General features: G+C 38.7%; 10 protein-coding genes and 1 pseudogene across 27 annotated transcripts in view; 2 read left to right on the forward strand and 9 right to left on the reverse strand.

The window, feature by feature from the left end:
* The window catches only part of lnx2b (ligand of numb-protein X 2b), a 29321-nt gene extending 18656 nt beyond the window's left edge, over window positions 1-10665 (reverse strand). The window contains exons 1-2 of one of the 3 annotated variants that reach the window (XM_059346572.1): window positions 10340-10665; window positions 1592-2172 (exon numbers count right to left, since the gene is read on the reverse strand). In XM_059346572.1, the coding sequence (XP_059202555.1) occupies window positions 1592-1998 (407 nt within the window). In that variant the 5' untranslated portion in view covers window positions 1999-2172; window positions 10340-10665. Of the gene's footprint in view, window positions 1-1591; window positions 2173-3010; window positions 3140-10339 lie in introns of those variants that run through there. The other 2 variants (XM_059346574.1, XM_059346573.1) reach the window with 2 other exon arrangements.
* A 7206-nt stretch (window positions 10666-17871) lies between these two features.
* chic1 (cysteine-rich hydrophobic domain 1) lies at window positions 17872-24534 on the reverse strand. Its single transcript, XM_059346922.1, has 6 exons — window positions 24374-24534; window positions 22173-22227; window positions 21017-21172; window positions 20564-20620; window positions 20041-20100; window positions 17872-19322 (listed from the first exon to the last, which is right to left on the reverse strand). The coding sequence occupies exons 1-6, from the start codon at window positions 24517-24519 to the stop codon at window positions 19272-19274; spliced, it is 525 nt and encodes a 174-aa protein (XP_059202905.1). The 5' UTR covers window positions 24520-24534; the 3' UTR covers window positions 17872-19271.
* Window positions 24535-25601: 1067 nt separating this feature from the next.
* Window positions 25602-29355, reverse strand: cdx4 (caudal type homeobox 4). Its single transcript, XM_059346571.1, has 3 exons — window positions 28628-29355; window positions 27160-27305; window positions 25602-26311 (listed from the first exon to the last, which is right to left on the reverse strand). Exons 1-3 carry the CDS (start codon window positions 29061-29063, stop codon window positions 26078-26080), a joined length of 816 nt encoding a protein of 271 aa, XP_059202554.1. The 5' UTR covers window positions 29064-29355; the 3' UTR covers window positions 25602-26077.
* Window positions 29356-47729: 18374 nt separating this feature from the next.
* Window positions 47730-102425, reverse strand: kdrl (kinase insert domain receptor like). The gene is made up of 30 exons (XM_059346089.1): window positions 101882-102425; window positions 94485-94575; window positions 91614-91831; window positions 89251-89378; window positions 87499-87658; window positions 87271-87407; window positions 87015-87186; window positions 86687-86813; window positions 86346-86515; window positions 84928-85084; window positions 82849-82963; window positions 79237-79345; window positions 77740-78024; window positions 76629-76775; window positions 75740-75868; window positions 74547-74653; window positions 73967-74096; window positions 73356-73460; window positions 71884-71997; window positions 71135-71223; window positions 70861-71014; window positions 70036-70133; window positions 68633-68755; window positions 68182-68293; window positions 64374-64473; window positions 61774-61879; window positions 59149-59273; window positions 57424-57502; window positions 56740-56843; window positions 47730-51637 (listed from the first exon to the last, which is right to left on the reverse strand). Exons 1-30 carry the CDS (start codon window positions 101943-101945, stop codon window positions 51454-51456), a joined length of 3939 nt encoding a protein of 1312 aa, XP_059202072.1. The 5' UTR covers window positions 101946-102425; the 3' UTR covers window positions 47730-51453.
* A 3588-nt stretch (window positions 102426-106013) lies between these two features.
* Window positions 106014-119731, forward strand: tex11 (testis expressed 11). 4 transcript variants are annotated; one of them, XM_059346751.1, is made up of 29 exons: window positions 106014-106148; window positions 108138-108250; window positions 108529-108613; window positions 108783-108862; window positions 108946-109026; window positions 109119-109238; window positions 109465-109545; window positions 109665-109750; window positions 109837-109894; window positions 109980-110075; window positions 110174-110255; window positions 110495-110573; window positions 110747-110898; window positions 111766-111851; window positions 112100-112237; window positions 112352-112454; window positions 112592-112716; window positions 113759-113844; window positions 114356-114409; window positions 114504-114544; window positions 114650-114727; window positions 114862-114932; window positions 115446-115559; window positions 115784-115856; window positions 116653-116802; window positions 116912-117020; window positions 117137-117257; window positions 117886-118053; window positions 119131-119731. In XM_059346751.1, the coding sequence occupies exons 1-29, from the start codon at window positions 106121-106123 to the stop codon at window positions 119200-119202; spliced, it is 2730 nt and encodes a 909-aa protein (XP_059202734.1). In that variant the 5' UTR covers window positions 106014-106120; the 3' UTR covers window positions 119203-119731. The 4 variants fall into 4 exon arrangements, 3 of the variants coding, with proteins under 3 accessions (XP_059202734.1, XP_059202735.1, XP_059202736.1); XM_059346752.1 differs by having other exon boundaries at window positions 117140-117257; XR_009395363.1 differs by lacking the exon at window positions 119131-119731 and having other exon boundaries at window positions 116912-116950; window positions 117886-118023.
* A 1432-nt stretch (window positions 119732-121163) lies between these two features.
* Window positions 121164-227090, reverse strand: dlg3 (discs, large homolog 3 (Drosophila)). 7 transcript variants are annotated; one of them, XM_059346754.1, is made up of 24 exons: window positions 227051-227090; window positions 223460-223591; window positions 215849-215934; window positions 205929-206063; window positions 160811-160864; window positions 159320-159370; window positions 157928-158052; window positions 157336-157505; window positions 155584-155720; window positions 153845-153989; window positions 150907-151051; window positions 142401-142557; window positions 141331-141433; window positions 132182-132296; window positions 128911-129087; window positions 128740-128815; window positions 128047-128146; window positions 126510-126551; window positions 126285-126335; window positions 126073-126174; window positions 125805-125977; window positions 124325-124434; window positions 124134-124225; window positions 121164-122788 (listed from the first exon to the last, which is right to left on the reverse strand). In XM_059346754.1, the coding sequence occupies exons 1-24, from the start codon at window positions 227073-227075 to the stop codon at window positions 122682-122684; spliced, it is 2610 nt and encodes an 869-aa protein (XP_059202737.1). In that variant the 5' UTR covers window positions 227076-227090; the 3' UTR covers window positions 121164-122681. The 7 variants fall into 7 exon arrangements, with proteins under 7 accessions (XP_059202737.1, XP_059202738.1, XP_059202740.1 ...); XM_059346755.1 differs by lacking the exon at window positions 227051-227090 and adding an exon at window positions 225549-225819; XM_059346757.1 differs by lacking the exons at window positions 128047-128146; window positions 205929-206063; window positions 215849-215934; window positions 223460-223591; window positions 227051-227090 and adding exons at window positions 127356-127401; window positions 196593-197425.
* A 1229-nt stretch (window positions 227091-228319) lies between these two features.
* gdpd2 (glycerophosphodiester phosphodiesterase domain containing 2) lies at window positions 228320-240617 on the reverse strand. 2 transcript variants are annotated; one of them, XM_059346232.1, is made up of 15 exons: window positions 240411-240617; window positions 239561-239664; window positions 239325-239418; window positions 237863-237922; window positions 237168-237266; window positions 236952-237045; window positions 236005-236150; window positions 235095-235177; window positions 233539-233701; window positions 233223-233429; window positions 232985-233133; window positions 230663-230810; window positions 230434-230516; window positions 230312-230340; window positions 228320-228957 (listed from the first exon to the last, which is right to left on the reverse strand). In XM_059346232.1, exons 1-15 carry the CDS (start codon window positions 240495-240497, stop codon window positions 228884-228886), a joined length of 1620 nt encoding a protein of 539 aa, XP_059202215.1. In that variant the 5' UTR covers window positions 240498-240617; the 3' UTR covers window positions 228320-228883. The 2 variants fall into 2 exon arrangements, with proteins under 2 accessions (XP_059202215.1, XP_059202216.1); XM_059346233.1 differs by lacking the exon at window positions 230312-230340 and having other exon boundaries at window positions 240411-240615.
* A 4866-nt stretch (window positions 240618-245483) lies between these two features.
* On the reverse strand, window positions 245484-249280 carry LOC131982270 (tubulin alpha chain-like; annotated as a pseudogene).
* A 1425-nt stretch (window positions 249281-250705) lies between these two features.
* Window positions 250706-255379, forward strand: pdzd11 (PDZ domain containing 11). Of its 3 annotated transcripts, none has more exons than XM_059346476.1 (7): window positions 250706-250842; window positions 252473-252580; window positions 252985-253125; window positions 253254-253352; window positions 253980-254040; window positions 255038-255060; window positions 255127-255379. In XM_059346476.1, the coding sequence occupies exons 2-7, from the start codon at window positions 252488-252490 to the stop codon at window positions 255172-255174; spliced, it is 465 nt and encodes a 154-aa protein (XP_059202459.1). In that variant the 5' UTR covers window positions 250706-250842; window positions 252473-252487; the 3' UTR covers window positions 255175-255379. The 3 variants fall into 3 exon arrangements, with proteins under 3 accessions (XP_059202459.1, XP_059202458.1, XP_059202461.1); XM_059346475.1 differs by having other exon boundaries at window positions 255135-255379; XM_059346478.1 differs by having other exon boundaries at window positions 255038-255379.
* Window positions 255380-257335: 1956 nt separating this feature from the next.
* On the reverse strand, window positions 257336-262492 carry stard14 (START domain containing 14). The gene is made up of 6 exons (XM_059346474.1): window positions 262096-262492; window positions 261848-261995; window positions 260541-260644; window positions 260285-260402; window positions 260137-260189; window positions 257336-258579 (listed from the first exon to the last, which is right to left on the reverse strand). The coding sequence occupies exons 1-6, from the start codon at window positions 262267-262269 to the stop codon at window positions 258373-258375; spliced, it is 804 nt and encodes a 267-aa protein (XP_059202457.1). The 5' UTR covers window positions 262270-262492; the 3' UTR covers window positions 257336-258372.
* Window positions 262493-263726: 1234 nt separating this feature from the next.
* On the reverse strand, window positions 263727-272833 carry rab41 (RAB41, member RAS oncogene family). Of its 4 annotated transcripts, none has more exons than XM_059345452.1 (8): window positions 272674-272833; window positions 270836-270894; window positions 270309-270362; window positions 269914-270019; window positions 268869-268980; window positions 267352-267445; window positions 266283-266349; window positions 263727-265754 (listed from the first exon to the last, which is right to left on the reverse strand). In XM_059345452.1, exons 1-8 carry the CDS (start codon window positions 272750-272752, stop codon window positions 265690-265692), a joined length of 636 nt encoding a protein of 211 aa, XP_059201435.1. In that variant the 5' UTR covers window positions 272753-272833; the 3' UTR covers window positions 263727-265689. The 4 variants fall into 4 exon arrangements, with proteins under 4 accessions (XP_059201435.1, XP_059201434.1, XP_059201432.1 ...); XM_059345451.1 differs by lacking the exon at window positions 267352-267445 and adding an exon at window positions 267850-267943; XM_059345449.1 differs by lacking the exon at window positions 269914-270019 and adding an exon at window positions 269310-269415 and having other exon boundaries at window positions 272674-272832.
* Window positions 272834-273673: the final 840 nt, after the last annotated feature.

Here is a 273673-nt window from a genome sequence, read left to right on the forward strand (position 1 = left end):
TTCTAGTGGTGGCTGTGAAAGATTATTCCCGACTGACTTGGATAGCGAAAGGATAGCTTCAATCCATATTTGTTGGCTTTTAGTCTTTCAAGAACAAGATTTTCACTGCAGCCAAACACAAAACTTCTTGCTTTCCCACATAGTGCCCACAACAGTCAGCACATACCTGTATTAACAAGTGGTCTAAAGTCAGTTAAATGAAACTGATGGGTAAAACAAAATTGATTTAATAAACAAAAAGACTAACTCATTCAATCCAATGAATGCCTTTATTTAAATTTTTAATTTATTTTTTTTAAATACAAATTTTTCATAAAATAAGTGACATTCAGAGCTTTATTTAAAATCTGAATAGAACCTTTGTCAGTGCAGCCTGAGAATATTGATACCACTTTAATATCTGTAAAAAAATATTCATAATTTTTACAATTTTATACAGCTAATAGAGTGAACTTTAGAGGTACAGGTGAGCCCAACAAAGGTAGACGTTACCCCATGCTCTTAGTCTCTATGCTAAGCTAAGCTAACTGGCTGTAGCTTCATATGGACCTGACAGACAGTGAATCCTTTTCCATCTATCTCTTGAAAAAGAAAGTGAATTACCAAAAATGTCAAGCTATTCCCTTAATGAGCAGGTGAGCGGTCAGTGGGGTTTATTTTCAGTAAACACGTGAAGTAAAGTAAAGACGTGTCAGTTCAACACCTTAGAGACGATGTAAATCAACTCTGGAGTCAATGTCACTGTCATGTCAGCGTTATCTTGAATTATTGCCCTGTACTCTTTGATTACTTGCCCACCAGCTTGTACTATAAAATACTATTGACTGTAAATTATAACTCCTGTGATGTAACACTGGTTCTCCCTGATATGTCTTGGCCTTCACTTGAACCCGTGCCACAAATCCCTTAAATCAGCTGAAAACCTCCCAGTTCCTCTGGACAAATTGATGAAATCCAGAAGTCCAAATATACTGGTGTATCATCCATGCATTAAATTTATATTCTGTAGGAAGACAGCTTGTTGTTGGTGAAAACTTCTGCATCATCTGTTTGACTTTCTTTAGCTGTAGCATAACAATCACGACTCTGACTGCAGCTGTGCCACAAAGTTCAAAAAGTACCATTGTACAGGATTACATAACATAATAGAGCTGCTCATGGTATTGTAAACACCCCATTGTTTGGATAAAGACAGGCAATATATTTTTTCATATATATATTATATTTATATATATTATTTCATATATTTTTTACTTTTTTCATTTCTGTCTAAAATAACCCACACTGTGATCATTTTAGCCAGGAAAATGTTCAACCACATCCACAAAAACTGCTGCTATGACCTGTCAGCGTCATATTCACAGTCTTACTGTGAAACTCCTGGAGACCTTCAGCTCTTCAGAGAGCATCATCTTTCCTAGCACCACATGATAACTCTACTCCTACTCCTCAAAGAATTGTCACTAGCACTTATTGATGCACTAATAGCTTTTATTGCACTATACCTTCATTGTTTGTTTTTATTCTTCCTGTAAGTCGCTTTGGATAAATGTGTCTGCTAAATGGCTAAATGTAAATGTAAATGTCTTACCTGTTGTGCAGGTGAGGCTGCAGTTCACAGCGCTGCATCTGCTGCTGGCACTCTGTGGAGTGGGGACACATCACCGTCAGCTTGTCCAGCAGGTTCCTGACCAGCAGACTGGAGGGACGGCACTGATGGAGCTGCAGCCGCTGGCGGTCCACGGGGCAGAAGTCCTGCTCTTTTAAAAAGCTGCTCAGACAGTGAAAGCAGTATGTGTGGCCACAAGGGGTGTCCATAGGTCTGAGCAGGGGCTGCAGGCAGATGTGGCAGACCAGTTCATCATCCACCTCATCCTGGTACTCATACAGGTGGCTGTCCACGCCATCATGCTGCTGGCCACACTCCTTACACACCCGCGCCCACGACAGACCCGTGGCGCTGCTGTTGCCGGGAACTTTGGTCTCTGTTGTCGCCATTGGCTGAAGAAGATCAGTCCAAACGTCTCTGGAAATGCTCAGCGTCCTCTTATCTCTTTTAAAACTGTCCGGTCACAAGTCTACGTCTGCATGTCTGCAGTTAAAATCCATTCAAAGTGTGAAAACGATGACCCATAGTCGACAGTGTTATCTCCATGTCTTCATTTTGATTTTCTGTTGAAAAAGACACACACACACACAATAAGGTACACAGCAGTTGGAAGTTGGACTATTTCTACTCATACCGGCCAGCTCCACAGGAAATGACAAATCTACAGAGCAGCAGCAATATGGCAGCAAGCTGCAGCTGCTTCCTCTCAGCTAGTTTCCTGAGGGACAAAAGGAATTCTCATCTCAGCTAAAAGTCACCATGCTCCACTCTGAAAGGGCTAAACTCTGTGAAATGAGGCAAGAGAAAACATACTAGAGTCAAACCCCGGATAATGGGAGGGAACAAAGGCATGGCACGACACGAGAGTAAGAATTTTGAATGAACTGGGCAGAAATGCAACCCCCATCACTAATGACCTCTTGCACCCAATCGGCAGTGGTCTCCATCCCTTTGTACGGCTCCTAATCTCCTTTAATTCTCTCATAAGGAGGGCTGATTAGGATCGCATTCTTTAGAGAAACTTTTGGCCACTTCATCCATGTATGAACAAATGTATCAAGTAAACTGACATATCATAAATTACACCATTGGGTCTAGACTGTAAGAGAAACTCCATCCATTAAAACAGCAAGGAGCAAAAAGCAAAAAGCACTATCACGCACCAGTATTTATTAACTTAATGTCTTTTAACCATAATAAATAAGGAGTTTTGTGCTGAATACTTTCACAAGCATAATTTCAGAAGACTTCATGCTGTCTAAGAGCCTAAACTGGTACACAAATGAAAAAGACACCACCAAATACCTTCTTGAGATGCGTGACTTTGTCCTAAGACCACAAAGAGTAAAGAAATTCTTGTGCATTACCACATATCAAAAAAAGAAAAAATTAAGCCACTACCTTCAGTTTTCTTTCTCTCTGTGACCTCAGTCCAAGATTTCAGGCACAAAAAGGCTGCTTTATCTTCACTGTTATTGCCTCGGAGCGACTTCACCGGAGCGGATATCTTTGTTGTCAAGCGCCCAGTAGCCACCGCACGCAAACAAGAGACTCTAACCTCACAGCTGCCTGAAGCCTGAATGAAACCAGAGCCCTGCCTCTCCAGCAGAGCAGCACACCGTCAGAATAATGCCTGTGTGTGTGTGTGTGTGTGTGTGTGTGTGTGTGGGGACGCATATTTGTGTGCATGAGTGTAGATGTGTATGAGCTCTGACTGCACCGGTGTGAGGAATGCAGTGGGGAGTTGGTGTAACTAGGCAGAATGAGAAGAAAACGTTACTTCTGCTTCTTGTGTGTGTGTGTGTGTGTGTGTGTGTGTGTGTGGCGGGTGGGAGTGCAGACTGCTGATGATGCACTACTCCAGGTAAAGTACTCTCAGCTGAATGACTGATTGCAAACACACAAGACCGACTACAAATATGTGTGCACACACTTTTCCACATACATGCACACTGGCTGAGGTCACACAGGCCTTATTTCTCTCTTTGTCGTCGCTTTGTGCAAGTGATACCTCGTCCTGTAACGGATACGGGTCATGGATCCTGTAGCACAGAGAGGGAGGCACAGTAGAAACCAGGCTGTGCTCCATTTAGTTGGAAATAACATGATGTGGTGTGAGAATGTGGAACAAAAGATAAAAAGCACATAAATACACTCCCCTGCAAAAGCTGGCACTCAGTCCCAGTTTCATATCACTGTATACCCAAAGGTGTATCATTTGCTTTGCGATAAGGAGACTAGCTGGGAGTCACAGCTGACCACAGAGAGCACCCAGCCAGTTTCACTGAGGACTGAGGAAGCATGTCTTCATTAGAGCAGAGGTCATCTCCCCAGGAAGACGTACAGCGACCCTGGAGATTACCGGGACCCTCCTGTTCATTGTGTCTGAAGGCGGCTGGCTCTGAAGCCATCTATCACTGTCCACTGTCACCACACTGACACAGCACTATATATATCCATGTTCCTCAAGGATACAGCGTGACATCAATAAAAAGGTGCTCCTCTCTCTTTGGAATCCTCCATGTGAAATGGAGACTATGTAGTTCGGAAAGGGTTGGTCAGTTAAGTGATTAATCAATGAGTCAATCAGTTGATTCACTATTAACAGCTTTAATATAAAGTGAATATTTTGGGGCTTTGGACTTATGGTCAAACACCTTAAACTCTGTATAAAATCTGTGTCACTATTTTCTCCACTTTATTTATGAATTACATTGGGAAATGTGGTTTTACATAAATTACGAATGAACGTTACAGTTAAAACAAAGTTTACCTAGTTTCAGCATCGTTATATTGCCGTAATTAATCTCACAAAGCCAACGGCTTGGACTAATATACTAGTTTCCTACGATATCAGTATCTTCATTGTGGAAATAAAATCCAGCCTGTCACAGCCTCAGAAAGATGGAAAGTCAACCGAGGATGCCGGCGCCCTCCAGTCTTTTTTTTTCGCTTCCAGAACAAATGCCTTCAGCCTCGGGTATCTTTAAGAAAGTTTGTATAAACATTTCAAGTACATGCATTAAATTTAATCCTATTCCAACACGAGAGCAATGAAATTATTTGATTTAAGACGACAGTTAATATCCACGTTTGTGACAGCTTTACAACAGACGGGTTGAAATATGTTTTTCCAGCTTCACATGCCAACAAATGCATATCTGCTCAACGGGACCAGCCTTAGTGAGGGAACGCCTTATCCAAATCAAATGCCTTGTAATCATGTGATGGTCTAAGCTTTCGCGGGAAACGTCTGTGTTCCTACAGTGTCCTCCAGTCTCCCAGAGGATTACCGGAGGTGGTGTTCCTTCAAAGCTGAGCCGAATCACTCGCTTTGATGGTCGCTGTGAGTGAGTCACATTTGCGGCCACACCCTCTGTGAACGCAGGTGAAGCCACGATAGACAAATAATTTCCACATGAGTCCATGAGACAGGAGGTGTGTCACGTCTACCACAGTGTTACGCTAATGTCTGGTACTACCAATATAAATAAATCCTGCACATGAAGTGGAAAATGAATGAAATTACCGCCAGAGGTGAATGACTTGTAACCAGTGTTTGAGTATGACATAATCAAGTGAAAAGATCTGACATGTCTCTAATTAAACGGTTATGGCTGCATACTTACCATCACAGTTACGTACATATGTTCTCTTACCAGTAAGAAATATGACATACCATCTTTTTCAATTCAAATCAATTCAAACAACTTTATTTATCCCAAATAGGGCAATTCAGTTTGCAGTCTCCAGTCAGACAGCGCACGAGACAAAGCAAAAACAAAACAAAACAACAAAACAAACAAACAAACAAAACAAAAGCAGGACAGCACATAAACCAACAATTCCCTCTGTCAGTGGCAACAAATCAGTGTGAGGGTAGTAGCAATATCCAGTCCCCAATGGACCACAGTGCAAACAATCTCAGGACAAAATGAGGGGAAGAGTAATAAATAAATAAACACATTTCCACCTTATGGCTGGAATAAATAAATAAATGACTAATTACTGCTATCGGTAGCATTTAGCAGCTATTTGTTCTCCTTGGAAATTCTAAATTAAAAAGACAGTTTGCAGGATCAAACCATTAAATTATAGCCATTTGGATTAAATGTTTAGGAATAATTGGTCAACACTGAGCAGTTTTTGCTCTCTCTCTATACAAAGTGGGGATTTTAGATAATTATCTATTATGAACGCTGTTTTAACATTATGTAACTGCTATAGCAACATGCAAAACCCCATGCTTTAAATGTAATAACCAATATTTGCATTGCATATCTGCAGGAAATAATGGAAAACAGAAGCCATCTGAGGGACAATAAAACCAAATGTTGTTCAAAGAGTTTTCCACTCCAACTTCTTCACCAATTTGATTCTCAGACTTGCTGCAGACTCACTCACAAGTGCCGTGGTTACCAGTCTCGCTGACAAGTCACACAGGAGGGTTAAGCTTATATTCACAAGGCAGCTGGGCCTCCCACTGTAGGGCAGCCTGCCTGCACATACCAAACAAACACCACCCATGGCATTAACTTATCATCGGCCAAGGATCTCGCCTTTGTTTTCAGCATGAAGGGCAGAAGGTAACAGTCACGAATGAAAACAGAAATGCATGTTATGACTCAACGGAAGATAGATTTTACTCAGATACGGCTTGATTTTTCAAACAAGACAAAACTTATTTAGTGACCTTCACATTTTATTCCTTTTGCCCCCACAACAAGTCAACTGTGTGATTGCTACAGCTACAGCAGACGTGGCACAACTACTAAAATACTTTGGTCACAGAAGTACAGTTACTTGGCTGAAATATTGGTGACGTCAGATTACGCTTGTTGAAAACTGCTAAAGTACAAAAGCATTCCTTGTAAATGACCGTCCTTGAAGTAACTGAATATCTGCCCATAATCACACTTAATAAAGCCAATTTGTATCTGTTTTTGCAACTGGACCAGAAACAAGTACTCAGATACCGAAGTAAAATAACTAGGTATGTAGAACAGCTCCTTTCAGAGTGTTATGTATTTACTTATTGTAATATTATTGATGAAACACTTATATGAAAGCAGTATAGTAACATTATAGCTTGCCAATAAGGAAAAAGGTCACTTGTACATATACTGTTGAGTAATGTTATATTTCACAATGGCTATTTCTAACTTGATGCAGAGCGGATGCTTACAGTATTAAAACACAAAGTAGTTTGTTCTTTGAGTTTATGACCAAGTACTTTTATACTTTAACCTGAGTAGGTTTCCCAAATGGTATTTTTTACTAAGATTTTCATTACTCTATGTCAGTGGTTTTCAAGCCCAAGGCACTCCAAAGTGCAAGCCAAAAATCTCAAGGCACACCATCAGGGCTTTCCACTCGGACAAGAAGTAGCCAGCCAGTGGTGAAAAGTAGCCAGCTAGGGAGGTCCGGGGGCATGCAGACCCTGGATTTCCACCCAGGAGAAAGGGGTTTGTGTTCCATGTAAAAATAAACGTAATGTGGTTTAAACATCACTGAACTTCCGTGCATCACAGTTTTACGCAACCATGTCACTTTTAGTAGTCACAACGTCCTCGTGACTACTTCACTTCCAGCATTTACATACATTTATTTACTGTTTCATATTTTGACCTAAACCTAGATCAGTGGTTTTGTAGCCTAAATTCTATGAAACTGCAACCTTTTTTTTTTCAAACACAAACTGTATGTGCACGTTTTAACCAAAGGCTCATATAGGTCATGATGGGTTGTTTCAGCAGGTGCAAGTGATGTACCGTTTACAAGACAGGTGCTTTAACCCAGCTATTCTCAACCTTGCGCTCCCGACCCCAATTGGGGTCGCGAGATGATTTCTGGGGGTCGTCAAATCATTTTGGAAGTCAGCTCTGTCTCCACTGTGTGAAAGTGTTCATGTGTTTTTGGTCATTTAATGTCTTTTTTGCCCATTTTGTGTTTGTTTTTTTTGTAATTTTGTGTCTTTTTTGGTCATTTTGTGTCTTTTCTGGTCATTTTGTTTCTTTTTTTGGTCATTTTGTGTCTTTTTTGGTCATTTTGTGTCTTTTTCTGGTCATTTTGTGGTCAATGTGTGTCTTTTTGGTTATTTTGTGTCTTTTTCTGGTCATTTTTGGTCATTTTGTGGTCAATTTGAGTCCTTTTTTGCTTAGTTTTATGTAATTTTTTGGTCAATTTGATTCTTTTTGGAGTAATTATGTGTCTTTTCTGACAAATCCCAAATTAGCAAGTTATTACTTTACAAGGAGTCTCTGGCTTGAAGCTGACTGTTACAAAAAATATATAAATGCACAGACAGAGAGATGTTTTAGTTGTTGTCTGCTTCATTCTTTGTCCAAAATTCATCGTATCAACTGAGTTTGTCTGTTTTGTCTCTTTTTGCGGCTAAAGCTAAACAAGCTGCGACTTTATTACATTTAGCTATGAGGACATGATGATATCCTGCTGCCAGTAGCAGGCACGTATTTTGGCAATACTGCTGTGAGTCAAACTGCATTAATGGTGTATATGGTTGTCACAAAATTCCACGGCACACCTGAGCTTGTCTCACGGCAAACCAGTTGGGAACCACTGTTCTATGTTATATTGCTGTACTATGCTATATTTTATGTTATACTATAAAACATATTACTACATTATATACTATTTTTATATTTCAGTGTTAATACAGACAAACATTTAGTATCATTACCTAACCATATTATATATTAATCTGGTGTACACTGTTTATATAATAGCACACTTGCTGACTTTTCTGCTATTAATAAAATCACACATCTCTGTCACTCCTGCTTTGTAATTCTGTCTTTAGATGATCTTGTGTAGTTTCTATTTATACTTCGGTTCTTATTTTAGTTTCATGTCCTTCTTACTATTTTTACTTTCTCTATTAATATCTGTCCTCGTGCTGCAGCAACAACCTAATTTTCTCTTTGGATTTCAAAAAAGGCTTTTCACATCACATCACTTCATCAAAACTGATCATGTGTTTTGTATGTAAAATCTTTATCAGTAACTGCAGTAATCAGAGTAAAAGTTAAGTTGAGTAAAAGGTAAAATAATGCAGCAGTGGTCATAGAAGTATTCATATACCTTATTTAAGTAAAAGTACTTATACCACACTGTGAAATTACTCCACTACAAGTAAAAGTCCTGCATTCAAAACGTATGTAAAAGTACAAAAGTATCAGCATCAAAGTGTACTCGTTATGCAGGATGGCCCCACTCAGATTGTTTTATATATTCTAAATATATGATTAGATTATAATTTTTGATGCATTTATGTAAGCAGCATTTTAGTGTTGTAAATCTTGACCTGAAAAGTAATTAGTAACTATATGTAGTGGAGTAAAAAGTACAATATTTGCCTCTAAATGTAGTGGAGTAGAAGTATAAAGTTACAAATGTGAAACTACTCCACTACAAGTAAAAGTCCTGCATTCAAATATTACTTTAGTAAAAGTACAAAAGTATCAGCATCAAAATGTTCTTAAAGTATCAAAGTAAAAGTACTCGTTATGCAGAGTAGACCCCCTAAGATTGCTTTATATATATTTATATATATTCTAAATACATTATTAGATTATTATTATTATTATTATTGATGCAGAAGCAGCATTTTGATTTTTATAAAGGTAGTTCTCATTTTAATGATGAGGTTTAATAAAAAAAGAAAAGTCTACTCACTTACATTTATCATTGTTTTCATGTTAAATAATAATAAAGTAATAATAAATAAAAGCATAAGGTTACATAAAATGGAAATACTCAAGTAAAGTACTTAATACTTGTTAATTTATTTATTTTTTACATAAAAAATATGATATGCTTGTATAATATGATGCAGCACTGGTAATACACCCAGTAAACAAAATATCTGAGATTGGCTCGTCATGACAATAATGGTTCCTAAATACAGAATAATATAACATTGTATAATAAAAAAGCACTTTAAAGGCATTGCTCTGCAAAATTAACACTTTTTGGGTACTTTCACTATAATAATACTACTAGTTTATTCTAAGTAATATCTTTAAAGCAGTAATTCAGGACCTTTACTTGTAATTAAATAGAGTAATAGAGTACAGCACTTAAGTAAATGTACTTCTGAGTACATTTCCTCAAGTCTAAGTTTCTTTGTTGTCATGTTTTTATGTTTTGTTGGGACCCCAGGGAGAGTAGCTGGTGTCCTGCACTACTGATGTTGACCTTTACTGTTTCAAAATGAAGATACAGATCTACAGAGAGCAGGTAGAGCAAAGAGTTCCCATTATATGCATGAAAAAGCTGCTCAGTAACAGTAAGGAGGACATCTGTGATCGGTGCCCTGCCTGGATGTGTGTTGTCACGGGGACCATAAATAACTCACTGCCCCCTCCTCTCCTCTCCTCTTGTCAGCCCACGAGTGCTGCTTTGGTCCTAATCACTACACCTCGACGTGACGGATCCAGATGACAGCAGAGGTAATAAAGTTATCCAGCCACATGGACACACTCACATCATGGCTTCACCTTCAGCTCCAACCTGCCGAGGCAGCGCTAACGGCTACACACCTTGAGCACAGAAACTCACTTTTCTGAGTGAAAATCTGCTCTAATACACCTATATTTACCAATCAAACACGAGCTTTAAACACATATAAAAGTAGGAAGCAGCTTTGCTTACTGTGGGGTTAATTAGGCGGATAAAATGAGCTCGAGCAGAGACCGAAACTCGCCTTACCTGTGTGAAGGTTGTTTTCCGGAAGCAGCTAACGTGTCGCTAGCTAAAACAAAGAGCCCACTGTTGACTCACTGAATTAAAAACAGACCCTAAAACAAAACCACCGGGCAGGTTTCACACCGCTGCAGGAGCTTCTCCTGACATTTTTCCTCTTCTTTTTTACCGCATTGCTGCCGCTGTTTTATCCCAGTCTGCTGTCCCAGGTGTAGTTCAGCCTACAGGCGAGGACTGGGCGACTTTCCCAGTTTCGAGCAAACACACTTGAAAGCCACAAACCAGCAGCAGCAGCAGCAGCACAGGAAGAGTCCATGCAGGTGAACACACCGTCACACTGCTGCACACAGCAGGTACTGATCTGAGACTGTGTGGAAATGCAGCAACAACCCAATTTTCTCTCTGGATTTAAAAAAAAAGGCTTTTCACATCACATCATCAACACTGATCATGTGTTTTGTATGTAAAATCTTTATCAGTAACTGCAGCAATCAGAGCAAAGGTTAAACCTCTAAAGTCCAGGAGATTTTGGTTTAAATTTGTCAACTTCCTATGCATCAATTTCTGTCTCTTTCTTGTCACCTTGTTTCCATGTAAATTAACTTGAAAAAGATTATGAAATGAACATGATTTTGCAGTTAATTAACTAAATAATAGTAAATAAATAATAGTAATAGTTTCCATTGTTGAAAGAAAATTCACATTTTAAAAACGGTCTAGAAGCATAAATGTCACACTGTGAAAGCTCCTATGATTTCACTTTCAACTGGCTTTCTCAGCTTGTCTACATATCATTTATAAATAAAGTTATTACTGTAAATAAAACGTGTATTTTCAATAAATAGATGAATAAATAGACTGCAGAGGGTTAAGTTGAGTAAAAGGTAAAATATTGCATGCTGTGGTGGAAAAAGTATTCAGATGCCTTATTTAAGTAAAAGTACTAATACCACACTGTGAAATAACTCCACTACAAGTAGCCTAAAAGTCCTGCATTCAAAACTTACTTCAGTAAAAGTACAAAAGTATCAGCATCAAAGTGTACTTGTTATGCAGGATGGCCCCACTCAGACTGTTTATATATTCTAAATATATTATTTGATTATTATTTTTGATGCATTTATGTAAGCAGCATTTTACTGTCGTAAATCTTGACCTGAAAAGTAATTAGTAACTATATGTAGTGGAGTAAAAAGCACAATATTTGCCTCTAAATGTAGTGGAGTAGAAGTATAAAGTTGCATATGTGAAATTACTTCACTACAATAAAAGTCCTGCATTCAAATCTTACTTAAGTAAAAGTAGAAAAGTATCAGCATCAAAATGTAGCCTACTTAAAGTGTCAAAAGTAAAAGTTTTCGTTATGCAGAATGGACCGACTCAGATTGTTTTATATATATTCTAAATATATTATTAGATTATTAGTATTGATGCAGAGGCAGCATTTTAATTTTAAAAAAGGTAGGGCTCATTTTAATGATGAAGTTTAATAAAAAAAAGACTCACTTTAAATTTATCATTGTTTTCATGTTAAATCTCGACCTGAAAAGTAACTTAAGCTGTCAGATGAATGTAGTGAAGTCTAATCACTGCTCACCGTGAACATCTTTCCTAAGTATTTATTCAGTCAAATCTTATTTTACTATATTAGGTATTTTGGCACATGGAGCTACTGTTTTTTTCTATATACTCTATTATATTTTAGGGGGGGGAAATAATTATCTTATGTGATAACAAAATGTCTGTTGTTTGAGTCATGTGCCGTTTTTCCACTAATGTTTTGTATATTTTATTACTTTTAATGGTTTTGAGTTTAAATATCCCATACAAATGTATAAAGTAAGAGAAAGTTTACATGAGAATAAGAACTTAAGACTTTGATTGGGACTTTTAGATACTGGCCCAAGTACGTACCTGATTCAAAGACTTTGGAACAAATCAGGATAAATATTGTAGCATTTTTCTTGACTGTTGCACCAAACATACTAAATACTCATACAGTAGTGTTCAAAATAATAGCAGTCCAATGTGACTAACCAGATTAATCCAGGTTTTTAGTATATTTTTTATTGCTACATGGCAAACAAGGTACCAGTAGGTGCAGTAGATTCTCAGAAAACCAACAAGACCCAGCATTGCTGATATGCAGCTCTTAAGGCTTTGCAATTGGGCAATTAGTTGAAAGGGGTGTGCTAAAAAAATAGCAGTGTGGCATTCAATTACTGAGGTCATCAATTTTGTGGAAAAAAACAGGTGTGAATCAGGTGGCCTCTATTTAAGGATGAAGCCAGCACTTGTTGAACATGCATTTCTCTTTGAAAGCCTGAGGAAAAATGGGTTGTTCAAGACATTGTTCAGAAGAATAGCGTACTTTGATTAAAAAGTTGATTTCTTATAAAGAGGTGCAAACAATTTTAGGCTGTTCAGCTAAAATGATCTCCAATGCTTTAAAATGGAGAGAAAACCAGAGACCCGTGGCAGAAAACGGAAGACAACCATCAAAATGGATGGAAGAATAAGCAGAATGGTAAAGGCTCAGCCAATGATCAGCTCCAGGATGATCACAGACAGTCTGGAGTTACCTGGAAGTGCTGTGACAGTTAGAAGACGTCTGTGTGAAGATAATCTATTTACAAGAATCCCCCGCACAGTCCCTCTGTTAAAAAAAAGGCATGTGCAGAAGAGGTTACAATCTGCCAAAGAACACATAAAGTGGCCTAAAGAGAAATGGAGGAACATTTTGTGGACTGATGAGAGTAAAATTGTTCTTTTTGGGTCCAAGGGCCGCAGACAGTTTGTGAGACGAGCCCCAAACTCCCACAGTACACAGTGAAGACAGTGAAGCATCATGATATGGGCATGTTTCTTCTTCTATGGTGTTGGGCCTATTTATCTCATACCAGGGATCATGGATCAGTTTGCATATGTCAAAAAAAACATGTCAAACAAAAAACAAACAAACAAACAAAAAAAATATGTCAAAAAACTTGAAGAGGTCATGTTGGCGTATGCTGAAGAGGACATGCCCTTGAAATGGGTGTTTCAACAAGACAATGACCCCAAACACACTAGTAAACCAGCAAAATCTTGGTTCCAAACCAACAACATTGATGTTATGGAGTGGACCTTAATCCAGTTAAGAACTTGTGGGGTGGTGTCAAAAATGCTGTTTCTGAAGCAAAACCAAGAAATGTAAATTAATTGATGAATGTTGTTAGAGAATCTTGGAGTGGAATAACAGCTGAAAGGAGCCACAAGTTGGTTGACTCCATCCACACATATGTGAAACAGTTATAAAAAAACTGTGGTCATACAACTAAATATTAGTTTAGTGATCACAGGATTGATAAATCCTTGAAACAAAAAAGGTTGTGCAAAGTAAAGTGTGTTTGTAAAGTCAACAGCAGACACTGCTATTTTTTTTAGCACACCCCTTTCAACTAATTGCCCAACTGCACAGCCTTAAGAGCTGCATATCATGAATGTTGGGTCTTGTTGGTTTTCTGAGAATCTACTGCACCTACTGGTACCTTGTTTGCCATGTAGCAATAAAAAATATGCTAAAAACCTGGATTAATCTGGTTAGTCACATTGGTCATGCTATTATTTTGAACACTACTGTACTTGATTTACTTGATTTCAATTTTTTGCCACTTTATACTTATCTACATTTTGGCAAATATTGTACTCCATTACATTTATTTGACAGCTTTACTTGCATTGTGGATTTAGATTATTAATAGACTAGTAAATTATGCCATATTGTTAAGATCCCCGGCAGTATATAAATTGATGAAATTAGCTCAAACTTTACCAGCTGCAGCATTAAAGTGATGTACACATTAATGCATCATGCATTGTATTCTAATATTCTAATATTTAGAAACAGACCATTCTGAATTATGACTACTTTTACTTTAATTTCATTGTGGGTTATTTTGCTTGAGGAACCTTTTGAATGGAGAACTCAGTGTATTTTTAGATTGTACGAGAAGCAAAAGATCCACATTTATTCACAATAAAACATTTATGGTGTCTTCGCTTCATACCCGCCTCCGTTCCAAACTTCCTGTTTCATCAGAACATCTGTGAGCGAACACCTGGACGAGGCTCAATGGAATAATACAAGGTATGGGACGGTGCCAGTTAAAAGGACAGTGACACATGAAGACACGGTGTAAAGCAGCATACCCCCCGCAGAATGGAAGGGAAGTCTCTGTGCCATAAAACTTCTCTGTGAAAGCCTGTTTCCCCCAGGATTTATAGCTGTGGTAGGAAACCTCAATACAAAGTGACATTTGCTGATACAAGCTCACAGAAAGAGACACTCCATTGTGGCAATACAGATGTCAAATGCTCTGTATTTCATAAGACGGTCAGGATTTGAGTTTTTTCCTAAGAGTATTAACTGAATTATAGAATCAATGGGAAGTGTAATCAATTATATTTAAAAAAAGAAAAAAAAGGTTTTCACTGAATTCACTGGCACGTACACCAAACAATTATCTAAAAAGGAACCAAAATGTATATAAACAACAGGGTACATATTAATGTTAGTGCCTGGAGAACAGTTAAGACACGTACAGTTTGGGATTTTATTAAAATAGCCTATAAAATGACCTCAGTGTTTTACAATATGTACAACATATGACACCTTAGGGAAACACTTCAACATAATGCAAGGTTCTGATTTTGCTCACCCAAATATTTTAAAGCAGGTCATATAAAAACATTTTTTTTTACTTTAATGGACATTCTTTCTGTACTGTGAACCGTTGCACATCCCCTGATTTACACACCCTTCACAAAACTGAACAACTTTCTCATTCTAAAACAGTTATATTGTATAAATTGTCATATTTTTACTCTCATTTTTCTGTTCTATATTTTGTTCTTGGCTGTTGCATCAAACACAGAGTCCTTGTAAATGAAAACTTACTCGTCAATAAATATGTTTCTGAATCTGATTATGGGAAAATCTGGACAAGTGTGACTTTTAAGTGCTCCGAATAAATCACATGAAGCGCTCATATACTTCATGGTGACACTTTTGCCTGTCAGAGTTAGACTTTGTATGCCGAAAGCATTGTTTACAACAACCTGACAGCACAATGGTACCTGATAAATGTGGACTGGGCTTAAACAGCTACAGCAGTAAAATGCAACATACGCAAAAATATAGCAGTTATATTAATTTAAAATCACCATATATAATAACAAAGCAGACTGGGAACATTTTACTGCACAATTAATGCTTTTACTGTCACACTTTATGGACATTTTGCTTGTAACAAACTAACTTTTACTTGCAGTGAAGTGTTTCAATTATTACTTTTACTTCAGAAAATGATCTGAGTACTTCTTTTACCACTGGATTGAGCTTTATCAAATACAATATTCCTTGCTAAAGCTTGTGAAATGCCATGAAAATGGTGTAGAACCACTGCAATTTACTTATCAATGTGGTTGTAAATGCCAAAGGAATTCACAAAGAATTGGTTCCAATCTTATATTGACAAGGGAGATTTTTTTGTTGTTGTTTTTTAAGGAACAACAGTATGACTGCAGATGATTGGAATCATTCACTCTGATCTGATCTGTCCAATAAACTGTACAGTCTATACATGGCTCAGTCTGACCCCTAGTGGACACAAGCTGTATAGAATACAGAAGTGGCCCAGTATCCTTTCACTCATTTTGGATGCTGAAAAACTCATGAAATGCTTTGCAATATGAAACTTAAGTCATCAGTCATGTGCACATGCAAAATTCAAGATGATCAAACTTGTGTTTTTAAAAAGTCTGCAAACTGTCTGGGTACAAAGAAACTGGAATACACAAGCTGTTGGTGGTTTGAAATGACTGATGTGAATACTGAGTTTACAGTTTAAGTTTGTGAATATCTACATGACAAATGCTAAAAAATGACACAAGAAGTCATAGTATAGTATGTCATCAAAAATGTAATTAAAAAAGTCACACCAAAAAGATGCAAGATAATAGTACATTGATAATGGTGATAGAATAGTATGTCCAAAAATATAATAAAAACACCATATTATAGTATGTCCCAAAATGTAAGAGAAAATAGCCATAATGTATTCTATATCGTCAAAAAAGTACAAAAAAGTCACAGTATAGTAAGTTGTTAAAAATGGCTCAAAAAAGTAATCAACAAAATCATGGTATGGTATGTTGTCTAAAAATGTCATTAAAAGACTCGTAGTTTTGTCAAATAATTGTCAAAAAAACTGTTAAAGTAAAGCTTGTCCAAAATGCCCCCCCCCCCACCCCCCCCCCCCACCCCAAAAAAAAAAAGGCCTTAGAAGAATATCTCATAATTTAATTTAAAAAGTTCTATAACAGTATGTTGTAAAAAATGTATTAAAATGTCATAGATGTCAAAAACTGCAAAAAGTCGTAGTATAATATAATAGTATATGTTTACATTTATAACCTCTCCTCACTCACTCACTCACACACACACACACACACACACACACACACACACACACACAGATGTTTGTCTGTGCATGCAAACACACGAGACAGTCAGACCAGTACAACCAGTACAAGTACATATGAAAGTCACAAGGACACTACACTTTGTGTCATACACAGCATGAACTGCCAGAGGTGGAAGAAGTACTCAGATCTTTTACCCTCAGCAAAAATAGCAACACCACAATGTGCAAATACTATGTTACAACTTCAGGCATTTAAAATGATACTTGAGGATTATCAAATGTACCTAAATTACTAAAAGTAAATTGCATCATTTTGCAGGACAACTCACATCTTCGTTGGTGATCCCACTTCCAATTGTGACTAAGGAGTAAAAACAACTTTTTTAAATACTTATTTGTATTATAATGTCTCTATGTTTCTATTGTGGAATCTAAGAAAATATACCTTAATCCAATGTTTCCTTAGATCATTAAGGTATTTCTGACTCTGATTTGTAGCATAGTAGAAGTAAAACTATAATTATGGCAAACATTTTTAGATGTATGGTGCTTTTTTTTTTTTTAGATCAAATCCTAAATTAAGATAATAAAAGATAATAAACTACTTGGCTGAATCTTGCGGCTAAAGCTTATTTTTAATTAAATCGAATACAAATTACCTAAAAACTAGTGGTGGCAGCTTTAAGCTATTGGAGCCCTGGTGCCATAAAAACTTCAGTCTAAACAGCAGACTGAAAACAAAAAAACAAAGGACCATAAAACCCACCAGACTGCAGTGAAGCCCAACTCTTGAGTGTTCGGGGGTTGTGGAGAGATAAAGTAAAGACGTGGTCCAGTATTCTTTGACCACTGATCCTTAAAGTTGGAAAGAAGCAGCAGGTTTTGGCCAAAGCGTTCCTGACTTTAACTAATGTGTCGACTAATTACAGTCTTGTTAAAGTTAACGATTCAACACCTTGTTAAACATGACAAATAGCTGCATTTCAGGCTTTGCTTGATAATTATCTGTTTTTACTAACGTGACACATCATTCATTGAGTGAGACAGTACAAAGGAAGCAAAGAAGAAAACTCAAAATCAACAATTTATTTTCTCTCTCCGTAGGGATTAGGTCACCATGATCAACATTTACAAGAATTGTAACAGGGACAATACTGGGAGGAGGATTTAAAATCTCCTTTGTACAAGAGAACAGATTTCAACCTGTACTTCTCTTCTTCTGTGGTTCACCAACTATTCCAGAGGCACTCTAATACAATGCAATGCAGCAAACTCTTGACTAAGATTCAGGAAAATAATACTAACACCGGACAAGATGACTGAAACAAAAGAACCGTCTGCTCGATACGCCATAGATGTGTTTCCTTACGCATCAGGAGGAGCAAAGACAGCACAGGGAGAAGTACAAAACTATAAAAAAGTAATGCAAAACTTGGTTGTTGTTTTTTTAAAAATAGATGATTGGAAGAGCAGAGTTTAAATCTTCCAACTGCACATCTCAGGTTTTAATGGATGAAGACTCATTAGATGTCGTCTTGATTGGCAAACCCTTCGTGGTAACATGCACTGCTGTGGATGAATCTTCAGGATGCATTATTATCGTCTGAGATCCTGACTTTCTACTGGGCTCAAGTGCAATAATCAGTCCTAACTCTGGCATCATGTACATTGTAACTATATGGCTTACAAGGTAAACAGGTCCATATAAACTAGAAAGGTACATAGACATCTCGCATTAATCAAAACTATGGTACAGCAATATATTGGCAAAAAAAACCTAAAGAGCTAAGTAACTTTATGTAAACAATGGTATACCACTGTACAGCTTATTCTAAAATGATATATACAGGTCAAGTTCTTCTACTAGCTAGTTCCCATGTACAGAGGGTCAAATGTAAAGAGATAACACAAGGTGGTGACGTACACTGTACGTTAGGCATTTCAACCATCCCATCTACTTGCAAAGAACCGGATTCAAAGAGAGGAAACCCAACAAACAGCATTTTAGATCTACAAACTTGTTGAATTACCCGGTGCCTTCCTCCTCCTCTCACATGTGGAGTTATTAAAAAAAAAATCATACATAAGGCAAGGATAGTTAAGGAAGGTGGAGGCATCACATTCTTTGCAAGGGATTACTGATATATTAGATGGGATACAAGTTGATGGTTCTTTGGGGTAAATGCACTTTTTTAGAGTTTCACTTGTTTGTCACATGTAACAAAAAAAAAAAAAAACACATCCGAGTGCAACAAAGGGGACATGTCTAGTTCTGTCGGGAAAAATGTGCAAAATCTGCTCTAAAGCAAAGTGACAGTGTTGCAAATTCTAATGTACAAGGTACTGGGAGATGTACAGGGTCGTCACGAGAGACAACAGTGCAGACCCTTATTTATTCCGACATACTGTATATACAAGGCACTAAGGATAAAAGATTCAAGGGCCACACGTCCAGTCTTTTAACAGCCTCCTCAGTCCGGTCGGAATATAGGATATTTGGGTAAGAATTCTATAAGAATCACCTGTGGAGAGAAAAATACAAAACAAAGCATTATTTAGGGTGACTGCAGCATGTTTTAACATCACAGCAATGGTCTATTTTGTGGGTCCGGTCATTTCTCAGGAAGATTCCTATGAAGAATCATAAAAATTGGTATTATTAAGTTCTGATAAAGCAACCCTGAATCTTAAAAGTATGTTTATATCCAATTAATTTGCAACAGCGACCATGTTTTGAAGGAAATGCAATGCAGATCATATTACTGGTGGTAATAGTTTGATGGCGTATTAGGGTGAATCTAGGTAAAAAAAAAAAAAAAAGGAATAATAATAACAATGATCATGGGTTTTTTTCTCTAAATGTACCACTTTAATCAAAGAGAACATCTGAGTTTTTTTCTTTTGAATTTAAGACTTCAATTTAGTACATTTTGATATTTTTCTCTGAATATTACCTCCTCCCCCAGCTCCACATTTTTTAAGTTTAACATACAGTACAACCGATTATGCCACACATGGTGCCTCTAGGCTTCTAAATATGACCATATATTTCTTTTCTTTGTAATATATGATAGTGAACAAATATATTTGTGTTTTGGATTGTTGGTCGAACAAAACAACACATTTAAGGACCCTGGGAAATTATAATGGGCATTTATTTTACTAGGATTTTATAACATGATTGTTCGAGCAGTCAATAAGGTAATCTGCCGATTCATCGAAATGTAAAAGTTTACTCACATATTCCATCATATTACTGCTTTCACATTTTCTTTTACTGAGTTTCCAGTGCAGCCCCAGCTGATGAGAGAAGAAAAGACACAGACACAATGAATGAATATCTCTCTCACTTTCAAACAGACACAAAGACACACACACACACACACACACACAAAGGAAAATCTGTCTGAAATCTCCCCTTCAGTGTCGAGGGAATTTGGTAGAAGGGCTGTCTGGTCTCGCTGGGGTCAAACTGTGGCCAGACACCCTGAAGAGCTTCCTTTATGCCTTTGCACAGCTACTAGCTGTAATTTGTTGCTGCGAGACAAAACAAAATTAACACGGCATTTTACTGCTGACCTCGCGGCCCTCTCAGACCGTGTGCACCAGATCTGACTCAGATCTGAGGGAGTTGTGTAGCAGGTTAGAGTTTGCAGAACAGATTAATGGTCATTACCCACCATGATGATACTCAACTTCCACTGCACACTAACACAGACAAACACTTTCACACAGGTACTAATGTGCAATTGGTTTCTCTTACCTTGTGGTATAATCGGTTATTTTCCCACTCTAACAACTTGTGAATGGAACGTCTCGTCTGCAGGAAAAAAAAAAAGAAATGTTTGTACATTAATGCAAGCAGCAAAATACTCATTACTCAATTCAGAAGTTTAACAGGTAACAGTTAACAGCTGCAGTGTTAAGATTTATGGACTGAACTTCCAATTTACCAGCTAGTAATTTTCACTTTGTTGCCATTAATTGTGAGTGGTAACACCACCTTTAAATGACACACCCTTGAGCAGGGCAGGAGAGGAGCGGTGCAGCGCAATGCGTAATTTCTTCACAGAGCCACTAATTGAACATGAGTTGTTATTACCCTCTACACTTAGGCCAATGCCGCTGAATTGCTATAACAGCCCCTGAGTAATCAGTGCTGATGTAAGGGAGAGTTAAACTGTCCGGCTCGTGTCACAGGAGGTCTGGGACTTACTCTCTTGTTGAGGCAGATAACGGGCCATAGACTGCAGCCTACTGTACAGCAACAACACAGGCAGCCGCAAAGAAGCCACTTCACATTCACAGGCAAGTTCTTCTTCAAGCAAGCGTTCACCCTGCTGATGCTGGTTTTGAATTCCTCTGGTGCTACCTAGAAAAAAGACAAAGGAGAAGGAAAATAAATATCTCCTAGAGGCTCTTTGCAGTGTGGGGAATTATCAGAGAATTGAAGCAATAACCAAACTACTAAGCACAACAGGGAGAGAGATAATTCAGGTGTTTGTAGGTGGTGCTGACATGAAAGATCCTAATTGCTCAAAAGAAAACCTGTGCACAAAGATCAAAGAGCTTTCGAAAAACCAACAGGTAGATATTTGGAGATGTTGTCCAGAGATGAGATCAGACCTCTAAATACTAGGCCTCTGACTTGCTAACCAAGCTCGAGACTGTTCAAGGCAAGGAGGGACTCAAAGGAGAGATAAGCTCAGTGCCTGTGGCAGCGCCGGCCAAACAACTTGAATGGATGCTCATTCCTCGCTGAGTCTGTACGCCATAAAACAGGGGTCGTAATCTTTTATGACAGGATGCAAAGGTCTCTTTGCAAACAGCCAAAGACCTCAGAATAAAGCCCAGCAGGGCCTGATCTGCACCCTTCAATCATCATAATTGTGACCTCATCCATCACATGTCACCCTGGGTCACAATACTGAAGGTACTTTTTATTGCCCCACACTTCCCTCGGCCTGCTCTTACCCCTGCAGCCTTTTTGTGTTTCTGCGTCCGACCCAGGAAGCTTTCCTTTCTTGTCTACGGCAGAGTCTTCATTTCATTATTTTATCACCGGGAGCTGGACCCTCAAAAACACTGGGGTCCCCGCCAACTGAGCCCCATACATGGCTTACTCATTTACAGAGCTGGACAGCAGCACATTCAGACTCTTTTCTATACACTGTGGTGTGTTACTTGAAATGCAGCTCCATCAGATCAAAACCACTCTGAGAGGTTTGAATGGGGCCGCTTGGGGAAGTCGGGGCTGTTAAAAGCCCAAAAGAACAATTGAATCACTGTGGCTTTTAATTGCTTAATTCTTCCCACTTGGAATTGAACAGAGAGCAAGACTGAAGTGCAAGAAAAGTTAAAAGCAACTGTACCTTTCCCGTGAGAACAGAGGGAAATTCTGTGTCAAATCTGTTGCTCAGTCCAAACCTGGAAAAAGAAAAAAAATATGTGAGCATAAAATTACTCTCAGCATGATGAAAATAAAAATAAACCAGAGCCAGAGGAATCTGTTGTTTGATTACATGGCGCGACAGAAAATGTTTATTCACAAAATTCACCTTTCTATAAGTTTAGTTTAGACTGGGGAGTTAAATCACACACAACTACTAAAAGATGGCACAATAAGTACTTATTTCTATTGTAGATCCTGATGTAAAGATAGTCAAGATGCAGGAGTCTAGGTGACTAAGGGAAGCCATTATACCAACAATAAAACATAAAAATAAACAACAATAAAGGTAAATTATAGGTTATAACTAGGATGATAAGCTTACACTTCAAACCCATAAGCAATTGATCCTTTATTTACTGCAGCGGCCAATTTTCACTGCATTAATAATAATATATATATTTTTTAAATTGGGTATATCATCCTTCATTTATATTAATTATTATTTAATTCACAGATGATGTGTGGTATACACACTCACTTGCCACTCAATTGGGTACACCTGTACAATGCAATGGAATTTCAACACCTCTACCATGAATTTGCACAGATTAAAAGTTTTTAATTTGTTGGTGACACTGTCACAATTCTACTTTATGTTTATGATTAAGATGGGTGGTGTTGTTCTACTGGCGTGCATTATATTGACATTTTCTAATATTCTTGCCATATTATATCTATTCAAGTGGGCTGGCCAAAATATTACAATCACTTCTAAAAGTTGCAGTCCAGAACAACATCACTGCAACTTCAATAATAGGCATGTAGTTAAATGCATACCTCTGAACAGTATTAGCTTTGATTTATGGCAGATTGGTTGAGCTGTATGATCACATTAGATCATAAGCATTACTACTAAAGTGGTTAGTAAGTCTGTGTCAGGTCTAGGCAAAATAATAATATGAAATGAGATTTGGGTACAAGAAAGCAGCATGCAGGAATATTTTAGTATTAATAGTTGGTCTACTGTTAGCTGTAAGTGGATATTGTTTTCTTAAATTTAGTTTTTCCTGGAAAAGCCCAACAGTAACAACACCCATGTGAATGATAAAGATAATACAAATTTTAAAATTTGGCATCCTCATTATTTTTTGTCTTACTAGAATCCAGATGCAAAGTTGACTACGTTCTCTGATGCGATATCGCATCAGTAATTTCCCAGTTTGGGATCAATAAAGTATACAGTCATGGAAAAAAATATTAGACCACCCCTTGTTTTCTTCACTTTATTGTTCATTTTAATGCCTGGTACAACTAAAGGTACATTTGTTTGGACAAATAAAATGATAACAAAAAAATATCTCATACGAGTTTAATTTAAGAGCTGATATCTTGCCATTTTCCATATTTTTTTAATAATGATTTTGGTAACTATCTATCTATCTATCTATCTATCTATCTATCCATCTATCTTTCTGTCTGTCATCCACCTTTCTCTCTCTCTCTCTCTCTCTGTCTGTCTCTCTGTCTGTCTGTCTGTCTGTCTGTCTGTCTGTCTGTCTGTCTGTCTATCTATCTGCCAGTCAGGTCAGTGTTATGGTAAAGGTAAGTGAGCTGCTCACATGATGATGACAGTGATAAAGCTTTTCAACTTCTGCTTCTTTTTTTCTGAATAAAGCTCACTGCGCTACTCAGTGACGTCATAACAAGAGGCTGACGTAAAGCTTTGAGTTTTCACCCTGAAAAACTGCAGCCTTCATCAAAATGTAGCGAAGGAACCGAGATCCCGGTGTAAACAATGATGGAACTTGTCATTAAAAACGCTTTAAACAAAGAATAACCGGTTGACATTGTGTTAACTTGGTAGATAACTTAATAATGTCTGTTCATGGTGTGTTAGTCTGCTCGGTAAAAACGTTATGTTAAACTGCCAACCAACGGATATCGGTTGCTAGGCTACCACATTCGTAGTTGGAAAGAGGACATGTAACTGTTATAGCGTTCATGTCGTAACAACGTTCCATGTTGTTCAGACCAACGGCTGTCTGGACCAAACATATGGCTAACTGTTAGTTGTTGTGTTTGGCGTTAGCTCGCAGGCTAGCATCAGCTAAACGGGCTAAAGGATGAAGACACCCAAACAACAAAGCGGCAGACAGCAGCGACAAACTCGGCTCAGCTTACACTGTGATGTGCCCGGCCCCTCGCATCACCACGGGCTCCGGACAGTATCTGGGCAGGTGTTCTTCGCTCACTACGTGCTCATCCTCTTCGTCTTCCAACTCATAAATGGTATCAAAGTCCGCCATGTTGGGTAGTAAGACGCTCATGACGTCTCTTACGGGGCTGCGCACTGACGCACGAGCGGGCGCGCGGAGCCAGAGTTTGTGAATAGCGATGATCGCCCCTCCGTGTTCAGAGGGACCACAGCTCAACATTACCACAGGACTAAAATTAGACATAATGGATAAACATAAGTTGCATCTATCAGGCCCATGGTATATTTACTTTTTGACATGTTAATAATGATTATTAATTTAATAATAATTAGTATGTGCAGTTTGCATCAGGGAATCCACTTTTTCAGCAGGACATGGGTCAAAGTCAGGAAAAGTCTCATGTTTAGCCACATGATAATTAACATGTCACTTCGACCAATTACGCATGAAGCCACACTTTGAACCCATAAAAGCCTGAAACTGCCTATCTAGCAACCCAAAACAGAATGTCTATCTATAGTGGTTATAATAGGCCTATTGGTTGCAAATTCCCTGACATTGCATGCAAAATTGAAATGCGCCTGCAGATGATATTGTGCCATATTTGACACAGGCCTTCAGTATGTTAAATGACTACAGTTGACACTTAAAGACACAGTTGATTTAAAGTCACTAGTAGTGAAACAAAGAGATAACTGACAGCAGACCAGACATGCTTGTAGGCTTGTCGATGTGTGATGTGATAATAAGTCTGATTATTTTTTACAGTCTGTTCAGACTTTGTAAATGACCCATGCATATTTTGTCACAACTAAAAGTAGATGCATTAAATTCAATTTTCTGTTGCACTGTTTATAAACTTTGGAAAGCAATATTGTTACAGGACCAAACCAACCACTGACACTGGAAAAAATATTTCAGGAGAATGGTTATGCATTTAAATAAGAAAAAGAATGCTACAAGTAAGCTTGTTTACAGTTTGAGAACTTAAGTAAGACTTTTCTGTACCTGATTTCATAACTTGTAACACTGGGTAAGTATCAATAGGAAAATATAGCTTGCATGCTACATAGGCCTACCTGTACTGGTATACGTGCATAAAGGCATTTCAAAAACAAAACTCGATACAATGGTTATTCAAGCTTTGCAAAATTCAGAAATGAGAAAAATCCCATATTTACTGCAAAAAACAACATTTTATTTACATTTTGCCATCAAACACCCGTATGATTAACAGCTGTCCCCTGCTTTACTAAAGCGGATAATATTAAGCTGAAAAAAGTGTTTAAATGATTTGTCAAGTCAAAGCAGTCTGTGTGGCACGAGCTACATACAATTCAGTTTGAAAACTTCACTGAAATGTCCCTGAATTCTCATTTTATTCACATACACTTCATCACATACAAAAAAAGATATTTATATCTTATTAACTCACAAACAATTTAAAGCTTTTAAGTTTGAAACACGTCGATTTTTTTCGTTTTTTAAAATCCCCACGTTATTAGAACTATTCTATAAAAAGCAATATTTGAAGAGCCTCCAGCATTTCGTTGCTATAAATGAAATCTGTATCCACAGCTTGGTGCTGCAGGACGTGAGTTCAGATCCTCTGGTCCTGTCAGCGGGTCGGAGTGCTCAGTTATGTTTGAGGGTCCGGAGGTGAACTCTTCTACTGATTCACAGTCACTTGCTGTATATTCCTGATAGATGGCAAGGTGTTCATTCCCGGAGGAGGGTACATAGAGTTGTGGATTTCTGAGGGACTGAGCGAGCCCGGCATCGGCAGAGGGCTCACTGAGCCCGGGTCACTGTGCACAGACCCGCCGCTGCCGTCAGACTGACCCAGCTTCTTCTTGATCATTTTCCTCTCTTTGGCTCTGCGGTTCTGGAACCAGATCTTCACCTGAAGACACACAGAGAAAAGGAAATTAAATTGACATATTTGGGTGTAGGTTACCTCTTTTTTTGTCTCCATGCAATTCCACAACCCCAAAATAAATAAATACAATTTCAAAATAGATTAAAAAAAATAAATAAAATAGGCCTAGAAATAATATGAAATGACAAAATAATTTCTAAGAAAAATTAACATTAGATACTTTTTTTTTTCTAAAATAAATGTAAAGTCTAAAATACCTTGTTTTAAATCCACAATAAGAAAATTAAATTAAAAGAAATAGGTTATAGGAAATAAAAATCATATATATCTACATGCCATTCTTTACTAAAACTAAATGAAATAAACTACATGTTAGATAGGACATTAAAATCGAATAAACAAAAATTCTAAATATAGATCTTGTACAGTGAATGCATTTCTATGATTTTCATTATTTTTTGCTTTCATTTAAAACTGAAATAAAATATAAGCACGTGTCATTTTAAATACCAGGAAATGTGTTGCTTTTTTAGGATTTGATTATCAAACATCAATCATTTCATTTATATAAAATAACTACAGAAAATATTCCAGGGTTTAAATTACATTTAAATGTATCCAAAGCAGATGTATTTCTGTCTTGGATTTAATTTTGCAGCCTGACTGAATATCTTGAAGATAATATTGACATATTTCCCTCGGCCTTATTTTGTAAGTTACACGTGTGAAAACAAGCCTTCATTATTGTGTGATGTCCATTAGCCTAATGCTCATGCATGTTGCTGTGTATGTCACATATTTAAATGATTTATTGCATGTTTGTGCCATGAGAATAAAGCGTACAGGAGTATTTCATTATGATAGAGACATACCTGTCTTTCCGACAGACCGAGGTTGACAGCCAGTTCAGATTTCCTCCTGATGGTGATGTATCTGTTGAAATGAAACTCCTTCTCCAGCTCCAGCCTCTGATGGTCTGTGTAAACTACCCTGTATTTCTCCTTCGTTCTCGTCTTACCTGCGACAAGAAACAAAAAAAAAACAGCATTGAGATTGTGCTTTTTTCTTCTTTTCTTCTTTAGCTTCCAGGTGGTTGAACTGGAAGGTTTCTGCATGCCAGGACCGGCCTATCTGCACATAGCATCTTTATTAGCTGCCTCTTAAATCCACATCACTTCGCTTTCTCCACAGATATGCAAATTGAGCTTTTTCATCTTGCTTTGATGACAACTGTTGAACAGTGAATTTCAAACAACCAGCAATCCGATCCTCTAACTGACAAGTTAAAACAAAACACGACACAAGAGATAAGAAAAACATCTGAGGCGACTGTAGAGTTAAAACACCTCAAAATACAAATTATTGTATCTGTCTCTCAGTTTTACAGGCCTGTTACAGGAGTGCTCCTTAACTTCTAATGCATGTTAGTCCGAAAACAAATGGCTAAAGATAAAAAATAATAATAAACAAATATCTAAATAAGTTTAATTAGTTGAATACAAGTTAGCAGATCTGTTTTATATGCCCTCATAATGAGACAATATTCGTTTTGAAACTGTATTTTTCGCCACTGTGAAGGCCTACAGTTTGTACTTCTCCACTTTTAAGACACTGGCTGTGAAAAGCGTCACTCTTTCCGGCAATATAACTCTCTGAGAGGAAGGGAGGTTGGTGCATATCAAAGTGAAGAGGTGTTGAAAGCAAAGGCCACCGCCTGGATATGACGGATAACACTCCAAACACCAAACAATGTGACAGGGAAGTCGAGCTCACATCTCCAGGAATAATGACATTAACATCACAACTGGGCCTGGCGCCGATTCCTCACACCTTTTTTATTTCCACCACAGGAGAGAATACAGTAGACTGAGTTTTCCCATCAAATTTATGAGATATGGAAATTAGTTATGGGCTGATTCTGTCTGGCGCGAGCCTGGTGCAACTTGTTATGATTATTCTTCGGATGCTTATTTAATTATAGACTCTAAATATTATCATTTTGTTAACATTTTTACACTGTTACTAGCCTAAATATCACCAAACCGCAAAAGGCAAGTGTCAAAAACAAAAAAGTGTTTCCGTCTGTTCGCTCGATTTCTGGTGAGTTTTTGCGCACATTCTAGCTTTGGCATTCTTTTAATGTTAAAATTTAGCTCAATTCTTTGCTTTCGATAGGAAGAATTATTTGGAATGACATTAAGCTGTCAGAGGGGAAATAAACAATTCAAATTAGTGCGTAATGGAACACAAACGCTTCAGCGCGTAAAAACATTAAGTTTTTGCTCGAAGACCAAGAAAATCGAGTGACATAAGTTGGCACAATATTTAAGATGGACTAACCTGTAGAAGATGATTGCGCAGTTTTGCTCATCCACTGGAATGAATTGCGCCTTTCTCTATCAGGAGAAAGTTGTGCAACATTAACGTTCTCCGGCGGCGCCTGTATCACCGCAGATCCTGGAGGATGCATATGACTGTACTCAGATGAGCAGTAAGGAACCTGTGCTGGAGAGGAGTTGTTCATGGGTGTAGGAATAGTATTAGGTGGTCCCAGACTATATGCACCCCAGTCTTCCCGTGGAGCGCCATAAGTGGGGCCCCAACTCCCCGCAGACTGTGCGTGCGTATCCATGCTTGGCACATGATGGTATCCAGTAAAGTCTGGGTACTGAGGTGTGGAAACAAAGTTCTGTGGAGGCAGATTGATGCTCGATCTTCTTACAGGCCCTTGGTGATACATGCCGGTTTCTTTATCCAGAAGGTATCCCACATACATGATTTGTACAAAAAATTAAATATAATAAAAACAGCAAAGGGGAATAATGCGGCCTATTTTAAGGCGACATTGCTGCGCTAAAACTGTTAAAAACAATCCTTCTGCTGTTTAGTCCAAATGGGTTCCCAGTGTGAAATGCGATATAGTTCCAGTCTGTCTCCAGTCTCACATGATGTGTTTCTGTTGACAAGATGGTTAAGGTATACTCAGGCCTCCCTGACGTCAGCCAGCTCCTCAACTCTTGGAGATTTGCATTGAAATGAGAGTGACCGGTGCTGCTGGCCCAGCTGTCCCCTTGCGCCTGTCCTGTAGCGCGTCATCAGCTGACAGTGGGCCTATCCTGAGCAGGAGCTCTCCCCTCCATGAATAAATTAACACCACGACCTATCAGCTGCATGGAAAAAAACTAAGGCAACACGTCCACAAATGCACCAGGCAAAAAAAGGCCTGTGCGTAATTACGCGCAGATATACTGTATTTTATTTAATTGGACTTTTTTTTAGAAACATTCGCTTTCTAGAAACAATTAATTGAGTTAAATACTATTTATCAGCTTGCACGTCAGTCCTGAAGTTTTATCTTTCCAACTTAAATCCAGAACACGTTTTCAACCCAAAAGGCTTTTAAACGTGTTCATATGGGAATTCAACAGTTTCCATCCACGCTTCACGCGTAAATGCCTTTTTATTTGTCAAGAGATTCACTTGCAAACGAGGTGCAAAGTATGAAGCAAGCCGGACCTTTCGTATTCCGTGTTCACACCTCAAGGTCGCACTTCACAGCTAATTCCGGTTACAAGGAAACTCCAACAACCCCCTCTGTGACAAACAGCGGCCCTCCACACATCAGTCACTGCTCTGTCCTGAAATACAGAGCAGTTATTTCTCTGTGATCGTGGTTCATACGTGTCACGGGTCTCAAGGAACGAAGTTATGTGCAAGATTTAAAAAAATAAAAAAAGGCTCTCAAAAACGCGTTTGGATTCAGTTTATGAGCGCCAAGTTTATTTATTTCCACTTGCTCGCTGCAAACATGCTCTGATATCTATATTTATTTAGAAAAAAAAGCATTCTTATTGAGCATAAATGTGAAAAAGCAAAGACATGTTTAGAAGTAATTACATGATGCATTTTCCAACCTGGAGCTCAGTTTTAGGCCCAAGTCTGAGCTGCACTCTTGTGTTTTTATAAATCATTATAGTTGGATAATACGCAGCTTCTTATTTCATATTTTACCTGACATTTCTGTATATGTTGCTGATTAATCTGGCAGGTGTCTGAGGGCCTATTTAGCAGAGCTAACTAATTGTCCTGTCTAAAAGTCATAAATGCTGATGGATGTCTCTGAAGCATCTGTTTATTGAACCTCAAAATATTTATGAGACAGTCTATTCGAGTTGTCCTCTGACAGTCCACGGTCTCTGGCTTGTACATCATTCAGCATCCTGGCTGCCTTGGTTGCTGTGTGATTAAATAAAAGATCAAGAATGACACGTTTTCTCTTGTTTTCTTGGCCTTTTGGAGGCTTCAGCAGATAATTTTACACAATGGTGCAGAGATAAATTGTCACAATTAGTAATAAAAATAAGTACAACAATGTGTCAGAAAGCAAACGTTATTAAAGGACCCTACAGGTATGACTTCCTACAGTTTCTACTCAGGTTGATGTTAGACTTCATGCACAAAGATCACAGTTATTCAGGCCTTTTTAGAAGAATTGACTGTTTTGCTTTATGACTTTCATTTTTATCTCCTGATTTTAAGACTTGATTCGATATTTGTCTTTCATACATTTCCCCAGTCAGTTGTCATCCGCTGCAGGTTACATCTCTACATTACTGTACATCTATCTTACATTACTGTACTGCTGCTGCTGGAGCTGCACGCAAGCTACTGTGTTTAGTCCAGTAGTTTCCACAGTGCAGAATATTTAGATCCATTGCTGCCCTCTTGTGGATTTCTGCAAAACTACAGCTGATTAAATTCAACTGGTGATTGTAAAAAATGTCTGATCCCCAGTGGTGGAAAGTAATTATTGTACATGTACTCAAGTGATGCACCCAAGTACAAATTTGAGATACTTATACTATTATTGAGTAATCCCATTTCTGCTATTTTATACGTCTAATATCACAACAATTTAGAGGCAAATACTGTATTTATTTTCACTTCCCTGAATTAAATTCATGACTTAAGTTTCAAGTTCCTTTTTTTTTTGCAGATCCAGATTAATTTTACAATATAATCAACAAATAAAAATATAATATAGTATAAAAAGGTCAAAATAAAATAGGCCAAGACAGTTTATAAATTAATCACTTTAATAGTATCTCCATTTTCCACCAGTTGCAACATTTAAGTGATTCATAACATAAATGCAAAAATAATTATAATCTGATAATATAAAATATATTATTTTGAAATGGGCCATTCTGCATTATGACTATTTTTTACTTTTGGTACTTTAAGCATATTTGTATGTTACTTTTTTTTACTTCAGTAACAACTGAATCTAGGCTTTTACTAGTAGGACAATATTTCTACACTCTAATGTTGCTACTTTATATCTAAATATCTGAGTACTTCTTCTAGCACTGCTCACTGTGACTGTTCACCTCAAGAGGGCAGCCTCCACCACCAAAAACAATTAAAGATGTACACTATAACATATGCCACTCAGTGTATAACACTATGCTTGATACAGACTCATTTATTCTGTAACAATAAACTATAAAATCTACTTTTACAACCGGATGTTGCTACTGATTTCAACTAACAAATTACAAACAAACTGTCCATTCTAAGATGATATTTTCTCTAAACGTTTTTGCCCTGTCTTTAGGAGGCATCTTTATATAAACTATGTTTATATAAAAATTATGTTGTTGTTTTTTAAATTTAATTTTAGGGGTGTCCATTAAAACAAATTTCCTTCTATGTTTTTTGTCTTATTTTTACTTCCTTTCGCCAGAAACAACAGTAAATATCTTTATGGCAGTCTGTCTACTTAAGGATCTTATTAATGTCCATATACAGTATAGTTCCATTGTCAAAAAAGTAAAAATGGGGGATAAATAGTGACTTAAAATGCAAATGTTTGCAGAAATGCAGAGATGACACAAGGCCAGTCACAGTACGTTTGCAAAAAGGCTGGGTAACGCTTTATAATAAGGTCCTTAATAACCATTAATTAACAAGTAATAAGGCATTGTTCTCACTTTAGATCCGGTAGTTGCAAAAAGCATAGTTAACTTATAATAGATGAGCAATAAAGTATATTTTAATATCAATAAGCAAACAAAATAAGATTAATAAAGGCATGGCAAAGACATAATGGATGGGTCATGGGTGTTTGTAATGCCATTATTAACACTTATGTAAGCTTATAAACACACAATAATGTTAATAAGCATCTTGTCAGGACTTACAAGGGCCTTATTACTTGTTAATTAATGGTTATTACAAGGACCTTAATATAAAGCGTTACCAAAGTCTGGTGTCCCACGTTTGGACTGATTTCATCAGAACTGAACAGACGTTTCGCAGAAAGGGATTAACACGAAAAGGAAAAAATATCCAAAACAACCCCACCATGTTCACATGAATTATGCCACTGTGAGCAACATTTTTTCAAATGTTTGCAGAAATGCAGAGATGACACAAGGCCAGTCACAGCACGTTTGCTGTGTCTGGTGTCTGGTGTCCCACGTCTGGACTCATTTCATCAGAACTGAACAGACTTTACAATAAACTATAAGATCTACTTTTACAACCGGATGTTGCTACTGATTTCAGCTAACAAATTACAAACAAACTGTCCATTGTAAGATGATATTTTCTGTCTTTAGGAGGCATCTTTATATAAACTGTGTTTTTCTCTCATGTGCTTTTGGAGGCACCTTTCATTGAACTTACTATGAATAAAAAGATTGTAAAGATGAAACAGGAACTGGCTGAGTTACCATCAGTCATGGGACGATCTTGATGACATTTGAAAATCATTATGAAAATACGTGCAGTAATTATGTTTCCGTCCACATCCTACTGAGTAACACCAGAAGAGGAAGTTTGATGAAATATTTTTTGCAGCTGTGACATTTCATCAGGTGACATTAACTGAGAGACTGACTCTTCTGTCATTCAGATTCATTACTTTAGTTAAACTTTTTTTATATATATTATTACTATTATTTTAACTGCATTTGAAGTTGGATTTTCCTTTTTTAATTTTACCTGAGAATTTTCTGTTAAAGCCTGATAGTGAGGCCATAGTGACTTTATCACATTTTATTTTGGATTCATTGTTTCAGGTTTCCAATGGTGGAATTTTACATTTACTCCTTTCTACTTCTACTCCACTAAAGTTCAGAGACAAATATTGGACTTTTTCATTCCATTCCATTCATCTGTACTTTTAATAATTTTACAGATTCAGATTGATATTTAAAAAAATCTAATCAACAAATGGATTATGACGTATTATTATGGATAAGGGTAGGAATTGAAAGAGCCCTTGGTGAAATTCACAACCTACCCAGCAGTTGATATGACAGAAATGATCCCCATCTTTAGCAGCTGCTACATTATAGTGATGAAAACATTAATACATAAACAATATAATAATATGATATATATTATTCTGAAATGGAGAATTCTTCATAATAATTTTCGGTAACGCTTTATAATAAGGTCCTTAATAACCATTAATCAACAAGTAATAAGGCATTGTTCTCGCTTTAGATCCGGTAGTTGCAAAAAGCATAGTTAACTTATAATAGATGAGCAATAAAGTATATTTTAATATCAATAAGCAAACTAAATAAGATTAATAAAGGCATGGCAAAGACATAATGGGTGGGTAATGGGTGTTTGTAATGCTATTATGAACAATTATAAGATACTTATGAGGCTTTTATTAATGTTCTTAAGCATTTGCAAACTGTTAACAAGTTTCTTATTAGTGCTTATAAATCTCTTATAGCCTGCTATTAGCTGTATTATAATGCCATTATTAACACTTATATAAGCTTATAAACACACAATAATGTTAATAAGCATCTTGTAAGGACTTACAAGGGCCTTATTACTTGCTAATTAATGGTTATTACAAGGACCTTAATATAAAGCGTTACCTAATTTTCTTTTCTTTTTAGCACTTTAAGTATATTTGGAGGATAATCCATTCATACTTTAACTTAAGTAAAGTTTTGAATGCAGGACTTTACATGTGACAGAGTATTTATTCACTGTGCTTATTACATTCCTTACTGCCCAAATAACTAGTTAATTATCTCGTGGAAGTATTCATTTACAAAATGTCAGTGAAGAGTTTGTTTTTAAAGACATTTAAAAAAAAAAATCTGGCCCAATTGTATGCACACAAGTGTACATACTTTATGTAGTAGGGGCAGCTGCAGTGCATAAGAAGGCATGCAGCATACTAAATATATGGTCACCGAAATCTACTGCACAAACTACATGTCAATTCACTAGATGGCGCAATTTAGTTAGTTATGAGCTGATGGATGGATGGATGAGAGAGAGAGACAGACAGAGGGAGGGAGAGAGTGATGGATGACAGACAGACAGACAGACAGACAGACAGACAGATAGACAGATAGACAGATAGACAGATAGACAGATAGATAGATAGATAGATAGATAGATAGATAGATAGATAGATAGATAGATAGTTTTTTTCATGCACTGGTGAGTTATGATATATATATATATTTAGAGATACTTTTGCTTCAATACCATGTCTTATTCCAGACCAGTGTAAAGAAAACAAAAACATCCAAAATACATATTTAGATATTATACATATTTGTTTTATTATTGTATTTACCATTATTATTTTTTAAACCCTGACTATACAAATGATAATTGTCTTAATATCTGTAGCCTTCCCATCTTAAGTTTATTGATAATACCTTTTTTTATTTATTTACTTACTTTCTTATTTACTTACTTACTTAGTACTTACTACTCAGATAGATGAATACGTGATTATATGTCTCAGTGCTGAAATATGTCTATGTCAGCTTATAGACTGCGCTGCACCGCCTGACAGGGTGACTGTGACAGTATCCAGGATGTTTGAAAGGGTCATGCTGGGTTTTCTGGTTCAAATCCAAACTGCACTGTAATGCCAATTTGACAGACATATAGTATAAGCCCTGAAAAAGCAGAATACAAGCAGTCGCTCTGGTCGGTGGAGCAGAGTTACGACTCACTGACAACTCAAGTGATTGGTGTTGTAGAATTTGGCCAGTTTCGGTCTTAAAAGTTGTGGTTGAAAATGAATTAATTCTCACCACAATGTCCATATTTGTGCATCAGAATAGGTTCTGTATATATAATACATTAGCTGATTATCAATATGATGTGCAAATTATCTGACCAAACAAACTATTATGCAAGTAATTCAACTTTTGGTGTTCTCTCACCTAGGTTATTGCTCAGCAGTTTGGTCTAACAGGCCGACTTTATTAAGACCAGATGGCCCGCTATCGCCCTCTTCTTGTGGGGAAGGGGGTGATTTTAGCGAGGGAAAAAACTGACATGGCCATTTTCAAAGGGGTCCCTTGACCTCTGACCTCAAGATATCTGAATGAATATGGGCTTTATGGGTACACAAGAGTTGCCCAATTAATGCTAATCCGAAGCAGTTTGGAGCAAAAACCATGCAGGTTTTTCACTTGTCTCATGTCTTACTTTCATCTATTGTATTTGAATATGTTTTGAATATATTGACAATAAAAAGGAGGTCCTCAGCAGTTTTCAGAAGAGAAGTGCACTGAAAAAATGCCATTCTTGCAGAAATCTTTAAAAATGTCAAGTGCTTTTAAAGAATAATCACAGCATTGAGTTTTCTCTAGTGTTCCTCAAGGTCTTGGTGTCTTAATGTGGTATTTTTGAGGGATCATCATTGAGCCTGGGAATGACCTTCATATACTCACCATAATGTTTTAAGCCCTTATACACTCATTTTAAGCCGTTATTATTATTTATTTTTTTTTACAGATTTATGACTAGAATAAGTTATGCTGCTGGAGGTTGTTTTACTTTACCAAAAATTCAAAACCATATGAGTTCAATGTTCACTAATATATATTACATATTACACTACAAACTAATATATATGGTTACACTTAACCCATAAGAACCCAGACCCAGTTATCCTTAAAGGATGTGTTCTATAAGAGGACCACATTGAACACATTTCTGATGTTTAAAAAAAAAAATACTACCCCTAAATGTCAAAGATCTGTGATGTGACATATACGTTACAATGGGCGTTTATGGTATTTATGTTTATGATATTTCTTATTTCAAAATAGAAAAAAACTAGACACATTTTCTACTTACAGAGACACAAATTTGCCTTTTTATTTTGCATCTCCATAACATTTATCAAAATTGTGACTTTAATTTGTTCAGGAAATATGGTCAGAACAAGTTAAATGCAACACAGGACACCCTATTAATGGATTACAATTGTTAAATGGGTTTAAACTTAGCCTCGTAACAAAAAATAAGCTTTTTAAAACTAGCTACTTTTACACATCTCTGTTTCCAGTCACACAGTATACGTCTCTTAGGGATTTAATGAGTTAATGTGAAGCATAAAGCTGAATATGGGAGATTATAGAAGATTTAAAGTGTTTGATACACAGGTGTCACCATGGGTTCTAATGGGTAAAAGAGCATTACTAAAGACAATATTTCAGCAATTAATCAGTATTCTTTAGTACGAGAGGGTTTCATTAGTATATGTTAAATGATGATATTTAATTAGTTAGATCATAGATTCATTCAGAGCTGATTTGAGTATTTCCTTTGTGTCTTGTGTCACTCTAATGTCTCATTATAATCTAAAGTACCAAACGTCCCTTTTTCTTTCCCTGAGCGCAGCAGAGGGTTCATGTAGTAGATCAGTGTCAGTCAGCCCAAGAATTCAGTTTGTTGCATAACTTTCTTGATGTTATTAAAGTGGCCACAGCGTTTCTCTGCAGGAAGGGAGGTAAAACAGGACCATCTGCTACTATTTTTAGAGAAACTGCCTGCATGGCTGACACTCAGGCACGATCCTCAGTTTGTCATCTGTAATGTAAAACACATGTAAAGCAGGATACAGAAAACACAAGTTCATGTTTGAGTGTTTTCATTGATTAATTCAGGATATGACAGAAATAGATGCTGGCAAGATTGTGAGAAATTCTTCTGTTTAGGAGCCGTTATTGTTTTGTTTTAAAGAGTGAGGGAACATTTTCTACATCCTGGGGGCCGCGTGATGAGGAACTGAACCTTTTTTTAAACTTTCACTTTGAAATTATTCTGAGAAAAATGAGAACATTTGATGCCCAGAAATAAGGACACACGAATAAGCATTTACACATAAACGTAACTTTTATTTCCAGCCACGAAAGCAGCTCTGTATTTAGACACAACTCTGCTTTGAGCTAAATGTTAAAATTATTATACAAACATGCTCAAAAAACAATTATAACATGCTGATTCAAAGCAGATGAAACATCAGGGGGTAACCAAAGTTATTAGAATTCATCCTGAGGGGAATATAAATGTGTGAACCAAATGTCATGGTAATCAATTAGTCTGTCCAATAGTTGAGTCATTCACAACAAGCCACAAATTTCTACCTCATGGGGGCGCTAGAGGGAGAGTTAGGGATCATCACAGTTATTATGATAAATCCTCTGTGAACCATGGAGATCTGGACCACATTTCACTAGCCACTTCACAGCAATCCATCCAAAAGATTTGGAGATATTTTTAGTCTGGGAAAAGTTTTGAACCACTGACAGAAATGTACAATTTTGCATCTTAAAAAGGACAAAAATCCATATTTCCCCCCAACCTGTAGTGCTATTTATCAATCTAGATTGTTATGGCGTGAGTTTCCAAACAGTCAATGTTTTTTTATTCTTCATAGTGTATTTGTTTTGCAGACTTTGTTGTGAGCAGTTTCATGTTGCAACTATACAAAGAAAATAGTTCTGTGCATTATGTTGAATAACTCGGTCATGATTTCTGGAAAGAGACACTGCTGTTGAGTTTTTCCAAATGTGGATTTCACCACAACCACAGTGCCCTCTAGTTCTATTATATTTGAGAGGAAGCAGACATCTCGACAGTAGATATCTTTAACGCTCAGCAACTCGCAACAAAACATCTAGACTGATAAATACCACTGCAGGTAAGAGGAAAAATTATGTTTGTTTTTTTTAATTTCATTTTAGGGGTGTCCATTAAAACAAATTTCCTTCTATGTTTTTTGTCTTTTTTTTTACTTCCTTTCGCCAGACACAACAGTAAATATCTTTATGGCAGTCTGTCTACTTTTTTTTAATACTTTATTGCAAGGCTTCTTACTTTCACAAACATAATCAGTCGTTTCGTTTTCTTTACAATATTGTACCTTGCATTTTTCCCCCTTTTTTTTCAAGGTATATATTCATAAAGTAAATAAAAAAACATAGGGTAAACAGACAAACATATATACAAGGCAAACTGGTATTCCCCAAATGAGGATCTCCAAGAAAAGGAATAAACAACAAACTAACAACACACAAAAAAAAAAAAAAAAATTAAAATTAAAATTAAAAAATACTAAGATATACTAAAATAGACTAATGAGAAAATAAGGGGTGGTGCATGTATGCGTGTTCATGAATCTGTGTGTGTGTGTGTGCATGTGAGTGTTAGTGTTGGGGAGGGGACCATTTAGTTCATCTCCATAATTTGATTAAATATTTCCACTGTTTTTACCAGCCTTTTACAGTATAACGTATTCCAAATATGTATTTGATCCCTATTTCTAAAAGTTAGTCTTTCCATCTCTAAACTTTGTTCTGCTGTTAATACCCATGCTCTTAATATTGGTGTATTTGATTGTTTCCATGCTTTAGTCACCTGCTTCAGGACGGTTACTCTCAGTAAATTAAAAAAAATAAATGTCCTTTGCTCTTATCTTTCCTTTTAAATAAATACCTAACCAATGTTATACCTGCAAAGGCTCTTTAAACTCAAAAATGTACTTTAGTATTTCCTTAACTCCTTCCCAGTATGTTGTTAATACTGGGCATATGAAAAGCATATGCATATAATTAGCCTCCTGTTCTCCGCATCTTCGCCAACATCCCTTGTCTAATCAGTCTGTCTACTTAAGGATCTTATTAATGTCCATATACAGTATAGTTCCATTGTCAAAAAAGAAAAAATGGGGGTAAATAGTGACTTAAAATGCAAATGTTTGCAGAAATGCAGAGATGACACAAGGCCAGTCACAGCATGTTTGTAAAAAGTCTGGGTAACGCTTTATAATAAGGTCCTTAATAACCATTAATTAACAAGTAATAAGGCATTGTTCTCGCTTTAGATCCGGTAGTTGCAAAAAGCATAGTTAACTTATAGTTAACTTATAATAGATGAGCAATAATGTGTATTTTAATATCAATAAGCAAACAAAATAAGATTAATAAAGGCATGGCAAAGACATAATGGGTGGGTCATGGGTGTTTGTAATGCCATTATTAACACTTATATAAGCTTATAAACACACAATAATGTTAATAAGCATCTTGAAAGGACTTACAAGGGTCTTATTACTTGTTAATAAAGGGTTATTACAAGGACCTTAATATAAAGCGTTACCAAAGTCTGGTGTCCCACGTTTGGACTAATTTCATCAGAACTGAACAGACGTTTCACAGAAAGGGATTACCACGAAAAGAAGGAAATATCCAAAACAACCCCACCATGTTCACATTAATTATGCCACTGTGAGCAACATTTTTCCCAGGCCCTCCCGGTGTATGAGCACTCTATCCACCCACCACCCCCTGCCAGAGAGGTAAACAATGAGGGCAAGTGGGTGAGCTGGTTTCACTACACTTTGAATGGGCATTAATGAATCCTGAGGCTGCATGGACATAGTTGTGGTGCATTTCTCTGGAAACTATTAAAATTCAGATATATAAGTTGGTTCTGTGAGGCTCATGTTATCGCTGAAGCAGGAGGTGATCAGAAGCGCTGCTCTTATCTGATCCAAGTCTCCTTTGTGTTTGTCAGCAGTAAACAAACAGAAAGACAGAAAGGGGAACATGTGCTATGAATAAAGTTCATTTCGTTGTGCAACTTTTTTTTCTTTTTTTGCCACTGGCATGCCAGCCAAATTTAAATTCAGACCGACAATATAATAAAAGCTTTCTGATGTTTTCCTAGAAAGGTTTTCCAAGAGAACCATTAAACGATGTGTTTGATGGTTCTCAGTAATTCACAGCACTTGAGTTATTCAATCAGATAGAAATGCCACTTTTTCCCATTTCCTGCGTTTTAGATGATTGAAATGTAGAAGTTACGCACTATGAATTATGGTTTAATCACATAATTGTGAGCTACGACCCATATTGATGTTTATTGTCTGGCAGAGACAGAGAGTGGCTGTAAGTATGACAGACTAATCCCTGCATTGTTTAAAAGAGCAAAGTCTTCATCCAAGCTGTGATTGATCATATTCAACGATCAGTGAACCTATAATTAAATTATGATGGATCAGTGGGTTAAGTAAAGGGCTCACAGTTTTTATTATTGTTAGTTCATTTCAGTTTAAATGACGATATAGGCTATAGCTGAATATGCCCATTGGCCATTGACTTTGCTGACGTACAGGTGGCGACACTGACGTTGGCACAACTTTGAATTTGGAACTATATTTGAACCCATAGATATCTATGTTTGAACCATTATAGTAAAGCATTTTTCAGATTCCAAGAGATCCTGAAAGACAGCAATAAAAAGATGATCTTACTACATAAAAACGAGCTGGAAACAAACAGGGAAATAACGAATGACGGGACCTCACAAGCAAGGCCGGATTAACCATATGGGCAAATGGGCAATTCCCCAGGGGCCCACCCCCTCTAAAGGGCCCAGGGCAGTGTGGGCACAAGCAAAATATCTGGTTATCTCTCGCTTATATGTTAAATTGTCCATCGGAGCCGCTGCTCAAAAATGAATTTTGAGGTGATTTCAGGGTGATTTCTGTTTAAAATGAGCTGAGGACCAAAATGCTACTTGATTCTAGATTCCTGATTTTTGTGTCTTGTCTTCCTCTGTGATGGCTCTATCAATTTAATACATTGGTGCTGCTAGGAATAGGTGTTGGTAAATAAATATTGGATGCTTTGAAAGTGGTTGCTTACTTATTTTTTGAATAATTGAGGACACTTCCGTCCCTATCTTTTTCTATCTTTTTGTACAGTGTCCCTGAGTGCCAAGAAAGGTGCCTTCCAAATAAAACGTATCATTAGGGCCACGGGGCAATCGCACCCAGCACTGGTCCCATACAGCAATAGCTGTAGGCTGCCCACGAGGCAAATAATGAATGAATGAATGAATGAACTTCATGCCAGGTACAGAGTACGACGCCTAACGACGTTAATATCTTTTATCTTATCCAGCCGAATGCATCTGTCGTACTTATGTAGCCATAGCCCCTTCTGTTTAGTTTTTCGAATTCAATGGCAACATTAATCTAAGGCAGGGGTGTCAAACTCAAATACACAATGGGCCAAAATTTAAAACTTGAATAAAATCGTGGGCCAACATTGAACAAATAAACCTTTTAATATATACCAAACATGTTTTGCTTTAACATTAAATATGGAACCAGCAACGCTTATAAACATACAATATATAACTAAATAGTGCAGACATGCAAAATCAAATTTCAAATAAAAAACACATCAATGTCATTAATTTATTAAATAAAAATTAAATAAAAATCGTATGCCTCTCTTCTATTTGCATCCTTCTGATTTAAACATCAAAATAAACTTTTTCAACAGGTTAATAAATTCTGCCTTTCTTTTCGCCATTTTTGGGAAGGGGTAGCTCAGAGACAGCTCTAGCTTGAGGTTGCTATGACGACTGTCACAGAGGAGCGTTTCTGGGTCCTGTCCTGATTGACGCTCCAAAACAACAGCAGGGCATTGTGGGATTTGTAGTATTAGCGGTAAATGTGCCGTATAATACCAGCGGGTCAGCTTTTATAGTACAATAATTATATAATAATTTGGTATTGCCTCGCGGGCCAAATAAAATTACACTGCGGGCCAAATTTGGCCCGCGGGCCAGAGTTGGACACCCCTGGGGGGTCTGATTGACTATGCATGTATCACGTAATGATCTATTCAGCCGTTTTAACCGTAAAATGTCAAACAACGTTTTCAACGGCTGTCAACGACTACGTCATCAACAGAAGGATTCGGCGGAAAGTCACCAGTTGACACGGTGACCAGTTCAACCGTAACACCACCATTCACGGCTTCAACCATGCTTCAACCTATGGCTTCAACTGAGTGTAATTTAATCACTGAAGACGATCCACCCGTAATCCAACTTTCATGGCACTCTTATGATAACTGCTCTTTATCATAAAGCTACAACCGAATTTCATTCAGAGACGAATAATGTCGACAACTGTGTAGAAGATATAGCCTAGCTAACGTTACATACAAGTTAGCACACCTTGACGTTACACAGCGTGTTGCTAATGCTAACGGCAACTGAAGCGACACTCACCCTTGTAGTGGGGAAAAGCAGTTTTCGCTGGTAGACTCCAAAGCTGAAATCCATATTTTGTCCATTTATACCCCTCCAGGCTTTTTTTTGTCGACTGTTTTCATGGACTCTCCAGAGTAGGACAATTGATCAGATGTCAATTCAGCTGAAATAAACCATGCTTGCATGCATATGGGTCAGTTATGTTTATTTCAATAAGTTTTACAAGATACCTTTTAATGTCCTTTGACTTATACTGCACAGTGAACTTTAATGGCTTGCAAATAACGCTAGTGCCATTCATTTTAATCACACTTTCCCTGCCAAAATTATGGCGTGAACTCAACTAGACTAGTCACGTGACATGGCAGATGATCTTCTTCTTCTTCTTCTTCTTCTTCTTCTTCTTCTTCTTCTTCTTCTTCTTCTTCTTCTCTGTTTAAAGGCAGGTGGAAACCAGCGTTTAGGTGCATTCCCATTCCTGCCCCCCACTATGTTGGAGTGTGGAACAGAATTAGCTACCCAATACAAACAAACAATAAAACATTACTTTCTTCTGATCAGTCCTTTTTATCTTAAATAATAAAGTAGTAACTGGATGTTAAATACATGCTTTAGACTTAATTCTTCCACTCCCAGCTTTCCGTTTTTCTCTTCCTCATTCTCGTGTGTACTTTTGGCAGTGAAGAAGTAACATGCCAAACATTCCCATACACATGCAAATATTTTAACCTGTTTCTGATGTTATGATTGTTTTTTCCCTTTCAGCCCTTTGAACCCTGGTGCTGCTGAAGCCCTTTATAGTCTTTATTTAGCTGAATGTGTTGTTGGCTTAGACTTTGCTTGTTAAAGGTGGACTGTACTTGGGTGTCTTAAAGGGGGAAGCATCCGGCTCATTGTTGTGCATTTAGGTGAGAGGTGCGGATGTGGCCGACCCACCATTCACCTTCTTGGGCAGGGGTCTGAGAATGGCATTGTGTGACAGGTTATATATGGAAGGAGGGGGACCTTTGTGCTGTTTTTTTCGATGGGCCCAAATCAGAGTCTGATAAGATTTCAAGCTGCACGGATTCATTTTTTTTAGTGTCGTTGCAGAGGTTCCTTGAATCTATTTACACCTCTTTTTTCAAAGATTAATGAAGTGTTTTGTAGATCTGTTTTCTTTTGGAAGAGGCTGTGGAAGTATTCAAGGAAGGGAGAGGTCTTTTTTATACGGGCAATTGTTAAAACAGAGAAACAAAAACAGAGTGTCGGTGCTTAATAGAAACAGAACAGAACTTTTATGATAATAATTAACATCTTTGCACCGTCTGACACTAAAAGTCCTCAGATCAGATCCTGAAGAGGGGATCCCTCCTTTGTTGCTCTTTCAGAGGTTTCTCTTTTCTTCCAGTTTATTTTTTCTTTTCCAAATTGATTGTCTGTCAGACTGGAAAGCCTATATGATCAAAAACTGACTTCACTTAAGGCTTAAAGGATTCTGGCTGGAGACAAAACACATTGACTCATATCCTACTCTGGTGACAGATTTATATTCCCACATGTTTTATTAGTAATACTTCTGATCACAGAACAATAACGAGGAGTTATCCAGGTCATGGCATTGTGATGTTGTTGTTCATTGGTGTGTATTTCCCACCTGGTGTGTTGGTTTTACACACACACAATAAGAGGATAGCTTCACATTTTTTAAATACAACGTAACCCTTTTGTCCTTATGTCCATATGGTTCACCAGTCTTTGTTCGACCAGTAAGGTGGAGATCTTAGTTTATCTTATATTACAGCTGCTAATACAACTTAAAATGGTAATCCTAATCATGTATTATATGGACCTCAGGACAGCAGCAGAGATTCATTCATTTTTATTTATTTATTTTTACATCTTTTTGCTGTTCTGTGTATATGATATTAGTATCAGTGGCGAACCGTGAGCACTACAGCTGGGCCTTCAGTAGTCCGACCGGCTCCTGTTTTTGCATTTTTCATGTTTTAAAACTAATAAGCACAAAGTCTTGCCATCCACACTTGTTGCAACTTTAGAAAATATAATCATGTGGGGAAAAACATGGACCAAAACGGCTCCATAATACGCACAAAATTACGAAAAAAAAAAAAAAAAATTAACTAAACAGCATGAAGTGTTCATAATTGCTGTTTTACGCATGCCTCATGCCTCATGTGCCAGACGCACTATCTATTTATCTAAAACACACACCATGCTTGCGAACTGAACCACTGTAGGGGGGTCTGGGGGCACACTTATTATTATTATTATTATTATTATTATTATTATTATTATTATCATTATCATTATTGTTGCTGTACGGAGTCATATCTCATAAGTTGTTGCTGCATTTCTTGGATTGATAGAATTTATTACACAGACTTGATGTTTTTTATTTTTTATTTTATTTTTTATTTTTTTTATTGTTGTTTGCATTTAAAAAAAAACATGCAATCGTTAGGAAATAACAGTACAAGAAACAGTAAAAGAAAATGCAGGAAAGATCAAAAAGCCCAAAGGGCTTATACGCGACCCTCCCTCTTAAACCTATAAGTAACTATACTTTACTTAAATTACATAGCTAGATGAAAATAAAAAAATACAAACAAAATTTAAACAAAACAAATACAAAGGTGTAGAACATCAGGATTTTTTGAGCTTGGTCTTAAAAGTATTTAAAGAGGAACATGATTCTGTTAGATGTTTTATGTCATTCCACAGCACTGCACCTTGATAAACAAATGAGAATTTGGCAACAGAGGTCCTCCAGAAAGGAATATGTAAATCATTATTTCTTCTTGTAAGATGTGCATGATAATGAGAATTAAACTCAAAGTAACTATGAAAAAAGTTAGGAAAAGATGCAGGAAGATTTCAAAAAACGGTCCCACTACAATGTAATGCTAATATACTGACTGTAACAAAGTTGTGCAGGTCCAGCAGCAGGCCCTCTCATCCACCCTTTTTTAAAATGTATTTATTTATTTTTAGAATTTTTAGCTGTTTGGCATACCCAAACAGAAAAGCTTAATCCAAATAACCATAAGGCCAAAATGCATGTATGATATAATTCCAAACTCATTTAAACCTTTGATTTGAATGAATAAATAGTATAATAAACAGTTTTGACGCAGCAGTGCTCCCCAGTGCAGGGGCCCCTCAGCGCTCAGACCTCTGCCTGTATGGAAAAATACTGTGTAGGTGCCAACTCACAAACCTGACAGTCAAGAACCTCCACCTACGACATCCTTCCCCTGTTTGTTTGTTTCAGATATTCTGGAAATAGTCAGAGTCTGTTGATGTGCGTTTGGGTGTAATGTTGAGCGCTCACCTTCCAGTAAACATAGTAAATCCTGTCAGGACAAGCGGAGACAGTCAAGGGCCCAACCTGTCCTGTGGCGTGTGGTACCCTCAGACACACCCAGTGCCGGTAACCAGCCGGGGACACTGCGCTCCCATAGGAAGCCCCGTGTGTGGCGTCCTCCGGTCGTGACCAGGATGATTAAGAGTTCCTTCCTTTCCTGTTCGGGGGGCATTGTCCCGGTGAGCAGACAGGCTGCCGACACCTCGTCCTGGAGGAGGAAGTGAGTCTCTTACAGTCCAAGGAGCAGCAGAGGAGCTGATGCTACGGTCCAATCATAACAGAGCTTTTCATTACATTACATTACATTACATGTCATTTAGCTGACGCTTTTCTCCAAAGCGACTTACAATAAGTGCTTTCAACCTGATTTTTAGATTAGATTAGATTAGATTCAACTTTATTGTCATTGAACAGAGTACAAGTACGAGGACAACGAAATGTAGTTTAGCATCTAACCAGAAGTGCAGAGTAGTAAAGTGCAGGGTATTTACATATGAACACAGAATATAAATATAGTGCAGGTATGAATTGAATATGCTATAGGATATATACAGTTATAGAAATATATACAGTAGAGAATGTACAGTAAAGCAGCAGTGCAGGTAGATGAATGGATGGTAATAAATAGTCATAAATAGTCAAAAACAGTCATTAATGGTACTAGACATAGACCACAGGAATCAAGTAAGTACATAGCTTTAAGAGCTAACTGTCATTGCTACAGGAGTGCTATATGTTAAAGAAGAAAAGAAGAAGAGAAAAAAGAAGCGCATTTTTTTTTTTTCATTTAGGTTTGAGAATCCAAATGGGAATAATAAAGGAGGATTTTGATTCTGTGAATCAACTCTGTTGGAGTTAAGAATAGTCTGAAGCCTCCGGTCATACTTGTTTGTGCCAGGGATTTTCAGCATAGGGTCTGCGAGCCTCTAAGGCTCTCAATATTTTTTTACACCCCTAATGTATGTCCTTTGAAATAAATTGATGTAGCCTATTTTTTTTTTTTACACTTCACCTTCTTCTGAATGTCAAATTTGTTTATTTCTTGCAGTTGTTTTTGAATTTGCATTATCTGTACCCACCCCTTTTTGATGAGTTTGTTTAGCTATAGTAACCGTAGTAACCGTTTACTTGTAAAGCTGGCAGTGAGTGGAAAAAAACTGTATGCTGCCTCAGACACAAAAGAGTTGAATATTGAATCATCGCCGGTTGTGATTTTTTTCCTGGGAATTCTGCCACTTACACTGAAAAGTGGTTTCATCCGTCAATCCAATCCATAGGCTCTATCCCATTGTGTTACATCATGCGGCGATAGTGACTTAACAGACATTTATTTTATATATATATATTTATAAATGAAAATCTTTAGATTTATTATGACTTTGAGCAAAATGGCTACAATGTGGTCTTATCGTAGCAAAACTAAGGAAGTACAGCCATGCCAGCAGCATGTTAACACAGATAAAGCAAAGTCTGTGTAATTTTAATTTTCACCTGGCGCTAAATGGAAAGTCAGTGAACAAAATTCACAAAGATCATTATTGTCTGCACCCGATTGCGAGGTAAACTATTGACCGAACAGTTATCAGAATCATTTTCTGTAAACCTCATGGTGGAGGAAAAGTAGTCAGGGGATCATCAAAGTCAGCAGGGTTCATCCTCTGGAAGTCATGAATGAAAGTATTTCAAGCAAATATGAGTCGAGACTGCACATAATGTATAAATATATAGATCTTTATTCATTTATTTACTTCATATGCTCAGTTAACAGTGTTGGGTAACATTAAAACTAACTCGCTACACTACAAGAACAAAAAAGAAGCTAGGAGGTGTTATTATTCATGGTTATGTATTAAGAAATGCATTAAAATCCACTGAATGTTATTGGGACGGCTGTAACTAAAATATAACCAAGCTTTAAATTTAAGACAGAATTACATCACATGAACATAATATAACAAATACTGCAAATGTTAATTTCCTACTATGTTCTACAGGTAAGAGTTAAATAAAATAAATCAGAAATATTTGTAACATTTGACCCTCAACACTGTTTCATAATAATATACCTTTAGAATACAAAAATTATACTTGATATAAAGTATCAGTGCATAATAACTTCCTCTCAACATAAACACAACAAACTGGTCACAAACAAAACATAATTTGGAAATAAAGGGGTTCAAAATCTCCACTTTATCCACCGGCAAATGTTGTTTTCTTTAGTGGTCAACGAGCACAAGCTAGCCACACTTCTACAGGGTGTGTGTAAGTTCGGTCCACAATACATCCGGTATTACAAACAAAATGCTTGATTCTACATGATAAAATAATACAACAGTGAACCAGAGCAGACTGGAACTCACTAAACACACATGTAGAGTTTTTGTAGCCTGTCCTGCAAGCTTTACCAACATGTAGCACAAGACAAAGGACGGTCACAATCAGACATGTTTCCCTCTTTACTGGTGAATACAGCAGCACAAACAGCATATACATCTGGCAACCCTGTCTGCTAAAAGTTACGTTTCCATACAACTAAACTAAATTATCAATTTAGTTTTTACATAGTTTTCCCTCGGATTACAGTTTCAGTTTTAAACATGTGGTTGACATTATGAGTTGTAATAAAACTATTTGGTTAGGTTCAGAAAAAGATCCTGGTTTGAGTTGAAATAAGTACACTGTAAAAAATGTTTGTAATAAAAAACTGTCAAATTACATCAGAAATAGGGCGTAAAATTAAAAATTGTATATCACCGTAGTAGACACTTTTAATTACCGTAAATCAAAGAATAGCACGAAACTTTAACTTTAACTGTCATAAACTGTAGGAAACACACAGTTCTGCTGTAAAAATATAAAACTTTCATGTAAAGTTAATGGAGAAATGCCATGATGTCACAATGACACAATTACCCTAAAAATAACGGGAATATTCAGTCTAAATGACAGTTTTTGCTGATATTTACATTTACATTTACAATAGAAAACCCATTAACTGTATTTTTTACGGTGAACTTCTGGCAACCAAAGCTGCCAGTATTTTACCGTAAATTAAACAGATTATTTTTTACAGTGTATGTTTGTTACGTAAACTACATTAGCAAAATAAGTCAACTAAAATCCTATGCTGACTGGCTGGATTAGATACATATTTTTTATTTTGTCAACATACTCAAATGTTGACAAAAAATAAGATTTCCTCAAAATATAATTGACAATGTAGTGTCGGTGTATAGGATCTGAACTTTTAGTAGACCAGGCTGAACCTGGAGTGTTGGTCAATATGAGGAAGAGTGAGCTTGAAAATCCTTTGGTTAACTTTTAACTGTGAGTCTAAATGAACAAACAGAACTGGATTATTTACTGACAGTGTTCACAATCTAAATAAATACATTTTACAAGAGCTTTTTGAATAAACTGTTCCTATGAAGTCTTGTTCTAACTCAATTTGTACACAAAAAAACAAACAAAATAGATTTCATTTTCACTTTCTTTGTTGTTCCACCCAAAAAACAAACAAACAAACAGTGTTGAGTTTCTTCAACATCAGGGGCCAGATCCATAAATGATATGTACATAAAAATGTGATTGCATTTTCCCCACACATAAGCTGATGTTTAATGCATGCACGCTCCAGACCAGGCGTCCACACGGTTTTAGGGTTTAAGCTAAGATAGACAGGTTGATATGAAAATGAACACGGAATATGAGCTAAGAGATGTAAGCTTATGATTAAACATTGTTTTCAGGTTGTTGGCCAATTTCACTGATTGTGCTATTATTTAATCAGGCTGCACAGCGTTCAGCACAATGTCAATCAAAGGCAAACTTATGAACGTGATTTTAAATGATTTATCATTTCAAACTCCTTTTATTTACAGTACAGGCCAAAAGTTTGGACACACCTTCTCATTCAATGTTTTTCCTTTATTTTCATGACTATTGACATTGTAAATTCATCAAAACTATTAATGAACACATGTGGAATTATGTACTTAACAAAAAAGTGTGAAATAACTGAAAACATGTCTTATATTCTAGTAAGCAAAGGGTGGTTACTTTGAGGAATCTAAAATACAAGACATGTTTTCAGTTATTTCACACTTTTTTTGTTAAGTACATAATTCCATATGTGTTCATTCATAGTTTTGATGCCTTCAGTGAGAATCTACAATGTAAATAGTCATGAAAATAAAGAAAAATGCATTGAATGAGATTGGTGTGTCCAAACTTTTGGCCTGTACTGTACATTTGAGCCTTCTTCTCTCTGTTAATGATCGTTTGAGTTTGTCCTGAACTGGAAGTGATCATTCGTCCGATCATAATGATGACTAAGATTCCACCAAGATGATTGTTTGCAGAAATGCTACAAAACGCCACAGCTGTGGGTAAAGACTCCCCTCCCTGCTGCTGAGAAACAGTGGGCGAACAGTGGACTGTACTTCTTGGAAATGAGGCTTGTGCACCCAGCTCCCCAATTAGTAAAAAAACCCCAGAATGATGTGTACGTGCAGCTTTATAAATCTGAAGAAAAGAATGCATAATATAAAAAAAAGCATAATTCTGTCTTTGTGTGTACACACAGTCTTAAATATACACAGTATCTGATGCATCTGGCCCCTGACTGGGGCCGGAGGAGGAATCTACATTTACAGTAACTCCTCATTTAAATGATTTCACGGTCGAGTTGTGATGTTAAATCTGAAGCCGTCTGGTCTCACTCTCAGCTTTACTCTGCTTCCTCCATTAACTTGTGAGAGCTTCAAAAACATCCACCACGACATGACAGTCACTCTGGGTCAACCTGAGTTATTTGAGCTGCTATTTTCCATTTAAAGGAGCAATTAAGAGACTTTTTATTATGATTAATAATCAAGGTTATACTGTTGTTCATCTACTTTAGAAAACCTTCAAATGAGTTCATGTATCCCCAAAAATACTAAAAACTTTTTTCACAAATTACATATCCAGTTTTGACTTTAAAAAAAAAAAAAAGTCTCATAAAAAACTTGAAAGGCGTCATCTGTCCTTTCTCTTTTTTTTCTGGAAGTTGCTGTTAGTCATCAAAGGTTGTAGTTTAATCAGATTTGTGGTGAAGTGGGAATCATTGCGGTGTTTTCACAGTAGATGAAAGAAATACCTGAGGCTGTTTCCAGCTGTTTGACATATCACAGTGAATGTGGAATGGACCAGCAGCATTAACGTCAGCCTGCGTCTGAAAACTGGACAGGAATCAACAGTCCACAGGTTTCCTTTTGTTGCTCGGCAGACGCCCTGGAAGTTGGAAGTTGCAGTTGAGTAGATTCTTGGAGGGAATCTCGTGTGAGTTCCTCTCAAACTTTGCTACAGTCCCGAGATAAGAGTCCAAACAGAGGAGAACAAAGCAAAGGCCTCGAGGCTCACTCAGGTTCTCCAGGGCCGGAGCGCGAGGTTACACAGGCGGGGTGGAGTAGCGAACCACGTAGTTGTAGTCAGGCGGAGGGCTGTGACACTCGAGACTGGCGTCCAGGGCCGAGTCGTCCAGACTGAAGTCCAGAGAAGGGACCGTGGGTTGAAACTTCTCCTTCTCTGTGTCAGTCAGCACAGACTCTTTACTCTTACTCACTGCCTTCATCCTGAAAACACAGAAAGATAAAACAGCATAAATATAACAGGGAAATAATACTAGAGCTACTGCCTATACATTAAATTCAACTCAAAGTACATCATTTTCAAGGGGTAGCAACAGAATCATATTTTCATTGTTCAGTAACTGTGTCCGTAATATCATGGTAGCATCACAGCCAGTGGTGGTTCTAGACGGGTTTTACTGTGGGGGCCAAGCAGGGGCCAGTGCTTAATCTGAGGGGCACATTAAAAAATGGCAAAGGTGATATTTAAGCATTCAAACCTTTATTTTAGCTTATTTAAAAATCTCATTTAAGTATAATTGGAATATACAAATATACTGATTGAAACAATGAGACTTACCAACAATAACAACTGTTTTTGTATGACAATGGCATTTCTCATTTTTGTGCACAATTACTTTTTAAAAATTTTGAAAGTGCAGTACAATGAGAATGATTTTTTCTTTATATACACACGCTTTTATTGCACAATTAAAGTATTATAGAATGTACACATTTTGGGTTCCTTTTGTGTACAATGAGATATTGTTTGAACAAAAAATAGGTGAGAATTGTTCTGTTGTTCATCTTTATAAATCAATCATTTTATTATTAATTTGACACAGGGGCCACAGCAGGGGCCAAGGGCTTCTTCACAGGGGCAGTGGCCCCTGGGGGCCCCTGTATAGAACCGCCACTGATCACAGCATGCAGTAGTCTATTACACAATTATTATTATTATTATTATTATTATCATTATTATCAGTTACAATGACCCTAAAATGAATGAAAACATTTTTTTTTGCTGAACTAATGCTTTATTAAAATTAAAACATTTTTTAAATGGAAGTTTGCAGAAAAAAATCTCCCATTTAAAAATAAATAGAATATTTTTTCAAAATCATAGATGGTATGATAATTATCAATTTTCACTCCATGAATCTGGTATGCTGCTGCAACTTTTTTTATAAATTTAATTTTGGGGGGGCTGGTTGGACAAAACATGATATTTAAAGAAGTCACTTTTGGCTCTAAGAAATTCACCTTTTATAACATTTTTATCAACAAAAGGTTAATCTTTAAATCTACAAATGAATGGCAGATTAGTCAATAATCAAAATAATCTTAGTTGGAGCTCTAATATCCATCGGCCTATCATAATCTTTCTGTTCATCAAGTAAGTGGACAAGTGACTCAGCCACATCATCAACCTTGTCAAAACACTGACAAACAAACACGACAGACAAAACAAATCAGTGGCATCCTGACCAGGAAATGAAACAGGATTTTTCTCAAAATGCATTCTTGTGTCCTCACTCTGTGTATTCTAGCATCTTTCATCTATCAGTCTAATAGCATAACTCTTATACATTCAGAAAGAGTAGGTATCGGTGCTCTCAGTGCAGATAGGTAAACAACCAGCTGGTTGCACAACAGAGGTCTGTTTTGATATTCTTTGATTCAAGAAAAATGCCCCTTGTGAAGCTGTGCAATCAGACAAACCACTCCTTATTCATATACTATGTAATCAATCATCCAGAGTCTTTCTGCTTCATTTGAGGCTCATAATATAAGTAATCGCCTCTTTTTGTCTTTGGAGGTTGCTCAGGGTTTCCAGAGCTCCTCTCGTGAGGCCAAAGGGTCAGCACCCAGCGGGGTAAAGTGACGCCTCTATACTGGAATGTTGTCCTGATGAATAAACTACCTGATAAACAAGCAATCAACATGTTTGAGCAATAGTACAGTGTTGCCTTGCCAATGCCAGGCACAAGGTAGAGAATAACTGGCAGTTGAGCAGCAGGAAGCAACGTGAGTCAGGTTAAAAATCCCCTTCACTCTGAGCTGAAATAGTCTAGTCGTAATCCCCATAGGCCCAATAGTAAACCCAGAAATGTTGAGTACCCTAAAGTTTTATATATAGTATAAAGTATACATGTTCACTCTTGGAAAAAATATTTTGAGCATGACTTTATCAAACGATCTGATTTTGCCTGTATGCAAATGAGCGCATATTTGATGAGTTATGGCCTCATTTGCATATGTAAACATTAAAATACAAAAAACATGCAATACATTTTTTTCTCATCTTTACATAAGTAATCAACTGAGAAAGTTTCATGGTGATATCTATTATTTAATTTTTTTACCCTATTCACCTGTTGTGTCTTGACTTTAATGGCTTATTATGCTAATTATGCAAATTGCCCAAAGTGCAACTTTTAGCAACCAAGTTAAATTCCATCCATTAGGCCTATAGATATAAGATGTGATACATTTCTGCAATAAAACTTTAGGGTACTCAACATTTCTGGGTTGAAGAAATTACGACTAGACTAAAACAAGTAATAGCAGATTAATTATTCAAGTCTCATCTGATAGTAAAATAGAATTTGAAGTGTTAGCATTTACTACAGCAATTATATTATACAATTCCATGAATCATCTTCCTTATGATGTTCAATAACACAAAAAGTTGTGCTATATGCTACTTTTAAAACAAGTGCATTGTTTGGGTCCTTCCCTCATTTCATCCCTCTCCAAAAAAAGATATCTCAGCTTTTGTCATTGGACTGGTTAGAATCATAATATTGACCAATTGGAAATCAACAGTGTCTCTCTCTCATACCCGATGAATGAGAGGCATCTTTTATTGTCTTAAACTGGAAAGAATTCAGCCTTTTCATTACGTGGCTCCTCCAATTGATGTGGAAGTTTAGGGTCTATTCATCCAATTTGTTACCAGGATATATTTCCCAGTTTCTAATTACTGATTGAGGCATATTTTGTGTATAGAAAAAATAACAATATTTTGTTTAATATGGTGTGGGAGATATTCTGTTGTACATATACTGTTTACTATTAGGTGACTAATGTTTTTTCTTCTCCAAGGAGGAAATGTTTTCCATGCAGTTTGTCTGTTTGTCTATCAGCAGGATTACGGAAAAACTACTGACCCAGATTTTCATGACACTTGGTGGAAGGCTGTAGGATGGCCAATGAAGATTTTGCTGAAGAAATTTTGGACCGGATCCCAATCACACTTTGTTAACTTTCATGGTTCACCTGATCTGTTTTTCTTTGCTCTTCATTGTCACACACACACACACACACATACTGGTAATCACTACATGTTGTTTCAACACTCAATAATAAAATACAACAAATCTTCTTTGTAGCATCCATGTTGTTGCCACATTTATCGAATTAAAGCTAATGAACACATTGAAGACGGCTGAGGGAACCTTGGACCATCTGACCGTTGCTTTTGTCTGTTTAGGATTGCATTATTTTACATTTCTTGACCTTTGTTAGTTGTTTTGTTTAGTAATATGTCAGCTATCACTTTTTATAATGCCATTGTGTAAAGGGAATATATACATTTTTATTTTCTATAAATGCTCTGATAACACAATTGTATGTTCATGCAAAACAGAAATTTTGTAAACAACATAAATGAGATTTTAAAAAACTCCTGAAGACCCAGCTCTTCAGAGAGCATCTTCTCCCCTAGCACCACACGATAATTCTAGTCCACAAAGAATTGTCACTAGCACTTATTGATGCACTAATTATTATTGCACTATACCTTGATTGTTTGTTTTTACTCTTCCTGTAAGTCGCTTTGGATAAAAGCGTCTGCTAAATGACTAAATGAAATTTTGTTTTTTACTCGGTTTGTATTTTCTTTTGTTCATTTCGTTAAACTGACACTTTTTAACTTCAAAATATTATTTTTTTTGGTTGACTTCTAATTTTGTTTGTTTTGTTTTGTTTACAAATTTACAAAAAGTAAAAAAAAAAAAAGTCAGGCCTGGGGAGTGAAGGCCAAGGGATCAACAGGTGGACTTCAGCTTAACAAAAGAAGCAACAGGCTATATCTAACAGGGGAGGCCCTTGTAAACCCTCCTAAGTTCAAAGGTGGCAGTGACTGAGTGGTTGCCCAGCGAGGAAGTCCTCCCCTCAAAATGTGGATCATTCTCTGCATGCCTGCGCTGATTCTTTCTGCCACGGCGAGGCCCTGATGACATGAGCAGGCCTGTAATGAGTCTTGGTAGCGTTGACTTTTTGAGGTCTAAAAGACTCTTTGAGTGGTTGTGGGTGTTTGTACAAGTGAGTTTGGTGAGCTGTAAATGAATTACAGTGCCTCAGAGGGTCCCATTAACTCTGCTTAGTGTGTCTCATAAGTTACTTCCACAGCAGTTGTTTACATTTTCCCTCTTAATAATTTATAAGAACTTTCATGTCGTTTACGGTCTTTCCTCTTCAACTTAACAGAGATTTGGGAAACGTGAAGATTTGCTTTAGGACAATTTACTTTACAGCTGTTACCCTTTTAAATCTTTTAAATGGAAGCCACAATACTTTGAAGTTGTATTATTAGTTGCTACTGTGCAGGCAACAGCAGAATAATAGCACAAGGTTTCAAAGTTCAGAGGTTGGACCCTGTTAATTAACCCTGCCACTTAAACTTAATATGTTAGACACCTACAGAGACCCTCATAAGAAAAAGATTTACAGAAATTTGACTCAGATTTGACTTTATCCTCAAATAACCCATAAAATGAGAACACAGTGTCTCAGTGTTTTCTTCCCTTTATGACAGTTTTATATATACTTGTCCTGGCAGGATCCATGTCAAATGAGCCACAACATTTCGGTGGAAGGACTTTAAGCCAATGTCACTCCTTTGAGATTATGTGTGTTTGTTACCTAGCATTGCGTTCGCAAAACAGCCATGACTCATAAGTGAAATCAGACTGGGAGGTATCTCATTCAGTGAAAACAAAGGGGTTTTAGTGTGCGCTCTTAAAACAGCCAAACCTCAAGTGACGCATCCACTCTGCTTTTGTGCTCAGTCCTTCAGTTTGTCACCTTCAAGCTTTTTCCCTCCCACTTCTCTTTGTGCAACCACATGGCTTCTCTAGACAAAAGGGAAAACTAACCACTGACTTATTTTTAAAGCAGAAGAAACTTGTGCATGTGTGTGTGAGCGGATGACAGTAATAGCGTCTACATTCCTGCACAGCAGGGAGGTTTCCAAGCAGGTATTTTGCAGCCTCTTCTTGTGTGTGCTGATTTGTGGGTGCTGTGTGATGTAGTGTACGTACGCCAAAGCCATGATGCTCAGGGGTCGGCCTGCCAATGATTCAAGGCGCTTCAGAGTCTCCATGTTGTCAGATGAAAGTCCCATCCCGCTGTCTGACTGACCGCCCTGATGATGATGATGATGAGGATGATGATAATGATGACAGACAGAGAGAGAAAAATTAAACCCCAAATGTAATCTTTTCCTTCTCCATCAATCTTTATCTGTTAAATTAAATGCTTTGATTTTTTTTGTCTGAAAGTTAGCTGTCAGTGGTCCAGGGTCGGGGTTGATTCTGTCAAAAAAAATAACCAGGACCAGCTTCAGTTTTCACAGTGCTCATTTGTAAAACGTTGTACGACAATTAGTCTTCGATAGCAGCGAGGCAGCAGTGCAGGGGATCCAGATTGTTCATATTTTCATGAATAAATGAGACAAGTTAATGGAATAAAAAGGATGGGGGCAGTGTTAAAGCTATCAATAAAATGGCCAAATGGTGGCAGATACATACAGAAAAGATAAGTTAGCCAAGTATAGAGCCATGTGGGACACCATGTGACATGACAGCAGTGGACAAAATAAAAAATATCAACTCTGAACACTTTGTTTGATTGGGAAGAGGAAAACAAATGTAAGCTTTTTTTTAATTCAACCTCAATATAACTAATTGTGTGATTTACAATAAGTTAGAGAATGAATAACTTACCTGGTGGTTCTCAATTGTCTCATCCCCCATGGTAACTTCGTCAAAGGTTTTCACACTAGCTGGACGGATCTTGATGTTCCTGGCAAGAAAATATTTCCAGATTAAGTTCCTAAAACACCATAAAATGTTCTCTTGCAAACTTCATTTGATTACACTGGAGCCAAGAGGCAAAGCTCAGCAACAAAACCACAGGAACTTAATCACTTAAATCAACAACATGTAGCATCTATGACGTTGCACTTTGAAAACACACCTTGTTTACTTTGCATTTCAACACTCAGAGACTAAAACGACTGCTTAATTTAGCTTAAAGGCTAACTGTCATTACCGCTTTTCAACACCTCCTCAATAAACACTTGCAGGACCTGTGAAAACCCAAAGGCTTAACAAATGTTATTATAAGTGGACATAAATCTTGAAGCCGGCTCTATGATTTTAGAGGAAATTCCTCACAGGAGCCACAATACTGAAAGCTCTTTGGCCATCAAGCTGCTGTGTGTACATTTCTTATCGTGTATTTAACAGGTCTCATTGTCTCCAGGTCCCCTGGTTGGGTTTAGTGTGAGTGTGAGGAACAATAATTGTTTAGAATAATTTTGAATGCAAAGTGGGGGAAAGGATTGAGGCATTTCCTTTGCAAAACAGACTTGCCTTGAACAGCCAAAGTACATGTCTGTCTTTGTGAGATGGTGATTTATTTGCTTTAAATGTCTTAACAAGTTCATTGGGGATGGTCACAGATTTGAGCCAACAAGGCTAAAGGTCTACTGTCACACCAGCAGCTCTGTGAAGCTGTACTTATTGGCACAGCGGTGCTTTTAAACAAATTCCAACAGTGACGTGCTAACATGTTCACAATCAGTATTGTGCAACTCTCAACACAAATGAGAAAGGAGAGTGAAGGCTCACTCGTTAGCTACTTTCGACAAAAGCTTCGGGAAAAAACATTGGCAAAAAGTCGGTAGGATTCATTCATGACTGTCTGCACACAATGTCATTGCAATCCCTCCAACAGTTGTTGAAATATTTCAGTCAGGAACAAAGTAAGTAGGACTGAGCGACCAACAAATCAACATTTCCATTCTTTTAGCCGAGTTGCTACACTGCAAAAAAGCCAAGTTGTATTTTTTGGCCTAAAACAGTGATTTAAGTTGGTAAAACTTGGAAATATAAATTATTGACATTTAGGGCAATAATGTAAGTTAGCACAACAAAGCAAGCCAGTTGTCTGCTCAAAAACAAGTTGGTGAGTTGTTGTTACTTATATCTTTAAGTTGGGGTTCACAGCAAGGGACAATAGTTCTGCTAACTCTTATTTCTTTGTTGTGTTGATATTCATTAGCGAAAGCTAGCGGCTAACTGATGCTAGTGGTGCTGCTTGTTACAGCTACAAGAGTAGCCGTTAGCGTATCAATGCTAACTCAAAATTGTGGTCGCAACATTAGCTGACATTTCAAAGCAGCGTTACAATCGTGCCAATTCAGCACATTGCAGAAGTAAGGATTAAAAGTTATTACAATGTTAAATTGTAAGTTAGTACAACTTAAAATTTTATCGAAGTTTGTTGCTTTGAAATTTTGAGTTCACTCAACTTTTCTTTCTTTGCAGTGTAGTGTGGCTTAACTCAGTACTATGACAAATAGATAAAATAACAGCATCTGTCCGGTGCATTTAGTTTCAGGTATTCTATGTAAAACAGCCACTGAATGAATCATGTGTTCTCACCAGGTGCTCCCTGAGTCGCGGTGGGAAACAGGCCGTGTGGGCGTCTCCTCTGACTCCACTGTGGTGGACGGGTCACCCACCTTCCCCAGCAGGGCTGTGTTGATCGGTATGTAGTGCTTCCCCTCCTAAATCAACCAAACAGAGATAGAATATGTAAGAGTGCAGCCTTATACTTTCATAATGCAACTGATTGAGAGACTTGTGGGTCGATGCTGTGTGCACGCAATACAAACACTTCCAAAGGTCGTGGCAAGCAGCCAAAGAGACTGAGGTCATGCCTAATAAATCCAATACAATGCACATGAAGTTAATGAAGGCAGTAGTCTGTGACCAGCCTTCCAGAACTGTAACAATAACATTATAAATAAGAATCAACTGTTCTCTGTGTACAGTCTGAACTTTTACTCATGAAGATAGCTTTCGCAGCCTCATTTGTAATTCAACATGCTGTAGTTTTTATGTGATGTCATGTGTGGCCTTGTCTTTATCTCTTATTACTTCACTGTACAATTAACAGCCTTGTGTAGTCTTTGCAGAAGTATTGAAATATAACTCCTTTTCTTTGCATGCCTTTCTGTCTACAGTAATGTAAAATCTGTTTGAGATGCCTGTTCTCTTCAGTGGCTGGAAGTTGAACATGACAATGGGCATCTTGTGGCAGCGATGACTGAAAATAATCCCTGTCTTGTTAAAGCTCTGGCCGGTATCCTGTCATCAGAGATAGTGAAGTGCTACACTTTGTCGATTTCAATCCATCTGTTTCAAAAACATTTGAGTTTTTTCCCACCACTGTTGTTTAGAGCAATAACAAAGAGCTTTCACTTGTATTGCTTTCGGCTGCTCCTGTGAACAAAAGCGGTAGTGTTTTCATGACCACCACCGCCTCGTGTCATAAAGCCTTTGATGCGGCTTGCTCATGCATTTGTTTTGGGAGCAAGTGAAAGAAAGACACAGCTTACTTTCAATACTTTTTTAATACTCATAACTGTAATGTGTATATGGTGAAATAAACTGTGTTTAAGCCAATAGATGTAGCATCAAGTCTCTCTATTTATTTCATAAAAAAATGACATGTTACACACCTGTCCAAGAGGGAAAAGGTCAATTTAGGATCAGTTTTGAATAATTTCAAATCCAACAACTCTCTCCATTGGTTGAATGAATTGTGTTTTTGCCTGTGTTACATCACCCTTTTAGCTGTTTTGTTCTTCGGTCAATTATTTTATTTTTCTCTTTTCTTTTCAGTATCAGCCCTATCTATAAAACTTAACAGAATCAAATTGTTTTGTCTGATTTCACAGGGAATTGGCTCCAGTGACAGACATTTAGAATACCTACAGTATATAAAAATAGCCAATCCTCTCACTGATGGTTTCATTTGCTTATGTAGGTCATATCGAGGCATCAGTATTACCCCCAGACTGTTTCAAAACCTGTTTAAAAAATCCTTGTAGCTGCAATAAAATGTCAGTGGCTCATTACATTACACTGTCTATGATCATAACTAATTTTGTGCTTTAGGGAGGCGACAGTGAGAGCTTCAAATACATTGTTCATATTATTTTGAATGGAGAAAGGACTAAAGGTCTAGACAAGGACCCACCTAACATGAAACAGACCAATATAAAACCAGAACAAATCTTATTAGTTTTCTCTTGAAAAACACAGGTGTAATCAATAAAATGAATGATGTCTAAATTCTGCTTGGGTAATGGTATTGTGCATGGTTTACTGGTAGGTGTCATTTCCTTTCAGTGTAATATGTTTGCATAATAATCAAATTTACCCTCTGGGGCATATTTGTTGACCTGATTAGAACAAACAGCTGTTGTGACAGCCTTATAAAATATACAAACTTCCAACAGTGTGCGACATTACAGAGCATTCCTGCCAGACAATGTTATTTTGCGTCACACTAATAATTACAGTGTTTTTCCATGTGTTTTGAAGTCTGATTCCTCTTACAAGACCCATGTCGCCATTTCAAAGGGAGCCAATTGTTTGTGTTAAGTGTTGCTTCCCCTCTCAGTTACTCTGAGCACCACAGTGGGCGAGACACCACTCTGACTCTGATCAGCAATGTTGCTTCATAAATATTTGCAGTGTTTGTGAGTCATTCAGTGGAACAAGTAACGGACATTGTTCAGTGTTCTGTGAAGCCATGGTCATGATTCCCCGAAATATGTTGGGCTTAAAATAGAAATTTAATTCAAGTGTTTGTAATTTACTAAGACTTCCATAAATCTTGTTGGTGACTCACACTATCAGTTGAAGTTTCTCACCAGAGCTCAACAACTGCTGATCATAAACTGTTCACTCCTGCTTTTGTTGAAGCAAACCAATAAGACATGATATGGTAAATTGTAAATGGGGTGCACTTATATAGCGCTTTACACTACGCTCATTCACACACACTCATACTGGTGGGCGAGGCTTCCAGGGCACACTGGTGCCACCTGCCACCATTTGGAATTCATTCATACACACCGAAGAACGCAGCATCGGGAGCGATTTTTGGGTTTCAGTGCTCAAGGATACTTCAACATGTAGGCTGCCATGGTCGGGGATCGAACCACCAACCTTCCGGTTATAACAGTGCACACTCTTCCTTGTCTTGTATCATACCTGTTGCACGCTGGCCTGAAGCAGATCTCCCAGCTGTTCCACCAGCTCAGTGAAGGTGGGTCGGTCCTGTGGTTCTCCCTGCCAGCAGTCTAGCATGGTCTGATATCTAAGAACAAAGAATACAACACTGAACACAAACCGCAAATATTGTAGTACTGTGACTTAGCATATTTAAAGTTACAATCTTGAAGATTTCTGTTTTATTCTCTCTGGCGGCACCTTTTTAGATTTTAATTCAACTTGTTTTTGAAGTTGAAGTCTGTGTCTGGTCCTCTTTGGCAGATTGTTGAAAAAGGTCACTAACTGAGCTGCTTGTTAGTAGTCAAACAAACACACCTCTTTGCATTAAGTGACAACATCTGGTCCGTCTCTAAGTCGACCGTCATCTAGAATATTCATACACTATCCTGAGCCTCTGGGGATGTATCTGATTCTCTCTTGGACTTGGGTGTGGGAGCCCACAGCCTTCCTCGGGTCTCTGACAAGCTGTCAGCATCTCTGCCCATGTGGGAAGTCTCTGAGCCTTAATGTGAGTTTCCATCGCAGTGGCCTGTCTCATTTTGTGGAGGAATTTGGAAACAAAGCACCACAGCTGCTGTTTGAGTTACGTTCACAGCATGTTTCTGATTGAGACTGATTTGTGATGGATCCTTTTCTTGTTTCTGTTGCAGCAGCTACCACTTTCCCCTACAGATATATTAAATTTTATGTAAATATAACGATTAAATATAATGATTCCCTTTTGGCGTCATATTTATTTGAGGACTTGGAAAAGCAGAAGGTCTGTTGTAGCTATAGTGACCCCTTCCCTCCTCTCCATCTGTGTTTGTGTGCAGAGCATGTACAGCTCTCTGCTCCTCTCAGTGTCGTCTGGCTGAAAGAAGGCGAGCGGCTGTGTATCCGACGTTAATGAACGGAGAGTATACTGGTCCAGGTGGGAGCCCTCCTAACAGTGACAGGATGTGGAGCGCTTGATAACAGCCTTTACGCATATCATTGAAGGGGGGGAAGTAGACACATTGTATAATTGCACAATTTGAACCACATTTCCTGCCTGGTCCGCAATGAGAATAAATAGCCTACCCCCGCATGTTTAGGGTCTTGAGGGAGTGTGGGGTTTTACTGAGGTAGGGGGGTAGAGATTCTGTATGACTGAGCTAATTTGTCCGGTCGGGCAAGTGTTGTAGGATGGGAAGTGAGCATCCTTTTTATTGTCCTCCCACTCTCCGAGCAGCATCCGCTGAATTCCTCTGCAATGCATCAGGCCGGGGGATCTTATTAACAGACGGAGGACGGCATTCCTGATAAATTAGCGCTGCAGTGGCACAAATTATTTGCTCAACACTGCCGACAACCTCATGTGCTTTTCATCATTCATTTATTACGAGTTCGGGGTGAGGGTCAAGGTGTCAAAACCTGGGCTTACAGACACATGTGATCAACTGCAGACCCGACCAGGGGATCTGCGGCATTTACCCCAATGACTCTGAGAGCATTACTCTCCATCCCACTGACACTGATATCAGCAGGTTTCATCTTTGCTTTAAATTAGCGGCAGGCCTCGCACCCATATTTTAAAATATATAATCTGGCAGCTCTATTTTTCCGAGAAGGAAAGTACTGGAGCTTCTTGGCACCAGTCAGTCTGCATCTACAGATCTTCTGTTCTTACTGAACCCTACAGTCTGGATTACATTTTGTCCATCATTTCCAATCACTGTCTCCTTTAAAAAGCTGATAAATTCATTCAGTTAGCTTTACTTGGCACAAGCTGCTTTAAAACTCTGAATCTACTTGATATCATATCATTATTAGGCAGAAGTGCTGCATTATGCTTTCAAAACAAATACGATTTGTGGACTATATGAGTCATTTAAATTAAAACCAGACACACATTCACACATGTTGGAGGGAGACTTAGAGCTTAGAGCTTAGTTGCACATTGGACAGAAGAGAGTTTGTCTCGCTGCATCACTGACTGACAGCACTGATACCAAAGTAGAGGACTCTCTGTTCTCCCACAGATATTTATGTCCTGCACCATCCACCAGCCCCTGTTAAAGCCCCTGTCTCCAGTCTCTGGCTCTCCTCACGTAGTGTCTAACTTGGTCTACAGACATTTGAATGTGGTGCTCAGTTACATCTGAGCCACTGTCAGTCAGAAAATGCTTCAGAGCTTCAAGCTCGCCGCTGCACGGCTAATCAGTAGCTAATGTTTCCTCATGCAACATTCATGGCAGGATTACCCATGATTCTTATCAGACACCCCTGACCTGCTGGTACAACGATAAAGACTGCATGCCTCCGCTGTATATCAATATGGGAGGCTTTTACTCGCTGCCTAAACTTTCTTGGCCTCTGTCAGGAGAACATACAGCTGGGAATTTGGAGCCTGCTAGCAGAAAAATGTCTCTAGCTATAAAGTAAAAAACATAAAGATAGTTCAAACATGTTTGCATGGTTCCATTTTTTAAAGACAGATTTACAGGATATGTAATAATGCTCCCAAACAAACGCAGTCCGCTTCACTGGACTGCTTGCAGGTACTTTTTTAGTTTCATTTGCTGTTTGCTGAAGAAAAAGTTAATAGAGATTCTCACATTTCAGAAGAAGAGTACTCTGGCGCTCTCATCCTGGTCCCCTCTTTCAGCCTGCAACAAAATTCTTCATCAATTTGGACCCCAGGGTACGGGGAGGCACCTGGGAGACAAAGAGAGGGAGCGGGTCACTACAAAGTTAATTATGCCCTGTTAATTGTGCCCTTGAGCAAGGCACCAAACCCCCCTGCACAGCTCTCCGGGTGCAGTAATGTGCTGCCCACTGCTCCTTGCATGGTGTGTTCACTTGTGTGTAAAAAAGGATGGGTTAAATGCAGAGGCTGAATTTCCCCATTGTGGGATTAATAAAGTAATCTTCTTCATCTTCTTCTTTCTTCTTATTGTGTATATAAAGACCATACACAGTATACTTATATGACTTTACATGTATCTTAATCTGATGGGAAACATGGAGGTACCGTAAAATGTATGTTGGCGTTTATATTTTTATGTGAAATTAAATGGTTTTGACATTGTAAAAGCCATCATCACACTGGCACAAATGGGCAGCCATAATGCTCAGCCACATATTGAAGACAGTGTTTTCCATACAGTGTTACTTATATACTTGGATAAACTGTTGAGGTGTTTTAAGAGCTCCAAAGAAAATCCTTAGAGTGCCATTATTCATAAAACTTGTTCTTGCCACATTTCACACTGCTGACACATGTTGCATGAAAAAGTGTCTGCATATGCAGGGGGAAAGTCGAGGAATGAAAAAGGACTGTGAGAGGTGCACTCAATGCATCAGATCAAGACTTTCCTAAAGTTACACTCAGCTGCCTTTGCCAGGTGTTTTGATTATTTTGCCAACTAGGGTAGGCTTAACAACGTAAGCACCTTTCTGTATAATGCGAGCTGCAGCCTTGAACATGACGATCAAGTTGAATCAACAGCTCTCTAAAACAGTTTCAACTCAAACAGATAATAACATTTATGAAGGGAGGATTTATCGCAGTTCTGTTGTGTTAGACAGCACTAGTTTAAGCTAGGAAATTCCTAATAAAAGGAAAAATGAGTGCTTCAAATATCTGGGAGAATGACTGAATGAAGCATCAACACCAAGTTTCAGTAGAAAATAAACTCCTTTACCACCTTTAGATTACATCAATATGATCAATAGATTCTGATTGAATGATACATTAAAGTTTTAAATGGTTATTAAGCACAACGTGCCAATACAAAGACAACACCTGCAAATTCTCTGTTGCAATCCTGATTTCCTACTGAGAACATTGAACTCAGGACCGCTGCAGTGCTTCAACTCCAAACTTCTACATGAAAACATTTTGTTCAAAAGCTCTTGCAGATAACATAACAGCTTGCTAGAAAAAAAAACATTTTTTAAAGGACTCTGACAAGAATTGGTTGGATGATGTAACTATGGTCCACTCCTGACATACAGTCAAGGTGAAAAGTTGTTATGTTTGCTGAGTCATGAATCTGTCAAATATATCACTCCCCAACCAAAACTAACATTAATTTGATTTATTTTAAACCGTCATACTGCTAATAAAAAGCAAACTTAGTGCCAAAGCCTAATCCATGCTCGGCCCCCTGTGAAAACATACGGTCACGCACTGAAACAACTTGTATCCAATGTCAAATTGTGTTGCTTTTGGAAAATAATGCCTATTCTATGTTATCTATACAATTTCCAGAGTCATAAATAATAATTTTTTTTGCTTGAATCCCCACACCCAATATGAAACACATCATTGTTGCTACACAAATTTATAGGAAAAGCACAGATTCAGTTTGGCAAACTGTTGGATCAACTCTAAAGAAGGAAAGCTTACTCCACATATAAAAAATCTGATTTGTGTAGAGAAAACATTTTAAATCCCAGCTGTTATTGTTCACATGGTTCATATTTCTAGTTTCAGCCGATAGTGACAACTGGTGTGTAATTATGCTGTTCATATAACAGGCTGTAAACTCCACTGGGCCTTCAATTGTTATTGTTATCCATTGCAAAGTGAATTTTAATGTCTAACCTTACATCAACTGACATCAAGATGTTTTGGTTAATTTTCAACTTTTTGTTTTTTTAGAATAGAACTATTAACAAGGAACTTTGGTAATTTTTAACCTGGACCCTATTTCCTCATGCTTTTGTGTCTTAGTGACCTTTGGGGATAACACATTTTGAAATAAGTCCATTTTTTAATGACTTACACATTTTTTGTTTTAGGTTTTAGAAAAATATACTTTGAATAGTATTTACTTTACATTTGACTGATGTTTTATGTGCAGCCAAACTGTGTTCACTAAAATGATCATGTGTGTATTTGTATCATTGTATTATGTTGTATCTTAAAAGTGTTAAAAATTAAATAAAATCCAAAGATATCACTTGTGTTTTATGATGAGACAGAATATTCTCTCTCTTTTTCTACTTGAAGGTTATCTCGTCTTGATAATGATGTCGTTTTTGGCATCAACACTAAACAAACAATCTTTGGATATTTAAACCCACAAAACGGAACTGACAAACTTTTTCACAGCGATCTGAAAAACACGCTTAGATTACCCTGAAACTTTTGACCTCCAAACATGATCAGGTTGCAAAGCTCTGTTTGCCATTTTTCTTGGTCATTCTGTATCCTTGTTTCCTGATTTATTTTTCTGAGGCCCCGCTAACACTACCCAGATGTGTAAGCGTTTCTTTAACAGAAAAATGTGGTGAGAATGTATCAAGAGTGAAGACGAGGGAGAAAGAGAGCAAACAAACGAAGAAGAGACAAAAGGGAAAGTGTCATAATGACGTCAGTGTGCTTTACATTTAGAAGAATATGCCATTTGACACACTTTTCTTTCAACGGCAGTGGGTGACGACACCATATGGCGGGGATTCAAAAGCAGCAAAACCTACAGAATAGCAATACATCCAACTTTGGTTACACTTACTCTTATGTTTCTACTGCTTCCCATGGTGACATTTAAACATACAATATTTCATGTTGAGCCTCGCTATAGAAACGTGTGGTGAGCTCTGTGCCGCGGTGCACAGGCAATCATGGGCCGACACACAATGCCGTCTTAAAGGCTGCAGTGGTTTCACAGCAGGGGCACACTTTTACACCGATCTGGCTGCCTGGTTACAGTTTGTGTTGCCCGCTGGGAAGAAACGGAAAACTTAAATGGGAGGTGTTCTCGCGTTTTAATGTCCCATGCCTGTACTAAAAATCTCAGTCTCACTTCACTAATGTTTGAGTGGCATGAAAATAGTTTTCTCAGCTCAGGCCCTTTGTCCTGAAGGCACAATTACACAGAAGAAGAAGAAGAAGACAGTTATTACCAAGTGCATCTGGTGAGGCTGTAAAGCCGGAGGCACCCAGTGAGTCCACCAAACTAGTGGAGCTCTCCTCTCTCTCAACATTTCTTGTCACAGAACTTGTTATTTAACAGAGATGCCTGGCCTTATGTATATGTAGGGGATATTAAAAATAAACAAAAACTGCCAGTAAATGTGAATTGAATGTTATTTTTTTCATTTCACTAGGATATAACAATGTCCCGTAACTACAGTTAAGTGTATGTGTGTAAGTTATGAAAAGTATTGGTAAAAATTTAATGAAACAGGTTTCAGCTTGGAAGAAAATAAATCACCACTGTAAACACTGGAATTTAATATAAGGTATAATATGGTATATAATATGTAACATGTCTGCATTTAAATGTTAAAAATGACTGGACCTATGTTATATATTTTGAGTTTTGAACTTGCATTATCCAAAATGTTCCCAATAATGTTCATACCTCGAGAAATCTTTAATTTTATTCATGGTACTGAAGCCACGACACTTACCCAGAGAGAAGATCTCCCACATGAGGACACCAAAGGACCAAACGTCACTCTGAGTCGTGTAGATCTTGTCAAAAATGGCCTCAGGTGCCATCCACTTCAGCGGCAGTCTGGCCTGTGCAGATATTTAGATTTTAAAAAGATAAATAAACAAAATAATAAACTACATTGTCACATCTGTGGAGAGCCAGTTGGTTTAAACTGTGAGCAATTTCCTGCTTTTGATTTAGCTAAAACATATTTAGTCTCCACCTAATCTAGTATTCAAACAAACACGCTGATTTTAATAATTTTCCAAGAACTGCTGAATTTATTCATTTCTCTTTTTCCTGCCAAGTCAGTGATAGCTTACTGTTTTACATGCGACCTATTAATATGAATGCTTCTAGCGTTTTTTTTCTGTAAGACTTTAAATACCAAACAGCTGAAAAAGACTTGACTTTAACAAACTTACATCTCCTTTGCGCACGTAGTCCGGGTCTTTGTAGATGTCTCTGGCGAGTCCAAAATCACAAATCTTCACAACATTATTCTCAGAAAGCAGAATGTTTCTTGCAGCCAAATCACGATGGATGCACTAATGAAAAAAAAGGAAGAAACAAAATGTTATTCGATGTGACAGTTAAATTTAGGAGTTTAAGTTTTCTGCATGTAATTGACTTCACAACGGTACTCTGCGTGCCATAAAGCATCGCTGCTGGCCGAGCAACACATGGTCAAGTCATCAGTGATATTACAATAGGAGATGATGTGTTCCATATCCAGGCTCAGAAAGGTTATTTACAACAATGGCTTTATTCTCTAATCAGACCCATCCGGTCTTCCCCTAAAATTATGAATGAATGAATGAATGAAAGAACTGATATCCTTTAAAAACACTGGAGTAACAATGTGTAATAGTAGAAGCAAAATGGTTCACGTTTAACCCATAAGAACCCACGGTGACACGGGTCACAAACATTTTAAATGTTCTAGTAATGTTCATGTATGTTTTCTGAAGTACATAAGTGTGTTTTTCAGTGTTTTGCAGCTACAGTAGGTTGTTGAGAAGCTGTCGTATGAGGCAGTTTTATTTATATTTATTTATTATTGATTTATTATCATTTTGTTACTTAAAAACAAATCTGAAATGGAATTTGTTGTCTAACATCACTATTCTGGTCACAATAATGATATATGTTATGGAGATTAAAACAAAAAGGCAAATGGTTATTTGTTTTATGTATAATTGATTTGATTATTATTTTGTTACTTAAAAAAAAGGAAAAATTGTGTCTCTGTAAGCAGAAAATGTGTCTAGTTTATTCATTTAAAAATAAGAAATATCATAAACATAAATACCCTAACAGCCCAATGTAACGTATATATGTCACATCACAGATCTTTGACATTTAGGGGTAGTATTTTTTAAAACATCATAAATGTGTTCTCTGTGGTCCACTTGGTCTGTTTATTACTGGGATTACTGGGTCTGGGTTCTTATGGGTTAAATGTAAGAGAAGTAAAACATTTTAAGTTGTCCTTTGCTCTATATTGTGGAAACCCATTTCCGCCAATGTCATTATTTTGAGATACTGTTATAATGACAATATTCATCACATTGGCCAGAATGGCTTAAACAGTTTGACTACTCTGAATCTGTTTGCTTTATTTGGAGAATGTTGACTTTTCTGGTTTAAACACACTTGGTGATACTTCACGACACAGAGTAAAAAGTTTCCAAATTTAAATAAAAATAACATGATCTTAAATAAAAAAAACAACAAAATGTATCAATAAGATTTTTTTTTTAAATGTATATGCAGCTGTTCAAAATAAAATGTTGTCTTGGAGTGATTTGTATAAAGAAGAAAATACCTTGCGTGAAGCCAAGAACTCCATGCCTTTTGCAACTTGGAAACTGTAGCAAATTAAATCTTCCAACGTCAGGACTCTCTTGTATAAATCCTCAGATTCTGTGAAACAGAAGAACACAAAGTTTTCCCTCTGAGACAGATTTTTCAAATTGGATGTGTTTGGCCTTTAAGTTTAGGACAGTAATGCTGCTCATTTAGACATTTTCTAGTGCAGTCAGTGTGATCAGCAGCTCTCTGTCAGATAAATCAGACGAGATGAAACGGCAACGATTCTCATGGGGGAACTCAAACACACCATCTTTACAATCCATCCTGTCGTACATGTCTCCTCCTACACACTCTATCTTTAAAACATCCTTTACAGATGAGATGTAAAAACAAATTACAATTCCTTCTTTTTTTTTTTAGAGGTCAGGTGAAACGTGTGCTGGTCGGGGGTCTGACAGAGGAACTCGCTACGAGTCCTTCCACTGGCCCACCTGAGTAAACAGCTAATCAAACCAGAAATAACACATCAAGAACAACATGGCGGACGTGCCGTGTCCGAGCTGGACGCCGCAGAGCAGAGCAAGACTCGGGTCAGGACAGGAAATAAACAGACGCCTCCCCAGACACAGTGGGGTGACAGTGGCTCCTGCTGCAGTGATTGTACTGCTGAACAGGAGGAGGAAACGTCCCATCAGACTCCAGCTAGAAAACAATCTGGGGAGCTTTCGTTCCTGAGCAGGAGGAGGTGGAGCAGAGGTGAGAGGAGGGGAGACAGCAGGAGGGACAAACAGAGGGGGGAGGGGGGGTCGAAGGGAAACAAGACGGGCTTGGCCTTTACCTTCTTCCTCTTCCTCTGAGTCGCAGTAGCTCTTATCTTCGATGAAGCCAGAGCTGGCTGAACTTCCTGTGCTGGCCACGCTCTCCAGGCGGCGCTTCATCAGCTCGCTCAGCTCGCAGCGCGATCCAGAGGACACCACCTTCCCGTCCTGGCTCTGACCAGTACACACACACATATATATAGTGTTAGAGATGCAGTTAAATGCTGCTGCTGTCAAGCACGGACGGGGCTTTCCTTGTGTCTAAAAGTCTAAATCATGCAGCTGGTGGCTCACCTTGTAGACGAGGAAGTCATCTCTTTTGCTTCTCAAATAGTTGGACAGATTTCCATATTTGCAGAACTCCACTATCATCATCAACGGGCCTGTTAAGATGGCATAGCTTTTATTAACATGTGATAGTTCGGAGATGACCAATTCAACTTCAACTTTCAAGTTAAACTGATAATTTAACAGGCAATCCAGCATTCATTTGAAGCTGCGGTAGGCAATTATTTGGCATCTCTGGGCAAAAATATCATAATAACCTTTCAGCATATTATTTCGAGAAAACTAGACTTCTGTACCTCCTCTTGGTTCTGTTTTCAGGCTTGAATATATCCTGATGGGATACTCTGGTCTTTTCATTTTATAATTTACGAAAATGCTCAGAGAGTTAAGCTCATAGGCAGCTGTCTGTAGCAAAGACTCATTGCTGCGGCAAATTGGAGTTCATGTTTATGAAGCAATTAGAGCCTTGAATCACAGTCTCTCGTCTCAAAGGCCACTAGTTTTCCAAGAAAACCAGATCGTCATTCTCATAGAATTGCTGCTAAATGACGGCATCAGGATCACAATCATGATTAGGTGGAAATGAATTACTTATATTTGCATATGTCTGTGTTAGTCTGGTGGGAAAGGCTTAAGAGAGAGAAAACTGACCAAACTGCCTACCACAGCTGTGACATATTTTTAAAATATATTTCTATACGCAAATATAAAAACTGTGAGATTACATTTTATGACTTGCTCAGTAAAAAGCTCACCTCCGGGCTTCGTGCAGGCTCCCAGCAGGTTGACCACGTTCAGGTGATGGCCGATGTGGATCAGGATCTTTAACTCTGACATCAGAGCTTTACGCTCATTAGACGTAGCACCTCCTGTCATAATGTAAACACACACAGAATCAGTTTGGAAGTATATTGAGATAGTGGGGGAAAAAAAGACCCTGAACCCTGGTAGCTGGATTACTGGGGAATTTAATTTTAAAACTTCATTAAATATGATGGAAAAATAATATTATTGCTTTAGACTCAGCGATATGAAGCGCCTTTTTCTGGAGGACATCCTCAAAGATAAATGCCAAGAAAATTAAAAGATTGGGTGCTTATATTAAATGCCCGATTTTTATAAGTTTTAACAATGATATAAAGCTTTAACCTTGATGTATATATATATATATATATATATATATATATATATATATTTAAAAAATTAAGATTTAGGGGTTGTTTTATGTTGCTTCAACCAACCGGATATTTATGAGCTAGAAGCTAAAGCAGCCAGGGAGTCTCTAGCTAAACCACGGTCAATTTGAGAAGACCTGCTTTCCATTAAGTTTGACCTACAACTAACAACAGCCAGAGTGTGCTCCTCTCAGAGAGTCTGTGATTTATGCTGAGACATGATTAATGATATGACAGTGACCATACATCTAACCAACTGCCCAAGTTTTCATGATACATCATCCCAATATATCACCAATCACTGATAGCTTTGCAGTTTGCTTCTCAAGTTATGCAAAAAGAAGCTAGAGTTTTTTGAAAATAAGATTCACATATTGCATAAAGCCGGAATGAATGAAAAAGCAAAGCGTCTGGAGTCAAAACTCTTTTCAGCTTGTGGGGTTTCCTGTTGATCCCACTTTTACGGTTAGTTGTGAATATTTGGAAAGACACTGGAATGGGATTGTAAATAATTCCTCTCAAAAATTGGAGGCAGCAGATCGTTTTCAAATGCTGGAATCTCTAAAATGTGGCAAAAATAAGCATGTTTTTTATTGCTCCTTCTGTCCTTGTATCTTCAACTTATGAACTCTTTTTCACCTGCAGATTCTGGACAGTCTGATCCAAACTGTCAGATCTGCATGAACTCAATCTCTTCATCAAGGACAGGGTGAGAGGTCTTAGCCTTTACCTCTAACTGCACTCTGCCAGGAGCAGACGTCGCATGCTTTGCTTTAAACCCACGCACCATACAAACACTAACTGCAGGCACATGTGGTGCTGTGGCTCATGTGTCTGTAACGTGCACAAGAAATACATCTTGTGCAGAAATGACAGAAAGCTGTTTTTCATCTGCTAACAATAGAACCTGTGACGGTAATGCTGGCCTGTCTATCATGAGATGTGGTACCTAAAACTACATATGTGAAAATGAACAAGAGGTTTTGTCGTTACAAATGTGTATAATTTTCCAATAAGTTATGAATCACAGTATAAAAAAATGAACATCCTACCTTTCAACATTTTGACAGCAACAGTCTTGCAGGTTGAGAGCTTGTCAATCCCAAAGGCAGAGGCCTCCACCACTTTTCCAAAAGCTCCGTGGCCAAGAGTTTTGCCTGGCAAATAAAGAAGGTATTTGATAAGTCGGATGACATTAGAGCTTCCTGTCCTCTGGGCAAAAAAATCAAACTGAATTCTCAGTCCAGTTGTGGGCCTGTAATTAAAACAACACGCTGGCAGTCAGTTTCTCTAGAGAATTTATGGCTCACTTAAGACTTGATGACAGCGCAGGTCACTGATAAGTAATGACCCTAAACAACAGCTGCAGAGAGGGGTGACATCTATTCTATGTACGTTAATGTGGCTGTGTATATTCTCACCATGAACCTCTTTAAAAATGAACTTTTAACCTTTTGTTGCAGAAATCATGTGGATGGACTTCTTGTCTGAGAGCTGATTGTGACTCTGGATGTTCTGTTACTGTTTAAACATAATTTCAACAACTATGCACCAGCAATGGATTACAGCTTCCATTAACCTATTCAAAATTGTGTCAAATGTTGGCGCCCTATTAATGTTGAATTACTGTATATGAAAAACTTCCCAAACATTGGATTCTCACCTAGTCGCAGGCGGTCGCGGGGAAACTCCCATTTGCTGCTGTCATACTGGAGAAGATCATTCTGCTCCTCGAGGGGACACTCGTCAGGGTCAATAATGATAGACGGACCCATCTTATAGTGTGCTGGTTGCTGAAGGACAAATATGCATTTCATGATTATCTTTAAAAAGTTTTCGGAGAATGAAAATCATGAAAAACACGGCTCAATTCTGGGCTTGAAATTTCATTTCAAATCATGAAAAATGACTTAAAATTCTTTCTCTACACATACAATGTACATCCATGATTTCTCATGTTTTTTTTTGCATGAGTACAGTTTGTCTTCCTATGACTGTATATATAAAGATGCTTGTGACACTTTCCAATTGTCAGGAAATGTGGAAATCATAAACACTGGTTAAATTTGTTCTTCTTTTTATTTTCCAATAAGCATGAGTCATTCGTTTCTATGAAGTCACTGGAGCCGTATTCGTTGAAACGAGAACTACAGAAAAAAGTTACAAATGCCATGACATTTGGACTTCCGCATCTTGGCAATGCAAATGTGGTTTCTGATACGAAGAAGAAAGTTATGCCTCACCTTCCTTAACTTGCGGATGAAGAGGATGAGCATCAGCCAGAGGAACGTGGCCGCAGCTCCCGTACACACCAAAATGATGACCTCAACGTTTGGCTTCCCTTCATCCCCTGGAAAGAGAAGAACTGTCATCAACTTCCAGACCTCTGTGAAATCACTGTGTACTTTTCATGATCTCATAAATTTTCATACAATATTGACAGGGGTTTGTGGAGAACTATGATCAAAAGAATAAGGTCTGTTATAAATTTGTAAATAGAGAGCCTGGTATTTGACTGGAGACTTTTATTTCACATCAGCTTTGTGTTTATTTGTACCTTCCTATATTTTCACTGAGAGATTGTATACAAAAAGGAAGTGGAAACACGCTTTAGTGTTTATTTCTGGTTTGTTTGGGACATGCATACCACACTTTTTCCTATAATATTTTCTTCCAAACACTGTTATTCTAACCATCCATGTCGACACTCTGAAACCTCATATCCCTTGGATCTGCACAAAGGTTTTCCGGCTTTATTTTATGGAATCTTTGTCTAAACAGCCAAAGCAAAACATGCATACCACTTGTTGCAGGAATATTTTTGTGGTGAAGATGGAATCGGTAACAATAACTGTTGAAGAAAATCAAGTTCAGCTTAATACAAATCTTTTTAAGAGCTGGTTGCATGATATCTAACCTACACTACCACCTTCACTTCAACATGCAATTCATTTTACATGCAAAGGCACACAGGCACAGACACATTAAGAGACACGCTTTCAACTCCAATTATCTACTGTGTGTTTCCAGTCCCTTGACTGTTGTATCAGTCAATCTCTTTGCACTCATTAGTGGACCTCTCAACACTTCACAGAGGTCATGTCCTCAAGGTAAGGACCCTCAGCCAGAGCCTTGATCATAAAACCCTAGAAGGAATTTACTTGGCATTCCTGGCAGCCACAGATCTTCTGTCAGGGGAAACTGAAGTTCGACCAGAGATATTGGTAGTGGTGACAAGAAAACACGAGGCCAAGAGGGCCTCTGAGATGTTTTGACTGGACATGCTTAGATGGAAGATTAGTGTGTTTGACGTGAGACTGACTGCAGCACACAGAAATTCAAACAGAGAGAACAGAGGATTGTAAATGCAGCAGGTTGTTGGTGAGGGGTGACCTTTTTTGATGGTTAGAAACCTCAAAGTGTCAAAGTGACTTACCGACCACGGTCACCACGGCACTTGTTTTTGCGATTCCCTCAACATTGCTGGCCACACACTCGTACAGACCCTCGTCGTCTTTCTTCACCCTCTCGATGGTCAGAATCCCGTCCTCTCCCAGAGTAATACCTGAAAAACACAACCTCTCAGTCACACTTATAGTATAAAAGTATAAAAACGTGTTGCATTTAACATTGGGACTGCAATTTTATGATCAAATGTAACTGATGTAACAGGCCAACAAATAGAGGTCATTTAATTCAAGAATAAAACAGTTTATTTAGGGAAGCGCACATTTGGGAGGGGAGAAATTGCGGCTCAAACTAACCAGCCCTCACCACAGCTGAAGTTGTGTTTATTGCAGAAGAAGATGTTTTAAAAGCTAGACACACTTTTTCTTCTGTGAGCTTAGGTTATGAAATTACATAAAAACTTATTCTTACTATATTTGGAGTGAGGGGACTACTGTGTGCATGGGAATACAAATATGACCTGACCTGAATACAGCTGAACTCAACCTTTACTTTGTCATCAGGCCGTTATAATGGAAAGTAATTCTGTTATACTAAAAGTAACTGCAAGTGCAGCCTAACTGCACCAATGACTTCAGGACATAGACAGGAGCTTAATTATCTGCACTCATCATGTAGTAACGCTGGCCTGGCCTTTCATTCGCCGGGAAACTATCAGCAGCTTTTAAAGGGAATGACAGCTCCACCTGCTGATTATGTTGTCCTACTAATAACAAAATGTATTTATTCTCTTTCAGCCCTTCATCAAGTTTGTGCATTGCTGTGCCAGGACTGCACTGGTGCCACTTGTCACCAAAATTGCAAAAATCTTTTATCATATGATGATCATAGCTCATTGAATAGTCTTCTCAGGTTACCTGGGCCTCCGTCCACCGGAATGCTATTTTTGTACCACATGATGTGCGGACGAGGAACTCCCTCTGCGAAGCAAGCAAGCATCAGGGTGCTGCTACTGTTCACATCTCGATTAGTCAGATTTTGACTCAGCCAGGGGCGTTTTCTTACTGCACAGAAGGAAGGAAAAAAAATAATTTGATTTAAAGGTGCTGTTTCTCTTTTACTTTCATTTTCAGACAGAAACCCATCAAAAGTTGCAAAATTGTTTTCTGTGTTCATGTGTGTTAGCGCAGGAGTTCTCAACCTTTTTGAGTCGCGACCCCCAATCTAACATGCACGTTGTCGGCGACCCCCCCTTACTGAACACAATCTCACAGTTCAGATCAGACAAACTCAGTTGATACGACGAATTTTGGACAAATAATGAAGCAGACAACAACTAAAACATCTCTCTGTCTGTGCATTTATATATTTTTTTGTAACAGTCAGCTTCAAGCCAGAGACTCCTTGTAAAGTAATAACTTGCTAATTTGGGATTTGTCAGAAAAGACACAAAATTACCCAAAAAAGAATCAAATTGACCAAAAAATTACATAAAATTAAGCAAAAAAGGACTCAGATTGACCACAAAATGACAAAAATGGCCAGAAAAAGACACAAAATAACCAAAAAGACACACATTGACCACAAAATGACCAGAAAAAGACACAAAATGACCAAAAAAGACACAAAATGACCAAAATAAGAAACAAAATGACCAAAAAAGACACAAAATGACCAAAAAAAGACACAAAATGACCAAAAAAGACACAAAATTACAACAACAAAAAAAACACAAAATGGGCTAAAAAGACATTAAATGACCAAAAAGACAAAAACACATGAACACATGAACACTTTAACACAGTGGAGACAGAGCTGACTTTCAAAATCATTTGACGACCCCCAGAAATCATCTTGCGACCCCAATTGGGGTCGGGACCCCAAGGTTGAGAATAGCTGTGTTAGCATACAGTAACTCACCTGTTTTCACATGAGTGGACTTCTATAGAATTACTTATTCCATCACATACATTAACTGACAATGTGATTAATCATATAGTCATAGTCTCATATCCTCCTCCAACTTACCGTCCACATTAAGTGCTGCAGGCTTGAGTTCAACCCTCTTGTGTAGCTTGTATGCTTGGCACTTGTAACCTGTAACTCTCTTTTGGGACACATTATGGAGATGGAGAGAAATAGAAATGGAGTAGTTGCTGATTTGGAGACTGGACACGTTTGAAGTGACTGTTTGATTCCTGGAGTCCAACCACTGTAGATCTGTGTAGAGGTAGCGAGCTGCCCGACAGGTCAGATTGACGTCATCCCCCTCGATGGCCGCCCTAGGTTCAATGGTAATTTCCTCAGGTTGATCTAGTGTGACAAGGTCAAGAAAAAAAGGTAAAGGAATACAACAATGTTAAATCATCTTTAGTTTCAGATATATTCAAAGATCAGATGGGGTAAACTACAGATTTATGATAAAGAGTCTATGTCATCAGTCGTACAGACACGGACAGAGACACAATCCTATGTGGGACAGTACTTTAGGACACAAATCGGCAATGCCAGGAATGTCAAATTTGCAGTTATTTCCTGTTTCATCACTGTTAATTGGAAGCACGTTGCCGGTGGACAGCATGGCTGATGGCGCTGCAGCTCTCCAATTGGAGAGAAGCTGAGTCTGGGCCTCAGGGGAACCAGACTGCGCTTGTTTATTCAGATTGCTGGAAAGCTTTCTGTGTTCCGTAAGAGAAGACAGCTGTTATTACAATTGCGTCCTCTTTTTGTAGCAGCATTCCATCTTTCTTAATCGTCCTCACCTCTGGAAGAGAGCAGGACTCTTCTTGGGAATTCTGCCACTCTGGGAAGTAAATATCTGGCACTCCACCAATCATGGGTTCACCTACATCCATCCCTTTCCAAAAGCAATCCTTCACCCCTCGGGAGAGTGATTCACTTAGCTTTTAAGGAAATGTGATTCACTTTGTTACAAAATGAACTGTGCTTTGTGTGCACTGTCCCCACTAATGTTACATAACTGTCTCAATGGATATAAATTTTAGGAACATTTGGATATGCTCACATGCACATAAAAAAGTAAATTCTCATAGCAGAAGGCTCACAGCGAAAGAGGAATGACCTGCTAGCACCGGAGCAGGAATGCATTTTCTCATAGCTGTATAAACGCGTGCCATTATAGTACTCCATATGGCTCAGGACATGTTTGCCTCTCTTCTGCCTTGAAGCCGCTCAGCTTCAGTGGAAGATGGTTTCAATTAATGCCCCCCTTTGGTTTCTTTATTGCACAATACAATCTGCACATTCCTTCCCGGTTCTTGCAATTCATTACAGCCTGTACTGTACATGTCGATCATTTGAAGGAATCCAGTGCACAGTATAGTTTGCTTTGAAATGACTGCAATAAAACTGAACAGATTTCTGCATGCACATTCAGCTGAAAAGTTAAGCATCTTTTGGCTTTTTTTGACAGTCATAAAGACAGAGTAGACTGGAAACAACAGCTTAACAGCTTTGAGCCGTTAATATTTAAAATGACGATATTAAAACTGGTGACCCACTTACCAGCAACGTAGAAAGAGTACGTCATTGTGCTGTTGCCGACTTCATTGTGAGCCACACAGGTGTACTTTCCTGACATTTTAGCCTCTCCTATCACCAGGGTGCTCACAGTCTGAGTGGGATAAATATGGCAGTTATTACTGGTTGTACAAAGCAGAAGAACAAATGTTTAGATGCTAAACAAATGCTCAATATAACAGTTCAGAATAGTGACTTTCAGTGTGATTATCCTTGGGGTTTCAACCACCATGAGAGCATTGAGTCGATGTTAACAGCAGGGTTGGGGAGAAATGGAAAACAAATAACGGGATTAGATATTTAAAACACAAAATATGAGTAACTTTAGTCTGTACAGTAAAAGTTTCAATTTGTGGTATTCTGAATACAGTTAAAAAAAAGATTACTTGAAGGGGTTAGTTTTTTTAATAATTCTTATGAGCCATGCATGTTTGCTGAATGTTTTGCTGAATTGATAAAAAAAGTTGTGTATATGCAGTGCACCTGCTGCACAACAATGGCAGAGGAGAGGCACAGCATGGAATTTGTTTTTGGAATGGAAATATAGGAACAATTTGAAAAAAAGACAAATGAGCTCAGCAAGATGATTCCAAAGTATTTAGAATATATTGCTTAATTTGAGTCATCCAATGGATTACATAACAAATAACATGTTAGGGCACATAATCAGGAATCTGTAGAGGAATATGTTTTGAAATACCACTCCCAACACTGGTTAACAGGCGGGTGAGTGGTCCACAGCCTGGTCTGTTCGATGCTTTCTATGGCATCACATTAATTAAAGGATACATCTGGAGTTTAAAACCCACTGAGTCTCCTTCAGACCTGTGCTATTGATCTAGTGCCGGGGCTCCGTGTCCATTTCCTGGAAAGCACTTCTAATGCCACACTCAATTCTGTCAATCCGCCAGTTCAACATTTTTATGGCTTAAAAAGACAAAATAATAAGTGAAACTTGGGTGAGGGCCAGACTGCACGGGGCTCTGTTTAGTGTTCATAGTGACATCTGTTTTTTTGGTGGGGGCAGTCAGCTACATCAAACAGAGTGAATGATGGGGGTGTATTGTCTGAGTGTATGCCGGACTAAACTTCCTGGGCTTGTAGAAGCTATTGTGCTGACTCTCAGACATGCAGCTGTAGCCATGAAACAATGTCAGCGTCCCTGTACTTACAATGCTCACCATACAAATTCAGGCAGTAACATAATTGGTGTTTAAAACTTAGATCATATTTTCCAATCCATGCTGCTCTGACACTTGTCAAAACACTGATGGAGTGGCCTTATGGTATTATGTTACGGCCATTACTCACTATGATGTAACCTGAGCTCAAAAACAGTCATTTAAACAATTGTGCACAGTCCCTAAGAGGTGACCTGACCAGACGCACTGTGACCTCGTGTTTTCCTTATATCATGACCCGGGCCAGTCTGCCTCTCTACTGGGCCTTCTGGGGAGGCACTCAGAGGCCCGGCCCTACTACGTTCTTATTCACGGGCCAACACGATTTATGTGGGGTGACAGAGAGGAATTCACTTCCAACAAATCCCTCTTCTTTTAAACTGCTGCTTGTTATCATTGACCCTTAGTCCTAACCCTCATAAAGCACCAGCGTTTGGCCACAACTACTTGTAAAGAAGTGGTGCCTCCCTATTTATGTCAGAGACATATTGGACATGATGCCTCGTGAAGAAGGTTACATTGACAATTAGTTGGCGAGCAAATAATTGATAGGATTGTGAGTTTTATTCCATGCTTGAAGGGACAGTTCAACCCCAAAATACACATTTCTCCTCTTATCTGAAGTGCTATTTAACAATCTATACTGTTTTGATGTGATGTCCAGAGTGCTGGAAATTATAGCCATATAGATGTATGCCTTCTCTCCAATATAATGAAACTAGATGGCAAAAAAATTTAAAACTAGAAATGATGTCCCTGTTACTCAAGATAATACAAAAGTGCCGTATTGTTACATTTTCCACGATGTCCAGCACTCTGCAACTTACACTAAAACAATTTAGACTGGTAAATATAACTACATTTAAGAGAAAAAAAGAAGATATTTTTGATTTTAGGGTAAACTGTAACTTTGATCAGAGAGCAGGAGTCAACAATTCACCTAATTATGCGTCAGAAACAGAGGTGAAAACAGTTCAATGAAAAGTTTGGATTGAAAAGGATTGTTTAGGAACTGATTCCCCAGCTGAAAACCTTTATGCCAATGAATCTGTGCCCTAATTTGACCCAGCCTGCTGTAATGGGTTTTTCTTTAACCTAATCCTATAGACAGACTCTCAAGGCAGTGGAGGCCTGCTCTTAATTATGTTTGGGGTGAACAGTTTTAGCAACAGTCTCCCACAGGACATTTGCGGTAATGTCTACAATTTCCCTATTGTTTGGTATGTTTTAGGTTTGTTTGCATGGCAACATGTGTTTGATGTTTTCTAAGAAAAGCTGGTAGATCGCTCATTGACGTTTTGAGGTGTAAGACAACTAAATGTGCTTAAATTTATATGTGAGACAGACTTAAATGTGCTTAAAAGTGAAGCTTTCATTATTAAATCCTGCTTCTATAATTACATTTTATACAATTGCAGCAGTATAAGCGTAAATAACAAAAGCACAATCCCAGCTGTTTTCATTGTGTAACGTGGCTCATCTTCACAGGTAGCGCTGTAGGGTAGAATCTATAAACGTCTGTTCTCAGCTCTCGGTTTAAGCCATATAGCTTTTGTACTGTTTATAAGGCTTAGTTCCAAGAGTCTCAACAGCCAGAACGATTAACCGATGTCAGAATAAAAGATGTTTCTTTGGCAAGGCCCCGGATGAATCTGCAGCTGCTTCATTTACAGGCCTTCTTCATCTGAAATGGTATGTAGTATGTAGTGTATTTCACTCCAGCAGGGAGATATGAGCTGTGTCTGTCAGTTATGAGTGCACCATTTCAAAGTACAGGAACAATCTGGTGGTGATCTTGCTCACTATAGACAGGCCTTTGTACTGAAGGAAAACCAATGCAGTTATCCAAGTATGTTGGATTTATGTTGGAAATATGCAGCTTTTATCAATACAGCATCTTCGTTTGCGGATGCAGCGGATCATATGCGTGAAACCAAGTGATTTTCCAATATTTCCCTGGTTGTTTATTCCAAGGATAAATCAAGCCTTTATAGAGCAGAAATGAAAAACAAGACTGATTTATTCAAAAGGGACTGCTGGGGGCTTTTCCATGGGTTTTGGTCACAGTTACATAAGTTGAAGCTAATGCAGACAAAATGAATCATTTTCAGTGAATGAAGTAAAGCATCACTGCCAATAGCAGGAACATTGTGAGGATTTATGGATTTCAGATGTTGCATCTGACTTTCAAGTAGCGGTCACAGGAGGTTTCTACTTGAATCTGACCTCGCTATTTGCCATTCTCTGGATCCCTAAAAATCTTCTTGATCCAGTTCTCATATAAATCCTACTGTTAAGCTGGTCATTGCTGCTATTTGTCAACCAGATTTCATGGTGAACAGAGTATGTTACATCTGCATTTGTTGTTTAAAAAAAAAAAAAGTGGATACATTATACATAAAGTTAAAGAACATACCTTGTTTTTTCCTTTAACCAGTTCAGGCTTGATGTTTATGCTCTTAATCCAGTTGTGGGTGTCATTTGGCCTGTCGTTCATGTAGACCGGGGTTGGCTTGGTGTGAGCAATGCAACTGCAGGACAGAAAGAATTTAATCAGACCATCTAGTCATGCTGTGGACACATATGCACATGTTTTGGACCTTAAACTATACAACACAGAATAAAATAGGCAAAATAGGCTTGTGTTGTGTTAATTGTTGTGTTAAAACAATTCTGACTATAATGCACAATTATAAATTACAATTTTCAGTTTTACAATTTTTTAAGCTCTATTTCAGATAGCTATAGGTATTTTAAAAAAACATCACTGTTCTGGGTTAAGTCCAGGTTTGGCTTGTCTGGGTTGAAAAACCAAGAGAAAGCATTGATTTGACCCCCCCACCCCAAACCCTTCACCGCCCGTGGTGGGGAACAATCAGCCTGATGAGAGGAGAGGCAGAGGAGGAAACAGCAACAGCGACAGGAAGGGCTGTGCTATGCGTCATTTCGTACAGGAAACCCCCCCCCACACACACATGTTCTGGCCAGAGGAGATAAGGTTGATCCTAAGACCTTGGCGGTCAATAAGGGACAGCTGATAACTTCTCAACCTGGTGATAAAGACACCCTCACATTTCAGCCCCATTCAACATCCAATGCAGCAAGATGCCCTCACCTCTAAACCCGACCCACACCCCATGTTCTCCCTCCTCTCCAAACTCCCAAAGATTTAGATTAGATATGATCTTGAAGGGCTACATGGTGGATTTACAGTGACAGGTACTTTACAGGGTCAGGGCTGTATAAAACAAACATTTTGCACAATTGGCCTCCCACCAGGCTATAGCTGTTCCTTTGTCTCATTAGCTGCCTGCCTCTGTTCCTAGTGCCAGCCTTCATTATCTTTAGGCCTGCAGAAGGAATTGCTTTGACCCAACTAACGCTCTGCTATTTATCATAAATCTGTCATGTACAACTCGTTTTTTGAGATAATTGAATGAATAAAATAACTGAAGCATGGGTGGATAAAATCACCGAACATGAAGCATAATTTTGTCTCCTTCTTGTGCTGCAGCCCACAATGTTGTTTTTGTTAATGGTGTTGAGGCCTGATAACCCAAGGGTAATGGCCCATTGTTTTCCTGATCTTACGACTCGCAGGTCTCCTGCTGTCACTGACGAGGCAGGATATCAGGGAATGTTCATCTTGTTTGTGGGTTCACTACCAGGCTGGTATTCATGCATAGTCACTCATACTCTCAGTTCTGTTCCGCTGCGTAACAGCTCTGGGAATCTGAGATTAATTTATCTCCCCCATGTTTCCCCTTCAGCCCACAGAACCGCTGACCACAAACCAGAGGGCAGTTCTCGAGGGCTGCGTTTTTTTGATTAATGTGTCATTTTCTGAGCCAGAGTCAATTCAGTCAATGTAGATCTTTTTTTCAAGTGGGATCCCCAGGCTGGTCTGGTGGCTCTGGACCCTACACTTATCTGTTGTGAAGTCTGTGATGCTGTTTGTCTGTATGACTCCAGTACCATAGTGGTGCTTAAGTTTTTGTCCTCCAATATAGCTGTACAATTTGTGCAAATATTCTGCAATAAAACACAATTCTGTATTTACATCAGTAGATACATTTACACGATTTACCATTTTTGTTTAGCCTGAAAAAAGAGGCCAGAGATATCAGCAGATCAGCTTGCCATCATCCTCCTGATTATTATGATTGCATATTGTGGAGGTATAGCATTAATTTCAGAGGGACATGCACTACCAATGCTCCAAACTGACACAGGATATATAAGTGTATATTCAGCCTAGAACTGAACATAAACAACAGCTAACTGAGTGAAACAAAACACACTAGATCAGGACCATGATATGCTAGTTAGAGGCATGTAATTGATCTTATAACAGATAATGTTAGATATTCATGAATGATAACAATTTGTGCTTCCCTTTAATATGCCTTTAATTCTTCATGATAAGAGGAAGTAAAGAAAAATCCTAGTGTAAACATTAAATCGCTGCTTGGAACATAGTGTGATGGTGACTCACTTTATATGGGCAGGATCTGAGTGACATGGTTGCCAGAACCAAGTGATGTTTGGCAAGGGCACTCCATAGGCAGTGCAGGGTAGCTGATGCTGTTTGCTGAACATGTAGGGCTGCACGTCCACAGAGGCAAGCTCTGCCTCTAATATGGTTGGCTTCACTGTAAGAGAGAGAAGTGCACATAAACACACGAGTACACAGACACACAAGAGAGAGATAAAGAGAGAGTGAGAACAGGTCAGATCAACTATCCACCACCCCGTCCCAAGCCAGGCCACTGTGGAATCTCATAATGTCTTTATAATGAGGGCCGACAGTCATGATGGATAGCCGTGAAAAAGGTGCCATTGACAGCAGTTGTTCTTTAGACATTGTTTGGGGGAAGAATGGCAGGATGATTGGATAGCCCGGGGCTGTAGGTCACAGTACGACCCTGCTGTGGTCCGTGCCCTGGTCAGTGAATAAACCATCAACAACAGGCAACCATCCTTGTGCCACCACAGGAAGCAGACCACATCACTTAGCTATTCACTCCAACCAAAACCAAAAAACTGGCACCCCACCACTCACAAGCCACCATGTAGGACACATGCATAATCTGGAGAAGCTCTAAACAACTGATGAAGAAAGCTTGAAATAGTTCCGTAATTGATACCAGAAATCTCTCTTCACTTTGTTTGTGTCTGTGTGTTTTATTTTTTGTCATTCCAATAAATTTCAGTTTTGTGAAGCGGGACAGTCAAGGGCCATAAATAAAGTTTATACAAGCCAGAGGGGGCTGATTTTTACACTTTTTGGCACGCTATTGGGATTCCTAGATAATGTTTAAGGAATGCAATGAAAATAGCTCTGCCCCCCATGGCATGCTGGAAGCAACTGACACAAATGTCTCTGTTCTTTACAGAAAGCAGACATGATCAAAGTTTCCACTTAACATGCTAAAACATTTATAACCTCTAGTGTTGACAGTTATCAGTAGTTTTTACAAAGTCATCAAAACAATGAATTACATCATTCCTTGTTTGCCTCAAGCTGTATACATATTGCATGGAACATGTTGTTTATATGAGCTGCACTGTATATACACATGGTGAGGATGCAAATAAATGCTGGGGACTAGGGGGGACTAGGGGGGTCTGGAGCGGCTGGAGTCTGCGTGCAGAATAGAGCCCAGGCCATTTACACACTGCGCCAAGCCCCTTCAAAAGAGCCCCAATAATCAACAACAGCTGCCCCTGCTACGTCAATCCAGCCCTGGAATCAACAAGCCCCCAAATTCCTCTCATACTAGAGCTGCTACCTGCCGTCCAGTGAACTGCACTGAAAGCAGCTACAGTGCTGGGGCTGCCCCAGTCCTCGGCCAAGACTGCTTCATTTCCTTGGGATCAGCACTCATTATCAGATTTATGGCAACAGCTTACCATATACTACCAGCGTGTAGCTCAGATTCCTGTGCAGCCCCTTCACTTGGTTACCCAGGCTTATAGTGAAGACCCCATTATCCTTCCCCTGCACATCAGTGATGATCAAGTTGAAACCAGACATCTTGTAACAGGTGGAACTCCTGTTGATAAGGACACCATCCTTGTACCTACAAATTGGAAGCATGGAAAGGTTTTTAAACAATGGATAAAAAATAATAAGCAATGAAAAAAAGTGAATGGAAAGATGACTTGCAAAGTTATAAGTCAGGCAATGTGCTTGCCAACAGGAATTAACACTGATTTCCTTCATACATTTTGATTTATGAACCATTCCTTACCATGCTATCATGTCTGGTGGTGGCAGAGCATTCACCTTTGGCTCAAACACAAGTCTTTTTCTACCTCCTTTGAATGTCACTGTACTATGCCGCTCATGCCTATAGGAGACGTTAAGGAATGGATGCTCTGGAACAAAAGATTAATGACATTACAATCCATCTGAAAACAAAGGGATTATGCTGTTGTCACAGAATCGCATGGTTGCACAATTATTTGAATGTTAAAAAGCTTTAGTTGTGTGAAAATTTGTCGTATTTTTAAAAATACTTTGTTAGAGCTCTTGAAGTTGTCACCTGATTTTTTTTTATCTATCTGAACCCTACTCACCATAGACATGAACTTTTACAGTGACATTCTTTTGTTTTGTGGGTTCGAGCTCGGCTCTGCAGCGGTACGTCCCCTTATCCTCCATGGTAATGTTAGGCAAGATTAAAGATTTGCTCATCACAAGAACCATTGCAGGGTGGACTTCAGATTTGTTCGTAAAATGACGATTTTCCTGAAGACAAATGAAGCATAATGAACTCAATCTGCAAGGGTTCTTTTTACATACAGAAATACTCTGTCAAACCCTAATCCTTACTTTCTGCTTTGGAAAATCCCATGTGAAGTTGATTCTTCCATTATAGGAAGTCTCACCAGTACAGTTGAGAATCAGTGTGTCTCCAACCAACACTCTGACACGTTCTGGGGTAATCTTTACATTATTCAAAACGAGAGCTGTAAAATGGAGACAAATGAAGGAATATGTGAAATAATCAAGAAACAGAGAAATTGACACAAATCTATAATTTTCAATGAGCAGACTCACTCAGTCTTCTTGGGATGTAAACTGAATTGAATGTAATCCCGTTAACCACGGTGTGACAGGTGAGCATACTGTACTCAGTGGAGGGATTGTAGGGAATCCTGAATCCAACCTCCGGATCCCAAACCATTTCCTTAATGACCTTATCTGTAAGCGGTCGGAGCTGCAAGAAGAGAGTAGGGCAGAGGAGGTTTGTCAGGACTGTAGTTATTTGGTGACACTCAACAAAAAACGCTGAGCCAGACAGCCTGATGTCTGATGCACTCAACTTAATTTAACATTTAACTCATGCTCTACTGGATGCAGCTGGGGACAGACATCTGTTAGAGTGAATGTCTAATTAGTTTGTATTGTTTTGTGGAGTGTAACCTCTGCAGTCATTTATGCAATGGAGCACTGTGGACTCGGAAAAGGATGTACGTGCTCGCTGTTTGTTCTCATGCCAGAAGTTGGGCAGGGAGTGAAGGCAAGGGAAGGGAAGGAAGGAAGGAAGGAAAAGGAGCAGGAAGGTCAGACCACTATCTGTGCCATCTGAGTCAGATATGTTTGCTCATCATGGGCACTATTGCCTTATTTCCACTGCATTATATGACAACTTAATTTGTTCTTTTCTGGTTTTCCATTAGCAAAAGTTGTGGATAGTTCCTTGCGCTTTCTAGTACCACCAAACAGTGTTCCCCTGTTTGATCCAACAAATGTCATGTTGAAGATGATGCCATGACAGTTACACGCATAATTGCTAAAGCGATGAGCTGAGAATTGTGAGAAGAAAAGTACCTGGTACCAAAAGTATGAACTATGCAGTGAAAGTTAGGCATAAGGCACATGGTTGTAAATCAACAAATAAAAGCACACACTTTTGTGGTTGGCATGGGAAATTTTTCAATATGACTTTCACTCTGTCTTTACTGACCCCAATCAGGTTCTCAAGTTTGACAGAAGAATGAAAAGCATTGTGAAAACGCCATCACTGATCTCCTCGACTGACTTCTCGCAGTGCCCTCTGGTATCAAATGTTTACAACCCTCATGATTAGTTACCTGTTGTTTCCTGGACACAGTGTGTACTGTTTTTCTACTGCATTTCCTGATGTTTGTAAGAGAAGTGGGGAACTAAATTTAGTCTGAGAATCTATTCTAAGAAAAACACTCTTGGAGCACCTTCCTGCTCTTACAGGAAGCAGACAGAATGACTCCCTTCACCGCCCCTGAGCTTCCCTCAGACGAGCCACTGTCCCTGATCTCTTTCTGTGTCTTAGAGCGATTTAACACACAAAGGGTGTGAGAACCAGTGAGACGCCTTCAGCATAGAGTGGGAACTTTTTTTTATTATTTCGAAGACAACAAGTAATGATGCCTTGCTGTGGTATTAATAAAAATCTTGCTTTCCCAGCATTAGTTCACTATTTTGCAATCTCTTAAGTGTTGTATTTTAACATTGTTTCGTGTTGTGTCTTAATACTGTGACTTTACTTTTGTTCTGTGTTGTATTCTGTTTTAAGAGTGTGAAACTTTGTTGTTGTTGTTTGAAAGGCTTGTTTGTTTGTGTTAGATTGATGTTATTTGTTCCTGCCCAGGGACTACAGAGGAAATTTAGCTCGTAGCTAATTCTGGTACGGCTGAGAGCCATGCACTGTCCCTGTTAAATAAACGAATAAATGGAATGAAATTTATATAAACAGTACATAAAAACCTTAACCTGCAAGTGGAAGTCATGAGCAATAGATGTGAAATGATTGTTGTTGTGAGGCCTTACCGCTCTGAGCGTAACAACAGCATCAGGAAAGGACGTCCGGCAGGGGACAACCAGGCTCGTCTCATGTCTGTAGATGTACAAGACGTCAGGCGTCTGATGATGGGGCTTCACAAATGGCTGCCTGGGATCTGAGAGACAAAAATAAATAAATAAGTGAGGTATAAACTCCAGGTCAGTCAGCAAAAAGCAGATGTGGCCCCTTACACTTAGTCTTTTGGGATAACAATGTTTTGTAGCAAATTTACAGCTGTTATTCTGGAAAAAAAAAAAAAAGCTCTTATGCTAGAGCTGAGTTTAGCAGTGCAATTGAATCAGGGCAATGTCAGGGCATCCAACACAGAGATCAAATCTCGCATCAGTTAATTCTAACAGGATAAGGCAGCAGAACACAGATAGAGCAATCAGGCTAGTGGTCTGTTCCTACTGGGCAGCCAGGCATCACACGCCCGCTGTGGGAACTTCGCTGCTACACAAATAGTCTACGATTGGTGTGAGGTCAAGCAGTGGTGGTCTGATAAAGGAACTATTATTTGAAAAGTAAGCATGAAAATGATGTAATAAACAGCTGATGGGCTTTGAAAAGAAGGCGTTAGACTAAACACAAGCACAGCAGGCCGCCAGATAGCCAAGTGGACTAGAGACCACATTCACAGAGCAACAGGGGAGGGAACAAAGATCATCTAGCATTTAGTTCCCTCTGCAATTAGTCTACAGCTATTTTAGAATAGAATAGAATAGAATAGAATAGAATAGAATAGAATGCCTTTATTGTCACTATACACATGTACAATGAGATTTAAGAGCTGACTCCAGAAAGCAGTGCGACAATAAATAAAATACATAAAAGATATACAATATAAACATAAACATACACCTACTTAGGCGAGTAAATGTAGATATAATTTAAAACATAGGCAAGAAAGGGAGGTAAGGTGCACAGTCTTCAATTCAATTTGCCATGATGTAATTTAGTGTTCATAAATATATTGCACATTGATGGACAATTTATTGCACAAATGATTGCACATTGCCAAGAAATATTGCACTGTAATAAAGTCCATATGGAAAGTCAGTGCATATGAGAGTTCAGGGTTGTTATTGCTTTTGGGAAGAAACTGTTCTTTACATCCCTTAGATCAACATTTCGCTATTCTGTCATCATTTTATATCTTCACATCAACTGATTTAATGTCTAAAAAGCATAGACTTCAAGGTCTAATGGGCTGAATCACAACATGGGTCTAAAGTGACCCATGTTGTAAAGTTTTTATGTTGAAGGTTTTCCTCAATTAACATTTTTCTTAAAGTATGAAGGAAAAATGGAAATAATGATCTGTTGTAATAAAAAAAACAAGATATTCAAAGAATACTTTGAATATTCAATCATGAAATCATGAAATCATCAAATGAATCGATTTCAAAAGATAGAGCAAAGAAGCACACAGGCAGCATGAAATAACACGGGGAATGAATGGGGGTCATTTTTGACCCATGTTGTGCATCAAAGGGTTAACACTTCCCTTTTGCTGCCCGGCACAATCTCCATTTCAGTGATAGTGTAACTGTAACTGGTGCCATGTGACATTTTCGGGGAGACTTAGGAAAACAGTAGCTAGAGCAGGAAATCACAGTCAATGACCAGGGTTTCCTGTGCAATCACGCTCACCCGTCCACCTCCAGAAGACACCATAGTACCAAAGAAACCACTTCCCCTGTCTGAGAAGTAAAGTACTTGACTCTGAATGCATGTACATTAAAGCTTCCTGCATGTAAGGAGTAATTGCAATCATACATAAGCATACAATTGCAAAAGTTAGTCTTTTTCTTTATTCCCTTCCTTCATTCTTTCTTTCTTTTAGACCTTCTTCCTTTTTTGAACCTTATTCTTTAGCTTTTTTTCCTGTTCTCGCTGACTAATACCCTTTTCTTTTTTTTCCACTAAAGTGGGTGTTTTCCAGCTCTGGTATCTTGCGGGAAATATCAGCTTGCCCATTAGCTTTTTCATTCTGTGCCACTGTTTGTGGGCTCAGTTCAACACCCTCCACTGGCGTCAGCAGATGACAATCACCCTGTGAAAACCTCTCTTTTATCAGGAGTCTTGACTTTCGCAAAAACAAACAACGTTAAATCTTGGATGGAAGAAAAACAACTCAATTCAAAAGGAAAGAACTCTTGTCTGCGTTTTAGTTTATAGACCAATTCTTTGTATTTCTAAACAACATTAGATTAGTTTTTCTCATGCACGAAAACTACATTCAGGACTGAAGGGGAAATGGTCAGCGTGCGGGTTCAGTGACTGTATTTGATAAAAACGAGAAACAATCTGAATCTGAACCTGAAGTCAGAGTGCTTGTTGGACTCACCTTTGACATAGACGTAGGTCGAGGTGATGTGGTCTGAACCATTTTTGGAGTATTTACAGATGTACCTTCCTGTGTCGTTGACTATCAAGCCTGTAACTGTCAGTTTGCTACAGTGAGAGTGAGAGTGACGTCTGGAGTCACACGGCTCCACCTTCACCCCCTCTGATGACATCGATCGACTCGGATCAGCGAGTGTCCAGTCCAGCAGGCCGTGACCTCTGATAGAGGACAGAGAGGGATAATATTAGATGAACACAAAGGATATTTTGCTTAGTCAACTTAAAATTTGACGACTCAGGCTACTTTGTGCAAAAGAAAAAATAATAATTAAATGGGCACTAGGTAATTTTTTTTTTTTACAAAGGGTTTAACTTGAGCAAGGTCATACAACAAACAAGCCTTTTAAATAGATACAGAGAATGATTGCCAGAGAGCATTCTTTTATTATATTTTCTGACAGTCGATCATAGCTGAACGAAAACTAAATAAATAAATCAATAACTCTAAGAATAAATAATAATTCCTTTAGTAAAACAATAGTACACTAACTGTATAGAACCGTAGTGTAACAACAACTTAAAAAACTAGCCATGCTGTCCAACTGTCCATCCCTTGTTGCTCTCAACAGAGTTAGTTAGTTACTACCACCACTGAATTCGGACGATTATATTTTCCAGAGCTGATGATGGATGTAGCTACACTGCAAAAAAGCCAACTTGTATTTTTTGGCCTAAAACAGTGATTTAAGTTGGTAAAACTTAGAAATATAAATGATTGACATTTAGGGCAATAATGTTAGTTAGCACAACAAAAGAAGCCAGTTGTCTGCTCAAAAACCAGTTTGTGAGTTGTTACTTATATCTTTAAGTTGGGGTCTAAAACAAGGGACAATAGTTCTGCTAACTCTTATTTCTTTGTTGTGAAATGCGGGAAAGCGGTGAAATTCATTAGCAAAAGCGGCTAACTGATGCTAGCGGCGCTGCTTGTTACAGCTACATGAGTAGCCATTAGCGTATCAATGCTAACTCAAAATTGACATTTCATAGCAGCATTACAATCGTGCCAATTCAGCACATTGCAGAAGTTAGCAGAAGTAAGGATTAAAAGTTATTACAATGTAAAATTATTAAGTTAGTACAACTTAGTTGAGTTGATAAAAATCTGAATTCACAGTTGAGCAAACTCAAAAACAAAACTTAAAATATTTAGTTTAATTGTCCAACTTAAAATTTTATCGAAGTTTGTTGCCTTGAAATTTTGAGTTCACCCAACTTTTCTTTTTTTGCAGTGTATCGAGGGAGCTATCCCGCCTCTTTTTCATCCCTGTTGCGAGTTGCACTTGTACAGATCGTGTAGCGAGTGACACATGTTGTACCTGCGTAGCATAAATGATCTGATCAATGATATGATAACATGATCAGATCAGTGCATGGAATGTGATAATGGAATTTGAACTGCTTATTCTTGATCTGTTCTCTGGAAACAAAGCCTTAATACAAAAATTCTACTTTGGATCTACTCTGAGGAAAAGTGTCACAGCTGGCAATGAACTCAGCTTGTTAGTTCAAGACGATAACGGCTGCTTACCCCCTTGGGACTTTTTGACTTGATGTTCATTTTAAGTTTATTTTGAGTTAATCTCGAGTCATCCAGTAACTTGAACTTTCACATGGGAACATGATTCTCTTGAATGATGTGCTTGGTTATCACATTCTTTCCACACAACATCCATTTTAAAACCCTCATTAAAGAGATCCCAGAGGAACATCAAACATGTTTTGCATACCACTGCCTTTGCCTGCAGAATTTTGGGTCAAGCAACCTCAAGCTCTCATCCAGTGACAGAAAACAAGACAGTGCTATATGGGGCTTAGCATATGGCCTTGTAGGGAAGCATTACATTAGATAGACATGAGTTCCTGAACATTCCTTACGGGCCTACAAAATGATGCAAGGCTGTCTAAATTCCTAAGAAATGTGAAGGCAGCACACTTGGGTCCCAACATCCCTAAAGGAAATTGCAAGAGACTGATAAATGTGGACCACCACTGGGTCCTGTTAAGAACTGTCCCAGCTTCTTTGTAGCAGGCAAACGTCCTGAGGCCCAGACACGTCCCGTATATTTTCCCCCCTGGCCTTTCTGTCATGTAATAAGATGAGACTGTAAAGTTTATGGCTGCAGTGACAGTTCAGACACAGACTCCTCTCCTCCTGACTGGCCTCTGATCCTTTGAGCTATTGTATCAATACCACAATTACCAGTTAGATTACTAAATGTCTTTTCTTAAATATGTTGTACATGACATCCAGAGCATATCTATGGTTTGGAGTCTGAGCAGGGATTGCCTCGGCTTCTGCTCAAGTTTCTCCGTTAGAGGAAACATCCGTCAGCATTTAGACACAGATGAGGAGTTTGTTGTGCAAAAAATTGGCAACGAGCGGACGTATTATATGGTATTATATGGTATTATTGTGTCTTTTTGTTAGCTTGTTAGCTTGGCAGTGGCTGGCTGAGCATTAGTGGGTTTTGAAACATATAATAATATCTGCTACGATGTTAGACTGTTTTCACTCTCTGTACTGACAAGTTGGCTCTGCGCTTGAGGTTTCATGTTTATTTTACTGCTTTTGACTGGCTTTTCTAAGTAAACATATTAATCTATGTTCTCTGGCATTTGAATCTAAGAATGTGAAAATATCTCTAATGACAGATTTTGCACAGATACAAGAAAGTCAGATCAAGATCAGTCAATGTCAGATATTTTTAGGAGACATAAAAATAATGAATAAATAACATTTCACACTGATTTAAATATATACAGATGTTGCTTCCGTCTACTTGGCATTGACAAAAATAAGTGTGTTACATACCTGCATGTGAGGTGTAACGAATCGTCCTTATGGAGAATGTGAGGATTTTCAGAGGGCAGAATCTTAGGTGAGTGCTCGCTCTCCAAATGTCCTGTTGAAACCACACACACACACACACACATACACACACACACACACACACACACACACACACACACACACACACACACACACACACACACACACACACACACACACACACACACACACTTAGTGAGGAAGGCCAACACATCTGTAAATATACAACGTCTCATTAATGTTCATAAGTCACTATCACACTAAACAACAAAATGAAAAACAGTAGGAAATCCCCATGAATCACTTCAGCGATGTGCATGTGGGTTCACTTTGTGCCAATATGCTCCTGCCTCTTATGCAAGTGATGGTCCGCTGTGTGAGCACTGAGGGTGTTTCCTGTGCTGGGAGGGTAGTTTGTTGAATGAATAGTGGTCTGGGATGAGCAGAAAGAAAGAAAGAAGATGGAACAGAGGGAGAAAGGGGGCAGCTTAGACCCTGATGTGTGTCTCTGCATGCGTTTCCTCTAAATCAACCGCTCGCACTCTTTTACTGGGTGCTCCCTTCCTCTCCTTTGGGGACAATTTTTTTATTCACCATTGACCTTGCATTCAAAGTGCTATTATTACGTTATCACAGGCGAAAATTCCTGGGTCGAGATGTTTTATTCAAAGGTGGCATCCAGCCAGCTCTATCTGTTCAGAGGTCCCGCTCACAGTGATCAACACAGGAAACTGTGTGATTCTCACTGCTGTCCAAGAGGTGTCACAGTCCCATATGTGATTTCCTTCTTTTCACTGAGCTCCCTGAACAGCTTGTCGATGTGGTCAGAAAACAAATTTATTAAGTCAACCCTCATAAAGTAAAGAGTCTTCAGGGAAACCTTTATCTGAGACAAAGCATCAAGAACGACAATCGAATTGCACAACAGTGTACTGCCAGGCTAACATGCTGACATATCATGTCATGGATACACATGTTTATGCACACACATATACAAAAGTGCACCTGCATTTACAAATGCAAACACACAGAAAACACACATACACACACACACACACACACACACACACACACACATGCACGCACCCTTCGCGTGCATGCACACACACACATGTTACAAGTGTTTGTCTATTATTCAGAACAGCTGTTGTGCTAAGAATGAGCTGATGCTGCCAGTGTGGGCAGTGGCACTCAATATCTACTTCCTCACATCATCATACCCAACATCATTGTTTTATTGTCCAAGGTTATGCAGAGGAGAAAGGATGTGGCTCATACTCTTTCATGCTGTGATACCACATGCTGTATATTATATTAATAAAAAAAGGTTCCTGACCTTAATAAATAATCCCAGAAACTTCAAATTCGCAAGTTGATAAATCTGTTGACTATTTCTTGTGAAATGCCACAAACACTTACTTGAGAATGTTGTAATTTGAATTTTCTTTCATCACGTTTGCAAATTGGCAGTGAGTCATGAAATTGAATAGCTGGAAATGAGAACTTCGAGAGAAAAAAAATCAAACTGCCTTTGACCCCTGGGGCCTATTAAATACAAATGGAATAATAAAAACCATAATGTATCATATGCTGTCTGAAAGTCTAACTTCTGTATGTTTAACATGTCAGTTATTTTACTTATGTTGTGATACAAAAGCATGCAGGAATGCTGGCATCTGCTTGCACACACAATACCAATAACAACAACTAAAAACATCTCCCTGACCTCGAATTGCACTGGCAGGCAGCTCATCTCTTAAAACTGGACAATTTTCCCCTATTCTCCTCAGTAATACACTACAGATGGATGAATCAGCAGGGGCCTCCAGCAGCCCACTGAAAGAGAGAAAGAGAGAAAAAAAAAACATCTCTGGGCTGTCTCTCTACACCCACACCCTCAAATCTCCCACCTGCCCCAGTGCCCGACACCCCTAACCCCACATAACAGCTGTGTGCTGCATTCCTCCAGCAGAGCGCCTGAAAAATGCCAGAAATTGTGCTTACTGTTGGTTCAAAGAGCCCTCAAGCTGGTTCTCATTAAGAGCCATTAAGAAGAGGACAGCTATGGAACAAACAGATTGGGGGAGGCTGAGAGAGGGAGGGGGGCTGAGTGATTTCTGGTGCAGTTTCAGCTGATGATGGGGTCTTGAGCAAGTCACAGAGCATCAAACTGATTATTGACACAGGGCCAAGTTAACTAAGATTAGACCAGGATCACATTTGTATGTCCTTGTCCTCACTTGGCATTGATGAAAGGAAGTGGCACAGGACACAATGTTTGGAAAACATTTGTGGAAGGGTTCACTAACAGTCAGGAAATAAAGACAAAAAAATTCAAACAGTGTTGGATTCCATGGATCTACTCGGCACTGTTCTGCAGTGTTTGTGGCCCAGAAAATGTCATTTAAATATTTAGTCTGAAAGAAGAACCAAACAATGACTAAAACTAAAAGAGCTTTTCAATTAATCAAGAGGTTCAGCAGTGCAGTTAAATGTGATGACCCTAGACTACCCTAATTGCCTATCTTTCATTAAATGTAATTTTAGTTATATAGTGTCAGGGCAAATTTAGATTTTTTTTATTTATAATTAGAAAAATAACAGGCATTTATTGTGTTATGATGTAAAATGTTGAGAAAATGTTGTATTTTGAGTACTGTTGGTGAGATTAACTGAGTGAGATACTCTTGTTAGCTATTAAATACTGATTCAGCTTTTTATTGGTATTAATTTTTAATAAATCTATAAACTAATTTGCTGCTAATTGTTTTCTTGCTTCAATCAAACAGCTGCACGAGTTACCGTATTATAACTTTACAGAACTGAAAGTTGAGCATACAACAACATGAGTAATATGTGAATAAAAATAAAGAAGAAGAAGAAGAAGAAAGAACATTTTGAGCTGGTGTAACTGTTGGCAAGATGTCCCCATCCCTGCTGTTGCAGCATGTTGCCAGTAGCTCATGCATGATGTTTCATAATAGAAACCATTACTGTACGAGATGACTGTTCTGTCACTAAATTAGATGGGAAACCCCAAGTCACAACCCTTCAAGTGCAGGGGAATAATGTGCGGAATTCCCTTTTCTTTTGCAGAAAGAAGTCGGCTTCATCTTCCCGTACTTCCTGTCATGAAACAACGCAACTGCCTTGAAAGTTGATCTTTTTTTGGTGTGTTCAAGGCAAAAGTAACAATACGGCATGATGATTCCTTTGTTTAACCTTGCCAATGCATTCTTTGTACTTCTGAGACAACAAAGACACAGAAAGGGTTGACAGTGAATCACATTTTAACAAAAAACTGGAAGGTCACTCTCGGTGAGTCACCTTGGCTATAATGTGACCTCCACTGATATGAGCCCTATTGTGCAAATGGATAGCATGCAATCTGTTTAGCCATTTGATGGTCTAATAAATGCAATTATTGGAAACCTATGAAAGGCATAACGGTATCTATTAATATCACTGAATATGTTGTCTGATGTGTGGCAATGTGGGAAACTTTTTTGCACAATATATAGTGCAGAAAACAATGTTTGGGATGATTAACACTGAACATAAAGTACTGATGTTAGTTAAACTTAAAAAATATATATATTATTCTTTATTTTTTCAGTTATCATTTCTAGAATTGGTTGACAATGTATGTAGAATGTATAAAGTTATTATTTTTTTTTAGGAAAGGAGCCTTCTGAGTACCTTTGCAGAGTCATATAGTGCAAAATCGGTGCATACACATAAAAAAGCTCTTTTTCATTCCAGCTCAGAAAATTCAGCTCAGTATGTTATTGGTCTCAGTCTAAAAAGTTAATATTGCTCTGGCTCTAAAACAAATACAACATGCTACACAATAACAAGTTTTCAAATTATCTCTAAATAATTTGTTATTATTTCAAATGGGAATGTGCTACGACTCGACCACCAGTTAAAGAAAGATTGATTTGTGTGTGTTGCTTGTAGATTGAGATTTTCAAGATATACAAAAACGCAAAGAACTCAAAGTTCAAACCGTGACAAGGCTTGAAACCACCTGCCAAAATAAGGAGTAGCTACCACTGCTCTGGCTGTGTTACATAGTCTGGAGTATTCACTCTCACACACAGCCCTTCTGAAACCCCTCCACTTTGCCAACTGCCAGGTTAAGACAACAGTTAGGGAGAGTGCCTTTTTATTAGCCGTATATTAGCCATTGGAGATTTGGAGGCAAAAATGCCCCAGACTCCTCTTAAAAAAGCAAAATAAAGGAACATCTGGCCATGATGGGTGGCCATTGTAGGTTATATAAAGTTGAGTAGAGCCAACAAACAGAATTCGACTGCATGAGAGTCCAAAATGGTAAACCCAAGAGATTCCTCTTCCATAATGTATGATTAAGACTTGAGGCAGACAGAAGCTCCTTGAAATTGAAATCTCATGCAGGATTCAAAGAAAATATATTGCTGGCTCACGATGGATATGCCTAGTATGGACCAGATGCTGCAATCATCCTATAAGAACAGCTACACAGAGCAATTTGTTAAGTTATATCCCTGTGTGAGGGAATGGCTTTTTCTGCTCTGCTGGTAAATCTCCCATTCCAGGTGAGTGTGTGTGTGTGTGTGTGTGTCTGGATGTGTTTTTCTTATGCTGCCTGCATGGACCCAGACGTACCGCCAGTGAGCAACGAGCCCCCCACTGCACTTGGCTGACCTCTCATCATTCCCATTTTCCACTCCATCTCAAGTTTTCAAGCAGGGAAGAAAAAAAATGACTCCGAAACAAATCAGACACAACATCAACTCACTATGCTTCAAAACAAAGTCCTCATTGTAGAAAAAGAGACCTTTGACTAATACTACATAGTGTAGTCTAAAACCTAAGACCCCTGACTATGATTAGTGAAGGAATTTTATGATAAATAAACAACAAGGCAGCTTCCATGAACAAATTCAATCGCCCATTCAATCATTATTTCTTTCAATCATCACTTTGCTTCACTTGTTTCTCCAGAATTTGGCCTGTGGCCTAAAAGCCCACTGACTTAAACCATGAAAAAACATGCAGATCTTGTTCCTTGGACAAATTCACCTTCACAACACAAGAAACAATTGCAGTAAGCCTCGCATGAAATCTATGAAACTCACAGTTCACACAATCAATATTATTGCATGCCTCACACCCAAAGTGATAAGCAGAAGGCTTTAAGTCATTGACCAGAACACAGACGGACCGAAATAAATCTGAAATGCAAACATCATGTTGCAGAGAGGTGCAGAACAAAATGATCTCCCTCTGTCTGAGCCGTTATGCTTCATTTAAGTTGGTGTCAAAAGGTGACGAAGCAAACCCACTTGACCTGTGATCATTTTTAAATGAGAAGCAGCTACAAGTGAAATATTAACAGAATACCAAATAGGTTAGACTATCTTGTAGACAGGGTGTTTACCTTCTTCTTCTCAATCACTGGTATAATTACATCTAAAAAACAAAAAACTTGAGTGAAAATGTAAAACTAGGAGACTTTTAAAGTGGGTAGGACTTTCTATGAAGACCGTATCTATAATGCATTATAAAACATCTTGTCAGGAATTGCTGGTCACTTACTGACATTGTTTTTTTCAAGCCAATCTATAATGCATTATGAACACACTTATGAGCATGAGGCTTAGCACAACCCCCTACCCTAACCCTAATTGCATTATAACAGTGATTATAATGCATTCTAAAATATAAGAAAATATATATATATATATATATATATATAAAATAATTAATTAAAACTTTGAGATTTATAAAGCACTATGATCCTTGCAAGTCTTTGAGTGACAAGCAATCATGAAGTATTACGATAATTGATATAATACATAATAAAATAAAATATAATACTTTATAATGTGTTATGAGTGCTTATAACTATGAATGTACAGTGCTATAAGATGGCTGTGATGCATTATAGGTATGTTTGTAATGCATTATAGATATGTGCGTCATAGAAAGTTTTTCCATAAAACGTGTTTAAGTAAAATGATCAATACCTTTAATATGACATCGCAGCATCACTGACAAGATGCATCATGAATCTTAAATTTAGGTGGTTAAGCATGAATACATTGTTTCTGTACAGCTCTGTGCTCAGTTACACACTTCAGCATGAATAGAATAATTGGATGCACTATCAATAACTAATGGCTCTACCGTCAGTAACTCCTCTGCAGAAACAATACCCTCCTTTCCTCCCTGCCATTGTCTTCTGGACGCAGTTTGACATAGCTCAATATGAGCACAAGGAGGACCGGGAAGAAATCTTTGCTCAGGTAGCGTGTCACATTTCCGTGACCTTTACTAGCCAGAACAATTCCAGGCTGCCTCTTGCCCCAACGTCCGCTTCCTCCTTGTGTCTTTCCCACGCTTTGTGTGTGGACAGTGAAGGAAATCTACTTAAAAACATCGTAGACAAAGCTTTATAGGCTAAAAGTGTGTACGGGTGTGTGTGTGGGGGGGAGGGGGTGAACATGAACAGTATTTCCTTTGTTTAGATAGGCTGTTTATTTGGGAATGGTGAGGAAGGCTCAGTGTGTATGTATCTCAGTGGCACACTAGACCTGGCACAAGGTGGAGAAACATCCACCTTTTCTACTCTGTCTTGTTTCTGTGGAGTGACACCGAGACAATGAAGCTGATTGTACCGTCTGAAGAAACTTGCATTCTCTTCCCGAAATGTTTAATCCTGTACACTCACAGAATACAATTGCTGGAATAAATAAAATTTCATAATCATATATAACAAATAGATGACTTACAATATCTTCAGAATATCTAAGAAAATCTATCAAAATCAACCAAATCAAATTTAGTAAAGTAAAATCTGCCTAATATGAACATATAAAGTGTAGTATCCATCTGTTACCATTGTCCATCAGTCAACACATTTTTTAACATTACAATAATAATCACCCAATTTTAACGGGACAAGACTACCTCTAGCGGCTTAAGTAAGAACTGCAGGTCCAGTGACAGCTTGAAACTGTTGACTGTTTTCCTAAAACATGCAAATTGAATATCCTACTAAATTATCATAAAACAAAAAATGTTCCACAAATGTAAGAATCCAATAAAAAGCGGCCAAATAATACACACAACACTTGGGAAAAGCTTAATTAAGCAGTAAGAATATTAAGGTTATTACTATTATGGTTAAAAATAAAAACAACTACTCTCTGCACTTCTCCTTCAAATAACTGACAGCTAATTGTGTCAACTATCCGTAAAACAATATGCATTCAGCCATTCATTGATACGAATCAAACAGCCAAACTGTGCGATGTTAAAACTGTTCTTTCATGCATAAAACTACACTATGCGTAAATAACGGATTTGTGAACGCATGAATGACTTCTTACCATTTGTGAGCGATGAGCAACACAAGATGACAACGACCAATGTGAAGCACTCGGCTGAGACCATCCTGCCAGCTCTTCTCCGAAATCCAAACCGTGTGTTAGAAATAAAGTAATAAGAGTCCTTGGTAGGGGCTTAAAATTCTGAGTGACTGACAAAAGTTTCTTCTAGAAGCGAGTAAGTCAAAGAGTCTTGTTTTTCTTTTAAAAAAACGTGTTGTAAATCCACAAAACCCTCAGGTGTGGATGCAAAAAGCGGCTCCGATTCCCCCGTATCCCATGACGCGTTCCGCTGGGGAGCTCTCCTGCGCAGCTGGCAAGTCCGACTCCTGATCCGGCAAAGAGGAGACGGGTGTATCGCTGTATCCTCGGGGCAGGTGCTTTCGAACAAAAAAGTTAAATGAAGTCAATGTAATGGTTGGTGAAAATGAAAAGCTGAGTGACTGCTATATATCAACCTCTAACTGGTGTCTGGTGTAGCCCACAAAAGCCAGATCAATCAGCCCCTGCCTTTTTGCGCGCCTTGGACAATTTCTCCTCCCTTTCGCCTCCGTGCAACACGGTGCAACACTTACAGTCCATGCGTGAGGCACGTTTTATGGAGACATAGAGGAAGGACGCAACGTCACTTTTTTTTTTTTTTTTTTTTTGTCGGGGGGGGGGGGGGGGACGACCACAAACTCCTTTCTGTCGGCTGCTGAGGAGGAGATCACTGTGAGAAATAATGATTATCTACAATCCTGCAACACATTGTGTCCGACCAACAACAACAACAACAACAACAACAATGTGCAACTACAATAAATTATGCAGGGATGTATTAGTTGTTTTAGTTTGGGTTTTTTTTTTAATCCATTTATTACTTTATTCAACCACAAAAGCTCCCATTAAAATACAATACTTCCTCAGCCAGGGAGTCCTGACATAGATGGGCAGCACAATAAAAAGTTTTATATACAACTATAAAGGGGGACAGATGCCATCATCAAAAAAATAAAATAAAATAAATAAAACAACACAAGCAGACACAAAACAGATATTTAACATATGTGATATAAAACCATAGTAATTATATTTAGTTCTAGTGGAAAACTACACAGAACTACTGACATTAAAGGGACAGTTCACCACAAAATTGAAAGAAACTAGAGAGAATGGAGTTCCTACATAAAACTGCTCGCAACACGGTCAGTGGATTGAGTAACCAGGTCATCATTTATGTAGAGACATTACTGTTTAGTATTTCAAATGTATTTTTTGGCACTTTAAGCACCACAAGAGAAGGCGGACATTGCTACAACATAGATCTCCATTCAGCAACTCAGACCATAACAATCAAGACTGATTAACAGAACTGCAGAAGAAAAATATGTATTTTTGATTTTCTGGTAATATTGTTAAACTAAATGGTATTTATCACAGCATTGTTTCAATCAATTTTACCTTATTGATATATCCTCTAAATGTGTTCTTAATTATTTTGAATTGAAATTATGATATATAAACTTTTTTTTTAAACTGACCTTTGTGAATAAGCATGCCTTTGATAAAATCAACTTACTGTGTCACAGGGGTTAAAGGTCACAGCAGTAATCTTGTCTCAAGAGGAAATAGAATGAAATGTAAACAATCATTGGAATATCAGATCGAAGCTATCTGTTCAAGTGTTAAGAATAAATATTTGCTGGATTTATTTTTAACTCCAGAAACAGGATACACTGCTTTTTATATCAATGTAAATAATCCTCTTTTGTCTAGCAGAACCCTGCAGTGTGTGGATGTGCTGCAGACGGTTTTTTTTTTTAATCATCACAACAATTACTCTGCTACTGCAGGTCACAGTAGCAGGCACTGTAAATAAGAACATCCTGCCCTCACCTTTCCGCCCACGTCAGGAATGAATGGCCACCGTTTTGGGGGCTGGATCTCAAGTGGTGGCGCTGGAAAAACACAGCACAGTCTGTGAAATGTGATGAGCACTAGTCTTACATCCCTGTAGAAGGAGAATATGAGAAATAACTTACTACATCCTGATCGTGGGATCTTTTTGCTTTCTGGGATTAGGAGACCAAATAGTCACAGGTCAAGAATTCAGACAATTTTTTCATAAAATCACTCAAGGAAAAAAATTATCCATATTTGGATGACTAGAATGAGCATACACAAAAAGCTATCTCTCTTAAGTATGGTTTAATCCCTATAAGGAAACATTATAGACTTATGTGTTGGGTTACTTTGTTGTAGACTGTGGACACACAATCTGTTGGTGGAGTTACAATAACTTTACCCTTCTCACTTTGTAGACCTGGGAATTAAATCTACATTGCATAGTAACTGACAAGACTGTCAAATAAAATTAAAATAAACTCTTATTAATCCCCAATGGGAAAGTTCAGTTGTTACAGCAGTACAAGGATATGAATAAAAAATAAAAATATAAATGAAAGAGGACACATTGGTAAATATGATATTCTACAGGATTATAGTTTCGAAATGAAAGACTGTAGCTAACTAATGGCAAAAAGAAGATAAGGTTTGCAAGGAACAGTCTTGTCTTCAACAATTTTCTTTGCGTGTGTTCACATTAAAGCCTTCAGCAAAGAAGACATTCCCACTTGGCCAGGAGGGCAGCAGATACGTCTCCTGATGAACAATTGCAGGAAGTTTCTAGCTGATAGGGGAGGGTTTAAAGTGTTTGTATTTTAGAATCTGGTGTTCAAAACACACTATGGGGGACTAACTGGTTCTACACACAAAGCATGCACTCTTCCTATCTTCAGCAGAGCAGTGGAGAGGGTCTGACTGCCTGCCCTGCTGATCAAATGACTGTGGTCAGTCTTGAGTGTAGCAAGCTATATAATTACACAGAGGAAATGTTAGTGGGTAAAATAATTTAGCCTACAATATTATCAGAAACATTTCTGGCATGACAGCTATTTTATCAATGGTTGATTTTCAAGGCATTTCATGGATATTAGTTTGCACTAGTTGGAAAACCTAAAGATTTCCAGGAACAAATCATGCATTAAATTTGTCATGCTGTACCATAGTTCAAGATCTGGGCTCTCTGTAAAAACTGTAAAACGATCTGGTATAAAAGATTCTTATTACAGTAAATATGTTGTGCTGAATATCCCCATTGTTGGATCAAATAGAAACGGTAAGGTAAAAAGAAAAGGTAATATGCTGTTAAAAAATCTATTCAAGATTGCATCCAATTGAAAATAAAGATTTGGAAATGAAATGTACACATTAGCAGTAGCAGTCACATTTAGGTACCTGGATATCATGTTTTTGAAAAACAGAGCTCTCTCTTAACAAAGCAAATGAGCATTCATGCTCTGATTACTTGGACGTTTTGAAAGTGGAAAGGTTTCAGGTTTAGTCATGTTGATCAAACTATCTGGTTACATTTGTTAAATGGACCCATTATGGCTGGATAGAAAATAAGGTATTGGTTTTCAAAAGTAGTGAAGCATAACGATATTCACATGTACAAAATTACATGCACAAAATGTTTACAAATGCGAAATGTACTTAGGTCCCATTTGTTCCTCTGCCAGAGTTTCTGTATAAGAAATGTACAATTAAACATTCAGCTTTTGTTTGTTTGGAAAAGCATTAAGTATGTTAGAGAAATAAGAATTTGGTATGATGGAAAGAGTAAAAAACATTAACATTAATATGTCAGACAAGATATATATATATATATATATATATATATATATATATATATATATATATACATACATACATACATATATATATATATATATATATATATATATATATATATATATATGTGTGTGTGTATGACAGAACAAAAACAAAGGTATAACTAATACAGCTAATGGTGGCACTGTTCTGTTTACAGTTTACAGGTGTGCAACCATGCCAGTAATTGTCATAATTGGCTGGGAAAAAAACAATATGGCATGGCATGGTTAACATTTTTTAAGAATTAAAAAAATGGACAAAATAGCCCAAAACTCCAAAGGTCTCAGTGTAAAAATAGGATATGAAAGCAAAAGATTTAACAGACAATTGTGTTTACACTATATGGCAATAAATTGAACCTTGAACCTTGAACCAACACTAAGCCAGACTCAGATGTTCTTACCTTCCATTGAAGCTCTCTTCTTCTTCTTCTTCTTCTTCTTCTTCTTCTCTGGGACATACTCGAAGCTGTCACTCAAGCAAGATGGCGCGGTGGTAAAGACCGTTGTCTTTGAACCCTAAAACATGGAGCAGTTTGTTTCAACTGTGAAAAGTGAGTAACTCCAGTGTTAGTTCACTAATATCTGTTGTCTGTTTTTTCGCTCTAGCGTTACGTTTTAAGAGTAAAAACCGCTCTGAGCCAGATGGCAAGACCTAGTTAAGCATAACCGTTAGAGTTCTACGGCCGTTAGCTAAGGCTACCGTTAGCTCGGTTAGCTTGTCTGTGTATGCTATCATTACCTTTTTCTGACTTCTTCTGGTTCATGTCCATGTCCACATTACCCAATTTAATATAAATTGATTTTACATTGGAAAACAGTATAACGTCACACTGTTAAAATAATCGCCTAAGTCATTTTTTGTCAAAATTGTTTTTTTTTTGGCTAAATCATCTCCTCATGACACCGGCCACCTATGGTAAAATCGCCTACATCCTCAGTTGATCAGATCATGTGATTTTACCCCTTTAAGATAATGGCCTGTGTCAAGTCTGTGACTTAAGTGGAGTTATTATGCTTAAGTCAAAATAAAATGTGATTTAGGCAATTTTTGAACATGCCTTTGTGACTTAAGCAAGATATGGTAACACTTTATTTTGAAGGTGTCTACATAAGAGTGACATGAGCATGTCATAAACATGACATGGGATGTGTCATGAACATTAATGACACTTTGAAGTAACATTAATGCTCATGATACTTGTCATGTCATGTTTCTGACAGGCTTGTGTGACTCTTATGTAGACACCTTCAAAATAAAGAGTATCTTGCTTAAGTCAAAAAGGCATGTTCAAAAAATTGCCTAAGTCATTTATTTATTTTAAGTTACATAATTTACACACAGTGTTATTACTATGCCAATAGCCATCCTTTGTTACATCCTTTTTGAGTGAAATGATCAATAAATGTCATATTACCCACAGTGGAATGTTTTAAGTCTCGTCTCAAGACCCATTTTTATTCCTTGGCTTTTTAACACTTCGTGAGTTTTGTGGTCCTCTGTGTCTTTTATTTCTTTTATTTCTTTTACTACTTTTAACTATGTCTTTTATTTTATTTTACTATGTTTATCTGTTTGATTGTATTGTTTTATTTATGGCATCATTTTAGATTGATACACTTATTATTTATTGCTGATTGGTATACGGAATTGTTTGTTTTATTGTTGATTTTATGTACAGCACTTTGGAGACGTTTGTGTTGTTTAAATGTGCTATACAAATAAAGGGGCATTGGATTGGATTGGATATGTTACACTTTTGATGAAGTTTTTTGTGTTTCCTGCAAAACTTAAAAAAATTAGTTAGGCGATTATTTTAACAGGGTGACGATAAGTTAGGTTAATATATCAAGCTAATGGCCCATTTTTGACACCACCTGAATATTCAAAGTGATGCAAACTAGCCTGAATAAGTGCTGATCCAGAGAGATGGTTCACTGACATGGATGTATAAAGATGATTTAGTTCCTGTATCTGCCACATGACCTTTCCGTCTTTTATAAGATAATAATAATCAATATACACTTTAGAAATGAATAATACATAATACAAATACTAATTATAAATTAGTAACAAATAGTAATAAGTTATATTTAAATTATAATTCAACATAGAATATTAGTGAAAGTGTTTAAAGACAACTCAGTTACACATGGAAAAGTTGAAACAATAATAAAGCAATTAAATAGAAGAGAGATATGGTTGTATAAAAGCACAGGATGGAAGGGTGAAAAAGAAGAAAGAAAGAAATACACGATTCATTTGAAAGGTCAGTAAGTATCCAGCTTCTCAAGGAGTTGATCACTTTTCTGAATTCCATGTCCTTGAATATTTTGGGATCTGGAAATATATAGACTACATTTTTGAAGAATCTATGGTCAGTATTAACAGAAAAAGTTGCTCATTATATGGTAAGCAATAACAACATATTGAAATTATAAAAATTGCTACAAAACACAAAGTTAGCTATTACAGCACAACATTTTCACCGGGACATTTTTCAAGATAAAAATTGTGCTGATTTGCTTTTCTTCGCACACAGGTCTCATAGAGAATCTGTTGCAGAAACAGTCAACAGATTATGATGAAGTGATCGAGAAACTCTTCTCTGAAGTCTCTGGCCTAGAGGTCTTTCCCAAAATACCAGATCCACAGGTAAATAGAAGTGTGTGAGACAGTTTGACTATAGTTTACTGTAATGTATAAACAAAAATAAAACAACGATAAACAACCAACATCTCTTGTAATACCAACAAGCCTTTTTCTATTTTTTTTTTTAAAGGACTACTGCAACTAAGTTGTAAAGCATTTAATCAGATCTATCTAGTACTGAGTCAAAATATGTTTTTTTTTTTTAAATATATCAGTCTGTCACCTCTATATGGCTATAAGTTTAAGGTACATGCATATTTCTTTTCTCACTCATATTACAGCTTGAGGAGTGTGCCATCCAGCTGTGGAACTGGGCAGTTACGAAGAATGTGGGCACCGCTATAAGTAAAAATCAGAAAGCCAAAGGTACACATCTATTTGCTGTATTTATTTACATGATCATTTAATGGATGATCATGAACACTTGAAATTGCCCATAAATATCATCTGACATGTTGGCATGATGTAGGGATTGCAAGCAGTGGTAGTCATGGCTGTGTTACGTCACACTCAAATGTTCTCACCCCCCTCACAGTGCGTCATGTCGCATGCAGTTTGCTGTACTGCTGTGAGCCTGAGAGTCCAACAGAGGGCGTCCTCCGCAAGCAGATCCTGGTAAGTAATACTGTAGGCACCCTCCTTGAATGCTCAACATCAAAGAAGGACAAACTCTGTTTTTCAGTGACCAATCTTTACAGATGGCCAGCAAAACAGGGAGAAGTTGGCTCGACTGCAAAAATCCCCAGATGGCAGATAACTTCTTAAGTCTTGCTGTCAAGGTGAAAGAAAAAAAACAGTCAAATTGAGAGAGCTTAACATAGAGCAAACAGAAATATGTCTTTACAAATTATTCAACATTTACTATCCCTAGAGCCTGGAAACCCTCTACGGCCAACTGATGTCCAGAGGTGACGGAGCAGCTGACATCACTTCCTCCAAGGGGGATGTCGAGAAAGATTTACTTCGAATTGTCTCATGCCAGGCAGAATCGGTGAGCTGTGGCGCATGTGATGTTCAACACCTTCAAAGTGAATATTTGTTCTTGTGATATTTGGCAGCTGAGGAAGTGCTATTCTGACAGACTTGCAGTGTGAAGTGTGAGACAGCTAAAATGTGATCTGAGAAACAATGACAGTGGTAAATCTCATTCTGTGCTAATGGGGAATGTTATATTGTTTGCTGACATTTAACAGGAAGTTCAAATCTCTTCTTTGCAGGCTATAAATCAAGGCAATAACCATGAGGCGGTGGTCTATATGCAGCGCTGCAAAGACATGCTGCTGCGGCTGCCGAAAGATGTATAAAAAAAACCTCTTTTATCACTATAACAACATTGTTGTTTCACATTGATAGCACATACAGTATTGCTATTGAAAGTGGAGAGGATGTTAACTCTGAATATATTTTTTCAATACAGACTGCGTACCTCTCCCTTATGTGCTACAACTTTGGAGTATACACTTACAATATGAAACAATTTGAGGACAGTGCCTTTTGGCTGAGGTAAAATGAATATAATGCCTTATTTCTACAGAGAAATTCTGAGAAACAATGAAGTCACAAAGCAATTTGTAATGCCTCTTTTCCAGCCAAAGTTATGAAATTGGGAAAATGAATATCCAATACGCACCTGGCTCTGAAGTCCAGGTAAGAATGTACAAAGCAACATTTAATACAAGCAACTGGCACAATATAAAATACAAATTATTTTCTTCATTTTCCTGCACAATAGGCCAAGATTTTGAGGCTCCTTGCCACCGTTTATCTAGAGTGGGACTGTCAAAGGTTTCAGGAGAAGGCTCTTAATGCTGTCAACTTAGCCAATAAGGTGGGATATGAGAAATCATTTAAATTTGTATTTTACATATGCATTTTGAAGCATGTACTTCTTAAAAAAAGACCCAATTGCACTTTACAATTTGACAGGAATGTGTGAGCCCCTGTGGGCTGTACTTAAAGATCAGAATCCTCCTGAAATGTGGGGCCTCAGACGATCACATCAGAGCAGGTTAGTTATTACCGGAACCTCTTTGAATAATTTATACAGAACTTCATTAACATAGACAGCAGTGGGGCGTCAGTGGCTGAGAGGTTAGTGAAGTAGATTCAAGGAGGAAACGTTGCTACTTTGATTCTTTGAGGCTACTGGGGAAAAAAGTGGATTTGTAAAAACTCAGTATGGCTACTGATGAGTTTAATTGCTCCAGAAATATTTCTAAGTGTTGACAGTCAGATATGTGTCTTCAGGACTTCATGAGATGCTGGAATCTAAGGTTCCTCTTGAAGTGTGTCTGAGCACCGTGAAACTACTCATGTCTGAAGACAGGTAAAAACTGTAGCATCACTAGAGACACACACACACACACACACACACACACACACACACACACACACATAGCCTAATGTAAACAAGTACACATATACACATTTTCTTTGAAGGAATGCCCAGTCAGATGCATGCTATTCAACTCTGAATGATGTCTGTTTTGATTTTTCTAGAGAAGTGCTGGCATTTGAGTATTTGAAACGTGTGTGTCAGCACTTTGAGTCGTTCCCTGACCTGGGAACTGCTCTTGTCCTTCACATTGAGCTGCTGCTGCAGAAAGGCAAGGAGCTGTTGGGCAAACAGAAGATAGAGGATATCATTACTGGTACTTTATTATTCCATTCAAGTCCATACATACAGTAGAGCGGGGTCCAAAAGTCTGAGGCCACAAGTTGAGATACTTCTATTTACATTTGTCTCGAATGTTATACAAATTTTCTCATTTAAAACAAAAAAATATTATCAGTTTAACAATGTGAGTGAAAAGTGAAACCATTGAAAAATGTACATGCATTTCTGAATATCTTAGTATTTGGTATGTCCCCCCTTTGACTTCTGACATTTTCATTTATTCTGACACCATGTTCACCACTATCACAATGCTACTTAGTAAGCAATGGTCTGCTGCAAACTTGGCACAGCCATATTTTTAACAGGTGAACACTGGCTGCAAGGTTATATACTTTATCAAAGATCAAATCCACTTGAGTGTCATCAGAGATACAACTCAAGGTAATCTGACCTCTTGTATGAAGACGTTAAGTTGGTCAATGCCATACATTTTCTTACGTTTAGTGAACAATCTTTAATAATTCCTAATATTAAAGATACTGTGTCATACGTTTGTGTTTTTACATTTTTTCTCCTGAACTTCTAATTACCTTCATGTTTCTGTTAAAATAATAGAGATGTTCAATGTCAGACTTTTGGACCCCATTGTGTATATATAGAATTATTTAATATAATATGTCTATAATAGGGCTACACGGTGGTGTAGTGGACTCTTGCCTGGAGTTTGCATGTTCTCCCTGTGTCAGCGTGGGTTCTCTCCCTGTGTAAACGTGGGATAAACGGTTAAGGATAATGAATGAATGTATATAATGTAACAAGATGTTTATGTTTTATAATAATGCAGCTAATGCACTGTAGATGTGCATCTATATTAGTATAACCATTTTGTACACCCACATAGGACACTATACAGGAAAACAGCTGACTCCACAGGCCCTCACACGTCTTCATGTCATACTGTGGGATAAAGCGTCCAAACACTTTGAGGTATGCTAAACATAGCCATGTTTATCTGTAATTCACAAGATATTCTCATAGTGTACGTACACGTGTAGTTATCAGCATTTTGGTGCAGTGATCAGCAGTGTTGCCTCACAGCGAGGAGGCTGGTGGGCTGATGTTGGCCCACACACTGCCCACTGCTTTCTAAATAGTTAGGATAGGTTCAATGCAGAGGTTTAATTTCCCCACAGGGATAAATGAAGGATAACTTGTTGCTCTATCTTCCTTTCCAGGCCAAGAACTATTCTGAGGCTATTCAGTGGTATAACTACTCCCTGAGTTTCTTTAAGGCAGGTCAAATAGAGCCCAACTTGGCCAAACTGCAGAGGAACAGAGCTTCCTGTTTCCTGCAGCTAAGGCAACTGGAAAAGGTAAGACAATGTGAACCACAGCAGCAAGTCAACCGCCACAATAGCAGCCATATTTTTTAACAGTTTATGTATTTGCGGTTGTTTGCATGTTTGCAAAAACCCTGTGTTTATCAGGCCAAAGAAGCAATTAAAGAAACAGAGAGATGTGACCCTGACAGCATTTTCACTCAGTTCATTGTTTACAAGATGGCAGTGCTGGAAAACAATGTGGAGAAAGGTATCTACAAAACACCAGCTCCATGATATATATAAAGTAAAAGCAGCTTTGATCACAGTGTTGCAGTTTTATGACAGCTACATTTTCAGCACATTCTCTGTGGTGATGAGGCCGTTGATTTGCTTGATTTTTACCAGCTGCAGAGGCAGTCAATGCCATGGGACGTCTGTCCAAGAGTCTCGCTGCCACTGAGGACGGACTGCTGGTGTCTGAGAATGCTGCTTCCAGTCTCCTCAGTCTGGCTGCTCAGATCGCTTTGGAGGTACGGCGCATCACTGGACTTATGACTTGTCTCTACAACAGCAGTACAAATTGGTATTATTGCCACCAATCACAGTCTTATGGTGTTGTTATGATGTAATGGGGCTTCAAAACCGTAGTTTAGTCCTCAACAAGGGTACTTACAGCTTGGAGTTTGTGGTTGGCAAGCCGATGAGGGATCTCATGGTAGTTTACTTAATATTTTTAAGTTATTAAAAAAAAGTAACTTTGTCGACATTCCATTCCTCAAGGTATTATCAGCGAACACACTGGACAGTAGGGCTGTATTGAATAGTACAAAGCTCATTCATAACTTTGACATTCAAATTCTAAACCAGCCCTGGAATTCTGCGCAGCTTTTTTGTTGCACGACTCTTCATTCTATTAAAACCCCACATTTCTGCACAGATGCAGATAAAGACAAGGCTACTCTAATATTATAAGTATTTTACTATTTGGTGTTGGCTGTGTGTTGCAGTGTGTGATCCAAACATTTCCAATATCTCAAGGTCATTGTAAATTCCAAAAGTTCAAATTAATAATGTAATACTTTTTGGAATTCAAAACATGTTTTTATCTAAAACAGCTTCAATCAATATTTTTTGGTGTGTAGCCTTTCAAAAACATTTTCACTGCGGCCTGAAAACGGTTTGCTCCCCTGGCAGCCACACACAAAGGGAGGCACGCACCTGTATTAACGGGGCGATCTCGTAGCAATCGAATGGCACTATAAATTACATTTAATCCAGGGAATTGCTTCATTGAAATTGAGGATTTTGTAGGTTTTGAAGATTTTTTTTCAGGGTCGTAGCGTCACAAAATATGACGACAGACATTTGAAACTTCATTCAAAAACTTCAATAGAAGCTTTGAATGTTAAAATATGACATTTGGTAAAGCCCTCCTGGACAGCAACCAGCCATTAGCAATTGTTGAGGGTAAAGAAATGTGTGCGAATACTATTTTTAGTATACTGTGATTGTGATAAATATGACTGGTGGGTGGTGGTACTAATGAGGAGGATGTTTGTTCCCCTGTGACAGAACGAACAGCAGGAAACGGCCATGAAGGCTCTGGAGAGTTTGTGTGAAAACTCCAAAGACGAAGCTCAGGTTCTGACTGCTCTCAGGTCTGTGAGATCTGCAATACACAAATGTGTTTATTACCAAAGTCACTCGTTTTCGTGCCTTAAAAAAACCTCTTTAAAGCTATAATGGAGTGGGGAGCCAGAACCTCACAGACATAAGTCCCAGTACTTCAGAAAGCAGAACAGACATGAACACTTGGACATTATTTATTGTGACATATTCTCTTACCTTTGTTTTCCATAATCCCTACATTTGCTTACATTTTGCTGTAAGAACAGAAATATTTTGTTTATTTTAAATCATTACGCGTTCGTGTGTTGAGACTGTGTGAACAAAACACGATGGTAGAGTTTCACACATAAAGTGACAACATTTAGTAGAGATGGCTTATGTGCTGAGAGATTGTAGCGAGTCTGTTCGTTTTCCATACACCTCTATGATCCACTGACCTATATTCCCTTGCTTCTCCACTGAAAGTGTGTCTCTGTATAATACAGTTAGTAGGTGAAAGAAAGGAGGTCAACACCAGTTTCTCCATTCATCTTTTTATAGGTGTTTGGTTCGACTTGTGCTCTCCACAATAGAAAAATCGAGTGATGAGACGAGGTATGGGGAAGGGAAACTACCTAACAAAGTGTGTATTATTGATGCAGCTTTTAATCAAATCAAAACATTTACTACCTGGCATTACTGCATGTAGGGATGTGAATCTGGATATCCTGCTGCCATATCTAAAAATGGGTGAGAATATATGCAACAATGAATTGAATTTTGGGAAGAAATATCTCAAGAACAGTATCTGCTGTGCGTCATAGCCCACAAATGTTTTGTTTTCCATCACTGCAGCTCTGCAGAAACTTTCACACCAGCATCGCTTGACTGCTGAGCAACGCACAAAGGAAGCTAACTGGTTCAGGAAGATTGGTACTAAGACTCCTTCTCTCCTTTTCACTTCAATCTGACATGGTATGCTATCGTATAAAATCTTGCAGCACCTTCATTTTGTGTGTGTGTGTGTGTTGCGTGTGGGCATGCTTGTGTGTGTGTCCTTGTTATAGCGTGGAACTCTGCTCTGCAGTGCGAGAGCAGCCCTGACAGGATGAGGGATTTCTTTGTGCTCTCTTACCAGGCAAGTGCTCTTATTAGCTTTGTCAGGTGAATTAATCAATATCTACAGTACGCGGGTGTAGATCAATAACACCTCAACAGGATTTAACAATGCTTTAGAAAGATAAACATATCCGTTTAAGATAATGAATCACAGCGACACACAGTGATCCCTCTGTCCTCTGATTCTCTGACTTTACCTTCAGCAGAAAAAAACCTATCAATACAAGTGGATCTTTAATCTTTATTTCTCAATGAGACATTGGCCAAGCACACATGCATTCATATCTGAGAACACCCTTCATATAATTATAAGCTTCTGCTGTTGGGTGTTGAGTAAAACTGTGATGAAGTACTTGATTTTAAAGGAAATCATCAGAAGTAATTGTCGAATGAGGACATAATATTTCTTCAATTCTTTCAAACACACATTCAGGTCGAAAAACACTGTCTTTTTTCTTGTTTTGAACTAGTGAGCTTACCTTTTGGTTTATTGCAATCAAAATGCAAATATGACATCTGCACGAACCCATAGCTCTCCCAGCTGTGCCCTCCCGATCGCACGCTGCTCATGGGCCAGAAGACGTGTCTGCTGATGGCTGCTACTGCCTCTCTGAAGCTCTGCAGGATGTCTCCTCACTCTGCCCAGGTGTGCCACCCACTCCCCCTGCCCATCTCCTACATTTAGCATGATCCCCATCCACAGGGATGGAAATTTACCAAGACCAGTGGAGAAGAGATGTGACTAACCACATTATCGTTGCTGGCGTAGGCGTTTTCATTTGAATCCCTCTGTCTTTGAAGGGGGAAGTGAACACTAGATGGCGTTGATGAATCCAGAATGCTTGTTTTGTGTTTCTGCTTGGTTCACAGACTGAGGAGCTCACTCAGACTCTGGAGCACATTCAGATCTGTTGGGAGGTTGGGAAAACCCTAAAAGCATCAGGTACCTTAAAGGGGTGATTTTTTTAAAGAGTTGGGTTGTATGAGGTACTCATCCTTAGTCAGTGGAGATGGGGGTCGGCACCTTCCAAGTTTGGAGAAGAAGGCAGGGGTATGTGCATGAAAGACTAGAGGCCACGTGATACAATATGATCAGGCTACTTAAGTCTCAATAAAATATTGCATTTAATAACATTTTGTGATCAGCCGAGATTGTGATAAATTACCTTTTTTTAACTGCATAGTCTGTCCCCAAAGAAAAAAAAATGCATGTCTTAATAAAATATTGCAGCACAAAATCTAGAAATACTATGCTGTTTCGATTCCCCTCGAAAACAGAAAAAATTTAATTAAGTAATTTTTACCTGGCAGACCACAGCAGTTGTTGGTCTACCACTACCTCAACCTGTTTTTTGTTATTATGTGATTTTAATGAATCTGAACCAACCCTTTAAAACACCAAAGTCACACAATAACACAAACTAACTAACCAGTCAATCAGCAACTCTGCAGGGTACAATTACTGTTTTTGTCAAAGGATAGAGAACGGCTTCAGTTCCCCCCATGGAAACTTAAACTGATTTTTAGATCTCTTTTTTTAGGTGGCTAAAATGTTTTGGTGCCGCCCCCTGGAGGTGTATCGAACGCCATCTACTTCATACAACCCCACTTAAAAAAAAAATCAGAACTATCCCTTTAAATTGCTTCACTGTCCGTATAACAGCCATGTTTAGTTATTTGCATGTCTTTCATGAATCAAAATGGAGCTCAATAAATGTACTCACACTGTGTACTTGCAGGAAGTCTCCCCACGGACACAACAGACACGCTGCTGCTGCTGTCTGAATTTGAAGCTCGAGCTAAGCTGAATGACCCAAAGGTTGAAACAGTACTGGAGTCTGTCTTGGAGCTTGAAAATGTTGATACTAAGGTGCTGGAGACCATTGCAGGTACAGAAATAAAACAAACCCTTGCTGTATTGTTAATCATCTTTGCTGATATGCCTAAAGATACAGACATAGTATTTTCAGAAATCCTGGCATCTTTTTCTATATGCAGCCTTGGCCATGGAGCCTCCAGCCCACTTCCCTCTGCTGTGTAAGAAGGCCTTGAGGGTCGCTCTCTCACTTCACAAGAAACAACCACAGGCTGACCTGGCCCGCAGCAGGCATACCACCACCACTCTGCATGACAATACACTCGATACGTCATTAACCATCCGTTCCCACAAAGTGCTTGTTAGCATGAAAAAGTTTCTGACTGTTTTTTATTTCCCCATCTTAGCAGGTGTGTTCACAGCCTGATCAAGCTGTCCCTCCCAAGCGGTGTGTCAGAGGTGGAGGCCCATGTGCTGGAGGAGGTGTGGGACTACTACGAGGAGGCCCTGTCCATCATCGCAGCCGCAGTGAGTCAGCACCAATCACACGCAGCCATTCCCTGGCACCCACCTCCTGTTCCCTCCAACAGAACTGCTCCCTGCTATATAATTAACCCTCTCTCTTCCACTCCATGCCTGCCTGCTGCTCTAGAAGCCTCTTTTTATCAATGGGCTTTCAGCCGCACTTCAATTAGCAGATGCTTCCATTCACTATCCCCTTCCTGCCAATTTGAATGTTAATGTGCTGTACAAGCCATCATACTGCCGGTGAGCTGCAGCTCTGAAAGAGGCATCAAATTATTGAGACATTACACTGCTTTAGAGGCACTGCATATTTCCCCTTTCATGTTGAGTTATTACTCGAAAGCTGTGGAATTCTTTGGATCAAAGTGAAAGACTGAGATTAAAGTGGTGTAAAACACGAATGAAACTTTAGAAATCATAGACCTCTGAGTTTGTTTACGGTCTGTTTCAGACTCCAAAGCATTGGTAAAGGTTAACATACAGTAGAACGGGATTGGATGAAAGTTACTCACAGGCTTTACCCACAAAAAAAAATTAAAAAAAAATCTTTCGATACACTTGGCTCAAGTGCGTCACCCAGGTGGCCTCCGTTAAATGGCCTTTTTGAACATCTTCCTGCTCTCCTCTGTAGCCGGACGACTTCCCAGAGATGGAGACCCTGTGGCTGCTGACTCGGGCTTGGAACACGGGGATAATGCTGTACAGCCTGGCTCAGTACTCCGAGGCTGAGAAGTGGTGCGGCCTCGCCATGAGCTTCATCCGCCACCTTGGATCGCTGCAGGAGAGCTACGAGACACAGGTAGAGGACTAATAGAGAGGAAGGGAGGGGATGAAGCAGACTGAGGTGGTTTCGGGTTAGACAAATGTAAAAAAAAAAAAAAAAAAGGGTTAGAAACACACAGCTGATTTCCGTAGACTGTATAAAAGAAGTGTATTTAGCCTTCAGGTCTGCAAAGTAAAGCCAAAGTTAACCTACATTGTCTCTAAGGGCCAGCAGACATGTTTTTAAGTATGTAAAAACACTCTGCTATGATTAATATTTCATATATGGTTAAAATTTTGGATCTGGTCTTCGTCACGCCCACCACCAATGCACAATGCTGCAGTTCTCCGCAGATAGCAGAGGTAGTTTCAGCATCCGTCCTAATCTCTCTGCTAGAGTTTCAGCCACACATTTAAGCCTCTAGACTAGAAAAGAAGTCTGAGTGCACCAAAATCAACTAGTACATGTTAAGTGTATTAAGCATATTTTTTTGTTTGTGAGCTTGTGGTTGTAAAACATATGTGTTTTTGCTCTCTGTACAAATACGCTCTGCGGTTTAAGGGTTCTTTTCTGACTATTGATTGGCATTTGAAGTTGTGATGCACCAAATCTTACTTGACTCTCAGATTTTAGGGATGTGACAGATATCTGCCTTTTCAATCGAAGATATGTCAAACACCTTTCGTGACAAATACTGCACAGATACAAGTCAGTATAGGCGAGGTCAGACATTTCAGGGGATATAAACATGAGAAAAACACATTTTTGCATGGAGGGGTTTTTTGTTTTTGCTTTATCTTGAAACATGGAAGCTAACATTGTTAGCAGCGACGTAGTCAGGAGACAGGTGCCGTCAGGCTCCTGGGCGTGCATAGCGTCCTCCAGTTTTCAGTCAGATCCACCCTCTTGTCCAAATGTGGTCACTTCTAGCTCCAAAAACCATGATGGCAACGACTAAAATGGCAAACTTGAGCCTCCAAACTGCGACATCCCGGTTGCTACATCCACTTCTTTTCTACAGTCTGCGGTTGAAACAAGTACATAACCATCATTGTAGATCACTGAGAGCCAAGACATTTGGAAGCTTTACAGCTGTTTGTCGTGTACCCGCAGATGTCTGGTCTCTACAGTGAAGTCCTGGACAGGTTGGACAGAGCAAAGAGGAACCTCATCATGGAGGAATAATCAAACTGGGACAGGTCAGCCTGTTGTTGACGGCCTGTTCTGAGGGTCAGTTTAAATGGATTCAGTTCCAACAGTATGTTGCAGCCAAATGTTATTAATGTGGTGGTTAAATGCTCATAAGTTATTTTACAGTTAAGCGAAGTGATGCTTTAAATCTGTGTAATTGTAAGACACAGACCACATTTGTTCCAGGTTTGATTTCAGTCTTTAGTTGCTTGTCACCCCACACCACGCCTCCTGTTTTTCACTTTCTCCTGTCTTTAAAGTCTGATTGTTACTATTAAATACATTTTCAAAGCCACCGAGTTGTTTAAAGTGCAATAACAAGCAGATCAAAATCATAACTGAGTCACATATTTTATTTTCAAACAAATAAACTCTTGTCAAGTCCCAAAATAAAACCCAAACAAAAGTTGCAGGACTGTGTTCCCTCATGACTAGGACAGGAGAGACCATGAGGCCAAGTGTCCCGATAGGCTGTACCACCTGCAGTGACAGGAAGGAAACTACTGTACAATCAAAGGGTTCATGTTTGCAAGCACTTACTGCACAGATGTGCTATAACATAAACATCATCACCCAAAAGTACAAACAAGAACCCTGACCCCCCCACCCAAAAAATAAAAGCATATATGTCATCATTTCTCTCATCAGAACAAAGACCCTCATCAATTATACACACACAGAGGCATTCAGGTTCCATCTTGTTATATACCACAACCTCAATGGAAAGAGTAAAATGAAATCAAGTTCTTTGGGCTTTGACATGGCTGACTGAGGTATGAATACCACACACATTGTTAACAGTCAGCTGTATTTCAACTAAACACCAGAGAGGACCAATTCTAAACTTCTAATGATGTATTGATCAATGCTCCTGGTTTCTGTGATATTGAGTAGGTTTCTGCCTGCATCTCTTTAATTATTTTACAATATATTTTTTAAAATCTATACACCCAGACACGTTCCACAAGAAATCACATGTAGACAGGCCCTACTTGCGGGAATTGAATTCCCAACTGACTAGTTAAGTTTTTCCAATAGGCATTTGAAGAGAAATACCAACAATACAGCACATTTGTATGGAAATTATATCTCAAGAGTAGCTCAAACTTTACTTACCTGACATTTGTGGTCTATAAAACATGTTTGTCCCAGTTTGATTCACACATGCATGAAGCACAGGTGAGGGGGATTCTGCTGGGGGCTTATTTACATTGTACAGCTACCACACCCTTTGAAACAGTCTGCAAGCAGTTTATAAATGGCTCTGTTCCCTTCGGTTATTCCCTGAACTCTGGTTTTGACACAGGTAATGACAGCTGGTTTAGCAGTGGTGCCTGGCAGGTGGGCACACCTGTTCAGAAAATGCCTGCAGGTACAGGTGCTCTGTGGGTGGGAGAGAGCAGAGGGGGGGGAGGTCCCAGGGACCCAGAGGTCTAAGTTACCACTTTCTGCTGGGTCTGGCTCTCTGAGAAGAAAAAAGAATTCCTTTTGCACTCTGAGGAGGAGAGCGAGAAGGTTCACAGGATCCGTATCCTTCTGGAGATGTGCTCTCTCTCTCGCATGCACACTTTAACATACAGTGCCGAGATCTGCACGGGAGGAGGTGGAGCAGGTCATTTCAATCCTGGTGACGCCACACAGCCAAAGGTTACCACGCCCGCCGCCTTGAACAAGCTCCCCGCCTCACGTAAAAGTGAAGACACAATACAGCCTGATTAAGTTGAAAAAGCCTTTAACTAAGCTTTAACAGAACTGTTAGTATGTGTTCGTTCACATCTTGACAGCAAAGAACTCTCTGTCAGCGCCCCCAAACGTGGCCGTTCAGTCGCAGGGGAAATGTGATCTGTACGTTAAGAGATTCCTGAGCCGGTCTAGCTCACGCCAGACACACTAAGAGCTCAACACAGTGGTTCAGCGCCTGCCGACAACAGTTTCATCAAGAATTCATACGTGTATAGATACACAAAGCATGTAGGTTTTAATCAAACCCAAGTTTAGTGTTATTTTTGGTAGGGGTACAGGGGCACAATCCAAAACAGGTTATATTGACTCTTTAATTGTTAGGACATCCAATACAATTATTGTCTTGTTCTACCCGTTTTAACGCCACCGTTATGGCGGCAGATAGGACAGTACCATGTGACCATTCAATCAGAAGAGAATCCTCTTGGAAGGCAGAGAGTGTAATAGGGTGGTCTGCTGCTCAACAGGAGTTAGGAGGCTCTGGCTGTCCAAATTGTAATCAAATAGCCAAATTTGTTTTAATTACAGCAAGAAGGTTGAGATACAGGGGAGAAAAGGCGCCCACAGCAGTGAGACTTTGTTTTAACTATTGCAAAAGGTGAGACTTTGCTTTTTTTTAACTATTGCACTCAAGTCAGGCCTCCCGGCAGTTGGAGGACACAAAACAGTAAGAAAAGATGAGAATGTCTCCTCTCTTTTCCTTGTAAATTGTGTGCAGCCTCCCTCACAGACAACAGGTAGTCACAAAACAGAATTTGTATTTGATGTAAGGCAGTTTGGTGTTTTGCAGAGAGCCCGGTTACACTTCTCTACCCCCAACCTTTACACAGAGCAGCTAAAAACCACAAGCAAAAAATCCCACAAAAAAAAAAAAGAAAAAAGAAAAAAAAACAGAAAATAACCAAAAATGAAATCTAACAGCCCTCCAAATTGACAATTCTAGTGAAGTGTAAAATGTGTAGTTTTTAATATGTAGTAAAATCTCAGTGGGATTTTATCATTTATCTTGTGATTTCATAATATAAATGTAGAGATTCACAACGCATTTCTTCCTCTTGATCTGCCTCCCGAGATGTCTTTATCAGCTGCAGCACAGACAACTGGCAGAGGACCAAACAGCAAGCTGGTTTGTGATAAATAGATCACCAGTTTGTAGGCTCCACTAATTTCCTCAGTCATTATAAACAAGAGAGATGACTCCTTGAACAGTACCATCAGCAGGGCTCGATTTTATCCAGTCTTTAGAAAAAGAAAAAAAAAACCTTAATTGGTCTTCACTTCTCGTCTTGCGTGTCTTTTTAAATGTGATTTGATGAACATTTACAAAGTGTTCCAACTTGGTATGATTTGTCTCTGTTTCCCTGCAACTTCTTTTTGAATCCCAACTCCTCTCTCCAGATTTTCTGTAAAACATTCTGATCTTCAATCAGTCCCAGTTCACAAAAGGATTTATTCCTTTTCCCTTTTGTTTTCATTTGACAAATTCCTTTGGAATGGCATTTCCAGTCTTGAATGGATTTGTTGAGAAACTCATGCAGGGGTGTGCACAGTCACAGTAATGGTGATAAGACTTCTTTTTCATTTAGAGAGTAACATAATGATGACACTAAAACTTGATATGAAACATATCTGCAAAAAGGAGGTGAGGAGGGGGGCTATTTGGGCTTGGGTGGGGTCTCTGGGAGGCAGGAGGGGAGCTCTGCACCGACGCAGAGGGGACGGCAGGGAGCTCAGAGCTTCTCTGAGGAGGGGATCCAGATGTAGGGACCAGACTGCTCCTCGATGATTAGCTTGATTTTGTTGTAGATCTCCTCTAGTGAGTCACCCTGTACAATAGCTGGAGACACAAACACAGAGGCGTCAAAAAAAATGGAGCTGAAACAGAAGAAAGGTAGATCTATTGACAAGTCAATAGATGATTATTTGGCAACAAAAGATCTTTTACAATCGCACAAGTTTTATTCTGCCCTGATGGTAGATATTTACCACACTAGAAGAGCTTTAACTCATTGAAGCCTGGAAAGCGGATACGTCGTTTTGTAGTATTTGTATAAGCTCTCAAATACCTTTTTGAATTTCATTTCTATCTGCTACAGAGGCTGAAAAATCTATTATTTAGTAGAAGAGTTGACGCTTTTTTTCCCAGAATTTTCCAGAAAACCGGCCACTTTATTAGGTACACCTGTTCAACCACTCATTAAAGCAAATTTCGTATCAGCCAATCACATGGCAGCAACTCAATGCACTTAGGCATGTAGACATGGTGAAAACCAGCTGCTGAAGTTCAACGTGAGCATCAGAAAGGGGAAGAAAGGTGATTTAAGTGACGTGGCGTTGCTGACGAGCTGATCTAACAACCATCTCTAGGGTTTACAGAGAATGGCCTATAAAGAGAAAATATCCAGCGAGCGGCAGTTCTCTGGGCCCAGACTGGGTTCAGGTGATAGAAAAGCAACAGTAATTCAGACCACACCGCCATTTTATTAGGGACACCTTGCTAGCTAATAAAGTGGCCGGTGAGTGAATAACAAAATGCTTTGAGACTTGTGACTCTCCTCCTCTCCTGTCCTCCCCTCACCTCTCTTTCCATACTTTCCTGTCTTACCTGTACTACCTGTCATCAAGTGTAATAATGTAATGTACTTGATTAAGCAACCCAACAATGAAATTAAATAACTTAGTCATGACAAGAATTTCTCTTTCCTACCAACCAGCTTATCAAAGTAATTTACAAATTCTAAGATATATAATTTGACTAACAAGCTACATTTTCAGAGATTGAGTGATTATATTTTGGGGGAAAAATGGATTTAAATATGCATTCTAAAATAAATCAACAAGTTGAAAGATATTTCACTTCCTTAGATGTTAAATGAGCGTGGAAGGAATAGGTGGAGATAACGTTAGTTATTAGCTTTTAGCGGATCAAATCCGTACAGAAATGATAGCCTGGTAAAAACCCCACATCATCTAGTATATCTACAAGATGGCCTAACATTATATTTATTCATAAACATTAAGTTTGATGTTCCGCGTTGTGTTTGTCTTTGTTGTGTTTACTTCAGTAAACTGAATATCTTCCGTTTGAATATATTTTGTTTTATGAATATCATTAGGTACAGCCCAAATCAGAATTACAAATGTTAACCAGTGAACGAAAGCAAAAGAACAGAGAGACCAACCTGTGAAATACTCTCCAAAGTCTTGCTCCAGCTTAACCGCCTTGTCAAAGACTTTATTGGCCTGCTCGTACGTCTGCCTCTTATTCATTTCCCTAAAAAAGACAAGTGGTTGTGATTAGTATCACAGAATCACTTACATTCACTCATATCTAACTACACAGTGTGTGGAAAAAAAAGAAGCTTAAACTTACATTAGGGCTTCAATGGATTTTGGTTTAATAAAGATGGCAATCGGATAAAGTTGTGCTTGCTGCAGTCGTTTAATGGCATTCCCAGACACGTCCAGGATGCAGTGTTTCCCCTGTTGGCAGGTGGAGATATATTTAGTTAGAGAATACTGAATTTCATACAAATGGGGTTCATATTAAAGCAGTTTTCTGGATAAGGGGGGAAAAAGGGGCTATGGTTTGAAAATCCAGCCCTCTTTGGGTTGCTTTGCAGTTGTTTCCATGCTGGAATAGCAACTTGCAAGATTTTCTAGCATTGAATCAGATATTCTCTGTCCAATAGTAACACAATCTCTCTGAAATGACCTGTGACTGACCAAAGTCTCCCCTCACAAGCTAGATATTCTATAGCCTGAAAACAGAGTGAAGAGGAGGTGCAGAAGTCTCGTAGTGTTCTCTCAGACACTTGAATCACAATATGCTGAAAGGTTATTGTGGAATGTTTGCTCAATGATGCCAAAAGACAGAAAAATCAGCTGTAACACTGACAAACATATAATGGCTACTTGGTATCCATTGTTTCTGCCGATAATAGATAGCGTTTTATTTTATTTTTTAAATGAAATGATATTTTATCTACCGGTATTTATACAACAATATTAACTATGTCACACAACTATTAAAGCTGAACATCAACATTGACAGTACCTATTTATGTTTATATGTTAAAAAGCCTGCCCGAATGTGTTATATTTGGTGGATTTAGAGGAACTGGAGTGGAGGAATAAAGAATATTACTGGTGGCCTGTAAGAAATCAATAACAAATGGCTGAAGAGGGACACCTAGTGCAGATGAATGGATTGATATTGTGTACAACATCTTTGTAATGGAAAGAATTACTTTCAATTTAAGAACACAAAAAGAGGTATTTATTGAAAATTGGCAAAAATGGATTACATATGTCTCTACCATAAAACCAGATTTCAGGTGATCTCAGATTGGACTATCAGAATACTTTCATTTATTTTTTTTCTGGGTGTTTTTCAATCCCCTTTTGTACGCTTTTACTTTTCCCTTGATATTTTCTGTATTTGTCCTATAGGTCTTCATGTTGATTGTTTGTTTGTTCATTTCAAAAACCAATAAAAAGTAAATGACAAAAAAAAGAAGCCTGCCCAGCTTTAATGAATGATTGATTGTGATTCGTATAATACTGCGAAACATGACTACCGTGGTTAAACATTAAATATAACTGTATGATTTCTGGTTTGGATAACTGCTTACATCCCAAATATAACCCCATTTCCAAAAGAGTGGGGACGCTGTCTAAAACAAATAGAACACAATGAGATCATCTGCTAATGCTTTTGAGATTTAAACAATTGAAGCCTATACAAAGCCAAACTTCTGTTGTCATTTATGATTTACACAGCGTCCCAAATTTTATGAAATCAGGGTTGTATTATTGAACCGTATCTAGTGAGAGAGAGCCCAGGAGCTTACCCTCTCAGCCACAGTTCTGACAGACAAGATGCTCGTCCCGTAGAGGTTCTCATTGAACTGGCCAGCCTCAATGAATTTATTATCCTGAATGTCTTTCTCCATTTGCTCTCGTGAGCCCACAAAGTGGTAGTCCTGGCCGTCCATCTCGTTCTCTCGCCTCGGACGAGTCGTATCTGCAGAGCGGAGGGGAATGGAAACAACTTCATTTTTTGTCACCGCTGTTATTTTTAGTTGCAGTGTCTGGATGTGTTTGTTGCTGTTAACTCACGGGGTACACAGGAGCCAAACTTGTGTGGAAACTCAGAGATGAGGTCATCATTTACTCTGTCCTTCATTGGACCCAGTATGATCACAGGCCTTGTGTAGTGGACTGGATTAGAGACAAATAAGGTGATGTGAGGATACATTTAGAGACTTATAATGCTAATGATTTGACTTATGCTGCAAGTGTTTTCATTTGAGGGGAAGTGATTCACTTACTTTCCTGTCGAATGACTGGCTCATAGGAAAGAATCGTGTCCTCCTGCCCCTCTGTAAATCATCACAAAGTTTACATCTCATTTAAAGAAACACAATAAAACTGTCATAACTGAGAGGAATATTAATTTACAGATGTCATTTCAGAGGTAAAATCAACGACATCTACCATATTATTCATCTATGTGGGCAGTGTAAAAGAAACCATGAGAAATTAAGGTGACTCACTCGAACTGCTTTCACTGTCACTTGTGTTGGATGTCAGGCATTCTGTAAAAGCACAAGAGAGCGAGTTGCAGATCATTTAAAAATAATCAGCAGAGCCACAGTTAAATTCAAAATTAATTCTCTTATGGGTGAAAATTATTTTCACCTGCCTCGGGGGGGAAAAAAAAGCACCCTGTTTCTCAACATCTAGGCCATTAAAAAAGGGGATAAAGAAAGCAGAAGTCTCGCTCGGTGCGGCAGCCATGCTCTCACAATATTAGGGAAGTGGTTTTTAGGTGCAAGCAATAGGAAATTAAGTGTTTCCTGTGACAGTATCCCAAATGACCCGCAATTCCCAGGCCAATGTTTCCTATTGCTAGATCTGTGCCTGTGGCAGCGGATCTCATATCGGGGAAAAGACAAAGAAAGCATACAGGCGTTACGCCGTCCACAGGAGGGAGGCAGGAGCTGGCTGACTCAGGGGAACTGGAGGGAAAAAGTGTTTCCAGCCAGGCATAGCAACACTCTGCTCTGGTGACAGATATATTCCAGCTCTGTGTGACCTTATCTGACAAAACTCTGCTAAACATTTAGTGTAAAGACCCCATGAGACATTCAGAATAAGTGTAACGCTCACTCAGCCTCCCTTGGGAATGCATATTTTATATGTGCTGTGAATCTGAGTAGGCATGTGTGGATGTGTGGATGTGTGTGTGTGTGTGTGTTGCACAAACATAGTTCTGTGTGTGTGTGTGTGTCGTACTAAATGTGTGTGGTTTAGCATTCCCATCTGGGTCTGCAGTGACAAAGCATTTTTCTCTGAGCTCAGGGGGCAGCTTGCTTGACACAGTACAACCACACACTTACTCAAACTCTTTGATCCATAAAAGTCATCGCTTAACCCTGGGAAGTCCTAGGTGTCCCGACAGGTGAGAGCAGAAACCAAGAGAAGAGAGCAGACAGGAAGAAGAAGAGGTTAGTGAGAGTTGGGGCAGAGAGGGAGAGGAGTGCTGTGTAGTGCTCGCCAGGCCCACTGACACATGGCGCTGTGCTGTACTCATTAAGCCTGAGCCCCACTTTGTTCATAGTAAGCCACGGCCTTTCAATTACACAAACCCAATCCCATTAAAATGGGATTTTGACCTGTTAAGTGTTAAAGCTTCAGTCCAGTTAATGAGATTCTTCTTGTTGTGGGTCAGTGACTGACTGGAGAACTGATCAGGACTTATACAAGGAGTAACATCACGGTGTTAGAAGGCCTGTGTGTTAATGCAGCTACACACACACACAGCTGGCAGCACACACTCCTCTGGAGCCCATAGACAGATGCAGAGACACACCGGAGAGAAGCCCACACCTCCAGCCTGATGCCGGCTCTGCGTGTGGGGCGTCTCTCGGGGACAGTGAGAAAGGGATGAGAGTGGTGCCATCACACAAACCATCCCTGGAGGTGAGCGGAAAGATGAAAGTCGAGAGACAGAACTGAAGCATGGAGGGGATAGGACGAAAAACAAACACCACCACCACCACCCCCCTCGATCACACAGCTGGTACTCACGTTCAGACTCCACCAACTCCTGCACAATATTCTCCTTGCTCTTGTAAAACGGGAACTTGCGTGACAGGTTGAAGCTTTTTTTGCGCTTTACTTTGACTGGCTGCTTGTCGATGTGTGGGCGAGACAGGGGAGGGGGGAAGGGGGGCAACGAGAGGGTGAAAACAAAAACAAAAATGGGTTTCAATGAAGGTACTCAACACCCATGCAAAAAAAAACAAATGAAATGCAAACAAACAATACACATCAAATAATGAGTATGAGAAGCAGGTAATGGGTGGAAATGAATGGCATATCAATGTGAAGGAAACAGGCTAAACATGGGAGCATTTTCATTCAATCAAATCGGCTTAAATTATAGATAACACAGAGATAACATTACAGCTGATTTATACTTCTGCACATTAAATCTGACAGATCAGCCTCTGACAAACGTGCAGACATTTTATAAGTGCACATTTCTTAATATCGCTGAGTGCACGAGCCGTGGAGGTTACAGGGACCTCTCATCTCCACGGAGCTTCTGTGTAATCTATACAGTAATACGAGCGCTTTTTGTGCTCGCTTCAGTGAGCAGGTGCTGGTCTCTTTCCCACACTCAGGGGGAAGTAGGCCATCTCCCTGGGAGCCCAGCAGCAGCTCTGAAGACAGCCTCTCTGGCACCAGGGCAGGCAGCAGCTGGCCCTCTACACTTACCCTGTTGGACTCAATCATGCCTGTCCTGGCATGGAACTTGACTGTTTTTAACCTGGCCCGCTCTTTCTTCTCCACTCTGGGGAGGAGAGAAAAGAAGGGACATTAGTTTAAGCTTGGCATGAATCGTAGTAGTCACATTAACTTTTTCTGGCATTCATAGAGCGAGCGTACCTTTTCTTGCTGGGAATGACCCCAATCTGCTCGCTCTCTCCATGTGGTGTGACCAGCCTCGCCTGCCACCACTCGTCGTCAGAAGCATTAATGACATGGAGGATGTCCCCGTAAGAGAAGCTCAGGCCTTGGCTGGGCAGGCAGCTGTCCCTCGTTCGGTCATAGTCAAACAAAGCTCTGCAAAAACAACAGGCTTTGGTTACACTCCTTCCCTTCTTCCTTTTATCGTGAATGAGCGGAGAGGTTCCACGTGCAATGAGATCAAATTACTCCACCCATGGCACAAAATGGCAGCTATGGATTTCCTGTATTACTGTATTATTTGTTATTTTTTCATTCTTCCACATTGCTGGCATGTGAGCTGTGACTCATCAAAAATATGGGGAAATTAAGATGGGGAAAAGCCACTTATTGCAACCTAGCAGGGAGACCAAAAATCTGTCAAGTAGGAATAATCATTTTCATTGGTCAGACAGGAGCAGCTGACAATTAGCAGGCCCATCTCTGTGTGTGTGTGTGCGTAGCGTTAGTTTTTTCCCCCACCCGTATTCAGCCTCTGATTGGCTCTGACTCTGATAATCTTCTTTTGAAGGTGGAGGAGAAAAAGGCGTGTGTATATGTGTGAAACCACACACTGTGCTCCTCATTAAGCAACATCACAACCCTAAAAAACACAAAGAATTAAAAAAGGAAGAGAACTATTGCTATCAATGTATTTTTTTTGTCTAGAAAAATGCTGCAGTGCCCGTTACACCTGTCCACTGGCCTGAAAGGCCTAGCCCTGATCCGACATTGTCAGCAGAGGTAAAGCCTCCACCACCTGTCTCCCCTGTCCCCTGTAAGATGCCTAATCCTGACCCGACATCTACAGCACAGATGGCCTCCTCTGACTCCAAGCCAGAGCCTACCACACAGAAAATAAGCCAAAATATATATGCCCTTAGCAAAGAATTACATGTCCAATTTCCGTGTATCAGACAGGAAAAAACAGCCAACATTGCACATTACATTTATTGCAAAGATTGTGGTCAAAGCATGGCTGGGAACTGTTTTGCTGCTGGTTTCCTAAGTTCCTAAAAAAGCACAAGAAACATGTCCTGTGCTGTGACAGGCATAGCAGCCCCCTCCTCGCGGTATTTAAGCACCAGTCTGCGTTAATATAAGCAGTGAGGAGACAGAAATTATACAAATTTTGGGTACACCTCAATTAAAAGTTACTGCCTCAGTTTAAACAGTACAAGAAGTCAGTCAGGAGCCTTGTCTGGTGTACTGAAACATTTTGTTTTAATGTAACAACTATAAAGGTTAAAAGTATTTGTGAAAACATGTATACTAACACATGCCATTCATGCATTTCCCCTTGACATTTCTAACTGCTGTTGCCACATAGTTTCCTATAGAGACAAATACTGTTTATTGTCTGTTTAAGTGCGTCACTATCCTGTCAGACAGGTAAACCTAGAGTCAGTCCTAAAAGGTATTAACACCTGCTTTACAGGTTTTAACTTTACTTGACCTACAAGCCTATATCTAAAGGGCACATACCATGGTCCAGTGGACAGATATGTTTTGGCCTAAATAGATTTCCTCCCTCTGGTTAAAGGTTTTTTTTTTTTCCTCAAGTACGCCTGCCAACAGAAACTGCAGCCAGCAATAAGTAAACAGTGCTGCTGAAACTGTCATGATGCAATCGGAGCTTATCTGCTTGAGCGCTTAACAAGGAAACAGGTGCACTTTTAACACAGGTTGATGAGCGACTCTCAGCCAAAAATTTCGTTATAGCACTTTGACACACTTACAGAGAGATGTGAGAGTGTGAGCACATGTGACACACACAAAAAAAAAAAAAACACCCCAAAAAAAACAACAACAACCCAAAACACCTTAGAGGCTTAACGCCTCCACATTCCTAAGACTGGGCTGGGAGGACATGGCGGCTCCTGCATCAGCCGGCTAGCTAGACAGCTTTCCCAACATAACTGTGGGCTTAGTCACCCGCACAGGAGCAGGCTAGGCTCTACATGCCTTATAGGAGCCGCTCTATAAGAGAGGCATGAGTCAGACTGGCTTACACGCCTCTCTCTAGCGGGTGACCAATGAGATAACACCTATATACTGTTAATATATCCCGGTGGTCCATTGCTGTTGAACTTAGGCTAAATCAATCTAGTAATGTAGCCATTAGGCTTAAGTTAAGTGCATTAGTGCTTCAGCAGAAATATGGCGAAGCACTTGGACTATGGAGTTACATCACGCAGTCCTTTCACCTTGACCCCTGCGGGTCCTTTGTGATCCGCTGCTTTTATGCGAGCGGAAGGTTGCCACCTGTTTTAATTCCTAAATGAGCCTCCATCCAGTTTGGCAAGCGGCCCAAAGTGTCATAACACAGGTTGCTTGGACAAGCCCCGCTGTCCATCTACATTACACAGTAGAGTCAATGTCATATGTGGCATCAAAACAACAACAGGGGATGCCTGTCCATCAACTTCATGATGGAGTATCAACCCAATGCCCTAAATTAAATGTCACCGTGCAAAAAGCTCAGCGTGAAGAATCATGTTTTATCATAAGATCTATGTGATATACACTACCGGTCAAAAGTTTTAGAACACCCCAATTTTTCCAGTTTTTTATTGAAATTCAAGCAGTTCACGTCAAATGAACAGCTTGAAAGGGTACAAAGGTAAGTTGTGAACTGCCAGAGGTAAATAAAAAAAGGGAAGCTTAACCAAAGCTGAAAAATAATGTACATTTCAGAATTATACAAATAGGCCTTTTTCAGGGAACAAGAAGTGGGTTAACAACTTAACTCTATGGAGTCTTGGGCTATTTTGTCCATTTTTGAAGTCATTTTGTGTCTTTTTTGGGTCATTTTGTGTCTTTTTTTAGTCCTTTAGTCCAACATAAAATGTGATTTTGAATCTTTTTTTTTTTTACTTTCAAAACACTATCATGCTCAATAAAGAATTTTAAATGTTGCAAATGTGCATTCATTTCAGAGTACACTGAGACATTAAACTGCATAATTTTCAATTAAATTCTGGAAAAGTTGGTGTGTTCTAAAACTTTTGACCAGTAGTGTACGTCAGTGTGACATGTGCTTTCAGGCTTTACCCCCCTCCTCAACGGGCAGGTAGAGGTTTATTATGCAAGAGTAGCTATTTTGACGACAGATTTTAGAATATCATGTTGTGAGTGCAAGCATGACTGTGTGTGGGTGTTTGTGTGGGGTGTGTGTGTGTGTGTGTGTGTGTGTGTGTTCCAGCTTTACCTGACATAGAGGGAGCGTTTCTCACTGGTGCGCAGGGAGCCCGATCCTGAGCTCATGCTGCTGTTCATCATCTGCTCCCTCAGGTCGTGGATCTTGGACTCAAAGCGACTGTACTCTGCATAGGAGGGAACAAACAAAACAAACTGTGTCAAAAATAGGTCCTTGAGCATGCACGACTACTACTTAGGGCTTTAAAGTTGATACACTCAAGGTTAGCCCTCTGAACTCAGAAGCAGTTTCAGGGTGTTTTTTTCTGCTCTGGTCACATTTTTCTTCACACTGTGGCCTTCTTTTTTTAACTGCGTTATATACATCCTGCACCTCTATGGAAACAGCTCAATCCTAGTTAGAAGTAGGGCAAACTCAAAATGTCTTTTGTGCAGTATGCAGTATTTATAATGCCATGAAAAAGAAAAAAACATAACCCTTAATTATTTATTAATATATATATATATATATATATATATATACACACACACACACACACACACACAGAGCATTTTTCCAAGTGCCAAAAAGCGTCAACAATATTGGGAAAAAAGGCGTCTCCACGTGCTATACATATTGAATTATTTACATTTTTGCACCCTCTCTGGTCCTCTGCTCTCTGTGTAAACAGCTTACAGTTGCAGAAGTTTCACTGAATTTCTGTTGTGTGACTGTTGGTCTCAGCCGAGTCACTTATAGCTTCCCTGTTGTGTAAAGGAGCGCAGAATTTAATGCTTTTTACAAGATCTGGTTAGTGCAAATTACTTATTTTTGGCAAATTTTTAAATGAGACATTTAAAATAAAGTGATTTTGGTGGAATATCACCATTTTAAGCTTAGATTTGGTTACTTTTCCTGATTTGCTCAATTACTGTCAGAAATTTTTAAAAATCCAACAATACTTTCTGATTGTCCAGGTTCCGGTTTTGATTAATGGTGTAATCTTGGTTATTATTTAAAAAGAAAACATGCCTTTCAAATCAGCTGGTGGGTTGTGGAACTCACAGGGTTAAGTCGGTTTTGAAAATACCTAATAAAGAGGCTAAAATAGTGTTGGGAGCCTGCTCTCCTGTTTCACTGTTATGCTGCTGGAGATCTGTGTGGCGCTGCAGTGGGTGAACAGAGGAAAGGTACAGCGAATCCTTAGGCTGATTAATGACCCCAGGAACAGATGGTTTATCACAGATCTGCCTTACACATCCAGTAATGTCTCATGTCAGGTAATTAATTACACAGATTAATTAAGTTCAACATGGGCTCTTTAGTGTGGTTAAAAAAAGAGAAGGCCTCCAACAATTTCAAATGCATGACCGTTTGTCATAGGTGTGTAAATCCAGTTGCAGCTCCGGAGCACGGGGATGATGTATGAATCCACCTGGACCTCCTCATTAAGAATGCTCTCATTAGCCCACTGTGCGCAGCGAGGTCTGTGCCCAGGCTGCTGGAACGAGCCAGGCCGCCGCAACACACAGCACACGGCTAGATAAACAGACCGGCAGATGCAGCTAGAAAAACAAGTAGGCTAGGTCGCTCATGTGATCACACAAAGGATACGCGGGGCCACGGAAAATCAGCAAGTACCCCACTCTGTCACACATCTAAATTATTTCACAATTGTATTTTTTACGCTGATGATGAGAAGGTAAACACACTTGGAATTAATTATGATGTACAGCTGTGCTCAGGTATTTAGCTGTACAAGATAAACCAGAATCACACTGTTAATGGCATGTAATAATGTACGATAATGCTGTAATGAAACAACATATCTATGTCTTGATCATAATTAGCCTATAAAAGAAGTCCACGTTGCTCCACATATCTCTTTTACTGCCTTGACTCCTACCTTATAGTTTAATCATCCATAGCTGGCAACATTTCCTGTAAACATGAACAACACGGGATCAAAGTCCAGATTCTCCAGAAGTAGCCTTGAAAAACAAACACCCATGACTACAAAGATGGATTTCGCAGAAGTTAGTCCAAGCTCACGGAAAATTCTGAGCAGGTGCAACAACAAGCTTGGGGTCGGTGAACTCTGAACCCCCCGCCGAAAGCTGAAGAGGATTCAAAGCTAACACACATCCTGCCCCGGGCCCGGTGCCAGCTCTCCACCCTGCTCAAAGGGTTAACAATACAGGAGAGTGACGCTGCAAGGTGAGGTAACCAGACACCGCCTGACTGCCAGTAACCAGGAGCAACGTCTAGCACTCCTACAACAGGGACAGCTAGAGCAGACGCAGCCATTCAGGCGAGTCCACTTGTCTCTCGTGCACAGGAGAGAATGGCAGCTTGGGAGAGGAGGGGTTTCAGGGACGAGACAAAGAGTAGCTGAGTACAGAGAGCGGTCTTAATGCCCTGCTTCACAATAACACCAACCTGAAGGGCTGGCGGAGAGCTGCACCGGTGAGATAGCACCACCAGAGCCACAGGTGGACGAGCTAAACGCTCCGCTTGTTCACATTCCTAACGTCCAAGTGATTCATCTACACACTGTGGACATTCAAGAGGAGCAGGAGGAGCCCTGAACCAGCTCTAAGTCTCTGTTGGGAGTTAGGGAGGGAATCATAAGCTAAACCATAAATTGCGGCCGCGCCTCGTTGTTAATGACGACATCAGCAACAGAGCCATCTATGCACAGTACACACAAGAGTACAATTCAAGGACTTTTCAAGGCGCCTAAAGAAGATATTTCCAGACTCTTGAAGCCTTTATCATCACATCAAAGTCATTATTATGGATGCAACTGCGAAAAGGAAAGTTTATAGAATAAATTGATACCCACAGCAATCAATTCATACTGGCACTTTGTGTGTATGTGTATATATATATATATATATATATACATACATATACACACACACACACACACACACACACACACACACACGTTATTTTTTTTCAGATGATTATGTTGAACATTTACTTCAAGCACATTCCTAACCTTGAAAACATAATTTCAAGGCTTTCTATAAACCGTGTCTGTATGACAGAAGTCATGAATACATGATAAACAATTTGCAGCTCTTACTTCATTTATGATGAAGTGATTTCAGTTTCCTGTATTTTTTAAGTCAGATGATATGAAACAGTAAAGGAAGTTGACACCTGTTTCACAGAAAAGGAAGGATACTCCCAGTGCTCAGACAATACTGTGATACTGGAGAGGAGGATCACAACAGTGCCACAGGAGAACAATACTTTATACTGAAACCTCAGCTCTGTATCGACCGTTTGCTCCACCTCAAATATCAAAGCACGTGGAGTAACAGTAACGGAGATAAATCTCTCAGAAGTGTTGTGAATCAATCAGACAGAAACTAATACAAATCACAACTGTAACATCAGAATTCAGACACAAGAAGGGATACAAATTTAAGCATTTTCCTTAACTGAGTGCTGGCCACGTTAATGATCAGTCATTAATGATTAAACGCCACTAAAAAATAGCATGTCATTCCTAATCATTTTCTCCCTTCGTTTCTTGTCATCTATCTATCTAATAAAACATTTGAAACTTCAAAAACACAAAATGCACCTTTTTACTTTGTGGAATTTGGCATAAATAAATTGGATATCTAACTCGAAAGTAAATAAACTAGGGTACTCCCTGCCATTATCAAGCTTATGTGCAGCACCCAGGCTGTTTTGGGCACCATCCTAGTCAGATGAAAGTGAAATCAACTAGAGAGCATCAAAAGTAACTGAATCACTCTTCCCAGATCTGACGGTTGTAGTTGTTCCTGGTGGACTTCTATATCAAGTTGTCTTTAAGCTTTTTGGGTGTTTATTCATTATCTTCCAAATCCCAAATTTTGCACACAGGTACAGTATGGTAATAACAATGGGCCTGAATGATGTGAAATTGCATATTTTTAATTGAAAAACATGAAATTAATTTAGAAAAAACCCTGTAAACACCTGTAAATAACTTCAGTCAAATAAAGGTAATGCTAATCAGAAGCGATGCTCTTTCTCTGCCTTCTGTTATTTAACAAATGGCTGAAAAAAAACCCCTGAAAATATAAACCTCTCTGCACAACTTTTCTATATACTGGACAGAAATGCAAGTCATTAAAATCTTAACCCCTTCCTGTACAAACGATTAGCGCTGTAACCTACAGCAGCAAATGCTTATAAAATTAGTAATCGGTTAAATTAACTGATGACACTTACAGCAAATATAACTGTTTTTTATGAGCACATAATCAAATCTACCTGGTTAAGAATAACTCATATTTGCAACGTCTATTAATAGATTTTGACTATACAAACTATTTGACCAGAGATCAATCCAACATCAGTTATTCAGTATAACATCACTACTCACAAGCATATTGTCCAAATGCCGGGAAACAGGAGTCCACAAATATTAAAAGTCTGTCCCTTCAAGCACCTAATACACAAGAGCTAGCCTATATTTTTAGGAGTGACCCACAGGAAGAAAAGACAGCTAATAGAAACTGGGACTATTCTGTATCTCTCACTCCCACTGCGTGTCCTCATTAGTTGTACAGCTTTTTTATTTTGGGGGACGGTCGCTTCTCTTTTGATCCAGTTATGCAACACAGCAGGCATGTACTTGTAATGTGAGAGTGTGTTATGTTCTCTGGGATAGTCGAGCCGGTGCAGACACACACCCCTCTCCCCAATAATATACTACAGTAGGAACATGGCTCAAGTATTTATACAAACTTCTGTACTGGTGTGAGTTTTCAGAGGGGCCACTGAGTTTAACATTTCCTCCACCGCCCTCCTCCCATTTCCTACACGCAAAGATTTTTGTGTAATTACACTCCTTGACAGTGGGGCAAGGCCGTGTGTGGATACACACGCCGCACTTTCATTCCTTCGAGCTGACTTGGTGATGCTCCATAAAGCCGCTGAGAGTCAGGGGGGCCTCCTGCTGCAGCCTGTGTGCTCTTTTGGGGCTTCTTGTCGTCTTCAGTGCTGGCCTTCCATCAGAGGTCTGTGGACGCCCGGGCCCCGGCCCCCTGAGATTACTCTCCAGGCAGTTTGCCCTGCGTAAACTAGCATTCACCCTCCACTTCCTCCCCTTGACTGACTGTCCTTGTACATCTCACTGGGGGTCCCTCCTGCTGCTCCAAACTCCAAAACGAACGACATGTCACACACCGCTTTAGGATGCCAGCAGAATTACTGGCGACAGATCTCAGGTCACCAGTGGGGATGCAGGAAGTCAATCATTTGCCAGTGCTCGGCTCGTGTGTTTTTGAGCAGTTAAGCATTGTGCACCAACAGATAAGTGTCCTTCACTGATTTACAAAGGGGGCGCAGAGCTGAAAGCATGATTTGGTATGGAAAACAAAGCTTCCCTTCAACTAACCACATCGTTATTCAAGATGCTGCCTGATTGGTCTGGCATGCGAGACAACATGAACTCACATGGACAAGAATGAAGCATTATAGTCAGTAGATCTGTAGCAGAGAGAAAACCTATATCGCCATTCTGTCAGTTTTCATCTCAGCCTGTGCCTTTCTGTAGCCGAGCCCTGTGCCAATACACCGATCCTGTTCCACCTCAATTTCAGTGACCTTGGAGAGTTATTGGACCTTTATGGCTTGTGTTTTATTGAAAGAGAAAGGAATATGCAGTAAGAGCATGCTACAACTTATGCCCCTCCACATTCCTGTCATAGTCCGACCTGAGAAGTCAGCCTGGATCTAAAGCTCACAATATCCTTTCCTTTGTTGGTACAGCATTACTGCAGCATGCTCATGTACACATGCAAAGAATTACAAAAACACTGAGGAAAAATGCAGCTGCCAACGTAGCTGTAACGCACAGCCAATCTGCAATTACACAGAAAGAGTGGTGCCATTTTACAGAAATAAGACCAGTTTAAATTAGAAAATAACTTCCAGGCTGGCCAACACATAAATTCTGCTTTAGTCAGCATGAATGGACTTGTGGCCAGAGAGTCCAAAGTGTGGTGCAGCAGTGACACACAGATGTTAAGTAAATGTTAAAAAGTGAGATCACAGGTGAGGTCACAACCACCACCAGGCTGACAAACACCTGTTTGAACACACCTCAGTGTCCCCACCTAAAGCTTTAGGTTACATAAGAACATTAAGCAACTGTTTGAAGTAACTGAATACGTCTTGCTGCATCCAAATTACAACATATATCGTCAGCTGGCCTCAAAAAGGAATTTAAATTGCGAAACAACAATTAAAAGGTCATAAAAGGGAACAAAAGCAGATTACAGGTAATGGCAGTTGTTTCCCATTGGAGTGGCTGTAATAAGTACAGTAGGGGTGAGGCTGTCACATGTCTCCCACGGTAGCTTATTCATTTAGAGGCTGATTATAAGACTTTGAAGCCACAACTCTTGATTTTTAGTGTCTCAAGCATAATGAGACTGAGCGCTCACTTTGTATACTGTACTACAGGGTAAAACAGCAGGTTACAGCGAGGAAGAGCAACAAGCTCGCGACAGTAGCAGTCAAAATAGACCTGTTACCTCACACAGTTTGTTCCTGTTTCAGTGTGTCAATATCCTCTCCTCTTCTCACCTCAGTTTTAATGAAACTGTGGTTATTATTTCGCCGGTTTCTTCATCCAGTCATTAGGGAGTTCATGCGGCTTCTGCTCTGCTGCTGTTGTAGTCCAGCCCATCCCCCATCCGCACAGGCTGGTAGACAGACACAACTTGGAAGTTTCTCCGGTTTTTTTCTCCACCTTTCAGTTGAAACTATTGTCTTTAAACTTTCCCTCCGGGTGTCGCAGCTCGCGCTTTTCAGGCTCAGCGGCCTGTTTCCATCGCTGTCCGGTGTTTGTGTTCACGACCAGCCGGGGCTCGGAGTTTGAACAGGGAAGGACGACAGCGGTTCGTTTGCCCGCCTTGTTGCAGTTGGCTTAACACTTCAGCCTGCTAATACAAGAGCCGCCCCTGAACCTGAATACTTCCTACAGCAGCCTTTCAGGAGCGCTGCCCTCATTTGCAGCCGCAGCTTATCACACACCGCCGTCAAACCAGGTGGATCTGACGTCTCACTGCGACCTTAAAGCTGTATCCCCGCGACTTAGTGCTGCGTTTTCTTAAAGTTGAGGGTTTTTTGAGAGAAAGGTTGAAGCGTGGCTTAAATAAATGCAACAGATGCTGAAATAACCTGACTATTATTGTCTAGTGTGAGCCACTAAGCTTCAAAAACACTGGATCCTACGTTTCCCACAATGCAACATCAGACGTCGCTGCCTGGTAAATGCGCATGTCTGTTAAAGGAATAGTTACACATTATTGGGAAATGCAATGTAATTTTAGTTGGAAGAGAACAGGAAGGTACAGTTGACTGGCCTGGCATCTGCTAATGCATGCTAATGCATATTAGTCAGGAACTTTTTTTCAAGGGGCGTTATTAATAAGCACACACCAAAATGCCTCCGGATCATAGCTCCGGATAGACCTACAACCAATTAACTTAGCATTGAATGACACGTGCAGGTTGAGGTGGCGGCCCTCTCTTGAACTCTCTCAGATTACAGCTAAACAGTACACAAAAATGTATTTCTGAAAGCATTTTTAGGCGAGAAATAGGCAACACAGCAACAGAATCTTGATTCATATTTGATGCCTAGTTTGACAGTTTGATCTGAGTTGCACTGGAGGCCAAACTCGTATCAATGTTTATATCAATGCCCCACATGATATAAACACTTGTGATTGACCAGGTGGAAACCTGTCTGAATGGGAGAGTGACCACATGCATCTGTCAGAGCAAATACAACATAATACAACAAAGCCCTCCAATACTTTCCCTTTTACCGTCATCCTTGACACAATTTACAACCAGATGTTGCTCCCTCACAAAAAGAGAAGACACAAGCAATCCAGACAACGAGAAGCTATAATGTTTGTGCAACACTGCAAATCTAATGATGAAATCCTATTGAGATATTACAAGAAACTACATGCATACTAGAATAATTTCATCATTTTTTAAAATATTTCACAATAGCAACATATTGCATGTATGTTTTTACCTGATTTTACCTAACTGATTGAGTCAATGTAAATGCATCTTAAGAAGAGGTGATTGATATTACTCTGCCCACTGGAAACCTCTAGAAACCTGTCCACCCGCACATCTAAATTTAACACATGCTATCTTGTTTGTTTAATCTGTACAAAATCTGTAGTGTGTAAACCAACATGTCTGGTTTTACAGGGGGGTTTGTGCCAGACTATTTCCTGGAGTCTTTGTCAGTGTGAGGTTGCAGAAAGCGTTGGTGCCTTCTTATTTACCAAACAGTCATAAGAGTGTGATCGATGTTATCATCTAACTCTGAGCAACAAAGCCAGTATTTTCCCCAATTATTGAAAAATTCCTTAAAAAATAATTTTCTCAGACCTTGAAAAGCTACCTCCTGAGTAACACAAGACATTTAAAAAAAAAGAAGGTGTAAAATCAGTGTTTCTCTTTAATATCTCGATAACAAGACTGGATTACTAACCGGTTAAAGTGGGAAACTGCAGACCCTGATGAGCTCATAAAATCCCAGGGTCATGGTAGATGAACCATGTGTCAAAATCTAGTAAGGCCATTATTATTTTTAGTTTATATTGTGTGTAATATTTAAAATCTAATAGGATTTTGTTTAATCAAATGTATCTGTACCCAACAGGCTATTCTGGATCAAGAATACTTTTGGTTAAGGTCTTGCTGGCTATAAGTAAAAAGGCCATCACAAAATGTTGGCTCCAGAAAAATGCCCCCACTATAGATTATTTCGTTAATAATGTAAATCAATTACATGTATTAGAGCAAATGACTTACTCAATCAGACTCCAAAAAGATTTAGGGGAAAAATGATGGCAGAAATGGCAAGCCTATTTGGCTAATGAGTGAGACTGTATGCATGTATTGGGTATTATACTACTGTCTTCTGGATTTTACTGATCACCCCCGGACCTTGAATATGGGTAATTGTTCAGTGTTTTGTGTTTGTGTTTTGTTTTACTTTCCTGTACTGAAAAATTAAAACGATCTATAAATAAAGAGTTAAAAAAAAAAAAAAAAAAGAATACTTTTGGTTGTTTAATGATAACTATTTCCAATACAGCCCATCAAACCTGTGAGTTACAGACCCATTTTGGCTCAATATGATGAATATTTCATGTGTGCTATGGCCTTACCTTCAGGCCTGTACTGAGCTATGATGGTGACAGTCTGTCCAGCTCTCTTCAGTGCCGCAGCCGCCTGCTCATGTGTGGCATTCCTTAGGTTCACTCCATTCACCTGCAACAAAACGAAAAATATTTTAGCAAGAAAACCCAGATTAGATCCTAAAGGTGTGTCTCTCGTCTAATTGTGAAGATCTGTAAAGGAAACAAGTCTAACTGGACGGAGAAAAACTTATCCTGAAGGTTTCATTTCAGTTTGTGGAGATACGATCCGTCCTTATTGTTATATGTGACCAGATTATAAATATTTCTTAAAATGACATGACCTTTACTGAAAGATAACACTGCTGATTTTGAATTACCTTTGCAATCACACACAATCTATAGGTGTTTTTGGAACAGAGGAACATTTTTATATTTTCAAGAGTGTAGAACCTCCCTTTTTATTGTAAAAAAAAACAGAATACATCTGTAAGACACTAGACATTTGTTAGATATGTGTTATCAATAGATATTTGTACTGTATTCAATTAAATGTAGGTCAGAAAGGATTTGCAGATCAGTTTATTCTGTTTTTATTACCTTAAATCAAGGTTGTATATGGGAAGGGGGAAATACAATGTGATTTTGACTCCTCTACCCAGAATTGTTTAGTCCAAAACCTGCCAGTGTTGCAGTAAAGACATTCCTTTGCGCTTAGACTGAATAACTTATTTTTCATTCTTTATTTATGGCAACTTATTTTGAGGCTTCAAGCAGAATTGAAATAAACATTCACATATTTACAGCAACTCTGGGGTCTGAAAAGGTTAAGAGATATAGAATAAAAGCCGAGGGATTTAAATGTGTAATTTATTGCGTACTTTATTGATTCACAACATTCTCTTGTCTGGCAGAGCTCAGCTAAGCTCCTTCGGAGTTGTTATGGATTTAATGTCTTGCTCAAGGACATTTCAGCAGGGCAGATGTCTGCTGGCTATCTGAACACCAGGCCTCCTTAGTTCTAGCATCATTATTCTGACAACGGGAGTTGGCTGAACTGCCTCAAAACTTCCTGCAGTTGTTGACGTTGAGATACTGACCGAGAGAATGCGGTCGCCCCTCCTCAGCTCGCCGCTCAGGTCAGCCGGACCTCCTGCCAGGATGAAGGAGACGAAGATGCCTTCTCCATCCTCCCCGCCAACAATGTTGAAGCCCAGGCCTGTGGAGCCCTTGTGCAGCAACACCTTCCTTGGCTCCCTGCCAAACATAGTGACAGCGTCAGGGTGAAGGGCAGCACAGAGAGCAGAGCAGAGATGGGCAGAGAGAGATATGACCAAAACTGAAATAGAAGCAGCATAAACAGAGGAAAACACGGAGGCCATTTCAAACAACGGCCTCTTCTATTTTGTATGATCCCAAAATGTTGAGTGCTGCGAGCGCTGTGGGCCTGCAGATTTGTTAGTAGATATATATATTAAAAGTGAGTGCTTTAAACAGAGCATTTAACTGATTAATCTACAGGACCACTCACCAGTAGAACACAATGATTAACCATGAACTAATCATGTCCTAATCATAATGCTAATAAAGATAACAGCAAACAGCTCTGCAGTATACAGTGAATGCAATAAAACAAGCAGCAGCACGGTTGGTTTCAAATGCATATTATCTGCTGGCTATAGATCTTTGTGCTTTGCATGGCAATCTCATGGAAATGTACACACGTGTACACGTTTAAACACCCACTTGTATTAATGTACGCAGACACAATGAGCCACCTCCTGCTCGACAGACCCACTCTGCTTTAGCTTTAGCCACTATGACTCATCCTCCAGCAGGCTTTTCAGACTGCCTCAGTTTTAAGATGCGAGAGAGGCCAAACCGCTGCTATGGTCCAGCAAAAGCCCTCTGAGAACACACTTCACACGAGTGCAAACACACACACACACACACACACACACACACACACACTAGGAAGCCCAGCGATGGCTTCACACACACACAAACGCACACACTTTATATAGAAATGCACACAAATGCACGTATGAGGGCATACACACACACAGAGACACACACAGTTTCCACTCTTAACAGAAAACACTGCATGGTTCCCATTAGTGGTCTTCTCTCGCAGTACTCAGCCTGCGGTCTGCAGGAACAATTCCTACTCAATCCCTAATGGCTGCGCTCTTACTTGCTGTTAGGACCATTTTCCCTTCGATGGCAGCCGAGGCAGTATTCCAGACTTTCAGAATCATAGCCGTGACTGACTGGAAAAAGCCCTGATTACTCCAATAAAAGAAACTCCGAGCATCGGAAAAGTGAATGAAGATTAACCACACTGTTAAAGGGGACACATTATGCTTTTCCTTTTTTCCTCTAATAGTGTTGGGTGTTCATATTAAATGTGGCCAAAGTGTCAAATGATGCGGCAAACATATGTAAAAATAATCCCATTGAGCAAAAACCTCACATCCTGAACACTCTGCTTCTGCTCTTGGCTCAAACCGACACCAGTTCATGCCGGGTTTTCATATATTGTCATGTGCTCCAGGCAGCTATTGCACTGTTTACATTAGACACACTTCTACATGTAGCTACATCAAGGAATCCCGTCATCTGGGATGCTGATGATATTAATTTCTAGCTAATTTTGGTTTAAATTCCTGCTGGAACATCAACCAATTGTTTTTTTGTTTGTTTTGAAGCTGTTGTTGGTAATTTTTCACTGCTAGAGTGCCATTATATGAACTTCATTGCTACATGTAGCTACATGCTAACTGGAATCCTGGAAACTTGAATGGAATTGGGCCCCAAATCACATTTCTGCAGTGATACGTGCACCACCTATTGAGCCTTTCGGGAAGGGTGTTGTACCCCAATGACGTGATGCTATTTGACCAGTGGTGGAAGAAGTATTCGGATGCCTTACTTCAGTAAAAGTACTAATACCACACTGCGAAATTACTCAACTACAAGTAAAATCCTATATTCCAAACTTACTTAAGTAAAAGTACAAAAGTATCAGCATCAAAATGTACTTAAAAGGTCAAAATTTAAAGTACTCATTTGCAGATTGGTATGTATATTCCAGATTTCAATATTTCGGATTAATTTTATTGATGCAATTGTGAAAGCAACATTTTACTGTCACCAAGGTAGAGCAAATTTTAACTACTTAATATACTTTTATATGGTTGAATTTATAAAAATGCCCAATCCTTTTTTAATTTTCATGCCAAATCTCAACCTGAAAAGTAACTAAAGCGGTCAGCTAAATGTAGTGAAGTAGAAGTTTAAAGTTGCATATGTGGAAAATACTCAAGTAAAGTCCAAATATCTCAAAATTGTTATTAAGTACAGTGCTAGAATAAATGTACTTAGTTACATTCCACTACTGCTTTGACCCTGTGACTTCTCCTCTTTTTAGCTTCCTTGGCAAAGATGCAGAAGAGCTGGAATCAATCAGCAGATTGAGCTTTTTCCACAGGGGGACTTAAAGTGACAGGCCCTACAACGGAGCATCTCAGACAGAGGGTGAATAGAGGATAGCAGCCATGAGCAGTATGAGAAAAGGGATCTTTGAACATTAAAGCATAAACATGTTCAAGTGGAAACCCAAAGTAAAAGCATGAACTTGAAAATGTGCATTATCGGCCCCCTTTAAGTGTATTCATTCAAAATTAACTGAACTCAGATGCAGCTGATATTTTTTGTGCGGCCATGGAATAACATCAATAGCGAGTCTGTGTCTGTAGGATTTCTTACAAGTAGTGTTTCTACAAGGCAGAATCAGGATATGATTCAATCTGATTGTACTGACAAAGCTTAAAACATTCTTGCTTTTTTCTTCAGCCTTTTAGATCTTTTTTTTCTAACAGAGATGAAAAAACTAAAGTACAAAAAAAAAGACAAGTTGTAAATGCCTTTAAATGTGCGAAAACAACTGACAAGTCAAACAAGTCGAGCTTAAAATAACCTCGCTTTCCATCTTGAGCTTTTCATCCGAGCCTCGACGAGGCACATGCACAGCTCTCCATGGTTACCTTAGGATCCGGAAACGGTGCTTGCTTCTGAAAGAGCATTTCCTAACAGTGTGTTCAGGCAGCCTCCTCACCAGCGACATGGAAGATGAGATGTTGACTGTGAACATGTCGGCTATAGCACATCGACCCTTTACTTCCCGACCCTTCTTCCTGTCCTGTCCTGCCCTGCACTGAGAGAGTGGCTACAGTTTTAGAAGCTCCTATGTTTGGAGGCCTATCTTATCCTTGTGTGCTGTGATGGGAAGCAGCTCCTCTTTGAGCTGTCACAAAGGCTCTCTCCCCATCAGCAGCAGCAAGACTTAACACTTAACCCAAACGCTCCTGCGCAAATCATCTTCGTTAAACTCTATAAAAAGAGACCAAAACCCCCCCCCTCACTCACACTTGGTTCAGAACTGCTTCACATCAGGTCTCGTAGGATGTGTCAAACCGGAGGTTATCCAACTTTGCTTCCCTTTCACACCGTGCTGTCCCCTTGCCGCTCTGATGCTGCTTTGAGTCCAGCCCCCCCCCCTCCCCCCCGCACCCCTACAATACAGCACACCAACATTCTTGTCTGTCAGCCCTGGCCCTCGGGAGAATAGGCAGACAGATTCCCAGAAACTCCTCGCTAATTTGTATGAGTGTAAACAAACTTAGGAGCTCATGAACTGACTTTCATAACATTCGGGCCTTGGTGACCCCATATTCTGTGACCTGGCTGCACGCTGGAAGCTAGATCTCCTCATTGGAAAATAATGTGCAGACTACTGTGGAACACTTAAACACACAGCCACTTTCTATTATCCTACGGTCGGTGCATGCATACTGCACCAACTGTTTGTCCACAGGATATGAATCGCCTGGCCATTCTTATAGAAAATGGGAGTGAATTCCTACAGTTTTAAACGCAGAGATCAAGTCCACTCTCCCTATCACAAGACCTGCCTCCCCTCCCTTCCCCCCTTTGCCTTTTCATCCATGCCAGGAATGTAAACAGTTACCGAGCGGTAAAAAACCCTTTCACTCTGCCCAGCCATTTCTCCTGCGACTCTTTTCTCTAATTCAAACCCCCCAACTGCTATATTTTCTCTGTCTGCTTCAGGGTTTTGGCTGAGGCGGCCGCAGCTCAATCCTAAAGCTGTGAATGGATATCTGGGCTGCGGGGTTCAGCGGGTCATGCTGCCCTGGACTCAGCCCAGTAATTGGCTCTGCTTGGCTGATTAATGGTGGACACTGCAGATGAACGCCATTTTCCATGGACAGACACTACCTCTCGCAGCACTTTATCTCTCCCTTTCCCTCCACATGGATCACATCGCTGTATGTATAGAGGCGTGCACTGATAAAATTAAAATGCTGCTTTGTCTCTGTCTTCCTTTTCTCTGCTTACATTCCACCCGTACATTTTTCTGTGGCTGCCTCTTCTTCGTGGCCCGCAATTTTCTTTGTGTTTAACATAGGGAAAAAAAATATTCACTGCTAAGGTGATAGACAGTTTAAGATATTTCATGCCTCTCACTGTGACTAAGAATAAAAAATTGCAGCAATGAATGATTAACACCTAAGACGAGTACTCAGCTGAATCTTTTATTTCTAACTCCCCCTTGTGCTTTTGTAGCGTTTAAAAATGCCTAAAAAAGGTAAAAGCATTCTTCCTTATTGACGACTGAATTCTTGTGCTGACCAGTCAAAGGTTTTGTTTGTGTGTGTGTGTGTGTGTGTATGTGTGCGGGCATGAGACACATAAAGTTACTGATTAGCTCACCTGCTGCTGCAGTGCACAGGCTTTTGTATTTACATAAACTGTGCCTGAACAAAGCCCAACTAAAAGCATTGTTGTGTTTCTCTAACAACTGCAGCCCTGATAGGGGAGCTGCTTGTTTAGTGATTGTGCACACTGTCATCCCCACACACAAGTATGTTTACACCAAACATGCATATTTAAACACAGAGGTTTTTATCTCTTATCGAGTGTGCACCGAGACAAGGATGTACAGTGCTGACATATCTCCAGAAGAAGGGGGTAATATCAGATGGAGAAGGGGGAGGATGTGTCTGTGATGACACCACTGAGGGGGATGTGCAGATGGGCAGAGGGCCGATACAAGCTCTGACTCATTCCTCACAACCAGCCTGCTCCACTTCTGCGGAAGGAAGCCTGTGCTTACTACAGCATCCATCTAAAATAGCCCCTCCTGGTCTGAGCCAATAAGGGGGGCTGCTGGGGATGGAGGGAGGTGTCTGCTATCTGTCTGTCAGCGTGATGGAGCTGGATGCTCATCTGCCGGGATTGGGATCAAGTTGGTTGTCGGCCATGACGTCCCGCGAGACGGCGTTTTCTGATTATGTAGCGGACATGACACACAAACCCACTAGGGGCAAACAGGTGCATGCGTGGTCACAGTATGTAGGCTGCTCCCATTTGCACCACTGATTTCTGAGTGTGCTGGATGTATACCCACAGGTATGTGTCTGTATGTATCTGCGTGTATGTGTCAGCACATCATGTGCAAACGTCTCAGTGTACAGTATGTGTGTGTGATCGGTGCTGGCAGCGCTGGTGATGAGAGGGGTAAGACCTGAGTGCTTGGCCTGGTTTTCCCAGTGTGCAGATGAATCATGACAGCTGCAGGACTGTCTGCTGCTACTGGTCCGCTGGCCCACACCAGATCAGGCTCTTACTCCCCCATCATATTTATGGTAACAGCAAGACTCCGTGTTTATATTTACATACGTAGAGCAGCAGGAAAAACATTCCAATGATGCAAAGCAGAATATTTGAGTTGGGTGGATCCAGTCAGCCCTCCCATCCTCCTGTACTGTCCTTTTTTATGAAAAACACAACAACCTGCCTTTAGTTTAGAGCCCGACTAATATGGGACTCTTTAAACTGATACAGATGCCAATTTTAAAGGGGGGTATTCCCTGGTTACCGATAATGGCTGCCAATATAATTATTTTTTGAGAATGAATGAAAATAGACCGGTTCTATGTGAATTGATCACCCTTTTGAACTCATGTGACCATTAAAAGGTACTAAAAAGGATGCTTTCTTACACAAATAACTTCTAAATAATAATAAAATATATATTTAACATTATTATAAATTATTATACAACCTAAATTCCCAAAAAGTTGGGCTGTTGTGAAAAACGTAATAAAACAGAATGCAATGATTTGCAAATCCTTTTCAACCTTCATACAGTTGAATACAGTAAAAAGACAATATGTCTAATACTAAAACTGGGAAACTTATACATATACACAATGAATTGGATGCATTCCGTTTATACTTATATTTTACAAAACTTTTTTGGACTGGGTTGTGCATCATATATTGTATGTATGACATCATCAACCAGTTTTAGAAATGAAAACTGAAAAAGAATAAATAGCTAAAAAAGCATCAATACTAGATGCTCAGTATAAGTCAGTAGCTGGCCATTTAAATAAAGATAAAATAAGAGTAAAATAAATACCTTTACAAGCTTTGTTTTCTGCATTAAAGTAAAAACGTATTTCATATCGGCACATATTAGACAAAATACACTGATACTGATACATTCCCACATGTCTGTGATAATAACCGATATTGGCGACATATCGGTCGGGCTCTACTTTAGTTACAGCCAAAAACCATGATCTGTCCTTTTCGCTCTCACACACACACTCACACTCACAGACACACATATTGGCACCACTACATGGCATATATGGCAGACAATATAAGCTACACAAACACATTACACAGAAGCAATGGTCAACACACACAAACAGCAGGGCATTCATCCATGACATGAAGCGTGATGGGAAAGACTGTAATGTCATAAATAAGAGAAACAAATAAGTGCACATTTGGTATTGTCGCACAGATTGCCATAAATATCATGTATATTATTGTCCTCAGCAGTAAGCACTAGTGAAAGTACCTTGGCCCGAGATAGAGGTTTAGTTTCGTCGATGCCTCCTGACAGATGGAATTGAGCAGCTTGTGGGAGCGTGAAGCCCTTTCGGCTGCACTCCCGTTGAGATGCGTTTGTGAAGAGCAGCTACGACTCCATTTTAAACTGCGATAAACAGGGCCCTATTGTTTTTAGACTCATAGATGTGAGCAGATTAGTTGAAAATTGATGGACAAATAATAACTATGGGGCAGACCTTTGAAATTATGAAAAGTAGAGCAAAAAAACAAAACAAATACACAAAGGGCAAGAAATAATAAGCTAATTTGTTATAAAAAAAATGTTTCAGCTGCACAGTCAATTTGCTTTTGTAGTATTTTGTTTTTCGGTGCAATTCGTGCGAGTGTGATATGAGTCAAACACAAACACCAGAAGCGGCAACAAACCTAAAGGAACAGCATACAAAGCAGCAAAGACATGAGGTGAAGGAACATTTACATGCAAACATACAGACAGAAAGAAAGCTAAAAGAAGTCCGTCGTCATTTTTCTCCTCTCTACTTCTTCTGCTAATTTGTGCACAAATGTGGTGCAACATACTAGTGGTGCAGTGGCAGTGGTCCTTCTCTGGCCCTACTCCTGTCTGATGCCAGATCCAGACACTAAGCTATACAGAGGAGGGTGTGCTAAGCAAGGCGTGATGGACTAGGTTAGTACCTGCCAGAGAAGGGGAGCGGACCTTGGCACAAGGGAGCAGGGGAAGGACAGAAGCCTCTGTAGAGGGCCTGGGGCACCTTGCTGTCCCCAGGTTTGTGGATGACACTGTAAATAGGTTCAGCCCTGCTGTGGGGTACAGGAATCACAGTGAACGGGACAAGTGTAGGACACAAATAAAGCACACATACCAACAAAGATGCGACAAATGCACATACAAGTCATGTAGACAGCTTGTACAAGGACATTACAGGGCCACATAACGAACAGTCATCCAGTAACACATTCGCTCCACGACACACAGACACGCATAAACGCCTGCATGCAGTCACGCACACGCAGGGGGAATACAGCCTCCTCCCCTGAGCTGTGGGTTAAGATGACTCAAGGCCTTGTGGGGAACTCCAATCAAGCCTCTATGAATGCTACTTCTGATCCAGTACTTGGATAGGAGGTCAAAGGTTAAAACACAGTCATAACAAGTACAAGAAGTGACAAGAGGCCTCTCTGCAAAGCATTTGGTCAGCATACAGCCACCACACACTGTCGCGCTAGAATACAGTATGCACCACCAGGGCCCTGATAAGCTGAAAATTGTAAACAAAGCATTGTTTTGCTTCATGGAACACTTCATAAGGGCGAGTTTAAATTGCTGTACATACATGTATCGTGAAAATAAACCACACCACTTTGTACGACACCTTTAAAACAGCAACAAAATGGAGGCACAGAGAAACCCATGCAAAAATAATATTCAAAGACTGGAATTTATTCTGGTGCTATTTAGCTCCACAGCGATGTTTCTTCACTTAAATACTACAACAGCAAAAACACACAAAAAAAAGGCCTCCACAAGCAGTCTACTGTACACACTGTGATTATTCACATTGACACTCATCCAGCCTGTATGAGTGTAATGTATGAGAGGAGAGTCATTCTTGGAGGAACCGGTCTGTAACCTACCTTGTGAAGTCTTCCTCCCCCAGCATGTGGCGGGGAACTGGCGAGTACCTGGACGGGGTGACCTGGGGCGGCGGATACACTGGCTTGGGCTCCATCGCCCCCATGTAGTTGTGGCTGACGTGGTTGTCTACCATAGTGGGGAAGGCTGGAGGGAGGGCCAGGCCAGTAGGGGGAAAGAAAGAATGATTACAACACAGGCACAACAGGAGTGAGGCGAGTGAGGCTACACTGCAAAAAAAGAAAAGTTGGGTGAACTCAAAATTTCAAGGCAACAAACTTCGATAAAATTTTAAGTTGGACAATTAAACTAAATATTTTAAGTTTTGTTTTTAAGTCTGCTCAACTCTGAATTCAGATTTTTGTCAACTCAACTGTAAGTTGTAATAACTTTTAATCCTTACTTCTGCTAACTTCTGCAATGTGCTGAATTGGCACGATTGTAACGCTGCTATGAAATGTCAGCTAATGTTGCGACCACAATTTTGGGTTAGCATTGATACGCTAATGGCTACTCTTGTAGCTGTAACAAGCAGTGCCGCTAGCATCAGTTAGCCGCTAGCTTTCGCTAATGACCGAAATTCACCGCTTTCCCGCATTTCACAACAAAGATATAAGAGTTAGCAGAACTATTGTCCCTTGTTGTGAACCCCAACTTAAAGATATAAGTAACAACAACTCACAAACTTGTTTTTGAGCAGACAACTGGCTTCCTTTGTTGTGCTAACTTACATTATTGCACTAAATGTCAATAATTTATATTTCCAAGTTTTACCAACTTAAATCACTATTTTAGGCCAAATAATACAAGTTGGCTTTTTTGTAGTGTACAGATTGTATGAAAAACAAAACATGGGTGCACTTGACATTAGGGTGACTAATCAAGTTTTTTTTTCAATTAGGATTTGGGCTTTAAATGATTATAAAAATAGAAAACAAGATTAAAAAATTATTGGGCCACATTCTGTTTCACAACCATGCTCTTGTTTTGTCCTGTTTATAAATCCAGCCCTTTTCTTTACAGCACTTACATGTAATATGTTTAATATACACGGTCGCTCATAAAGTTGGAATTAAATATTTTTTTGCCTCTTTCCATGAAAACATTGTGACAATGTGATTTATTCTTGACATATAAAGTGTATATCTTCTCAAAACTTTATTAATCAATCTCTTCCAAACATATCACAATGACTGAAATGAAACCACAGTTAACAGAGAATTTTGTCTAAAAACAAAATTATTCCACCTTAATTGGCGACCGTGTAGTTTACCAATCAGTTTACCATTTGAATATTTATTTGATTTTTAGTACTTGTGGCATAACACTACAACATATTAAATCTAATTTATTTGGATCTAATTTATTTATTGACATTAAAATCAAATGTTTTGATCAAACCCACTTTTTATTCATATTTTCATATTATTTATATGAAATGTATACTTACTATATTTTACTATATTACACATTTTGTATTTTATCTTTTTATCTATTTTTTTATTTTATGTTTGTTTGTTTAATTCAAATTAAATTTAAAGAAAACCTACTGTGAATTTAAGCAAATGTAAGAGGTTTCCGAAGTCACTGAGTAATCATGTTATATAAACATGACCTCGATATTGAACAAATAAAAAATGTTTTTTGCTATAAAAAAGTTGCTCCACCTGAAATGTGAGTAGTAATCCCTAAATAAAAGAAAAGGTGTTTGCACACAACTAGGGTAAATACTGCAGGTCAAAGTTAAACCAGAAAACTAGCGTAAAGTAAGCTGTAGATGTTTAGAGCTGACAGTTTGGGTTATTATTCTAACATTCGCCTTCATTTTCCTTTCTCAGATAAGTTTGCCCAGTCCGTGGGTTTGTATAAAAGTTGCCTGATTGTCTGCCTGCTTGTGTTTCTTACCCCTCTTTTTAGCACTGTTGCTGCGTTCCCAGATCTTCACAATTAACTTGGTGAGAACAATGATTATTATTAGCAATGTGAAAGATGGCCAAAGCTACAAAAATAAGACTGAGGTTGTATGAAACCCCAATCTCTCTCCAAAATTACATTTAGGAAATTGGCTTTTTGTACACACAAAAATGATCTCGTCTCAGTTCTCTGTCCGTGCTTATCTTTACACAACAGCACTGACTAAACAGAGATGTTGTTTGAAATCTGTCAATCCTCTTATCACCTTAGATGGAAAATTGGGGATATTTTTATAAAAATCTGTCGTGGTCTTTTTGCTTGTTCATAACAAAACATTCTTTCCCCCTGAATTTACATTCTTGATGGAGGCAGCTGAGCATGATAAAACAAGCGTTTCAAATCCAGATCATCTGACCACGGGGTTATACTGTGAGAGCGGGGTTAAGTCTGCATTAAGGGCTTGCTTAAACCCTGCAAACCCTAACTGCAAACATTAGAACATAGAAAAAAAGCCCTCAACAGCCCCCTGTAATACTAAATCACTGTTCTGTGGAAATTTGAGAAGCTGCAGCTCAAGATCGTGGGCTCTCATGAGCAGGTGGGATGTGAGAAACCATCCACACTCAGTGGGAGGCAGAGAACTGCGCTTGTTGTTGCTGTGGGTAGGATTGTGTGTGTGTGTGTGTGTGTGTGTGTGTGTGTGTGTATTCACTACATTCACTATGTGGGTGTCTGGGCATAGCAGTTTTGGGGAGAGAACAGTGATCCAAAACCAACATTCAACATCTCTGATAAAGATAAAAGGACGATTCCCAGTGTGAAGCGCTCTAACATGGACCCTGACTGGTAAATCACCTCATACCTGATGTCAAACATGTTATATAAATAAACCTGTTCTAGTTTTGGAGCCGGCTGCTTGTGTTTTAGTGAATATAAAATATAGTTTTGTGACTTAGAGAGTGTGTGAAAACAGTGTTTGCACCACAACCAGGACGACTGCAACAACAAGAAGAGGTAGATACGTACTGCTGGAGTAGTCTGGAGGGGCGTACATGTCGTTGAGGTGCACGGGTCCTGGCTTGGCCACCTTGAGGTAAACCATATCGGAGGTGTTCTTCAGCGCAGCCACTGCCTCCTCATGACGCACGTCCTGTAGCACGATGTTGTTCACCTGCAATGATTGTTATCAGGAGAAGAGAAAAAAAAAAATCCTTGTATCAACACTTGAACACCTCGTGTGTTTGCTGCTCTGTGACAACATCACGCATCACAGCAGCCATCACACCAGCCAACACAATAATGAATCATAGCTTTGAGGTATTATGAGATTTCAGTACATTTCAACAGCAGAGTGAAAGGTTGGTGTGCTGCGCAGCGCTAACAGAGGTCAAAAGCAGTAGGTAGAGGTTCTAAAGACGCTCTGCATTTCTGCAGTTTCTCTTTTCAGATCCAATTCCCTGGAAACATGCTGTCCGTCAAAAGTTTTACCACATCATATATTATCAGCTTTCGGTTCAATCTCAAGCAATGCGCTCTTTGTAAATAACTCACAGAACAGTTTGTGTAATCTCTATAGGAAGATATCTGCATATTAATGCAAAATCTGTATGTAATGCAAGACTTTGGTATTGGAAGCGTTCTGGTTCCTGATTGTAGTCCGAATTGTATTTACAAATGACAAGGAAATGCAATCTTAGAGAACATTTAGCTTTTTAATACTAATATTAGTATACTAATACTTCTTTTATCAGAACTGGTTTTATTTTGTTGCAAATTGTGTACATCTTGGTCAGTTAAATAACAAATCTGGAGCACAGTACAGTTGAGACTATGCTATAAACCTGTAAATAATACATTCTACATGTTTTTGATATACAGTAAGACTGCCAAATGTCTTTCTGCTATATTTTTCTTTTAGTATATAGGTGCCTTTATGTATTGTAAAACACAACAAATATCTTTGTTGGACAGCTTTTCATTTCTCAGAGGAACAACAGCTTGTCTTTTCTCTGTTGTGAACTGACTTTGTCCTGCAACAGTGATGCCTGAGTTTCTATTTGATCAACTGTCAAGTTCCTGGTGGGATTTTTAAATTTCACTTTTTTACTATATTTACTCATAGCAGTTTTTAAAAAAGTGTTTCCATGCAGAAATTAGATTTGAAAGAAAAAAAATGAGAGGGTTTCAATTATTTTTCCTCATTTTTATATTCTAATTTGTGCTACACTGCAAAGTTCTAGCCTATATAAAGCATTTTATAAACATCTAGTATGCTGGCTAGGGCGATCCAATTTATGTAGGGTTTTCCTGATCAGATGCATGTTATTTCATGCGTCTCAAAGATTTAAAAAAATTTCCTAAAACATGCAGTGTTTAAAAACTTGTGACTGGCATTGTATTTAACATTGTATTAACTTATATATGTAACATTATTACATGATGAGCCTTTTAATTGTACTGCATGGCCTTTTATGGTTTATAGATCATGCAAAAAGTCATAAATGCTGATGTGTGTTGTCTGTCTCGCTTATGACAGGATGGGGCAACCGACCAGATAATATAGTGCACTTAACATGTCCCATAAACATTCAGTCATCTACATAGAGCACACACAGCTCTGTGTTGCTGAAGCAATGACTGTTTGTAATCAGTACTAACAACTGTGGCTGAATTAATAACTTGCCAGCGAGCTGCATGAGCATCTAAAATGATTTCATTTTGATTTGAACACTCAATATGTGACTGAGTCAGAGGGAGGCTCGTACAGCTAGCAGGCGGTCTCCAGTCTGCAGCCGTCCATCTTTTTGGGCAGCTCCTCCTTCTATGATCTTGGTAATATAGATGCTGTTGTCTCCGGGGATATGTTGGTTTCCGATCCCTCCAGCGATGCTGAATCCAAGGCCTGGTTGAGTAACACACACAGTCAGACAGTCAATACAGTGCACATAGAATCACCTCTGATTTTACACATTTTTAGAAATATCTTATGTCTGAGGCTGCCTCCTCTCTGCTGAATACTTGAAATAGTACGTTAAAAGTTTAGTTTCCATCTGTGCTTCAAAATCTATCCTGAAAAAGTAAGCTAACCCTACAACTATATCTACAAATGCGTCCTCGAAAAACACCAGACTAGGACAACAGGCCCATTAACTCACTTTATAACTGTATTTTGGATATCAATTCTTGGATGTCAGTCACACAGATTGTTACTGCTCAACCAGGATAAAACTGCCCTTCAAACCAAAGGCTGTACAAAATATGGACAAACACAGCTGAGTCTGTGTATCATTTTAAAAAACTTTTAAATTCCCACTTGTACAGACTGGCATTTGTGCAATGATTTCTAACGTCTTACACATATTTTAATTTTGTATCCTATTATTTTTGCTTGTTCACTGTTTTTGATGATGTTCTGTTATTTTTGTTTTAACTGTTGTATTGCCTCCATGATAATGTACTTTGTAAAGCACCTTGTAACCCTGGTTTTGTAAAGGTGCTATAGAAATATAGTAATAAATAAAATAAATAGTCTCTGTGACGTCACCCGAGAGCCAAAATGAAACTCAGTGTGGTTGCTCCTGCCGTCGGCATCTTAGCGGTGCCTGACTCCTCCTAATTCCCAGCTAATCCAAAAATAGGCAAAGAGGTGAAGCGAGGGTGAGCTGAGGCGGGCTGAATGAAGGCTGGTTACTTAAACACGTGTGTGGCGACACCTGTCTGTCACTCAAAGCGGCCATGCCCTTAATCATGCATAACTTTAAGCCTTAATATAATTTATGGTGAGTTATATAAAAAGTCAATCCCCATACAGTTGTTGTGACTGGAGAAATTAGCTATAGAGACCAAAAGGCTGTTATTCTGCTGTAAAGTTCGGCATTTTACCATGGGGGTCTATGGGGATTCACTCACACATTCAAAGACAAGAAGCAAGAAATCTAGGAGTGATTTTAAGATTCTGATTTTGTTTTCAAGGCTCATGTGTGGGGCGGCACAAAAAAAACATTTTAGAATTTGAAGAACACCTACAAAGTGAGGCCTTTTTTCTCTCTGAGACTGAAGTCGGCTTTTATAACTATCAGGTTCGACTATTGTGATGCTCTCTTTGCTGGTCTACTGACGAATACAATAAATCAGCTACAGGTAATTCAAAATCCTCCTGCACAATTGCTGACTGAGACCAAAAGGAAAGGACACTAGTGCCTTTTTAAAAGTCTTTACACTGGCTACCTGTTATTTTTTGTATTGATTAATAAAAATATTTTATTAGTTTACTGCATGTGGACCAGGCTACCTCTCAGTCTTGATTTTATATTTATTTATATGTTATAATTGAACGTTATTTTTTCCATTCATACTTCACTTATCGTTCTCATCATCAGCAGTTTAAAGTGCATTTGATTTTTTTGAAAGGCGAAATTTAAAGAAAGTGTGACTGGTTGATTTATTTGGCATTTTTGCATAACTTGAGACATATATATTTTTATATTAGTGTGTAATAATTGGGATGTGTCCAAGACCTTTGGGCCCTTTCAGCAGGTTGACCTCCAGGATCGTCTCAGGTGGCGCCTGCCTCCGTCGGACCAGCAGCCGCACCACTGGCCCCGCCTCCTTCAGGGCTTCCACCGCCCGACTGTGAACCACCTCAGACACGTCCACATCGTTCACACGCAGCACACAGTCATTCACCCTGTGGAGAGAAAAGGTTTCATATATATATATATAAATATATATAACACACACATGTGCTTTATCTGTCAGTCAGCAGATAACAGCCCTGCACAAAGGCAGGAGAGACCCTAGCATGGCCAATGTAATCAGAGGCCTCCAAAGCACACAAAAAAGCACTCCATATCATAATTTTTGCATGTTTCAGGCTTTGGTTTTTCCAGTGAATCATAACTTTGAGGAAACACATAGAGCCTGGGGGCAGAGGGCTGTAGAAACTCTGCCTCCCACACAGCACTGCCTGGCGGGACACAGTGGTGAGCTTTAAAGAAGAGAGGAGCGAGGTTAGAGCAGAGAGAGGGCAGAGGGGATTGAAAAGAGCGGAAAGAAAGAGCGAGGTGAGTAGGGAGGGGGAAATGGGTGGGGTGGGGTGACAAAACTTACCCCAGCCTTCCATCCATAGCAGCTGCTCCTCCGGGGATAATCTTGGTGATGAAGATCCCCGGATCATCAGGAATGTGGGGATTGTCTATTCCTCCAGCAATGCTAAAGCCCAGGCCAGAGTTCCCCTGCACACAGGTTATGATTGGCGTTTTCAGTAGGTACAATAAAGAACGCACACACAAATACACTTAGATGTAAGTGATGGACCCAATGTGGGCTCAGGGTCAATTCAATGTAGCTCTTAAGTGTATTGGTATCTCAGAGGAGCACGTGATCGATGCGGGGATTTCACCAGGCATTTCTGATGTCCATTTTCATAGACGTGTGAGTGTGTGTGTGTGTGTGTGTGTGTGTGTGTGTCCTTGGATCTGACAAATGATAATGCCATGTATTTCATTAGAAGAGGGCACTTCATTCAAAATGTCACGCTTACTCCATCAACCGCAGCAGAGTTAGAAATGCCCCGTGTCCACAGAAAAGTGGATTTATGATCTAAAGTAAAGATGAGCTGAGAAGCGTCATTTCTATTGCATGATACAGAGCTTCTCACTCTCTGCAGGAGACGGACACTACCACCGACTGTCTTTCCTGTCTCTGAAATGACAGAGGACCCATTTGGATCCAGCGGGTGCAGGCGCACTGCTGCATCTGACAGCCGTGGCCACAGAGACAGGCAGCAAACAAGACAGCTGAGAAAAGACTTCACTTTATTATTTTCTATAATTAATGAGCAACAGTCGCAACAAATTAGGACAGAGGGAGGCTGAGGCCTCCCCGTGTGCTGCTCCAGAGCCGAGAGGAGTACACTGGGCCTAACCACCAAATGCTACACACCCACAGACCTTTTAAAGTGTGACTTCGCATCGCTTATTTAAGCTTTCTGCATGCAGAAATGCCACTTAGAGTGGAAGGGGCAGAGAGAGAGGCTGCATCTATCGCGGGATTGGAGGTGCATCTATATGTGGGTGGAATAATGAGAGCAGAAACGTATAGCTCTGCCACTACAAGCTGAACCGTCACTGACAAGTGCAGTGGTGCCTGCTGAACAATTGAACAGGAGAGCACTTTACATTTCTGGCGTCTGCTGATGACATGTGCATCAGGATTATGTAAAAAGCTATGCCTCACTGGCGTTATTCTGTGCTCACACTCACATGAGACGTTCTCTCTGCAGTGGTGTAACAGCTACAACTTCACTTACACACATTATCACATGCGAGTCTCAGAAATGTACAGTAATTGGGATTTTTTCTTTGTTTTTTTAATGGTTTTTAATCCCATTGAGTGGAGTCTGAGCTGCTTACCACCACCTAGTGGGGAGAAATCCATCCCTCATGCAGAAAATACACCAAACAGGAATGTGTAAAAATGGAAATAAATGTTAAAACTCACCCTCTCTAGAATGATCTCTTCATATTTGTACATCCCATCACTGCCATTTACCTGTCAACATAAAAAACACAGAGGTAAGTACCATCACTGAGCCTGAATTATGTCATTTTCTAAAAATAGAGAAGCATGCAAATATAATACAGAGTAGACTTAAATACAGACTGAACACAGAAATATGGAGGAAAGGATTACTGACAAAATGTACAGAATATTCACCAGATTATCTCACTAACTAAAAATACCACCATGAAATTCTGATTTGTTGCAACCAATGTTGCTCTCTTTTTGAAGAAAAAATTAATTTATTCCTCTTATTTTATCTATTACAGGCGAAACAGACATGCACATAAAAACACAACAATACGATGACGTATAAAGAGGAAACAAGGGGCTAATGGATGAAAGGAAAGGTATATAAAATTGATTAATTAATTTACGAAACAAAATTAAAATTAAAAGGACCCTTTCAGTAATTTACAAATTTAGATGAACAGTACTGATACATTTAGAGTTTTCACACTCTTCACTAGAGATGACTTTTTCCTATTTTATGTTGGGTCATGCTAAGTTGTAGCAGTTATTTTAAAAAGAATAAAAAATTGGCCTTGCAATGTTGCAATGAAAAGTATGTAAAGATAAGTTGTTGCTGGAAACCCTGAAAGAGAAGCAAGATTTTTTTTTGTCATCTGTTTTTATTAAGAACAAGTGTGACTTTGCCAAGATCTTTTTCTATGTTGCTATTTTTTCATCTGTGAAAACAGGCCAGTGACACCTTTTTTCCTTATGTCAGGATAATTGTCAGGTGACTTTTATTTCTCTATGCATTCTAAACACAAGATATAATCTGAAAGGAAACATAAATGCTCTTAGTCCTGTTGAGAACAGGAGGTAGTGGTGCACTTCAGCCTCTTGAGGCCGAAATGAGTATTGCCACAACAAAACACACAAAAATAATCATAATAACATAAATTAATATCATAATTCACCTGCCAGCTTTGGAAAGATTATCCTTGCAAAACCCCTTTTTCACACATTGTTAAGTGGAAAACACGGGAGAGAAAACAATTTAGATCCAACTTGGAAAATTGATCACCAGAATTTATATTTTCATTCATTTTTCGCCTCTCGGGCTTTTTAATATTGAAATTTTGGGCAACAAAATCATTTTTGTGTTTATTATCTGTAGGAAATTTTAATCCAGAACCCTCAAAAACATGATTAAAATCCTAAATTTGCAATAAAGTTTAAGTGGCCATAGCAAATTTTTGTATATTGTTCAAATGTGCAACTGCAGAATGCACATTCACCACAAACAGGCAGGGTCAATAGGATAATGGATGTCAGTCCACATGGCAAACAGCATGTTGCTAACAGGAGGAGGCCTCACACACACACACACATACACACACACACACACACACACACACACACACACAGAGGGGGTGTGAATGAGAGATGTATACTGTACAGAGAGAGAGAACAGATACTTACATAAGGGCCTGCATCTAGTGAGTCTGCGTTGACGATGATGGGGGGAGGGTTGGCCTGTGAATATGAAGAGATACACATTATCTCAGTGTGTGAGGCTGGCAGCACACAGGCGTAATGCGGTACACACACTATCACTTGGGAGCAAAGTGAACGGATGCCATGGGAACAGTCGGTGAATCTCCTTGGGGATGAGACTGTGTGTGTGTGTGTGTGTGTGTGTGTGTGTGTGTGTAGGGATGTTGGGAAGGTGTGAGGACTGCGAATGAGGACTGGGGCAGAGAGACTGCAGCTTATTAACCGCCACAGCCGGACGTCCTGCGGTCACCTCGTAAAAGAAGGCGGCTTGTGGTTCCAGCCGTTGGGACAATACGTTTATCCCACATCCTTTTCACACACACAGAAATAACACCATGTAGTATCACGTACAAAATGCATGATTTTATGGTTCAGTGACCATTCAGTTAACAGGACGGGCTACATGTTATACTGCAAGGATCTCAGAGGGATGAAAGGAATATCCAAATTATGGTATTTTTGTTTGTGTTTCAGCAGAATAAAATAAAAAACGACCCACTTAATTTTTCATGTTTTTGGTGGAAGGCTTTAGCACGAGCCAAACAAGAACCCGTTACATTTTAGAGTGGATTTGAATCATGAGGCGCATGCACAATTTATTTTTTTCTTTCGTTAACATTGCCAGATGTGACATTGCCACGGCGGATGTCTGCACTCTCTGAGTGCCCTTCATGTTGATGATGTGCAATGCTGAAATGATTAATTGATTAATCGATTAGACGACTAACAGAGAATTATTTAATAACAGTCGTTTTAATATATCAAAGTAATTTATCAGGCAAATAAAAGCCTTTTTTCTGAATAATATAAATTAAATACTGTGTCTGTTTTTTTTAATAAAACAATTTAAACATGTCACTTTGGGGACACTCTGAGGAATTTTTGCTGGGCATTTTTTCCACTAAATTCTGATATTTTATAGGCTAAATTGGCAAATCAGTAAACAAAAACAAAAAAATATATATTTGCAGTCTTAGAAATGTGTTAAATATCTGTTTAATGTGGAATTAATGTGCTACTCTGGCAAACGGGGTTGGTTTTCAGAAATATAATTAATGTAGATTACAGCTGAGAGTTTTGAGACCCTAAATGAATATTATCTTATGGAAAACACTGATGCAGATGGCTTATTGACAATACTGATGCATAGTATGAGTAGCATCCTTTGAGACCTACTTTAACCCAACTACAAGTGCTCCATGTTAAGCGTCACAGTTCAATTAACTTTCCAGCTCTATTGCGCCACCTGCTGTTTCTTCTCCCCTTTGAGAAGGAGAAGCTGAGCCCTCTGATAGTAGCTGTGGAAACAGAGCAGCAGCAGAGTGATGGAGGAGACACTGGTTGGTTCAGAAGCAGCTTGATGGCCATCTTAGTTCAGTACACTGGCTGTCTACTTTTTATTGATTTGATTGAGCTGTGTGGGTGAAGGGATGCTGACGGCGCTGCTTGGGGACCTTACACTTCCTGAGGTCCGACACTGAGGAGAAAATCACTAGCTGCCTATCTTACTCCCTTACCTCCTCCACCTCCCCCTCTCACCTCCGTCTTATTATATGCGGATAGTGCCCTGGCAGCTGATTCTCACTGAATCAGATCCTTCTTCTGTAAGCGTCACTTATCACAGACTACTTATGACTCCTTATTAACTGTGCTATTGTTCCCTCTGCTTATTGTGGCTCTGCCTGCAGTTATAACTGTGAACGATTGGCAATCCGTAGCGCACAAGTGTTACAGCATTACACAGTATTATGTGAAAAAAGACGTAGAGCTGGACAATAAATCTATATAATAAAAGTTTCACTATCATCTTTGATTGGGTTATGCTTTTTGATGGCTTTAACGCTCTTTTAGGTTTTAGTGATTACATTTTCCTGCATTGTTGCAGTGTTCTAGCTTAATAAAATGAGATGTGTATTATTGTATTTAATACTTTCATTAAATTCACATTTCAAATTATTTCAAATGTGTTTCTAAAGCTACGGTAATGGGCCCCAAGTCAAGTCTCACAATAACTGGGTTTGTCGATATTGCTCCATCCAATCCAGTCATTTAATTATAGATGTAAAATTCTCAACTAAATTACCAGGAAATGTACTTCATGACAACATTAATCATGAGATATGATGAAACATCATGAGTGTCTTATGAGCACGTCTGATACTGATTCTAGGGCTGGGCAATATACTGAATCATGATATGAGACGAGATATTTTGTATATCATAATATTGTAAGTGTCTTTTACAGTAAAGTGATGCAAATCTATGAACTTACCATACTTAGGATACTAAGGTTTTCAAATATGTTGTGGTATTTGATTTTCTCCATATCGCCCAGCCTTAACTGATATACGGTCAGGAAAGATTTATTAGACCACCCTTTTTCTTCAATTCCTTGTTCATTTAATGCCTGGTACAACTAAAGGTACATTTGTTTGGACACATATAATGATAACAACTAAAATAACTCAAAATAGTTTAATTTAAGAGCTGATATCTAGACATTTTTCATGGTTTTCTTGATAATAACCAAAATCATTATCAAGAAAACCATGGAAAATGGTTAGAAAATGGCTTATATTTGTCCAAACAAATGTACCTTTAGTTGTACCAGGCATTAAAAGGAACAATAAATTGAAGAAAACAAGGGTGGTCTAATAATTTTTTTCCATGACTGTATAAATAAAATCAATTCAGATACTGATAAACTCAAACATACATTCATACAACAATGATGGCGGAGCTGCCATGCGAAGCACCGGCCGGCCAATCAGGAGCAACTCTTGGTTCAGTGTCTTTCTTAAGGACACTTTGACATGTGGACGGGAGAAGCTGGAGACCAAACCGCCAACCTCGGTGATTCGAGGATGAATCTCCCTACCTTCAGAGCCACAGCTGGCCCATAAAAAGATGGCCCATTTGAACATCTGTCTTTGGCAAATACAGCAAATGAAACACCTCACAAGTCAAGCTTTCCCATCACATTGGCCGTACAGAAATCTGAAACACAGTCTTGCTCAGTGAAATACAAAATATCATATAATGTTATAAAAAAATCCTAAGATAATGAAGGTATAGTTTCCACGGTATAAACAGTATAGTAAAACCTGCATATTGCAAACCTCTTATTTTCTATGTTTACATTACGAAACATCTAAGATTACACTACTTGATTAGTATTTAAAAAGCACTGAAGGGTTTAAAAAAATCAGGGCTGCAACACAAGACAGAAGCATGAATGACATGAATATACTAAGTGCTGAGAGAATGAGAATGTATCTTTTCTATTTACTATTTATTGAGATGAGATGATAAGAATGTATCTTGTTATTTACTATTTCTTATGCTTTTTTTATATGAGTCCAGTACCTGAGTGCATTGAATTTCGTTGTATTTCTGTGCAATGACAAATAAAAATCTAATCTAATCTAATCTAATGAAACGCACTCTTAAAAAAGGATCCGATCCTTTGTTAAAAGACATTCATCCCCTCACAAGCTGCGTGCAGGTGTCATTTCATTTATCCAATTCTTCACACTTCTCATTGAGTGAGTTCTCTGGTAATGAAGGTTGCTCTCCAGATAAACAGGAGCTGTAGATTTGACCCGCTCCACTCGGTGGTGATGTGCTATGACTCTGGACAGCTGTGGCTGCAACCTCCCCTCCTCCCCTCCCTCCCTCCCTCCTGTCCTCCCTCCCAGTCAGCACAATCAGGCCTCCGTTGTAATCTGCATATGGACTAACAGATGCTCGCGTCTGTGCTTGTGTTTGCACATTTCTCATGAATGCTTTGCGCTTTTTTAGCCCTTCATCTCGGACCCCAACTCATAACACATGCTCTAATTCCAGCAGAGTGTTTGATTGTGAGAAAAAAAAACATCTGTATTATGAGTCCACAGCAGCCATTATAGTGACAGTCTATTGTGAATGAAACCAAAGCACATACAGAGAGAAGGGATGAAAGACAGCCTGAAGGCAACACAGGGGAATACATTGGCTACCACTGTCCCTCTGTGACTGACGGACTAAGCTACCGAATCCACTGCTGAGACGACATGTGACAGAACACACCTGTTACAGCATAATGCCTGCAGTGCTTATCATAAGTATCATAGTGGACCAATGCCGTCCAATGGGATCACTGAACCTACAAGTCCATCTGAAAGACAATAAACCCATCAGTCGTAGAAAACAGCAGTATTATCCTGGCCTGGGATTGCTGCGTAATCCCCCTATCTGAGTCTCACATAACAAGCAAACAAAAAGGAATAATGGAAGATAATCTCAACACGAGTAATCTCAACACGAGTTTGTTTAACATTTCGCAATTTACTCAGGTAACTCGGATTAGGCTGGATTAGCCCTCCGTCCTTGATATCATGCCTCTTTTAGATGAAGACTGATGATTAAAGACCATAAGATATGACCACCACGTTTATGACACATACTGGAGGTAGGATCTGTCTGTTAATATCCTCAGAGGACGGCCAGGGGACAAACACTCATTTACAGTATCTGGATTTGTCGTACCATGGGAGCCAGGCTGAAGATCACAGAGGTGAAGACAAAAGGAGCCTCTTACAGATTGATGTCAACCCAGGAGGGGATGGGAATGTCTGTCAGTGTGTTGCAGGTGAATGTGGGTCAGATAACTTGAAGAGTTTAAAAGGATAAGGCAGTAAAAAGGTTGTAGATGTGGTACAGTAACCGAGCTGTAGATCTGAGCCCGGAGACTCGAATCAGATGTTTCAAAAACGAGGACCTACTAAATCAAAGATATAGAAAGCATCTTTCACTCACAGCTCCAAATAAATTACTGGGACTGTCACAATTTACACCTGTGCTACATTCAAGAACATTCCCATATTTTCAACAAAGCCACAGCGAAGACGGTAGGGATGGAGCAAGGGACAGTCCAGCAGATGGTGGTAATGCTACAGTTATGGATGCCGACCGCCATAAATCAGAAGAGAAGAAGAAGGGGCAGGACTGCTGTACATGAACGCAGGTGAATTTTAATTACAGAAACATGGCTGGCAAGGTGCTGTTTTTTATTTAATATCCATGTTTGCAAGATAAGTAATGTTTTTCTGTTAATGTTGGGATCAAATACGTCATTAGCAGAGTTTTGTGATTGGTTTGTTTGTGATCGGGAGTTCAGATTTCCCTTATCGATCCCTGCTCCCATTAACGCATTACTTCACTCAGGAAATATTTCTGCATGTGAGAAAGGAGCTTAAGATGACAACAGAGACGTAATGATTCAAATTTTTACGCTGTTGAGTAAAAACACTGTAATCAGCTTTGAAAGGCGAATGTTTAAATGCTATAATGATCAGAAACCAGAGATTGACTTGGCATTTGCCACTGAAACACTGCCACTTGACTTGGACTAGTCTTCAAGGACTCGCATAAACATGTGATCTGTGTCTGGATTTATTACCTGGATAATGACATCCAAACCAAAGGCCTTTGCATATACACCTGTTAATAAACTAATTTTGATTATGCCAGTTTGTGATTTGATCTTGGAATGCAAAATAATTAGAAAAGGATGAGACTACTACTTGCTAGCTGTTACTTGCTGCATGGATTTATTTCTTAAAACTGGAGCATACAGCTCGTCTCCCCTCTTTGGCAGTGAGAATACATACACAAACACTCTGAGATGCTTCTCTGTTCTACTATCTTTGCCTGTCAAGGTATTGGGTAACACAGGTAGACTGACATACCATGTAGCTAACCAGAGAGGCAGAATTACCAGCTATCCTATGCTTGGTGAGGTTAGTTGATGACATTTCATGTACCGCTCATGTAACATGGAGTTAATAAACTACTTGTTCTGAGTACAAATAAGCTGTATCCCCAGTGTGCCAGCACAGGAATGTCGCCAAAGACACCACAACTCCAGTATACAGAGAAATAGAGAGAGCTTTCCTTGGCAGCGAGAGGCTTAACCAGCATTGTTTGAACTCATTTGGCAAACGCTTGAATGTAAAGAACCTTCATTTATATGTAAAAGTCTATTCTGGCTTTAACAATGTGGTAACGTTTTATACATGGCTGGGATCTGAGATTACATTTGGCATCAAATATTTGTCCTCATCCCGATTCAGATTGCATGTTAATGGCAGGTGTAAATGAGGTTATCTTAAGATATAAAAGCAGCATTGTTTAGTACATGTGTGGGAACAAACTAAATCTGGATATGAGTGCCATAAAATTCCTTTATTTCCTTCTAATTCAATCATTAAAAGGCTGCTTTCACCAACAGTTGTTCCTCATTTCTGCCCACCTGCAATGCAGCGTTTAGGGCTGCTGTAGCTTTGGCACTGTACGGACACCCGTACACGTAGGCTGGAGACATGGAAGCAAGTGAGCATACTGGACACAAAGACCTCATGTCCAAACAATGACAATGAGTCCAGACTGCTTCCACAGCATGAGATCATTACAACAAGTCCCAGCTGACCACCGGGAGTGAGGAAAATTCACTCGCTAAAGTGCTTTATTCCTCTCACTCCCTCGTCTCATCCACCCATCTGTTCATAATAGCTTCTTATTCATCAATCTATCATCTTGCCCTCATGTCAGTTGAGATTGTGTGTCTGTCTCTTGTCTCTCAGCATCACGGTGGATGTGTATCATGTCCCGGTGGCGTTGCACCGCGCAGCATTCACTTGGCTGCGGACCCTCGGGGACAGTAAAGCCACAAAGACTCCCACTGAACCTTGGCAAGTGCAGGGCGCAGGCTTCGTCCAAATTGTTAAATAATCAATGTGTTCCCATGGTAACCGGTGCTTGCACGGGATTGGCCGGTCAGCCCGCTTAGCCGCCTCCCCCCTGCTTCACCTCTCAGAGCTCTCACTGCAGTTTATGCGGCTCTGTGCTCACACATGCCTGGCCATGGGCTGGATGTGCCTGACTGCCTTCAGTGCTCCCTGTATACACACACACACACACACACACACACACAGGCACACGCTCCTTCTTAAATTCTTACATCATGAGTTAAAAAAAATGTTATGACTGCAGTGGAGTCAGGAGATATTTGAATGAACATAATGTATTTGACACAGAAATGCATGAGCTAACAGCCGTTTTTATCTGACTGTATTTAATAGCTCATGGTTTGTCAGGCAGATAGGCTGTTTAGCATTTAGCTTAAAATAAAGGGTTCAACATTTTGGGAAACATGCTTATTTGCTTTCCTGTTGAGAGTTAAATGGCAGGACTTATCCAGCTTTCATATCTGTGTGGCAAATATGATGCTACCGCCTGAATTCTGCTAACTTAGCTTAGCACAATAATTAGAAGCAGGGAGAAAAATTTAGCTTGGCTCTGTCCAAAGGTAACAAAATCCACCAACCAGCACCTCTAAAGCTCACTAATCAACACTTTATATTTCATTTATTTGATCCATGCAATAACCATGCATAAAAACAACAATGTGCCATTTTTCACAAGGATTTAGTCACCTTTGAACAGAGTCAAGCTAGCCATTTCTTCTTGTTTCTAGTCTTTATGCTCAGCTAGGTTTGTTGGCTGCTGGAGGGTAGTTTCAGTTTAATTTTACAGACATATGCGTGCCAGCAATAATCTCATCAAACTCTTGGCAAGAAGGTAAGTATGCATTTTCCCCAAAATGTGAAAGCCTTCTTTTCTTTAATTGTTATATCAGACGTGCACAATGTAACAATAGGTTGAAACAGTTGCATGTAGTCTATTAAGGGCACTGGGGTGCCGTTCCTGCTGCAATTCCAAATGTGGAATACAGATTTTAATAAAAAATCTTTTTGTTGTAGTTGTTATAGATTTGCAAATCATTGCATTCTGTTTGTACTACATTTGTTTGTACAGCATCCCAACTTTTTGAAATTGGAGTTGTAGAAGGTTATTTTCTCAGGGACCTCGCTGCTGTCAACCCTTCCAGTTGCCCAGTATAACATATAACATCCAAAACACAAGCTTCACTGTCAGTGTTTTCTGTGACACGAGAAATACTTTAAAAACACAAATGTTATAAAATAATAAAGCGGCCAAAACACAGAGAGGAACCTATAAGACCGTGTCCTCCCCGGTGGAAAAGTCCTGCCACGTCACTGGGTCTATATATGGCTTTAATGTTAGTTTACCACTCATGTAATGTGATAACCAAATGGCAAAAACAAACAAAAAATGTTGCAGTAAACAGTGACCATCAAAAGAAAACAAGACAATTTTTACATTTTCAACACAGGCTACTATGACAATAATCACTCACACCTTAGGAAAGTTAAACCCTGTCTTTCTTCTTTACACCACGTAGAGTGTTGATTTCATGTTGATTTTAAGTTGATTTTATGATTTTAATGCATATTTTATTTTGTGTGGGCAGTACATTTTACATTTTATTTTATTTATTTTTATCCCATTTTTAATTTATTTTATCTTATTGCATCTTACTGTTCTATTGTTTACTACATCTCTTTGTATTGTGTTATGTATTTATTGTTTGTGCAGCACTTGGAAACCTTGTGTTTGCTAAAATTGTGCTATATAAATAAAGGGGATTGGATTGGATTGGACCTGTTAGCACAACTTTTTTTTTTTAAACCCTTTCTTTCATCTCAGGTAGACTAAAGAGAGAGAACAAGAAGGTTCAGCATGTCCACAGCCACAGCATGCTGACAGCACAATAACCCCTCCCTTCTTAGCAAACATTTCCACATCCATCCCTCTCCGGCCAGGCACGCCGACATCGCAGTAAAATATGACAGTCAGCCTCGATCGGATGATGCACCCAGTCAGTTAAATGATACAGCCGATCTCTTCCTGGGCCTAAAGTCAGAGCTAGTCAGACAGGAGAACAAACAGTGCTTATGTTATCTGAAAATGTAATGTTCCTTCATTTTCTGATGCCTCTAGTGGTACTGCGTTTATGTTTTCCTGCAGAATGTGGGATGAGAGACGCAGTCAGTGGTGCTGCTCTGATCCCCTGGCTCTCATTGGCCTCTCGTAGGCCACGCTGCAGTCCAATCAATACCTACTCAATTACCATGCACCCAACATCTCATTCACGCTGTGGCCCCTGCGCCGGAGGGAAGAGGGAAGGAGAGAGGCAAGGTGAGAGAAGAAGTGACGGATGGATGGAGCTGAGAAGGATGAACACATGACAGCGAGAGATGTCTTACTGGTGTGCGCCGTCGTAACTCATTGTTGCATTCTTTGTCGGGGACAAAAGGCGGAATAACGAGATGTAATAAAGAAAATCTCATAGCGGTAAAGGTCAACTGCTCCTTCTCTTCTGCTACAACACCAGCTGAATTCAGGCATTCATTTCAATAAGGCAGCCACAAGAAAATTAATTAGTTCACCCATAAAATGGCCCCATTAAAGCTCAAAGTTTTTTGATTTGATGGCTATGATTGAGCATTGTGACTGTGTTGCCCCGCTCTCCCAAACCCTTCCAACACACACCGCAGACGCACATTCATGAAACCATAATTAATAGCCCGTCACAGCTGTCAGCAGCGCTCCCCCCTCATCTTTATGTAATATTACAAAAGCATGCTCTGGCTTACCTCTCTGTCATGCTGAGCAGCTCCAAATGAGAGCTGGCTAGTTTGACCTTCACAAGTGCAGCCACAGAGGGAAAAGTACTTAGTGTAACGAATATTCATAATAATGCTGCTGGAGAAGGCCTTCTACAAGTCTGCTGCCAATCGATCAGGTTTGAACATGGCTGTGTGTGTGTGTGTGTGTGTGTGTGCGTGTGTGCTTTAACTTTGATGAACAAAGTTATAGTCATGTGTACGAGTGTCACAATAATTATTGCAAATGATCTATTAAAATGTATAATACAGTGAATTTATAGCCCGCGATAGGGTGCCAGGTAAGTAGATGAATAGGTTCACACTGGAATTTTTTTTTGTACTTTTCCTCATTAAAATGTCTCAAAATGACTTGACCTATGTTATTTATGTTGTTGAGTTGTATACTTTTTTCGAATTTTCAAACCTACGGAAATCCATAATTTTCATCCATTAATTTGCTCGACTGTTAATGGTTCCTTTTAGATCTTGATCGTTTTTAACTTTGGATGTCTTAAGTTTTCAGAGAAACATGCTGAATAAACACTGGCAGCAGCTGTCCACCAAACCACGTGAAAGAAACACTGATCTTTAATGTGAAACTACTTAATCTTTCTTTTCACTGGTTTTAACCACCTGGTCTTTTTGTTTTGGAGAGAAGAAGGACCTCTGTAGATAATTCTGCTCCTGGTAAAAACCACCTGAATTATGAAAAATGAAGGAATCTGAACCAAGAGAAGCTGAGTGCAATGATGGCGGGATAAAATATTATATTGTGCGTTTAATTGATTTCCACGTAATGAACGGACTGCCCAGTTCAGCATTAATTCTTTGCTATGAAGTATTGCTCACGTATGTAAAGCAGAACTGTAAGTGATGTCTCAGTGTTATTCTCTGATTGAGTCATCTCTGCCTTTTGAATGTTGCTGCTAATGAGTGGGCGACAGAACTACAATGAGTCCCTCATCATCAATCATTATTGTTTTTTTATCAAGATAAATTGTCAATTACTGTACTGCTAATTTAAGTCAGCGGCTGGTCTCACGTCACCCGGCCAACACCAGGAGGCTCAATCACAACGTAACAGCTACGGTGAAAGCTACCGATTGTGCTGCGGTGAGGCTCCGTAATGAAGGAAGCCCGTCATGTGTGAGTGTCATCACTATGCTTCACATAATCCCGCCCCCACTGCTTCCTCTACATCAGAGGTCACTGCAGCATGTTACCTCACAGCTCTTGACTAGTTGCTATCCCTTGTTGCTAAGCTGAGAGAGCTGCTAAGCTTGTTCCTCTCTGGTGTTTTGGATACTGCGCTTAGTACCGGTGACAGCACACAACCACACACAACTGTGAGTGCTGCCATTTTGATGCTTTCACCACTGTCACGTTGCATTCTCAGTCAACAAGAGTGTGCAGAGGAAAGCGATGGAGAATTGAGAAAGTGAATTTATTTGAATTAATCTTCATATTTTTGGGATTTGTTTGTGTCTTTGTTTGTGTGATGCTGGGAGGATGTCTTATTTGACATGACCAGGTGACACACTTCACTATACAACAGATTTAAACACATCCATTAATTTGTGTACACATCGCACTGCATCTGTGAATTTAACAAAGAACTCAGGCTGAAAATGTTAAGCTATTATACTGAAGGCTTAAAATGATCGTATTTTGAGGAAAATGACTGTATAAGTCATACTCATAATGTGTAATTTTTAAAAACACACCTAAACTTTTTGACACGCCAACAATTCACAGTCGTGAGTCGTGCTTATCTTAGCCTACACCATGCCTGATTGGCTGGAAAGAGGTCACATGAGAAGAGATGCGTAAACACAGATGGAGGATCCATATTTTGCAATCCTGATCATGTTGGGAAATGATTTACAGTAAAATGACAAAGCGCAAGCGAAAACTAACTACTAATTGTAATATCCAGGCTAAAGTGTGTTTTGTTTGCAAGATGTTCTCGAGAGAGAGAGAGAGAGAGAGAGAGCAGAGCATGTTGGTGCAAATGTACACCAGAGATACAGTTTTTACATGAGCTCTGCACAGGTCATTTACACAGAAATGGGTGATTAAGTGTATTTGTTGTTGTTCTTTTTACATTTTTTTGATTAAAAAACAATTTACATAGCCTATTTTCGTCAGTAGATGTTAATTTATAGCGATGTGATGAGTCTAAAAAGCTCCAAACTAAAGGTTACCATCTTGTTTTGCCTGTGACTCGCAAAACCCTTCGCCGTATGTGCACTGCAGGTGAAGCCAGTAAAAACACACATTCCACAGCGCATCTACGCCACAAACTGTCTGTGTATGTTACGCATTCAGTGTAGCCTGGACACTTGCAGTCCGATATAACCAAATTACAGAGGGTGAAATCATTGTCCAAATATGGTAATTATGTTACATTTGGCATTGCTGATGGAACTATTCCGTTACACTGGTTTCCTTTTCACAGAGCAAACACAGCTTTATTAAGACAAATTAGCTCATTCGCTTTAGCGCATGAGACGAGAGAAATGATACCACTGCCAGCGGACAGTTAGCTTAGCTTAGCATTAAGACTGGAAACAAGGGAAAACAGCTCGTCTTGCTCTGTCCTAAGGTTAAAAAAATCCTGTTACCAGCACCTGTAAAGCTTACTAAATAAATGATTGTCCCTCAAAAAATCCCCAAAGTTTAAAAATGACAATTTACCAGCTTAAGAGTGTTAGACTCCAGGAAGTTACTGCTCCGTGAGAAGAAATAGTACAACACATAATCCCTTTTAACCTCAATTATAGTTTTCACACTTTTTTTTGGTAAGAATTAATTAAACAAGCTATAACATCATAACTAAATGACTGTTAGAGATGCTGGTGAGATGCTGGTCTTGTTAGTGGACAGAGACTAGCCGTTTTTCTGGGTTTATGCTAAGCTAAGCCAACAGACTGCGGGCTGCAGCTACATGTTCACCTGACAGACATGCATGCATCAATCTTCTTATCTCACTCGCTGCCTGTACACTGTAAAAAAAAAAACTGTTGTTTTTACGGTAGAAAAACGCCAGCTGTAGTTGCCAGAACTTTACCGTAATAAATAGGGTGCAACTTTTTCTAATATTACGGTAAAATGATATTAGCACTGTTGATTTCACGTTTAAGATTGCCATTTTATTCCATATTTTACCGTAAAAAAATAAAACGTTTTTCCGTCAAAAGAAACGCTGTTCTGCCATATAATTGACAAGAAAATACTTTCTAAATGAAGCATAAATTAAAGATTTTACCATTAAATATAACAGTATATTTCTGTTAGAGGTATGGTACATTTAACAGTGAGAAAAAGTATTTTTACAAAAAATATATGCAAAAATGATGGCTTGTATTACAGTATATTTTTTGCTACAAACACGGTGGGAGTGTATTTTACAGTGGAGTAATGTATTTAAATATATATATATATATACTGTTTTGGCTGATATATACATTTACTGTGTTTTATTGTTACTGAAACTGAATTAACCCATTTATCATTTTACGGTCTTTTACTGTCATGGTTTAGCAGTTTTTCACCGTAAAATCTACAGACATTTTTTACAGTGTATGCAAATCGCCTAAAATATCAAATAGTTCCTTTACAAAGGTATTAAGCTGCCTCCATCAGTCTTAACTCTCAGAAAAGTATCTCACAGCAGCCAAAACAGATCCACATAAAAATTAACAATCTGAAACGATTTACTGATAGAAAACACACTCGATGGTCCACATTGCTCTATTCCTTCACATGGAGAGGTCTCTGTTCTGTTTCACTCTTGTCACCTTCATTTCTCTCATTCCCTTTCTGAGCACCCCAGAACACAATCTTCTGAGCTGCAATTAGTCCCTTCCAATTTTAGACTCTTTTTCGTTTCTTTTAATTGGGAACATCGGACTGTGATTCTGCTTCATGAACCCGAGCGATGTAACAAACACTGCCCTCAGGCCACAGAAGTCCTTAAATCCATCTGATACATTTCAGTGCAAAAAAATGAGGACAATTTTCTCTTATCTCTTATTTACACCATAAGCTTCCACTCACTCGTTCATAGTTTCGCCTTTTCTTTAAATGTGACTGTAATGTTTTTTTTATTAGAATAAATGCAAACTTCGCCTCCTGCTGATGCAGGTTCACAAATCAAAATCATGAGACAGCGATAAAACCACTGACAGAAAATACAGAGCACTCAGAACTTCACTGTAAAAATACTATAGTGAAAATAACAAGGCCCAAAGCCCAATGAAAACCATTGGTCCCCACCTCCCATCTGTACATACAGCAGCAGAGATCCTCCTGTCATGGTTGAGGTTTCATGCTGTTCTATAAGCTCCACTCGGGAACGCCCACACATTCACATATCTCCATTCACTACCCTTGCCTGAGTTTGGCTCACAATAAGTGTAGGTGTTGAAAGTGATGAAGAATTACAGTAAGTAGGACAACGAGCGAGGCAACAGAAACAAGAGCCGTGCCTCTAGTTTCCCTGTGATAGTTATGAATACATGAGCACACTTATCCATATGCTGATGTAGTTAGCGCCAAACAGCAGAGGGGGAAAAAAAACCAGGGCATTGTTTTAAACGTTTGTAGCACTTTGGTGATTGCCAAATCAATTTGCCTCCTGTCGAGGGTCCAGATTTCCCCTTCTTCTCTGTGTTCAGGCGCGGCACAGCGTCCCCAAAAGTACACGTCTCTGCCGAGATGAAAGCAGCCACCGCATTTGACTCGAGAGTTGACGCGCTGATCAGAAAGCTACAGAAACCGTTAGGGCTGGAATGCTTTTAACAAGAGGCTTGTGTGATGAGACTCTGGTAACACTTTACAATAACCAACTAAATAATGTTTATAGATGGTTTATAAACCAATTATTAACCATTTACAAAGTGCTTTATGTATTTAATCGTTAAATGTTTTCAACCAATTTCTTAAAAGGTATATGAATCATTTCAAAATGATTAACATACTTAATATGGTGTTAAAAATATTAAAATGTGTGCAACTAAACCTATTTATAAACAATTAATTAGAATTTAATTGTTTGTTAATGGTGAAATAACTATAAACTTACATTAATAGACATGTATATTATAAATGAATATACACCTATTTGCCATTTATACATGATTAAGTTAGTTAAACATTAATACATTATGTATTTACCATTCTAAATGGTCTATAAATGATTAAACATTAATAAACTATCTGTTTACTGTTTATAAATGATGGTTATTGTAAAGTGTTACCGAGACTCTTTATTCCAGCTGTCGAAACACAACAAGCTTCCTCTGTTGGTCAGAATATACTAAATATATGGATTCTGGCCATAAACATACAATGTGGACGCAGTAAGATAACCAGATTAAAATCAAAATGTAAAATGCACAAGTACCTTAACAAAAACAATTCCTGATAGTGTTGTAGTGCTGAAACATTTGGTCCATTAATATATTAGTGGACTGCAGGTTATCATCATTTACACTGGAGATGTTAGGGACATGTCCCTGAAATAAAATGACTCTAAAACAGAGGTGTCAAACTCTGGCCCGTGGGCCACATTTGGCCCGCAGTATAATTATATTTGGCCCGCAAGGAAATACCAAATGACAACCAGAGCTGGCCCGCCGGTATTATACAGCGCAAATAATACTACAAATCCCAGAATGCTCTGCTGGTGTTTTGGCTTGAACACAGTAGATCAGTGTCTAGCAAACTGAGCAACAATTAAACTTTTCTTTATGCACTTTTTCTTGCTAGTCCAAGGCATGGGCTTGAATGGTTGCACATTCATTGAAGGATATTATTATTAGTCATTTGGTTTATTATTGTTATTTTATTCTTACATTTATTTTTAGCCTGTGGAAAAAGATTACTGTTAAATTTAAATTTAAAGAAGGCCGCATATAAAATAAAGGGACATACGATTTTTATTAAAAATTTTATTTAAGAAATGAATACCGTTGATGTGTTTGTTTGTTTTATTTGATATTCGATTTTGCATGTTTGCAATATTAAGTTATATCAAGCTTTGCTTATCCCATTTCGTTTGAACTTGTTTAGGTCAATTTTTTCAATAAATATCAATGTTGGCCCGCGACTTTGTCCAAGTTTTAAATTTTGGCCCACTGTGTATTAGAGTCTGACACCCCTGCTCTAAAACATGCAAACAACATTCAGTTGCAGCTGTGAATGTGATGCTAATGGATGTGTCTTACTTGTGCGGTTGAAGTTGTTCTGCATTTAATGCTGAGTATTTTCATATTGTTGACTCTGGACTAGCCTAAGCAGCCATTCTGATGCGCTGTTATGCAATTTCTCTCGATCTGCCATAATTATCTAGTCTGACCTCTTAACAATCCCCCTATTACCTAGTCTAAAATCGCATCAGTGAGACTGGTTTTGACAATACTCAAAAATATGAATCACAATTTTCTAAAGCCTTTAAACAACAGTCCAATACATAAACATTCTGTCCGTTCTATTGAGTTTACCATTTAGGACTAAGAAAACCATCAAGCAGTTGGAAGCAATGAATATTTAAGATTCTTGCTTAAAACTAGACTCAAGCATCTAATCATTAAATTTTCTAATAATTTCAGCTCTAAAAAAGACAATACACTGCTACATTAAAAAACCAGACTTCTGCATGTCCACTCAGCTCTGTTTTCAGGCTTCAGATAATCTAAACTGTGATGGGAGAATGTGCACATCCGTTCAGATGGTGAAAGTCTGATTCAGTGGCGGAAAATCCTGCGGGAAGGAAAGTAATTCTCATAGAACTGCTGCTATATAACTGCATCAAGATTACAATCAAGGTCAAGATGATTTAAAGTAATGACTGGTACTCATACGGATCACTGTATGAAGTGTGTGCATTCACCATGCTCATTTGGTGGGCGGGGCTTAGGACAGAGAGGGGAGAGCTGCAGGAGGAGGACAGTTTTTTTTCCTTCTTCATAAAACTGCCTACTCTAGCTTTAACAAACTACATTTTTTACAAAAAAAATCTCATTTATTTGTAAGGAAAGCAGCCCCTTGACAAAGAAATAAACAAGCGTATAAGTACTGTGTTGAGATCAGTTTTAAGCAACATCATGAGATTAAAATAGGATTTATGTTTCAAGGAGGATTTGTCTGCATTGCTAAGAATCAAAATGGCTTATCACTTCGTCAAATTGTTCCACAGGAATAAAAAATGGGGGAAATATTTACTGACTTAATATTTCATCACATAATCACACAATCAATGCTTTGACAAGACGTAAAAAATGCACCTCTACCTCGAGATTTTCAAATGAACCTGGCTACATTAAACATTATTGTGGTAAGAATGACCGACTTAGTGTCCCAAAGATTTTTTTATTTAAACAAGCCCCCAAATTATCTTAAATTCTAGGTGCATGGGCTAATGTTGCATCATTCCTCTCGCTCAGACCCCCCCTCCCCTGCCTCATTCCTGCCTGCTGAGATATTCTAGTGAGCATATGCAGGGCTTGGATTTGGCTGATTACATAATTGGAAATTTTAATGGTGAATATTAATCCACAATGGCCCATATTGGGTTTTATAAGCAGGCTGATCAGGATCTGCAGGCTCTCAGTAAGCAGCGGCAGTCTACGGACAATGAAGCTCTGGGCTGGAAGAGCTCTTTATATTACACAAGTGGCATGGCTGACACAGCAGAGCACCACTACAATGTTCAATAACGCTGCTCACCAAAAAGCTGCAGCACATTTTTAGAATGCATTCTCGGTTGATGTCGTCATTAAAGATACAATAAAGTGCACTTGGCGGGGTTAACTCCACCTCATCTTGTGCCAGTCTGACATTAATTCAATTCAAGGTCCTACACAGGATACATTTTTCCAAAGCTAAACTTAAAAAGCTTTTTTAATACAGGTGATACATGTGACAGATGCTCTCTGTCACCAGCCAGTCATACACACATGTTTTGTTTCCTGTCCGAGATTAAGCTAATTCTGGTCCTCTTTCTACAAGACTTTTTCAAAAGCTTTAAACAAACCGTCGCCTTTGAGCCCTTTAACCTCCATTTTTGGTGTGCCTGAAGAATTCACACACTTCACCAACAGGGAAAACAACTGGATTGCTTTTGCATGGATAAGAATCCTCCCTCCCCTAATTCTTGGCTAAAGGATCTAATGTAATTTCTACACTTAGAAAAAATCAAGTACAGTATTAGGGGGTGCTCCAACAAATTTAATAAAATTTGGAATCTCATTCTTTCCTTGATCGAGTCCATTCCATCCTTAGATGATTAAGATAGATGGTTCTAATTAAGATAAATTGATGTAACTTTTAAATGGCCAGTAATTGTTTTTGGTATGTTGATGTTCTGGATCCCTCCTCTGAATGTCCCTTTTTATTTATTTGTTTTTATTTATATTTATTTTATTGTTTTTGGTTTATTTGGCTACTGTTCATCCCTCCTGATTATCGTTGAGGTTATCGTTGTGTTTGCTCATTATCAGTATTATTTATTGTATTTTGCTTGTTTTATGTGAATGTGACTCTCTAGTTAGGGGTGGGGGCGGGGCTTCTAAAAGGGGTAAAATGTATCCTTACAGATTGAATATGTATTATGTCTTGACAAGCCAATAAAGATACATATGAAGAAAAAAAAAAAGATACAATAAAGTGCACTTAAATAGGCTTTTACGTTACTTGTGCTTTTGTGCGGCCATTAAAAAAAAAAAGCTCTTGGAAAATGCCTGCGTATCAACATTGTAGTCTGTGGGTAATTAGTTAGCTGAGCAGCAAAAGCTACTGTGCAGCTCTGCCTGAGCCTGCACCATGGCAACACAGAGGGCTGTGTCTGAGCACATGCTCATATCCAACCCCCTCCTCGTCTTTCCTCTCCATCCCTCTTCCTTACTGGCTTCTAGCGCTCTCATCCCTTTCTTTACGCCACACCTCTCTCGTTTCTTCACCTCGTTCTCTCCCTTCCCATCCCTTTCTGCCATTCTCCTCGTCCAACCACCAACCCCTCCCCTCCCCTCCCTCCCTCCCCTCCTCTCTTGCATCATCACAGCTCAAACTGACAGCTGAAAAGACACTCGCTGGTTCACATTCAGGGAGGGCTCAGCAGCATTGCTGCTTTCCTCGACATTCTGAACACAGGACGGAGCATTTCAATGTGAGATGGCAACTGATATCAATCCATATATAGGAAAGATAATGCTTACAGGATTACTGGTTAATTTAAAGCAACATAACAACAAAATGTGCATATTTGTTGTATGTGAAAAATGCTCTGAATGAACAATCTGCAAAATGATTAACGTATTCCTGACTGTTTTTCAGACAATACACACTCCTTGTTGGACATTTTTGGGAAATTCTTGCTCAGAGAAGATTGACATCACTCTCTTGTTTGTATATATGACACTAGATTAAATTAGTTTAAAGTGTGGAAACAGCTAGCCTAGCTCTGTCCAAAGGTTAAAAAAACACAGCATGGATTAAACAAGCTTAATGTATATAAGTGTTAATTAGTAAGCTTTAGAGGTAATGGTAGGCAGATGTTTTTCCCCCCGGCTAGCATTAGCTGATTTCTGCTGCTTCCAGTCTGTATGTTAAACTAAACTAATTGTCCACTCTGTAGTTTCATATTTAAAGGTATACTATGCAAGGAAGGCTAGGAGAAGATATTCAACCAAAATTACAATGTTTGTCTAAACTTAACCAGCTATTTAAGTTGTCTGAACATTGCATGAACAAGTCATGCTGGAGTGACCTTTGTACAATATAGGAAGATAATGTTGCCACAAAAAGGAAATTGTAGACTCCACTAGGTTTTTGAAATTCACAAAGAAAACAATTAGTGCATTTGCATATATTTCAAAAGTTGCTGTATCCACAACAAAGCCTTCACCATCGACTAATCCTTGGTGTCAGATTATAAAATTCTCAACCTCATGAAACTGTAAAATACAACTTGTCTTTTCTTTGTCCACTTTTATAATTTTTGTTATAGGGTGCAATGACATCAACCCTTTATCTGTGCAATCAAGGCGAAACATGTGCAAATGGGAAAAAAAGATGTCTTGCTGCTTCAAAAGTATTTATGAGAGAGCAAGTCGTCGCCCCTACATGCTGAGGCAGACATGACACTGGCATTTCACAATAATGTGTACTGATTTATTTCTAGCTGCTTCGTAAAGCACAACAAAACACATCCGCCTGCTTTGTTCTTCCCTCACACGTCTCAGCTTGTAGAAAGTCAGTTTAAAGGAAACTCAATCCGTCATTGCTGTATGGCAGCAGTTGACCTTAAACATGCTGTTTATGACAACAGGAAATTATCCTATATCATGTCCTTAAAAAGTCATGGTAGCTTACAGCATCTGTGGTCAGGTTTTATTTCTAAATGATCATCTGGGCGATTCTTCTTTCAAGTAAAAGATTTGCAGCAGTGGCAGAAAAGGAAGAGCAGTTTTCCTTCTTAGTATTTGAGTATCAATATCAAATTTTGTCAAGTAATTTGTTAGAATGTATTTTTTTAAATGAAATGCAAAATCAGTGCAGAGCTGCACATGTCTATCAAATTTAAATATTTTGTAGTCTTCTGAAAGACTGATATAAGAGATGTGTCATAATGTATGGGTGTTATCTGTGATGAAGTGCCAATGAATATTGTTGAATTTTTTTATTTTTATTAAATCCATCTGGCCTTGCTCTGACATCTTGCCCATTGGGTAAGTACTGAACTTGTGCTGTAAGGCCCTGAAATACTTTTTAATTGTCTTTTTTCAGTTAGAATTTTTGATATACTCTTTATGTATATATTTAATAGGTTAATCACATCATAAATACACATATTCTCAGAATAGAGGTGCAATTTAAAATCTTACTTAGATTTCTAATATGACATTTACCCCCAAAACATCTACCATTAACATGCATGTGATGTGAATGATGGGATACTTTACAGCACCAGCCTTCATTTAGTGGTAAAACAAACTCAGTAATGCAAAACATGTTTGACTGTGAGCCCAGACAATCACAGTAGCCAACATAAAAAGCCAGTACACCAAAACATAAAGATAATCAGCCATGAATTAAACTGCTAAACATGCACTATATGCTAAAACTTCCAGCATTACATGGTAATCTAACCAAGATTACATTCACTTTGACCCTCAATACTGCAGACATATTTATCATTTACATTGTAGAATAAGGTTTGATGTCACCTGACTGTCAGATAAAACTTTTAAGAAGACTTTAAAGACTGCAGCCTCACAGGCAAATTCAAAAGTATTGCGTTGCAATGCAGCCAATAACTGCACAATTAAAACAAAAAGTGTAAAAGTCAAAAGCCCCCACAAAGGGTAAAATGCGATCCTAATTATGCTGCAAAGCAAATAGTGTCATGGTGCTTCTGTACTGTTTGCACATATTTAAACTAGGTAATACATTTCGCGCAAAATTGGCCCATTTCTATGCATTGCAAAAAAGTAAAATTCGTAAAAATCTGAGTTGTTGGTAACTGAAGCACATTAATAAGTGGTGCCACTTTATGGTGATGCACAATTTATGGTGCCATCTGCAGCCAAAATCCATTCTTGAATGGAATTTGCCTGTGAACAAGCAACATAAATCCACTTTACATACGTTTCGGTTTCAATCAGTGTAAACAGAAAATTAAGATTACATTGGACTGATGAGAATTTTTACAGTAAATATTTTTCCCAAGAAGAAATAAGAGACTAAAAAGCTAACAGCATGTCAGCTCTATTAGCATATGTTTAAAATGGTAAGCTACACAAGTAAAGGTGGTGCTATGAGGAAGAGTTTGGCCTTTATGGGAAAAAGTTGTCTGACATTGTGAAGAAATATTAACAAAAATGCACAGACACACAAAAGGGAAACAAAAAGTAATAAATCCATAAAAGCAATTTCAAAGTAGAGATGTTGTATCAACAGAGTAATAAGATGTATGATATTAAGCTGGGATTGCTCGTATTGTTTGTATCTGTGAAGGGGTGAGGGCACACTCTCTCTTTATCTCCCTCTCTGAGATTGAGACGTGTGTCTCTGTGTTTCCAAACTCAGCGGGTAGATGGAGTTGATTCCCACTAATAGAAAATAACGACTGATAATAAACAGAGGGATGTGTTAAAGGATCATCTGTGGTTCCGTGCACATACAACAGACATATGTGTGGAATGTTTGCTGTCCTCTCATCTTGTCAGCTCAGTGGGAGGAAAACAGGAAGTCCATGGTAGCCAAACATATGCTGCCACAATATACTGTAATTCTATACAGTTATGATTACAAGAAGCTGCAAGTAGCCTATATGGCACCACTCATGGAGAAAATATCTATTTTGTCTTTTTTTCTTCTTTTTTTTTTAAACACTGGAGACATGGATATATGCTCAAAATAGCTTATGCAAACAGATAAAGAAACACATACAGTCAAAAAAATAACTCATTGGATGAACACAATTAAATTGTGGGCAGAATTTCCATCCAACAAATATATGTAGCCCAAACTCAAAACAAGTGCATCGATGCAATATAATGTATTTGAGTTAATGTAGCTCACTTTTTTTTTAATTTGGTCAAACTCAAATTAAAAACATGTATGTATTGTATTTAAATTGAGTTATCTCAACTCATTTATGTCAAGGAGAGCTAAAATAAAGAAATTTTGTTCGTTCAACCTAAAAACATAGAATTGGAAAACTGAAACTCATTCTTTTTGGGTTGAAGGGAAGGACAGGGGAGTAAATTAATACATTTTAGGTTACACTTCTTAAACTACTTTTGATTTGATTTTAATTGATATATTTTCATTGGATAAACAATACATTAATGTGTCACATCTAAGAAGGGCTTGAATCATTTTTTTGAGTGTACTAGAAGTGTATTAACAGACTGAGTTTCCCACATTTTTGCCTAACTGTGATAGAAATATAATTACATCTAGCTAATCTACAGTTAAACTTCTTTTTTCTTGGGTATATCTTAAAATAACTATGAATGCTATCAATCCACTTTATGTATCCACAGATCAGTCAAGATTATTAGAAATGATTCATGCTGACCAAAATTAATCATCACTCAAAACAATAATCTGATGTTTAGCCACCTTATTATGCAACTGCACCAAATGTAACATGTGCAGCAAGAATTTTGTCAATGAATCAAATATCTAAATGTTTAATATCTAATGTTTTTGGCTAACTATAATTTTTGTAAGGTAAGCGAAAGCATTTTGAATAAATAAAACTTGTGATATAGTGGAATGTGTTGAATTCAGAAAGCTCTGCAGTATTGTGTTTGCAAGTGCCTTAGCTTGCTAGTATATAGCTAACATAGAACTAACTGTCCTCTCTGGTAGACATATGGTGCTAAAATAATCCTTTGACATGCTTAAATCCAGTGTTTAGCATTCAGCTCTTGGTTGCATATTGTGGTGCTCTTCGTTTTTTTGGTGTGCCCTGTGTTTATTGCTTAAATATCAGGCAAAATGTTCTTCTTCTCTCTTTTCACTAAATATTAAAAATGTGATTGGATACACTAGGTAAAAGAGATTTAAAAAAACAACAACTGGGATTGCTTGTGCTTGTCTCTGGTGTATAAAAATTGGAATTACCACCAGAGATCCTACTGCTGTATTACGACATACAATTCTTACCAAGCTCAGTCAGCTTTAAACTTTAAACCGATGAGACTTAGATGTGCTCCTGTACACAGGGGCGGAATGATGGTGGTTCATCAGGAAAAAAAAAATCTGATTTGTGATATTAACCTCAAAACAACTGGGGTGCCAATAAATTCCTTTATTACGTTAGGAAAAGACACAAAACTTGAACGAAAAACCCAAAGAAGAGCGCTAGAAAATGTCACATAGGAAGTGTAAGGAGTAAGATGGCTGGGAAAAATCAAAAGAGAAGAGGGCCAAGTCGTTGGAGGCGGAGGCATTAAAATGAAGAAAGCTTACACAGCTAATTAATATTGAATCACTGAGAGGACAGACGTGCACAGATGAGCGAGACGTGCTGGTAAACTGCAGGAGCAGGACACAAGTATAATAGGCTACACTGTAAAAAAAGAATCTGTTAAATTTACGGTAAATTACCGGCAGTTGTGGTTGCCAGAACTTCACCGTAAAAAATACAGTGAGTGAGTTTTCTACTGTAAATTTAAATATCAGCAAAAACTAATTTAGACTGTTCTCTCATACGAATATTCTCGTTATTTTTAAGGTAATTGTGTCATTCATTCACACATCATAGCAAATCTCCATTAACTTTACATGAAAATGTTATATTTTTACAGCAAAACTGTGCGTTTCCTACAGTTCATGACAGTAAAAGTAAAAATTGTGCTATTCCTTGATTTACGGTAATTAAAAGTGCCTACTACAGTGATACAACATTTTTTATTTTACGCCCCATTCCTGATGCAATTTGACAGTGTTTTAATGTAATTTCTACAAATATTTTTTACAGTGTAACTTACATTTATTAGGCTTCTGCTGCTATGAACGTCGAGTTTGTTTAGGATTTGAATAGGTTATTTGAGGGTGATTCTTAGGCATACATGTTCTACAATCAACTGGCTATACTCATTGGCTAACAACATATTTTTAAAATCATTTGTCAATTCAGGTTGAAGATAATTGCAGCTCAAAAGATGATATGCCGGGATGCTCTACACCACAACATTTTTATTATTGTTATTTTAAGAATGGGGCTACATAAATAAACACAACACAAATAATCAGTGTAAAATGTTATTCGCTGTGAATATCTTATCTAGTAGGCTTGTGGTATAGTATCTTGACATGCTGGCAAATAGTTATTTAAACGCGTAATTGCGTTGTGGGCCTACATTTTTTTCGTCCCAGTCCGTCCCTGCCTGCATTAATCATACTGATAGCACAGGTCTGCATTTGTTCGCTTCTGTAGCGTCCTTTCTGAATACTGCTCTACACCCGAAAATTAAGCCTTTGATTCGTACTATGTATGAAAAAAGAAAGAGCGGAGGAGGAGAAGGGCAGTGGAAGACAGGAGGGGGATGATAGAAATGAAGAACACTGAAAAAACAACACACACACACAAAACTGAGAGGCCAGACCAAATGGCTGAAGGGCTGCTTGGATAATGCATTAGACAGAGATGGCACTCAGAGCAGCTACACATGGTAAGAAATGCACTGCTTCGCCAAATGTCCTCCACACACACACACACACACACACACACACACTCCCAAAAAAACGAACGACAAACATTCTGTTTTCTGTGTGTTGATATAAAAATGTGAGCGTTGGTTCACTAATTGGATCCAAAATTAATCCCCCCGTACATCTTGATGAATGGCGGATTTTGTATTCTACCTGTGATCAAACTGTCAGTGCTGTAATGAATGAAAAATGAGAGTTGACTGTGAGCACTGAAAATCTGTAGGGCTTCATTTATGTCTTGTATACATGCAGGTACGAGCCTGGTAAGAGAGCACAGACTAAAGTACTGCGTGCAAAGGCAAAAACATTTTATAATTAATGAAGTAGTTGCTTCAGAAGTGTATAGGCTACGCTGTACGCACGGCTGTAATCTGCCAGTAAACAGAGCAGAAGAAGCAGAGGTTATCAACCGGAAACTAAACAAGTCGCCATGACCGTATAACACATGCACAACTGCAGAAATGGAGAGAGGTCTTCAGGAATTGGTTTTCCATTGTGCATTGTTTAATTGTTCTTTCATGTTAGCAAGTACTGGCCGCGTTTCATGCTGTCCGGAGATGAAGACACATAATACCGTCGCCAGCAGTGGAAACGGATGATAATTTCATTTTTCATTTATCCTTTATTTATCTCTCAAGGAATCATTGAGGGCAACCCCTCATTTACAATGATGTTGAGAGTATACAGAGAAAACACAAAACAGCAAAAACATTAAAAACAGTTGCAGTGAAAGACAGAGTTACTGGTTATCATAGTTTTAAACTGGCCCAGTCGTTCAGTTGTGTGAGTTAAATGGTCAATATGTCAGAACATATTCAGCAAATCATCTCTTTCTCGACTAACTTTTATTGCTTAACTAAGGACGTTTTCTATTGAATTTTGGCATTTTCATTCAGTTGTTCTCATGTAATAAAAATGAATGACCTTAACATTTACAACACAGGCTCAATATTGAACCTCAATACTGGGTTTTGACCTAAATGTTTCGGTGAAACTTTTGAAAGTCATCAAATGCCTGGTTAGTTTTATAGCTATGTTTACGAAGTCTGGGAAGATAAATTATTAACTGTACTGCTCATTGGAAGACACTGAAGAAGTATTCTTTGGTATTGGCACTGAAACTTTTGACATTTTGACTTGGGATAGCAAGAAACAAAGGTGTTAAATGACAACACGGGACCCTGAAACATGCCAAGTGCACCAGTTCACTAGTTGCATCTCGTGTGCCTGTGTTATCGAACATTATGACATATAGATAAGAATGAATCCATGTAAATGTACTCCAATCATTAATAATTCTCAAATGAGAGCTTGATTAACAGCAGACATGTTTTAAATAACAGCTGTCCAGCACAAAGTAGTATCAAGCGAGTGAAAAGCCCTGAAGGCGACGGAGATTACTCTGACAGATGACCTGGTAAATTCAGCATGATGTACATTTCCACATTTTCCTCTCGAACAGAAATACTCTTTTTATTCATTCATTAATTCCAATCATTTCTACTCTGTCACCTCTATTCAAGCCACGGTAAGTTACCATAAATGAAACTCAATGCTTCCTGCAGATGTTTCAAATTAAAAGCCTACCTAGAATGGGAGAAATTACCCTTTGAGTCAAAGGAGCGCTCTTAATGTGAAACATCTGAGCAGGAAGTGTTGGGTTTCATTGACTGTATCTTAAATTTAAAAACTGCAAAATGGAAGTAACTGGAAGTAATCAGTGAATGAAAACAGCATTTCTGTTAGTGAAAAAAGGCGACTGTGACATGATTTGTGTTGCTGTACGGACGGAATTAGGACTGTGCAAATGTATGTAATGCAGAATTTATCACAACAGGAAAATATGCAAGAAGCTCAGATATACCTAACAAAACAGGGAATAATTATAGAAAAAGACTTAGATAATTAATAATAGTACAAACTAATCATTATGCATGATTATTTAACATAACCTGTCAGTCTGTTCTAGTGTACCATATGATTATCTACTATATACTAGTTACTAATTTTAAATTATTTGTAACCTAATTATCAGTGATTTGTATCTAGCATTCTGCGGATAGTTCCTGTTTCCATGGTACTGTAACTACTGAAGAGTTTGTGTAGTTTATTGTAAAGTGTTACCAAAATAAAAGCTGACATAATAGTTGAATAAAAGCAATAAAAGCACAAGCGCTGTTGAAAGCACCCACACACCCCCACAAAAATGAAGAGGAGTCAGAAAGTTTAGGGATGAGCTCTTCGCTGGTATTGATTGGATATACACATATTCCACGGCAGCATGTGGGTGATGGAGCCGGTGCACCTCGCTAAGAATGCTAGTACATTCTTGCTAAAAGCGAGTCTAGCATAGCAGGAAGAGAGAGAAAAAAGCTTTCACATCTGCACATAAAATCTATCACACTGACGTCTGATTCTTTTAATTAACAGCAACAGTGGTATAGCGTTTAATGCAGCCATCTCATCCCATCAAAGGGCCCCGCGTCCCTCTCTTCTCTCCCTCTCACAGAAAATCTGATGCTTCCATCGCTGAATCAGGAGTCCACTCTGCCCTGCACACGGCACACACTCACATTTCTAGGCCAGTCGCTACTGTGATCAGCAAAAAACCTCTAAATAAAACAAAGCAGGCAAGCAAACAAACAAACAGCGCTCCCCTCCCTTCTCCTTTCTTCTCTCCTCTCCTCCCCTGGCTGGCAGAGTGATGGGAACAGGAGAGCCGATACGGGGCTGAGCCCTGGCAGGGCCTCTGACAATGACCATATGGATCACACGGGCGCGGTGGACTCGGCTTCCAGCAGGACACACACCTCCACACACGCTCTGCAGCTTCAGGCGACTGCACCTGTAACCTGTGCAGAAGCCTATACATGTAGCTGTAGTAGGGCTGGGCGATATGGACCAAAAGTCATATCCCGATATATTTAGGCTGAATATCGATATACGATATATATCCCGATATTTTTATCGCAAAGTGAGAGCAAATGTTCAGTCAAAGTCAGTTATGACATGTCACAAGTATTTTTATTGAAACTGTTTATTTAAGTGAACATAAATACTGTATAACAGGAGTACCTTATTTTCAAATCAAAGCCCCATAAAGTGCACATTTGAATAAATTAAAAGCTTAAATAAAAATAGCCTATGAAATAAAATAGGCCAATATCTTTCTGAAATAAATGTATTTATATGAACTAAATATGACAACCCCTAGTAAGGGCAGCATTTATATATAAAGAAAGAAAGAAAATTGAACTATATCGATATATGCGATATGGTCTCATTTCATATCACATTTAAAATATATCGATATATCGTTCATAACGATATATAGCCCAGCCCTAAGCTGTAGCCAAACTGCAGTAATGAGTAAACCACTTGATGAGAATTAAATCTGCGTCGGCAGAGGAAACAATGCATTCCTGCATTTCACAGAGGACCTCCATGTTGAAACAATAAGAGGTCCGTGAACGCAACCCAGTGGTAAAGAACAACAGAGATACCGAGTGGAGGCTTTTAAGAGAAGTGTAGGAGGTGGGATTCAACACAGCTGAGGACCCGGGTCACAGCTACAGCAGCTCCACATCGCAGATCAACCGCTTCAGCTCCCATAATGGTGGCTCAGTTGTCTCCCTCTCAAGCTCACGTCAATGTCTGACTGGCCATTTTTTCCCCGGCGCTACGTCCCTGCCCCCTCTTACATCGTATAAAAAGCAAACTTTTGTCAAAGTACACATAAATATTGCAGTGCACCATGTCTCCCTTGTTTCATGGTGCATTTCCCATGATTCACCATCCTCTCTTAACCCCTAAATTTTTATGGGTATGGAACATTTTGTTTTTGGGTAAAGGACTGTGTTAAGCATGAGTGTGTGTGTGTGTGTGTGTGTGTGTGTGTGTGTGTGTGTGTGTGTATGTGTATGTGTATGTGTGTGTGTGTGTGTGTGTGTGTGTGTGGGAGAGAGAGACCGGCAAGCGCAGAAGGGAAGATCTGATGTAGGAGGTTTGCTAGCAGACAACTAAAATTAAATTGTGTGCTATGAATTTGTGTGAGATCAGTAAAATGGAATGTTGGCATCTCAATCATAATTATAAAAACAGTTTCAGTGTAATTGCAAAGTCCAACATTATGCATTTATTATATAATTGTATGAAGGACAAATGTGCAAATACGAAAGCATTGAATGCAATGAGATACAGTGACATTTTTTGATGAACAAAACCTCTATGTTGCAACAAATGTATTTTTCTAAACCCTGATAAGAACCAGTAGTTGCTAATCCATATCGTCCTTGAACCCAAAAGTTGAAAAAAAGTAAAAGCTATATGCAAGAACATTATTGGCTGATATTATGTTGCTCATTGTGCAAATCTGGCACTTTAACATGCTTGAAAACTGCTGATGCTCATTAAAATCATGGAGAAACTGTACTGGATCTCATTGCCTGAATCTTTTCTTTGCAGGAAATGCGGGTCACACAAGAGTAAAGGATGTTGAACTCAGATGACTGTAGTTGTTCTACATTCTGACTGACTAAACTTGAGTTAATAAAACTGCTGCAGAGCTACTCGTGTTGTTACCATCAGAGCTCACTGTGGTAAAATATCTTTAAATTGCTGTGCACAGTCTGAAGAAACACAAGAAATGGTAGAAATCTGTCAAAATATTGTGCGGTAGATTTAAGCACAGAGGTATTTTTAAAGCTACACAACACAAGATCTTTCAATGTAAAGATAGTAACACTACCTTAAGTAAGGTCTGTCCTGTTTGCCAAAAATAAAATAATGGTGTTGGTTAAGTATGCATGAGAACTATACACAAACCGCCTCCGAAACAGTGGAGTTCTTCATCTTGAGAAAGTTGTAAATACCAACCGTAGTTTCTTTGCATTTTTTGTATCCTTTAATCTGGAGCTTTCACTGACTGTGTTTGAAATCACATCCTGCCTACAACATCATTAAAAACTGCATACTGCATAGTAAATGAACGATTAGGTATGACATTACTAACAAACCATTCACACTGAAATATGCTCCTCATAATCCTCACACTGCACATGACTGACGGCCAGTTTGACCCGGCCAATGGCTTTCTCATCTTCAAAAATGTTGCAGCAAATTTCCAAACGGGCATTATTTGGATAAACTGAACAAATATTGGGATTCTAAAAGGTTAGTATCTCGCCTGACAAACCCAACCATGTTAGGTCTCAAAATTGCTCAAAATTACTACAATTTTACAGTCTACAGAGCTGCAGTGCATTCTGGTGCAGTTGAGTGTGTGCAGCAAGCTGAAGCCACATACTCAGAAATTCTTGCTAATGCTAATTTGTTCTCTGTGAACGTACTACATACTCTACTACATACATAGTTCTACACCATGCTTTGTTTTTTCCAATATCCTGCAGCCCTACTGACATTGCTCTGTTTTTTTTTCCTGCAATATAAATTGTGATATGAAAAATGGACCGGGTCCAGGGGCAAGGTCCTTTGGGAAGAAATTTTGTACATTTTAAAGTGAAATGCATCAATCTGTCCGTGACCTACCAAATGAAATCCCCTGGGCCGACTCCATCCGTTAAGAAGTGTAAAAATATTGTGTGCTGGGCCTACCCAGACTGAAGGTCATGGGAATCACTGAATAATCATTTTGAACGCAGCCAGTGTTCGGCTACATGGCTAATCATGCTGTGTGCAGTTTAGCGATATCACATCTGTTTTCTTGGTGCACGAATTCAAACTCTCTTACACCTCGCTGGAGGTTAAAACAGACATTACGCATGTTTGTAGCAGATGCAATAATGCATGACGACAATCATAAAAAAATTGGAGCACTTGTCTGTAAACGATTTCAAAACACTTCACATTGTTTAGTTGAATGCAGGGTTTGAGCTGCAGAACAGACAGATTTCACAGACTAATAATACAGTTTCAACCTGTTTTTACCTCCTACTGAATATTTATAAATGTGGGAGAGAGGGAGGGGCAGCATGGGGGAGCAGGGCCCTCACATGAAATGTAATCTGATGCTGAATTTTCAAGGTGATGTTAGAGGTATTTTGACATATTGGGATAATACTAAACAGTAACATATTTGGCCTTTTAATCATTTTTGGTGTGATATTCTTTGAGAATTTTCACAAATGATTAGCATAGAATATGATGTTTAATTAAACTGAAGCTACAAAATTAGAAAAGTCACCGTCCTAATTTGGTAAATTTAGAATTCACAGCTGTGAATAAGAAGAAGCTGCTACGAACACCAACTCAAATACCTACAAATATCCTACATAATCAAACCAATAATCAAATACAAAAACACTGCTCCATTAAAGATAACAAATGCAACAATTTGACACAAATGGACAGATATCTAGGGTTCATGAGACCTACCAACTGTCCCATACCTGATGTTTAGGAGCTCTCCAGCCAAAAATGTTAAGCTAAACAAACAAATGCTGTGAGTTATAATAAGAAAAACATCACAACTCTCTCTTCAAAATGTCCTAAGAGTCCTAAAGAGTCCTCTCCTTTCATGAAGATGAAGGAACGCTTGAGAAAAATCTCATCATCAAGCCAACCTCACAACTCTAAGATTCTTCTAGCTAAGCATCAGCAATGTCTAATTCAAGCCCAATTCCAAAAAGTTGGGATGTTATCTAAAACGTAAATGAAACAGAATGCTATAATGTTAATTCTTGTGACATATATTCAATTGAAAACTTTACAAAGACAATATATTTTATGTCCAAACTTGTAAACCTCCAACTTCTGAATTTGATGCATTCTTGGGTTCTGTTTAACACCGTCTCAATGATTTAGAATAAGGTTTGTAGCTTTTCTCCAGTCTTATTTTTCCTTTAAATGCTGCCTTCATCTATAGGGCTGGGTATCGTACTCTATACCTTTGGTATCAACCGAAAAAACCTAGTACCAAGTAGTACGCCTCTTTTCCAGTGTAAGGATACCTGCATTCAACCCCACTTGTATCCAGGTCTAACAAGAAAATAATAATAATTCATATTCTTTTAGTGATAGCCAATCACCAAAAGTGTCCTTCAATTTTATGCAACGTGTGATTGGCCTGTTACCGCAGCATCTACAAACCGCACAGCACAAAACACAGTGTGTGGAGTGGTGAAGTTGAGCGTGGTGCATTCGGCTGATTTGGCAGTTCAGCTTGCTAAAATGCACTTAAAGGTTACAAAGATTGGCTATACTACATGGCTGTGGCGGCCTGTGGCGTGTAGTCGACCATTTTAATAACTTGCACACTTTCAAAATGTCTTTGTGTAAAAATCATTTGGATGGGGAGGAGTGGTGATGGCATTTTATACAACTGAATGCTTCCATCCACACGATGGGTATCAAATGAAGCAGAAACAAAATGGTATCAAAATGAAGTACTCTTTTTGTGTACTGGTATTGAGACTGGTGTCATATTTTTTTTAATGATACTCAGCACTACTGACCTGTAAAAGTGAGGATTAAAGGTATTCACCCTAAATTGTTCTCTTCCTCTATTCCTACTTTACTCATTGTTATATGGGTTAACTCAAAATAAGGGATCTGCTATCTTTTCTGGCTTATCTATCAGAGAAAAGAAATACTGACATGTAATGTTATACACAATATATGCAAATGTGCTTCTCTTACTTGAGGCTTGAAAGGACCATATAGTAATTATGCAACGCACTAGACTGAATGAATTTTCAGGACGTGCACCAGGTGTGATGTAAATGACCATCTTGGCGTCATTCACTCTAGACTTCTAAAGAAAACATAGATTGCTGAGTGCACTTCCATTCAGATCACACATTTCTTGCCTTTTTTATTCCAAGACAAGCTCATAGATAAATCTCTCTTGATCTGATGAGAATTTTCCAGGTTTTAGATGGAGCCTTTCAAGATCACAGTAGGGGATCCAGCTCAAGACATTTGGACATGGAGCACATGTAAATCCCATCCGTTAATACTCTCCGGGTTGCTGTTACAGGAATGGCAAATCAAATCCGGCCCGAACAAAATCTCATCAGACAGATGTACAAACCAATGACACTGATAAATCAAAGTGACTGTAAGGGACGTACACATACGCATGCACACAAACATTTCTGATCAGGGCCAGAAGGCTTTCGATGCGTAATCACCTATGGGAGTGTTCGACATGGAACGCCCACCGTGCCTGTGCATTCATTTAAAACACCACAGCCACTACAGAGACCTGTTATAAACAATGGCTCTGGCAAAGCATTTTGGACTAAATCTTGATGCTAATAAATAAAGTAAAATCCAATTAATATTTTAAGCTAATCATAGCCACAGAGCTGGAGAACACACAAAGACATATTGGAGCCCGCGGGGGGAAGAGAGAGCTTTCTGACTGAAGCTCCCAGTAGACTGAGGTCTCTACTTTTCTCAGATTTAAATTCAAAAGCTCTTGTTTTAAAGGATGTTCTAATAATCCCAGCTGGAATCATCCGTAATTAACCTAGCAAGCTCTTGACAAAAGCAGCACAATCGTTTAGTAAATAGATGACAGGGGGGGGAGAAAAAAATTAATATGGCATTATTATGTCTCTAATGATTTTCTCACACATACATGAAATGTTCATGGCTACAGAAGCCATTTGAAAATGTCAATGATCCAGCTATAAAAAGCCGGCTCAGATAATTCTGAATGACTGTGCAAGGTTATTGCTTTTCATCGTGCTAGCATCCAAAAACACGAGTTGTTATGAAAGCTATAAGATAATAGATGTGCGTGGCTGGGCGTGTGTGATTACTGCCCTGCTCTCCGGCTGTGTATAGGTAGTGGGGGAGGGGTAGCATTCACATTTCCCACCCAAGGATGAGCAACGGTGACTGAGGAGAGCTGGGGATGGGGATGGGGGTGAGGGTCGGGGGTGGTGGGTGTGCATCTCCATACATGCCGTGTGCTACAGCCTGTTCGTAGGAAAAAGGGGGGCACATACTGGCCGTTCACATGCCTGTTTTAAGAGATGGAGGGACAGATGCTTGTCCACAGTGTCAGGGCCTCGCTTGCTTTCTCTCTCTGACAGCACCACCAACTGCCTCCTCTTACATAACCCCCTCCCCCTCTCCAGGCCCACTGCCTGCCTTTATTGGCTTATTTCTCCCTTTTTCAACCTTAGCATTTTCACCCCACTGACTGCTGCTTTTTCCCCATCATCATCATCATCATCTTCATCATCATCATCATCAACATCATCATCCACGGCTGAATCGTTCTCTGTAATTCCAGCTCTTTTTTATTCCAATGTAGGTACTCCTGGACTGGATCTATTAATACCAGGTTGGAGTTTTTTTTTGTGGTGCACATTCGCATGATACAGCAAGATAGCAAGGATCCTTCGAGAGGATATAGGATCATATAGGATTCTACAGAGTGACTTATCAATTAACAGTGCTGTTTCTGCAACAGATGAGCCCTACGTGAAGCATGATGCAACGTATTTACATGCTATTTTGTTGAATTTGAAGTTGAATATGTGAATCATGTGCTGGGAACGAGCAGTAGGAAATATTAGGTGGTTACACTGACGCAGAGTAAAATCTCTATGTAAGCAATAAATGCTTACATAATCACATCTGCTGTGAGCTTTCAAATGTGTGAAACATGAAATAAGCCTGATTGGTCTGGAAGAAAAATAGATTTTATATCAAGCAGGAGAAAGTGTCAATCCCTTTTCACCTGCTCAAACCTCTCCGTAGTTGTAGTAACCTGCTAATATCAGCCAGGTTGCGGCTCATATGTGGGCTCAGCTCAGGGGGATCTCTTCCACTCTGCCACTGAAATTTCAGCCTCCATTTTACCCCAGTGCTTCTTCTCACCTCCCTTCTTCCCATTGCCCCCCATTTCTTGCTCGCAATGCGATCAGACATAAACGGAGGGACTACAAACAACGCAGTGGCTTCACTTGCCGCAAATACGAGACTACATAGACACATAGTCATGCACAGCAAGAACCATTCCTTGAATCTCATGCTCACCAAGCCACCCTTCCCCCACCCAAGCTCACTCTCATGCTCTCATACATGCACCTTCCTTAATTAAACACTGCGCTTCTGAAGCCGTTCTGACCTTTTATCAACTGTGATTTATAAACACATGTAAATAAATGGAGATAATAGAAACAAAATGGAGTGCATGTGAAGAGGCAGTTTCATTCACACTGTGCGGCATGTATGACAGGCAGCGTTTGGACACAGATTACTGCTGATTCCCTGTTTTTTTCTTACAACACATTCATTACAGTGTGATTCTTTGGAGCATAGCTTACTAGAAAACTGAGGCCAAATAGAAATGGAACTGGTCTCCGAGATCGATTTCATCATCTCTTCCTCTACTCTGAGCTAATGAGACACAATCCTACAATTAGTTGATCTGTGAGAAATCTATTTCTTACATCTGAAGTACAAAGTCAGTCTGTAATGTCGGAGTAGCCGACTTGAAAGATTAACTTAAAATATTTGCAAACTGCATCTCAGTGCTGCTTCAATGAATGGAAATGCAGCATTTTTTGGCCTATGGTAACCGCATCAGCATGAGCCTTTGACGACATACACTAGGTGTGTTAAATGTATAAGCATTAGTCATCTGCATCAAATCCAAACATGAAGATCATCTTCATGTGTGTACACTGACACTGGATCAGTCCCTTTCTGTTCTCCTTACTCTGCTTCCAATAGAGAAACCACAGGCAACAAATGGGAAATGAAGGGCTTGAGATGAATACTAAATATGAATTCTCTTCCCATAAAGCGACAGCTGATGCATGATCATCTCTGTTTTACTACAGCAGCAGCTCATCTGATCCCAGTCCTCCCTCTGCCAGGCCCCACAGGCCTGAGCTAACTAAAGAGTGAGGAAGATGAGTTACCTGGTCATACCACTCCCGGTTGGTACAGGTGCACTCGGGCCACCATCCTCCTTGTCCACTGGAGTTGTTGCCGTTAACTTTGGGGCCACCCTTGGATTGGCCCTTTGGGTTGGGGCCTCCTGGGCCCCCACCAGACATAATCTTGCCCTTACTTCTCCCCAAAGTGCCCCCTCCTCCTCCCATGCTTCCACCTCCCCCTGAGGCCGGAGGGGGTAAGGTCTGGCCTCCCCCGTACCCAGGCGGGTATCCATAGGGCTCGGCCTGCCAGTCTCCTCCATACGACGGGGCGTCCATCCTACGCAGGGCAGCCATACGGGTCACCTCATAACATTCTGGGCACTTGCAGCAGTGGTGATGTTTGTGCATGCTGGCTGTGCTGGCTGGGGCTGACGCTGAGCTGAGCGGCGTGGCACTCTGTCTCTGCTGCCTCCTCAGATCTCACACAGCACGCTGTGATCGGCTCACAGAGCGCAAATGCCGACGGAAATAACACTAATCACAGGAATTTCTACAGATTTTCCCTTTTTTGTCAAATCCTGTCACTCTCCGCTTTATTCCTCTCGGACGTAGAAAAAAAAAGATCAAGAGGGACGGGAAGCAGCAACAGGAAAACAAAAATACAAAATGGGCACGTAGTCTTTGTCCTCTTGACGTAGAAGATCAAAGGAAATATTCAAAATATTGTATACGACCACACAATCAGAGACCAGCCCCGATGATAGAAATTTCCTCTTGCTTCTCTTGGTTCACAGTGATACGCATATAAATTCATAGATATATATATATATATTCTTTTGTTTATATATCATATATATTTACACACACAAATACATATAAAAATATTAATATAAACAGACAAGCACAAATACAGTTATGTACAGGGATAAATGTATATATATATAAATATCTATATGCGTGTGTACAAATATATATAGAGATATATAAACAATATGTATAAATAAATGATATCCGCAGATGAAAATCTTCCTCTGTTAATTCTTGGTATCTTCCCGTTCTGTCAAAATCTCACGGTTTTCCTCCTGCGTTGAAAAATCGTTGTCTTTCTCTCTCTGTCTCTTTTCTCAGCCTGCAGAGAGGAGCTGAGCACTGGATCGCCTCTCAGCCAGCTTGCCCTAGATGTGGATTATTCAGAGGGATGCAAGCAAGCAAGAGGGAGATGGGGAGCGAGAGACACAGAGGGAAAGAGAGAGAGAGAGAGAGAGGGAGAGAGAGAGAGAGAGCGGCAGCGAGAGAGGAAGGGAGGGGGAGAGGGATACGTAGCAGCATCCCTCCAGCACCTCAGCCCTGACAGCCACAGCCAATCAACTGGCAGCGCTGCCATCAGCAGCAGCAGCACCAACAGGACTGAGCGCTTCACTAGCTGCTCTTAAAGGGGCCGCAACAGCTAAACCTCACTGCTGCCTGCCTTGGGTGAAAAGGTACTGCTTTACAAATCAAGATACAATGCAAAATATTTCTCTATTTCCCCGCAATAAAAAAAAAAGGTTCAGGAAGTTGCAGCCTCCAGTCTCTCAATGCAGACCCTCGACCCCGATCCACTAATTGTGAGTCTAATCCACGTTTTTCATCAGACCAATGCAGCCAAAATCCAACTTACAGTGAGCCCCCCTGTCCCTCGGACTGGTCACTGGTCACCTCCACGGTCATCTCTAGTTCGGCTGCAGACTTAACATCATTCTCGTGCAAGTGACTGGCAACCTTGGGCTCTGTGTCACAGCACACATCTGTAAATAATGTCATAATGGAAGCAGGTGCAACTGATGAAAATCCTTTTTTTTTCCTCCTGGGTATCACTAGACCTGCCTCTCAACAGTGATGCCTTTGAAACACACTGCATTACTTTACATCACTCTCTTCCTTTTTCTGTATTACTACTAACAACGCAGCATTGCCGTTGCATTAATCTCATTGTTACCCATGTGCAGGCATTGGGTCAAAATAAGCACAGTGAGGGAAAAAACTGCACTCCCGGAGCCTCGTTTAAGAACCATAGGGGAAATATTTTATGTTCACAAAGATGACATCAACACATGTGTACGAAACCAACAAGATTACACGCTTGGGCTTTTGAGTGGGTGGAGGAAGAGATTGAGATTGAGAATGTGTGAGGGGGGAAAAAAGAGAAGAAGGAGAGACTATGTGGCTTTCATGTATCTGTGGCAGTTATATTTTCAGTAATGCGATTGGACTGCCTGTGAACCGTTTTGCATGCTTATGAATTTGTGGGTTGATCACAGCTAGATATAAAGCTTCCTGACACTGAGGGCGAAGGTTTATTTTATAGAGACCTAAGAGGGAATGTTACAGTGTCGCCATTAAAGCCCTGCATATATGCATTATTAATGAAATGTGACGGGGAACAGAGCAGGGTGTGTCTGCATGGGGGAGAGAGTATATTTGTACATAGTCTGCATGTTTCAGTGCTCGTACATGAATGCCTTTTTTTTTCATGCTTTGACTAACTCAAGACATAGTGCCTTTTAATTATATGTATATTAATGAGTGGCTGTGCAATCTTCCTGTTAAATTGAGCAGGATTTCAGGCACTGCATTGTGTTGCAGTCCTACCAGGAGGCACACACAGCAGGCTCAGTGACACTAAATTATATGCAACACTAACTCACTTCATTATAATGATATTATTTCACTGTAACCTACAGAGATTTGCCAAGCAGAGAGAGGGAGAGAGAGAGAGAGAGAGAGAGAGAGAGAGAGAGAGAGAGAGAAGGAGAAACTTGGGCATTTTAAACCAGAGACTAGAAACCACTGAATGCTTCAACATTGTCAGATGCAGCCACAAACCCTGCTGAAGCCAATCAGAGCGCTGAGGCGGGGCTTGGAGGCAGCGGCTTGAAAGGACGATGTAAGCATATCGATCAAAGCACACATGACCGAGCACATGTTGCAACCATCCTTCCCTAGCCTCGCTCTGAGTCTCTTATAAACTGTCCACATCGCATTTACCACACAGAGGGTTTGCAGTAAAAAAAAAAAATAAAAAAAAAGAAGAAAAATCACATACTGTACGGCACAGAAAATGAAGGGAAAGGCGAGCAGGATACACATGATAAAGGCAGCAGAGATGGACAGAGAAAGATCCCCTTCACTGAATGAACACACATGTCAACTGAATGGGTGGGGGTGCACATACGCACACACATCTGCGATATGAACTGTGTATGTAGACATATTTAGTACCTTTAGAGGAAAGAAACCTCTCCCTTTAAATATTACATAATATGAAATATATAAAGAATTTGGTAGGCCGCTTTAGAGCCAATCAATTGCTGGTTTTCTGTATCAGAAGGAGAGCAGGAAGAGGAATACAGGAAGTTAATGTGCTCTAATCAGATTACAGCTATAACAGGAAAGAAAAGGTCTTGGAAGGTTAATGCAGTGTTGGTGTACATGTCCTGTAGGACTAATCTAATTTTAATTATGTTGTTGATAATAACATCTAAAATTTTCTTTTTTGATATTTCCTTTATGTTTAATCACTAAAGAAATGCTGGCATGGCTTTCTGTCATGTAGGTATGTTAAAACAATGTGTATGAGTATATATATATATATATATATATATATGCAGATATATATATATATATATGCAGATATATATATATCTGCAATATGGCCAACATCTTCTATATCAATACAACTAATTTCATCCAATATAGGTCATTTCAATTGATTGATTTGATAACAACATATATTAAGATGTTTTCTGTTAATACAATAATCAAATAACCAATATAAAACAACCACAAAGTAAAGCATATTTTTGTATACTCCATGTTAGTATTCACATGTGCGTGGAATGTCCCCCTTTGCAATGAAAATCTTTAAGATTATACGTTTTAAAAGTAAACATTTCAGTAGAGTGCTGATAATGTAAAATCTAGTCTTATTTAGGTGGCATAAAACCCACATTAGTACAATATATCAATTACCATAGTCAGGCACAAAATAAAATCTTTGTGCAGATTATGTAAAGATTTTTCTTGTGACTGTGTATCCTGAGTTTTGTTTAGACTCAATTGCACTATTATTTTTCAGGTTGTCGTTCGCAATGTCGTGGTATTAGATTACATGATATTGTCAAATTTAATCTGCGGTTAATAACCCAATAAAGCTGTCACCTATATAAGATTATTTTTCCATTTGTGACACAGTGCCGAGCAGAAAAAGCAATATTCAGTTACTGGCATTTCTTTAGTGGCCAGACATAAATACCAGAGATGGAAAGATGTAAAAACCATCAAAGAAATCTTTTAGATAACCTTCATACATGTGGACAAAGATGCTCCACCATCAAGGAAAAGTGAAAAACCCTTTTTGTCATCATTATTGAAACACAACACTACGCAGCGGGATATGATTGAACTGTTAGCTTGTAATTACACTCTGACTCTTAGCAAATTTAATAACTATCCTGAAGAAAATACAATAACAACAACTTGGATTTAGTAGACCCAGAAGAATAGCAATCTTGTAAGACTCATGGCAATTTAAAAGGTATAAAAAACAGACATTCACCTAACACGTATCCATGCACATATATGGATGCATGACTGAGTGGTGTCTGTGTGTGTGTGTGTGTGTGTGTGTGTGTGTGTGTGTGCAGTCCTTGAAAAATATTGTGCCCAATTAAACCAGCAGGACTGGAATGGAGTGGATCAACAGCATTAGGTGATTTATCTTGTGAAATGAAAGCGCTAACCCCTGACCTTTGTTGACAAATGAAAAAGAAGGACCTGTGATTTATGACATAAATGAGGAAATTATCCTGTGCTTTTCAACAGAGATGCTTCTCCGCAGCCCACCTTGCAGCTCCCCCAACACTATCAGCTCAGCATCAGCCTGCACGGCCCTTATTACATAAACCCACCTGGACGCCCTGTAACAAACACACACACATGCTGTCGTAATGAGCATTACAACCCCCCAACCATAGCAAACACCATGTATTGAGCTTTTCAGTCATTTCTAGGCATTTCTCAGAGAAGCTGTGTGACTACTCCTTCGTCACCTGACCGGATGCAGCACCATATAAGGACAGTCGGTAGTGAGGCAGTCTTAAAGAGGCAGCTCCATATCAACACGTACTAAGCTGCTCTACTGTAGCCTTAACTAACTGCAAGAAGGGGGGTGAGGAAGCAAGTCTTAAAAGTCTCACTCAGGCATCATTGCATCTTAGCAGAATCCACTTGTTTCTTACAGAAATAGCGGATAATGAAAGGAATAAATCTTTACGAGGATCTTTACAGTTAATGCTTCCACTGCTCAATTAATCATAGCTTTGTAAAGTGTAAATGTGCAGGGTGGGGAGGAGGGGTGCATGAAAAAAGGGGGAGAGACCCCAAGACAGAAAGCCTGTCAGGCCGGGAGAATAAGAGATACTCATCAGCTTTGTACTAAAAAGCCAATGTAACGTGCCGAGGAGCCTCCGCGATGCTCTCCCGTCGATGCAGTCGCAGAAAACAAAGGCTACACGGCTAAGACTCCTATTAATAGGCCTCAGTGGCAGAGAACAGCTGCTCCACCACACACACCAAGCACAGCACCTCCAACTGATGGAATAATGAGAGAGCGAAGCACACACATGGAGCAAAATGAGGAGTGGAGGATAAATGAGGAACACAAGATAGCAAGAGTGGGAGATTGTATCAGAGCTGCATGGCTAAGGAACAGTGTTTGGCGTTGATTTTGTACATGCATAAAAAGGCAGACGCAGAAAGAAAGAGAGCTATGAAATGGGGTGCAGGAGATGGGCTGTAAACTGAGGACGCTGAGAGCAGTTGATAAAATATGATGAAGGTACTGTAGGTCCACGACAGACGCCATAACTGAGGAGAAACGAAGCTTAGGTGCCCTATGTGTGGGCAGAAATGCTATGACTAGAGGGGGCATTACTGAAGCATGGTGCTGAACAGAAGGGGGAGTAAAAATAGAGAGAAGAAAATAGAGGGATGCCGAGAAAACAACAAAGTGCTTATGTGTCCATGAGTGCATAGGAATGCAAAATGAACTCTGTGTAATCACCCATTCACCTTGTCACAGAGAGCAATGCATGTGAAATCAGTGTGCTTGCTGAGTGTGCATCATCACGATTGTGCTCGATGCGTGTACGGTGTAAAAAGCAGAGCAGAAAGAGAGAAAGAGAGGGGGGGGAAGCAAAACAAAGACACAAATTAAAAGAGGAATGAAAAAGACAGGATGAAAAACAGAGAAGCGAGGAGAGAGATAGATAGAGAGAGTCAGAGCAGTCTGTAGGGATGCAGGCGGGGGAGGAATGTGGTTTCCATGGCAACCTGAGGAAGGCTGAGCTCTGGGTGTCCGTTCCAGCTCTGCACTGCACCGGCTCTCGCCTCTCAGCCGCCTTGCTCGCTCCCTCCCTCTCTCTCTCCCTCTCTCTCTCTCTCTCTCTCTCTCCAGCCTCCCCCACTACATCTTTCTCTCTACACTCCCCCCCTTCTCTCCCTTTCACTCCCTCCCTCCACCTCCTCAGCTCCCTCACCTCCCTCCTTCATGTGATAGAGGGGTAGTCTCACACACACACACACACACACACACACACACACACACACACACCTCCATATTATCCAGAGTCAACCTGTACTGTCACCGTATCCTTTGCAGACATTATCATACGAGCACATTGAATCCATGTTCTCACAGCCTCCCCCCCCCCATCCATGCACTAGTTCTGGGCTCAGCTGAAAAGCCAACGCCTGCGGCCACTGTGCTGCCATGTGCCACTGGCCATGTTGTAATGGGGAAGGCATGTGAACACAAGGGCTTTAAAAACACTGAGGAGCACGGCCATCCTATGACACATATCTCTATCATGACTGTTGCTCATGTAAGCAGCAGGTTGACGACAAGTCTGAAAGAAATGTTTTGACATTTTGGGAAATTTGCTTCCTTTCATGTTGCTGCGCTAAATATAAATCTAGAGCCAGCAGTTGCTTAGCTTAGCATAAAGATTGTTAACAGGGGGATACAGCTGGCAACAAATCAGGCCACAAACATCTAAGACGCTAATTTATTATCAGATTTTATCTGGTTTGTTTATTCCATATAAAAACAGTGGAAATAAATGTAAAATATAAGAAACAGCAGATAACCCATCATAAAGTTCAATATATTAGCTTATCTTCAGATTAAGCAAATATGTAACATGCTAATTTAGTGAGTTTTGGAGGTGCTAATAGATTTTGGTAACATAGGCTAGCTGTGCTGCAGCTTTCCATGGTAGATGGTGTTACATGGTGTCCGAGCATACAGCACATTACATCATATTGTTTGTTCCCCGCCCCTACAGTTATTTTGCTTGTTTTTAAAGAAATAAAGCTCACTGGAGGAGGATTTGGTGTTAAAGCAAAAATCATAAGTGCCTATATAATCAATCGGCAAATATCTTTCTTGTAAGGTGTCTGGTGTAATCTGTAACGAAGGTTTTGCCAAAAGTTTCTAAACCGGTCACTGTGACATCACTAGCTGTATTCCCTTGTCTTTATGCTAAGCTAAAATGCTATGAGAATGGTTTTCTTGCCTCATTCAAATTGCGGCAAGTTCATTTGCCAAAATATTAATTTAATCCTTTAATTCTGTGATATCAGCAATGAGCATCAGTCAGAGCTTCAGCACAGTAAAACAGGAACCACTACTTGATTATTTAAGCGTTTTACAACTGCAGGTGAAGAGAGTGATGTCAAAATATTTACCAAATGGCTGTGTCACATACTGTCAAAGTGTAATTAAAAGCCTAAATACTATTAATTAATATGGTCTTCGTGAGCATAATAGAGGCAAATTATCTTTTTAGGTGTACGGATTCCCCTCCACCAACCTTCAAAAACTACAATTTGTCCAAAACTCAGCTGCCTGATTGCTCACCCACTCCCGCTCCAGAGAACACATCACACCCAAGCAATTCAAAGCAATTCAAAATATTAATAAAACAGTATTTATCAAAATAAGAAAAGTATATTTATATGTATGTAGTATATTTCTATAGATATGATATGTGTTATTATAATGTATATGCTGTAGAACGAAGGTGTATATACAACATATGTATTATGTGTTAGTAGATTTTGTAATGATGTATACATATATGTAGAAATGTGTGTAATATGGATTAATATGTGAATCATTTTTGTTTTGTTTTATTTTTATTATGTTTTGTGTTTTTAACTGTATATTTGATAGTGTTGGACCCCAGGAAGAATAGCTGTGGCTTTGCTGCAGCTAATGGGGATCTTAATAATAAACTAAACTAAACCCATACTTCAGCACCTTGACTGGCTCCCTATCCAGCACCGAATCCACTTCAATCCTGCTCATCACCTAAAAAGCTCTCAATAACCTTGCTCCCCCATACCTCACAGATCTCCTCCAACATCACTCCCTCACCCCCAATCTCAGATATTCTGATGCCAACCTACTGACCCCCATCACCAGGACCAAGCACGGCACCGTTGGCGACAGAGCCTTCTCCAGTGCTGCCCCGACCCTCTGGACCGCCCTCCCTACTCACATCCTCACTCCACGCCTTCAAAAATCAACTCAAAACCACCTTTTCAAGATATCTTACAAGACCTGAAACTCATAATCTCTCATCTTCATATAGTATTGTCCCTGATCTTGTATGTACTTTAATTGATGTTGAATGTGGTGTATGAGAATGGTGGTTGATTGTTCTTATTTTATCATGGTGCTGCCTTCTTGGCCAGGTCATTCTTGAAAAAGAGATTTTAATCTCAATGAATTTTACCTGGTTAAATAAAGGATATTGATTGATTGATCTCTGTTTTGTTTTTTCTGCATTTTGTGTTTGTGTGTGTCTCAACTTTGTTATGTTAAGCGACTTTGAGTACCTTTTAAAAGCGCTATAAAAATCAGATGTCATTTTATTATTATCATTAAATGCTGAAGAGGAAAATGATTAAATTGTTTTTCATTTTTGCATGAAATATACACACCAGAAGAATCAATACAGATTACTAACAGATTCCATCTTTTAAATCTGATCAAATAAATCCCTAGAATTCAATTCCTGAATTGATTTGTGCTTTAGCAGTCATGTCTCAACACCAATGAAATGATTCAAAGGTCATCAGCCTTTATGAACAAATATTTCATGATGCTGGGGCGCTTCTGTGACGTCTAACTCGACTTTCATGGTGAATGCGTAATCATCACATTAGTATCTGCTTCTATTAGCAGCAGCTGCCTTTTCTGATGCCTGAACAGAATCACAGAGGAGATGATGTGTTCAGGAAACTCGTTTTTTTATGCTTTGCTCTCCTCACCTTTGGCATGTCCACATGAGATAGAGTCACCAAGCCGGAAACTCGCTCCACTTTGTGAGGGCTCCTCCTGCTGGTCACTCGCACCTTAGACACACCCTCCTCCTCTTCCTCCTCCTCCTCCTCCTCCTCCTGGTCCTGTGGGACAAGAGTGAATAAAATTGGATTTAAAAAAACTCCAGCAATGACAAGGACATACTTTTAAATACCAAAAATGACAAACATCAGCAGCATCTTTAAAGGAGTTGTTCAACATTTAATTTACTCATTTGCTTTAATGCTGTGAGTTAGATCAGGAAATTGATAGCACTCTCACATCTGTAAGACAGAGTCACAACTTAAGAAACAGATTTTAAATTTTTTTGTATGCAGCAAGCAGAATATTTTTCCATCATTCATTCAGCTATGAATAAAATCAGATGCATCAGATGAAGCTCGTCTGTGTATTTAATATGAAATTAGAACGAGCAGGCTCCTCTTTATTCTCTGTTCATTAGTCCTGAAAGGTGCTTTCTTGACAGTTAGATAAGAAGATTGATAACACAGTTTCTGTGTCGGGATGTTACCAGTTTCACGATAAACCACAGTAAATTCCCAATGGTAAGTGTTATCTTTTCAAATTTCATTCATCATTAAAACATTCAAAGTAAGTGATTGCAGCTCTTTGAAAAACAGTCAATACTTTCCACAACATAGATTTTACAAAAGAAGCTGGGACAAAGTGTGGTTACCTCTTTAATGTTAATGCATATTTGATACTGCAGATGTCTACATAACATATTGACTATGCCTATTGACTATTTTCTATAAAACTGTGTGTGTCAAGGTACTTTTTAAACATTTTCAGCACATTTGAGTAACACCATGATAACACTGATAACCATGTGTTGCACTGAAGAGCGCCAGGCGAGCCGTTTCCAGTCTTTATGCTAAGCCTAGCTAACTAGCTAGCTAGTGGCTCTAGCGTCTTATTTACCGCGCAAAAATTAGATTGGTATCAAACTTCTCAACCAGCTGTCAGCAAAAAAGTAAGTATGCTTATTTTATTTAATGTTACTAGCAATCAGCACTAAACAATAAACATCAGTTTGTCCAAATATATATATATATATATATATATATATATACACACACACTGTACTTGTACAGTAGTGAAAGGAGAAAGATTTTGAAATGACAGTGCTGAATAACACTAACACAGCCCAATTTGTTGTGAAAACCATCACAGAACTGGACAGGATAATTCACTCCATCTCTAAATTTATGACAAATTAAATTCAGCCAGCATAAAATAGCAGCAAACTTGGGCCTGATCGAACTAAAGTGAAGAGTCTACACTGCCTGACATTCACTGACATTATTTCCACACTTTCGACCACACAGAACCTGAACCGACAGCAGAGGGCACCCTTTAGAGCAGTAGTTCTCCACCTTTTTGAGTCGCGACCCCCAATTTGACATGCATGTTGTCCGTGACCCCGCCCCCAGGGGGAACGCACTTTTGATAAAGCGCGTGTGGAGGAAATGAAAGGTGCAGAAACACAACGAAGTGGAGCGATCGACCGACAATGGTTAAAATGTAAACAAATAGCGCAAACTTTATTTTTTATTCATAATGAAAGAAAACAATAGTAATCAACACATGCTAATTAATGTCTTAACAAAACACAATGGGGATAAAAACAGCCCATATTTCATTTTAAACATCTATGTTGCTGAGAGCTTGTAAGCATGAAAAAGAATAAGTCATAACATTCTCACAAATCATACACTGTCAACCCGCTGATTCGGCCCCTTTCCCTGTCAACGCAGTTTAGATTTTGTTAGCAAAAACTCTATTTCATGTCTTCTTTTCCCAAAAGCCAAATAGCTGCAACTACTAGGCCTATTTAATGTGATGGCTGGGCCTGCTTGTTTGAACAGAGCAGTTCCATTCTTGGCTTTATGTTCGACACGGCTAGGCGAAGATCACTCTCAACTCTGAGGAGTCGTGATCTGTATTTGTTTTTCATATATGTCGGTGCAGAAAATGTCTTTTTGCACAGATATGTGGATGCAAATGGAAACAGTACATCGGTTGCAGCTTTTGACAATGCTGCATATTCTGCAGCTACTGACAACCAGAACTCTTCCAGTGTGCGTGCTGAGAATGTGCGGTCAGAGCAGAGATCCAGCAGGGCGTCCTGCAGCTGTGATGGCAGGTGATGCGCGGTGGTGTTGGTGAAAGGCTGGCGTATCCAGTCGTACTTCTCCAGGGTGTCATCGTTTGTTTGGGAAGTACTGATTGAAACTTTCAAGCAGGCTCCTGAGGTGAGGGGCAATAATTCCTTTCATAGTTTGAATGGTTATGTCGTAACTGTCCATAAAGTCATCCAGCTCAGGGAACATTTCAACACTCCCTCCTTCCACTCCCCCCTTTTCTTTTAAATGCTGTGACCTTATCAGAGAGAATAAGGATATTTGTGTTTGGGCCTTGTCGGGACAAATTTAAGCTGTTTAGTTTGTCAAAATGCTGGCTAAATATGCAAGGCTTGCAACCCACGTTGGGTCAGTCAGATGGTCAGCAAGGGGAGAATTACAGTCTGATAAAAATGTGCACACTTCTTCACGCAGTTCTAAGAGTCTCCTTAAAACTTTACCATGAGAAAGCCACCTGACCTCAGTGTGAAAGAGAAGTGCTTCGTGGTCGAGTGTGGCAAAGAGTCTGCTTTGCAGTGGCCAAGATTTAATGAAATTAACAATCTTCACTGATGTTTGGAGAACATCACCAAGCTCCGGCCCGAGACAGCTGCCATCGAGTGCTTCCCTGTGGATTATGCAGTGAGGTAATTTCACATGGGGGGCTACCTCCAACACACAGGCCCTTAAACCTTTTCTTGCCCCCTGTATAGCTCCAGCTCCATCTGTGCACACAGATACACAGTTCTCCCATCTCAGTCCCTCTTTTTGGATATTGCAGTCGAGCTTGTTGGAAACGTCCCGTCCAGTGCATGTTCCCTCAATTGATGAGCAAAATAGCATATCTTTGTGCATTTTCCCCTCGTAGCTTTACCTCACACTGGCCAGCAGCTGAGCATCTCCTGACACATCTGTGCACTCATCAAGTTACAGGGAAAATCTTCCACTCTTAATGTAATTTGCCATGTCCTGAATGCAGCGCCCCATAGTGTCATTTGAAAGGGGAATAGTTAAAAGTGTGTTAGATATTTTCTCCCCATGCATTGCTCTTGTCATCGCTATGGCTGCGGGACGGATGAGACTCTCTGCGATCGTGTGAGCCTTTTTGGATTGAGCCACCAGATATGCCACCTCATATGAAGCTGCAAGGGCCTTAGCAGGGACAGTAGAATATTCACTCACCACTGTTTTTTGGCTTCTACGTTCTTGCTCCCTGCGCTGAAAAAAATAAATTGGCTTATCAATCAATCTGCTGTGTTTTGTCTCTAAATGTCTCTTCAGTTTAACTGGTTTGAGGCTTTCATTTGCCAGCACTTCAGAGCATATGACACACTGTGGGTATTCTGTCTTATTTTTTGTTATGCATGAAAAGCCATACTTTAAGAAGTCAGGCTGATATATACAGAGCCTAGCTGGTGTCGGCCCCACTGCCCTCTGTTTCTCGGGTGGAGGTCCCGTTAGGCTTTCTGCTCCTAGACCTTGGGACCCCTGCTGTTGCTGCTCATGCTGCTGCTGCTGCTGACCCAAGTCTGGAGCTGTTCTTTTCAGCCATCGCTCCATTTTTCCAGCACCAGTTATAGCTGCTAGCAAACTGCAGCTGTATATATATATATATATATATATATACATGCTATGTGTATGGAAAATCTTTGGGGCTGGTCTACTGTAACTTTTTTTGATAGCCTCCTCTAAAGCAGCCATTCTCAACCTTGGGGTCCCAACCCCAATTGGGGTCGCGAGACAATTTCTGGGCCAAATAGCCAAATAATTTTGAGAAAAAAATAAATAAATAAAAAATATAAATATAAATATATATATATATATATATATATATATATATTTTTTAATATATATTTAAAAAAAAATATATATATATTATTATTATTATTTTATTTTTTTATTTTTTTTCTTTCTCAAAATTATTTGGCGACCCCCAGAAATCATCTCGCGACCCCAATTGGGGTCGGGACCCCAAGGTTGAGAATGGCTGCTTTAGAGGAGGCCATCAAAAAAAGTTACAGCAGACCAGCCCCAAAGATTTTCCATACACATAGCGCCTTCTCTCTCAGTGGATACTTCCAAATTAAAACAAAAGCTTCTCAAGTGTTTATATAAATACACACACAACTAAGTGTGCAGGCTGCTGTACCTGGCATCACTGCAACGAAGAGGAACAGAGCTGCAGAAACACAACACAACGTTTTCTGCATCATTTCTGCACTGGTATGGATGAGATATATGATGCATTATTCCAGAGGAGCTTAGTGAGTTTCTCTTTGACGTCTCCATTCCCACATGGCAGCGCTGACAGGCAGGTCAACTGACAGAGCCAGAGCCAGAGCTGCCCCTCCTCAGCCGCCTGCTCTGTCTAATAGCTGCAGCTAGTGTGCCCTATGCACTGTGCACACCACTTACACACTCACATACACTTACAAAATTGTGCAGACATATTTAAAGTGAGCTCATCAATTAATAATTTGAAGTCGTACAATATTTATAATTTATGAAATGGTTCAGTTTCTTCCTGGCCATTACTTTCTCAGTTATTCCAGAACTGTTTCATGATTGAAAAAAAACGCTCTTGCCATCAAAACAATAATTACTTTCTAATTATGAAATCAACTTGACTTACTAAAAAAACAGCTTCTGCTCTCTCGGCTTCTTTCATTTCTTTTGCGAAGAAGCTATTCTCCGGTCTCACCTGCTACTCTGCACCAAATCAGGGAATTTGCAGACTCATTTATTTTCCCTCCCATCCCCCACTCAGGTGACAACATGGCTAGAATACTGATGAGTGCCTCACTGGGTGTCCATTAAGCAGTTCTCTCCCTCTCAAACTTCCCCTTCTCTCTCCCCAAGACTCTGCCTGGGCCCCACAAGCAGCTGGGATCCAGAGAGGGAAGGATGTGGGGAAGGATCAGGAGCCATGCTGCACTGAATTAGAAGCTCGGCAGGGTGGATCACAGAATACACTGAGAGGAGCTTAGGATGGCAGAATAAAGTTCAAATCACAGTCATAGTTTGTTGGGTTTTTTTTATGGGAGTGACAGATTGTGAAGGAGCAGCACTGCATTTGACCTTATGCTTTTCAGCATCAAGGAAGTGCACGACTCCATTATTTTGTCTTTAAACTTCCGGTCTATAAGGGAAGAAGAGGTATGTCACATAGTGTAGATCGACATCTGCTGCTTGTCATCACCCGCATTTACCAGACAAACCTCAACCTATTATTGTATGGCAGTGCCATAGACTGTATAAAAGGGCAAGTGGACGTAACCTCTGTGTCTGAAAAGTGAAGCCAATGCTGAAGTGCCTTAAACCTGTATTCTTTCTTATGGACAGCAGGGGGCGACTTCACTGGCTGCAAAAAAAAGTCAGAGAAATTTAGCCTTTTATGTAAAAATTATTAATAACATAAATTTAAAATCAATTTATATGCGCACATTTGGAACATGATGGGAGCCACTGGACTAATTCAACATGTTAGAGGTCATAATGCCTGAAAATACCTAATTATTTTAAATATTTAAAAATATATCATTATGTTCCCTCCTATGTCCTTTACACCAGCTGTTCTCAACCTTGGGGTCGGGACCCCAATTGGGGTCGCGAGATGATTTCTGGGGGTCGCCAAATCATTTTGAAAGTCAGCTCTGTCTCCACTGTGTTAAAGTGTTTATGTGTTAATGTGTTTTAGTCTTTTTGGTCATTTAATGTCTTCTTTTTAATAATTTTGTGTCTTTTTTGGTCATTTTGTGTCTTTTTTTGATAATTTTCTGGTCAATTTGTGACTTTTTTGGTCATTTTGTTTCCTTTTTTGGTCATTTTGTGTCTTTTTTGGTCATTTTGTTTCTTTTTGGGGTCATTTTGTGTCTTTTTGGGGTCATTTTGAGTCTTTTTTGTCATTTTGTGTCTTTTTTGTCATTTTGTCTCTCTTTTTTTGTCATTTTGTGTCTTTTTTTGTCATTTTGTGTCTTTTTTTGGTCATTTTGTGTCTTTTTTGGTCATTTTGTGTCTTTTTTTGGTGATCCGAACTGTGCGTGTGAGATTCTGTTCAGTGAGCGGGGGTCGCGGACAACATGGATGTTAAATTGGGGGGTCGCAACTCAAAAAGGTTGAGAACTACTGCTTTACACAATGTTAAAAATGCATTAGAATCCATGCTGTTGAAAATAAATGCCACTTGCTGGAGCTTTGCGTGTTGAGAAGTCATAACTGGACAACAGTCTTCTGCACTAAACCGTCCATTTAATAAATTCTAGTAAATTAAATAAAAGTTTATTGTACTTTCCCTGTTCAACTGGCCGCACATAATCCAGTTCACACTAAGCACATGAAATTCAAAAACATATTGCCATTAAGTGATTGACTGGAGGGAGGGGCTGTTCAGCACAAAGGAATAATGTTAGATTAAAGTTTTGATCTCATGTGAGGATTAAATTACATAATTTCACTATCACCTTCATATTATAGGCCAAAAAAACACTAGAAAGGTGTTGGCACTATACATGACTTTGAAAAGTGACTATAGACAAGAAGTGATTTTTTGGGAAATGGAATCTAGTTTTGACCCCATCAACCAAACTTTTTTTTTAACTTCAACTTTTACAAAAAAGTGGACCAGAAAGGTGATTTGTTTGGGTTCAAAGTTCTAAGACAACAGCCAAACTCGATAACACTGTAGCAGCACAAGGTTCCCACACCATAAAGCATATCCAGCTTTATCATCTACATTACACTAACTTGGACAATAATTAACAAAAGAAAAATGAAGCTGAACTGAAGAGGACTTGAAACTTACCACTCATTAGGTAAATGTTTACTGAGGTAATAAATCAAGTGAAAGTAATTTAGTTTCTTCATAAACCTCTGACTTCTTTCTGCAGACAAACAAAGCAGGTTTAAGGCACTTCATCCTTGGCTTCACTTTTTCAGGCCTAGGGGTTGTCGCAGTAAACCAGTGGTCAAATTAATGGTGAAAATGTACAACCACGGGACCACAGTTTGATCCAGGACCTGGTCAATGAGGACGTAGACAGCTGGCTTCCAGTGGTATTATATGATTTGTTTGAATAGCAAGTTTCTGGGTGAAGTTGTATTATGAACAATAAAAAATGCTGAAGCATTGTATTTTAATTAGGCCTGTGTTGGAAAACAATAAAGCTAAAGAATCAGGTAGAATCACACAAGAGAGAATTCCCTGTGAGTGCACAAAGGTGACAATAAAGGGAACTAGGACTGCAAGCAGTACTGAACGGGCCCTCTCAGTACACGTGTGTTGCCGTCGGGGTGTGTGCGTTACAGGGGCCAGTCTATACCACCCCTATGAATTTCATTGGCTTAAGTGTGGTACCGTGTGGCCACGGTACCAAATATGAAATTAGACTGCCACCACAGTGCCACCTAGGGGCCGATCAATAAAACCTTAAAGGGTTATCCTCAGGAGGGCATTGACAATAATTGTACCAAGTTTTGTATGATAATGCACAAACTATCCCTTTAATCCTCATACAGTGTCTGAAGGAGGACTCTTAACTGATATGTATAAGTTAGAAGAGGCAGGTAGCAATGGTGGAAAGTAACTATGTACATTTACTCAAGTACTGGACTTAAAGTACAATTCTGAGGTACTTTTATACTTCTACTCCACTACATTTTGAGGCAAATATTGTACTTTTTACTCCTCTACATTTAGCTGACAGCTTTAATTACTTTTCAGGTCAAGATTTAAAATGAAAAACATGATACATTTAAAATGATTACCCATTTTTATAAATTAAACCACTTTTATAAACCAGTTTATTCGGTAGTTAAAATGAGCAGAGTGGAGTCATTTCACAGTGTGGTATTAGTACTTTTACTGAAGTAAAGGATCTGATTACTTCTTCCACCTCTGTCCTTTTTACTTCTTTACTTTTCTTTTTTTACTTTTCAGGTCGAGATTTAATATAAAAGATGGGCCGGTCGCTCGACGCAGCAACCGGTCCATCTTTTATGTTAAATCTCAACCTGAAAAGTAAAAAAAAAAAAAAAGTAAAGAACAATGAATTATTGTTCAATTCAGCAGATCACCATAAATACTGTGTAAAAGTAAAAGTTTTACGATGAGGACATCAATCTTGTCTTAGTTTGGTAAAAGTATGAAACTCAGAAGATGAATTCAGAAGATGTCAGGTTGCATTTCTCTGCTCAAAAGGAAAATAAGTAGAATAATATTTACTTGCCTATCATTTTGTGAGTTTATTTAGTTTATTTGGTTACTGGGCTGACAGTGGCCCGTGTCAAACATTTTAAAAAGAATGCCTGATGCCAAAAGTGTGATTTTGCTGATTTGTTTAGCTTCTTCTGCAACCCAATTTTCTGGAGGCTTGATCAGCAAGTTGAATGTCGCTATATACATTTCAGTTCACTCAAGAGCTTTTGAGACACATTAACACTGAGAAAAGCTTAAAAACAAATTTCTAGTAGGTTCTTTTCACCTCTGAAGTATTTTGGAGTTGACAGTGAATGCTTATCTTTTATCACTACCATGACTCCAATTATCTAAAGGCAAGGTACTGTAAGTGCTGATTGCAGTGTCGGTGGTGTTAAAGTATGTTTAAAGCAAGGGCTAATATTCCACCAATAAAATGTTGCACGCTTGCACAACTCTAAATATGATAATAAGTTTTATTAAGTACTTTAAGTAGTTGCATTACACTTGGTCTCCTCTGGATAAGACACGAGAGCAGGAAGGTTTAGAAAATGGCCTTGCTGCTTGTTGCTGTTCCTGTTATGGACTTAGGGTCTTTGAGGCCCACATAATTTGATTAAATTAGTCAGATGTTTCAGTGAAAGAATCCAGTTTGTTGGATCAAAGAGATCAAAGCTGGTCACAATGCATTAACCCAGCTAAAAAAAAACGGAAATCAGGTTTTTTGTTTGTTTTTGGCATCAAAATGAACACACACACACACACACACACACACACACACACACACACACACACACACACACACACACACACACACACACACAGAAGCTATAGCGTTTTTCTAATCTCTGTTCAAAGCAGGCCAGAGATCATTCAGTTAATGGGCTATAGAAGTCAGCCAAAGATCAATTTCATTAACATTTTGGCATCAGTGAAGGAAAGTTATGAAGCAATATTAAATCATGCAAGTGACATGAAGTCAGGGGTTTCTACTCATCCACAGGCTATTAGGAGATCAGCCATGGAACTACAAAAACAATTATCCATATTTTTAACCCCTGTGTGGACTCTGTGATACTCCTCAGTAAACATCTGTATATAGTTTAAATCTACAAAAAAATGTATCTTTCTTTCTTCAATTCGGTTGTTGCATTTTGTGTCGGACATTAAAAATATTCTAAATAACCCTGTGACTGAAAACACTAGTTTTAATTAGAAGGTCTGATTGACTTCATGAGAGCAGCCCACTGATGAGCAAATGGTAATCAGCGCTCTTTTAACTGTCTAATTTCCTCTTATCCCCTCTACCCATGCGTCCCCTGCCTGACACTCACTCACCAGGCTGAAGTCATAGCCGCCGTGACTCATGATAACATTTTCTCCATGTAGGAGTGCGAGGGACACAGGTAGTGACACCTTGTGTTGACTGTTGAATAACCTTTTCGCGCAGCCAGGAGGCAGAGCACGCCACGCGGCACCATGTGTGACTCCAGATACAACGTAAACATTAAGCATATTTTCTCCAATCTATAATGTGAAAAAAGAAAATTACCTCCCACGCATCTTCCCTGCTGTCTTCTTTCACAACAGTTTGTTCTGTGTTCAGTTGCAAGGTCATCTCGTAACACTCTTGAATATCTGTGAGAAAGGAAAACAATAATGAGCTCTTTTTCTTTACTTGGATCATTATTAGCAGATGTTTGCGCTTTTGTTTACTCCGTAATCTTTATTTGTTGTTTATAAGTTCTCAGCCTTCTAATGCACACTGCTCTGGATGAGTAAAACAATCTACTGATCAATCATGGGCACATTGGGAGATGTTTTCCTCAGCGGTGCCCTGGGTGAAAATGTGGGGGTGGGATTTGTCTGTTTACATGGAAGCTATGTCTCCAAAATTGCAAGTGTTCTTTTTATCTTGTTGCTTAACTATATGACTCAGGTACTGGCTGAGTAAATCATCAACTCAGCGTTTACGAGGCCCACGTTATAATATTTCATACTACTTGAACCCCACCCCTAATTTCTCTACTTTTGGATTCTTTTAGTTCAATGTCATCATTGATCAGTTACACCAGAGGTATCTTCCAGGCATGGCTTTAATGCTTCATTTTATGGTGAGGGTACATGAGCTCCTACACATGATCAATAGATGTAGACACTGCCCCCTAGTTGATTTGTGGCCAATTCATAGCCCATTACATGCTTTGATTTGAGTGCTGTAAAAAGGTGGTTTGAACTAAATGTGAGGAATTTGACTTTCATAACATATACAGTACAGGCCAAAAGATTGGACACACCTTCTCATTCAATGTGTTTCCTTTATTTTCATGACTATTGACATTGTGATTCATCAAAACTATTAATGAACACATGTGGAATTATGTACTTAACAAAAAAGTGTGAAATAACTGAAAACATGTCTTATATTCTAGTAACCAAAGGGTGGTTACTTTGAGGAATCTAAAATACAAGACATGTTTTCAGTTATTTCACACTTTTTTTGTTAAGTACATAATTCCATATGTGTTCATTCATAGTTTTGATGCATTCAGTGAGAATCTACAATGTAAATAGTCATGGAAATAAAGAAAACGCATTGAATGAGTAGGTGTGTGTCCAAACTTTTGGCCTGTACCGTATGGTAAATCTCATGGTGTAAAAGACAAAAATATCAACAAGAAAATGTGAGTTTTCAGGCATGCCAGTAGCTCTGTGAGGCTGTACTTAGGCACAACAGTTTGAGTTCAATGCTAACATCAGCATGCAGACAAAGCCACCTTGACCTCACCCATTGGTTCCTAGGGGACAGTTTTAAAGCTTTGAGTTTGACATTTTTGTCATCACCATCTTGGTTTTTTGGAGCCAGAAGTGACCATATTTGGACGAGAGGGTAGAGATGGGGAGGAGGACAGTAAGACTAGAACTAACTAGCTTGGTTAGCCAGGATCCATCCGTAAGCATCCATAATTCAAAATAAACAACTGACTCCTCTTGTGTATTGCAGTACAACCGAATGCCCCCAAAATACTTTTTTTGGGGGGCAAAATGTTACAATTAACTTTCATGACCTGAAAACACTGTGAGAGGGTTAAAGTTCTCTAACGAAATCACATAAAGCACCGTGGCATTGACTTGTCAGACACAAGGAAGCTAAGCCCTAAATAATACTCTGCTTTATAATCTATTTACTCTAAATAGGACCGTAATTTACAAAATGAACATCATGCTGTATTGAAGGATACTTGAAACTTGCGATTATGACCTTAAACTCATTAGGCAAATATTTACTGAGATCATAAATCAAGTGATCAAGAGAGAAGTAGGTTCTTTTTCTTATACATTTCTACAAAATTTAACTTTTTTTATCAGCCAGTAGAGTCGCCTCCTGCTGGCCATTAGAAAGAATGCAGGATTTAGGCACTTCTGCATTGGCTTCACTTTTCAGACGTGGGGGTTGCTGCTTGCCTCGAAGACAATGCTAACATGCTGGTGCTTATCTAGCAGGTATAATGCCCATGCATGCTCCCCATCTTAGTTTAGCATTTGTAAATAACATGCTCTTTCTTGAGTAACACAAGTACTGTACTAAAAAAAACTACTACATTGACCTCTCAGCGTTGTCTTAAAAAGTTTTCCTTTTCTTCCCAGACTCAACTCCTCTGTTCTCCTCCCTTCCCGTCTCGTCTCCACTCATCACCTCTTGGCTCATTACATGCCCATGTCCTGTGGTCACCTATTGAGTGGCAGCCATTTGATGAGAATGCACTGGGACAATTTTGCTGATGTCACACGCAGGCCTGGTTACTGCACTGTTGACATAAAGAGGTTGCTCAGGAGTTCATCAACTTCTCAAAGTTCAGTGTCAGGACAAGATGTCCTGCAGGACACATTGAAGAGGGACATCTAAGAAAACTTAATACATGTCTTTTTCTATTAACAATGTAAATCTTTTGTTGATGCAGACTCAAAGAAAGTTCTGCACCCTAGGCTATGTGTGTGTGTGTGTGTGTGTGTGTGAGAGAGAGAGAGAGAGGGAGAGACATAGAGATAAGAGTCAGTAAGTCCCAACAAGATACTGTGAGAACAAAAGTGTAAGAATGGAGCATGTGACTCATCACTGTGTCTGAACGTGGAGGAGTGAAGCCATGTGTGGGCAGAGGAGTTTGTTGCCCAGCTGAGTAAAGAGCAATCTCACTTACACAAACTCTTATATACATGCAGACACACACATGCTGCAGTGCCTAGCTGCATAAACACATTATACAGATATACACAGACACTCACAATGAAACTAGAAAATGTTTTAGATGCAGTTTGGAATTTGAAATTGCTAGATACAACTAAAATTTCATGAGCAATAAGAATAAGAGTATGCTGCCTTTGTAACATCCAAAAATGTGGGTTATAAGTGTTGTGTTGTTGTGTTTTGGGGCATCTGACAAATGTTATTGCTAACAGTGTTAATGGTGGTTGGCTCACAATCACTGGGGTGACCTGACTGAGAACACCCTGCCACCACTGTTGGTTGGGACAGCATTAGGGGTGTGCCATATCGTATCGTTCACGGTAATATCGGTATATTTTTTTTATGGTTAAAAAAAATGCATATCATTGGCAACATTCCTACTTCGTGATGTAGTTGCGTAAGGCTAACAATTAAAATAGTTTTAATCACAAAAAGCTACTTACTCTCTGTCGCTAAACACATGCAGCTTTCAAAATAAGAGCACGGTGTGTTAACAGAATCCACCACAGAACTTACAAGAAGACTGTCTAAATAAGATGCCTTAAATAAAACATACAAGAACCTTTATTCTCCTTTACAAAATGTCATTAAAATATGCCCCCGAAACCCCTAAATGGTTATTTTTTATTATTTGCTCATACTCAAGAGTCAAGAGTAAACGTTTTTGTATTTGGCAACTGTTGAGATTTGCACTTCACACTACATTTTAGATTTTTATTTATTAATACAGACTAAAAAAAAAACATATTTTCTATATCTTTTTAAGTATTTCGTAATATCGTGAAGAATAATCGTTATCGCAAAAATAGCCTGAAATATCGTGATATTCTTTTAGGGCCATATCGCCCAGCCCTAGATAGCATTATCAGCGGTGATACCAGTGCTAACTGGTTACAGTAACAGTATGACATGGTATTAGCTCAAACACACAGGGGTGACCAGGTCATTTTTTAGCAGTAACCAACAAATGAGCACTGCTTTCCTGTGCAGGCCCGGGCCAGATAGTCTACAGTGCAGCAATCAGCAAGCTAGTGGGACATGAACATGGGTAGGGCCGACATATTTAAAGGGTGACACTCACATGCACAAATATACATGCATGGCCAGACCAGCTACCACAACAAAGAACAGAGAATGTGAGATTACAACACAGGCAGAGGGAGATTTCATTCTCTGGTCAGGAAGCCATTACTCCACTATATCTTTACATAGAAAATATTTTTTAATGCTGAATTAATGTTCTGAGTGTCGTGTAAAGCTCCTTTAAATAAGTCTTGAAAGTGTTGCATCTGCTAAGTCTTGCAGGATTTGATCTTCGGCTGCATCCCAGACACCTGGCTTGCATTCACACAACTAACACTTCTAATTACATCGTTTGCATCTTTTCCTGGCAGAGGTAACAAAACTGAGAAAAGTGCTCGATCAGGTCTCGAAGTGTTTTGAGATCAAGCTTCACAGTCACACAAAGTACAGAGAGTTTTTGTTTTACAACTATGGCTTTCCAAAGAATCTCTGAACTGTTCCAACCCTCGCAGACCACATAAATTCCTGGTCATGGAACAAAATACATAATCCAAGCCAGAAGTCTCTTTCACAGGACTTATTCCCAGATCTCTTTTTGATGTTTGGACTATTTTAGGATGGCCTGGTCGGAGCTCTGAGCCTTTTTGTCACAGTCATAGGGGGTTTCCTGCACCTTCTCCCTGTCCTACAAAGACCCTGCATGCAGGATCAGTGTGTTTGTGTGCACTATAGGCCTCTCCTATTTGTCATGTACCTATTAAATTGGACTGAAGTCATCTCTGTATGGCCTGCCCGGGTGAATCACACGAAAAAAAGAATGTCCCCTGGTTCTTTACATGATGAGCAAGCCACAGCTCACTAGAATAACACATTCACAAAAAACTAGGTCACAATTTCAAGGCAGGGCAAACAATTCACCCCCTTGTCACTGCCTCGATAAAATATTCCCCAGGCATTTAGGGTCCTCTGTAATTTAACGTGTCTGTCTGTATGTGTGCCCCAACTCCCTGCAGCCCCCCCATGCCTCCCACTGCATGTTTGTATGTTGGAACAAAAGGGTGGACGCAGAGTTAAGGCAACCTTTGTTCGTGACTGTGCAACCATGCAGACATCCAATCAAGTGGCCAGTACCGAACCTTCCCACACTGCATCAAACACCTCTCTACTTCCCACAGTGGATCAAAGCTAGATGATCTCTTAAAGACAAAACTGTACTGTAATGTTTGCAGATCACTTTCTTCAGATTATGAAAGCGGCACCTTTTTCAACAGCAAAACTGTCTTGTTTTGTTCATTTTCACCCGAGCACAAAAAGTTTACAACATAGTCAGCTCTGCACGAGAGCAACACAGAAATGGTCCTAACAGAAATGGTTCACATGGACCTGAGCATGTGAAGGCAAACACAACAGGAGATGATAAGAGGATGAGTAATGTTTATACAGCACTGTATTCCTATTAGTGCTGTGAAGCGGCTGCTCCTCCACTCTGCCTTCCCTGATGAGAACCACATGTTGAACAAAGCCCAGCACCTGAGACACACCGACCACAGGCCCCTTCTTCCTCTCCCGCTCTGTGCAGATGATCCAGGGAGCCAGGAGAGGTGTGGAAGAGACTTGGCATGACAGCCAAGAGCAGTTTATTTTCCTGTCTGCCTCGAGCTCGGCCCTGATTGTGCATTCTTTGCGAGGAATGTTTGGAATCTTGATTTGGAAATCCTCTCCGAGTCTCACTCTCTTAAAATATAAATAAAAAGGTATGATATCAATAGATATCAGATTTTATTTGTATGTCTTTTTTTTGATGAAAATGTATTTTGCACACTGGAGATGACACATAAGTTGTGTTAAAAACACTCATCAATAGGTACAAATGGTGAGTATAAGGTCTTGTATAGATGCAAAAAGATCCATTTTTGTTAAACTGTTACTTTTAGCTGACTAAGAGAGTGAGTCGACAGGACAGTGTATATATAACTGACCTATAACAAGACTGAGACAGCCATTCTAGCAGCTCTTTGAGGCTGTACTGAGGAACAGCTGTACTTTGAGCTAAATGCTAACATCCCAATGCTAACACTGTCACAAAGACAATGCTAACCACATACCATATAAAAGAAGAGGACATAGCCTACGGTCCTGAAAATTGAAGTCATTGTTTCTCATGGCAAGCAGGGGCCAACTCCCATGGTTAGGCATTTGATTTATTACCTCAATAAATATTTTCCTCATGAGTTGATGGCATCGATCACTAGTTGCAAGTTTTCTTCAATACAGCATGATGTTCAATGAGGAAATTATATTACATTTAGAGTAAAATAGACAATAAAGCAGCATATGCTTTAGGGCGAGGCTACCATGTAATTGACAAGGCGATGCCACGGTGAATTGTCAGTCAGGACAGAGGCATAGCGGTGCACTGTTTACCTTTAAATAACCAGGAACCTGTTTTTGGTTTGCCTTGAATTATGAAAGCAAACTTTGTTGGCAGTGACTTTACACGGTGTAGCCAGGTGCACACAGTTGCCACCCTCTCTTACAAATATGGTCACTTCTGGCACCAAAAACTATGTGATTAATCTCTGTTAACAAATACTCATATGAATGCAGAATCAGATTATTATATTATATCATATTTTAGTATCAGCAGTTTTCTGGTTTAAGTTTGTTGTCAGTGTAGTAACTGACCAATCATGTTTGAGCGGGCTTTGGTTGACTGCAGGTAAACAGTCTGTAAGGAGAGCAAAAGAGGAACCTTTTTATAGCTTAGCTAACTTAGCTAAACCGCGTACTTGTGAAACATTTCTCTCTCTTGCTCAGTTTCAGCTTCGTTTCAAATTGATAATTGGACTGTAAAAAATGTAAACACACGGAGTTCTAGGCCTGAATATCCATTATTCAAATATCTGATGGCTATACCAGAGCCACAGAAATACTGGCCCTTGCCCCCAGAAGCTAAATCCTCATCAGACCTATAGCCAATGGGTTCTGAGAGTGGATCTTGTTGGACTTGTTAAGACATATTTATAGATATATTTATCTGAGCTCCCCAGCAGTGGGTCAGCGGTAGCAACGGCAGATCCGAGGGCAAGCATCAAGGCTGTGGAAATTAGAAGGACCACTCAACCTTTAGTTAAACTGAAGTACGGTAATGTGCTTCATCTGCTTTAAATAAACTCAGATTCACATTCAATTCCCTGAGCTCGTCTCAAAAACACCAAACTCGTCAAGAAGGTGTAGCTGGTTAAAAATAGTGACTTTTCAGATGAGTCTCTGTAGAAACTATGCATACCTCAGGATGCTTCAGGAGAAGTAAGATTTCTGCAACTTTCCTCAGTTTTTCAATGATTTACAACATGTTGACTTAAGATTATGTAGCATATGGTACAAAAATAGGCAATTTTGTCAAAATAAAAGGGAGGATTGTGCGTTTATAGTGTGACAAGTCTGAGCTTATAACCACTCAGTCTATACTTAGACTGTGTTGTGGTTGGCTTTATTGAGATTTCATTAGAATGTGAGTATGTTACGAAGGGGGGTATACAGCAAAGCTTTGTGAGGCAAACTGAAAGGCCTCTTTCATAAGACTTAATTGGGAAACACTTAGACCCAGTAAACCTCCCATACAAATTAATACAACCTGACCCTGTCTACATCCTGTATCTGGCTGCAGCCAATCACATGACAACACAAATCAGAGTATATAAGCTAATAAATAACTGAGTGTGTCAAACCACAGCAAGTTGTAAACCACTTCACTTGCTCAAAAATAAGGGGGTGTGCACAGGAAAAGGATTTAGAAAGTCCACCCTGAGAAAACTGTGATGTAATTTGCGCTAAAGGGCAGAGTTTTGAAGGACTTCTGCAAAACAAGCAGGTTTACAGTGTTTTTCTTACCAAGAAGGGCATGAAACAGCTGGCTGCCCAAGATGGAAGAGACTTTGCCCACGCTGTTCTTCAGGGCCTGCTCCTCTGGACTGGACAGGTTGGCTTGGTAGCGTCTGAGCAGCCCCACTGCTCGCTCTGTGTCTGCCTCACAAAAATAAATACATGTCTCAGGACAACAGCAGAGAACCTACACATGTTGGCAGTCATCAGTGACAGGGTCAGTAATATTACCGTGAAAGTAATATTTCTCGTATTGCTCTTAAAATGCAGTTAATTCACAGGTAGAATATAAAAACATGAAAAAAACATCTTTTTAGATCCGTTAGGGCTGAAACTTGTAATTGTTCTTATAATAAGTATTGCTATACTTTACTTCTTAATTAATATTTGGCTCAAAAAAAGTCAGCAAATAGGCAAAAAAAAAAGTGAAAGTAATATTTCTCGTATTGCTCTTAAAATGCAGTTAATTCACAGGTAGAATATAAAAACATGGAAAAATATATTTTTAGATCCGTTAGGGCTGAAACTTGTAATTGTTCTTATAATAAGTATTGCTATACTTTACTTCTTAATTAATATTTGGCTCCCAGAGGCCTTGGTGGCATCCTTAAATATACTGTTTTATTCAGCTAACAGTCCAAAACTCAAAAGGTATTCAGTTCCAAGACGACGATAAAAAAAAAAAGCTAAAAACATTTAAAGGCAATATGTGAAGTGGATTGTAACGTAACTTAAAAAACTGAGAATAACAGCCAGTGGACTGATTTCTATGCAAACAACTCGAGACGGTTTTGCTGGGAAAATCCAAAGGATGTGACGAACACAAGAATCAACATCAGCAGCATTTAATTCATGGAGGGACCTTTGTGTGGTTTTCGGATCAAAACTGACCCCAAGTTGCCTTGTAAGATAACACTACTGCGAAGTATGTGACTTATATTGTGATATTGTGCTTTGAACTATGCTCGCAGGATGCTCGCCCACTTAAAAGCTATTTATGTCATAAATAGCAAGGATTTTCTGAAAACTCCACATAGTACCTTTAAGGAACTGAACCACTGAATTGTGGGGTGGCAGTAGCTCAGTGGGGACTTGGCTTGTGAACTGGAAGATCGACAATTCAAGTCTCTGCACAGACCAAGTATCGGGTGTGGACTTGTAGCTGGAGAGGTGACAGTTCGCCTCCTGGACACTGGTGCGATGCTGTGAGAAAGGCACCGAACTCCAAACTGCTCGGGGCAGTCCATGGAAAGCCCCCTTGCTCTAAAATTGCTACATTATTGCATGTATATAGTTCCTCTTTGTGTATATTTCAGGCCTGTGTGTCATGCAATGTATTTGTGTTGTACAAAATAACAACAGAGTAACAAAACTAAAATTTCCTCTTGATAATAATAAAGAATGTTTACTTCTTCTAGTGGAATTTAGCTTCAAATAAAACAGTTTATTGAGTCAAATAATTGTTGTAGACTAATATTGTGCCAATCCATTAATTTGCCTTTCACCTTTTTTGAAACAATAATCTACTGAGAAACAAACAATGAACCATGAGAAGGTGAGTCAGTAGATGAAATACCATTATCCTTGAAGCTTCATTTTTAGCAAATATAAAGTGCAAATATGGGAATTTATAGAAAATATAATGATTAATATTTGACTTCTAGACAAACACAGCACTGCTGTTTGTTCCATTCCCCTGCAGAGCACATTAAAGGTATTTTTCTCTTGCAACGACTGTACAGCTGGTTGTTGAACCCGGTGGGTGGTGAGGAACACAGCACCAAGATGATGCACATCACGGAGGTAAATCTACAACTTCACAGTTTCCTACCTGATCCTGGACATTTTGATCGAGAAAAAAAACTCAAAACACAAAACTGTTGCCCGGAAGTTGCACAATATCCACTTACAGTACTTTTCATTCCTTAGGGACTCGGGAAAAAAACGTGTTTCTCAAGGGATTATAATTAAGGTTAGTAGGCCAGTGAAAAGAAACTTTCGTGAACTGCTGTGCTGGTATTAACCTGAAACTTTACTGAGATTTACTACAAAACTTTGACACGTGATGGATACGTTTCGTTTTGTTAACGGTACTTACCATATTTATGCACCATGGTGTGGCCAACTCGAAAAAAGGCATGTAAATTACACTTTGAGGGTTTTCTTAAAATAATAAAATAATTACAGTAATAATCCCGGGTAATTAAACTCCATAACTGTCGCTCCTTCTCCTCAAACAAGTGAGATGTTGAGTTTTTAAATCCCGTCGCTGGACACTCCCCGTCCGTCTGTAGTGTTCCTGCAGCAGCCAACGGTGGTCCACACCCACAGACAGGGGTTAAGATGTTACAAGAGGAGACTGTTTACTTCATGTTAACTTTTCCAGAAGTTTTGCAGCAAAAAAAAAAAACGGCCCCGGAGCGTGATATGTTCCTCCTCCCCTCACACACACACACACATGCCCCGCCTTCGTTGGAAAGCAGTCCTGTGGCCTCAATAAAACGCTCTAACATGAATATACATACATTTAACCAACCTGTTGTTAACTTTGGCTATCTGCTGCATGACTTCATCATTGGTAATCAATCAGTTTGATGTAGTCACGCCTAAGTCATTTTTTGTCAATTTTTTTTTTTTTTTTTTTGCCTCAATCATCTCCTCATGGCCACCTATGGGGAAATCACCTACATCCTCAGTTGATCAGATCATTTAATTTTACCCCTTTAAGATAATGGCCTATGTCAAGTGTGTGACTTAAGCGGATTTATTATGCCTAAGTCAAAATAAAATGTGACTTAGGCAATTTTTTGAACATGCCTTTGTAACTTAAGCAAGATATGGTAACACTTTATTTTGAAGGTGTCTACATAAGAGTGACATGAGCGTGTGTCATAAACATGACATGGGATGTGTCATGAACATCAATGACACTTTGAAGTAACATTAATGCTCATGATACTTGTCATGTCATGTTTCTGACAGGCTTGTGTGACTCTTATGATACTCTTATGATACTTGTCATGTCATGTTTCTGACAGGCTTGTGTGACTCTTATGTCGACACCTTCAAAATAAAGTGTTACCATATCTTGCTTAAGTCACAAAGGCATGTTCAAAAAATTGCCTAAGTCATGTATTTCTCTTGAGTTACATAATTTACACACAGAGCTATTACTATGCCAATAGCCATCATTTGTTACATCCTTTTTTAGTGGAATGATCAATAAATGTCATATGTTACACTTTTGGTGAAGTTTTTTGTGTTTCCTGCAAAACTTGAAAAAAATGAGATTATTTTAACAGGGTGACGATATTTAAAAGTTTTTTTTTCTACCTCAAGTCGTGTCCTTTCAAATGTTAGCATTGTGTGCCATCTAGTGGTGCGTTAAGGCGGTGCTGGGAAATCACAGTTATAGAGGAGCTAGCTTACAGCATAATGTGAAAAAAAAAGTTGTATACAGCCTGTTGTGGCTCCAGAGGGAGCTGTGTGAAGCCTGATAAATTGCCGCGAGTGAGTCAGCGTCGGTTTGGGGTTTTAGACTGCAAGTTTGAAGATGAGCAACAATCTGAGGGTGTGGAGTTGGAAAAGAAGTGCGCTTACCAGACCTTTGGAGCCCGCTCCGCATCTCCGGTGGAGGCTAGCAGCTCGAGGCTACATTAGCCGCTACTAGCATAACCGAACCGAATCTCTGACCCAACTGTCGGCGGCCGGGTTGCATCATGGGTAATGTAGGCGGAAGGCTTTGACGAGGAAGAAGAATGTGGGAATTAACAAACCGTTTTATATCTCGGTGAGTGAGTCTGACAAATGTTTCAGGGGTGCGATGCTAAATCCGCGGAGTACACTGAGTACACAGTACACTCTCGACCGCATACCACTGCCCCGAGGCAACGGGAAGTCGTTTTTACCCTCACATCCCATCCCATTTTTATATATACCGTATATTTTTATTCGTACACATTGTATCATGTCTTGATATGTTGCAGATGCATCAGATAATGAGCTCAGGTGGGTATAATGGTGCATTTTGGGGTCGGAACGCATAGCTTTTTCAGTGTATTTATATAGGTAATATTTAACATCTCAGTGCTGTGAAATAAATAAATAAATAATATACTTTACTGAAGCAAAGGTAGCAACATAACAGTAAAATCCCCGCTTTTAAATAAATAAATAACTATATACAAAATGTATGAATGTAATAGTTCTTATTATGGGCTCTGGCAGTGTTACATTTTTGTATAGGCTTATTATAGTATTAGATTGCATTACACAAATTATGAGCATTTCAATAATGTTGCTCACTGTTGCAGAGCTAATTGTTTCCATTTTATATACTGTTCTTGGGTGGTTTCATTTAGTGCATATCAATTCATTTTATTATATATCATAGGCTTCCTCTACAGGTAACTTGTAGCTGCCAGATAAATTCAGTGGAATTAAAAAAAGAAATGTATAAAATTTTTTAAAAAATCATCTAGAAAGGTACAAGTACTTAAGCATTGTACGTAAGTAAATGTGATTAGTTACTTTCCACAAATTTAAATAAAAAAATAAAAAAACTTACAAGCATGCGTGTGAATCTCTAAATATACACAATTGTTTAAAGAATTAAAGGCATGTTTTATTTTATATAGGCCTTTTTGTAGTGTGATTTTCCATTTGTTGTCTCAAGGATGTAAAGCATCCTTGGAGAAAATGTGACTCCCATTTTAAAAACAAAAACCAAAGAATTAAACCAAAAAATTAAGACTGGGGTGCATAAAATATGTTGGAAAAATACTGTATTTTAACATTAAGAAAGAAGGAACCATATGATTTAATGCAGCTTTTCTACAACTTTTTCGAATAAAAAAAATACTTTTTCTGTACAGAAATCAGATTTTTCTTGTTTGTTTTAAAAAAAATTATAAAGTATTTATTCATGTTGAGAATTACAAAGACACAGTTCAGTGTAGAAAATAGTTGTAGTGCTTTTGGCTCAGGTTACAGTTCATAGGCCTACATGTATTTTCTGCTGTGGTGACACCATGAAAAAAAGTTTTGTGACAAATCAAAACAGCAACAACAGAAGAAACAACATTAAAATGACATAAAGTGCCAAGAGGAAATCCAGTGCAGATCTACCGTGCACGTTGCAGTGATACAATCAGAGAAAAGCTTCGTACTTTAAGTAGTAACAGAAGAATGATTAAGACCCAGTTAACCAGCTAGACTTATACAAAAACATAAAGGTAAAACTGCCACCCAGTGGCACTTATTTGATTAATGCGTCTGAAAAAAAACAATATTCTTATTTCCATGGCTTTAAAATACAGTATATGTTATTCACATTAACTTTCTTCCTGATGTACGTCCAAAGGATTCAGGCGGTGCAGACAAAGATCCACATCAGTTTCTAACTGGAAAAATCTCATGCTGGAGTCTGGCGAGCTACGCCGTCGGTAAGAAGGGAGAGAGTTCTTTCTCGTTCCAGGCAGAAATATTGTCTCCTTGCTTCTCTGCTCCTGCGAAGAGTCACAAAGAATACATTTGTAAATTCTAACACATCACACCGGTCAAGGGTTCACAAGCTGTAACTAATTGTTTTGTTTATGGTTAATAAATATTTCTCCTAATAATTTATAGATCCCTTGGAAACTATTATTAAAACAGGATTAATACATTTTTGTACAACCAGCACTGCTCCCAGTAGACCACACACACCAAAACTGACAATAACTGCACTTTAATGTACATAAACCCTGCAATATCAATACCTTCAATACTCCTTACTGTGCAATACAAATATTTTTTTTAATTTAATATAATAGTGCAATTTTCAACTGTCTATATTGTATATATTGTTGCCAATTTTATATTATTATTTAGTGTTGAATATAATACTGTTAATACTTTTTTATATATATTTCTTCTTGTCTAAATTGCAAATATTTTTATATTTCTTGTTAATGTTTCTTGTTCCTATATTTATTAGTATTTTATTGATACTTCTTTCTATTTTTGCTGTACACTTTTTGCTGCTGTAGCACTGAAAAGTTCTCTTATCTAATCTAATCTTATTTATTTTTCTCACTTGAAACTGTTATCAAGCTGTTAACAAAGAATTTGAATCCATCAATTCTGCAGTTTTACATATTTTAAAATGTTCAAATAAATGTTTGAAGTTCTTAATAAGTGGATCACAGTAAAAAATGTGTTTTTTTTTAACACTGCATTCCAAAGTCTATTATGAATTGCCCAACTGATCAAGGAAGTGTTATTAATTGATTAACAGCGAGCCATAATTACAACTTTTTACCTCCATTGTCCATGCTTAGTAGTAAATACAACCTCACGTTATTGACAGTGTTAATTTGGTCATTGTAGTTTCATTATAAAGTGATTAATTTCACATCAAACCAAAATGATAACTTGGATTAATATCACCACATGGATTTGTGGACAGTAATGGTATCTGAAGATAGCCGTACGCACTTTAATAAATATATGAGCTGTTATAAAATGTTAGTAATGTAGCCAGTATTTATTTAGTATCATTAGTGTTAGTATGTTAATGAGAGATGAAACAATTAGTTAGTTAATAGATTATTCCACCAATAGAAAGGAATCAATCAATTAATTGCAAAAATCATTTTTCAAGCATAAAAAATAATCACACTTTATTTTATATTACTGTGAAGTGAAAGTGAAATTATTTGCGTCTAGAGCTTTCTGGAAAAAAAATTATGTTAATTAATGTGACATACGTTGATAACCATTAATAGATTAATTGTGAGAATAATCTGTAGACTGATCAGTAATGAAGATGATCCTTAGTTGTAGCCCCAATATTAACATTACAATCTAAACATACAGTACCTTTTCTGTGACGGAAACAGTATGTTTTCCTGGCAGAAACAGTGATGTGGATGAGTCAATCTATTCACTTTCACAAACAACAACAGACACAAATGTAAACAGTAAACATCTGCTCCGCTTACCTCTGAAAGATGTAGAGTCCAATCATTATCAGAAAAGATACAATGTCCACTATAATCCAGATTATTCTGTATGTAGAAGGCCCCTGAAATACATAAACACTCATAGGGTCAAGGTGCATCTTATTTCTGCTCCGAAACAAGTCCTTAAACTGATGGCGTTTAATGATGTAGAGTGAAATGAACAGAAAGGGAAGCAGCTTCTGTGTGTGCAGCTGTGTGTGTTGCTCACCAAGGTCCAGTCAGGCTGCTGCATCTCCTTTAGGAGGTGGCAGGAGTTGGTGGTAACGGAGCTGGCCCCTGCACACCACAGCAGAGAGAACAGCCAGCGATCATTAACCACCCACAGGTTCACCGTGATGTTCATGCTCCGAAGAACCCTGTCAGACACAAACAATGGAGAACAATTCATATGTAGAACTGCAAAAGTAACAGATTAAAAACAACTTAATAACATAGTCTAGAAAGTGAGATGTAGAACTTTGTAGAAATTAATAAAGAGAGAAGTGGTATATTGGAAGTAGGGGTGTCGAGATATACCGGTATTGACAATCATATTGATATCATGTTAATAATACACATATGATAAAATTTTGTAAATAATGGGTCTGGAAAGGTGACCAGAGCTAGCTTACTACTACAGTCTCCTGACCTGTAAGGCTGGGAGTGCAGGTCTGAACTATTAGCGTATGTTAGCGTAAAGACCGCAAGCAGAGTGACACTGTTAGCGTAGCTTAGCACAAAGACTAGAAGCAGAGTGAAACTGTTAGCGTAGCTTAGCACAAAGACTAGAAGCAGGGTGAAACTGTTAGCGTAGCTTAGCACAAAGACTAGAAGCAGAGTGACTGTTAGCGTAGCTTAGCACAAAGACTAGAAGCAGGGTGAAACTGTTAGCGTAGCTTAGCACAAAGACTAGAAGCAGAGTGACACTGTTAGCGTAGCTTAGCATAAAGACTGGAAGCAGGGTGAAACTGGACTCACTATCTGCACTGCACAGTGTCATAAATTATACGTTATTTTAGCTGCTGTAACCGTATATATCTGGCATTTATCTCTGGGTTTATAAGTAGGAATGCATCTATAGATCGGCACATTATTTTGCCAAAAAACTCTTTGAGTTAACCTAACCATGCTACATGCCAATTTAGTTGACATCACCCAACCCTAAATAATCCAGCGCCTCTGAAATTATTTCTGTTTTTTCTTCATTCTTGCTTTTTTTGTGAAGTTATGGTAACAGACCCTCTCTTCTTTGAATTTTGAGTGTAATTCTTTCTCCCAAAAAGAGATAAAATGCACGATAATAAAGTTGGTGATAAATTTGACTCAGCATTTTCTTCCTCTTCTATAGATATTGCAATAGTGACAGTATTGCAAATTCTCTCGGCCACAATAATCGTGTAGTTCAATATAGAAAGCCATGTCATAAGGCTAGAACACCATGTACAAGCTCTTGCTCTCTGTTGACTTTGTATTTACAGAAGGAGCCTCCTTGTCAATTCCCTCTACTAGCAATCAACAGGAAAATGCCAAAGGCCATAGTGTGGTGAAATGCATTACCAACAGGGGTGAAGAATCCATACTACTACTTCTTATAAGCTGATGAACCGCAAAAACAAGTTTTTACAAGGACAATCATGGATACACACATTTAGTATGCCTCATGTTACTTGCATAGTGCATTTTGTCGTAAATTCAATCCATATATCCAGTCTAACTACACTGTAATAAATTATTCTATAGTCATTTCATTTTACTTAATATATTTGATAAAATGTATTAAATATAAATGCATCCTTGATTTTGAGGCAGTTGTTTAAGTAACTTTAATATAAAACTGTTTGAGATATAATCTACTTATTTTGATCACATTAAATATAATATTTATGTGTATGTAATTCTAAATCAAGAGAATTTTGAATGAATCCAACACAATAGAATTAGTCAGTTTTTAAATGACAGGCACTTCCTGTTGAGTTGTTATCAACTCAACTTGTAACCTAGTTAGATTTAATTAATAATATTGCATGCAATCTGTTGCCTCAATTTTATTGAGTAGCTATTGTTTATCTTTTTTTACAGTGTACATTTATTTAAGTTAAGCTAAAGCATTTTGACAAGATGTACTTGTGTTGTGGTGGAATATGTATAAATCAGGTAACTATGCAGTAATATGTTTTCTGGTGCTTTAGCTTACAGACACATAGAGAGCTAAAAATGACCATTTGACATGTTTAAACATGATGTTTTTAGGCAACTACAGACATTTTGTGGTGTTCTATCTCTGTGCAGCACTTTCCTAAAACATGTTTCTACACTGCTTTTCATTCTTTAGTAACTAATTAGTTTGTTTTTTCATCAGTGGAACAACACCCATGGGTTGGGACATTATTTCAAATATCATTCCCCAGAGGCCGATCCTGCGTCTTTATATTCAGTGCCAGCAGTGTGTCTCAGCATGCTACACACACACACACACACACACTTCTAACTAACAGGCTACTGTGTATGCCCTCTAGTACTAAATAATTAAGATGTTATTTTATTTCTTTACCTGATTTCATCTGTACTAAACTTGCTGTATTTCACATTCAGGTGGTCCTCTCCATTGTCCAGCATTTCAGATTCGTTGTTATAAACCTGGATGAATCCTGGAGCCGTCTTTCTCACATATTCTCTCTCTGCTGGAGGAAGCCACAGGATCTATAAAAAGGAACATGCAACGCCTTTAGACAATATTCCTTATCATGAAATATCTCAAATTCCGTTAGAGGGATTGGAATTAGACTCACCAGGCTTTGGTCAATGCCAGATCTCAAGATAGTGTCCACTGTGTCAACTGTGTCATTCTCCTGATTGGGACTATAAAGGTCAAATATCACTGAGATGTTGTGCTGCTTAGCGAGGTTCAGGAGCTGAAGTAAGGAGGGTATGCTCTGATTCTTTGCTGTTTTCTTCTCCTCTTCTGAGAGGCTGGACACCGAACGGAAAGGATCTGTCTGAAAAATCAGATAATATACTTCCTGTAACTGTAGCACCCTGCATAAAAACACACATAAACATTCATGTGAGAGTGTGGACAGTCATGTTTCAAAGCATAGGCCTCACCTCTAGGAACCATTCACCTGCATTCAAAGTCTGTAACTCTTTCCAGGTGAGGTTGCTGCTGCTGCTGAAGTCTTTGTCATTGAATTTCTTCTTTACGTCTGTCGTTCTCAACAAGAACCCGAAAGACTCATTGTCATGCATCAGGAAGGGAATTCTGTCTTTACTAGGATAGAAACACAGTAAAAGAAATGATCTGCGTGGCCAAAACAATCCCAATTAAAAGGTGTTTAAAGTAATTTATCATATATATCTTTATTGGGTTGTCAGGACATAATACATATTCAATCAGAAAAGGTACAATTCACCCATTTTTCCCCCTTTTAGAACAACCCCCCGCCCCCCGAACCAGAGAGTTACATTCACATAAAATAAGCAAAAAACAATAAATAGTAATGATAATGAGAAAATACAACTCTCTCCCCCTCAAAGAAAAACAGGAGGGGTGAACAGTAGCCAAATAAACAATAATAAAAAACGAAAAATTAAAATATACATATATATATACACACATACATACATACATACACACACACATACACATGTATACATACATACATACATAATAATACCAAACAAATAATAATAATAATACTAAATAAATAAATAAAATAAAAAGGGACATTTAGAGGAGATATACAGAATGCTTGGAAAAAAACAAACAAAAAATAGCTATAACAATTTGTATATGTTGTGCATGGGTTTAAAGTAATTTATGACCCGTTTTTTGTCTCTGAGTTATTGCAGGAGTGCTGCAGCATTTCTGCACTGCAATGTTTTTTTAATTCTCACTTTTTGTTATTCCACATGAAAAGCATCAGTAAATACCCTGCTCCTACAGAGCCTACAGAGGTCGTCTGGAATGTGAATTGCCATCATCGGCTTAGTGGTGTTGACACTGAAGCTTTGTGACCATGGTGAAGTTTGTTCATAGGCTAACACATCTATCAGTTGCATTTATACTCCAAAAATCATAAAGTGGTCTTCATTTGTGAAGATTATCTTGCTGAACAAAACATGTAAGGATATTAAATGCTGCCACGGAGCTTAATTTCTGCAATAATCCAATTTCTTTTGTCAAGGGAAGCAGGGTGATGCTAACTTCCAGATTGGCTTACAATAATACGCCATCCCTGCAGCTCTCGATATCAACAACCAGATGAAATTAACTGATCATTTAATCAGTATAATAAGAACAAAATTAATAAGAATAACTCAGCTGACCTTGATTTGCAACATAAAAATACAACATTTTGAAAAAAGTCACAAAAGTAAAAGTCTTGTAATATCCTCCAATCCTCCAATGAAATTATTATTATTATTATTATTATTATTATCATTAATGGCCCTATAAAGGGCTACCTAGCCAGAGCCTTTCTGAAGCCCAAAACATAAGGAAAAAGTGTAAGGAATGGATTAAAGAGTATGTTTATCTGCTTTAACATAAATTATGTTTGAACATTTAAACTATGTCATCCACTGCTTATTATTCCCCACTTTAAAGGTTTAGAGACAGTAACTACTGGTTCTGTAGAAATTGCTGTAATCACTAAATTTACCTGAGTTGCACGTCTGTCTCAAAGGCTGTCACGCCGCATGTGATGCTGCTTTCAAACGACATCATGGTGTTCTCCGGGGCCAGCTGAACACAGTGAGGACAGATGGGTGAGACACATTTGTGTGCTTAAACTCTCAAACTACCCTAAAGCTGTGTGAACACACACACACAAGCCCAAATACTCAGTGTTAATTTAAGCTTATTGGTGACCCAGGAGCACAGCAAACTAACAGGGAGAGAAGCACAGCATATGGGGCCCGCACATCATTGGACATTTGTTTACACCTGAGCCAGGCGGAGAGTATTGGCACATGGAAATGCAAAGTCATTTAACATATCAGTAAACGGAGTATGATGTATTGTATGGTTTTCTTCAGATGACAGGAGATTATTAATATATTTTCATGGGCCGTAGCAGTCAATATTTATGTTTGAGTGGCTTATGAATGAGAGGAATAGTCTGACATGTTGAGAAATAAACTTATTTGCTTTAGATTTGGCTGTCAATCATGTCATCTAACTCCTGGCGAGTTATGACATGATTGACAGCCAAATCTGTCCAGAGAGTGCAATTTCAAAAGAAGTCGATCTGAGGTTTCGACTGACCAAGGCCAGGTCAAACCTTTGTTAAATAGTGACTGATTAGTTTAATAAAAAAACACCAATGACTAATACTCTGGATTTCTTGTTGTCACTTGAGGTATTAATATTTTACATATTTTATCGTGTTTTATGTACTTTGGTGTGTGTGCCAAAGCCTCTGTGTGTTCTGTGTTTGATCTGGCTGCAAGATTAAAGTTAGACTTGAAATGAAAGTTGAGAAAAAGTTGAAAAGAGATGCAACACAATGCGAGGTGGGCCGTGTGTACCTTCAGGGTGTTGTCAAGTAAAACAGAAAACAGGATGCTCACCATCGGTGCGCCTCGGTGACCATAGAGGTTTGGTTTTTCAGGTATTTCATGCTTTTCTATCAGACATGGAGACTGGATGATCAGGGGACACAGGAAGATGGTGGCGGACATCGTTACAAATATCACTGCGATCAGGAACTTGGACCCTGGTGAGAACAAAAGTTGAACAATAAGATAATCTCCTCTAGCTGTTTACACTGCTGTGATGTGTGAGTAAATAACAAGCATTGTTTGTACTTTGGGGGGTTTCATGAATATCATCAGTGCTTTTCAAGTCTTGTATCCTTTTTTCCTTGCAGGAAGAGGTGGGGCCCAGACAGTCATTGTTTTAATGTCTGAAGCCTCAATTCCCAAGACCTAAACTTTAAATTTTGAGTCCTAAACAAATCATAATGTTCTCTTCACCAAATGTAATGCCATTTTAACATTAATAAAGTAATCATACATTAAATTTACAAAAATTCCAGGGACTAATAAAGGCATATCTTATCTCTTACTGTTGTCCAGGTAGGGCTGATTTTAACTACTTAATATACTGTTATGTGGTTTAATTTATAAAAATGTATAATCATTTCAAATTGATCATGTTTTTATGTTAAATCTTGACCTGAAAAGTAACTAAAGCTGTCAGGTAAATGTAGTGTACAATTTTTGCCTCCTTAACCCTTTATCAGGCAAAGAACTATATTTGGTAAGTTTTAACTCGTAAATCTACAACTTTTTTCGCGCAGATTTGCCACTTTAAATCTCTTAAATCTGCGACTTTTTTTTTTGTAGAATTGCCACTTTAATCTAGTAAATTTGCAACTCTTTTCTCTCGAAATATTACCTGAAGTTACCAAATATAGTTCTTTGCCTAATAAAGGGTGAAACATGTATCCACAAACATGGTTGTAATCATATCTGAATTGTGCCAGTGTGTTCTTTCAGATGAGTGTGAGACGTACATTTCCCTCTGGCCGAGTGGAAGCCCTTGAAGACGAACGAGCTCAGCAGGGTTAGCGCTCCAACAGCACCAAACTGCAGGAAAGGAGCCGAGGCCTGAGAGGAAAACCAACAGGCACACCAGGAGCACATGATGAAAACTAAGAACTAAAACAACAACAACATACATTTAAATGATATAATTCCCATAAGTCCCTGACACGAGAGCCTCGCCGTACCTGCAGTGAGAGGAGAACTGTCGGCCATTCTTGTCGCCACTGGAGAGAAATTCCTGCGACCCCGAAAACGATGAATAGAACACCAAAAAATAAGAAAATCTGTAAAGATTAAAAAACAAATACAATCAACAATTTGAACAACCTATATAGATGATGCATACACTGCAAAAAAGCCAACTTGTATTTTTTGGCCTAAAACTGATTTAATTTGGTAAAACTTGACATTTAGGGCAATAATGTAAGTTAGCACAACAAAGGAAGCCAGTTGTCTGCTCAAAAACAAGTTTGTGAGTTGTTGTTACTTATATCTTTAAGTTGGGGTTCAAAACAAGGGACAATAGTTCTGCTAACTCTTATTTCTTTGTTGTGAAATTTGGTCATTAGCGAAAGCTAGCGGCTAACTGATGCTAGCGGCTAACTGATGCTAGCGGCGCTGCTTGTTACAGCTACAAGAGTAGCCATTAGCGTATCAATGCTAACTCAAAATTGTGGTCACAACATTAGTTGACATTTCATAGCGGCCAGAGAAATTCAGAGTTGAGCAAACTCAAAAACAAAAATTAAAATATTTAGTTTAATTGTCCAACTTAAAATGATTTTGAAGTTTGTTGCCTTGAAATTTTGAGTTCACCCAACTTTTCTTTTTTTGCAGTGTATGTGGATAAAAAAGTTTGACAGTTAAATAATTTAGATACCTTGTGCAGCCAGTGTAAGTTGAGAGGTTCTCCTAAGGCAACTTGGAACAATGCAAAGAGCTGTAATGAAAGGTGTAATGTTATGAAAATGCAACTTACTCAATACTTACTTACTTACTACTTACTACTGTCATAATATCTGGTTATATGATACAAGACTAAACAATGTCTCCGTCTCTCATTTAGTTTAATTTCTAAACATCCAATCTCTTGCCAGTAATCAACCACCCATGTGACAGTAAGGTCAAATATTCTGCAGTCACTCGATTCAGATCCTTAACTCTGATAAAAGTACACTCCACTACAAGTAAAATCCTGCTTTCAAATTCTTACTAGAGTCAAAGTATGTAAGTATCATCAGCTTTTCTGTCCTGTGAGAACCATATCTCATGTCAACTTTTCATGAAAAATATGAAAAACATTTTTTCAGCTTTTAAATAGTTTATTTAACTTAAGAAGTAGGCTAATTTCCTATAAGGAACACTTCAGCCTGGTCTCTCCTACAAATTATGCTTAGATGCAACTAAAATGCATAGTAATATATTTTCTCCTAGATTACTTTGTGTACAGTATATGAGTGTTCACACCGGTAAAGACATGTTTAAACTGTAGATTTATTTCGAATCACAACGTTAATCACAAGTTTAAAATGGCAACTTTATAATCCTGATGAAATGCAATTGAGAATACAGTTTTGTTGTATAGCAGCAAATTCAGGTTATTACATACATATTAAAATCCCCTCAAAATATCATCTGAAATGTAACCAAAGCTATCAGACAAATTTAGGTGAATAAAAAGAATAAAAAAGAAGTTTAAAGTTGCATAAAATGGAAATACTCAAGTGAAATAACCTTGAATTTAAGTACAGAATTTCAGTAAATGAACTTGGTTATCAGTGGTGGAATGTAACTAAGTACATTTTCATTCATACAATTTTAAGGTACTTGTACTTTACTGGAGTATTTCCATTTTATATAACTTTATACTTCTACTTCACTACATTTCAGAAGCAAATGTACTTTTTACACCTCCACATTTAGCTGACAGCTTAAGTCAAGATTTAACATGAAAACATGATCAATTTAATGTGATTAGACATTTGTTTTAAAATGAAACCTCATAGTTGATGAGAAATGAGCCCTGTCTTTACAAAATTAGAACCCTGCTTACATAAATGTTTCTAAACAAGTACTCTAAAAATATATTTACAATATATAAAACAAACTGAGTGCGTCCATTCTGCATAACGAATACTTTAACTTTTGATACTTTAAGTACATTTTGATGCTGATATTTTTGTACTTTTACTTCAGTAAGTTTTGAATGCAGGACTTTAACTTGTAGTGCAGTAATTTCACTGTGTGGTATTAGTACTTTTACTACAGTAAGGGATCTGAATACTTTTCCCACCACTGTTGGTTATCTATTTCTATCATTACTACAAACAGTGTATTCTCACCAGTATCAGAACACAGTAGCAGGTTATCACTGCAGAAATGATGATCAGCACCATGAACCAGTTCACCCATGTCTTCAGTTTGGTGAAGCCCTTCCTGATAATAGAAAAAAGAGGGCAACATAGGGTTAGCAGAATAAAGGTCACCAGGAAAGAAAGGGAAGAAAAAGAAAGGAAAGAGAGGGCTTTTGTGCCTGATTCAATGTGGTCCATTTGTCTTTATGTTTGTGATCACTCACCAGTTAACGTCTTCTTGGTCATTAAAAGTAATCAGACAGATGTACATCCAGCTCAGGGAAAGCACCGAAACCAGAGTGACGACTGAGAACCAGCAGCATGCGTTCTAAAAGAAACAGGTGAAATATTCAAAGCTTTGAGATCATGAGAGTTAAAATAATAATCAAATTTTTTTGCATGCTGTGTGCGTGTGCAGGTGAAAGTGTGGATTCCTGTGGGAATTCGATCTGAGACGACAATGGAACAATTCCAACATTTTTTCACAGTTGGCTTTACGCCTTGTACTGTCTTGTGACACGCACCACAGACAGGCCCTTCATGCTCTTACACCATCAACAACACACCTACACCTTTTTTCTCATAAATTATAGGCCGTCACCAACAGGCCTTCTCCCCCTTTATGATCCTGTTCCACATAAATACAAAAACAAGCCTGTTCGGGCCTGTGGGTTTACTTATTTATGTTGGCACACACATTTAGCCATCGTCATTACTGCTTTTATAACATTTTCTAGTAATATGTGACAAGATTTCTTTAAAATGCATCTAAAGCATGTTATTCATACAATAAACTGTTCATTGGCAATATTTTACATTTCTGAATTCAGTCTGGCAGAATGTTAATCCCTGATTATGGGGCTTTGTAAAGGTTATGTGCAAGGAACCTGAAGACTGAAACAGATTAAGTTATTCTGAAGCATTGATTTTATCAACATCACACACTGCCTTACAGAGCATTGCTGAAGGAAAGTGGAACATCTAAAACTTATATAAACTCCTTTGTGGTCATATAAGAATATATCCATGTTTGAGAAATATATAAAAGCAAAAATATGTCTTAAAAATACTCACTTTTCTATGAGTTTTTCCTGAATTCCTCCAGTGGCAGCTGTATAAGCCCCTGCTGCAAACTCTGCAACAACTCTCTTCTTGAGTCATTGCTTCTCCTCCTCATTCACAGTGTAGCAAACGCAGATTCTGTTCGACGCCTGATACATGCACCCTGAAGAAGGATGGACACCGAAGAGAGGCCCGACCTCATTCACCCCTCTAGAACCTGTGAAGTGGAGGGAAAAAAAGACGACTGTGACAGAAAGCAAATGAGGGAGGGGGTATTACGGCAATCCCTTTTTAAACACCCGCTCAAAGGAGCCAGTGTGCAAAATGGGGTATCACCACTGGCAGCACTTACAATGGCCATCACCATGGGGTATTGAGAGTCGTGCACAGAGTGAAGTCACACTATTGGAGCCACGGTGACAGGCACATCCATGCACGGGGGGGAGGGGGAGGAGGAAATAAACTGTGCATAAATGAAAAACAAATAGTTTATGTTCTGACAGTGAAGGGCACTCATTTGACATGGCATGATGACTTTATGCAGGTGTAGATGGCAGGAATTTCCACACTGCAAGAGCCTGAGAACAGGGCACAGCAGCAAGATGCCAAAAAACATGTTGGGGCAAATATGTCTCAAATGTGTTAGGTTTCGGTCCAATTTTCCAGAGGGGACATGGGAAAAAACAGATTGTTTGTCACCCAATGGAAAAGCACATTAAGCAATAACGGTGTCTTTTGTAAAGGGGCCTTTATACAACCAACTGTTTCTTGTTAGACTTGATTTGGCTTGGGATTTTGCCAGTATTCTTCTCACCTGGATTGCTCATTTTGTTGTCACAGCCAATGCCTTCAGGGTGTTAAGCAACCTCAAGGTTAAGTAGATCATGCAAGTAAAGCTAAGCTGCAAACACTCTTAAGATATTCTACGCTATAAAATAAAATCACCTCCTCCCTTTAACTAATGCTTTCCTCAGAATTAATCATCATCTAATGTGCACATGTTTGGACGGATCCACAGGTGTAAATTCCACTGACATGAAACATGAAACGCCTTGTTTCACTGTGCAAACTGAGATTTTACACGGAAGTTATGAGCCGCATGGTGAGTATTAACTGTGTGAGAGCCATTACATTGTCAACCAGTGACAAAAGAAAGTGAAATAGAAATGTCCCACTTACAATCAAAAAACAATTAGATACAGTTGAGTGCCTAATAACAGTGTCCTCGTTATGTCTCTATCCAACATACCAGATGGGGGACATAACTGATTGATGATACTTTAATTAATTAATTCTTTAGCTCATGCATAAGCGTGTGTAATACATACTTCAAAGAATATAATTTACCACAACGGATTGCTCCAAACTAAATAAAGTCGCAGCCCACAGTTGTACCTGCATTGTTAACAGATTAAGGGATAATAGAGACACACCCTTCCAATCTTCAATCTACTCCTATCACTTTTCTGTTACGCTGGTTGACAATGTAAACTTTAATTAGCCAAAAATGCAGTGGGTGTAACAGTGCAATAAAAGGTGATGAGATAAAATGTCAAATCAATTTTTTAAAATGTGATTTATCTTCACAATTGGAGGACTGAAAACCCTCATTTGTGACTCTCACACTCTCTGATGCTGCACACAGCTCCACTTCCTCTGGGAACAAGAATTTATTTATTTTTTCTTCTTAGAAATTGTTTTGCAATTAAGTTGAACTTTCAAATTTACTTTTCAACTTCCCTCTTTCATTGTAATCCATAAATACATTTACAAAATGTTCACACCTGACCATTCAACTTGTGATCATGTTGAATTTTGAGTTGGTTTTTTTTACACTTTTGAAATAACTGAAAATCCTTCCAGCCATCTATGTCACTTTACACCCACATTTTGTGCATGACGTGCTTTTTAAAATCTGTCTTGTGATTTGATCTTTGATTCCAGGCACAGTAGGAACTGTGAAACAACATTTATGTTTTTCCCCCAAGTGTTGTTTCCTGTTTATCTCTTGACATCTCTGAAGAACGGCAATAGTGAGGTGTTCAGGTGCTTTTTGTTTTATCGTTCTTGCACACATTATATTACAATATATTACATAAATTATGATGTGAAAAAAAGAGCTTCTGTGACATTTTTATAATTAAGTAGTGAGTAAGTAAGTAAGTAAGTTTGTAAGTAAGTAAGTAAGTAAGTAAGTAAGTAAGTAAGTTTGTAAGTAAGTAAGTAAGTAAGTAAGTAAGTAAGTAAGTAATTAAGTAAGTAAGTAAGTACGTTTGTAAGTAAGTAAGTAATTAAGTAAGTAAGTAAGTAAGTAAGTTTGTAAGTAAGTAAGTAAGTAATTAAGTAAGTAATTAAGTAAGTAAGTAAGTAAGTAAGTAAGTTAGTAAGTTTGTACGTAAGTTAGTAAGTAAGTAAGTAAGTAAGTAAGTAAGTAAGTAAGTAAGTAAGTAAGTAATGTTTTATTGTTCTTGCACACATTATATTACAATATATAACATAAATTATGATGTTAAAAAAGAGCTTCTGTGACATTTTTTTAATTAAGTAGTAAGTAAGTAAGTTTGTAAGTAAATAAGAAAGTAAGTAAATAAATAAAAAATATATATTATCAATAAACTTAAGATGGTAAGGCTACAGATATTAAGACAATTATTATTTGTATAGTCAGGGTTTTCTTTAAAAATAATAATAGTAAATACAATAATAAAACAAATATGTATAATATCTAAATATGTATTTTGGATGTTTTTGTTTTCTTTACTCTATCTATCTATCTATCTATCTATCTATCTATCTATCTATCTATCTATCTATCTATCTATCTATCCATCTATCTATCCATCTAGAAAGCGAAATGAAACTCACCACATATCACGCTGGCTTGTTAAATTCCTCCGTCCTCGCGCTGCAGCTCTCTCCGTGGGAAAGCCACTCTGCTGCCCTCGCATCCTCTGCACTTTGTGTGAGTCCGTGAATTGAATGTGAATGGTCCCGCATGAATGGGTGCAGGGATGAAGGGGTGTAGCCAACACAGAGGGAGGCTCCTAACACAGCTCGGCTCAGGTATGCTTCAAAGAAAGACGTTCAAGGAAGAAAACTGAAACTGTACACTGACACTGACAGCTCACCTGCACATGTACACACTTCCGTCTCCGCCCTATTATTATTATTAGTCCCATGCACAAAATACCGATTTGTTTTACAGGGGATGCTTCTTGAAATAATCCAAAAGACAGGATTTAAATTGAATGTATTACAATAGGCTAATGTTTGTTTGTGAAAAAAGATTCACTGTATAACTGTGGTATTTATTTATTAATACCCCCCCCCCCCCCCCCCACACACACACACACTTATTCCAAACCTTATCTGCACAATTCATTGCTATGTCATGTGTCAAAATAAAGATAGAATAGAATTGTCTCAAGTACACTTAGAATGATTTGATACCATAAAGCTTTATTTGAGCTCATTTATTTTAAAGGCAACTAAAACTTTTTCTTCTTTGAATTTCTGTTGAAATTGATTTGACTTATTTTACTCAGTAGGGGATTATGTGTTCCTGTGCCATTTGCCTTACTGCATCTATTTGTGGTTGCTTGGCAACATCTCCTCTGTCAATCCTAAATTAATTCAGACATGACCCTTCCTCATGATCATGTTATTACTGAAAAAGAAGAACTTCAAACATTCAGAATGCCATCCTGTGATTCACAACCTAAATAAAATGAAAAAAGTGCCTGCTTAATGACATTGTAGAAAAAAAAGTTTATAAACTCTGCAAAACTTGATGGTGTAATACATACTTCAAAGAATATAATTTACCACAACGGATTGCTCCACACAAAATAAAGTTGCAGCCCACAGTTGTACCTGCATTGTTAACAGATAATAGAGACACACCCTTCCAATCTACTACTATCACTTTTCTGTTACGCTGGTTGACAATGTAACCTTAAATTAGCCAAAAATGCAGTGGGTGTAACACTGCAATAAAAGGTGATGAGATAAAATGTCAAATACATTTTTTAAAATGTGATTTATCTTCACAAATGGAGGACTGAAAACCCTCATATGTGACTCTCACACTCTCTGATGCTGCACACAGCTCCACTTCCTCTGGGAACAAGAATTGGGATTTTTTTCCTTCTTCTTAGACATTGTTTTGCAATCAAGTTGTACTTTCAAATTTACTTTTCAACTTCCCTCTTTCATTGTAATCCATAAATACATTTAAAAATGTTCACACCTGACCATTCAACTTGTGATCATGTTGAATTTTGAGTTGATTTTTTTCACACTTTTGAAATAACTGAAAATCCTTCCAGCCATCTATGTCACTTTACACCCACATTTTGTGCATGACATGCTTTTAAAAATCTGTCTTGTGTAAATAACGTGTAAATAAAATGAAAAAAGTGCCTGCTTAATGACATTGTAGAAAAAAAAGTTTATAAACTCTGCAAAACTTGATGCAATGCATGGCATTAATTGTTGTGCATGTTTTTCCTCAAATATCTATCAAATAGCCTGGATTTTCATTTCTCACTAAATAACAGTTTTAGAATTTGCATGTTTATTATTATAGACCAACAAAATTAGTCTCAGCTTTTGAAATGCCTTCAGTAGAAATTGTAACTTTGGAAAATCTAAACTTACATTTTAAAATTCTTAAAAAAGACTTATTTGAGTGAAGTGGTATTGTAGTTATGGGATTGTGAACCATCGCATGACTAACATGATGATATTAACCCGTTTTCTGTAAAAAAAAAAGTAAGTTCTAAAAGCAGAAATCAATGTGAATATGGTGAGATATGCCTTAATAAAAATAAAGTGACTTAAACTACAAAATATAACTCTTTTTTTAAATTAACTGTACTGTAGACATTCTGCAAAACATGCTATGTTCACTCAGTTATACAGTTGTCTTTTAAAATCATGTCTATGACTGGATTTAGAATTTCAAGATTTTGAAAGACTAATTAAACAACTACTGATTTTCCTTCATCACCCAAAAAGAACAAAGTAATAAAGACTCAACAAACAGATGCACAGCTTCATATGCCACAGGAACTTTATTTTATCTAGAACAAAGACCTCGCTGTCACAGGAACTTGACCACAAACAGACATTTCAGGAATTTTATTCAGAACATAGCTAAACTGGCATTTTACAGGACAAACATTGAAATGTATTTAAAACCACACTGAAATTATCATTCCTGTTAAAATAGTAGCCTCATGTTCTTTCTGATACTCCTCACCCTGTTCTTTCCCCTCACCCTCAACAGATTTAACTCCAACCTCCTCATAATCTTTCTCCAGAGCTGCCATGTCCTCTCTGGCCTCAGATAACTCTTCCTCCTCCATACCCTCACCCACATACCAGTGAACAAAAGCCACTTTCTACAATTCTATAATTCTACAATGTCATTTAGCAGACGATTTTATCCAAAGCGACGTACAAATGAGAGTAATGCAACACAAGCAAGGATGAAGTCAAGAAACATAGCCAGAGTAAGTGCCGAGGGTTAAATTTGAGTCCATTAGGAGTCAAGAGCTTTATAGGTCGCAAGAGCGGTCAGTGCGATACTTGTCGTAGTCGTCAGTGTAGATCAAGAGTGAAGGTGTTCAGTAAGGAGTTGGTCTTCAGTCTCTTCTTAAAGATTGAGAAGGACTCAGCAGAACGGATGGAGTTTGGAAGTTTACTTCAGAGGCAATCCAGCAACAGGTAGCAAGGTCTTTTTGATGGAAGTTCTTTCCTTTTTTGTTTAAAAGGATGTAAAACAACATTTACAAGACACCTAACATTCCTTTCAATTCCTATTAAAAACAACAGAGAGAGAAAGAGAAAAAAAAGAATCTAATATTTTGACTGCGTCTTGCCCATGGTTCAATCTAGGTGCATTCCACCACCAGGGCACTACAGAGGAGAAGAGTCTGGTTTGGGATGCAGAGGCCTTCAGCGGTGGAGGAGCCAGACGTCTTTCACTGGAGGAGCGTAGTGGACGGGAGGGTTTGTGAATCTGAACAAAGGAGTTCAGATAAGAAGGGGCTGTGCCCGTTGCTATTTTGCAGGCAAGAGACAAGGCTTTGAATTTGATGCGGGCTGTGACCGGGAGCCTGTGCAGAGAGATGAGGAGCGGAGTGACATGTGCTCTCCTGGGCTGGTTGAAGACCAGACGAAGTGCAGCCGCGTTCTGGATCATCTGCAGAGGCTTGGTGGTGCAGCAGGAAGACCCGCCAGTACATCAGATCAAACCTGTGATCAAGCCGCGTCCAGGCCTCTGAAATGGCAGTGGTGCTACTCAGGCCCTCTGGACCTTGGCCAGGTCTCCCCCAGGAACTACAGTGGGAGGCTGGTAGTTGATGCCCACCTTGAAACCAATGGGGCACCAGTCCACAACCTGGATGGTGTGCTTGGCAAGGTTATAATAGTTTTGGATTTTTCATTAGTTTTAGTTTTAATTTCGTTGTCAATTCTTGTTTTCAAATTCAGTTAGTTTTAATTCGTTTTTAGAGTGAGTTTGCTAGTTTTGGTTAGTTTTATTTTTTGGAAAATGCTAAGTTTTAGTTTAGTTTTTATTAGTTTTAGTGTTAGTTTTTTTGTAATGGGGTATTTGTTGGGTGCCAGATTCAATAAGGTCACAATAAATGTTTCCTTTATTTCCTTTGTCTGATCCATCTCAGCCCCAATAAGTTTATTAAGTCATAAAACCAGATAGATGAAATAGATTTCATATCAACCAAAAAGGTTTACGTATGAAAAAAGTTGACAAAGACGAAAACTAAAGACATTTTCACTATAATTTTGTCAGGCCTGGACATGAAGGAGGACTCAGATGCAGAGCGAAGATCCGTGTGGACTTTATTAATCCCTCTTAACCTCAGGACACGGTGATTAAATAAATGGCTATGAAAATTATCCTATGAGTCAGGGGGACAAAACAGCTGACACAAAAGGAAAATAAACCAACAGAAAATCACTCCAATGGAAGGAAGAAAAATGCGAAGGCTAAAGGTACAAAACAAAAGGCACTCCTAAAAAACAGAGGCTAAGACTAAATGCTACACGATAACAAAAAAAAAGAAAACTATGAAGACAAAATCACTCGCCTGGAGGAAAAGAATACAACACTTCACGGTGAATCAGAGACAAAACTTGGACTGTGGTAACTGGCTTGGGTGATCGACAGGAACGAAACACTCTGGCACAAGACAAAGGGAGACGCAGACTATAAGACACATGAGGGCAATGGGGAACAGGTGGACACAATCAGGAATCAGGGAAGACAATCAGACTAGTGACACCAGGGGAAGGGCAAGTGATCTGAAACGAGAGGAGAGTTAATTTTCAAAATAAAACAGGAAGTCACAAGACAAAATAAAACCCCAAACTATCGTTTTTTTTTAAAACTCTCGTTTTTATTTTTATTTCAGTTAACGAAAATGTTTTTTCAATTCTAGTTTTCATTATTTCGTTGGTTTTCGTTAACTATAATAACCTTGGTGCTTGGTCTTAATGATGGTGATGGCAGCATTAACATCTTTGGGCACCACAACACCACTTTATAAAAGGCAACAGGCCATGTATGCGATGGTGATTTCCGACACTGTTAACTGCTCATAGTAAGCCTTCTCAGCAGAGATGACAGGGGCATAGGTGGCCAGAATGAAGTGGATACGTGGATACGGCACCAAGTTGGTCTGGAACTCTGTCAGATCAACATTAAGGGCACCATCAAAAAGGAGGGAGGCAGTGATGGAAGACACGATCTGACTCACCAGCCTGTTCAGGTTGGTGTAGGTGGGACGCTCAATGTCCAGGTTCCTGCGGCAGATATCGTAGATGGCCTCGTTATCCACCATGAAGGCCCAGTCAGAGTGCTCCAGGGTGGTGTGGGTGGTCAGGATGGAGTTGTACAGCTCCACCTCAGCTGTGGACACTTAGGTAACTGGGTAGATGGAGGACTCCAGCTTGGACTTCTTGCCATCATCTACAGACAGACGCTCCATCAGCAGGGAGGTGAAACCAGAGCCGAAGCTGTGGAAAACCAGGATTCCCTGAAGACCAGTGCACTGGTCCGCCTGGAGACAGAGTGCAGTAACATAGTTTAGATGATGAGAATCACTTCGGACCAATTAATTTATTAACTAGTATAACACAGTAATATTCAATTTCTTTATAGTTCTTCACAAGAAAAAACAAAAAAGGCCTCTTCACACTGACCTGACACTGTACAGTAAACTGAAGATAGAGTCAAAGCCACAATTTAACCGGCATTTAACATTCATCTTAAATAGGTTATAGTGTCATTGTTAACTCTGGGTCAATGTTACTTATCTTATATTTTTTATCTTATATGACAGTTGTTGCTGGCACCTTTATTACCTTTATAAAAATAAACATTAACTCTATGAGCTAGTCAACCTACAAAATAAATGTTCTTTCTTGTTTGGTGAGTTTAAAATCCCTGCTAGTTATTGTCTATAACCTTGTATTAAAGGCGGAAATCTCAAAGACAGTTCTAAAGACCTGGAAAAATTAAAAGCAAAATATCTGCACTGCTCGGTTAACATGTGAGAAAATGAACCTACTTTTTCATATGGAAAATGATTTGGTGCACTCTGGTGTCACAAATGTGAACTGCATGATTTAAGTCTGAGTTGATAACATTCATTACAAATTCTAATTAATCATAGGCTTAAAGTACCCCTCCTGCTGTGAAGCGACTCACCAGTTTGTGGATCCTGTCCAGCACAAGGTCAATGATCTCTTTGCCAATGGTGTATAGTCCACAGGCGTACATGTTGGCAGCATCCTCCTCGCCAGTGATCAGCTGCTCAGGGTGGAACAGCTGCCGGTAGGTCCCAGTTCTCTATCATCTGAGGAAATAGGTTAAATAAAACCTTACCACAATCAAACAGCAACTATTTAACAATGTTAATTTAAGAATTGTAATGGGTTTATTGGTGCAGCCTTGCAGTAAGGAATTACAGTAATCTAATCGAGAAGTAGCAAAAGCATGAAATAATTTTTCTGCATCCTTTTGGGACAAGGTGTGTCTATTTTTTGCAATGTTCCGTTGGTGAAAAGGCAGTCCTTGAAGTCTGTTTTATATGGGAGCTTAATGACGGATCCTGATCAAAGATAACTCCAAGATTCCTTACGGTGTTACTGGAGGCCCAGGTAATGCCATCGATGGTAATTCAATCTTTAGATAATGAGTTCTGGAGTTGTTTGGATCCAAGCACAATCACTTCAATTTTATCTGAGTTTAACATTAGGAAATTGGGGACCATCAAGGTTTTTATGTCCTTAAGCCATGCATATTTAGCTAGTTGATCAGTTTCTCCCGGCTTGCTTGATATATATAAGTGGGTGTCGTTAGCATAACAATGAAAGCTAATCAAATGTTTTCTAATAATATCACCTTAAGGGAGCATGTAAAGTGTGAATAAAATTGGTCCAGGCACAGAACCCTGTGGAACACCATGGTTAACATCAGTGTGCACGGAGGATTCACAATTCACATGAAGAAACTGGGATTGGTCTGAAAAATCACAAACAAAGTAGGCTACATTTTTACTTGAGTATTTTAATTTTATGCTATGTACTTTTTACAAGTGTGTTTATTGGATTGTTATACACTTCATGTATTAAAATAAAAACAAAAACAAAAACAAGTAAGGTACAGTACAGAACATTCACTAAATACAGTAATGTGTAACTTTACTGTAGTTTTCAAATGGCTATGCAAATAGTAGTAGGCAGATAGATAGATAGATAGATAGATAGATAGATAGATAGATAGATAGATAGATAGATAGATAGATAGATAGATAGGAAATATTAATCCATTGGGAAGGTTTCCTCAGGAAATTGCTCTTCCAGCAGCCTAAAATATAATCACCTAATAAATTAGGATAAATTATTATAAATTAAGCTAACCAGCAATATATAAAGTAGCTAATTACATAAAACTACATCACTACATCATCATCATAAACCATGTATCAAAAATGATAATCCATTAATATAATACACATTTTTCTGAAATTGGCCATTCTGCATAAAGATAGTTTAACTTTATCTTATATTTCTTTATAGATCTTGAATCCTGAATTTCGATGTACTTTTACTTAATTAAACTTGTGGATGATTTACTTCTACTCTCACACAAATATTGCTACTTTTATGTTTTATTTTTAGGTAAAAGATCTCAATGGGCCTACTTCTTTCCCCTCTGTTGATTTATCATACCACAATTGCTCCACTGCAGTATAAAGCTGAACTGCATATTGGCGCCGTGACTCCACCCCACCAGTAGGTGGCGGTAGCGCACTGTGCAATCTTCGTTAATAGGAGGAAAAAGTGCTTGTTGCTATGTTGGCTATGTCGCAATGCTAGCCTATGGTTGCTACTACTAGCTTCAGTCTGACAGGTGAGATAATTTGCTGTCTTATGACAATCACTCTGCATTTTCCCTTCACATGTTACAGCCTGTATTCATCGTTATAGCTCAGCTTGTGTTAACAGTGAATGTTAGTTTAAAATGACGTGTGTTTAAGAGAGTAAAGTAGGCTCGTTTTGAAGTTAGCTAGTAAGCTAACTGTAGCGTTAGATAGCATCTTGTTTACATATGGCAGTGTGAAATGATCCTCTATCAGCTAAAGGACGGTTTACTTCATTTTATTTCAACTATCTGATCGAAATGTACATCAGTATATTCAGATTACCTGCATGCTTTGTGTTGTGTCAGCTGATTTACGGTCAGGAAACTGCTGAACGTACCGGGGGGCGCACTACAGTATAAATATACTCTGTTACACGTTAATGTCCTACATTCAAAATTGTAGTAAAGTAGAAGTACAGTATACATATCACCCTGTCACCCTGTTAAAATAATCGCCTAACTATTTTTTTCAAGTTTTGCAGGAAAAACTTCACCTAAAGTGTAACATATGCCATTTATTGATCATTTCACTCAAAAAGGATGTAACAAAAGATGACTATTGGCATAGTAATAACACTGTGTGTAAATTATGTAGCATTTTTTGAACATGCCTTTGTGACTTAAGCAAGATATGATATCACTTTATTTTGAAGGTGTCTACATAAGAGTCACACAAGCCTGTCAGAAACATGACTTGACAAGTATCATGAGCATTAATGTTACTTCAAAGTGTCATTAATGTTCACGACACATCCCATGTCATGTTTATGACACACGCTCATGTCACTCTTATGTAGACACCTTCAAAATAAAGTGATACCATATCTTGCTTAAGTCACAAAGGCATGTTCAAAAAAATTGCCTAAGTCACATTTTATTTTGACTTGGGCATAATAAATCCGCTTAAGTCACACACTTGACATAGGCCATTATCTTAAAGGGGTAAAATCACATGATCTGATCAACTGAGGATGTAGGCAATTTCCCCATAGGTGGCCGGCGTCATGAGGAGATGATGTAGGCAAAAAAAACAATTTTGGCAAAAAATGGTTTAGGCGATTATTTTAAAGTGTGATGATATAAGCATTAAAATATACCTAAAGTACTAAAAGTAAAAATACTCACCATGCAGAATGAGACATTTCAGAATCATATATATTATTGTGTTAATTATCGATGTATTAGTGTGTTTTTATCTTTTTAATTTTGCAGCTGGTAAATTTCGAGCTTATTATAATAACTTATATACTTCTGCTGGGTATCTGAACCTTCATTAATACATCATAATTTACATTCTGTAACAATAATATAAGTCTGAAAAGTAACTAAAGCTATCAAATAAATGTAGTGGAGTAAAAAGTACTGTATTTACCTCTGAGATGTAGTGGAGTAGAAATATAGAGTAGAATAAAAATGGAAATACCCATGTTAAGTACAAGTGTTTCAAAATTCCACTTGACTCAATGTACTTAGTTGTTTTCCACCACTGGAAGTATAATGTCATCTCTTGTTATGTCTTGTTCTCTTTGTTTGTTTTTATGCTGTAAAATTATTCATTGCCACTAACATAATATACATAAAGGGTTACTTTTGCAACGTTGTACTCTTCTGTCTTTAGGTGTTTTTCTAAACAATGGATCAGAAAATTCCTTATGATGACTACCAGCTCCCAGTGGTATTCCTGCCTTCTTATGAGAACCCACCAGCATGGATACCGCCACAGGAGGTACGCCTTATATTAGTAGAACCACAATTTCTGCTTAAATCCATATCCAAGCCAAACAGATTATTGGCTGATAATGGCCTATCACAGACATATTCAATTCAAATTCAAATTCAAAGAACTTTATTTTTCCGTTAGGAACTTCACATGTGGAGGAGCAGCAACAATACAACAATACATACAATAAACAAACACACCCACACACACATACACACACACACACACACACACACCATCAGCCCACACTAGACATATGGCAGATAATACAATCTTTGCTGAGCCTAGTGAAATAAATAAGTTACTAATACCTCCATAGTGGAGGGGCAATAAATAACAGTTGAAAAATAAATAAAAGTATCGAAATGGTATCAATATATATTATCAGCTTTTGCTTCTTACATTTACAGCGGATTCATCACCCTGACTACAACAATGAGCTCCCCCAGTTCCTGCCTCGTACTATTGTATTGAAGAAACCTCCAGGAGCACAGCTGGGCTTCAACATCCGTGGGGGCAAGGCGTCACAGTTGGGAATCTTTATATCCAAGGTGTGTGTGTAGCTCTGATGTGCAGTACAGCTTTAACTGGCATTCTTGCATGTTGTGCTGCTGACTAATTGTTTCCACACCATGTTTTCTAATTTCTGTGTGTATGTGTGTGTGTGATGTGTTGGCAGGTGGTCCCAGACTCAGATGCCCATAGAGCAGGGCTGCAGGAAGGAGACCAAGTGCTTTCTGTGAATGATGTTGATTTTCAAGACATCGAGCACTCAAGAGTAAGTCAGAGCAGTACTCTGAAGCTGAGATGCATGCAGATTTGAATCAACATATTATTTCACAGTATCTATCTACTACATCTTTTACTGTGAAAAGCTGGCCTCTGTTTTAGAACATGCCAGTTACATATAAGTTTGTCATGATACCAGAATTTTAAACTTTGATACAATACTAGCACGTAAAACAATATCTGATACCTCTTCCATTACCACAACAAAAGAAGTCCTTTGCGCACAAAACAGGACAAAAAAAATGATGATTTCTTTTTTTGTAACAGCCTGCACACAGGTTGAGGAGCAGCTGATTTGCTTCCCCATTGTTTCATCTGTGCATTGGGTTGAAAAAATCTTATTGTAAATCTCTTTTTATAGTATTGGTACTTTCAATACTATAAAAAGTAAAATTAACTGACTGTATCTTTTTCATCAGTGTTGTTGAAAAATTATTAGTTAAAATATTGGTTTGATACTTTTGACAGCTTTAGTTACATATTTTAAACCTTTAATTACCATCCATTTAACTATGTAAATATTCTTAAAAGGCCTCAATAAGTTAAACCCAGTTTTTTTAATAGATGACAGCCTTTTTATTATATTGTATTAAGTACATTCCTTCTTCCTCTTTAGGCTGTAGAGATTCTGAAGACTGCACGAGAAATACTGATGAGGGTTCGCTTCTTTCCCTACAGTAAGTCTCACTTTACGTACGACAATCTCTGAGTCTTGTACATCGAGCCTGTACACCTGATTTGACATGCGTGCTAATTTTTCTTTTACAGTGGAGCTAGAAATGATCTAGTCCTTTCCTTTGGTTTTGCATAGTGAAGATATTTTGAGAGGGAGTATACAGAAATGAAAATATTGCACAGCAATCTTTTATTAATGCAAAATTTCTGATTCAATTTTGGTTGGTTTGGTTTTGGTTGGTAACTTATAGAAAAGGAAATCAAACCATTGAAAACATTACATATATGCAGAGAGGAATTAGGATGAAAGAAATAAGTTAGTTAATTGTGGTTAAAAAATGCATGATTTGGTTTAAAATACAGAAAATACAGTACAGGCCAAAAGTTTGGACACACCCATCTCATTCAATGCGTTTTTCTTTATTTTCATGACTATTTACTTTGTAGATTCTCACTGAAGGCATCAAAACTATGAATAAACACATATGGAATTATGTACTTAACAAAAAAAGTGTGAAATAACTGAAAACATGTCTTGTATTTTAGATTCCTCAAAGTAGCCACCCTTTGCTTACTAGAATATAAGACATGTTTTCAGTTATTTCACACTGTTTTGTTAAGTACATAATTCCACATGTGTTCATTAATAGTTTTGATGAATTTACAATGTCAATAGTCATGAAAATAAAGGAAAAACATTGAATGAGAAGGTGTGTCCAAACTTTTGGCCTGTACTGTACATGTCAGATAATATTTTTTATATATTTGTCATTGTATTCCTGTCTGCTATCCAATGTCTGTGACTTATGTTTGTTTATGTTTAGTATTTCAATATTGATTGATTTGATTTGTCACCATAACAACAGGATGAATTATATTTATAGCAATGAAGACAAATAGGACTTTACTCAGTTTGTGCGTGATAGCAGATTACATGCTAAGAAACATCTGTTTTGAGTTTGTATAACGTGTTTTATCATCCCCCAATATATCCATCAGACTACCAGAGGCAGAAGGAGAGGACTGTACATTAGGTGGCAGCAAAGAGAAAGAGAGTGTTGGACAGCTGCGTCACTGCACGTCATTCCCCTCCTCCTACAGACTCTGGCCTCCATTCTGTCTCAGCTTCAAGATGACTGATGTATGACTAACAGCCTCATCCAAAGTCCTCCATGTAAGGACAGTAGATACTCTGTTTTATACTCGCCTTCCTCTCACACCCAGATATCTGTCTACTCCCAAATCTACTCTGATGAATCCTGCTGTATCAGGATGTATTCACAGGAAGTGAAGGAAGTTGTATTATAAACAGAAGCTCAACAGACATTTCACATTATTAATTATGAAACGATACATATTTTTCTAGTCAAGCGTAGCATTACAGACCCTACTTGGTTTAATTATGCATTGCCTTTATCCACATCTCCTCAACCCCTATAATTACATGTTTCTACTGTATTTTTAGACATTTTGATCAAGTACAGAGTAGCACTTGTGTGTACTACACATTTGCTTTGATGACACTGATGTAAAGTAGCGATGCATATATTATAAGTATAACTAACTGAAATTAATGCATTCCGATACATCAGCCAGGAAATAAATCCTGAAAGGTATAATCTTCAGTTTTTGTTTAAAACTGTTTGAATATGAGAATCAATTTACTAAATATCTACTTACTAGCTTTTCTTGGAGCTTTCACCCGCTTATCACAATTCCAATGTTTTTGCTTATGTTTCCGATATTGATAAACTGGCAACTGAGTGTATGTACATGTTAAAAAAATGTACATATGACTTGGATTTCAGTATGCACTGATACAAACGTGTATGGTACAGAGACAGCAGGGCCTTAGATGCTGTAAATGACTTCTGGTAAATGTCACTGATCTAAATATCACTGTGAATACACTGTATATCCAGTTTTTAATTTTTTTTAACAAACATGTCATTGTTTAGGGAATATTAAGTTGTGTAAATATATTTCAGTGACTGCTTTGTGGATTGAGCGTTACTTAAATACTGTCAAAGCATAGCCTGCTTCTGAGCTGAATGATATTGTAATTATTTAACTGTATATGAGTTGCCAAACTGTTTACAAGTATAACTTCACACATGCTGTTACAGTGCATAATAACAACATGTTGCACCTGCAATTTAATGGTAGAGCCTGTAAACCAAGACTCAAATACATGTCATTTTGTTCTCTCGGGTTTAAGATAAGCAAATACAAGCTTTGGAGAAAAAGTAAATGTGCACACGTACATTTATAGCAGCGATACTCAACTTGCTTTCCTTGTGGCCACCTTCACAAAATAACAGGTAATAAACAAATTGATATGTCAGATAAAAATGAATATTTAAAGGCCCATAGTTCATCTCTTTGAAATCCTTTATTTTTAAATTTACTGAATTATTAACAGATTTTAAATTAACTGTACACAAGAATTGACACAAGATCTGTAGGACAATTTAAATCAGATATTTTAATGCATTTAATAGCTGCAACTGGATTTTAGTTGTACATTTTTGTTGTATTTGAAGAGTTTCTACAACATAAAACATTGCTAGAAGCTCTTCCAGCATACAATCACTTAAATGTTGATATGATTCATAAACTGCACCCTTACAGGGACTGAGGTAATGGCATGTTTAGCCTGAACAACTGTTGAGGGATCCTCCCCTGTCCATTTTTTTTGTTTTTGATTAACAAACTGTGCTTCGATGCTTTTTATGCAATCTGGCTCCTTATTTACCAAGAGTACATAAAAAAAAGTTCCAGTGTGAATCTATTAATATTAATTTCAAATTACAACATTTTGGGTCCGCAGGCTGTAATTTGAGAATCACTGATTTCTAAATAACAGTTGTATTATATTGCCACTTCATTATGCTAGTATACAGCAAATACATTTGTTTGTCTGCAAATACTGTGCCTGCCTGTTGCAGCTCAATACTGTCCTATTCTTTGTGTACATTAACAATTTTAAGGACTTTTTTTTGGTTTTCCATCTGATGAAGTTTGTTTTTCAGTATTTTCCATAAAAGAACATGACATTGACATGTCATGTCACAATAAAATGTTTTGAACCACAGTAACCTTCTCTTTGTCTTTGTACTTGAAGAGCCTGAAGCAGCTGGAAATGGACCGGTTTGCTCTGGTTCAAGTAGCCAAACTTGTTCCAAACTTCATAGGTCGGTTTCTCTTGAGACCGATTGTCATCTTTAGAGGAATGAAGTCAAGACAGTAATCACCAAAGCATGTTAACCTCGAGGGTTTATTATTTTTTCTTTAAAAAAAAAAAAAAAAAAAGTCAAGACTGTAACATTCGACATCAAATATCTTAAGAACAAAACAGACCAGCTCAGCCTGCAGGGCTTCATTCCAGAGTCTTCATTCCGTCAGGACTTCATGTAAGCTTACAGAAACGTCAAATAAATAAATAAAAGATATCCTTTACGGTCACTACAGTCCTTCAGGTAAAGAGATGTTCAACTGACAACTTGCTATATACATTTTAAATGTTAATACAATCTAACTAGAGTTTTGATCTCAGAGATCAACAAGTGATGCCCTTAATTAGTGCCAAATACGTGGTTAGTCTGTTTAACTTAGAATAAGAATTACTGTATGAACCTTTGTACACGTCTGAATAAATACAATAAACCTTCAAACTGTCTTCCTGTGTTTTACATTGAAGTTACAAACAACATACCAACATGACTAAATAAAATTTCACATTTAAAAACAATCAGTAGCAGGAAAAACCGCCTCGCCCTTTTAGGTTTTTAAGTTGACTCATTAACATGAAACCTATTCTTTAACTGCAACTAGTCATTTAAAATGTGAGTTATAATTCTGATCTGACATTCAACAAAGAAAAAAAATAATTTCACTTCACTTTTCAGTACAAACAGTTATTCCTCTAATTTCCATTCACAGTCACTTGTAAAGACGACGCTTCGTTTCTTCATTTAAAATGTGCTCACGTAGGTTTTACGTAGCTACCCATTGTAAATATAGTGCTGTTACGACTACACATTCAAACCCAACACCTCTGAGTCTGTAAAAAAATTTTTTTTTAAAGCCTGGTGGCAAACACTGGAGAGATGTTTAGCTTAGTCAGTGAATGGCAATTTGATCTGTGCTCGTTTCCGTCTGCGGAGACAGCTGTAAACACTTCATGCTGTTGCTCATCCCAAAAGGCACACTGATTCAGATAAATATTCATGAGCATCAGGGTGGCTTCACAGAGTTGGAGGTCTCAAGTCTTGCTGAAATTGTGAGTATATATACAGTCCATCCTCCACTCTCTTCCTCTGTTTAAATGGGATTTAGCTGCTGTCTTCACTGTCCTCTGAGGCCACCTTGGAACTCTCATCCACGTTTTCTAGTGAGTCGCCCCTCTGTATGGACAGCTCGGCCGGGTCCATCATGGCCAGGTTGCTCTGCAACGGGAACAGCCAGGGCTTCTCGTCGGGATCGTTCTTTCGTTTCCACTCCGGGTAGTTCTGTCCCGCCTTGTGTACACATTTCATCACCTAGAAAGGAGCGGGCCAAGAGAGGAGACCTTTATCAGACAACAAGGGTCAATCCACACCTTCAGTCTCGGTCAACAAGGCTGAAGATAAAGCTGGTCACAACATAGTGAGTAATAGATTATGTGAGCAGATACACACGTCTAACTATTAACAGCTCTGACGTGGTCATATCAATATATAATAAAATAAGCAGAAACACATTACAGAGCACATTAATTCTCAACTCAACTCAGCTTTGACCGTTAACATTTTACTCCCCCCCCCACACACACACACAAGTCAAAGAATAAGGACCCATCCCCTTTCTTAATCATGACATATTTCACTTAAAACTTTCTACACCTTTTCTAAAGTCAAATTCGAGCACTTTTCCAGCCCTTACACCTGTGCTAAATTACATACTTATATACAGTACATTACAGTTTACTGATTATTTTACTTAATCAAGTGAAATTTGAAGTTATTGTGCTATAAACAACCAACATTATGTTTCCTGACACGATCTACGGATGGTTTAAGGTTCCTTTAAGCAAATTTGACATTGCTAGAGCATAGTTCCGATGCTTGAATTTGTTTTGTGGAACAAAATCAACTTAAAAACAGCCAGTGGAACTGAAATAAGCCTGGCTTATTCAGTAAAGTTGCTTCATGGAACAGGGCCCCTGGAATGTTCGACGGTGAAACTAGCAAATTGAAGACATCGCCCTGGTCTCTAGGAAATTTTGGTGGACCTTTTTCACTATTTTCAGACACTTCTGGACAAAACGGTTGGTTGATTAATCAAGAGAATAACTGACACATTAACCCACAGTGAAGATAATCATCACTTTAGAGCCCTACCCAAGTCCCTTAGATTTAAACAAGCGCTGAGACCGAGACGTCTCAACAAATACTTTACCAAATCTGCTTGAAACTGCTAAAATTAATTCTGTTAGATGTGCTTTCTTAATTGTCCTTATCCTTGACCAGCCTGGCTGAAATAAAGTCAATGATTTAACAGATGTAATATTAAATTTACTTATTGACTTGTGTTAACTAATTATTTTTTGTCTTTTGAGATGTTTTTGCCCTCATTTACTCCTAGGGTGATCTATATTAAGGATTATATTATTTTCCATTCTCATTTTAATGTTCACTCACTAGTTATCCAAAAGTTTTACCTTATAATAATGGTTTATTGTGAAATTGTAAACTAAAAAAACACTTGAAAGGGTAAAGAAGTTGTTTAGTCTCTCAATGTCAGCTTCTCACACGTCAATAAACTTTGGTCTAAATAGTTTTGATCTGCGGAGGATATGAAACCTGAGGAACGAGTTCTGCCGAGAGGGAGAGAGCAACAGCTTGAGCTGAGATACTCCTTTGTCAGCACTCTTACTAGGACAGGCACCTAAATTGGGTTTCTATGGTTACCATTGTCCTTTAAGACACATGAAACCTTCACTCCCTTATGCGCACACACACACACACCTATTACACACCTTTTAAATCACCTCTTAGTGCTGCTGTTGACTCGAAGTAAAGAAAAGTTTGACTGAAAAGAGTTTGTGACATACGTACCCGTGGAGCAAGAACTTGAGAAGCTCTGTTCACCACCCATTTTGGAAGAGAACCTGGAGGAAAGAGATAAAAAAAAAAAGCTCTAAAAATGTTCAGCAAGAATTCAGAATTTGAAACAAAAGAAGCGAAGTGTTGGTGATAGTCGTACCTTTGGGGTCAGCTTGTGATAGATATATGAACGTGCAGCTGTTTGGTCCTGTGGGTTTGATAAAATAGCCAGTGAGGATGGAGATGGCCCTCACCAGGTCCTTGCGAGGAGGGTATTTCTGGAATCAAAACAATTTACAGAAGAAAAATGAGTACTATTTTAACTATGAACACTTGATGTTGGACAACATGATCATTAAGTGTCAGAGTTGCACATTTAAAGGCAGTGGGAGTGTGAGGAGGAGGGGGTGGCGTACCGGATGTTTGACGGAGAAGTTCATGATGGTGTACTCGTCGTCTTGAACCTGCCATGAACGCAGACTCACCACGTCCCTGTTCTTTATAGGTTTGGGACAAAGCCCTGCAGAAAAAAAGAGACACAAAAATGTGGTTATATTGTGTTTCTTCATGAACTACTTCACTGCACACCTTAGACTCAACAAGTGCACCTTTGTTATGACAATAAATAAACCGGTGGAACAAGAGGGTGCTTAGTGTGGATTGAGAGTGTAAATATGGACAGAAGAGTTTGGAGGCTTTTGTTTTTATGACAGTATTGCTCAAAATGAAAGTGCATTAACAGTAATTATAATTTGCAAATTATGTTATTAAACTTTATATTCAATTTTGGCTTGTACAAGAATGTGCATTATTGTGCACATTTTATAAAAAGTATTTTGGTCTTATTTATTTTTAATTTTTATATTGAATATGTTGAGTGACTTTTAGTTGGTTGTAGGAGCACAATAATGTTACATGTTTTGATTCATTTTAATTCATTTTTATATTATCTTAATATGTATTTATACATTATATTTCTACATTTATTATGTGTTTTATTTCTCTGTATTTGTTTTTTTCTGTTGAATTATTTAAATTAATCAAAGTTTTTGAAGAAATCCAGGGTTAAAAGTTCTTTTATTTCAATAAATGCATGATGTTTCCAAAGTCAATTAGTAATCATGTTAAATGATTATGGTCTCAGTATTGACCAAAATATCTGTAATTATGACTTCTGCAATAATCAAGCAGCCCTCCTTTTATAGAACACAACTGGCCCCAAAAAACCCACAGGCCTACATATTTGCACCGATTTATATGTTGAACTGTCTTGAAATAGCACAAAAGTCCAGTATAAAGAATATTTTCAAAATAGCAATACAACTCTAAATATGCACTTTCCCTTTTTTTCAGTATTTCTTGAGCAACAGGTGAACCTGAGTCAGACCTGCACTGCAGACCAACAGGTTTATGATGGGACACAGAAAGAGAGAGAGAGAGAGGGAGAGTTTTGTTTTTATTTCTTCTTCTTTGCTGGGACGGTTAGATTGTATGAATGATCAATTGATTGTAATTAAATTATTGTAAATATTGCTTTCTTTTATTGTTATTAGTTTCTTTTCTTAATTCCTTTAAAATGAATAATAGAATTATAATAATTTATTGTAAATATTGCTTTCCTTACTGTTATCTTTTTTTTTCTGACGCTTGCTTTGGCAATATGTACAGTGTTATGTCATGCCAATAAAGCCAACTGAATTGAATAGAATTGAGAGGTCCTCACATGAGTAGTAGCCCACATCAGCATTAGCAGAGAGCCGAGCAATGTCAAAACTTTCCAACATGGCGGGATCCCACTTCTTACGGTACTGGCCGTCATGAAGGACGTCGTACATAGTGGCCGCTGAGACATCATTGATTGTCATCTTACACTAAAACAAACACACACACATAGAAATGTTATAAATAAAACACGGCAATGCCAAGTTATAGAGCTAATTGTTTATAAAGTTGGTGTTAAAGGGAACTTACCTTGATCTTGTGGACTTTTGGCACGTTATTTTTCTTTGTTGGTTCTTTTTCCAGAGTAGGATTTTCGACCCACACCTGCATCCCATTCTTATCATACTTGTTGTACCAGCTGTCCGTTGATAAACACTGCTTTCTGAAGTCAGCAAAGGCCGCATCGTCAGGTAAAAGAGACATATTGTAGTAATTTAAAACTCCAACTGTTTTCTTAAAAAAGAAAACTTTCCTTAGAATAAATCTGGCACGCGGTGATGAGCTGAGTCCGGTCCAGTGTGCGCGTGCTTGACCCGGTCTAGTCCTGAAGAGGTTTCTGCGGCTCTGTGCCTCACTGGAGGTGAATATAAGCGAGCTGATCACCAATCAAGTCCAGCAGGATTTCTGAAGTGTTGAATTCCTGAGTCATACCTTCAGACACCTCTCTCGCTGACGTCACAGCACTTCCTGAATCCAGGTGTGCTACGCAGGTAACGTAACGATGGGAAAAAAACATCTCCCACTGCCTAATCCCAGCTATAAATTGACCTTTACTATCACGAGGTCAAATAAAAAACACTGCTGTTATGTTTATTATCAGAAAGAGAGTGTGAAAGATACAAACTGCCACATATAGTAGGAAGAATGAACACTGTGGGCTGCTCAGGGGAGTGGGTGGGTGCGAATTGCGCACAGTATCATCACGACTATAAATGTAAAAAAAAAAAAAAAACATGGGAAAAATAATAATTAATTTTAAATTTATCCTCATGGCTTGGGGTACAGTTAATTCAGTTCTAATTTCGACTAAAATTCTAATAAAAATAATTATAGATAGGATATTCCCTAAACCAAAAACATATTTTTCCATTTATTTTAATTGTATTATTTATTGAAGTGGGAAGAATATACTGTAGCTAATACAAACATTTATAATTTCCTACAACCTCAATTACAGAAAAGATGTGATAACTCAGAATTCAGTGTGTATTTAAGAACACAAAGTTTGAACAATACATATATTGTCTCTACAGTTTTCAATTGTTTATATGTCACAAACGACAAATTATCACATTCTGTATATGTTTACACGTTTTTTTAAAAATCAGGCTTTGGTTAACTGTAAGGGATCACAGTAAATAAAATAATTAAAGAGTATTGCAGCATATAGTTATAGTGGAGTATTTATAGGTATATGGATGTTTTATTTGAACTACTAGCATTACAACCTACACCATCAAATTAAAAAAAACCCAATAAAAATAGGCTGACAAATTCATTTTCAAGTGTATTTTATAATTAAACAATCTGTATGAATATCAGCATTAAAGACTTATGAAACAAGAGTATTTACATTCTTTCAATAGTTTTTGGGCAATGACGTAGATTGAGAAAGTGGCAGTTGTACTAATGCAATGTCGTGTTCAGTCTTAGTCACGCCTTTCTGTTGTAACAATACATGCCTGTGATGTATTGCTGAAAGAGTAGTTTCAGTCTACTTTAGCGACACACACACACCCACATGTGACAGTATCTTACAATCACCAGAGGTGCTGTGTTGCATCACTTTGAGACTTTATGTACAGAACATAATGTTTGTTTCTCCAAAGAAATAATGACAGCATTATGAGTGTGCTTCATTAAGAAAGGGATCACAGATGTTAAATTTTGGTGAAATATCTTTATTTTATTCCATGTGATAGGCCTACACTTGTGTTTCATTAACTCTCCTTTTTATACATCAGATAATAATAGTACATTATTCACACAAACGTTGCTAAACACGAGTAGACAGCATATTTCAAATGGACAGACACAATTCAGAATAGCACAAAGCTGAGTATTTAGTCAGTGACAAGTAATAGAAGAGCTGCTCATGTTAAAATGGTCGATGTAATTAAATACTTACATTTTTAAATCCATTTTAAAATGTTGACAAAACAAGCTACAGCAAATGACCAGTGTCTTTTGTTGTGCTATGGCTAGTTGGTTTGTGTTACACTATGTGTGTGTGTGTGTGTGTGTGTGTGTGTCTGGAGACGGTGCAGTCTTTACCTATGACTGTAAACCAAGTTACTGACTACACAAACTGCTAAAAAAATTCATTTCTAGCAGCGTGACAGGAAAAAAAGTTACCAGGCCAAAGTGTCGCCTTTAGGTGGAGTCCCGGCAGACACGCAAAAAAATAAATAAAATAAACTTTCAACATGCGTGTCAGCATCTGTACTTTTGGTCAAGCATACAATGTTATCTGTATGTCCAAGTTACAAAATAAATAAACACATAAAACCAACGGTCCTACACAGGCAAGAGCAATACAGCAAAAGATACTGCGACTAACTTCTCTGCACTTTTTACAGCAAGGGTGTTAGTTAAGCGTTTAGCTGTATCTGAGGACAAACTCTTATCTACCAGCTCTACAAAACAACTAGTGAAGCCATGAACCAGTCAGCAGGCTTCTTTTATATTTTACAATATTGTGGCTTGATTCAGTGCACAACGTTGGTGAACAAACAAGCAAGGCATCTGTGTTCTTATCCATATAAATCCTGCATGGTGAGCATGCTGCATGTTCTTGCAATAGTGTAATCAACACAACACAAATTTGTCGATGAGATGGTGGGTACGTCATAGCGACCAAAGTGACAACTTTCCATCATTGTGGAAATACTAAACACCAGCTTTTTTTTTTTTAGTTTTTTAAAATGTTTAAGATTATCTACATTAGGGGGCATCTAAAAACGGAAAAAAATAATGCCTCCTCAGACATGTTAGTATGCGTGCAGCTAGTTTAACATTGGAAAGACAGTTGCAATAGTTTTAATGCAGACATAGCTTCAGGTTAGTAGCCTCTAGTGAACTTGGGATGGTTCCCCTTCGATGAGCTGTTACCTCATTGTTTGGTTACACATCCCTGTTGCACTGTTTTATATAAAGGTCTCAAATTATGTCAATTTTGTCTGCTAACTGTATTTGGCAGTTCAAGCCCGCAGATGTGTTAGCTATAAATAAAACCTAATTAATTAACCATTGACCCCCTTCAATGAAAAAGGTCCATTTTAGCCTAATGTGGCATCTGGTGGTTTGCAATGATGTAAATCCACTGGTAAGATCCTGTCTCTACTTCCTTAAAATAAGACAAAGTCAAGAAATAATCAGCTATCTGAGAGACAGAGCAGTTGACAACAAACTCTCCATAAAAAGAAAAGTAAAATACAATGGGCAGACAACTCAACCTTGCGGAGTCATTTAAATAATCCCAAGCAGTTTTACTTTACAACAATGACAAGAGTAACAGCACTAAGATTCCAAACTGTGCAATAACTCATGAGCGGTTAGCTATGTCAGTCTGCAGTCCTATATAATGCCATGCAACTGGATGAAAATCTGAACATAACTTATTCCTTGTTTTAAATGTTTACTTTTGAACCATTTTTTTCCGGATAATTCTGTTTCAATACAGTAATGCACATCCACACGGTTACTCTGAAAAGTCACTGAGTTGAAAAGGGAAAAAAAGACAGGTTCTCCAGCCCAATGGCAGTGTGCCAAGGGTGGAGAGAGTGGCCACTGAGAGACAAGCTGTTGGTGGGGAGGAGACAGGCTGGGTGAGGGTGAGGTGTACTAGCATGAGCAGCTGCTCTCGGTGACAGTCATCTCTGGCTGTTTCTCCAGTTTGATATCGATCACTGAGGGGACTTGGTTAAGTAACACCTTCAATGAATTTGCAGATTTCACTTCAGTATTTTTTTTGCAGCGCTATTTGGCCGCCATCTCCTCAGTGAATATCTATTTCCTTCAGAGTAAACCACTACCGCATACTTGCTACTAGGGCTGCACAGTTAATCAAAATATCCAATATATGTGTCAGAATTCAATATTGTGTTGCTGTAGAGATGTCCCAGCCTACAAATCATATTCTGCTATCTTAAATCCTCTTATCTTAGATCCTTGCAAAAATAACAAAAAATAAAAATATATGAAAAAATAATTTTCATATATTTTTCAATAAAAAATTTGAATAGATGCAAAATTATCATTACTTCTAATATCTTTACAACAGCAATATCAGTCGAAATCATCATAGGAAGATATTTGTTTTCCAAACTTTGCAGCCCTACTTTTCTTTTTTTTTTTCAGAATTAAAGCCAGGGCAATAATAACTTGACAATAAGTATGAGAACACTTTCTGTTCAAAGCAGCTTTAAAAAGGATACTGTCCTCTTTGCTTTTCTCCGGTGTGCTATCCATCCCAGGCAATGCAGCAGCAACACGGCGGAACAGCTGTTAAACAAGGTAAGAAACATTCACAGTTTGAACACATTTAAAAAGGTGAAGTAAAAGTACAATTCTGTCAGATAGGGGTGAGCGATTTGGATGAAATCTTTGTTACTTTTCTATTTGAACTGTGCACCAATTTAGCATCAATATGACTCGCAATATGCAATGGTAGTCAGATGAATGCCTCCCCAAACAAATAACTTAAAGAATATGCAAAATGAGTACACAAACAATATATTACACTGTTAACCAACTCTAGAAACACTGATAATATACAGAACAATTAGCATTAGTGCTGTATGTTCAGTATCAATTACAAACCATTTAAAAAAAAAAAAAAAAGAGATTATTTCTAAACCACCCAAGCACAATTTTCAGCATTATGTTCCGTAAAAGAGGTTTCGGAAAACATATACACAGATACTCATATCTCTTTATCGGTCCGGCTCTATTAAGTATATATATATGTATGTATATATATATATATATATATATATATATATATATATTAATCACCCACCCCTACTGTTACATGCACTACATACAGTATTGACAGACAATCATCAAAGGTAAAGATCAAACTAATCACACCTAAATAGTATTTTTCATTGAATTACAGGCAAACACAAGAAGCAGGTAAAGCAGTGATACAAATGTGATTGTTATTGCTGAAGGTCGCCGTGCTAACCTTCTCCACTGAACAAATCCATCAAAGTCACAGAAACATTTTGAAAAAGCTGCAGAGAGTTTAAGTGAATCGGACAGAAAATGCTCAAGAAGAAGTAAGCACAGTAGCAGTAAAAACCTGTGCAGACAAAGTTAATACATACTAAAACATCTAAAAGCAAAGCCTGTGGGGAGAAAACACAACTGATACAATATGCACTGAGAATACTAAGACATGTCATGATGAGCCACAAGAGGAGAAAAGGGGGGCGGAAAGAGTTAAGAGTAGACTTTGAGGGCAGAATTAGCTCAACTACCTTGAGAGAGCAGTATCTCTACCTGTTTGACATTGTAGCCAGTCTTTGCGCTGGTTTCAATGAACATGACATTCAGTTCCTTAGCTCTCTGCTCACCCTCCTCCGTGGTGATCTGTCTGCTCAGGTAGAAGCAGAAGGTGGGAGATGGACGAACAGACAGTTATGGAAAGAAACATCGCAGAGAGGACAGACCAAAAGGAAAGGGAAGAAATGGAGAGAGAAACAAAGAGAGCTCAACACAGAATCTGGTTTTTCGGAGTGAAAAAGAGAGAGGTTAGTTTAGTTATAACACAGACAGACAGACAGAGAGGAGGACGAAGGGAGAGAAGCTGCTGTGCCGAGTAAAGATGAAGCAGCAGGAAAACAATTTCAGAGATCACTCATTCGTTCGACAGCCACACTCGGATCCATCTAATGAATACATAGCGGTGTTGCAAATCCCAGACGGCACAGGCTGGCTGGCCTCCCTAACCTAAAGGACAGTTTGGAAGTATTACACCTGCTGTTGCTGGACACCAACCTGTTTGACGTTATAGCCAGCCTTGGCGCTGGTCTCTATGTACATCACATTGAGCTCACGAGCTTTCCTCTCTGCCGCCTCAACAGAAACTTGCCTGCCATGGTCCCCGGGAAGGGAGGGGGAGGGAGTGGTGTGGAGTGTAGTGTAGTGTTGAGGGAAACACAAAAAAACAAAACAAATAAACACAAAATGAAATGGAGAGAACAGAGCAGGAAAGGGAACAAACAGTAAAGCAAAGGAAAAAAAAGGCAGAACAGAAATATGATCAAATTATAAGAAATAAAAAATATACAAATAAAAGTACTTGAATCACTTATAAAAAGGCTGGAGTATGTAAAATGCCAAGGGATGATAAAAGTCAAAATTGGATGAGATGCACTGAAGGGAAGAAAAGTGGGATTCCAGGCTTTGGCAGTTTATATACTATTATACTTAATAGGCTTGGGTGGTATCCCAATATTATGATATACGATACTACTTTTGAAATCCCAAAGGAATTATTTTAAATACCACCAAAAATACAAAAGCTACTCTATGATGGTGAGATGCTGTATTGAGGTCATGCATTTTAGTGCACAGCACCACCAGAATTCAGCCTCTACAGGTGAAAAAGACACAATTTTCTATCTAGATGGAACTACGGCCACTTAAGTATTACAAAAGCCTTGACACAGTGTCAATGAAAACAGTGTTGATACTGTTTACCGGCTAGTTAGTTAGCTAGCAACCTGTTAGTATTTATGCATGTACTACTTGCACTGCAGTGACATGGAGCTGGCTGTATTTTGGTAAAGATTCCCTACAAGATTTTATATACATGTATCCTTTATAGATCATATTCCCTGTTGGAATTTCAGTCAGAAAAGAAAATCAGACACTGCCCAAGCCCAATACTTAATGCTACCCATTTTCTTATTGTGTTAGAATTATAATATATATACAGAACACACAATACTAATAACTGTAACTACAATAATACAATGACAATAATCTTTCACACATCTCACACAACCATGTACCTTTTATCCGCCAAGTCTGTTTTGTTCCCAACAAGCATGATAATGACATCACTTCCTCTCTCTGTTCTAACATCATCAATCCACTTTGAGGTTTGCTGGAATGAATTAAGATCTGTGGATGAAAAAACCCACACAAATTATAATTGTAAACATCATCAGCATGTAGCCACAAAACACATCACACATTTGGTATTCTAGCTAAAGTTAAAAGTGAGCTCAGGCAGGCATCACACTTCATTAAAGGAAGAGCATCTTACGTAAGAAAAGCTCGTAGTCGTATTAGTCAGTAAAGTATTAAGAGGAGAAGCTTGAAAAAGGAAAATATTCTTAGAGATTATTAAGGTTATTGGCAGAAATATATAAGTAGTATCTATGCCAAGATAGATTTTTTCCAACTGCGCTATACCCCTAAAGAAAGGTTAGAGTACAGCCCTGACTCACTGGTGATGTCATAAACAACCACGGCAATGGTAGAGTCACGGATGTAGCTGGGAATTAGGCTACGAAAACGCTCCTGTCCGGCAGTGTCCCAAAGCTGGAGCCGGACCTGAGGATTGGAACGGAGGGGAAGAAAAAGGACAAGGAGATAAAGAGGGGAAAGGCAGAACAAGAAAGTGGAAAATAGGACAGTCATAAAGAAACTGCAAGCCAAGCAGAGATGAAAATGGTCTTTTATGAAGGAATGGGGAGAATCATTCAAATGCAGAAGCGTCAGAGATGACCAGCATTATGCTGATAAGACACATACAAGTAGGCCCTAGTGATTCATATTTGAGGCTGTTCCAGAGCATCTCTGCCTATGAGGTGACATTAGAAGACATTTTGCGTTTCCTTCCATCAGCCTCATATGTAACAGCATTTAGGAAGCACAGACCCCCCTGGACACGGTTATTGAAATGCTTTAGTGTCACTATAGCTGGTGCAAACAGGAATATACCCTAATCATGCTGTCCAGTGGGGTTTGCCAGGCTATTAAATGCTCTTTTTTTGCCCTTCAACATATTAAGCGAAGGACAAGGAGGTGAGGCAAGGCCATGATACCTACTGGCTATGTCATAAACCACCACAGCAGCGGCTGAGTCGCGGATGTAACTGGGGATGAGGCTGCGGAAGCGCTCCTGTCCGGCTGTATCCCAGAGCTGCAGCCGAATCTGTGGCCAGCCGTGAAATGAATGTGGGAAGGGGGGAGGCATTTCGTGACCCAGCCAATGGATGGAAGGAAAACAAAAACTTGAAATAATGATGGAAGCTAAAAACATGATCACACCACGTCTTACAAACTGAATGGTAAAATATAGGATAATGTGAAAACAATGTGAAATGGTGAATGAGAAATAAATGATGGCTATAACATAAAAAGCATGCTTTAAGCGGTTCTAGCAGTTTTAAATCTATGCCAATAGTAATGGTGATAATGAGAATGCAATAAACAGGGCTTACCGTGCGATCTTCTAGGTACATGGTTTTTGACAAAAAGTCAATGCCAATTGTCGCCTGTAAACAATTGCAATACAACATTGTTATAGCCACAATACCTGACAATGCATAAGGTCTTCAACTAGGAAACATATCAGACAAAGTTGTTTGACCACTGTATAATAAACATCATCTATAGACATATCTATATTTTTACACTACATTTTGACTTGTCATAGCAGGAACAGTACAGGCAGAAATATCAAACATTAATGACGGCTTTATTCCATTAAGGTGCTCCATTATATCACACCTGTAAGTCATCATGCAGACTAAAAAGGATCTGAAACTGGAAGATCATGGAACAGCCATAATTAATTAATGTTACTGATTGCACTGGTGCTTAATAAGTCATGTCTTTATGTGTCTTTTAAGAAATTTGTTTTTGAAATCCTCCATATATTGATTAGAATACATTCAATCAATCAATCAATCAATCAGTACTTTAGCACTCTACTCCTGTGTTAATTATGATGAACAAATGTTATTACCTGATAAGTGTTGTCGAAACTGTCATACATAAACCTGGTGATGAGTGAGGTCTTCCCAACTGTACAAACACAAAACAGACACATTCATTTGTGATCCTGGTGATCAAAGACCATAGTCTACAATGCCAATACTTTACAGGTAGAGATATACCTTATATCAATTCAACTTTTGTGTTATAGGAAGAAGAGGAAAAACCAAACAGTCCATGGCAACACATCGTCACCCTGTTAAAATAATCGCCTAACTCATTTTTTCAAGTTTTGCAGGAAACACAAAAAACTTCACCAAAAGTGTAACATATGACATTTATTGATAATTTCACTCAAAAAGGATGTAACAAAGGATGTCTATTGGCATAGTAATAACACTCAGTGTAAAGTATGTAACTTAAAAGAAATAAATGACATATGGCAATTTTTTGAATATGCCTTTGTGACTTTAGCAAAATATGGTTACACTTTATTTTGAAGGTGTCTACATAAGAGTCACACAAGCGTCATTAATGTTCATGACACATCCCATGTCATGTTTATGACACAATCATGTCACTCTTATGTAGACACCTTCAAAATAAAGTGCTACCATATATTGCTTAAGTCACAAAGGCATGTTCATAATGGCTAAGTCACATTTTATTTTGACTTAGGCATAATAAATCCGCTTAAGTCACACATTTTGCCATGATCTTAAAGGGGTAAAATCACATGATCTGATCAACTGAGGACGTAGCTGATTTTACCATAGGTGGCCGGCATCATGAGGAGATGATTTAGGCAAAAAAAAACAACAACAATTTTGACAGAAAATGACTTACACATACAACACATGTGAGTAAAGTGCTATTTTCATTGATGCAATGTGGACTGCTGAACCCACACGCTGAGCTGGCAGTATGGGTGGAGCCACGAAATTTTGGAAAATGATAATGGCTTGACTCCTATTTGCTTCGTGATGGGAGATGCTGTAACGCTAATATTAAGTCAATTGCCCCTAAAACACAATCACGTATGATAATGTGGGCGCCAGGCCCTCTAAGCTGACGTTAAATGGTCGGGTAAAAAAGGCCGACTGGTCTGGAGCCACTGGCCGACGTGGCTCCGCAAGGTGCTGCCGTAGGAAGCGAGCTACCAGAGAACCGACAATACCGACAAACTTAATCCGCTTCATGTACAAAGCGTCTTCTTTTGGAGAGAAAAGATACCAAAACACTCTTAAAAACCACAGAAAGGTTTCAATTAGGTAGTGAACGTTATTATTAACCAACATTGCCGACATTGTATTATTACTCTAGCATAGCTAACTGCTAACGTTAGCTAAAAGTAGTTAGCCAACTGCCGTTAGCTACAGTTAGATGATGCTGATGCATCACAAACTAATGGCCAGTTAGCGCAGCGTCCATTGAATAACTCAAGCAACATGCCCATTGTAGACATAACACAAGCCTTAAAGGTATGAAACGGCAACTCCACTTTTTTGTGGATATTTATCGTTTAAAGAAAGGGGCGACATGTTTAGCTAGCTTAGCGATTTAACGTTAGCTAGCTTAGCGATGTAACGTTAGCTAGCTATACAATGACATCATCACGAACGAGAAAAAACGTATTGTCCGAGATGTTTTTGTTATTTTACTCTCTCTTAAACATATTGCTGACACTGAAATATTAACATCTCGTATTGTGTCATCACTGGCCTTTAAAAGACCGGCAAATAACTTTATCCTGCTAGCCGGGTGAGCTAACTAGCTCGCTAGCTTGGTTAATCTTAGCCACTTCTTCTAACATATTCCTCACATCCGACCACATCACCACCTGGTTCAAGTACACCGGTGCCTACTTACCACTCTGTTCGCCCAGAAAGACGAGCTTGAACTTTCGTAGAGGGTTGCCAAACTCTCCGCCGCCGGTTGTGGTTGACATTTTGCCCAGAAAATAAACAGCTAACTAGCTGACTCGGCTAATGATGTGCTGTCTAGACCGGAGAGGACCAAGTGGTGTTTCTTTCTCCTGCTCTAGCCAGCGCTGTTGTTTTCCTACACCAACAGGAGGGAAACAGCGCCACCAAGAGGCAAGTATTGAGACAACAGCAATGGTAAAGCACATCCCCTTTTAACTTTATTTATTTTATTTTTTTGCCATTAAAGATTTTAATAAGAGAGCAAGAAAAACATGTGGGAATGTAGACAATACTGCCCTACAAAGTCTAACTGCAGTAACTACATTTTTGGATGTCTGTTTTATCTTGTGACAAAGTTTTAGATTTCAATTTTGCTTTATTTCAGAAAAAGAATGTTATAAAAATTGCAGTTACTTCAAAATATAACTGAAAACCAAACCAGACCACAGTAAGTTCAACTGCGATACAGTGTAGCCTTGTATTTCTTCATTGTGTTGAATAGTGAAGGCAAGAATAATAGAAGTTATTAATGTATTTGATAAAGAAATTATTATCTAGATAGTGATTTAGGTTAAAAAGTGAGATAAAATGATATTAAGACTAAAATATAACATTACTTTATGATATAAAGTCTAAAATACACAAATCTTTGAATACAGTTGTTAAACACTTTTAAATACACTTATAACAAAATCAAGTTAAAAATGTTTATTCACTGAAAACAAAAAGCTGAAAGAAGACAAAACGTTGTTGCTGCACTCTGTTTTTGCATTACTATTTGAACCTTTTACAGCAAAACCAGAGAGCAGTAACTACACTTCTCGGGTCAAAGGTCAAATAATTTGTCATGATTTTTGAGCGTAAAAATTACATCATAAATACCTGTAGAAATAAGTGTCATATCACTTACCTACATATAACCCATTTGGCTGGCCAGTTAAAAA

The sequence above is a fragment of the Centropristis striata genome, chromosome 12 (assembly GCF_030273125.1).
Source record: "Centropristis striata isolate RG_2023a ecotype Rhode Island chromosome 12, C.striata_1.0, whole genome shotgun sequence".
Lineage (NCBI taxonomy): Eukaryota > Metazoa > Chordata > Actinopteri > Perciformes > Serranidae > Centropristis > Centropristis striata.

What these genes read in the sequence shown, in the direction of transcription:
- kdrl (XM_059346089.1), bottom strand. Translation starts at nt 101,945, where the DNA reads ATGGTCTCAGCCGAGTGCTTCACATTGGTCGTTGTCATCTTGTGTTGC. An exon ending in CTACACGCTGGTAGTATATG is followed by an intron (nt 85,085 to 86,345) that starts GTAAGCTGTTGC and finishes TCTCTCTTACAG; the next exon opens with TGAAGCCAACCATATTAGAG. An exon ending in TGCCGTGGTGACCGTGGTCG is followed by an intron (nt 74,654 to 75,739) that starts GTAAGTCACTTT and finishes TTCTCTTTCCAG; the next exon opens with GGGATGAAGGGAAGCCAAAC.
- rab41 (XM_059345452.1), bottom strand. Translation starts at nt 272,752, where the DNA reads ATGTCAACCACAACCGGCGGCGGAGAGTTTGGCAACCCTCTACGAAAG. An exon ending in CTTTCTGGGCGAACAGAGTG is followed by an intron (nt 270,895 to 272,673) that starts GTAAGTAGGCAC and finishes GTGTTTGTACAG; the next exon opens with TTGGGAAGACCTCACTCATC. An exon ending in ACAGACTTGGCGGATAAAAG is followed by an intron (nt 267,446 to 268,868) that starts GTACATGGTTGT and finishes CTACCTGAGCAG; the next exon opens with ACAGATCACCACGGAGGAGG.
- pdzd11 (XM_059346475.1), top strand. Translation starts at nt 252,488, where the DNA reads ATGGATCAGAAAATTCCTTATGATGACTACCAGCTCCCAGTGGTATTC. An exon ending in TGGGAATCTTTATATCCAAG is followed by an intron (nt 253,126 to 253,253) that starts GTGTGTGTGTAG and finishes ATGTGTTGGCAG; the next exon opens with GTGGTCCCAGACTCAGATGC. An exon ending in AAGACATCGAGCACTCAAGA is followed by an intron (nt 253,353 to 253,979) that starts GTAAGTCAGAGC and finishes CTTCCTCTTTAG; the next exon opens with GCTGTAGAGATTCTGAAGAC.
- stard14 (XM_059346474.1), bottom strand. Translation starts at nt 262,269, where the DNA reads ATGTCTCTTTTACCTGACGATGCGGCCTTTGCTGACTTCAGAAAGCAG. An exon ending in CAAAAGTCCACAAGATCAAG is followed by an intron (nt 261,996 to 262,095) that starts GTAAGTTCCCTT and finishes TGTTTGTTTTAG; the next exon opens with TGTAAGATGACAATCAATGA. An exon ending in ATCACAAGCTGACCCCAAAG is followed by an intron (nt 260,190 to 260,284) that starts GTACGACTATCA and finishes TCTTTCCTCCAG; the next exon opens with GTTCTCTTCCAAAATGGGTG.
- chic1 (XM_059346922.1), bottom strand. Translation starts at nt 24,519, where the DNA reads ATGAGCGTCTTACTACCCAACATGGCGGACTTTGATACCATTTATGAG. An exon ending in GGGGCCGGGCACATCACAGT is followed by an intron (nt 22,228 to 24,373) that starts GTAAGCTGAGCC and finishes TTCTTTTTCCAG; the next exon opens with GTTTGGACTGAGCAACAGAT. An exon ending in CCTCTGTTCTCACGGGAAAG is followed by an intron (nt 21,173 to 22,172) that starts GTACAGTTGCTT and finishes TCTTTTTTCTAG; the next exon opens with GTAGCACCAGAGGAATTCAA.
- tex11 (XM_059346751.1), top strand. Translation starts at nt 106,121, where the DNA reads ATGGAGCAGTTTGTTTCAACTGTGAAAA. An exon ending in TGCTGCGGCTGCCGAAAGAT is followed by an intron (nt 109,546 to 109,664) that starts GTATAAAAAAAA and finishes TTTTCAATACAG; the next exon opens with ACTGCGTACCTCTCCCTTAT. An exon ending in CTACTCATGTCTGAAGACAG is followed by an intron (nt 110,574 to 110,746) that starts GTAAAAACTGTA and finishes TGATTTTTCTAG; the next exon opens with AGAAGTGCTGGCATTTGAGT.
- cdx4 (XM_059346571.1), bottom strand. Translation starts at nt 29,063, where the DNA reads ATGTATGTGGGATACCTTCTGGATAAAGAAACCGGCATGTATCACCAA. An exon ending in TGCGCAATCATCTTCTACAG is followed by an intron (nt 27,306 to 28,627) that starts GTTAGTCCATCT and finishes TTCTTGTCGCAG; the next exon opens with GTAAGACGAGAACGAAGGAG. An exon ending in TCGGTCTGTCGGAAAGACAG is followed by an intron (nt 26,312 to 27,159) that starts GTATGTCTCTAT and finishes GTGTGTCTTCAG; the next exon opens with GTGAAGATCTGGTTCCAGAA.
- dlg3 (XM_059346754.1), bottom strand. Translation starts at nt 227,075, where the DNA reads ATGCGGAGCGGGCTCCAAAGGTCTG. An exon ending in GCTATGGATGGAAGGCTGGG is followed by an intron (nt 157,506 to 157,927) that starts GTAAGTTTTGTC and finishes TTCTCTCCACAG; the next exon opens with GGTGAATGACTGTGTGCTGC. An exon ending in AAATCCATTGAAGCCCTAAT is followed by an intron (nt 124,226 to 124,324) that starts GTAAGTTTAAGC and finishes TGTCTTTTTTAG; the next exon opens with GGAAATGAATAAGAGGCAGA.
- gdpd2 (XM_059346232.1), bottom strand. Translation starts at nt 240,497, where the DNA reads ATGACTCAAGAAGAGAGTTGTTGCAGAGTTTGCAGCAGGGGCTTATAC. An exon ending in CAGTTCTCCTCTCACTGCAG is followed by an intron (nt 237,046 to 237,167) that starts GTACGGCGAGGC and finishes TTTTCCTCTCAG; the next exon opens with GCCTCGGCTCCTTTCCTGCA. An exon ending in GAGACAGACGTGCAACTCAG is followed by an intron (nt 233,702 to 235,094) that starts GTAAATTTAGTG and finishes TTTCTATCCTAG; the next exon opens with TAAAGACAGAATTCCCTTCC.